Source organism: Dama dama, chromosome 11, assembly GCF_033118175.1.
Source record: "Dama dama isolate Ldn47 chromosome 11, ASM3311817v1, whole genome shotgun sequence".
NCBI classification, from domain to species: Eukaryota; Metazoa; Chordata; class Mammalia; order Artiodactyla; family Cervidae; genus Dama; species Dama dama.
The window spans coordinates 86,835,102-87,078,894 of NC_083691.1; the positions used below are offsets into that span (position 1 = coordinate 86,835,102).

A 243,793-nucleotide genomic window follows, 5' to 3' on the forward strand; every position below is an offset into this window, starting at 1 on the left:
TAAATAAGCAGGGTGACAATATACATCATTGGTGTACTCCTTTCCCAATTTGGAACCAGTTTATTGTTCCTTGTCTGGTTCTAACTGTTGCTTTTTGACCTGCATACAGATTTCTCAAGAGGCAAGTCAGGTGGTCTGGTATTCCCATCTCTTGAAGAGTTTTCCACAGTTTGTTGTGATCCACACAGTCAAAGGCTTTGGCATAGTCAATAAAGCAGATGTTTTTCTGGAACTCTCTTTTTTTTCCATGATCCAACAGATGTTGGCAATTTGATCTCTGGTTCCTCTGCCTTTTCTAAATCCAGCTTGAACATATGGAAGTTCACAGTTCATGTACAGCTGAAGCCTGGCTTAGAGAATTTTGAGCATTACTTTGCTAGCGTGTGAGATTAGTACAATTATAGGTAGTTTGAACATTCTTTGGCATTGCCTTTCTTTGGGATTGGAATGAAACTGACCTTTTCCAGTCCTGTGGCCACTGCTCAGTTTTCCAAATTTGCTGGCATATTGAGTGGAGCACTTTCACAGCATTATCTTTTAGGATTTGAAATAGCTCAGCTGGAACTCCATCACCTCCACTAGCTTTGTTCATAGTGAAGCTTCCTAAGGCCCACTTGACTTCACATTCCCGGATGTCTGGCTCTAGGTAAGTCATCACACCATCATGATTGTCTGGGTCGTGAAGATCTTTTTTGTATAGTTCTTCTGTGTATTACTGCCACCTCTTCTTAAAATCTTCTGCTTCTGTTAGGTCCATACCATTTCTGTCCTTTACTGAGCCCATCTTTGCATGAAATGTTCCCTTGGTATCTCTAATTTTCTTGAAGAGAAAGACATCCCACAATATACTTTAATTCATGCTTTCTTGATATGAAAACAATATATGGAAAAATAATTCAATAACTTGCCCTGGGAAAGTTGCCCTGGTAAAAATACCAGAATCTGAGAGCTGCAAAGCTTATATCTCTATTTGTCAGAGCTAATCAAAAACTGCAAAAATATCCACACTCTTTCTGTGCTATTTCTTAACATAGATGAGAATCCAAAATGTGACATATATCTTAAACCAAAGAACAAATAATCCCCTTTGGTTTTATTTGCATCTGTCTAATTTGACTTATGCAGAATTGTGCCCCCTCCCACAACATTTTAATAAGTATTTACACATTACCATTCCCCAAAGACTTAGCTGATAAAATTCTTCCTTGGAACTAAGTATATACTTCACGATAATCCTACTCTCCCTGTCTCCACTCTGAGATAGAAACTGCAAATCGCGATGCTTAAATGAGTTCAGAGCTCCTCCTTGTGGATTCTATCTGTGAATGCTCCTCCTTCCAAAATACTGATCAATTTGTGTGCATGCGTGGTAAGTCGCTTCGGTCATGCCCAACTCTTTGCAACCCAATGGACCATAGCCCGCCAGGCTCCTTTGCCCATGGGATTCTCCAGGCAAGAATACTGGAGTGGGTTGCCATGCTCTCCTCCAGGGGATTTTTCTGACCGAGGGATGGAACCCACAAGTTATATCTCCTGCATTGACAGGTGGATTCTTTACCACTGGCGTCACCTGGGAAGCCTCTCTGAACCCCACAGTATCCCTTCAGTTAGGATATGTGATAAGGTTATTAGTTGAACATACATCAAGACAATGAACCGACAACTACATATAATCCATTTAGTGGTATAATTTATAATACTTTAAACAAACATTTCAATTTTACACATATATGTTCCTATGTTGGACACTCTCTTTACAAAGGTACCCCTTAGATTATTTTTCCTAGGGCTTCCTAGGTGGCTTTAGTGGTAAAGAACCTGCCTACCAATGCAGGAGACGACATGTGGGTCCAATCCCTGGGTCAGGAAAATCCCCTGGAGGAGGGCATGGCAACTCACTCCAGTAGTCTTGCCTGGAGAAGCCCATGGACAGAGGAACCTGGAGGGGTCCATGGGGTCACATAGAGTTGGACACGACTGAAGTGACTGAGCACACCAGACAATGGATATGCCACGTAGCCTTTCCCAAGGAGTGATACATTGTTATGCTATCCTTTCAATTCTTAGAGGATTTACTAGCTTGATTTTAAATGTTATACTATGTACCAGTCAAGTCTCACGAATTGCATGCAAAGCTGCCTCTATGTGTGCGTGACCAGTACAGTAGCACAGAGACCCACACTCAGAAGGGTCCCCTGGTTGCAGTTAAGGCAGTGCAATCTTTGCCTTAAAATTCTTAATAATTTCATCTTTGAATTTGTGTTTTGTAAGTGAAATCCAATAAGACAATGGAGCATGTGCCAGGAGGCGCTGGAGACTTGGCTCATGTGTAATCCTGACTCCCACTGCCTCCCTGGGATGTGTTCTCAGCTGCCCAACTCCTGACTTCAGTGGTGTTCTGCACCCCACCCCACCCCACCCCACACACAACAGTGGGCTGGGGCATGGGTGTGGCAGGTTTTAGGGTGATGTGTAAAAGAAAGTCAATACCCCTGTCTCAGGGAGGAACATGGGGTTGGCCATCCCCTTTTTGGACTGGCAGCACCACAGGAAGCTTAGCAGGAGACAAGGAGGGTAAGCTTCCCACTTACCCCTTATCCAGTGGCCCAGCACACCCTAGTGTGGCAGCTGCAATCCACTGCTGGTGAAGGTAGCAGTCCCATGGGAATGGGAGACTGATTTTCCATGGAGGTCTAGTACTGACAAGATGGGGAGCCTGGCAGTCAGTAGTGGGGCCCCAGGTACCTGTGAGGATCTACACTCAACCAGCAAGTATCTCCATGCTCAAGGGAATATGACATTAAGTAGCAAGGAAAAGACACTATTAACAGGTCAAGAGAGACTGCAGAAGGGCAAAGTTTTATAGTTTAATACTTACAATGGCACCTTTTTCTTACCCTTTTTTTGGCCTCGCCTCACAACTTGCAGGATCCATAGTTCCCCAGCAAGGACCAAATACACTGAGGAGTCCTAACCACTGGTGGTGAAATTTGCTTGTGTCCCCACAAACTTCATATGTTGAAGTCCTAACCTCCAATACGATGGTACTTGGAGATGCGGCCTTTGGGGCACTTAGGTTTAAATTAGGCCCCACCCTCATGATGAGTTGAATATCCTCCTAAGAATAGGGAGACTGAGAGAAAGGTCATGTGAGTACAGAAGGTGGCAATTTTCGATAAGTCAGGGAGCAGGCTAGTACCTGGACAAGTACCGGGAATCAAATTTACTTATACCTTGATCCTGGACTTGCCAAACTCCAGAACTATGAGAAATAAGTGTCTATTGTTTAAGCCACCTAGTGTATAATATTTTGTTACTGTAGTCTAAGTTAAGATACCAGCCCTGAAAATACACTTTAACCAAGTGTTTCCAAAATTTTTCCAAAATCCCATATCTTTTCACTGTTGGCTTATTTGTCTAGCTGGATGTAGAGAAGCTATTAAAGATTCGGAGTGTATAAGAAGAATAATTCTATTATTATAGCCCACCCAGTGGATGTGCTCTGTAACTCAACTCCACAAGATAACTTTGGCTTCAGACAATATTTCATGGGGTAGAGCCAGCTGCACCAAAAGAGGACACCAAACACTTATAGGTGACTTAATCCTTTCTTGAAATGGTAGCAATTATGAATCCTCGTTTGTATGTAACAGAAGTGTTAGCACTGAGGGGAGATACCCTCACTGCTTGAGGTTTATCAGCCTGCATTTCCTTCTAAATAACTGAGAACGATTTTATAAAATACATGGATTGAAGTCTGGAATAGAAGTCATATTTCTAGAGCACTGTGGAAAGAAGATAGCAGAGAAAACGTAAGCAATAGCTTACAGATGAAAGGCTTCTAAGGGGTACAGAAGAAACAGTTAAGTGTATCTTCGGATATGAAGGAAATAATACGACAACACACTGACTGCAACTAACACATTGACAATGAACAGGAAAACAGAGAACCACTGAAAGATTTAAGGGATAAAAATAATCATAGCTGTCACATAATCTCAGTGACAATCAAGATGGCTAGCATTGCGTTTGAAAAGAGATCAATGAGGTGAAAATGATGCAGGGTATGACTCTACGCTAATGTGCTGAGACTGAATTCTAGAATCCACAAAGCAAAATTCGTTTCATTGGTCTATAGCCACATTTTGTATGTCATGGGAGATCAGAAGTGACCAGGGACTGGAGAATTAACATGGCAATACAGATTAAGAGGTGGAAAACCCCTATCTGATCAAGATATAAAGACTGAATATCCAGAATGGCATTTTAAAAAGAAAGGTAACACTGAGTCTGAAGCGCTTTGTCTGAGGACAGTGGTACCACGGAGGCACTGAGGAAACGAGCTTCTAAGATAAATGAAGGAAAATCGTGATGGAGCAGAAACAGTTCTTACTGACGAGTGAGCCATTAGCTGAGCAGCACAGAGGTCAGGGACCTAGCAGCCGACTTGCTGATTTTCCACATACAGATGAACCACAGTCCACAGGAGGGCTACAGAAGAATCCGAATGAAACTTTTGGCCAATCCAGTGCATTAACGTAACAGGCATGAGGGCTTCCCTGGTGGTCCAATGAATAAGAATCCACAATCCACCTTACAACGCAGGGGATGCCGGTTCGATCCCTGGTCCCACAAGATCGCACATGCCACAGGGCAACCAAGTCTGTGTGCTACAGCAACTGAGTCCACATGCCACAATTACTGCAGCTGGCGCTCCACGACGAGAGAAGCCACCAAAAGGAGAAGCCTGCACACCACAGCTGGAGAGAAGCCCCCATTCTCCATGACTAGAGAAAGCCTGTGAGCAGCAATAAGGCCCAGGGCAGCCAAAAATCAAACAAATAAATAATAATTTCAAGAAAATAAATAAAAAACAGGCACGAGCTTGCGTCCATGTATCTATGCATTCATGCCTGGATTCCTCCAGTGAAAAATCCTTCCTGATGAAGGGCACTGACCCCACACCCAGAAGGTCCAACTTTCCCACTGGTGAATGTGCAGAATGAGCAGCGCTAGCGCCATCAGCATTCCTTAAACACTGGGAGAGACTATCACTCACATCTAACAAATAAATAAAATTTAAAAGTCTTGTAAGATTAAGAGAAGTGCTATAGTATTTTCTACCAAGCAGACAATCTCTCACTTCTTCCCTCAATTCTGAGTTCTTATATGTTTCTTTAAATATATTGTTTAATCTAAACTGACTATGCTAAAGCCTTTGACTGTGTGGATCATAACAAACTGTGGAAAACTCTTAAAGAGATGGAAACATCAGACCATCTTACCTTTCTCCTGAGAAACCTGTATACGGGTCAAGAAGCAACAGTTAGAACCCTGTATAGAATAACCAATTGGTTCAGGATTGAGATAGGAGTATGACAAGGCTGTTCATTGTCACTCTGTTTATTTAACTTCGATGCAGAGCACATCATGCGAAATGCCAGGCTAGATGAGTTACAAGCTGGAATCAAGACTGCAGGGAGAAATATCAATAACCTCAGATATGCAGATGATGATACCACTCTAATGATAAAAGCAAAAAGGAACTAAAGAGCCTCTTGATGAGGGTAAAGGGAGAGAGAGAAAAAGCTGGCTTAAAACTCAGTATTTAAAAAATTAAGATCATGGCATCTGGTCCCATCACTTCATGGCAAATAGATGGGGAAAAGGTAGAAAGCGGGGACAGATTTGCTCTTCCTGGTCTCTATAATCACTGTGGATGGTGACTGCAGCCATGAAATTAGAAGCATTCTAATGATTCTTGGCAGGGAAGCTATGACAAACCTAGACAGTGTATTAAAAAGCAAAACACAGATTTGCTGACAAAAGTCCATGTAGTCAAGGATATGGTCTTTCCAGTAGTCATGTATGGTTGTGAGAGCTGGACCATAAAGAAGACAGAGTGCTGAAGAACTGATGCTTTCAAACTGCAGTTCTGGAGAAGACTCTGGAGAGTCTCCTGGACAGTAAGAAGATCAAATCACTCAGTCTTAAAGGAAACCAACCCTGAATACTCATTGGAAGGATTGATGCTGAAGCTGAAGCTCCAATACTTTGGCCACCTGATGCGAACAGCCAACTCATTGGAAAAGACCCTGATGCTGGGAAAGATTGAAGGCAGAAGGAGAAGAGAGTGGCAGAGGATGAGATGGCTGGATGGCATCACCAATGCAATGGACATGAACTTGGACAACTCCAGGAGATGGTGGGGGACAGGGAAGCCTGGCGTGCTGTAGTCCATGAGGTCATGAAGAGTCAGACATGACTTGGCAACTGAACAACAAACAACAATCTACATTGACATTTTTAGCAAAACATGGGGAGAACCAGGAGAACACAGTAGACATACCAGTCACATAAACCTTTGCCAAGGTTTATAGTTAAATGAGAATGAAATGTGAGCAATGTGTGAGGAAAGCCATACTTAAGGTATTAATCATAGCTGGTAGTTACTATATACATGGGGTCACATAGAATCGGACACAACTGAAGTGACTTAGCAGCAGCAGCAGCAGCAGTTACTATATAATATATATATAAGAAGTGTGTCTACAGATAAAACATTTACTGAAGAGTCTACCAAAATCAAATAATTTGAAATTACTATTGTTATTGATGATCGCTTGCTTTTCTTCTCAATTTTATAGTTTTAGAATATTTTATTATATTTTATCACAAAAACTTCCAATTCTATTCCTAGTAGAAATTTTCTACCTGTTTTTTAAATGTTTCTTAATTTATTGAGGTTACCAGGATATGTGTGTTAACTGAAAAGTTAATAATTGGTCTAGTCCCTCGAACTCTGAATTGCTTGAGCGGAAGTGAGTACAAAGAAACCAGGTTCCTGCCTGTTTAGTTCAATTCTCAATTCCGTTTGCGACAAAGTTGAGAATCTACTGCTCTTCATTTTAAAAGTTTCATTTTCTGACAAATTTTGAAATCCTGAGTATTCTCTCACTTGAAACAGTCACCTTCTAAGTTCCTATAGATAAATGGAAAGGTAATCACTGATTCTAGTTCTATTCAAGGTCATCCACCCTCCAGGTTATTCAGTTCTCTTAAACTGTACAATCCAAAGGATGCTATGTTTTTAAGGAAGAGAAACAATGTGCAGCTTTTCCAGAATGTCCTATCTCAAGGCACAATTTAGAGTAGAATTTCTGAACATTTTTGTATTATAGACCCCTTTGGTAGCCTGGTGTAAAACTTATGAACCCTTTGTCAGATAATATTTCTAAATGCATGAGGTAAACCATATAGGATTATAAAGAAAATAATTATACTAAAATATGGTAATAAAAATATTTCTAAACTATTATAATTTATTAACATCTTAAGATACATCAGTCTAATGATCACCATAACTTTAGTGATGAACAAGAAAAATATTTCAAGATGCTTCAACTGTAATGTGATATGAAGATAACTGTTATTTCTTTTGATGTATAATGCATAGGTTCTGACAATACTTCCATAATTTGTTATTTACATTTGTAATTAGAGAAAATGCTGACTTTTAGTTAACTATAATGTTTCCACTCGAAGTTCCTAGACCTCTATTTTCTATCCATGAACACTCAAGGGTCCATGGACCAGATTAAGAACCTCCAAATTAGAAGAATTTAACAGCATAAAGAAAAAAAAAAAAGGAATATTATCTTACTTGCTGTATTTTAAGTCACTCAAAGTACATATGGGCTTCCTGCTGGCTTGGTGGTAAAGAATCTGCCTGCCAATGCAGGAAACTTGGGTTTGATCCCTGGGTTGAGAAGATCCCCTGGAGAAGGAAATGGCAACCCACTCCAGTTTTCTTGCCTGGGAGATCCCATGGACAGAGGAGCCTGTAGGTGTACAGTCCATGAGGTCGCAGAGTCGAACATGACTTAGTGACTGTACAACAACAACAAAAGTACATCTCCCATATTTAAATAATTCTAATGACTTTATTCAGGTATGATCTGAATGACTTTATTCAGGTGTGACCCAAATCAAATCCCTTACGATTATACAGTGGAAGTGACAAACAGATCCAAGGGATTAGATTTGACAAACACAGGGCCTCAAAAACTGTGGATGGAGGTTCGTGACATTGTACAGTGTCAAGACAGTGTAGTGTCAAGGCAGTGATCAAGACAATCCCCAAGGGGAAAAAAAATGCAAAAAGACAAAATGGCTGTCTGAGGAGGCTTTACAAATAGCTGTGAAAAGAAGAGAAGCAGAAGGCAAAGGAGAAAAGGAAAGATATATCCATTTGAATGCAGATTTCCAACGAATAGCCAGGAGAGATAAGAAAGTCTTCCTCAGCGATCAATGCAAAAAAATAGAGGAAAACAATAGACTGGGAAACACTTGAAATCTCTTCAAGAAAATTAGAGATACCAAGGGGAAATTTTCACGCAAAGGATATTATTTATCACAATAAAGGATACAAACGGTATTAACCTAACAGAAGCAGAAGATATTAAGAAGAGGTCGCAACAATACACAGAACTACACAAAAAAAGATCTTTATGACCAGACAATCACGATGGTGTGATCACTTACCTAGAGTCAGACATCCGGGAATGTGAAGTCAAGTGGGCCTTAGGAAGCATCACTATGAACAAAGATAGTAGAGGTGATGGAATTCCAGTTGAGCTATTTCAAACCCTAAAAGATGAAGCTGTGAAAGGGCCAGCAATATGCCAGCAAATTTGGAAAACACAGCAGTAGCCACAGGACTGGGAAAGGTCAGTTTTCATTCCAATGCCAAACAGAGGCAATGCCAAAGAATGTTCAAGTTCAGTTCAGTCGCTCAGTCGTGTCCAACTCTTTGCAACCCCATGAATCGCAGAACACCAGGCCTCCCAATCCATCACCAACTCCCAGAGTCTACCCAAACCCATGCCCATCAAGTTGGTGATGGCATCCAGCCATCTCATCCTTGTCATCCCCTTCTCCTACTGCCCCCAATTCCTCCCAGAATCAGGGTCTTTTTCAATGAGTCAACTCTTCACGTTAGGTGGCCAAAGTGTTTCAGCTTCAGCATCAGTCCTTGAACACCCAGGACTGATCTCCTTTAGGATGGACTGGTTGGATATCCTTGCAGTCCAAGGGACTCTCAAGAGTCTTCTCCAACACCACAGTTCAAAACCATCACTTCTTCAGCACTCAGCTTTCTTCACAGTCCAACTCTCACATCCATACATGACCACTGGAAAAACCATAGCCTTGACCAGACGGACCTTTGTTGGCAAAGTAATGTCTCTGCTTTTTAATATGCTATCTAGGTTGGTCATAGCCTTCCTTCCAAGGAGTAAGCATCTTTTAATTTCATGACTGCAGTCACCATCTGCAGTGATTTTGGAGCCCCCAAAAATAAAGTCTGACACTGTTTCCACTGTCTCCTCATCTATTTCCCATGAGGTGATGGGACCAGATGCCATGATCTTAGTTTTTTGAATGTTGTGCTTTAAGCCAACTTTTTCACTTTCATCAAGAAACTTTTTAGGTCCTCTTCACTTTCTGCTATAAGGGTGGTGTCATCTGCATATCTGAGGTTATTGATGTTTCTCCTGGCCATCTTGATTCCAGCTTGTGCTTCCTCCAGCCCAGAGTTTCTCATGATGTAGTCTGAATATAAGTTAAATAAGCAGGGTGACAATATACAGCCTTGATGTACTCCTTTTCCTATTTGGAACCAGTCTGTTGTTCCATGTCCAGTTCTAACTGTTGCTTCCTGACCTGTATACAGGTTTCTCAAGAGGCAGGTCAGGTGGTCTGGTATTCCCATCTCTTTCAGATTTTTCCACAGTTTATTGTGATCCACACAGTCAAAGGCTTTGGTGTAGTCAATGAAGTAGAAATAGATGTTTTTTTGGAACTCTCTTGCTTTTTTGATGATCCAGCGGATATTGGCAATTTGATCTCTGATTCCTCTGCCTTTTCTAAAACCAGCTTGAACATCTAGAAGTTCATGGTTCATGTATTGTTGAAGCCTGGCTTGGAGAATTTTGAGCATTACTTTACTAGCGTGTGAGATGACTGCAATTGTGCGGTTGTTTGAGCACTCTTTGGCATTGCCTTTCTTTGGGATTGGAATGAAAACTAACCTTTTCCAGTCCTGTGGCCACTGCCAAGTTTTCCAAATTTGCTGGCATATTGACTGCAACACTTTCACAGCATCATCTTTCAGGATTTGAAATAGCTCAACGGGAATTCCATCACCTCCACTAGCTTTGTTCATAGTGATGCTTTCTAAGGCCCACTTGACTTCACATTCCAGGATGTCTGGCTCTAGGTGAGTGATCACACCATCGTGATTATCTGGGTCATGAAGATTTTTTTTGTACAGTTCTTCTGTGTATTCTTGCCACCTCTTCTTAATATCTTCTGCTTCTGTTAGGTCCGTACCATTTCTGTCCTTTATTGAACCCATCTTTGTGTGAAATGTTCCCTTGGTATCTCTAATTTTCTTGAAGAGATCTCTAGGCTTTCCCATTCTGTTGTTTTCCTCTATTTCTTTGCATTGATCACCGAGAAAGGCTTTCTTATCTCTCCTGGCTATTCTTTGGAACTCTGCATTCAAATGGGAATATCTTTCCTTTTCTCCTTTGCTTTTTGCTTCTCTTCTTTTCACAGCTATTTGTAAGGCCTCCTCAGACAACCATTTTGCCTTTTTGCATTTCTTTTCCATGGGAATGGTCTTGATCCATGTCTCCTGGACAATGTCACGAACCTCCGTCCATAGCTCATCAGGCTCTCTGTCTATCAGATCTGATCCCTGAAATCTATTTCTCACTTCCACTGTATAGTCATAAGGGATCTTACTTAGGTCATACCTGAATGGTCTAGTGGTTTTCCCTACTTTCTTCAGTTTAAGTCTGAATTTGGCAATTAGGAGTTCATGATCTGAGCCACAGTCAGCTCCTGGTCTTGTTTTTGCTGACTGTATAGAGTTTCTCCATCTTTGGCTGCAAAGAATATAATATATCTGATTTCGGTGTTGACCATCTGGTGATGTCCATGTGTAGAGTCTTCTCTTGTGTTGTTGGAAGAGGGTGTTTGCTATGACCAGTGTGTTTTCTTGGCAAAACTCTATTAGCCTTTGCCCTGCTTCATTCTGTACCCCTTGTCCAAGGTAAGGAGCAGCGGCTGTTCTTTGCTGGAGCAGCCGTAAAGAGATACCCCACGTCCAAGTTAAGAGAAACCCAATTAAGACGGTAGGTGTTGCGAGAGGGCATCAGAGGGCAGACACACTGAAACCATAATCAGAGAAAACTAGCCAATCTGATCACAGGACCACAGTCATGTCTAACTCAATGAAACTAAGTCATGCCGTGTGGGGCCACCCAAGACGGTTGTGTCATGGCGGAGAGGACTGACAGAATGTGGTCCACTGAAGAAGGGAATGGCAAACCACTTCAGTATTTTGCCTTGAGAACCCCATGAACAGTATGAGAAGGCAAAATGATAGGATACTGAAAGAAGAACTCCCCAGGCCGGGAGGTGCCCAATATGCTACTAGAGATCAGTGGAGAAATAACTCCAGAAAGAATGAAGGGATGGAGCCAAAGCAAAACCAATACCCAGTTGTGGATGGGACTGGTGATAGAAGCAAGGTCTGATGCTGTAAAGAGCAATATTGCATAGGAACCTGGAATGTTAGGTCCATAAATCAAGGCAAATTGGAAGTGGTCAAACAGGAGATGGTAAGAGTGAATGTCGACATTCTAGGAATCAGCGAACTAAAATGGACTGGAATGGGTGAATTTAACTCAGATGACCATTATATCTACTACTGTGGGCAGGAATCCCTTAGAAGAAATGGAGTAGCCATCATGGTCAACAAAACAGTCCAAAATGCAGTACTTGGATGCAGTCTCAAAAACGTCAGAATGATCTTTTTCAAGGCAAACCATTCAATATCACGGTAATCCAAGCCTATGCCCCAACCAGTAATGCTGAAGAAACTGAAGTTGAATGGTTCTATGAAGACCTACAAGACCGTTTAGAACCAACACCCAAAAAAGATGTCCTTTTCATTATAGGGGACTGGAATGCAAAAGAATGTTCAAACTACCACACAATTGCATTCATCTCACACATTAGCAAATTAATGCTCAAAATTCTCCGAGCCAGGCTTCAACAGTACATGAACCGTGAAATTCCAGATGTTCAAGATGGATTTAGAAAAGGCAGAGGAACCAGAGATCAAATTGCCAACATCTGTTGGATCATCAAAAAAGCAAGAGAGTTCCAGAAACACATCTACTTCTGCTTTATTGACTATGCCAAAGCCTTTGACTGTGTGGATCACAACAAACTGTGGAAAATTCTGAAAGAGATGGGAATACCAGACCACCTGACCAGCCTCTTGAGAAACCTGTATGCAGGTCAAGAAGCAACAGTTAGAACTGAACATGGAACAACCGACTGGTTCCAAATTGGAAAAAGAGTATGTCAAGTCTGTATGTTGTCACCCTGCTCATTTAACTTATATGCAGAGTACATCATGAGAAACGCTGGGCTGGATGAAGCACAAGCTGGAATCAAGATTGCCAGGAGAAATATCAATAACCTCAGATATGCAGATGACACCATCCTTATGGCAGAAAGCAAAGAAGAAGTAAATACTCTTGATGAAAGTGAAAGAGGAGAGTGAAAAAGTTGGCTTAAAGCGCAACATTCAAAAAACTAAGATCATGGCATCTGTTCCCATCACTTCATGGCAAATAGATGAGGAAACAGTGGCAACAGTGAGAGACTTTATTTTTCTGGGCTCCAAAATCACTTAAGATGGTGACTGAAGCCATGAAATTAAAAGATGCTTACTCCTTGGGAGAAAAGCTATGACAAACCTAGACAGCATATTAAAAAGCAGAGACATTACTTTGCCAACATAGGTCCATCTAGTCAAAACGATGGTTTTTCCAGTAGTCATGCATGGATGTGAGAGTTGGGCTATAAAGAAAGCACCAAAGAACTGATGCTTTTGAACTGTGGTGTTGGAGAAGACTCTTGAGAGCCCCATGGACAGCAAGGAGATCAAACCAGTCCATCCTAAAGGAAATCAGTGCTGAATATTCATTGGAAGGACTGATGCTGAAGTTGAAACTACAATACTTTGGCCAGCTGATGTAAAGAACTGACTCATTATAAAAGACCCTAATGCTGGGAAAGATTGAGGACAGGAGGAAAAGGGGATGACAGAGGATGAGATGGTTGGATGGCATCACTAACTCAATGGACATGAGTTTGAGTAAACTCTGGGAGTTGGTGATGGACAGGGATGCTTGGCATGCTGCAGTCCACAGGGTGGCAAAGAGTCAGATGACTGAGCGACTGAACTGAATGACTTTATTGCCAATATATTTAATTGCTGACTTTAATACAAATATAGAATTATCTTTTCCATTCAAACCTTTGAATTCTCCACATGTAAGTCATACTTTTGTAATTTGGAGAGTCATTGTACTATATTGATACTATAAACTCTACATGAAACAGGTTCATCTTGGATTACTTCCAAGGATACTTAGGTATCAAAATGGCTTGCTTTCAAATGGCCCAACTCCAAGGTAGATTCCAGAGCAGGAACTCCAGGAACTGTTACAAGCAGGCTTCCAGGTAGCTACTCCATTGCACAGTGTTAAGGTTTTTAACTGCATATTGTGTAACGTTTAGACATTCCCCAATTAGTGGTGGATTTCCTGGCAAAACTTTGTAAACACCTAAGAGTCAATAAATTGCCATCTACAAATCAAGAAATTTTAAATACATACCAAATGCAATTTCCTTCTCATAAGAATCAAAGTATTCTTCTGAAAGGAGTTCAGTTTTCAAACACAAAATACAGGATGTTGCGGTTCACAAATTTCCATGCATACAAACTGCCAAAAGACTACTAAACTGATTACCTTACTCATTTATTTGCAAGGATTTACCATAATTCTTAATCGTGACAATTTACTTCCTTACTCTAGACCAAGATACACTATTAATCAAGTTGGTACAGTTTGAGTTGAAAAACAAAATATTTCAGTGAGCAGTTGTTTAATGAAGGAAATTTCAGTGTAAGGTTCCAAGTATGATCACTTAGGTAACAGTACCATCTAGTGGATTCTCTTCCACAACACAAGAAACTAACAAATTCTGTGCTTTGATTCAGGGAAAGTTTCTTTTTCAAAAGGTATTGTTGTATGTCTATTTAGTAGACTTCTTACATCCTCAACAAAAGAATCTAAGCAGACAATAATAATAAAAGTTCTATTTATTAGACCTGGGACAGCTAGTCAGTATTGGTCACTTCTGCTGTTGTTCACTCTCTCGGTCAAGTCTGACTCTTTGAGATCCCGTGGACTGCAGCACACCGGGCTTCCCTGTCCTTCACTGTCTCCTGGAGTTTTCCCCAAGTTCATTGGTGATGCTACCCAACCATCTCATCCTCTGCTACCCTCTTCTCCTTTTGCCTTCAGTCTTTCCCAGCATCAGGGTCTTTTCCAGTGAGTCGGATGTTCACATCAAATGGCCAAAGTATTGGACCTTCAGCTTCAGCATCAATTCTTCCAATGAGTACTCAGGGTTGATTTCCTTTAGCAATGACTAGCTTGACCTCCTTGCTGTCCAAGGGACTCACAAGAATCTTCTCCAGCACCACAGTTCAAAAGCATCAGTTCTTCAGCACTCAGCCTTCTTTTTGGTCCAACTCTCATACCTGTACATAACTACTGGAAAGACCACAGCTTTGACTATATGGGCCTTTGTTGGCAAAGTGATGTCTTTGCTTTATAATATGCTGCCCAGGTTTGTTATAGCTTTCCTTCCAAGAAGCAAGTGTCTTCTAATTTCATGACTGCAGTCACCATCCACAGTGATTTTAAAGCCCAAGAAGAGAAAATCTGTTACTGCTTCCACTTTCCCCCTTCTGTTTGCCATGAAGTGATGGGACCAAATGCCATGATCTTAGTTTTCTCAATGTTGGTTTTAAGGCAGCTTTTTCACTCTCCTCTTTCATCTTCATCAAGAGGCTCTTTAATTCCTCTTTGCTTTCTGCCATTAGAGTGGTATCATCTGCATATCTGAGGTTGTTGATATTTCTCCCAGCAATCTTGATTCTCCTTGCAACACATCACGCCCTGCATTTTATTTACTCTAGGTTATAATTATTTGATATGACATAGGTTATAATTAACTTTAAACATTTTAGCAAATAACTCACATCTCTTTCTTCGAAAATATTCACCACAGATTGCAGAATAAAAATGACTCTGGTATAGGTACTACACTGAATCCATTCTAATTTGTCATTCATTTTAAAGCAAATCACTTGCAAGTACATGAATAGAAAATTAATTTCTTGTGAGACACTTCACAGCTAATTGTGATATCTCTGTCTGTCAACACTGCAGTGAAGAACCATTCATATCGTTGCAAGAAAGAGTGAGGCCAGAGAGGACGGTCATGTTTCAGATCTCAGGAAAGTCCTTGGGATAGCCACTAAATATGGGTTCTTGGCTTCTCACAGGAAAGAATTCAAGAGTGAGCCACAGTAAAGTGAAAGGAAGTTTATCCAGGGAGATTCACCCTCCATAGATAATGTGGGCCATCTTACAAGGCAGAGGTACAGAGATATCAGTTTTTATACAGGTAGGTAATTTTATAGGTTAATGTTAATGAGTGGGAGGATTACTTCAACTATTTTGGGAAAGGGGTAGGGATTTCCAGGAATTGGACCACCACTTTTTGGCCTCTCATGGAACAGCCTCAGAACAGTCTTGGCGCCTAGGGGTGTGTCATTTAGCTTGCTGATATAATACAATGATGTAATGCTGAGGCTCAAAGTCCAGCGGAAGTCAACTGTCTTCTCTTTTGGAGTATGTTGGTTCTGATCAGTTTATGCTGTGTCCTCACTGGCTGGCTTTCTTTCAGAGGTTGTACCCTGCCCCCTTCCTGTCTCAGTGTAGCATACAGTAGACACTGTATTTGATGAAAGTTATAATTTCACTTAATGTGAATCTTCAAGAATATGAGAGAGGGTGAGAGGGATGGAAGGAGTAAACAAATGACTGTAATCTAGTCAAATGGCTCAACATCTCCAGGGACTAGGAACCTGCTAATTTCTGAAGCAGGGCCCATTATAATATTAGAATGTTTTTTTAGTATTTTATTTATAATACTGTTAGTTTCAGGTGTACAACAAAGTGATTTGGATATTTTTTTATTATAGATTATTACAAGATATTAGATACAATTTCCTGTGAGTTTGTGTTGCTCAGTCATATCTGACTCTTTGGACCCCATGGGACATAGCTCACCAGGCTCCTCTGTCCATGGAATTCTCCAGGCCAGACTACCAGAGTTGGTTGCCATTCCCTTCTCCAGGGAATCTTCCCAACCCAGGGATCAAACCCAGGTCTCCCACACTGCAGGCAATTCTTTATTGTTTGAGTCACCAGGAACTTATAATTTCCAGTGCTATACATAAATCCCTGTTGCTTATCTACTTTATGTACCGCAGTGTATCTGTTAATCCCATACTCCCAATTTGTCCCTCTCTCCCTTTCTCTCTCTACTTTGGTAACCATAAACTTGTTTTCTACATCTGTGAGTCTATTTCTAAGAAACTTATGTCTTAAGTTGAACCAAATTTAATTTTTCCTTGAAGCGTCTTCCCACCCTATGGTGCATATTCTACTCTCTGCATCTATACAGGACTGCTTCGTTCCTGCTTACATATCACAATCCTAAAAATATTTGAAGAGTTACCACATATTTTCTCTTTAAACTAAAAACTGCCAGTTCTTTCAACTATATCTCCCACAATATAACTTTTCAGTCTTCACACTCTCTGGCTACCCTCCTCTCGCACTTCTTTTCTTTCTTTGATGCCTCTTCTATACCTAGCATTCCCACTGAGCATGTTGGACTCTGTAGCCTTGACTATGTCAACCTAAATAAAGAGGCAAACTGAGGCAAAATCTAATTACCAGAACTTCAGTTTGTTCCAGAATAGCAGAGGAAATGCAAATCAGAAAACGTATGCTGTAGCAAGCTACAGGCAATCCCATTGAGGGTTTGGGATAGGTTGTATTTATGAGCATAGAGTGCAAAGAGGGAAAAGTCCAGAGGCTAAAGAGTAAATTCATTGATTTGCGGATGGAAACAGATTCTTAGCAGATGTTGACTGGTCAAAAGGTAAGTCTTGGGTCATTGGGAAATCAGGTATTTATAGGAAATCAGTCTCTCAGTTCTTAAAATTCCATCCTTCTGCAGGTACATGCATGAAATTATCCATTATATATCCTTCAATTCCATTTTAGGTTGGAATCCTTTTGCAACTACTCAATGAAAGTGGCCTTGTTTTGCTATAGGCCAAACAATTCAAGTCACTCTGTCTAACATTATTTTCTGCTCTTTGGTCCTCTATATTGCTGCTATCACACTAAAGTAGTGATTTTCAATTTGTGTTCCTGGAAACCCTAGGGTTAGCAGAAGTATCTCAGGGCAGTTCAGGCAGAGCCAACAGCCAAGAGTGAAAACTTCCCACATCCTCACCTTAGCTAGAGCAACTACACTTTACATTCAGCTTCTGCATGAAAGTTCATTTGAAAAGATGGTTTGGGGGGGATGATTTTTAAAGTTTGAATAACATCACCCTAGAACAGAAGAAGAATTACACAAGGATGTCCACAAAATAGAAGAAATTTTTGGGGGCCAAAGATCTATTCAGGCAAGAACACCTTGCCCCATGAGCTGAGCTTCTAAGCAATGTATCAACCTGACATCAATATAACAATTGCATTCAGAGGGTGTTTCCTCTGCTGTTTTGTTTTCCCCCAGTTTAATCGGTATATGGAAATGGCACTTCCTCAGATTCAGAATATGCAATGCTATATTTTCATTCCTGAAGGTCAAAAGCCAGTTTCATCTGGTCAAGAATACCTATAACTAGTGTGTGTGAGTGGGGGGGGGGGGGGGGGGGGGGGAGGGGTGTGTGTGTGTATGTGTGTGTGTGTGTGTTTCTGTATACTCAGTCGTGTCTGAGTCTTTGCCACCCCATGGACTGTAACCCACCAGGCTCCTCTGTCCATGGAATTTTCCTGGCAAGAATACTGGAGTGGATTGCCATTTCCTACTCCAGAGGATCTTCCCTACCCAAGGATGGAACTCACGTCTCTTGCCTCTCCTGCACTAGCAGGCGTATTTTTTATGACTAGTGACACCTGGAAGCCATCATCATTCTTCTACCTCCCTTAATTGCTTTTCTCCTATACTCATATCTTATTGAAACAACATGGTCCTCAGTTATCTAAGTTGTAAAGTGGGAGGAATCCTTTACAGCTGTTACTGTTCCCCACCAGCCCTCACATCAGTCAATGAAACAATCCAGAAAAAAAAGAAAAAAAGAAAAACTCTTGATTTACTCCTTAAATGGCATTTATTTTCTTGAACAGTATGGGCAGAATGTCATTTCATATCCTTTATGTTGGAATTCTATTGGCTGAGATAGCATTATAGAACCCCGGTTTTAAGAATTATTAACAAAGTATGCATTATATAACTATGCAATTGAATATGTAAACCAATAAAAATACATATGTTTTATATCATTTTAGAATCACAGAACAATCAGATGCTTTTCTTAAGACAGCAAATGATTCCCTCCATTTCTCCTGCATCTGATATAAAGATAACCATTCTTTATAATCAGTACCACTGGCAGAAATCTAATAAGGAAGCAGGGGAGAAGTATATTTAGTGTTTGTTTATTAAAGTATAATAAGAACAAGAGCTATACATAGACCAGCTGCATATAGTGGACTATGGATCACCAGCCAAACAAAATTAAACATTATTACAAACCTCCCATCTCCGGGGGTATAGCTCAGGGGTAGAGCATTTGACTGCAAACCTCCCATCTCTCAAGAATCATGCATAACTCACAGCAAAACTTTGTCAATTCCTTTTCTTCTTCTTGCAAATTCTTTCATCTTCTCATTCTAATAAATTGTCTCTCCACCCAACTACCTTGGTATGGCAGGCACACATAAACCTTCATTCTCTCACTCTCATCCAGCTCCGCTGAGCCTCTCTTCCTAAGATTTTTTTTCCCTTTTCCTCTATCTTTCTGGTCTTATCCTGCTCTACCAGTTTTCCCAACTATAGGTAATTTTAAAAGCCTGGATTCAGGCTGACAAAGATAGAAATCTCCTAGAGACTAAAGGGAGGGGAGAATCTGTGTGAGGGAAGACAAAATTACCTCTAGCTAGTAAGAGTTGGAGAAGACAAAGAACACTCAATAAATCTTGTTCCCACACATTCACTTATAGTCTGCAGCTGAACTGTAACATCCATACCATCTGCCCAATGACTTCTAAGTCTGGAAAGAGGCAAAGGAACTAAAGTTCAGAGATGTATGTCTCCTCCATAAAAATACACTGCCTGTATCATATCTCTTCCACAACATGTGTAGAGCTGTAGATGCTCTAAAGAAGTTCCTCCAACATTTCCACCAACTGCCAAGATGAACAGAAATTTCCAGACCTGGAACATGAGGAGCTTAGTAGACCTACTCCCCAACAAAACAAACATAAATGGTGAAAAGCATAAAAACACAACCATTTTAAAATCTGAAATTGCTCTAGAGAAATACAGCAAATGAAGAAACATTTATTCAAAAATCTACTATATCTTGATAAGAACAGTGAGAATCTGTGGCACTTGAGCCATGACCTGCTCCCTCCTTCATCCCCAAAGTGCATGAGACAAGTTCCATCCTGGATAGGTGTGCCGGGCACACACGGGTCCATGTGCCCCTGGTTTCTTCATGGTCAGAGGCCATGGTACCTCGTTAAGAGGAGGATGTTGCCAGCACTCTTGGCTCCCTGCAGTAGAGGCTCACTTCTAGGTGACTACACCTGAGAGCTGAAGGCTCCCTTCCTCCAACAAACAAGGTGAAGGGTCCACTCCAAGCACAGCAGACCAGGAATACTGAGCTTCTAAGACTCCTCACCCACTCATAGGGCTGCAGTTCAATGCCAGTATAAGCAAACCAAAAAGACCAAGCTATTGACTCACCTAGGGATGTGAATGATGTGGACAATTACCCTTACTCCTATCTTTGGAGCAGTGACTTGGTGATTTTGCCCAGAGGTAGGGACCACAGAGAGATTAAAAGCTGAATGTCAGTGTCTAAAAGTCTTTTCTCAAGGGCTCGTAATTTCTTCAGAGAAGAATCCTTCATGTCCTTTCTGGAGTATATCTCCCTGGTTCTAGTATTTTGGGGTCATGGAGGGAGAAGGAGGGATCGGGGTCCCATGTTTCAGAATGCAGATGTCACATGCTCTCCACGCTATCTCAAAGACTGTCTCCAGAGACTAAACTATTCTGTGTGTGTAGGAGGTATTTGGAGCAATCTTGACAGTTTGCTCACTATATGTATTCTCAACAATGCTGACCGTCTTCAGCTTTCTCCCTCATCCCCCCCCCCCGCCCCCCGCCCCGCTTACAGAGCCTAAATTCTCTAAATTCTGAGACTTCAAACCTTCTGTGTATAGGAATTCTCCATATTCAACAGTGGTGATCCTTCCAGAAGGCAGCTAGACTACTAAGTTAAGTCACTTGTCACACATTTATTCACTTTCCTAATGGTTTTCTGTTCCATATTCTGGTAGACAGAATAGACTGGCTACCCAAAAGACATCAGCATCCTGCTTCTCTACTGCTGTGCTGTGTAACGTGCTTAATTGCTCTTTGTGACCCATGGACTATAGCTCACCAGGCTCCTCTGTCCATGGGGATTCTCCAGGCAGGAATAGTAGAGTGGGTTGCCACGCCCTACTCCAGGGGATCTTCCCAACCCAGGGATAGAATCCAGGTCTCCCACATTACAGGCAGATTCTTTACCATCTGAGCCACCAGGGAAGTGAAAGAATACTGTAGTGGGTAGCCTATCCCTTCTTAAGGGGAATTTCCTGACCCAAGATTCAAACTGGGGTCTCCTGCATAGCAGGCGGATTCTTTACCATCTGAGCCACCAGGGAAGCCCACTTCTCTACTGCATCCTCTACCAAAGAGGCTGGACAGCTAAAATACTTACTTTCTCATATCACGTTAAGCTCAGGCTGGCTGAGAGGATCCTGTTCTCACCCACGGCAAGAAACAAAAGACACTAAAAGGGGCTGCAGCAGAGTTTTCTAAGAGAAGCGAATGTAGTCCTCATCCCACTCTCCTTTCTTCCTGGGGCTGCAGGACACATCCAAAACTGCAAACAGATGCCTCATGCTAATGTATAATAGGACTTAAGAAATTATGGTGAAAACAAACCAAAAAAAAATTTAATTACTTAGAAGCCACTGGAGTCAGTAAAGTTCCCAGTCATGAAACTACCAAAAATCTTCATTCACAGAAGTTTTAAGGTTTCCTAGAGCAGCTCAATGAAACATGCAAGCATTTGCTTGGGGGATTTTTACTGCATTGCCCCTTGCCTCTTTGTCTTCATACTCCTCCCTCCTGGCTCTGTTTTAGTGAATAATTTCCATTAAAGGCAGAAATACATATTCACAATCTCTCAGTATGTCTTTTCTTTCTCTCCAAATTTTCCTTTAGAAACGGGAAAGGTATACCACTCTGACCCCTGAGACTGGCTCCTTGGGGGCAATCCCTCTTCCTGCTCCTACATCTACTTTTGCAAAAAGACTCACTGTTTCAAAAATAGATCAATCCCTCTACCTAGCACACTGAGAAATGGATGTTTATTAAGTATTTCTTGGAGGAGGCTGACAGGTTTGTTTTACACTGAACACCTATGGGTAAAAAAAAAAAAAAAAATTCACTAAAATAAAAATCACCTTTAGTGATCTCTGTTTCAATCCCATCAGTCACCAACAATATGATATCCCCTCTACCCTTCCACACCATCCTCCAGTCTACCTGCCCGCCCAGCCTTCCTATTTTATCCAGAGTAATTTATTTCCTGCCTGCTTCTCATCTTCAAATGCATCAGCTAACCTCCTAAAACAAAAATCCATTTTTAGGATACATCCTTCTTAGAAAAGAGTCTGTGAAAGGGCTGTAAATAATAATTTTATCTTGCCATACCTAGGCCATAGATTTTGTTATTGTTGTTGAATTTATTTTACTCATCCTCCCTCTGTGGTATGGTGACATTTATCCTCTCTCTTGCACTTCCTCAACTCTTCAAACCTTGTTTTCTTCACCATACTTTTACTTCTTTTTCTTTTATTATTTCTACCTCTTTCACACTTTTATAACTTGCTTCTCCCCTTCTCTTGGCAGAGGTGAGTGGGGAGCTGGTAAGGGAAAATGGGGTGATGGTGCAGGAAGGGTTGCTGGATGAGGGGCACTTGGGTGATGGGCAAGGGCACTATCTTGGGCAGGCTCCCGAGGTGCAGAATCCAAGACTGGATTTGTAGTATACAAGATGTGTTGAAGGAATGTGCTCAGAAAAAGCATGCAAGTCTGGGAGTAAAGCTGGAAAGGAAACAGCAAGCAAGTATGTGGTCTCAGGCAAAGACTGACTTTCCCTTGATCCATGGGGAGAGAGTTCTAGAGCAGAAATCACCCAAGAACATTTTGTGTGAGGATCAATCATTGGCTGTGTGATCTGGGAGTGAGTGGGCTATGCAGGGCTATACTCTGCCCGGGCAATGCTTTGGAGAAAGGGGGCCACCAGTTCTAAGAAGCCAATCTTCACAGATGGGTAGGCACAGTAAAGGGGGTCTAGATGTAGTAGACTGCACAGTCTACTACAGGAATTAGCATCTATTTATCAAGGAAGAACTGACTTTCAGTGATTATGTACCAGATATTGTGCTCAAAAATATTTTTGCAAAAAAATTCTTGTAGTGTCTCATTTAACCTTCACAATGGATGGAGAGATAGATAACCTTTTCCTCCTTTTGCAGATGAAGAAAGTAAAACTAAGAAACATCAAACAATATATGAAGTTACAGAGAGCAAGAGAGAATCTGGATTAGAATCTAAGTTGATCTAGTATAATGACCAAGCTGTGAACCATTGTTTGGTCCTTATCACTACTGTATGAATATTATATGCCCAACTTACAATCAAGTTTGATTCAGGTACATTCATGTTCCTGTACTTAGGTACCTGGCACATGGTAAGCACTGATGACTGACACAGAAACAGGTGTTAAAACAGCACGATATACAAAAAGTCTCAACACCATTAGCCATCAGGGACATGCAAATCAAAACCATTCGAGGTAGCCCTTCACACCCAATAATAGCTAAAAACATAAAAAATAAAATAAAAAACAGATAATAAGGGTTAGTGAGAGAGTTCCAGTTCAAGATGGTGGAGTAGAAGGACATGCACTCATCTCCTCCTGTGACAGCACCAAAAATCACAACTAGCTGTTGAACAATCATCCACAAGAGGATGTCAGAACCCACCTAAAAAGGCTACCCCATGTCTAAATACAAAGAAGAAGGCACAGTGAAATGGTAGGAGGGGTGCAATCATGATAAAATCAAAACCCATACCCACCGGGTGGGAGACCCACACACTGGAGAACAGTAATACCAAAGAAGTTCTCACACTGTCGTGAAGGTTCTGAAACCCACGTCAGGTTTCCCAGCCTGGGGATTTGATAAAAGGACTGGGAATCCCCAGGGAATCTGGCCTTGCGGTCCAGTAGGATTTGATTATAGGACTTCCAGAGAACTGGGGGAAACAAAGACTCATCTTGGAGGGTATAAACAAATTTTTTCATGCACCAAGACCCAGAGGAGAGGAGCAGCGAGCCAAACAGAGACTGACAAAAACTACCTACTAGCGAGGTATAATGTTCATACTAGTGAGGGTCTCCTGCTCACCCCAAGGCCAGGGGCACTGGCAACAGCAGGCCAAGAAGGTCCCTCTTGGCGTAAACCCTCTTGGAATTCGCCATTAACCCTACCATAGAGCCTGTAGACCCCAGGGCTGGGTTGCCTCAAGCCAAATTACCAGGAAGGGAGTGTAAACCTGCCCATTAGCAGATTATTGGATTAAAGCTTTACTGAGGAAGGCCTGGCCCACCAGAGTAAGACCCAACTTTATCCATCACCAAATCCTCCCATCAAGAAGCTTACACAAGCCACTTAGCCTCATCCATCAGAGGACAGACAGAAGAAGCAAGAAGCAGCACAATACCACAAAGTATTTTTGTGTTTTTTTGGCTAGAACAAAAACCACATTACAGAGTTAGTTATGATAAATGAAACAAGGTAAATTAGAAGTGATCAAACAGGAGATGGCAAGAGTGAACATCAACATTTTAGGAATCAGTGAACTAAAATGGACTCAAATGGGTGAATTTAATTCAGATGACCATTATATCTACTACTGTGGGCAAGAATCTCTTAAAAGAATTGGAGTAGCCCTCATAGTCTCAAAAACGACAGAATGATCTCTGTCCATTTTCAAGGCAAACCATTCAACATCACAGTAATCTAAGTCTATGCCCCAACCACTAATGCCGAAGAAGCTGAAGTTGAATGGTTCTATGATGACCTACAAGACCTTATAGAACTAACACTAAAAAAAAAATGTCCTTTTCATCATAGGGGACTGGAATGCAAAAGTAGGAAGTGAAGAGATATCTGAAGTAACAGGCAAGTTTGACCTTGGAGTACAAAATAAAGTACGGCAAAAGCTACCAAAGTTCTGCCAAGAGAATGGACATTTCATAGCAAACACTCTCTTCCAACAACACAAAAGACAATGTCTACACATGGACATCAGCAGACAGTCAACACTGAAATCAGATTGATTATATTCTTTGCAGCCAAAGAGGGAAAAGCTCTACATAGTCAGCAAAAATAAGACCAGAAGCTGACTGTGCCTCAGATCTTGAACTCCTTATTGCAAAATTCAGACTTGAAGTGAAGAAAGTAAAAAAAAAAATAAATAAATTGAAGAAAATTGGGAAAATCACTAGACCATTTAGGTATGACCTAAATCAAATCCCTTATGATTATACAATGGAAGTGACAAATAGATTCAAGGGATTAGATCTGACAGAGCGCCTGAAGAACTATGGATGGAGATTTAGGACACTGTACAAGAGGCAGTGAGCAAGACCATCCCCAAGAAAAAGAAATGCAAAAAGGCAAAATGGTTTTCTAAGGAGGCTTTACAAATAGCTGAGCAAAGAAGAGAAGCTAAAGGCAAAGGAGAAAAGGAAAGATATACCCATCTGAATGCAAAGTTCCAAAGAATAGCAAAGAGAGATAAGAAAGCCTTCCTCAGTGATCAATGCAAAGAAATAGAGGAAAACAATAGACTGGGAAAGACTAGAGATCTCTTCAAGGAAATTAGAGACACCAAGGGAAAATTTGATGCAAAGAAGGGCACAATAAAGGACAGAAACAGTACTGACCTAACAGAAGCAGAAGATATTAAGAAGAGGTGGCAAGAATACACAGAACTATCCAAAAATATCTTAATGACCCAGATAACCACAATGGTGTGATCACTCACATAGAACCAGACATCCTGGAACGCAAAGTCAAGTGGGCCTTAGAAAGCATCACTATGAACAAAACTAGTGGAGGTGATGGAATTCCAGTTGAGCTATTTCAAATCCTAAAAGATGATGCTGTGAAAGTGCTGCACTCAATATGCCAGCAAATCTGGAAATCTCAGCAGTGGCCACAGGACTGGAAAAGGTAAGTTTTCATTCCAATCACAAAGAAAGGCAATGCTAAAGTGTGTTCAAACTACTACACAATTGCACTCATCTCACATGCTAGCAAAATAATGCTTAAAATTCTCCATGAAAGGCTTCAGCAGTACATGAACTGTGAACTTGCAGTTGTTCAAGATGGATTTAGAAAAGACAGAGGAACCAAAGATCAAATTGCCAACATTTGTTGGATCATAGAAAAAGCAAAGAGTTCCAGAAAAACATCTACATTATTGACTATGCCAAAGCCTTTGACTGTGTGGATCACAAAAAACTGTGGAAAATTCTGAAAGAGATGGGAATACCAGACCACCCGACCTGCCTCCTGAGAAATCTGTATGCAGGTCAGGAAGTCACAGTTAGAACTGGACATGGAACAACATACTGGTTCCAAACTGGGAAAGGAGTATGTTAAGGCTGTATATTGTCACCCTGCTTATTTAACTTATATGCAGAGTACATCATGCGAAATACCAGGCTGGATGAAGCACAAGCTAGAATAAAGACTGCTGGAAGAAATATCAATAACCTCAGATATGTAGATGACACCACCCTTATGGCAGAAAGCAAACAAGAAGTAAAGAGCCTCTTGATGAAGGTTAAAGAGGAGAGTGAAAACACTGACTTAAAACTCAACATTCAAAAAACAAATATCATGGCATCCAGTCCCATCACTTCACAGCAAATAGATGGAGAAACAATGGAAACAGTGACAGATTTTATTTTCTTGGGCTCCAAAATCACTGCAGATACTGACTGCAGTCATGAAATTAAGACGCTTACTGCTTGGAAGAAAAGCTATGACCAACTTAGACAGCATATTAAAAAGCAGAGACATGGGGCTCCAACTAGGCATCTGGGAATGGATGTTCCTCTGCATGGCCTGTGACTCAGTTTGGATGGCAGAAGCTCCTCCCAGGAGGGCTTCACACCTGTCATAGCCACTGGGGTCTGGGAGGGGGCATCAACTCCAAGGTAGTGAGATGCAAAATTTTCCCCAGACGTCCTTACCCCTTTATATAATTTCTGCTACTCAGTGTCAAATTGGTCAACAGAAACACATGGTCATCCCATTTTCTTTGGACTCTGCTCACATTGACAGGCTTAGAAAGTTTTCAAGAAAACATTTCCTTCCCAAGGAGGCAGCCAGGTGTGAGCTCAGCTGGCAATGACTACTTTGAATATGGCTTCCTAAGATGCTGCTGCTGCTGCTAAGTCACTTCAGTCATGTCCGACTCTGTGCGACCCCATGGACGGCAGCCCACTAGGCTCCCCTGTCCCTGGGATTTTCCAGGCAAGAACACTGGAGTGGGTTGCCATTTCTTTCTCCAATGCACGAAAGTGAAAAGTGAAAGTGAAGTCACTCAGTCGTGTCCGACTCTTAGCAACCCCATGCACTGCAGCCTACCAGGCTCCTCCATCCTAAGATGGCAATTGGGCAAATAATTTTCCAGAATGGGAAGTAAGATGTAAGGGATGCGGAAGTTGCCTCTGTCCAAAATTACTTTACCTGAAATTGCCGATTGAAGGTGAAGTAGTTTCCAAAAAAAATGAAGCAAAGAGTCAGAGGGAGAAAAATCTGGGGAACAGTCAAGCCGACAGAGATCAAGCCCTGAGCCTTTGGAGTGGGAACACTGACTCCAAGACCCTAGACTACCAGAGAACTAACCCTAGGGAGTATCAAATAGTAAGAACTCACACAAAGGAAACCACTTGAATACAAGCATCACACAACAACCAGTAGCATCCTGTGCAGGATGCCTCATCTAAACAACAAACAAAACGAAAATATAAAACCAATCATCAGCAGACAGGATTACCACCTCACTCAGTCTTGCCCATCAGAGGAAAAACAAACAAACAAACAAAAACTCAGCTCAAATCTCACCCCACAGGAAGCTCACAGAAACCACTGGACCAACCTTGGCCTGGCAGCCACTCAGTCGTGTCCGACTCTTTGAGACTCCATGGACCGTAGCCCACCAGGCTCCTCTGTCCATGGGATTCTCCAGGCAAGAATACTGGAGTGGGTTGCCATTTCCTTCTCCAGGGAATCTTCCCGACCCAGGGATCAAACCCATGTCTCCCGCATTGCAGGCGGGTGCTTTAACCTCTGAGCCACCAGGGAAGCCCAGACCAAGTTTAGGAGGGAAGAAACCAAAAGGAAGAAAGAATTCAGCCTTCTTCAAGGAAAGAATTCAACTTTCCTTGAAACCTGGGAAAAGGAGACCTCAAACACAATAACTTTAAAAAAAAAAAGAAAGAAAAGGTAGAGAAACACTGCAGAAATGAAGGAACAAACTAGAAACACAGAAGTCCAAATAAATGAAGAGGAAATAGGCAAACTACCTGAAAAAGAATTCAGAATAATGATAGTAAAGATGATCAAAAATGTTGAGAACAAAATGGAGAAAATGCAAGAATCAATTAACAAAGACCTAGAAGAATTAAAGAATAAACATACAGAGACAAACAACACAATTACTGAAATTAAAAATACTCTAGAAGGAATCAATAGCAGAATATCTGAAGCAGAACACATCAGTAAGCTGGAAGATAAAATGGTAGAAATAACTTCTGAGGAGCAGAATAAAGTAAAAAGAATGAAAAGAACTGAGGATAGTCTCAGAGACCTCTGGAACCATATCAAATGCACCAACATTTGAATTATAGGGGTCCCAGAAGAAGAAGAGAAAAAGAAAGGGTATGAGAAAATTTTTGAAGAGATTGTAGTTGAAAATTTCCCCAACATGGAAAAGGAAACAGCCAATCAACTTCAAGAGGCACAAAGAATCCCATACAGGATAAACCCAAGGAGAAACACACCAAGACACATACTAATCAAACTAAAAAAGACTAACCACAAAGAAAGAATATTAAAAGCAGCAAGGGAGAAGCAACAGGTAACATACAAGGGAAACCCCATATGCTTAACAGCTATCTTTCAGCAGAAACTCTGCAGGCCAGAAGGGAATGGCAGGATATATTTAAAATACTGAAAGGGGAAAATCTACAATGAAGATTACTATACCCAGCAAAGATCTCATTCAGAATCAATGGAGAAATAAAAAGCTTCTCAGACAAGAAAAAGGTAAGAAAATTCAGTACCACAAAACCAGCTTTACAACAAATGTTAAAGGGACTTATATAGTCAAGAAATACAATAGGAGAAAAAAAGATCTACAAATTCAACACCAAACAATTAAGAAAATGGCAATAGGAACACATATATCAATAATTACTTTAAATGGAAATGGATTAAATGCTCCAACCAAAAGACACAGACTGGCTGAATGGATACAAAAACAAGACCCATATATATGCTGTCCACAAGAAACCCACTTCAGACCTCAAGACACATCTAGTCTGAAAGTGAGAGGATGGAAAAATATATTCCATGCAAATAGGAAGCAAAAGAAAGCTAGAATAGCAATCCTCATATCAGACAAAATAGACCTTAAAATAAAGAAGAGTAGAAGAGGTAAGGAAGGACACTACATAATGATCAAGGGATCAATCCAAGAGGAAGAAATAACAATTGTAAATTTCTATGCACCCAACATAGGAGCACCTCAATACATAAGACAAATCCTAACAGACATAAAAGGAGAAATTGACAATAACACAATAATAGTAGGGGACTTTAAGACCCCACTCACACCAATGAACAGATCATCAAAACAGAAAATTAATAAGGAAATACAAGTCTTAAATGATACATCAGATGAGATGGATCTCATTGATATCTTTAGGACATTCCATCCAAATGAAAAGGAATACAACTTCTTCTCAAGTGCACATTGGAACATTCTCCAGGACACACATCTTGGGTCACAAATTAAACCTCAGTAAATTTAAGAAAACTGAAATCATATCAAGCATCTTCTCTGACCACAATGCTATGAGACTAGATATCCATTACAAGGAAAAAAGTGTAAGAAACACAAACACATGGAGATTAAACAACATGTTTCTAAATAACCAACAGTTTACTGAAAAAATCAAAAGGGAAATAAAAAAAATTTCTAGAAACAAATGACAATGAGAACATGACAACTCAAAACCTATGGGATGCAGCAAAACCAGTTCTAAGAGGAACGTTTATAGCAATACAATCCTACCTCAAGAAACAAGAAAAACACTGAATAGACAACCTAACTTTACACCTAAAATAACTGGAAAAAGAACAAAAAAAATGCCAAAATTAGTAGAAGGAAAGAAATCATAAAGAAAAAAATGAAATAAATGAAAAAGAAATGAAAGAAACAATAGTAAAGATTAATAAAACTAAAAGCTGGTTCTTTGAGAAGATAAACAAAACTGATAAACATTTAGCCGGACTCATCAAGAAAAAAAGAGAGAAGATTCAAATCAACAAAATTAAAAATGAAAAAGGAGAGGTTACAACAGATAAAGGAGAAATACAAAAGGTTATAAGACACTATTTGAACAACTATATGGCAATAAAATAGACGACCTGGAAGAAATGGACAGATTCTCAGAAAAGTTCAATCTTCCAAGACTGAACCAGGAAGAAATAGAAATTATGAACAACCCAATTACAAGCATTGAAATTGAAGCTGTGATCAAAAATCTCCCAGAAAACAAAAGCCAAGGACCAGATGGCTTCACAGGAGAATTCTATCAAACATTTAGAGAAGAGCTAATGCCTATCCTTCTAAAACTCTTTCAAAAAACTGCAGTGGAAGGAACACTTTTAAACTCATTCTACAAGGCCACCATCACCCTGATACCAAAACCAGACAAAGACAACACAAAAAAGGAAAACTACAGGCCAAGATCACTGATGAACATAGATGCAAAAATCCTCAATAAAATTTTAGCAAACAGAATTCAGCAACACATCAAAAAGCTCATATACCATGATCAAGTTGTGTTTATTCCAGAGATGCAAGGATTCTTCAATATATGCAAATCAATCAATGTGATATACCATATTAACAATTGAAAGATAAAAACTATATGATCATCTCAATAGCTGCAGAAAAAGCCTTTGACAAAATTCATCACCCATTTATGATTAAAACTCTTCAAAAAATGGACACAGAAGGAACCTACCTCAACATAGTAAAGGCCATATATGATAAGCCTAAAGCAAACATTATTCTCAATGGTGAAAAACTGAAAACATTCCCCCTAAGATCAGGAACAAGACAAGGGTGTCCACTTTTGCCACTATTACTCAAAATAGTTCTAAAAGTTCTAGCTACAGCAATCAGAGAAGAAAAAGAAATCAAAGGAATCCAGATCAGAAAAGAAGTAAATCTGTCACCACTGGCAGATGACATGATACTGTACATAGAAAACCCTAAAGACAGTATCAGAAAATTACTAGAGCTAATCAGTGAATTTAGCAGTTAGAAGATAAAAATCAATACACAAATCACTTGCATTTCTATATACTAATGAAATGTTGTTACTAAACCACAAAAGACACCAGGATTCTTGACCTCCGGAGGAGAATTCAATCCAGGGCCAGAGACGAGGCTTGATCACTTGGAGCTTTTGTGTAATAAAGTTTTATTAAAGTATAAAAGAGATAGAGAAAGCTTATGACATAGACATCAGAAGGGGGCAGAAAGAGTACTCCCCTGCAAGTCTTTAGTTGGATGTTAAATAACTACTAGCAGTCTGCTAATTAAAGAAATGTCTCAAAACTCAGAGAATAGCACCAGGCTCCTCACCCACAAGATGCATTTTGAGATAATCTTGGCACCAAGTGAGTCACCCCGGGCAGTAAAACGATTGACATGAATCTTGAAAAAGGCAGGTTTCCATACAAATATAGTTTCATTAACATAGATTAGGAGAACAATGTATGAGTATAACATACTGGTTTGTTAAGTTGGTTCTGAGCCTTTAGGGGGAACCGACTTGAAGACAGAGTCTGGGGTAAATGCATAGTACATTAACATAGCTTAAGACAAACATTTCCATAAGAAAAACACATTGGTTAGCTCACGGTTTGAGAAAAGTTAAGTTCAGGTGGAACCAGCTGTCATGGCAACACAGAATTTTAAGAGAAATCTCTTTTTAAATTTGTATAGAGAAGAGGAAAAAATGTATCACTAGTTTGTTTCCTCCTGCTGCTTAAGAGAGAGAGAAAAATTGTCTGACACTTGCAGCCTATTTCCTCTGTTTGGAGACCCCTGGCCTTCCGACCTGTTACCCTCTCACTAACAATGAAAAATCAAAAAGAGAAATTAAGGACTCAATCCCATTCACCACTGCAACAAAAAGAATTCAATATCTAGGAATAAACTTACCTAAGGAGACAAAAGAACTGTACACAGAAACTTATAAGACACTAATGAAAGAAATCAAAGATGACATAAACAGATGGAGAGATGTTCCATGTTCCTGGGTAGGAAGAATCAATATTGTGAAAATAACTATACTACCAAACACAATCTACAGATTTAATGTGATCCCTATCAAATTACCAATGGCATTTTTCACAGAACTTGATCAAAAAATTTCAAAATTCATATGGAAACACAAAAGACCACAAATAGCCAAAGCAGTCTGTAGAAAGAAGAATGGAGCTGGAGGAATCAACCCTCCTGACTTCAGATTATACTACAAAGCTACAGACATCAAGACAGTATGCTACTGGCACAAAAACAGAAATATAGACCAATAGAACAAGAGAGAAAGCCCAGAAATAAACCCATATGCCTATGGGTACCTTATTTTTGACAAAGGAGGCAAGAATATACAATGGGGCAAAGCCAGCCTCTTCAGTAAATAGAGCTGGGAAAACTGGACAGCTACATGTAAAAGAATGAAATTAGAACATTTCCTAACACCATACACAAAGATAAACTCAAAATGGATTAAAGACCTAAATGGAAGACCAGAAACTATAAAACTCTTAGAGGAAAACATAGGCAGAACACTCAATGACATAAATCAAAGCAAGATCCTCTATGACTCACCTCCTAGAGTAATGGAAATAAAAACAAAAGTAAACAAGGGGGACCTGATTAAACTTAAAAGTTTTTACACAACAAAGGAAACTATAAGCAAGGTGAAAAGACAACCCTCAGAATGGGAGAAAATAATAGCAAATGAAACAACTGACAAAGGATTAATTTCCAAAATATACAAGCAGCTCATACAACTCAATGTCAGAAAAAAAAAAAAAAAAAAAAACAGCCCAATCAAAAAGTGGGGAAAGGACCTAAACAGACATTTCTCCAAAGAAGAGATACAGATAGCTAGCAAACACTTGAAAACATGCTCAACATTGCTCATTATTAGAAAATCCAAATCAAAACTACAATGAGATATCACCTCACACCAGTCAGAATGGCCATCATCAAAAAGTCTACAAACAATAAACGCTGGAGAGGGTGTGGAGAAAAGGGAATGCTCTTGCACTGTTGGTGGGAATGTAAATTGATACAGCCACTATGGAAGATGGTATGGAGATTCCTTAAAAAACTAGGAATAAGACTGCCATATGACCCAGTAATCCCACTCCTAAGCATATACCCTGAGGAAACCAAAAGGAAAGAGACACATGTATCCCATCATTCACTGCAGCACTAATTACCGTAGCTAGAACATAGAAGCAACCTAGATGTCCACTGACAGATTCATGGATAAAGAAGTAGTGGTACATATACACAATGGAATACTACTCAGCCATAAAAAGGAACGCATTTGAGTCAGTCCTAATGAGGTGGATGAACCTAGAACCTATTACACAAAGTGAAGTAAGTCAGAAAGGGAAAGATAAATATCTATTCTAATGCATACATATGGAATCTAAAAAAATGGCACTGAAGAATTTATTTACAGGGCAACAATGGAGAAACCAACATAGAGAATAGACTTATGGACTTGGGGAGGGGGAGGAGAGGGTGAGTTGTATGGAAAGAGTAACATGGAAACTTACATAACCACATATAAAATAGATAGCCAATGGAAATCTGCTGTATGGCTTAGGAAACTCTAACAGAGCCTCTGTATCAACCTAGAGGAGTGGGATGGGGAGAGAGATGGAAAGGAGTTTCCATAGAGGGGATATACGCATACTATGACTGATTTGTGTCAAGGTTTGACAGAAAACAGCCAAAATTCTATAAAGCAATTATCCTCAATAAAAAATAAATTAATTAAAAAAAAAAAAAGCAGAGACATTACTTTGCAGACAAAGGTTGGTTTTTTTACAAAGCTATGGTTTTCCCAGTAGTCATGTATGGATGTAAGAGTTGGACCATAAAGAAAGCTGAATGCCAAAGAGCTGATGCTTTTGAACTACAGTGTTGGAGAAGACTCTTGAGAGTCCCTTGGACTGCAGGAGAGGAAATCAGTCCTGAATGTTCTTTGGAAGGACTGATGCTAAAGCTGAAACTCCAACACTTTGGCAAGCTGATGAGAAGAACTGAGTCATTGGAAAAGACCCTGATCCTGGGAAAGAGCGAAGGCAAGAGGAGAGGGGACAACAGAGGATAAGATGGTTGGATGGCATCACCAACTCAACTGGCATGAGTTTGAGTAAACTCCAGGAATTGGTGATGGACAGGGAAGACTGGCATGCTGCAGTCCCAGGGGTCACAAAGAGTTGGATATGATTGAGTGACTGAACCAAACTGAAACATGATAAAAAAGCAGAATGTTATGTCCCAAATGAAGGGACATGATTAAACCCCAGAAAACAACTAAATAAAACAGAGATAGGCAACCTTCCAGAAAAAGAATTCAGAGTAACGATAGAGAAGATGATTCAGGATCTCAGAAAAAGAAAAGAGGCAAAAATTGAGAAGACCCAAGAAATATTTATCAAAGACCTAGCAGAGCTAAAGAACAAACAAACAGAGATGAATAATACATTAGAAGGAACCAACAGCAGAGTAACTGGGGCCGAAGAGACAAGACCTGGAGAACTCCTGTGCCATATGCTCTCTTAGTCGCTCAGTCATGTCCGACTCTGTGACCCCATGGACTGTAGCCCACCAAGCTCCTCTGCCATGGGGATTCTCCAGGCAAGAATACTGGAGTGGGTTGCCATGCCCTCCTCCAGGATATCTTCACAACCCAGGGATTGAACCCAGACCTCCCGCATTACAGGCAGATTCTTTACAGTCTGAGCCACTGAGAAAGCCCAACCTGGAGGACAGAATGGTGGAAATCATTGCTACAGAACAGAATGTAGAAAAAAAAAGAGAAAAGAAATGAAGACAGGCTAAGAGACCTCTGGGACAAGATGAAACGCACCAACATTTGCATTACAGGGGTCCCAGAAGAAGAGAGCAAGAAAGGACCTGAGAAAATATTTGAAGAGATAATAGCTGAAAACTTCCCTAACATGGGACAGGAAATAGTCAACCAAGTCCAGGAAGCACAGAGAGCCTAGGATGGATAAACCCAAGGAGGAATACACTGAAACACATAATAATCATACTGATAAAAATTAAAGACAGAGATAAGATATTGAAAACAACAAGGGAAAAATGACAAATAACATATAAGGGAATGTTACCCATCAGGCTATTAGTTGATTTCTCAACAGAAACTCTACAGGCCAGAAGACAGTGGCAGGATATATTTAAAGTGATGAAACTGAAGAACCTACAACCAAGAATACTCTACCCACCATGACTGTCATTCATATTTGATGGAGAAATCAAAAGCTTTCCAGATAAGCAAAAGTTAAGAGAATTCAGCACCACTAAACCAATTTTACAACAAATGCTAAAGGAACTTCTCTAGGAAGGAAACAGAAGAGAAGGAAAAGACCTACAGAAAATAAACCCAGAACAATTAAGAAAATGTTAATAAGATCATACATATTGATAATTATCTTAAATGTAAATGGATTAAATGCACAAACCAAAAGATATAGATTGACTGGGTGGATGAAAACGTGCCTGTGTGCCCTTCTACTTACTATATCACTCTGCTTGACCCCCCCCAAAAATTGTATGTAAATATTTTATATTTTCAGTTAATCATGTTCCCATTATGGCTTGCAATTGTAATTATCTTTTATTTTTTGTCTGGCTATTGATTGCAAAAACTGATAAACATCTTTTATTATTGTGATTATATAACTATCATTCACTTAACACTATTGTATCATGATTGATCAACAGAAAAATAGCAGAACTCCAAAATTAGGATTTAACTCCAAAACTAGGATTACAGAAACACCTGTAATCACTTTTAAAATTCAGATGCATATCAGAATTATCTTGAATTTTTTTGAAAAATATAAATGCTTAGGTATTGCTTTTTTTCTCCAAAGCTCCAGGTATGTTTCTAATGAGCAGTCATGTTTAAAAACAACTGGACTATATGATGATCTTTTACTTTTACCTAGTTTGTTTCACTTCAATTTCATATTCAGTGCTCCCATTTCATTTAGTTTATGTTTTCCAATTTCTCCATCTCTTTTTTTTTTTTTGATGTTCTTTCTCAAGCCTTTATCAAGTGCAGAAGAAAAGCTTTTGTATACATATAAATATATATTATATATATTTTTTATAAAAATTATGAATTTTTTGTGTAAAACATTATGACATTTTGATTCCACTTGTTTGAAACTTAGTATGAATAGAATACTAGATTTCTAACTAAGACATGCAACAAGCAACAAGGGTTTCCTGTATAGCATAAGGTACTATAGTCAATACCTTATAATAACCTATGATAGAAAATAATTTAGAAAACAATATGTGTGTTATTTGTATAACTGAATCACCTTGCAGTGCACCTGAAACATTGAAAGTCAACTATACGTCAATAACATATATATATATTTGTTTTTTTAAAGTGTTGGTGAGGATGTAGAGAAAATTAGAATTCTCACACGTAGCTAGAAGGATTGTAAAATGGCACAGCCACTTTGGAAAACAGATTGGCAGTTCCTCAAAATATTAAACACAAAATTATATATGACCCAGCAATTTTATTCCTAGTCATACATCCAAGAGAAATGAAAACATATGTCCACACAAAAATTTGTTCACAAATGTGCTTAACAGCATTATCGTAATAGCCAAGGGAGTTCCCTGGTGGCCTAGTGGTTAGAATCCTAGATTTTCACTGCCATGGCCCAGGTTCAGTACCTGGTCAGGGAACTGAAATCCTGCAAGCTGTGAAGGACAAAAGGGGGAAGAAAATAGCCAAAAAGTGGAAACAACTCAAATATCCATCCTTATAAATGACTTAAAAATGTGGTAAATGAAGAACTAGTACATGCTACATCATGGATGACAGAAAAATGCACAAAGTTCTAAGAGAAGTATAGATGAGGGGTATGGTGGGTATAAGTAAGGATGATTTCAGCTACAAATGAGAGAAGATCCAATTTAAGCTGGATTCAAAAACAAAGAGATTTATTCTTATACATCAAGAAGTCAGGAAGAAGGACAGTTCCAGGGTAGTTAAGTCAGAAATTCAGTGGCATCTTTAGGATTCCAATTACTTCCATCCCTCTGTTCCTCCATTCTCTTATTGGCCTTTGCCCTCAGGCTTGTCCCTTTATGATCACAAAGTGGCTGCCACAGCTCCACATGTTATTTCCTCACCAGCAACATTCACATACTAAAAGAGAGAATATCCCTTTTGGATTCCTTCTGAAGAGTTAGATACACTTTCCCAGAAGTTTCCATCAGACCTTCCCTAACATGCTGGTAATCAGAATTACATCACTTGGTAATTCCCCAAACAATCACTGGTAAGAACAGATTTACTACTATTTGCTTAAAGCAGTCAAGATTCAACTCCTAGGTCCAGGAAGAGGTCTAGCCACCCGTGATGCTAAAAAAATCAGTGTTGTTTGGTGGGAAGAAGATAAGATATGTGGAAGCAACCAACATCTGCCATAGTGGGGAAAAAAGGAAGTGATCCAGAAAATGCAATCCCTGAGCTAAATTTTAACATGCTAGCAGAGATATGGTAGACTACTCCAGGAAGGAGTAGCTTGAAGAGCAGGCAGGGAGACAGGGCATTCTAGGAGAAGGTGGCAGAATGAACAAAAGCAAAAAGACTAGGAAGAGAGTGAAAAACTATGAGCTATTCATTGAAGTATAAAATAATGAAAGATGGGGTCACGAGTCAGCAAGGAAACTAGGTTTGTCTGTCTATGAGCAAAAGTTTATGAACCTAGAAGAAACAGGTCATACTTGCCTTGAATATCTCCATTCAGTAAATGACTAAAGCTTCCTGATGAAATCAAAATAAAGAATGAAAAAAGGAAAAACTTACAAATGTAAATAGTATCTTTAAACCAATATTCCTATTTTTCCAAACCATATCTCCCTCCCTCCCTGCCTTCCTCCTTCCCTCTTTCCCTTTCTTTCTTTCTCTCTCTCCCATGTCAAACACTACCCCTTCTTTCTTCTAAGAAGCTGGGGCCAGACCTTTCAGTAGCCTGTGTTCACAGGACTGCCCACTTCATGGTGTGGTTTAGGATGAAGTAGAGGCTCCTGCCATAAGATATTGCATTGTATGTAAGCCTCTTTTCCTCTAAAACATTTTTCCTGTAAAGTTTCCTAGCATGGTTCTATATTCTACTTTGACTGAGTGTTTTTGACTTGGAAAGTAGAGGTGGCTTTGAAAAATTCAGAAGGGAGAAATGAGGCTAACTGTCAGTAAAACTGAAGTCCATTCTTAATGGATGCCTTTGGCTTCATGGTGTTCCTATGAAAGGTAACGTGCCTGAAAATTAAATAAAATCCAACTCCCTTCCCCTCTACGCTTTTGTAATGTAATAATGTGAGCCGTGACTGGGATCCCACTCCTGAATCTGGGAAGGCATCTCTAACCACTGTATCATATTCAGTCTAGGTGTGGCCTCATTATCTTCTAGGCTCAAGGCTCCATAAAGCCAAAAACTTTTTCAGACTTGGTATGAAAAGTAAAATCAATTTTCTGTCCTATATTAGTCACAGTTGTGCTTAGTCACTCAGTCATGTCCAATTCTTTTTGACCCCATGGACTGTAGCCCACCAGGATCCTCTGTCCATTGGGATTCTCCAGGCAAGAATACTGGAGTGAGTGACCATGCCCTCCTCCAGGGGATCTTCCCAACCCAAGGATCTAACCCAGTTAGACAGTTCCATATGCAGGAATAGAAGGGATAAGGAGAGTGAAAATTAGTTATGTTGTTATATAGGCCTCCCAAGTAAAGGAACATTATTTACAGTTGCAGACCAAAAGTGCAGACCAAAAGTGAAAGAGATTAGGACCAAGATGGCTCTTTTCTGGTTGCTATTATCAGGAATCACTGTTTTGACAATGGTGAAGATGGCTAATCCTTGTGTTCAAGCCAAAAAAGTTGTTTATACCAATAGCAGTGATATACTGAAACTAATTAACACTGGTACCCCAGGTCATTCCAGGTAACAATGCAACTGCATCAGACAAATGGGAAAGATAGATACAAAAAAATTATTTGCAAATTCCCCACAAGAGAAGTAAAAACCTATAATCACTAAAAATTTCTCATTTAATAAGGAGAGAAAGCAGATAAAAACATGTTTATAGCCCATATCTGCCAAAGAGAATTAACAACTATGCACTTTAAAACTCTCCTTTCAGTGGGGAATTAGATGCAATAAAAGCCCAGCACATCTTGTCTCAACCATGAGATAAAATGATCATCTGCTTATCTATCATTCATTTCATACAGAGGGCTCACACCAATAAAGCTCTGATTTTATATACCTATGAAGGAAGATAGAACCCATAAAACATACTGTACACTTTTATAGCTTAAAGATCTGTCTCTCAGAAAGGTGAACAAAATATTTACAAACAAGACTATCTTATTAACTTTTTATACTGATTTTTTTCACAATATAGCAATTCCCTGGGTTTCTATAGGTCAGAGTCCAGCAATGCTTTAAGGGATCTGAGTTAGATCACTGTAATCCGAATTTCCTTAGGAGGAAAATGTTCTTCTCACTGTTGTCTAACACTTGCTGAGTGGAGGCAGCCCTGAGCTTACAGTACAAAAAACCTGTCAGCCCCTACCCCTACCCACTGAAGCAGGAGGAAAGAATGGGACCTGAGATCACAACATAGAATAGGAAACGTTTGGCAGATTCTTTTGCCGAATTTTTTAATTCTTTCAATTTGACAGAAATTTCTGTAATAACGTTATAATCCAGGCACTGGAGAAATAATGAGGTCTCTCAATGAGCTTACTGTCTGGGAGGGAAAAAGATGATCCTAATACAATCTGTTACAAGTAAAACAGAAGTGGGCACAAGTTGTGGTAAAGGATGTGGGCAAGGTCAACCAGGCTGGAAATAGATGGGGCTGAGGAGATTCCATGGAAGGGATCTCAGAAGATGCTTCAGCATCATTAAAGTGATGTATTATGTTGTATTATGTCATTAAATAATATTTCATATCTGTTAATGAGGTTGTAAAATTTTTTAAATAATTAACAATGATTATGTTTTCTCATAAAAGTGTATGAGAGTATTATCTATAAGAAACCACACACACCTTGACCCTACTGTCATCATAGACAGGTCTCTAATTCCTTCTCCTATCCCTTCACAAGATTCCTACCCTGGATGGGGATGGAGATCAGAAAATATTATTAGAATGATGGGGGTGGGGGAGGATGCAGAGGAATAAAAGTGCCAGATTTAAAGGAGGAAAGAAGTGACGATAGCCTCCCCTTCCTGACTTCAAATTTCCCATCTACAGCAGCCTAAGTTGGAGAAAGAAACAAGACTTAACTTTAAATCAAGATTAAACCTTTAACTATGACATGGGACTAGAAAGCATCGTTGGTTATCTGAAAATGATGAGAAAAGTTATGGGAATAACCTTAATTTTCATTCAAGGGCAAAGAAAACACTAGCCCCACAGAATAATAAAAGGAGAGTAGTAAACAAAAATAAAATTGCTTCATGATTCAACTCCAAAGGAGTGTTTGTTCAATAGAAGATATATAGCTGAAGTACAAGAGAGGGAGGGAAGTAAGAAGGAAAAGAAAACTAGAAGGCGAGAAGAGTGGCTTAAACCACAGAAAGGAAAACTTTCCAAAAACAGAATAAAAAGGAAAATCAAACAGGAGGTGAAAAAAGATAAGAAAACTAGAGAATCAATCTAAGCATTCTAACATCCAACTAACAAAATTTCAAAATTAAAATCAAATGACAGCCATATGATTCAGTAATTCTACTTCTAGGTACATATTCCAAAAGGATTAAAAGCAGGGACTCAAAGAGAGATAATACATTCAAGTTCATAGCAGCATTATTCCCAACAGCCAAAAGACAGAAGTAATCCAAGTTGCTTTCCACAAAGGACTAGATAAACAAAATATGGTTTATACATACAAAGGAATACTACTGAACCTTAAAAAGGAAATTCTGACACAGCTTACAACACGGAAGAACCTTGATGATATTATGCTAAGTAAAATAAGACAAAAACAAAAATATAAATATTGTATGATTCTACTTATACATATTAAATGTTAGTTTTATATGTCAACTTAACTAGGCCACTGTACCCAGATATTTAGTCAAAGAGTCTGGATGTTGCTGTGAAGGCATTTTTTGACGGGATTACATGCATCATATTGTGAGTAGGCCTCAACTAATTCAATGAAGACCTTAAGAGGACAAGGACTGACTTCCTCCAAGAAAGAAGAAATTCTGCCTTCAGAATCAAACTGCAACATCAATTCTTCACTGAACCTCCCACCAGCTGACCATACCAACCCCTACAATCATGTGAGCCAATTACTTAAAATAATCTCTCTCAATCTCACTCTCTCTTACACACACACACCTACCAGTATGTTTCTCTGGAAAACACTAACACAATGAGGTGCCTAGAACAGTCAAATTCATAGAGACAGAAAATATAATTGTAGGTGCCAGGGGCTGAAGGGAGAGATGGATGAGGAGACACTGCTTAAAGAGTACAGTGCTTCCATTTGCAAGATGAAAACAGTTCTGTGGATATAAGGTGGTGATGACTGCACAACAATGTGATTGTACTTAATGGTATCAAACACTACATTGAAAAATAGTAAACAATTTAATATTTATTTATTTGGCTGCACCAGGTCTTAGTTGTAGCATACCAGATCATAGATCTTCATTATATCATATAGGATCTTTTAGTTGCAGTATGCAAAGCCTTAGTTGCAACATGTGGGATCTAGTTTCATAACCAGGGGTGGAACCCTGGGCCCTCTGCACTCGGAGCACAGAATCTTAGCCACTGGACAACCAGGGAAGTCCCAAGATGATAAATTTTATGTTACGTATATTTTACTAAGATCATGGCATCCAGTTCCATCAGTTCAGTTCAGTTCACTTCAGTCTCTCAGTCGTGTCCGACTCTTTGCAACCCCATGAACCACAGCATGCCAGGCCTCCCTGTTCATAACCAACTGCCAGAATCTACCCAAACCCACGTCCGTTGAGTCAGTGATGCCATCCAACCATCTCATCCTCTGTTGTCCCCTTCTCCTTCTGCCTTCAATCTTTCCCAGCATCAGTGTCTTTTCAAATGAGTCAGCTCTTCGCATCAGCTGGCCAAAGTACTGGAGTTTCAGTTTCAACATCAGTCCTTCCAATGAACACCCAGGACTGATCTCCTTTAGGATGGACTGGTTGGATCTCCTTGTAGTCCAAGGGACTCGCAAGAGTCTTCTCCAACACCACAGTTCAAAAGCATCAATTCTTTGGCGCTCAGCTTTCTTTATAGTCCAACTCTCACATCCATACATGACTACTGGAAAAACCATAGCCTTGACTAGATGGATCTTTGTGGACAAAGTAATGTCTCTGCTTTTTAATATGCTATCTAGGTTGGTCATAACTTTCCTTCCAAGGAATAAGAACTTTCCAGTTCCATCATCTCATGGCAAATAGGTAGGAAAACAATGGGAAAAGTGACAGACTTTATTTTCTTGGGCTCCAAAATCACTGTGAACAATGACTACAGCCATGAAATTAAGACATTTGTTCCTTGGAAGAAAAGTTGTGACAAACCTAGACAGCATATTAAAAAGCAGGGCATTACTTTGCCAACAAAGGTCTGTCTAATCAAAGCTATGGTTTTTCACATGCAAGTTATGCACTGATATGAGAGCTGGACCATAAAAAAGGCTTAGCACCAAAGAATTGATGCTTTTGAACTATGGTATTGGAGAAGACTCTTAAGAGTCCCCTTGGACTATAAAGAGATCAAACCAGTCAATCCTAAAGAAAATCAACCCTGAATATTCAATGGAAGGACTGATGCTGAAATTGAAGCTTCAATACTTTGGCTACCTGATGCAAAAAGCCAACTCATGAGAAAAGACCCTGATGCTGGGAAAGATTGAAGGCAGGAGGAGAAGGGGACAACAGAGGATGAGATGGTTGGATGGATGGCATCACCAACTCAGTGGACATGAGTTTGAGCAAACTCCAAGAGACAGTGAAGGACAGGGAAGCCTGGTGTGCTGCAGTCCATGGGGTCACAAAGAGTCGGACACAACTGAGCAACTGAACAACAAAACCACAATTTAAGAAAAAAACCCAGATGAGAGGATGATCACTCGTGAAGAACATTAATCCAAAGACTGGCAAAGGCTGCCAAGAGTCAGACTAGAGAATGAGAAAAGAGCCACAATAGAGTTATGTCACTATGAAATTCCTGAACATCAAGGTTAAAAAAATAATGAAAGCTTTCAGGACAAAATTATTATATAAAATGTCAGTTATAAAGGCTTGGAATGTAGAATGATTAAACTTCTCAAAAACAATGATGGAATCTGGAAGCAATATTTTTCAATTCTGAGGAAAACTGCCTTCAACCTAGATTTTTATACTTAGCTGAAATATTAATCAAGTACAAGAGTACATTTAAGATATTTGTTAGCCAGGTTGAAGAATGTCCTTTACCAAAGTAAGTAAAATGAGAAAACAAACTTAGTATCCAATGAAACAGGAATCTAAAAGGGTGACAGAGAATATTATTAGAGGATGGTTCTACAACAGGCCTAGAGATAGGGACAGGAAATGTGTCGGTGCAAGGAAGGTCTCCAGAGAAAAAGAGGATCTGATGAATCATCTGATGAGCTTGTCCATATACAAAATTGTATTAAGAGAAGTTACACATATCTGTTGAAAAGATCTCTCTCTTACTCCTCCTTCTGAAACCAAGCAAGACCCTGCAGAGCCCACGAGGTACAAGAACCCTGCCATGACCTCATTTCTTTTTTGTAGAAAAAACCTTTAGTCTCCTAGGCCTTCGCTGAGGTCCAACAAGCAGATTCAAGCAGTTACTAATTAGAGAGGTGAGAGAATGCAATATCAAAGAAAAAACAATCAGGAAACAATAGTTCAGAGTCCTAATTCCTCCTCAGGGGATATATGTGACAATGAGTTGTACTGCAGGCATTAAGATCCCACTCCGGTGGAAGATGTTGACAACATGTTGAGCACAAGCACAGAGACCCCAGGCTGGTTGGAACCAACAGGCTGATAATTAAGATACTTAGATACTTAAACCACCACCCTGTCACCTCACCATTAACCAATCAGAAGAAAGTCATGCACCCTGAAGCCCTCACCCCAAATTTTACCTTTAAAAACCCTTCCTTGAAAGCCATCAGGGAGTTCATGACTTTTTCATCGTACGCTGACTATTCCCCTTGATGGGTCCTGCAATAAACACTTAACAAACTGGTGTCTGTAAACTGGCTTTGCTGACAGGCAGTCAAATGGACACAGTTTCAGTTCAGTAACACCTCCATCTGGAGAAGGCAATGGCACCCCACTCCAGTACTCTTGCCTGGAAAATCCCATGGACGGAGGAGCCTGGTGGGCTGCAGTCTGTGGGGTCTCTAAGAGTCGGACACGACTGAGCGACTTCACTTTCACTTCTCACTTTCATGCATTGGAGAAGGAAATGGCAACCCACTCCAGTGTTCTTGCCTGGAGAATCCCAGGGACGGGGGAGCCTGGTGGGCTGCCGTCTATGGGGTCACACAGAGTCGGACACGACTGAAGTGACTTGGCAGCAGCAGCAACAGCAACACCTCCATCATTCTCTCTCTTCCTCTCTTTTCCTATGTAAGTTTGTGGGTGTATATCATACAAATGTACATAAATATATATCTGTAAGTACTTTTACATATTTTCATGTACATTAAAAATAAAGCAAATGAGAAAGTAACAATTATTAGCTTTAGGATAAACAAAAAAAGAAAAAAATACAGAAAACAAAATAAACACAAAAAGGGAAAGTGAACCATGAAATTAGGCTGAGGGAGAACACTGCTTCAAAGAGTTAAATCCTCATCTCTCATAATAGGAAATGAATAGACAATGCTCAGAAATAATATATTAAGACACTGCAGTATTATTTTAAACTATGAAGGAAGATACCAAAAGAAATAGGCAAAAGAGTTAAAAGTGCTTACCTCTGGGAAACTGGACTGGAGATTAGGAAGAATTAATCCAACAGGCTGATTTTTTTTTTTCCCCTTAAAGTCTTTTGCTTTATTTAAATGTTAAATTTCAGTTAGAAATGCAAAATAAAATTTTTAAATTATATAAGGACCGTACATCTATTCGAACGGCCAAAATCCATAATTTTCTTTCTCTATCAAGAAGGGCAGAAGTTAATCACCAGATAAAACTATAGACAGCACCAGAGAAATCTGTATAACAAACCTTGCTAAAACTAGTCTGTGTCTTCCATTAATTTCCCCATATAGTTTCCTTCCCACAATTTGCCACCCTAGAAGCACAAAGCCATTTTCCTTTGTCTTGTCACTTCTCTAAAAATTTACTGGTCTTTTGTTAAGATGCTATATAAGCCCAAATTCTAACCACCCCTTAGAGTTTCTCATTTCTGAGGGCTCCCATGTGCATGCACAATGCATATGCTAATAAACGTATTTTCTCTCCCTAATTTATCTTCTGTCAGTTTAATTTACAGCCCTCAGCTAGAGAACCCAGGAGGGCAGAGGGGGAAAAGTTAAGTTTTTCCTCTCCTATAGCTACAAACTGTATGATTCAACCAAATAACATTCTGGAAATGACAAAACTGTGGAGACTATAAAAAAGACCAGTGGTTGCCAGAGGTTAGTGGAGAGAAAAAGATGAACAGAAGGACCACAGAGGATTCTGTATGATACTATAATGGTGTATTTGTGTCATTATAGATTTGTCCAAACCCATAGAATGTACAACATCAAGAGTGAAGCCTAATATAAACAATGGACTTTGGGTAATAATGATGTGTTAAGATAGGCTCATCTATTGTAACAAATGTACCACTCTGGTGGGGGATGTTGATAATGAAAGAGGTTATGCATGTGTGGGGGTAGCAGGTATATGGGAAATCTCTGTACCTTCTGTTCAATTTTGCTATGAACTTAAAACTGCTCTAAAAAAATAGTGATTTTTTAAAAATGTGTATTGTAAAAAGCATGGCATGAAAAAATTATAGAGGATCTACTTTAATAGTGTCTTTACATAGGAGAGCATAACCAGGTAAAGCCAGTGGGGAGTCAGAACAGAGACTAGGGAGTTTGATCCAGCCTTGAGTCAGCACTTCACCATATGGGTACATCTTGGATACATCAATTCCCTCTCATGGGAACATATTCTTCCACTGAGGCACTAAGAAGTCATACTAGACCCACATGTGTTTGATTAATCATGAGTCCCACAAAAGGATACAATGGAAAAAAATAATTTCTGATCAAATAACTCTGGGAAGCACAATATAACTAAACTGTCTCTTGGAAACACTATATAACTAAACTGTCTCTTGGAAACACTGATACACATTAACATTTTAAAGGGGGTGTGAAATCTTATAATAAAGAAAACTTTCTATTTTTTTAACCTTCTTTATAAATCTCCTCACCATGTTTCCCCTTTGAACCTCTTGACAGGTCTCTAAACTATTGTTCTGTGAGAAATGTAAGGAAACACCACCTCTTCTCGTCGATTCAAGCTGCTATGGCAAAATACCATAAATTGGGTAGCTATAGACAACAGATAATTATTTCTCACAGTGTGGAGGCTAGAGACCTGAAATTAGGGTGCTGGCTTGGTCAGGTTCTGGTGAGATTCCTCTTCCAAATTGCAGACTTCTGTTCTCTTATTATGGTCCTCTCATGGAAGAAAGAGGGCAAGAGAGCTCTCTGGAATCCCTTTCATGAGGGCACTAATCCCATTCATAAGAGGTCTACCCTCAAGACCTAGTTACCTCCCAAAGGCTCTATGTAATAATACCATCATAGTGGGGGTTAAAATTTCAACATATGAATTTGAGGGGGACACATCCAGTCTATTAACACTACCCTAAGATAATTTCCAAGATGAATATTCTTAGATTCCTTCGTTACATAAGATTCCACAGCAAAAATGGCTCTTGGATAGATTTAAGAAAAGGATACTTAAATTATTTCTTGCCCTGACTTATTTCTCCAGTGCTGTGAAATAACTTTAAAAGAAGTCATTTAATATAAGATTATGAATGTCATTTCAGAAATAAAATTCCCATAAAATGAATGATCATTTCAAAGCACAGTTTGGATCTACAGAATCATATTATATAAAACTTTTTATGTGGCATAAGTTACATAACAGATGAAAGTCTTCTTCTCTGAAAAATGAATAAAACACACATACAGAGCCACTGCCAAAGTGTCAGTATTTTAACAAAGAATGGAACCAATTCAGTGATTCCTAGGCAGAAGACAAATCTTCCTCTTTTGATAAAAACAAATCTGAATAAAGAAAATATAATGTATTATTCCATAGCTGTAAACTAATTGGCTTATGAATTTCTGAACAGAGTTGAAGAGAACTTTTATCTGTCAATGCCACAATGTAGAAAACACTGCTATCTAGAAGCAGAGAGAGAGAGAGAACCTGATTAAAATGCAGTCAATAAGAAGTGTCCGTCATAGATCATAGAGTGCTGAGAGGAGCTCTTGCTTTAATGCCCTGCAAACTGTGGGAGCAGATGCTGTTATTGGCTCAGGAGAGCCATCAAGGAAACATAAATATGAAATAGCAGTTATGCAAGAATGTTTAGGGGCCTTGTGGAAGCAAAGGGAGAAGGGGCTTCAAAGCATATCTACCAGGATAAGGCTCGAGAGAGAAGTCTGAATTTATAACAGTCATCAGCTATAGAAGATGCTGGAGACCTTGACATCATTAGCAACAACTCTGAGTAGATCTTTCCCCTGTGGGAAGTATTTATTGGTCAGTTTATAGTCATTATTCCCAATTCTTCCAATTAGGGTTACATGAAAAATCCAACCTGCCAGAATTAAGATTCCATAGAGCTCTGTCTCCCCCAAATCATCACCAGAACCAAGCTGGAAAAATATATCCCTGTCCAGGTCAATTTAAAAATAAATTGCCATCTGCCACTGGCAGGAAAACTTCTTTGGCCACAGAACAAAGAGACTATTCCAAAGCCATTGCTGAGTACCTGCTACAGCAAAGAATAAAAACCAAGTGTTCACACAGGCTCTGAGGCTTACAGTTATTAGTACAAAATATGTATATTTTCCACTTTGTTAGCATTTAGTCAACTCATCTTTTGTTTTCTCTGGATGCACAAGCACACAATTAACTTGAAAATGATATTTTCTCTAAATTAGTTCTCAGTAGGAACTAGAGTAAACCAATCAGGTAAGACATCAAGTTGATAAAAATTATCAAGCAGAAAAAAATATCATTAGATGTTGGTGATGACAAACTAAGAACCAAAGAGTAGAAAAATAAAAGCAAGAAATCACGTTTTTATCATGTGAGGCAACTGCATTTTACACTTTCAGTGCACCACGTGGGCCACCAGCCCCCTCTTCACTCCTATACTGTGAGGGACCATGGAATTGGCCAGTAAGAGAACTCAGCCAAGGTCCACTGACAGAAGAATTTACTCCTGCTAATATGGCTGAGGTTTCATAGTAAAGGAAATCCTAAAATCACAAAGCTCCTTTGTCCAAGATCCATTTTAATTGTCTGCCTTATCAGCAAACAAACAAACAAACAAACAAGTGTTGTCTGTCTTATTAGCAAACAAAAGATGTGGCCAACAAACCACCAACCACTGTAGCTGCCCCCAACTGTGCACCCTGAGGGAGAAATACTGGCCCTCAAGAGTTCAGGTGCATTTCAAAGGAATAATTTCAAGCAGGTCAGACTTGTGCATCTTCCCAAAGAAAAGCACTAAATTCACTGAGTCTTTTTTCTTTAATTTACAGTGCTCCTTTTTTTTTTTTTTTTTTTTTTTACTCTTTGGCTAGCCTCTCTCAATGTTAAAATCTTTCTAATTTTATTTTTATTGAAGGATAATTGCTTTACGGAACTTCGTTGTTTTCTGTCAAACCTCAACATGAATCAGCCATAGGTATACATATAACCCCTCCCTTTTGAACCTCCCTCCCATCTCTCTCCTCATCCCACCCTCTAGGAATTAACAGTACTCTTTTGATGTTCTGACTACCTGGTTTTTGTTGCAGAAACGACTGTACATCCTGGCTCCCCACCTTACCTCTTCAGTGTAGTCCCTTAGAGTTATTCAAGAGGCTGCCTCCTTAAGGGCTTAAGCCCTCAGCAAGTCTGCTGAATAAAACATAATTCTCAACTTTTAGGCTGTAAATTTTTTTTTTAATCAACATGATGAACATGTATTTAGGATTAAAATTAATTATGGTTGACTTTCTAGAGAGATTAGGGGGGTTGGGAGTATTTTTCTAATTGAACTTCCTTAAAGTGAATTATATTTTTCTTGGAAGGAACAGGAAATTATCCTCTATATATTGTTTAAGTTACAGTTTTTAAGTTTCAGGGTTTATAATGTCCAAATTATCTGATCCTTTTTGAAAGAGATCAGGACATGCCACACCAAAATATGCCACTGTGGCATAAAAATCGTTTCAAACTGAAGGCATGTGAGTTCCTGAAACCCTTCCTGTGCTAAAAGCAGAGACTTCCAAAAGAACTCAATTGTCAAAAGTCCCTTCCCTAGGGGCAACCCTAATCTTGAGACTACAACTTAAGAAGTGGGTTCTACACCCAAGATGTATGACAAAACTGTCATACCTCCCATCTATTGTTCTAAGAGCCCCTTTATCCTTCCAAAAAGTCTTTTCTATTCAGTAAATTTCCTTCCTCCTGCCTGCCTTCTAATAAGTCAGTTGTTTTCCCAAAGCTTTTTTCCCCTTTCCCAATTAACAGGATGTATAAACCCTAAATGCTGACTACTCCTTTGAGTCATTCATTCTGAGCACTCCCGTGAATATGCATGCTTTTTTCCTCTCTTACTAATTGTTGTTTGTCAGTTTAATTTGCAGGCCTTCAGAACTAAACAGGAGAGGGCAGAGGACAGAGGTCCAATTCGTTTTGGGGTGAATTTAGGGAAAATTCTACTCAACATGAACACACAGATTCAAAAGTTCATACCTCCTTTTGCATGCCCTCAAATCCCCTATTATTGGCAGCACATGGCCAAGGTGTTTGGTGTCTCAAATGAGGAAAAAATTAAATTATGAAAGCTGCTTCTGGATCCAAGGTTGAAGCATAACTTATCTAGGAGCAGACTCTTGTTAAGCAGGCTGTCATTTGAATGGTAGCTCTTTCTGTGATGCAAGTAAAAGGGAGGCAAGTAGCCAAGTCCTGGAGGAAACCTGTGAGGCTTGATAAAGGCCCTTCCACCTAAGACCCACCTGTATGTAGCACTCAGGAGAAGTTGGCCACTTTATTTAAGGATCCTAAGACCCCTGAGAGGAAAGATGCTTAAGTCTCACATGACCTAAGCAGATCAGAGTGGCTTAGAAGGTAGTTCACTGGTGGGAAAAGATATTGAAACCATGTAACTCAGACTGGGACTTGAACCCATAGTCTTTTAACTGAGATCACACACTTAGTTTAAGGACTTAATAAAGCTCGGTTTCTTGATATCTCATTGCAGAAAGAATTCAGTGAGAGACAAAGTGATAGGTAAGAAATGGATTTAGAGAGAAACACACTCCACAAATAGACTATAGTCTATCTCAGAAGGTGAGCGTGGCCTTGAAATATGTTGTAGTTAGTTTTTATGGGTTGAGTAATTTCATAGACGAATGAGTGGGGGGATTATTCCAACTATGTCAGAGAAGGGGCAGGGATTTCCAGGAATTAGGCCACCATCCACTTTTTGATCTTTGCTCATCAGCTTTGGAACTGTCATGGCACTTGTGAGTCTATCATTTAGCTTGCACATACTGAGGCTCAAGGTCGAGTGGAAGTCTACTTATCTGCCATCCTGGACCTGTTTGGTTCTAATCAGTTTATGCCGTGTCCTCAGCTATGTCATTCTTTTAAAACTTGTGCCCTGCCCCCTTCTATCCTGTTTCAATATCAAGAGCCCCAAAGTGGAATCACTATAGGGGACAGAAGTATTGGCTGGTAGTCCAGATTTGACTAAAAGCCAAAATCTAGTGTGGACAAAGAATGTTGCTTGCCATTTTACTAAACAATGAATGTTGCTTACCACCAAGCCATCAGCCACTGCAGCCACTCTGATGGTACACCCTTAGGGAAATTTCAGATGGAGGAAAACAGGATACCGACCTTAGAAAGTTAAGATGCGTATCATAGGAATAATTTCAACTACCCCAGACTCTCATATCTTCCCATACATAGAAAAGCACAAAAACATTAACTTGAGATGCCTGGCTTTTGTGGTTTGCGGTAATCTTTTTATGTTTGATTACATGGGCTTTTGTTTCGTTTTCAGCAAAAATTTCTATATATCTTGATTCTTCCCTTACCTCTTTGGAATAGTTCCTCAGAGTTATCTGGCAGACTGTATCCTGGGTTATAGTCCTTAGTAAGGTCCCCCCAAAAAACATAACCCTCAAATTTTAAGTTGTGTGTTTTTGTTTTTGTTTTCAGCCACCATAGGGAACTGATCCTAGCACAGAGGAGGGATGACTGTGCAGCCCATCCATATCCACTGAGCCACAGTGTTAGTCTGTGGAGAAAACAGCTGATCACGTCAACATAAGCCTGCAGCCTAAGCTAGGTTCCAAGCCTCAGCCTTTACAAGGATCTTGGCCAAAAAAAGGTATCAGTGAAGAAATAGACAAGAGTCCATCAGGCTATCCAAGATACTTGCTAAGTTTTGCTGCTAGCAAAACTCAGTGACAGCATCTGAACAGGCAGATAATGGACTGTCAGGACTTCCCACCATGCTCTTTGCCTGATGTTAAGGAAAGACTGAAACTTTGGTCTAAGGGTCCTTGGACAATTGGGAAGGGCAGAAAAAAAACCACAGTGGGAGATACTTGATTTCTTGACAAATAAGGCATGTGAGGATGAAGAGTATGAAGTGATGTTTTTCCTGAAGCACATGAAACAGGTCAGATTCATTTAAGAAAGATCATGAATTAATAAATTATACATATCTAATAACATAAATTAAATAAAACTGTTCATTTCTTAACTTTATTTTTATTTGGCTGTGCCAAGTCATAGTTGTGGCACGCCAGATCTTCAGTCTGTAGTTGTAACATGCAAACTCTCAGTTGCAGCATGTGGAATCTAGTTCCCTGACCAGCATATTGAACCAAGGCCCCTGCAATGGAAGCACAGAGTCTTAGCCACTAGGGCACCCAGGTCTCTTGCATTGCAGGTGGATTCTTTACTATCTGAGCCACCAGGGAAGCCCACTAGGGCATCAAGGAATTTTCAAACTATATTTTTAAATAATGAAAACTAGTAGTCATACCCACTCTCCATCACATGAGGGAGAAGAAAGGGACACCAATTTGAGAAAAACATCTAATTATTTGTCCTTTTTGGAAATATAAAGATGTCAATTTCAACATTCTAACAGGGGCAAAAAAAAAAATTAAAACAATGAATAAGAATACAGATAGTATTTCATGTTTCTCTTTGAAGGTTATTTTCACAGGACATGACACTGCTTTCTAAAGTCTTTGGAATCTTACAAGTTCCCTTTGTTTCAATTTTGCTTCCAAGGGCAGATTTATATTAGTAGGAAACAAGTTAGCAACAATTATTAATATTCACAGAAATCTCTTTACTGCACAGAAAAGTGAGACTATGAATCTAATGAATGTTTCTAGTGCTTTATCAAATTTGATTATTTGACCGCTTTCAATGACACAGAAAGCTCTCTCTCTCCCCCAGAAGCTGCAGGAAAGAAAGAACCTTTCATTCTCCTCTTTTTGGGCCTTCTTCATTAAACAGAAAGACTTGCACTCACTGGAACTATAAGCAATAAGCAGGCTGCAGATATTAATTTTACTGGTGGAAATAGAGTAAGAAACAAATAGTCTTAGATATAGATGAAAATGGATGGAATAAGTACAAATAGTGGATTAAAGAGAATAAAGCATTAATCTTTCATTTTACTAGGCTAGGCATTTTAAGATTACTTCTCTCTCCTAACTTCAGGCACCCCGGCCATGCTACACCAAAGAGGAGCCCTCTGCACATCCTTTACACCACTGTCCCTATGGCCAAATGGCTCAGTCTTAGTTCTTCAGTTTTCCAATTGCAAATTCACAAAGGAGAAAAATGCTTGGCCCAGCTCATCTTTTAACATGAGGCTATAGATCGTGGGGACATTATTCTTAAGTCATGTATTCTCCCCTCACACAGTCAACTACCACTGTGACTGTAGGAAGACACAAAAGGATGTTCAGTTCAGTTGCTCAGTCGTGTCCAACTCTGCGACCCCATGAATGGCAGCACACCAGGCCTCCCTGTCCATCACCAACTCCCGGAGTTTACTCAAACTCATGTCCATCGAGTCGGTAATGCCATCCAGCCATCTCATCCTCTGTCGTCCCCTTCTCCTCCTGCCCCCAATCCCTCCCAGCATCAGGGTCTTTTCCAATGAGTCAACTCTTCGCATGAAGTGGCCAAAGTATTGGAGTTTCAGTGTCAGTCCTTCCAATGAACACTCAGGACTGATATCCTTTAGGATGGACTGGTTGGATCTCCTTGCAGTCCAAGCAACTCTCAAGAGTCTTCTCCAACACCACAGTTCAAAAGCATCAATTCTTCGGAGCTCAGCTCTCTTCACAGTCCAACTCTCACATCCATACATGACCACTGGAAAAACCATAGCCTTGACTAGACGGACCTTTGTTGACAAAGTAATGTCTGTGCTTTTTAATATGCTGTCCAGGTTGGTGATAATTTTCCTTCCAAGGAGTAAGCATCTTTAAATTTCATAGGTGCAATCACCATCTGCAGTGATTTTGGAGCCCAAAAAAATAAAGTCTGACACTGTTCCTCCATCTATTTCCCGAAGACACAAAGTCCCATTGTTGGATTAGCAACAGCAGAGAAAAGTTCAATAAAAAAGAAGGTAGAAGGACTTCCCACATGGTCCAGTGGTTAAGACTCCATGCCTCCAATGCAGGGGTCATAGGTTCCATCCCTGGTTGGGGAACTAAGATCCTACATGCTGTTTGGTGTGGGGGGAAAAAAAAATTCCAAAAACCAGGGAGGAAGTGAAAGGGGCAGGCAAAGATCAATAACTCTGGGTTAATGATAAAATATTTTAAAGCTTGGATTAAAATATCTTAGAACTGCACTTACATATATGTTTCTTGGGTTTCTTTATCACTTTTCAATGCTAAACAAATTTTGAAGTATCTTTTTTGGTAAGAGTGAAATAAAAAAATGAAGTTTCATAAAATTCAAATGCAGAAGGAAAAGTCAAAGCAATTCAAACAAATTTTGAGAACTACATTCACTTTAGAATATGACAGTCTAAGATCTGATAGATAATATGATGATGAAACACATTTTGCTTTCAGTCTCAAGTGCCAAATGTCACCCAGTAATCTGTGAATAACTAGTAGTCTTTTCTAGAAGAGAGATAGGGAGGGAGGGGAGCACCAGAATAGCTCAGGCTCTGAATCAGTACGTCACATACTGGATGACAAGTAAACGTTTATCAAATGTATTAATGAACCAAAGCTTTGGTTTTCTATTGCTTTAGCAAAGTGAAAGCAATTAGGTAGTTTTAATTAAGATGCTAATGCAAAGTATTTTTCTAAAGATGGGTTATAATGCAAACAAAAGAGGTGGTTTTAACTAGGCAAAGACAGGCCAAAGTGGAGAGGTACATGTTGAGCAAAGATAGGAGGTGTGGCCTTACTTGGATTTTTCTCAGTGTGAATGAATTTACCAAAGAATATTACTTCCAAGTATTTAGAAAGCATAGGCCTCAGTTCCTTAGTAGTTTCTGGGAACCCAGAGTCCACTCTCAGGACACCTCTGCATAACCAGCAAAGACAACCAGGCCATCTGGGGAGCTATCTGCTCTCAAGGAGAGGATCTAGGGGTCTAAGCAGGTACTGTATCTCCATACTCCCATCTTTTTCTGTTCCTTTTGCTGTAGCTACTCTTTCTTCCCCTCTCTTTCTCCCAACTCTGTCTTCTACCACCTTTTAGCTAATGGAGAGCAAGGCAGTGAGGTGTACTTTTGGAGTCATTTGGCCACGGTTCTTACTCTGACCTTCAATGCCTGTTGAGAGGCTACTCACCCTCCCTATGTATTGATGTACTCATTGGTAAAATAGGATAATAACTGTACCAATCTCAAGGCATGAGTGAGATGATACTTGTGAAGCTCTAAAAACAGTACCTGGAACATCGTGAGTCTTCAATACATTCAATAATGGTATTCCGACATTTGGAATAAAGGCCTAACATTGGTTACATGGAAAAGGTGTTTGAGCATCACATGCTCATCTTTTTCTTGGCCTCTCAAACTGGATCCAACTTAAAAAGGCTTCAGAGGTCAAAAGCCCAAACTCAATTTTACCATCTCAGACAGTTCACTTAGTGGACACTGAAAGACTGGAAGGCAAACTTGAACTCAGTGCCTCTGAGAACAGGAGACTATATGGATATTCCACCCATAAAACAAGCTGCCATCTTGAAAGCCAAGCATGTATATTCAACTACCTCCTTCTCCACTGCTACTACTTTTTTTGACTTCTCTTCACATAGCATTCTTATAGATAAAATGTGATCCGATAAGACACCCTATCAGTGAACACTTTTACTGGAAAGTTTCTCTGCTAAGAAAGTTGGCCAGGTGAATGCTCTGTTATTCAAGAGAAACTCTTACTATAAGTACTTAGTGATGGCACCCTGTATAAATTTAGAACAGTATCTCTTTAAGCTTCAGTTTCTTATTAAAAAAAAAAAAAAGACTATTTTTCTTATTCAATGGCACTATTCAACAGTTTATATTAGAAAAGAGCTACAAGCTTTGTTTTACATTTCTTCAAAATAATAATAAAAACATTTACTGATTGCTTACTATATGCCAGGCTATGTGTTCTAAACACATTGCATAGAATGTGTCACTCAAGTCTCAAAACAGCACCATGAGGTAGATTCTATTACAATAACCATTGTACAGATGAGAAGGCTGAGGCCCAAATCTATCATGCAACTTTCCTAAAATCATACATTTAATAAAGGATAGAGCCAGGGAGTCTATTACTAGAACCTAGAATTTTAACTACTCTATCATAGACATAAAGAGGACAGTTAAGACTATCCTGCTTTTAAGAACTTCACATATAAGAAGGAAGAAAAGCCATATGTTGCATTGTGCTATTAATTGTGGCTTAAGAGAGAAATATATTTAATAAAAGGCATAAAGTTGAACCTTGTGATATTTAATAACTTTATGCATTAAAGAAATATTTATTTAATGTTTACATTGTTCCAGACCCTGTTTTAAATATCCACAATGGTAGACAAGTGCTTGATATCATTAACCAAGGAGGAATGAAAATTAAATAACAATTAGATAAACCAAGGCCAGTTAGCAGAATGACTAAAGTGGAAAAGACAAACAATAACAACGGTTGACAATAACAAGGAACTGAAGGAACCAGAATTCTCACTTATTCCTGATAAGAATGTAAAAAGCTGCAACTTAGTTAATAACATTAAAACAACTATTCTATGATCCTGTAATGCTACTCTTAAGTATGTATCCTGAAGAAGTAAACTCATAGCAATAGATCTACCCACAAAGATTTGTGTAACATTTATAGCACAGCAAGCACAAAATATGACTTTGTGTGGATCAGAACAAACTGTGGGAAATTCTTAAAGAGATGGGAATACCAGACCACCTGACCTGCCTCCTGAGAAATCTGTATGCAGGTCAAGAAGCAACAGTTAGAACTGGACATGGAACAACAGACTGGTTCCAGATTGGGAAAGGAGTACATCAAGGCTGTATATTGTCACCCTGCTTATTTAATTTATATGCAGAGTATATCATGCAAAATGCTGGGCTGGATGAAGCACAAGCTGGAATCAAGATTGAAAGGAGAAATATCAATAACCTCAGATATGCAGATGACACCACCCTTATGGCAGAAAGTGAAGAAGAATTAAAAAGCCTCTTGATGAAAGTGAAAGAGGAGAGTGAAAAGGTTGGCTTAAACTCAACATTCAGAAAACTATGATGGCATCTGGTCCCATCACTTCATGTCAAATAGATGGGGAAACAGTAGAAACAGTGATAGACTTTATCTCTGGGGGCTCCAAAATCACCGCAGATGGTGACTGCAGCCTTGTAACTAAAAGATGCTTGCTCCTTGGAAGAAAAGCTATGACCAACCTAGACAGCATATTAAAAAGCAGAGACATTACTTTGCCAACAAAGGTTCATCTAGTCAAGGCTATGATTTTTCAGTAGTCAGGTATGGATGTGAGAGTTGGACTATAAAGAAAGCTGAGTGCTGAAGAATTGATGCTTTTGAACTGTGATGTTAGAGAAGATTCTTGAGAGTCCCTTGGACTTCAAGGAGATCCAACCAGTCAATCCTAAAGGAAATCAGTGCTGAATATTCATTGGGAGGACTGATGCTGAAGCTGAAACTCCAATACTTTGGACACCTGATGTGAAAAACTGACTCACTCGAAAAGACCTTGATGCTGGGAAAGATTGAAGGCAGGAAGAGAAAGGGATGACAGAGGATGAGATGGTTGGATGGCATCACAGACTCAATGGACATGAGTTTGAGTAAGCTCTAGGAGTTGGTGATGGACAGGGAAGCCTGGTATGTTGCAGTCCATGGGGTCGAAAAGAGTCAAACACAACAGAGCGACTGAACTGAAACACAAATTAAGTTATGATGTACAGATTAATGAATCTTCACAAACACCTAAGACCATGTTTTTTCCCTTCTCAGTCTCTAATCCCTCAAAGTTTACTACTACCTTGATATCAAAGGTGACAAATTAGTTTTGCCTGGTTTTGATCTTTCTATAAATAGACACACACTACTGTACTCTGTCTTGCTTCTGTTTTTCAATGTTTGGGATTCATCAATACTGTGAGTGAAAAAAAAAATATTGTGAGTAATTATGGTTTGCACATTCATGCTTCTGTATAGTATTCCAACATATGTGTGTGCTTAGTCTCTCAGTCGTGTCTGACTCTTTGAGATCCCATGGACTGTAGCTCACATGGCTCCTCTGTCCATGGGGATTCTCCAGGCAGGAATACTGGAGTGGGTTGCCATGCCCTCCTCCAGGAGATCTTCTCGACCCAGGGATCGAACCCAGGTCTCCCACATTGCAGGAGGATTTTTTACTGTCTGAGCCACCAGGGAAGCATTCCAATGTATAGCATTTTAGAAAAACTTCACTCAGAATAAAGGGAACACCCAGATTTGTAATATACAGAGCACTGGCTGACAACAAAATGAAGGGAACCAAAATGCTGTCATGCCCGTTGCCCTTCAGGGTGGTAGCACATGGAGTCATATTTCAAATCTACCTCCAATTTGCCAAATAGACCTGCCTTCTACTCATTTCCCTGGCCTCTGAGTGTAGAACAGTGATGAATATAATCAGCAGCTGAAAGAATCACGAGCCTCTCTGAACTGCAGAATAGGAGTCACTATGGCGGGAAAGGTACAGAAGAAACCCCTGAAAGTGCCTCCATGACCTTTATTTCCACCCTCTGGAGATTCTTCCTATTCATCATCTTTAGCCACACCTGATATAGGACTGGATCGAAGTCCCTCCATGAGCACTAAGCAGCTTTCCTGGGCAGCTTCTTGCCCATGAAAGGTTCAGGACCCCAAATCGTAAAGTCTAAATCAATCACAGCCTCTTTGACCAGGTATGCGGTTCCTTTGCCAAATTAACTCCTTTAAACAGGTCTCCCATTTTGTAATTCCTGTCAGTGTATAGCTCTGATTTTTCTTTTTCAGGCAGAGTTCTCAGAATAGCTACATTTCTTTGCTTTCTAGCCCTCAAGACTCTCCTGTGAATTAACTGCATCCACCTTGGTTATAAGGTTTCAGGGGAAACACCTTACATTTAATCTCTTTTCCTTGAATCACTGCAGGGATTTACTGGGCAAGAGAATTTAGGTGGATGCTTACTCTAAAATATCTTAGTTCATTCCATTGTTTTAATATGGAGAGTTTAACACTTGACACAAGACCGAATTTTAATCAGTTTTGAATGCACAGAAGCCTTTTCAGTACTGGTTTTTTCTAGTGAAGACTAAGAAGCAACTGTTTCTTCCAAGAGTAAGTCCCTGAATTTGAGGAAAAATTTACCACCCCAATATGTCTCTTTGAGTTGTGGATTATTTCCAGCTGAAAACAATTAAGGCCCAAACCACTCAGGAAGAAAGAGACCTCCCCTCTGAAGGCCTACGAGAATGTAGACAGCAGGCCTATTCCTGCAGCCAAGCTGTCACCAGAGATCTCTGCATTTTGTCACATACTGTTACGCTTTCCAAAAAATCTATTATTATATTAACGGAGTGTCTTACAATAAATTCTACCTCACAATCAAAGAAGTATTTCTACCTATGGAAAACACCCTGAATGAAAAACACAAAGATTGTCAGGCAGGCTCCTGATCCCCACATGGGGCCTGCCGGTAACTCTCCTTCAAACTTCCCCATCCACGGCAGACTGAGGGGACCCGAAATCCCTGAAAGACCTGGAGGACGGCCTGGCGGGCAAGGGCAGGCCCCGTGCAGGGGCCAGGAGGGCCCAGGACCTGAGGCAGGTGATCCCACGCGAGGTGCACGTCAGGGGCTGCGGGACTCAGCGTTGAGGCTATCCCGGGATGGTCCCCGGGCCCAGGCCTCGTAGGAATAGAGTAGGCCACGAGAAGGGGCTTATGCAGGACACACCGCGATGTCGAGGTCCACCCAGCTTCAAAACAGAGTTACCTGTTTCTCTGCAGCCTGAAGCCACGTCTCACCGGAACGCCCAAAAGTCTGCCATGCCCCCGCAAGGCCTGATAGTCCTCTGAGGAGAAACATTCGGGGAACTTGACTCCCACAGACGCTCTGTGTGTCCTCCAACAGGTCGGGCTCCTACGACCTTCTCTACTCCGTGTCATGAGTACCCTGCAGTTGATGCGCAGCTCAGCAAACGCTGCTGGCTGAGCTGAGGTAGCCTGGGTTCTCACAGACCTAGAGGTTCCGGATGCCCTCGGCAGGTGCGCGTTGACGGAACTGCGCAGGCGCGGGCCACGCCCACACAGCTTCCAGGCTCTCTGGGTTCAGTACCGGTTCGGAAACGCCGAGGGACAGCCTTGGCCACAGTCCGGGACTTCCGGGGGGACAAGCTGCCTTGGTGCGGTCCATCCTGCTCAAAAGGTAAACAAACAAATAACAACAAAAATCCATATGCAGCAAGTTGAGGATCAGAGGAAATGGGTTCAGGTATCAATTCCTCATTACGCATGGTCTGGAACAGGTCAGTTCACACAAACTAAAAACCCTCTTTCCTAAATAAATATACTGCCCAGGGCACATTAGCCTAGGGAACAATCTCAGGTTCTGAATCTCCCTTTGAAAAACTCCTCAATCTAAAAACACTCCTCATTAGTGGAGTCGGGGGAGCAACCTGTTCCTCTCTCGGCCTGACTCCTAACCTCATTTCTGTTGGAGAGGTTGTTCCCATACTACTGATACTATCACCCATAGTTTTCCCACGTCCAAGTTCACAGTAATAAAGTCAGCAAATAAAAGAACAAATATCTTTCCTCTTCCCCAACCCTATCATGTCTTCAGATCATTTTAAAAAAGCTTCCTTGTGGTCTAAATGTCTGTCATACCCCTATAATCATTTTTTTATAATTCCTTAGAGTTCTCCTTTATCCCTTTCCTACTCTAAGACTTAGGCCCACTTTTCCTTTGAGCCAAATCAGAAGTCCACTTAAGTGTTATTGCCCTGTAACACGCTCAGAACCTTTCTTCCCAGACAAACTCTGGTCAGTGTCTCAGATTAAGTGTGTACAGCACCATGCTCTCTGCTTAGGCTGAGATCTTTATCCAGTCTGGCTGAATGCCTAGATGTTGGTTTTTCACTGCTAAAGGATGTTGAAGGCAAGACTTCAGCTTCAGGTATTTGCTCACTGGGTCCCAAACATCTTCCCACTAGGCTCACCAGACATGTCTGAATCCTTAATGAGTAGCCATTTCTTAGGCTCTTGTGTTTGGACTATCTTGTTTGTTCTTTAGTCCTCAAGTCATGTCCAACTCTTTGTGACCCCATGAACTGTAGCATGCCAGGCTCCTCTGTCCTCCACTGTCTCTGGGAATTTGCTCAAATTCATGTCCATTGAGTCAATGATGCCATCCAACCATCTCATCCTCTATTGTCCTCTTCTCCTTTTGTTTTCAGTCTTTCCCAGTATCAGGGTCTTTTTCCAGTGAGTCAGCTTTGTGCATCAGGTGGCCAAAATATTGGAGCTTCAGCTTCAGCATCAGTCTTTCCAATGAATATTCAGGACTGATTTCCTTTAGGACTGACTGGTTTGATCTTCTTGCAGTCTAAGGGACTCTCAAGAGTCTTCTCCAGCACATTCTTTGGTGCTTGGCCTAACCCTCACATCCATACATGACTACTGGAAAAACCACAGCTTCAACTATGTAGACATTTGTCAGCAAAGTAATGTCTCTGCTTTTTAATATTTAATGTTGATATTTCTGCTATCTGATAATTATTGATATTTCTCCCAGCAATCTTAATTCCAGCTTCTGATTCATCCAGTCTGACATTTCGTAAAATGTACCCTACAGAGAAGTTAAAAAAGCAGGGCGACAAGACAATATACAGTTTTGATGTATTCCTTTCCCAATTCTAAATGTTCATGTCCCATTCTAACTGTTGGTTTTTGACCCTCATACAGGTTTCTCAGGAGGCAGGTAAGGTGGCCTGGTACTCCCAATCCTGTAAGAATTTTCCAGTTTCTTGTGATCCACACAGTCAAAAACTTTAGGGAAATCAATGAAGCAGATGTTTTTCTGGAATTTCCTTGCTTTCTTCATAAGCCAACAAATGTTGGCAATTTAATCTCTGGTTCCTGCCTCTTCAAAACCAGCTTGTACGTATGGAAGTTCTCGGTTCACATACTGCTGAAGTCTAGGTTGAAGAGTGTTAAGCATAACCTTGCTAGCATATGATAAGATGACAGTCAATCCCTGGGGTGGGAGGATCCCCTGGAGGAGGGCATGGCAATCCACTCCAGTATTCTTGCCTGGAGAATCCCCATGGACAGAGGTGCCAGGAGGGCTACAGTTCATGAGGTCGCAAAGAGTTGGACATGACTGAGCGACTACGCAAGCACAGCACCGTACAGTAATTTGAACATTCTTTGGTATTGCCCTTCTTTGGGACTGGAATGAAAACTGACCTTTTCCAGTCTTGTGGCCACTGTTGAGTTTTCCAAATTTACTGGCAATATTGAGTGCAAACATTTAACAGCATCATCTTTTAGGGTTTGAAATAGCCAACTGGAATTCCATCACTCTACCAACTTTGTTGGTAGCAGTGCTTCCTAAGGCTCATGTGACTTGACACTCCAGGATGTCTGGTTCTAGGTGACTGACCACATCATTGTGATTATCCAGGTCATTAAGATCTTTTTTTTATTGTTCTTTTGTGTAATCTTGTCACCTCTTCTTAATCTCTTCTGCTTCTATTAGGTATTTACTGCTTCTGTCCTTTATCATGCCCATCCTTGCATGAAATAGTCCCTTGATAACTCCAATTTTCTTGACGAGATATCTAGTCTTTCCCATTCTATTGTTTTCCTCTATTTCTTTGCATTGTTCACTTAAGAAGGCCTTTTTTTTTCTTTTATCTCTCCTTGCTATTTTCTGGAACTCTGCATTCAGTTGAATATATCTTTCCCTTTATCCCTTACCTTTTGTTTCTCTTCTTTCTTTAGCACTTTGTAAAACTTCCTCAGACAACCACTTTGCCTTCTTGCATTTTTGTCTTTGGAATGGTTTTGGCCACTGCCCCCATATGGTGTTATGAACTTCCATCCATAGTTCTTCAGGCTGTCTGTCTACCAGATCTAATCCATTGAATCTGTTTATCACCTCCACTGTATAGTCATAAGGGGTTTGACGTAGGTCATACTTGAATGGCCTAGAGGTTTTCACTACTCTCTTCAATTTAAGCCTGAATTTTGCAACAAGGCTTCATGATCTGAGACAGAGTCAGCTCTGGGTGTTCTTTTGCTGACAGAAAAGTATAGAGCTTTTCCACCTTCAGCTGCAAAGAACATAATCAATCTGATTTCAGTATTGACCATCTGGTGATGGTCCATGTGTAGAGTCCTCTCTTGTGTTATTGGAAAAGGGTGTTTGCTATGACCAGTATGTTCTCTTGACGAAACTCCATTAGCCTTTGTCCTACTTCATTTTTCACTCCAAGGCCAAACTTGCCTATTATTCCAGGTATCTCTTGACTTCCTACTTCATGGATCAACCTTGTTGTGGCAGAGGTGACTGTGTAACTCAATGAAGCTATGAGCCATGTCGTACAGAGCCACTCAATACAGACAGGTCATGGTGAAGAGTTCTGACAAATCATGGTCCACTGGAGGAGGAAATGACAACCCGGTCCTGTATTCTTGCCTCGAGAACCCCATGAGCTGTATGAAAAGGCAAAAAGATATGACACTGGAAGATGAGCCCCCCAAGTCAGTAGGTATCCAATATGCTACTGGGGAAGAATGGAGGGCAATTACTAATAGCTCCAGAAAGAATGAAATGGCTAGGCTAAAGTGGAAATGACACTCAGTTGTGGATGTGTCTGGTGGTGAAAGTCCAGTGCTATAAACAACAATGTTCCATAGGAACCTGGAATGGTAGGTCCATGAATCAAGGTAAATTGAACATGGTCAAACAGAAGAAGGCAAGAGTGAACATAGGCATAAGAATCAGTGAATTAAAGTGTACAGGACTAGGTGAATTTAATTCAGATGACCATTATATCTACTACTGTATGAAAGAATACCTTAGAAGAAATGGAGTAGACCTCGTAGTCAACAAGAGAGTCCAACATGCAGTACTTGGTGCAACCTCAAAAATGACAGAAAGATCTCGGTTCATTTCTAAGACAAGTCATTCAACATCACAGTAACCCAATCTATGTCCCAACCACTAAATCTGAAGAAGCTGAAACTGACTGAAGTTCTCTGAAGACTTACGAGACCTTTCAGAACTAATACCCAAAAAATTTTCATCATAGGGGATTGTAAAGCACTGGGAGGTTCTTGTACTTAGGCATAAAATGAGGGGTGATCAAGCCATAAAGTGAAATGCTGAACCTGGAAAAGACAGATTTCCTCATCCATTTTTTTTCAGGCTGCTTATCAGTGACCTGAAAGATCAATTTAGTGGCTCCCAACCAGCATTTGCAAGTAAATGAAATAAGCTTAAAAAACAAAAATGGAAAGAAAAGAAAAAACAAACAGGGCTAGCAAAAGCTATGATTTGTTTCACTAAACTGTTTCAGCTGTATATGTGCAGCTTTCTTACTGAGAGATATCAGTCTTTTTAAACAATGTGAAAGTTGTTCTAGATCTATACTTCTCAAATTGTGGTCTCTATGCCAGCAGTGTCAGCCATTACCTGGAGATTCATTAGAAATGCAAATTTTTGCACCTTATCCAAGACCTACTTTATTAGAACCTTTAGTGGTGAGGCATAACAATCTATGTCTTAAAAGACCTCCAGGTAGTTCTGATAGACAAAAAATTGAAAACCACTTGGATCTAGATAATGTAGCCTTTCTTAATCAAAGGAGAGATATGAGCCTTAGAGAAAATGTGACTCTTTTCTCCCGGTATGGTTATATAGACAGCTGGCATTGTAGACACATAGGAGAGAAGCAAATTATCACATACAAAGGATGCCTTAAGGCTTTAGTGCTTAATTCTCTCTTGCAGGTGGTTGAGAAGGACTGGTCTAATATCCCAAATTTCTCTTGAGTCAAATTTATGTGACTTTATACCTAAATTCCAGAAAAGGGAATGGCACCCCACTCCAGTACTTTTGCCTGGAAAATCCCACAGGTGGTAGGCTGCAGTCCATGGGGTCGCTAAGAGTCAGACACGACTGAGTGACTTCACTTTCACTTTTCACTTTCATGCACTGGAGAAGGAAATGGCAACCCACTCCAGTGTTCTTGCCTGGAGAATCCCAGGGACAGGGGAGCCTAGTGGGCTTCCATCTATGGGGTCGCACAGAGTCAGACACAACTGAAGTGACTTAGCAGCATACCTAAATTCTCCAAAACATAAAGTAATCCAACATAAAGATTTGAATATAACTGTTTCTGTTCAAAATAGAGTTTCTTCTTATCTCTATTGTTTTCTAAACAATGATCCTATTATGATAATGAAGAAAGTAAGTATGTAACTGTTATCCAGAACTGGAAAACAAGATTTGCTGCTGACACACAATGCCATATTGACAAGTTCTCCCTCGGACAGTGATTTATAGCCTTAATCCTCCTTTCACCCTGTTTTGTTCACAGCACACTCCCAATCAGTATCATTTCTCATCACAATGTTGCTATTCTCATGGGGACTCTTTTGCAGGGAGGGGAGAGCTTGAAAAGTCTCCTTGAGGATTTTAGCCTCCCCATACAATAATGGATCACAACACTAGGATGAAAGACAAAGTTGCTAATAACAATCTAAGTCAGTAGAGAACATATTGTCCTACCAGAATAGCCTAGTTTTAAATAGGCATTGACTGAGTTCCAGGATGATCCAAGAGCTCAGAGCATAATTCATTGTTGTATACTTATTTATTCCCTGCAAAGAATCACTTTATTCTTTCAGAAGAAAGCAAAATCCAGTCTCAAGAAAGGGAAAATTTCCCTGTCAATCAACTAATCAACATTTTTCATGCCTATTGTGTATGCATCAGTGTACTAAGAACTATGTAGGATGTGCACAGTTTTATAGCAACTGCATAGAAAAGATCAGAACATATTAAATAAGCAACATAAAAATATAACATTAATATTGTGAAGGATGAAGTATGAAACCTATTGATATGGCTTTTAAGAAAAATGAATTCTTAGACCCAATCCTAGAAATGTTGATACAAAACTCATCAGAGGCAGGGCCCAGGATGAGACCCAGAGCCCATTTAAATCTTCCTGATGTTTATGATAGTCAAGCTAGGTACCTTGCACCTTCCAAATCCAGAACAGGAAAATTAATCTCAACTACTACAATCAGGGAACACCTCTGTGGCACAGTGAAGCTGAGTTCAGTTTTGAAGACAGGGTAGAATGTAAGAGAGAGACCAGAGAACCTCTTGGCACCTGCCTGAAGCAGGAATGTTAGCTGGGACAGAGTGGGGGAAGCTTTGAAAAGGAGAGAATGAGAGCCTAAGGCAGTCAGAGAAGGCTTTGCCCAAACTGAGCCTAAAAGATTGGCAGGAAGAATCTGTCAAACAGAGGGAAAGGGTATTACAGGCAGAGGAATTAACTTATACAAAGTATAGAGATGTAGAAAGGCAAGGAGTGTTAAGTGAATAACAGAAGTTTCATATGACTAGCAAAAGAAAGAAAGTGAAGTCGCTCAGCCATGTCTGACTCTTTGTGACCCCATGCACTGTAGCCTAGCTGGATCCTCCATCCATCCACAGGATTTTTCAGGCAAGAGGACTGGAGTGGGTTGCCAATTCCTTCTCCAGGGGATCTTCCCAGCCCAGGAATCGAACCTGGGTCTCCCGCATTGTAGGCAGACGCTTTTACCATCTGAGCTACCCTGACCTAAGACTTTTGCCATCCCAAAATATGCTAGCTTGGCAAGCAGACAAAGGATGGCACCTACCATTGTATCAGCAAACAAAGGATGTTGTGGTCATCAATCACTGCAGCTGCGCCACCCCCCTCCCTCCGTGGTATGCCCTGAGGAGATTCAGGATGAAAAAGAACAGGATATTGGCCCTAGATAGTTAAGGAGTGCATCAGAGGAATAATTTCATCAGGTCTAGACTCTTACATCTTCCCACACATAGAAAAACACTAAATTCATTAACTGGAGATGTTTGCTTTTTCTTTAATTAACAGTGATATTTTGATGTTCTGACTACGTACCTGCTTTTTGTTGCAAAAACTCCTCTATGTGTCCTGGCTCCTCCCTTTCCTCTTCAGAGCAGTCCCTCAGAGCTGAGGGGTTGTCTCCAGAGCAGAAGTCCTCAGCAAGTTTGCTGAATAAAACATAATTCTCAACTTTTAGGTTGTGCAATTTTTTTTCAGTTGACAGGCATATAGATTATTTGGAGCTGAAGTCAATTGAGAATCAACAGATGCAGAAAGAAATCTTCTCAGAGTTTGCATTAAATGACTATAAGCAGAAACTTTTAAGAAACTAGGAGTGTCATAAATCTCCACTCTGAGAGAGTTTTATGGCCATGAAGAAGAAAGTTGGCACTGAAATGAATCTACACACAAAAAAACACCTTATTAAAATAATGCTGATCTTTCATTAGTTTCCCCATACATTTACCTTCCCACAATTTACCATCCCTAGAAACTCAACAAATAGTTGCAAAGAGTCAGACACAACTTAGCAATTAAACAACAACAAGAAACTCAACTTCCCTTCCCTTTGTTTAGTTACTTCTTCACAATGTATCAGTTCAGTTCAGTTGCTCAGTCCTGTCTAACTCTGTGATCCCATGGACTGCAGCACGCCAGGCTTCCCTGTCCATCACCAACTCCCAGAGCTTACTCACATTCATGTCCATCAGGTCAGTGATGCCATCCAACCATCTCATACTTTGTCTCCCCCTTCTCCTCTTGCCTTCAATCTTTCCAAACATCAGGGTTTTTTCAAATGAGTCAGTCTTCGCATCAGGTGGCCAAAGTATTGGAGCTTCAGCTTCAGCATCAGTCCTTCCAATGAATATTCAGGACTGATTTCCTTTAGGATTGACTGGTTGGATCTCCTTGTAGTCCAAGGAACTCTCGTCTGACAAAACATGGTCCACTGGAAAAGGGAATGGCAAACCACTTCAGTATTCTTGTCTTGAGAACCTCATGAACAGTATGAAAAGGCAGAAAATAGGAAACTGAAAGATGAACTCCCCAGGTCGGTAGGTGCCCAATATGCTACTGGAGAACAGTGGAGAAATAACTCCAGAAAGAATGAAGAGACAGAGCCAAAGCAAAAACAAACCCAGCTGTGGATGTGACTGGTGATGGAAGTAAAGTCCAATGCTGTAAAGAACAATATTGCATAGGAACCTGGAATGTTAGTTCCATGAATCAAGGTAAATTGCAAGTAGTTGATCAGGAGATGGCAAGAGTGAACATCGACATTTTAAGAATCAGTGAACTAAAATGGACTGGAGTGGGTGAATTTAACTCAAATGACCATTATATCTACTACTGTGGGCAAGAATCCATTAGAAGAAATGGAGTAGCCCTCTTAGTCAACAAAAGACCCACCTCCCAGAATATTGGAAATAAAAGCAAAAATAAACAAGTGGGACCTAATTAAACTTAAAAGCTTTTGCACTACAAAGGAAACTATAAGCAAGGTGAAAAGACAGCCCTCAGATTGGGAGAAAATAATAGCAAATGAAGAAACAGACAAAGGATTAATCTCAAAAATATACAAGCAACTCCTGCAGCTCAATTCCAGAAAAATAAATGACCCAATCAAAACATGGGCCAAAGAACTAAACAGACATTTCTCCAAAGAAGACATACAGATGGCTAACAAACACATGAAAAGATACTCAGCATCACTTGTTATCAGAGAAATGCAAATCAAAACCACAATGAGGTACCATTACACGCCAGTCAGGATGGCTGCTATCCAAAAGTCTACAAGCAATAAATGCTGGAGAGGGTGTGGAGAAAAGGGAACCCTCTTACACTGTTGGTGGGAATACAAACTGGTACAGCCACTATGGAGAACAGTGTAGAGATTCCTTAAAATACTGGAAATAGAACTGCCATATGACCCAGCAATCCCACTTCTGGGCATACACACTGAGGAAACCAGATCCAAAAGAGACACGTGCACCCCAATGTTCATCGCAGCACTGTTTATAATAGCCAGGACATGGAAGCAACCTAGATGTCCATCAGCAGACGAATGGATAAGGAAGCTGTGGTACATATACACCATGGAATATTACTCAGCCATTAAAAAGAATTCATTTGAATCAGTTTCTAATGAGATGGATGAAACTGGAGCCCATTATACAGAGTGAAGTAAGCCAGAAAGATAAAGACCAATACAGTATACTCATGCATATATATGGAATTTAGAAAGATGGTAATGATAACCCTATATGCAAAACTGAAAAAGAGACACAGATGTACAGAACAGACTTTGGGACTCTGTGGGAGAAGGCGAGGGTGGGATGTTTCAAGAGAACAGCATCGAAACATGTATATTATCAAGGGTGAAATCGATCACCAGTCCAGGTTGGATGCACGAGACAAGTGCTCGGGGCTGGTGCACTGGGAAGACCCAGAGGGATCAGGTGGAGAGGGAGGTGGGAGGGGGGATCAGGATGGGGAGTACAAGTAAATCCATGGTTGATTCATGTCCATGTATGGCAAAAACCACTACAATATTGTAAAGTAATTAGCCTCCAACTAATAAAAATAAATGGAAAAAAGAGAGAGAGAGTTCAAAATGCAGTACCTGGATGCAATCTCAAAAATGAAAGAATGAACTCTGTTCATTTCCAAGGCAAACCATTCAATATCACAGTAATCACAATGTATCACTCTTCATTAAAGTAGTGTATAAACTCTGTGGGGCTTCCCTGGTGGCTCAGTGGTAAAGAATCTGTCTGCCAATGCAGGAGACTTGGGTTTGACCCCTAGTCCAGGAAGATCCCACATGCCATGATGCAACTAAGTCCATGAACCACAGATACTTAGCCAAAGCACTAGAGCCCTCAAACTGCAACTCCTGAGCCCATGTGCCACAATTACTGAAGCCTGTGTGCCCTAGAGCCTGAGCTTTGCAACAAGAAAAGCCACCACAATGTAAAGCCCTTGCATCACAACTAGAGAGTAACCGCTGCTTGCTGAAACCAGAGAAAAGCCTGCAAAGCAATGAAGACCCAACACAGCCAAAAATAAATAAATAAATAAAAATTAAAATAAACTTTGTCTTAGATATTAAGAAAAAAAAATGTGATATATACCTGGAAGAAATGGACAGATTCTCAGGAAAGTTCAATCTTCCAAGACTGAAACAGGATGAAATAGAAATTATGAACAACCCAATTACAAGCATTGAAATTGAAGCTGTGATCAAAAATCTCCCAGAAGACAAAAGCCAAGGACCAGATGGCTTCACAGGAGAATTCTGTCAAACATTTAGAGAAGAGCTAATGCCTATCCTTCTAAAACTCTTTCAAAAATTGCAGAGGAAGGAACACTTCCAAACTCATTCTACAAGGCCACCATCACCCTGATACCAAAACCAGATAAACACTACACAAAAAAAGAAAACTACAGGCCAATAATACTGATGAACATAGATGCAAAAATCCTCAATAAAATTTTAGCAAATAGAATTCAGCAACACATCATAAGGCTCATACACCATGATCAAGCTGGGTTTATTCCAGGGATGCAAGGATTCTTCAATATACACAAATCAATCAATGTGATACACCATATTAACAAATTAAGATAAAAACTATATGATCATCTCAATAGATGCAGAAAAGGCCTTTGACAAAATTCATCACCCATTTATGATTAAAATTCTTTAAAAAATGGACATAGAAGGAACCTACCTCAACATAGTAAAGGCCATATATGATAAGCCTAAAGCAAACATTATTCTCAATGGTGAAAAACTGAAAACATTCCCCCTAAGATCAGGAATCAGATAAGGGTGTCCACTTTCACCACTATTATTCAACACAGTTCTGGAGGTCCTAACTACATCAATCAGAGAAGAAAAAGAAATCAAAGGAATCCAGACTGGAAAAGAAGTAAAGCTCTCACTGTTGGCAGATGACATGATACTGTACATAGAAAACCCTAAAGATAGTATCAGAAAATTACTAAAGCTAATCAGTGAATTTAGCAGAATTGCAGTATACAAAATCAATACACATAAATCACTTACATTTCTATATACTAACAATGAAAAAGCAGAAAGAGAAATTAAGGAATCAATCCCATTCACCATTGCAACAAAAAGAATTCAATATCTAGGAATAAACTTACCTAAGGAGACAAAAGAACACTGTACAGAGAAAATTATAAGACACTAATGAAAGAAATCAAAGACAGCATAAACAGATGGAGAGATATTCCATGTTCCTGAGTAGGAAGGATCAATATTGTGAACAACGACTATACCACCAAATGCAATCTACAGATTCAATGCGATCCCTATCAAATTACCAACGGCATTTTTCACAGAACTAGAACAATAAATTTCACAATTCATATGGAAACACAAAAGACCCTGAATTGCCAAAGCAGTCCTGAGAAAGAAGAATGGAGCTGGAGGAATCAACCCTCCTGACTTCAGATTATACTACAAAGCTACAGACATCAAGACAGTATGCTACTGGCACAAAAACAGAAATATAGACCAATGGAACAAGAGAGAAAGCCCAGAAATAAACCCATATGCCTATGGGTACCTTATTTTTTACAAAGGAGGCAAGAATATACAATGGGGCAAAGCCAGCCTCTTCAGTAAATAGAGCTGGGAAAACTGGACAGCTACATGTAAAAGAATGAAATTAGAACATTTCCTAACACCATACACATAGATAAACTCAAAATGGATTAAATGCCTAGATGGAAGATCAGAAACTATAAAACTCTTAGAGGAAAACATAGGCAGAACACTCTGTGAGATAAATCACAGCAAGATCCTCTATGACCCACCTCCTAGAGTAATGGAAATAAAAACAAAAGTAAACAAGGGGAACCTGATTAAACTTAAAAGTTTTTGCAAAACAAAGGAAACTATAAGCAAGGTAAAAATACAACCCTCAGAATGGGAGAAAATAATAGCAAATGAAACAACTGACAAAGGATTAATTTCCAAAATATACAAGCAGCTCATACAACTCAATACCAGAAAAAAAAAAGAAAAAAAAAACAGCCCAATCAAAAAGTGGGGAAAGGACCTAAACAAACATTTCTCCAAAGAAGACATACAGATGGCTAACAAATGCATGAAATGATGCTCAACATCACTCATTATTAGAGAAATGCAAATCAAAACCACAATGAGATATCACCTCACACAGATCAGAATGGCCATCATCAAAAAGTCTACAAACAATAAATGCTGGAGAGGGTGTGGAGAAAAGGGAACGCTCTTGCACTGTTGGCAGGAATGTAAATTAATACAGCCACTATGGAAGATGGTATGGAGATTCCTTAAAAAACTAGGAATAAGACCACCATATGACCCAGTAATCATATCCTAGGCATATACCCTGAGGAAACCAAAACTGAAAAAGACACATGTATCCCATTGTTCATTGCAGCACTATTTACAGTAGCTAGAACATGGAAGCAACCTAGATGTCCACTGACAGATGCATGGATAAAGAAGTAGTGGTACATATACACAATGGAATATTACTCAGCCATAAAAAGGAATGCATTTGAGTCAGTTCTAATGAGGTGGATGAACCAAGAACCTATTACACAGAGTGAAGTAAGTCAGAAAGAGAAAGATAAATATCATATTTTAATACATATATACAGAATTTAGAAAAATGGTACTGAATATTTACAGGGCAACAATGGAGAAACAGATAGAGAATAGACTTATGGACATGGGAAGAGGAGAGGAGAGGGTGAGATGTGCGGAAAGAGTAACATGGAAACTTATATTACTATATGTAAAATAGATAGCCAATGGGAATTTGCCATATGGCTCAGGAAAACTCAAACAGGGGCTCTGTATCAACCTAGAGGGGTGGAATGGGGAGGGAAATGGGAGGGAGGTTCAAAAGGGAAGGGATATATATACACCTATGGCTGATTCATGTTGAGGTGACAGAAAACAACAAATTCTGTAAAGCAATTATCCTTCAGGGGTTCAGGATGGGGGATATGTGTACACCCATGGCTGATTTGTATCGATGTAAGGTGAAAGCCACTACAATATTGTAAAGTAATTAGCCCTCCAATTAAAATAATTAATTTAAAAATAAGTAAATAACTTTTTTACTGTGGTATATAAACTCTGAAGTCCAACCATCTTTTTGGCGTTTTCACTTTATTTCTGTGAAGCACCATGAGCATTAACAATAATATCAATAAAAATTTGGATGCCTTTTCTCCTGTTAATCTGTCTTGTGAGTTTAATTTGTAGGCCCCATTCATAAGCCTAAGAGGGTAGAGGAAAAAATTTTCTTCCCCTACACTAGAATGGGCAGAGGAAGGAGGAGAGGCCTATCCGAGAGGGAGGGTAGGAAAAGTGGTCAACATGATTAAGAAGTAAAAGAATAAAACTGAACTTCTCAAACCCTCAGGGGAGAAAGTAAATTGCTGGATACACATGCATATGATATACTGTGTGAGTGATAGGACCCACAGGGAACACGTAGATTCATGTCACATACAGAAGGGGCAGCCTCTTCAACCCAAGCCAGTTGCTGCTTTGTTGGGCATGCAGGGCCTGGTGCCACCAAGTCATCTGATTTATGTTTTCAAGAAAACCCAGAAATCCAAATTTTTAGATAGTATCCCCAAACTTTAAATAATGACTCAAAGTTCTTCAACTTATTTTTCAGGCCAAAATGCCCTACAGCTATGGGGCTGATATGGACGTTAGTTTATCATTACTGAGCTAGAATCTAATAAACTCTTACTACATCCAAATTAGACCAGTGTCTGTCTGATTCACCATGTGCCTAATTCATGGGTTGGCAGAACATGGCAGCTAGGCTAAAGATTTGTTGGGAAAGAAAAAAAAAATCATGTTTGGAGATTTTATTCTAGAAAGACCTGTTTATCTCGCTCTCTCTCTCTCTCTCTCTCTATATATATATATATATATATATATTTATATATTTATCCATATAGCTATATCAATATGATTTATATCTATATGTATATCTTCCTCAGTTTAATTATAAGCAAGATATTATCCTTGAACTTTGTAATATTCTTCAAAAATTGACAGGGTTTAGAAAATATACTAACATAGCCAGGGGCATGATTTTGAAAAAGAGTGTTCTTAATTAATGAGCAGGCCTACTTCACTTTACTGCACTTCACCATTTTTCAACTTGAAGGTTTGCGGCAATCCTGCCTCAAGGAAGTCTGTGCTGTGCTGTCTCTTCAGTTGTGTCTGACTCTGCGACCCTGTGGAATGTAGCCCACCAGGCTCCTCTGTCCATGGGATCCTCCAGGCAAGAATACTGGAGTGAGTGAGTTGCTGTGCCCTCCTCCAGGGGATCTTCCCAACCCAGGAATCGAACCCACATCTCCGGGGTCTCCTGCATTGCAGGCAGGTTCTTTACCCACTGAGCCACCTGGAAGTCCCTTGAGCAAGTCTACCAGCCCCATTTTTCCAAGAGCATTTGCTCACTTTGTGTCTCGGTGTCACACTTTGGTCATTCCTGCAGATAACAATGTTTTCATGATTATTTGTTAAGGTGATCTGTGATCAGTGATCTTTGATGTTACTACTGTAATTGTTTTGAGGCTCTACAAACTATGCTCATATACTATGGCTAACAGTAAATGCTGTGTGTGTTCTGACTGTCCCCACTCACCAGCTGTTCCCTGTCTCTCTCCCTCCTCAGGCCTCCCTATTCTCTGAAACACAACACTAATTAAATTAGGCCAGTTAATAATCCTTCTGTTGATAATCCTTCCTTTATTATGTGGGCCTCTAAGTGTTATAATGTGGTCTCTAAATGTTTAAATGAAAGAAGGAGTCACGTATCTCCCACTTTAATCAAAAGCTCGAAATGATTAAGCTTAGTGAGGAAGGCACATCTAAAGCCAAGAGAGTTCAAATTTTAGGCCATTTGTGTCAAACAGCCAAGATGTGAATGCCAAGGGAAAGTTCTTGAAGGAAATTAAAATGCTACTTTAGTGCCACACTAATGATAACAAAGTGAGACAGCCTTATTGTTGATATGGAGAAAGTTTTAGTGATCTGGGTAGGTCAAATCAGCCACATTTCCTTCAATTAAAACCTGATCCAGAGCAAGGCCCCCCTAACTTTCTTCAATTCTATGAGGAAGGTAATAAGAAAAAATTGAAGTAAGCTGAGGTTTGTTCATAAGTTTAAAGGAAAAAAAGTCATCTCCATGACATTAAAGTGCAAGGTGAAGTATGTAGAAGCTGCAGCAAGTTATCCAGGAGACAGGTAAGATAATTCATGAAGGTGGCTACCATAAGCCACAGATTTTCAGTGTAGAGGAAACAGCCTTCTACTGGAAGGAGATGCCATCTAAGACTTTTACAACTAGGGAAAAGTCAATGCCTGACTTTAAAAGTTGAGAGGACAGGCTGACTGTCTTGTTAGTGATTAAGGGAGCTGGTGACTTTAAGAAGCTAATACTTATTTATCAGTCTAAAAGTCCTAGGGCACTTTAGTATTTTGCTAAATCTACTTGGCCTGTGCTCTATCAAAGGAATAACAAAGCCTGGATGTCAGTACATTTGTTTACAACATGGTTTACTAAATATTTTAAGCTCGTTATCAAGGTCTACAGCTCAGAAAAAAAAAAAAAAGAAGATTCCTTTCAAAATATTACTGCTCACTAAAAATGAATTTGGTCACCCAAGAAATCTGAAGATGTACAATAAGATGAATGTTGTTTTCATATCTGGAAACATGACTCCCATGCTGCAGCCCATAGATTAAGGAGTAATTTCAACTTTCAAGTCTTACTGTTGAAGAAATACCTTTTGTAAGGCTGTGGTTGACTTAGCAATTCCTCTGCAAGATCTGGGCAAAGTACAGTGAAAACCTTCTGAAAAGGATTCACCCTTCTAGATGCCATGAAGAACATTTGTGATTCATGGCAAGAGGTCAAAATATCAACATGCATAGGAGTTTGGAAGAAGTTGATTTCAACCCTCATGGATGACTTCAAGGTGTTCAAGACTTCAGCAGCAGAAATAATTTCAGGTGTGGGGGGAAAAGCAAGAGAACTAGAATTAGAAGTGAAGCCCAAAGATGTGACTGAATTGTTGCAATCCCATGATTAAACTTTAACAGATGAGGAGTTACTCTTTATGGATAAGCAAAGTGTTTTCCTAAATGGAATCTACTCCTGGAAAAAACTGTGAAGATTGCTGAAATGACAACAAAGGATTTAGAATATTACATCAACTTAGTTGATAAAGCAATGACAGGGCTTGAAAGAATTGGCTTTGGTTTTGAAACAAGTTTACTGTGGGTAAAATGCTATCAAACAATTTTGCATGCTACAGAGAAATCATGTAAAAGATTCAATTGATGTGGCAAACTTTTTTGTTGTCTTATTTAAAGAAATTGCCACAGGTACCCCAAACTTTAGCAACCACCACCCTGATTAGTCAGCAGCCATCAATATCAAAGCAGGACTCGCCACCAGCAAAAAGGTTATGACTCACTGAATGCTCAATAATGGTTAGCAGATTTTAGCAGTAAAGTATTTTTTAAATTAAGGTATGTACATTTAAAGGCATAATGTGCACACTTAATAGACTATGGTATGGTATAAATGTAACTTTTATATGCAGTGGGAAACCAAAAAATTCATGAGACTCCCTTTATTGTAACATCCACTTTATTGCTGTTGTTGGGAACCAAACCTGCAATCTCTCCAAGGCATACTTAAAAGAGTATTTGAGACCCTACAAGATTAATTCTACATGCTAATATTTAGGGGAGGGGAGTACTGTTTTCAGTATGCATGCTGAAAAGGACTTTATTAAATAGCATATACAAACTTTAATTTCATGAGCAACATAAGCAAATCTAGGGGTTTTCTTATTTTCTCCTGTTGGAGAGTTATTCTAAGGGCAAATTCATCAAAAGTGGAAAATGCTGTAATTTTTCAACTTCTTTTAACTGAGGGGAAAAAAAATTAATTGTAGGTGCCTGTTTAACCAGCTTTGAGAAATCACTCTATGACAAATCTTATATTCTAATTAGTAGCAATTTATTTGTCATTATAAAAACTACCCTTGTATGGATTTTAAAAGTAACCCTTACAATCTCAGCCGCAAAAAAAAATTTAACTACTACATAATTCAAAACTTCACCTATAATCGTCTTTAAGGTTGTGACATAAAAGGATGTTCCTCTGAAAACTAAATTCAATTTTCATTTCCATTTTCCCTGTTACACTTTTTTTCCAACAAGTATAGAATATATTTACTCTTTACAAGGATATTTGGAAAGTTTGGACTTCAAACTATTATTCATCATTTCTAGTTGAACACCTTCTAAACAGAAAACTTATCTCTTAATGATAATCTAATTGACTTTAGAAAACTCTAAAGAGAACTCTTACTTAAATTGAACTGAGGCAAAAATCATGGTTCCCTCCTCCCAGATCAGTTTTTTCATGTAATTTAGCTCAAATGACGTCATTAGATATCCAGGCTACAATACAAATATAAAATTTTCAAAATTAAAATGCAAAAGAATCCTATTAGATCCTGTAGAAATGACAGCAATATTTACTCTTAAAAGTATTGCAGTAAAGTCCCTTATAGATTTAAGTAATATTAAAAAAAAAAAAAAACAAACTTTATGTTGGCTACCCTTCATTTACTCTAACAGTTTGCATTAGATAGAGAAGAATAATATATTTAGAGGAGCCATCACTTGTTCACTCACTAATAGTATTTGTTACAACTTACACTTAAAAGTGAGTCAAGGGCTTCCCTGGTGGCTCAGTGGTAAAGAATCTGCCTGCAGATGCAGGAGACACAGACTCAATCCCTGATCCAGGAAGACTCCATTAACTGCAGAGCAACTAAACCCCTATACCACAACTATTGAGCCTGTGCTGGGAGCTCCAACTACTGAATCCCGTAGAGCCCAGAAACTACAGCTACTGAAGCCCGCATACCCTAGAGCCTGTGCTCTGCAAGAGAAGCCACCGCAATGAGAAGCCCACATACCTCTACTAGAGTAGACCCTGATCATTGAAACTACAGAAAAAAGCCCACATGGCAATGAAGGCTGATACAGCCAAACAAATAAATAAAATAAAAATTATAAAAAGAAAAGCGAGTAGAGAATGAAATCTTTTCCCCACTAAACTGATTTAGCACTGAGAATTACTTTTGTTTAGCACCTTCAACAACCCAATGAGAATAATTATTCCATTTTTATTGTAATTACATATAAAATACACAAACATAAATAATCTGTTTATTCAACCAGCTAGATATTCCTCTTTTCATATCCTGCTTGTAAATCCTTATTGGACTACTCAGGTAAGGTCTATGGTAACTCCATTTCAAAGGCCAGTTCCTTATTGGCAGTACCATTTTTGACAGACCATTAGGTTCACCTAGCCCTTAGTATCCTCATCTGTAAAATGGGAGTAATACTCATATAGACTTACTGTGCTTGCATTAATACCACATCAAGAACATACTGGGTACATAATAAATGTTAATTCCTTCCCTCTACTCCAGATGGTGCAAAATAATTTTAAAAATTACTATTAAGGGTGGGAAGCATTTATCCATCAGACACGAAAACGTTTAAGAATTGCAAAATTAAATCTACTAGGACCAATGTGAAAACTCTTTAATTAAATGCCTACATAGTGTGCCATATGCCAATTTATAGTTAAATATAATTTTCCAAATATATCATCACTTTGAATACAATTTTTCTCATTTTTTTCAATAATTTCTAAGCACAAACCCAGCCAGTACATGCCAAGAAACAACCAATTGTGAACCGTGTCACATTCTGCCAAGTCAATAATAGTACAACAAAAAATGTATTTACTTTCAAAACTGCGTGGATTTAAAGATATTTTAGTCTACTTGAGATTGATATGGAATGAAGACATCCTCTGACCTCCCTCCCCGCTTTAAAATAAGATGCTTAGTGTCTGGGAAGAGCTTAATAAGTCAAGAACGCAAAGGGAGGGAATGAAACAACTTTCTTAAGCCGTGTCAAGGGAAAGTCGACTCCTCCGTAACGCTGAAATACAACTACTGCAGCCACAAGGAAATCCAGTTTTCTATCATTCTCTTGGCACTTGGCCCGTCTACCCCTAAGCTAAGGAACTATCTCGGAGCGCACGGATGACCCACAGCTAAAGCTACAAAATGCCAGCTGGCTGCAGACATCCACTCTGGTAACTCTTCGAGATGCAAAGACTCATTCTCAGCCAGCACTCAGCCAAGTTATGGGACCCCTCCACCCCAGACGATCCTCCCCCACCTGCCTCGCCCCACGACTCGCACATGCGTACACCAATTAGAGAAAGTTAGCGCGCTCCCCGCCTCGCCTAAGTCCCCACGCCCAGCTGCCACGCAGCCAGACTTCCTGCCCTTCTTGGGGCCGCCGGCTTCACTATTCAGCAATACGCATGTGCAAAAGGTGTCACCTGGCCATCCTTTAGCCGGCCGGGGCCGGGCGACAGGCGGAACCAAGTTTCTTGCGCACGCTCCAGACATGCGCAGTGCAGGGGCTGAGGCGCCAGCTGTTGACTTGGAGGTTCCGGAGAGGCAGCGCATGCGCGAGTGTACGCGTTGCCGGCGAAGAGGGGAGCCTGACGACTCGGAAATTTGAATACCACAGTAGCATGGAGTGTGACCTCATGGAGACTGACATCTTGGAGTCGTTGGAAGATCTGGGGTAAGACTGCCAGGGCACCGGTCTCCCAAACCCCCACACTACAGACCCCTCGGGAACTCCTTCTCCGCCTCAGTCAGAGACACCTGCCTCTCCGCGCCGCAACCCGTGGCTCCTGGCTGTCGCCTCCCTGTAGCTCCGGGACCCCAATTCTGCGTCCACTACCTGCCCTGTCGGGTTGGGGTCCTCCGGCTGCGACGCCCCTAGGCTTGCCCTGTGCGCCCTGCAGCCGACCTTCCCGCAGCGTTTGTCAGTCATGCGTGTCATTGTCTGGGTCTGGCTCTCGCCACCACCCTCCCTGAGCTCCTTTCCTTGCTCCCTGTCCTCGCCCTACCCCCTCACTCTGGAGGTTGCCAAAGTTGATTTTCTGTTTTCCTACTTGTCCTCCAAACTTCCAGCTCCTGTCTTGAGCCCCTGCTCCTACACCACCCCAGTTCTCTCAAAAAAAAAAAAAAAATCTCCTTTGCCCAGTCATGTCTGCATGCACCCAGGCTTCCCTCAGCCACAAGTCTGTGCGCTGCATCCGTTCCTCCTGCCAGCTCACTTGTGCACCTAACCTGTCGCCACCTTCGTGGGAATCATGGGGAGTTTCCCTTGATTCTGACACTCCTTCATTGAGCCCCATTAGCCCTTTCCCTTAGGGCCATCTTCACCCACCAAGTCTCTGTGTATTTGTTGTGCATTTTGTCTCTCCCCATGACAGTTACCGGACCATAATTCATTAATATCTAGAAGCTGGAAATAGGGCTTCTTATCTCACTGGGTCACCCAGTTCAGGGTGCTCAGTTAAAACTTGAGAACTTAGAATTTCTTGGGCTAAATGTGGTTCCAGAAACAAACTGTATGATTAAATATTTGCTTATAGATATGGTATTCCCAAAAAAAGAAAGAAAAGAAAAACAGATTTAGGTAACTGTATAAAGTATCAAGTCCGTTACCAAAACCTTCCCCTAGGTTTTACCTTGCTGTGGAAAACCTTTCTTATTTGGGAACGGATACCATGAGGTTTCCCAACATCTGCCTATTTAAGTAACTTGTCCTGGCACGGATTTTTAGGAAAGGAAATGGTAATGCTTATCATCTTTTTTTGTCAATGTGAATTGTCATTGTACTTTTCTTTGGAACTTGCTCTGAATTTTCATGAATATTCCAGGCTTTAGGTGGCTTATTTCTTTGATGAGGGCCTATTTAAAAGTCACCCTCAGTGAAATGGTGTCTTTTTGGTGGGTCTCTCAAACTTTAAACTGCTAGATTTCAGACATGAAACCATTCAGCAAACATTTTTGAGGAACATTTGTTCTGTTGACAGTGTTGGTGTGAGCTTTTAAGGGTAGAGAGTGAGGTAGAATTGAAGTTTACACTGTGAAAACATGCTGTGAAGAGAACTGAGGAGAACCAGGAAAAGGAGAGGAAGTGGGGAAGGAAAACTGGAAAAGGAAACAAGTCCTAAGCTTCCTGGAAGAACACTTAAGATTAGTGATGAAGGAGAAGTAGAGAGAGGATGGAGGTAAACCTTTTTTAAATATAGTCACTCTGCATGGATAGAGGTCCCTTAACAATTAAGTGATTGATGCCGCTTCTTCTCATTATTGTTCTTTTATTCTCTGTTAACTATGTTTTTCTTCTCTTGGGTACTATAAAAGTCATTGTCACTGTAATAACTCTAGTTAAATAAATCATGGAGATGGGTTGTAGTGTAAACCGTGGGATACTCTGAAAACTTGACTATAAATTTTAACGTATAACTGCCTAGTTTGGTGGCATTCAGCCATTAAAATTTAGCCTTAATTAAATTACATGTACTTTTCAAGGATTTGCTGTGAAAGACTGAGGGCAGGAGAGGTAGGTGATGGAGGATGAGATGGTTGGATGACTATCACCGACTCCATGGACATGAGTTTGAGCAAACACTGGGAGATAGTGAAGGACAGGGAAGCTTGGTGTGCTGTAGTCCATGGGTCACAAAAAGTCGGACAAGACTGAGCAAGTGAAAAACAGCAACAATTAGAAATAAATGACAATCATTTATTTTTAGCCTGGTACACAGTAGGAATTCAGTAATTACTTGCAGGAAAAACTTAATAAGTTTAAATGTGTAACAGGAGGAGAAGTTTCTAGGCCTGGTTTTTTTTTTTTATTTCACTGTCTAATAATTGATTTTAAATGTAGATGTCAGACTATACTTTATATAACCTCATTTTTGTGTGTGAGGTTTCTTCTGTCCCATTAAATATGTAAGCATATAGTTACATTTTAAAAAGAACTGAATGGCATTTCTGTACCTCTAAATATCGAACTACCTTGAGCATATTTAATAAGTATTTATCAATATTACATTTAAAAGATAAAATAACCTTCTGAAGAATATTTTTAAATGACTTTGAGAATGACAAAATACTTAATTCTAGCTATTTTCTAGATTGAGGTTCATTGTTACTGTTGTCTTTTATGAGTATCTAAACATTTAATAATTTTTTAAAATTACATTTGAATCCCTTACAAAGGATTGGGATTCATTTGCACCAGTTCACCCAAACATCAATTTGCCAGCAATTATTAAATTAATCTTGACGTTTCTCTGGTACTAGTATGTCTTACTAATTTTAACTATCATTAAATATAGAAGAAAGAAATAATAATTGGCAAGTTTTTGCTTTTAAAGAAAATTATTAAAACCTCTAATTTCTGGAATATCTTCTAGAAAAGACATCTAAGTTTTATTTCTCAAACAGTAAACTATGGCATGCATGTGTGCATGTTCAGTCACTTCAGTCGTGTCAGACTCTTTGTGGCCCTATGGACTTTAGGCCCCTCTGTCCGTGGGATTCTCAAGGCAAGAATGTTGGAGTAGATTGCCCTGCTCTTCTCCAGGGGATCTTCCCGACCCAGGGATCAAATCCATGTCTTCTGCATTGCAGTTGGATTCTTTACCACTGAGCACCAGGGAAGCCCAAACTATAGTATAATTTATCACTTATAATCTGGTTTTAATGCTGATTTAATTAAAGTGAGAAAGCAAACCTTTGTACAGTGAGCTCTCCGAAAATGTACAGAGGTTGACATAATTTACTAGTACCTGAGTCTATTCAGTATTCACATATTTTGAAGGGATTAACTTGCTTTTTTAATGGTTTATTTATATATGCAAGTTTAGAGATTGGTCATTGTAGCTTTATTAAATCATTGCTTGATTAAACAAATAAAATGTGAATATATTGTATTTGTAACATATTAGATGTGATTTTTTTATGTTCTTCTGAAGTGTAATTTCTTACTCACCAGTTACAAGGGTCCATTGTTAGAAGATGGCGCTCTGTCTCAGGCCGTCACTGCTGGAGCCAGTTCCCCTGAGTTTACCAAACTCTGTGCTTGGTTGGTGTCTGAATTAAGAGTGCTCTGTAAACTAGAGGAAAATGTGCAAGCAACTAACAGTAAGTAAACATTCAGTTTTAGGTGCAAATATAAAAATGAAGTTTGTATTTTGAGTGAACACTATCAGTACTACAACTGAAATTTCAAATTCTTTATAAATGTAAAAAAAAATTCATAAGGAAACAATGCTTTTTTTCCCCTCCATTGTTTTTATAGATAAGGTAATTCTGAAGTTGAAAAACCAGAATGTAGGTTTACAGCTGTTTGTGGAAATGGAAAAGACCCTTTTACTGAGATCAAAAAACTGGAGACAGAGTATATATGAACTTTTCATTCTTTGTAAAAATTGTAAGATCTTGAGTTGGTGGCCAAAACTAGAAATTGGGGTGTTTTTCTCTGAGGATTACCAAATTCCAGAAGTATATATAACATGTAAATGCATTATAATTCTGTTATACATGGGGAGAAAAAACACTTTATTAAGGAACTTTCTGTATCATAGGAATGTATCACTAGGTTCATCACAACCAGATCCATCATCATGAGATTTATGGTGTGGAGAGCTGTTTGGTATTTACCTGCCAATTTTGTTACTGCTTTAGCACTAGTTTTGATGCTGTGAAAGAATCAAAATTGGAACCTGACACTCCACACCCTGGTTCCCTCCTATCATAGGTAAACCCATAATAGGAAACAAAGAAAAATGCTCACTTGCTAACCTACCCTTGTGGAAAACTATACACATAATCCCCCGCTATGGAATCCAATTTTGAAGAGCTTACTCTTATGTATTTAGTATATTTAATGTGTATAGTTAGTTGCATCCAGCTCTAATTATTAAGGAGAGTATAGTGTAAAAGTAGTAGCAACAGCTTACACTTACTGAGCACTGGCCATATTCTAAGCACTTTACAAGTGTTAACTCATTTAAACCCCAGGGCAACCCTACCAGGCTGCTTTTATTCCTCCTTTTATACATCAAACAAGGTAGCACAAAGGTTAAGTCCCTTGCCTGAGGTCACACAACCAATAAGTGATACAGGCAGGCTTCAGTCCCCAGCAGTCAGGTTTGGGAGCCAGTGTTCTTTACATTGCCTGTTTCCCTGACATTTCAGAGACTGCGGGTGCCTTTGAAAACAGTTAATACTAGACGGTAACTGTTTATAACCAGGAGCCCTGTTGTTCAGATGAAAACATATAGAAGTCAATACAAAACAGGTAAAAGTATGGTGTTCTAGTTGAAGTTGAGAGGGAGTGCTCTGAGCACAGCTGTCTCTTCTCCAGCTGCCTCTAACAGAGTTCTTTGAAACTCTAAAGTTCAGAGAACACAGCTTGCAAAACACTGATAATGCATTCTTCCCATTTTATAGGTGAGAAAAGGGAGTCAAATCAAGAGACTCTGTCAGTGTATTAGTTAAATTTTACCCCTTTGCGATACTGGATAGAGTACTATCAAAACAGTAAGGAAGAAGAGCATTGCTTTTTCTTGGTTCAGCCAGTAAACACTGTATCTGACATGTTATGAGAAGACAGAAATACAAATCATGTTCACCATCTTCAAATGGGAATTTTAGACACAACTGAAACAAATAGAGATTAGAACAGTAGTTAAATGGTTCACTTTGTGGTTCACAGGGAAGGAAACTCGGTGAGTGTAGCAGGCTTTGGGGAAGGTTTCATCAAAGAGCAAGACCATTGGACTTTGATGGATATGTGGGATTTAATAGCGGAGGAGAGGGTAAAGGGCATATCAATCACGGAGTCACTGAAGTTAGGACATGTAGGTAGAAATGAGACTGCCCATTTCCAGGATGGTGAGGAGACCAGCCTGAGGGACTAGAGGGAAAATTTCTGGAGGTTGTAGGTAACTACTATATACAAGTAATAGGAACTACTCCTGCCAGTATACCGGAAAGGGCAAGCAAAGAGGCTGTGAAGAATCTTCAAAGGCAAACAGAAAAAATTAGATTGGATGAGGTGGAACTTAGGAATCCATTAAAGGTAATAACCTAATGAAAACTGTTTAAGAAAGCAAATAGGCTGTAGTGTGAGAAAGGATGGATTAGAAGAGAAAGGTACTTGTGTTAGGAAAATACTATTAAAATTTTCAATTTATAGATAATTACTATGCCAATGGGGGAAACAGTAATTTTTGTTAAATAAGATTATTTTAATTCTTAAAAGGCCCAAGTGAAGCTGAAGAATTCCAGCTTGAGGTGAGTGGGCTACTAGGGGAGATGAACTGTCCATATCTTTCACTGACATCTGGCGATGTGACCAAGCGCCTTCTCATTCAGAAGAACTGCCTCCTTTTGCTCAGTAAGTTCATGGCTACTAGAATGTAGCTATTATTTTCTGTTTATGTTTTCCATGACTAATAAAACAGGTTTAAAGAAAACCTTGTTTAAAATTTCTAACTAAGAAGCTAATGGTGGATTCATGCACTGGTAGCAGTGTCGTTTTGTAATTGCTACTCGTCTATGGTTTAAATTCGGTGTGGTGCTCAGCCTGCTGTGCTTCACCTGACATGACTAAAAGTACTGCTAGAGGTTATCCAAGTGAGTTATCATCCAGACATCAGTGTTCTAGACCAGAAGCACACTACAATCAGCTAGGAAAATACTGTGGGGGTAATGAAGTTTTTTTGATTTTTTTTTTTTAATTTGTGGACAGTAACCATTCTAGGCACAGTAAATGGAAAATGTAATTATTTAAAGTATTTTGTGTTGTTATTTCTTTGTGGCTGGGTAATTATTTGTGGATTTCAAATTTGTAAAGATGTCAAATTACAATGTAAGCATTTCTAGAATACTATTTGGATTGTTCCTGTACTTACTCATCATTTGGGAAGTAAATTTTTATGAAAAGTTATTTCCTTCTATGTTTTTTTTTTAATATACTAACTACTATTTTTCTTTTTACCCTGAGAAACAGTAAGTAGACTCACAAATTTTATTGCCTTATGTAAACTCTCCGATAACTCTCCAATAACTCTCACCAGTCGTCTTAAACTTAGAATTTTTGTAGCATTCTGAGACACATTTAGATTAAGCTTTGGTTAAGTGAATATTATAGTTCTTATTATGACAAACACTGTTCAGAGCATCTTTCAAATGTTTGTCTTTACAACTTAACTATGGCTTCTGAAAAATGATGCAACTCCAATTTTGAATGTTTAGTTTTTAAAAAAGCATGTGTTCATAGCCATTATATTTAGGAACTAAGGTATTCTAAAATCACTTTAACTTCACCTTTGCCAAATGATTGTTACTGGGTGGGTGTAGGGGTGGGGGATGGGTGCATATTGTTAGATACTGCTTAAGATACTGATATTGCTGGCATGTGGTTCTTATACATGCGTTCATTATCCTTTAAATTGTGTAATCCAGTAACTGGCTCAGCCACAGTATACTCACTGAATCTTCCTTTGTAGCACTGCTTATCCTTACCAATACCTGATATTTGGCACTTAGAATATGTTATCTTACATAGGAAGACAACAGCTGTGTGGAAAGCTCAGTAAGGACCCTGAATTAGCTAATTCTTCCAGAGAGCTCAAAAAGAGTTTGGTGTTTCTGTTCCTGGTGCTTATAAAAAACCACTTAGAATATAAATATTTTATAAAAATGCCTTTAACTCTTTCCTGTTTCTTAAGCAGGCTGTTCTGAACATTATTATTTTGGACTCAGGGTCATCATTATATTTTAATGTGCTGTTACCTCAAAAGCTTTTCAAGAATATATAACTGTTTGCTCCTCAACTAAATGACTAAATCGACTAAAGCTTACTCTGCTTTTGGAATTCTTCATACATACATACACACTGCTCCCTTCCTTCTCTTTATCTTTGCTTCTGCTCTTTCCTCTTTCTGAATATTCCCCGGTTTGTATCCTCTCTCATGCTAGTACGCATTTATGTACATGTACTCATCCTCTTTTCACTCTGTATAAATATTTTTCATCTTTCCAAGTATCAGTTGTCACATCTCAGTGCTATAATTTTACTTGCTTCTTGCAGCACCCTACCTCATTGAATTGAATCTTTTAATTCCTGAGGGGGGAAAATAACCAACCTCGTTAGAATTATTAGTAACACAGAATAGTGTATTCTCTAATAGTCTGTACTGGCTGAAAAACTCTCATGTGTCAGGTTAAGAACTGTTGTGGCTCTTAATTGGCCTTTGTGGTTGTCAGTATATTAATATTTCCCTTAGGTATAATAAGTCTAATATCTTTGTATGCATATATTCTTTGTTTCTAATTAGATTGTCAGTAGAGATAATCTTTTTTTGTTGTGTTTTATATCTTCAGTGCCTTTTCTGATATTTTGAACACACCAGTTACAATTAATGCTTTTTGATGGTAATTGTGTTGGTAAACTAATTTTGTGAATGCCTGAGCTATGTTTTCCCAAATTTAGAGACCAACTTATTAAATCATATATATGATTTTCTAGAGCAAGGGTTGGCAAACTTTTTCTTAAAGGGCCAGATAGTAAATATTTTCTGCTTTGTGGGCCATAAGGTCTCTGGCAACTACTTAACTCCACTGTTGTAGCATTTTAGTGGCCATAGATGACATGTAAATGAATTTTAGAGTGTGGCCATGTTCCAAGAAAACTTTATTTGCAAAAACAGTTGGTTATTTTCATGGCAGTGGGGTTTTACTATTTTGATCTTTTAATTCATGCAGTTTGCTATATAGAACATGTTAAGATTTTATCAAACCCATTTAGAATGACCTTACCAGAATCTTAGCTGTTTATTCTAGAATACGATTTGGCAGCTTTTCAGAAATGGTCTGCTAAAATTATGACCTCTGTACTTCTCACATTACACCTTAGGTACAGGAAATGAGATATTCAGGCTGATCATTCTTTTATACTTACTGTAGGGCTTAAGAGCCCAGAAAATGTCTTTTTCCAGCTCTCTTCCTAATATTGTCAGAAGGTTCTCACTTTGTCACATAACCTGAAATCCTAAGATCCAAATGATTATTAAACATCTAAAAATATAAATGTCCCTTGGAAGGTAAAAGGAATAAGATTGAATATTTTTACCTTCAACTGAATTATCTGAAGCAGATTGCAGCTCTCATTATACCTGGCTGAAGTCAATGAACAAGGGAATTACACTGATATGAAAGGACTCTGCCCAGAAATGATTAGAAAGTTTTGGGGGTTTTTTTCCCCCCTCCAGGGGAGGGGGTGAGAATGAGGAATGTAGGAGGAAAGGGAATATTAAGAAGAATATAGATGAAAGAGGGTATTGTGTGACCTGCCAGAAGGTGACATTAGGCTACTGGAGACCATGCATGAAAAAGGAATGTTTGTAAATTTAGTACCTTCCCCCTTCTCTTGTAAGTGAAGCTTTGACCACTTAAAGAGACTCTTTCACTCCAGTCTTAAACAGACTCCTTGAGTGTTGGAAGGTAAGAGGGCAGGATAGTTACATCACTGGTGTGTATCAGTTGTGAGAAGTATAGATACAGATATATATATATACACACACACACACATATATATATATATATGTAACCTTTTTAACTGTTGCTGAAAACTAGCCACCTGCCACCTTTTGCCAATTTGTTAACAGATGCCAACCCATGTTCTGGAAGTTCCTTGATAGTGAAATTCAAGAATCAGATTTTAAGATGTGATCTACCTTGATCTTTTGGTTTCAAAAAAGAATTGCTTGCTTTTAAATCAGGCTTTAAACATATATTGGTTAAATACTGAATTACAGAACCAGATTATGTGTTACATAATTTGCAGGTAAAAAATGGTTTTCCTTTCTTGTTTTTATCCATTCTTGCAGCTTTATTACGTATCATTAGATCTATAGAGTTGTGACTCCAGACTTATGACTATTAATTGTAGCTGTATCTCATTTTGAAATCTTATTTTGTTTACTTCAGCATACCTCATCTCAGAACTAGAAGCTGCCAGAATGCTCTGTGTGAATACTCTTCCAAAAAAAGCTCAAGAAGGAGGCGGTAGTGAGGTCTTTCAAGAGTTGAAAGGCATATGTATTGCTCTAGGAATGTCCAAACCTCCAGCCAATATAACTATGTTCCAATTCTTCAGCGGGATTGAAAAAAAAGTAAGACCTTTAGTACCAGATTGTAGTGTATTAAAGGCATAGTCCTACAGTTGTTTGAAATGAAGCAAGTTAATTTCTCTTAATGGGAACCTAATGTACATATTTTTAAGTGATTGTTACTAAATGAGTTTTGCGTTTTAAATCCTAGATACCTTCAAGAAAAATTGGTATTTTACTATTTTTTTTTAACATACTAGCATGTTTCTTTTTCAAAAAGGAAACTTTGCACCTTGATTTATAAACTGAAATAAACTAGAAATAATGTAAAGAGAATTAGGACTTAAGTCCATTTAAAAGTTATTTTATCATTGAACTTTGATGCAATTAATAATTTTGAGGTCTTTATCATTAAATGTTACCACCATTCTCCCCATTGACTGGACAGAAAAGGATGTAAATGTTTTGGGATTTTAATCCAGTCACTTCAAGTCTTACATGTTTCATTCGACAAACTAGTCATGTTAACTGCTAATATAATCTAGTACATGAAAATAAGTTAGAATTGTTTTTATACTACATATTATCAACAGTTAAGAGTCTTTATATAATTGATTAGGAACAAGCAATTTTAATTAAAAAATTAATGAACAGAAGAGAATGATACTTATTATAGCAGAGTTATTCTCTATATGCATATCTGCTGGACTCTAAGAATTGCTACATTTGCCTTGTGGGGTAGATGGATGCCATGATGCACAAATTTGGCTGAACTCTGCCGGGGAGCAGCAGTGTATCCATAGTCCATATTTTTCTGTGTGTTCATTCATTCATTCAGCAAATACGTATTGAGTGCCCACTGTTGTCAGGCACTGTTCTAGGTGCAGTGAAGGACTGACTCATGCTTCCATAGACACCTGAGGAGTGGGTCAAGTGAGTGTCTTTATCATGTGGGTCTTGTACATTTCAAAACATCCTCCACCTTTGCCTCTGTCAGGAATCTTCTTTTGATGGCAGGATATGATGGGAGTTGGGAAGATGAGGAGGATGTGTTTTACTTTTAGATTTGTTTATTCATTCATTTATGTTTTTGTGTCAGTTAAAGGAAACATTAGCAAAAGTTCCACCTAATCATGTGGGAAAGCCTTTATTGAAGAAGCCAATGGGACCGGCCCACTGGGTGAGTAGTGAGCATCCTGAGTAAACTTTGTAAGGAGCCATCTACCTATCTCAGGATATTTATGTTTGTGCTTTGAAGTTATATTCTCTAATATGGTGGACATCCTTAGAATCATTTTTGTAAGTCTTAAGATTTATCCAAAGTAATTTTATTTATGTAACATTAGGAGTACTTCTTTCATAATTTGTAAAAAATTTCACACAGCTGATTAAATTGAAGTTCAGTATGATGCATGTTTCTAATTGCCAAATGGGTTGCCTTCAAGCCAAAAGCTTCACTGGGCTGAGCTCCACACAGTGAGTTACAGGAAAACTAAATGAGGATTTTGTACTTACATATTCTTTATTCTATTTTGAGATGACATTATTATGCCTGTCATTTCATTAGTTTATTATAACTTATTATTCTGTTTATTATATAACCTAAATCATTTTGTGCTGAGTGCTGGGCATTCAGTTGTGAATGAAACAGTTTCTCCCCTTTTGGAATAGGGGATCAAGCAGATTTAAATTCTAACTGGCCTTTTTAATTTTGTTTCAGGAAAAGATAGAAGCAATTAACCAAGCTGTGGCCAATGAATATGAAGTTCGGAGAAAGCTGCTAATAAAACGTTTGGATGTCACTGTCCAGTCTTTTGGCTGGTCTGACAGAGCTAAGGTACACATTAAATCACTGAAAAGAGGAGAGATTTCTGGACGTGATCTTTAAACATACTTAACACAGCTTAGATGTAGTGCAGACTATAAGAGAAATACATAGGAGATACACATAGGGGTTTTTCTTTAGTGAATTACTGAGTAGCCATTCAACAATAATGAAAACACTTATTTTTCAATTTTTTAATAAATTTCAGCAAAGCTATATGTTGTAAACCCTACTGGAAGTATCTATTTGTAAGAGAAAAGTAGAGTACCTAAAAATTACTAAAAATAATAAAATTTTAAATTACTTGCTTAGTTTAAGCTAACAGTTTAACTTGCTAATTAAATAAATAAATTAAATTAAAAATACTGATTTTGGAGAACCAAATATTGTGACCCATTTATAGAGAATTGGAGAATCCAGTACGACTTTGTTTTATTTTAGCTTAAATAAGAAAATCCAGGTAAAGATCTTGGTCATTCCAACAGGTATTTATTAAATATCTACTATTTTATCAGTAAGTGGTAATTAATTGGCACCGTTGGTTAATTTGACCTTCTTAGAACCCTGAAATAGAACTAATTCTTGAATTTATGTGGAGATTGATCCAAAATGTTAAAAGTTCATTTAATGGTGCATTCATTTTTAAAAGTAGATTTTTTCTGAACTTTAATTGACTGAGAAATGTTTTTATTTAGTTCTCCCATTATCTTCCTAATACAATAAATGTTAGTTTCACCTAAAATCTTTAAACCATAGTATAGTCCTATTTAGCTGCTAAATTGATGGGGTAGATATTTACTGAATTACAATATATTAGTGTTGGAAAGGGGTCTTAGAGATCAGTCTTAACTCCCCTCATTTTGCAACTAAAAACAAATGGAGACCCAAGTGAATGGAAGGTTTTGCCTGAGATCTCACAGTGAGTCAGTAGTAACACAGGGAATAAATTGTTCTCTTTGGGGCCTCTTGTTGAGGAAATACCAGTCCTTAGTTAAAATATCTTTGATGATAGCAGTCATTTCACTCTTGGCATAATACTGTACTTCAAAAATGAAAACCTGCAACTTTGGACTAGAAAAGCATGTAATGATTGATGGATGTGCATTGACCCCAGGTATTAACACTGGAATTCTGGTCTGAACACTGCCGTTAACGGACTCTACTCCTGGGGTTCTGATGCAGTATGTCTGAGCTTCTGTTTACTCTTTGAACTTTTGTTTCATGTAATGAAATTTATGTATTTGTATGTCACTTTGAAATTACATTATAAAATCAGTTTTATTTGAAGCTATTATGAAACTCTTTTCTCAAACTTGTTTGTTTCTATTCACCTAAAGATTGAGCACTTACTGTAGGTACAATAGTGACTACAAGGAAATGAAACATAAGACATTCAGGAAGCGTTTCTCAGACAAGCTAATCTCTTTAGCCTTTTAATTATTAAAGAAAATTTTTAAAAATAAAAAGCTATTTGTCATCCCACTGTCTTAACCACGATAGCTGTTTTCATTTTTAACATTATCTTCTTTACATATATAATCATAGTAAGCATCTCTTTTTATACTTTTCCACATAATATAATTTAAACTTTTACCATCAATATTTGAGTACCTGTACATAACTAACAGACTGAGCAATTACGTTTTGTTCTTGTGCTATTTTCCTGTGTATTGTAGCTGTAGCTGTTGCTTCCAAATTTAATAGGTAAGAATTTGTTGTTGCTTCCCCACATTTAGGTTACTTTAATTTGCATTTATTGATCCTATCTGGAAAACATGTTTTATATTTATTGGAACTTTATTTTCTCTTGTGTAAACTTTCTATTTATATCCTTTGTTCATTCATCTTTTGTGATCTTATGTTGCAAATACATTAAATGTACTTCTACTAAATGGTTATAAAGTAGACTCTCTTTTTCTTATTTATAATAGAAATGCCTTCATTTTATCTATTTAAATATAAGATATAGATAAAATGAAGGCATTTGAGACCAATAGCATGGGAAACCTTTTTTGTTCCACAGTCTTAAAGGGAAGCCCCTTTATCTCCATACCCCCTTCTATCCCCTTTATCATTCCTTGTTGTATCAGCAGGTCTGACAGCTATACTCTAAGATAGTTCTTCACTAGATAGGAGCAGTGGTGAGTATGTAACTTTTTCTCTCATTTGGAGCCTAGTAAATCCTATCATCAAACATTTTGAAAATCTTTTAACTTGTTTAGCATCAATGTTTCTGTGTCATCTTGAAAACTGACATTTGTCTTTGAACACTTTCTTTCAGAGTCAAACAGAAAAATTGGCGAAGGTTTACCAGCCAAAACGCTCAGTCTTATCTCCTAAAAGTACTATTTCTGTTGCCCACCTTTTGGCTGCAAGACAAGACTTGTCAAAGATCTTAAGGACGAGCAGTGGCTCTATAAGAGAAAAGACTGCCTGTGCCATCAATAAGGTGATAAGACTACCTTTAACTTTCTTTCAAACATATTTATTTATGTTTTTAAAATAAAGTAATTTAAAATTTAAAATATCTTTCTTATCCCATAGGTGTTGATGGGCAGAGTTCCTGACAGAGGAGGTAGGCCCAATGAAATTGAACCTCCACCCCCAGAGATGCCACCATGGCAGAAAAGGCAAGATGGCCCCCAGCAACCAGCAGGAGGACGAGGAGGCGGGAGAGGTGGTTATGAACATTCCTCATATGGAGGACGAGGAGGTCATGAACAACAAGGAGGAGGGAGAGGTGGACGTGGTGGCGGCTACGACCATGGTGGCCGAGGGGGAGGAAGAGGAAATAAGCATCAAGGAGGCTGGACAGATGGAGGCAGTGGAGGAGGGGGTGGCTACCAAGATGGCGGTTATCGAGATGCGGGTTTCCAGGCCGGTGGCTATCATGGTGGCCACAGTGGTGGCTATCAGGGCGGTGGCTATGGTGGCTTCCAAACATCTACATACACAGGAAGTGGATACCAGGGTGGTGGATATCAGCAGGACAATAGATACCAAGATGGTGGGCATCACGGTGATCGAGGCAGTGGTCGTGGAGGGAGAGGGGGTCGTGGAGGCCGCGGTGGACGCGCTGGCCAAGGAGGAGGCTGGGGAGGAAGAGGGAGCCAGAATTATCATCAAGGGGGGCAATTTGAACAGCACTTCCAGCATGGAGGTTACCAGTATAATCATTCTGGATTTGGACAGGGAAGACATTATACTAGTTGAGGCTACATAGAACCTTACATTTTGCTAGAGCTCAAGTAATAGAAACTTAGTTTCAGAATCCTGAATCCAGCATTGATTTTGAATTAATGTGAGACCACCGGTGACAGGCAGATTCCTGCTTGGCATAAGCATTTGTAGGTCTTCATACAATACTGTTCTTTTTTTTTTTTTTTAATGGACTTACATAATGCTGTTTATTTGAGAAACACATACAATATCTCTCCTTTGTATGAAGAATTTCTTAAAAGGTAATTAAAACTGCCTTTAACTGACCAGTTTAGACTAATTCCACAGTCAGAACATGCGTATTTTTCTGAAGAAATTACTTGAATAAGTAGTTTTCATGTTTTCAATATGCAGTTTTGAAAAATGAGAATTCTTCTAGATTTTTTTAGATTTACAACTAGGAAACCTTCCTCATATTAACAATCCATTTATATGTGTTTTCCTTAAAGTATTCTGATGCCTATTTTCCAAGCACAGTTCTGCCCTGATTGGCTTTTTATTCAGAGAGGTTATGCAACATTTGCTTCATGATAGAACTTTAAGGTCAGTTCCTATTAAATGAGCTCTTCTGCAGATAGCACATTCAGTAGCCTTATCCTTTTGACAGAATAGTACCATATGCTCAACTCTGAAAACCTTGAACACGGCCAAAATCCATAAAGATTATAAAAGCAGACTAAGTTGTGACCTATAGTACATGTAGTCATTTAGTTAAGTTTAGCAATTCAAACTGACCTGCATCCATTCAAAACAAGTTCCTCTTTCAACTTTATTTTTACTTGAAATCTGCTAGAAGAAACAGCAAACTGAAATTTGTTTTATGCACGAGTTAAAACCACTGGCTCAGCAGATACAAGTTAGTTTGCTTTGGGCAGGAGACTTTTTGTAATGAAAGAAATGCACTACCAAGTAAGAGGACAGACTTTTGCTTAGAGCAGGAGGCCCTTTATTATTGCTGCAGAAAACAAAAGCCTGGCTGAGTTGATGTTTGACACTCACCGTTGCTGAAATCTACATGACGCTTCTTGCTGGGTTTTTGTACACGTAAATACTGTCAAGCTGTGAAAGAAAATGGCTGGAGGTGTGCTTTGTGTGAAAGGTGAGCAATAAAGTATCTGTATGTTCTCTCTTTGGTTTGAGTTTTATTTTAGCCACTTTTTTTAAACTGATGAGTTTAAGTAAGCTCCAGGAGTTAGTGATGGACAGGGAAGCATGGTGTGCTGCAGTCCATGGGGTCGCAGAGTCGGACAGGACTGAGCAACTGAACTGAACTGATTCTGGACGCTTGCTTCAATCTTATGAACTAAGGCGTTTGTTCCCCAAAGATTCTCAAGTGTTTCATTGAAACATAGTTTGTGGTAAAAGATAAAACCTTACCCTAAGTAAGCTGAAAAAGAGCTGTTTCTGAATTTACCTTTTACTATCGTTTTATAGCTGGATAACTGCACTACTCATCCCTGACCACTAGGTGTAGCTGTTGCTACGTGGTGTTTCAGGCAAAGATCCTTTAATGGCCCTGATCTTTTAGGGGGTTTTTTTGTTTGTTTCTCCATTCTTCTTAGAATGAGAGATATTTTGAATGAAGTGAAATTCAAAATATAAATATATGTTTATAAGAAAAAATAGTATTTCCTTTTCCTAGTAAATTGGGGTTTTTAAAGTAAAGAATCAACTCATAACTTACCATTCAAAATATTCTATTTGCTGTTGAGATAATTACATTCTTTTGATTGCTAAAACCATTTTAAAAAGCCTTGATCATTTTGTTAATTTTACCTGTTTATTAGATTTTTCAACTGGAATTTACCATTCTAAAGTGTTCAGATTTGAAGATAATTTAACATACTTTTATTTATCATTAAAGATTTTAAGTTCTATCTTGAAAGTTTTAAGTGTTTGTCTCTGCTTAATGCTGTTAAATATGTTTAGTATGTATAGGAGTTTCCTATTAGAAATAAAATTGTCAAGGTTTTATATCTTAAAATGGTATCTTAGAATGTATTAACATACACCTTAGTGTTTGCTTTAATCTGTTTTCTAGTATCAGACTCCACAATGTACTTAATGACCATGTTTCATTCTTTCGACAAATAGAATTTTATTTTTATGGTTACTAGCTTACATTTCATATGTCATTTTTATGTGATTACTTTTCATATGTGAGCATATAAGAAAACAAATGATATATTTCTTGACAATGCACTCTACTTTCTGCTTCATATCAGAACTTTATTTTCATATTATAAACCCATAAAAGAATTGTCTTTTAGTTTCTTTTCTTTGACATATATTTTAGTGCTCTAGAAAGAGAATATTTCAAACCACTAGTTAGTTTTGTTATATTAAAGTTCTTAGGTTTATTTAGAGTGTTGATTTTACACACGTTCTTAACCTTTACTTGTAGAAAATAATGACTAACTGGTGTAGGGAATATAGGAATTTCTTGGAGAAACAGTTTTTAGGAGGGAATTTCTGACATGTGAAATCTTAAAATATATATATATATATATATATATATATATTTTTTGGCCACACTGCATAGCATACGGGACCTTAGTTCCCCAGCCAGGGCTGTAACCCACCCCTGCAGTGAGAGCACTGAGCCTTAACTGCTGGACCTCCGACTGCCAGGGAAGTCTCAAAATAGTTTCTTAATAGACTGAGACAGACAGGACACTTTTGTTGGTGTTTTGTTTCCATCTCTACCACGAGCTAGAACAGGATGTCAACATTTTCTGTGAAAATTGCCAGAGAGATGCCACTACCATTTCCATTTCTTGCTCTAGGCCCAAACAGAGCTAGTGTCTGTTGGCTACCCCCAAAACACCACAATGGCATATTGATTATTTTAAAGTTAAGAAACTGCCAACGAAAGAGGGACACTCTGACCCTCGTCTGTCTCACAGAAAGCAAGAAATAAGTCTCTTGTGTGAGACATATACTCCATGCACCTAAAGATAGAAGGACCCTAACTGCGGAAGATAGGGAATTCAGGTTGAGAAGCCCATATCAACAACCTTGTTACTTCTTTAATTTACTACCCCAAGCCCAAACTGTTTAGAGTTTCCACTAATTAAGTGCCCAAAACCTGAATTTCTTTGTCCTGTTAATTCCTCACCAAAAAAAAATTTTTTTTCTTTTATCTAAAACATAAAAGCTGCCTTCTTTGGCTGGGTTCCATTTCTCTGAGACCTCAGCTTGCAGAAATTAAAATTTGTTTCCTTTTCTCCTACTAATCTGTCTTAGGTCAGTTTTATTATTAGTCCGCAAGAACTCAAGGAGGGTAGAGGTGGAAATTTCTTCTTTCTCAACACATGCAACTGGAATAGAGTTAAATAAATTCATGCTGAGGGAAAGCATTTAAATTTGTTTCAATGTACAGCTGACCTTTGAACAATGCGGGAGTTAGGGTTGCTGACCCTCTCCACTGTGCCTTCAGCTGCAGATTGTACAGTACTGTATTGAAAAAAATCCACATTTAAGTGGACCTGTGCTATTCAAACCTGCATACTTAGATGTTTTTCCACTGCCCAGGTCATTTACATTCTTACACTGAGATTTTTTTTGTGGTGCCCATCCTACCATTTTGGACATTTGATTTGCTGTGTTACACTATTTTGAAAATAGATTTTTAATGTGTGTATACTATTTAACCATCTACCCCTTTAGGTAACCTGGATGGTATTTGATTCAAATTTTTTTTTTTAAATAGGACTATTCAGTTTACCTAAATTAAGAAATACATTCTTCACAGGGTATCTAATATTATATAAAGTTCTTTTCCCCCTACGTTTCTTGTTTCTCTCATTTTCCACTAACATTATGGTAGTCACTAGAAATGCTGTGTGGTGCTCAGTGCTACACATCCACATTTGTATAGGTTAATGTGTTCCAAGGGTTCAGATCAGTGTTTAAGCAGGTATGTATGTCAGTGTTGAAGCTCTCCTTCACCTTGGGTGTTTTGAATCGCCTGCAAAATTGTGTTGCTAAAGACTTTGCATGAACTTAACAGTTGGTGTGAGAACTTCCATAGTAAATCATTCACTCCCCACTAAATGGAAATGAAGAAGCCTAGGGTGGAGATGGAGAAGAAAAGAAATTTCACATATTTCTTAGGAATTTGAGGAAAAAGCTTAGGGGGAAAAGTCTACGAAAATGACCAGTACCTATTCAGTTACTATACTTTGCTCAATAAGAGAGGCCTGCACTTCAGTAAACACTTGAGTGCTGCCCTATTCAGGCACCATGTTGGGTATTTGAAGCACAAAGGTCAGAAAGTCCCTGCCTTGGAAAATGTCCAGAGGCAGAGCCAGAAATAGATGATCGTATCATAAGACAATAAAAACTGAACATTGTACCAGGGTGCTAGGCTAGCACAGTGTTCAGAATTGTTCCTATGAGGTGGAAATTGCCTGGAGACGTTGGAAGAGTTGCAGGGGTCAGGTTATGGAGGGCTCTGTATACTTTGCTAAGTAAATTGAACCTAATGTATGTGCTTTAGTATGCTGAGGCTTGTAGCCTGGTCAGTTTTGGATTCTATATAATCAGCACTGGCTAAGAAGTAGAGAATCGATTTAAGGAGGGAGGCAAAGATTGGAATCAGGAGCTTAGAGCTTAAATTAATCAAGCATAATAGAGCAAAAGGACAAATTCAGGAAATATTTAGGAGGTAAAATAGGATTTTTTTATTTAGAGTAAGAATAAGAAATTCAGTGTGACTAGTTTTTGTGTGTGTGTGCTCTATTTTTTTTTCACGATTTGTTCACTTTTAGTTGAAGGATTAGTAGAGACCAGTTGTGTGGTATAGAACACCAGTCATAAGTCGACTACACTAACATGAAACTACAGAGAAATTTGTTTCATTCTAACTAAACTTCAATTATCAGAAATTTATTTAAAAATTTCGAATGAAATGAGTATGAAGTAAACCCTAACCTAAAGGGATGAGAAAGGGCTATTCGATAATCTTATTTACAATGATGATGATCTATAACAGTTTAATATCTTGTATGTGTGTGCTGTATGCTAAGTCACTTCAGTTGTGTCTGACTCTTTGCAACCCTGTGGACTGCAGCCTGCCAGGCGCCTCTGTCCATAGGATTCTCCAGGCAAGAACACTGGAGTGGGTTGCCATGCCCTTCTCCAGGGGATCTTCCTGACCCAGGGATTGAACCTGCGTCTCTTATGTCTCCTGCGTTGGTAGGCAGGTTCTTGACCACTAGCACCATTTGAGAAGCACTTAATATCTTGTAGGGCTGCTATCAGTTAACTTCTTATCCAGTTACTGAGGTGCTTGCTATGCAAAAACAAAAGTGATTGAGAATATGTTTCCCCAGAGGCACTTTCTCAGTAACAAACTAGAGCTATGAATGTGTATCTGTATGAAAATTCAAAAGCAATGACTGGTTGCAAGAAATACTTATCTAACGATTCATTTAGAGCACCTAGAGGCAGGTAATCTGGATTCAGAACCTGGTACACCAGCTCTGTGACCTTGAACAAGTTATTTAATTTAGCTAAACCATACCAGGGTTCCCTAGTGGCTTAGCAGTAAAGAATCTGCCTGCCAATGCAGGAGATGCAGGTTCAGTTCCTGGGTCGGGAAGATCCCCTGAAGGAAATACAAGGAGGAAAGAAAGGAAGGAAGGAAATGGTAATCAACTCCAGTATTCTTGCCTGGGATGTCCCATGGACAGAGGATTCTGGTACCGTCCATGGGGTCTCAAAGAGTAGGACATGACTTTACAACTGAACAACATCACCAACAAACCATAAATAATCTTCCAGTCTGGAAAATCTGGATAGCAGTTCCCACCTGCATAGGACAAGTATGTGGTTTAAGTGTGATAATCTGTGTTAAGTGCCTACCACAGTGTTTGGTACATAATAGGCATTCAGTGTTTAGCAATTATCACTACAGGGGTAATTAATACTCTGGAACACCTTAAACAGAACCTAAGAGATTATATCTCTTTTCCCTTCCTGTTTCATTTTGAAACAAATATTGCAAAGAAGTACATAGCATTCTCTCTTTTCTCCAATTTCAAAACAGCCTAAAATATCCCAATTGCCTGCACCTACAGAGTCTATGATGGACAGTCGCTATGCATCCTTTTGCTTTTTAGGTTTTTGTTCTTTTTTTTTTTTTTGTCTGACATGAGAATTATTTTCCAATGTATTTAGTGTGTGTTTAGAACAGCCTTGTAACAGCATCGTCAAGGAAAATCAAGGGAGTGAGTTGAAGATTAGGAGACTCTTTGCTCATTGGCTCATGTTACAGAATTCTTTTTATATCTCTTTTGAGTGTTCCCTCTAGGTGAGCATCTTTTTTTTTTTCCCCATCAAAAATCAATCTAAAATAAGAAGGTAAGTTGATGTCTGTGATTTAGCATAATGTTTTTCCAAAATGGAATAAACAAGAAAACACAGTCATTGCAAGAGATATGCTGCTTGAACAGATTGCTTTAGGCAAAAGAATAAATTTAAAATCCTCATTTTTCACAAATATTCTTTCCTAAAATAAGCTGAGAAAATAAGTTTTCCCACTTTGCAAAAATAAAAAATTCCAAAATACATCCCACATCTTCCTCTTAGGAATTGACCCATCTAGAGACACTGAGTTCAGAGCAACCAAAAGAGTACTGGTTAATCATATGGATTCTTTTAAATATATAAATAGACTATTTTACATAATCTATTGAGACACATTGGATTAAAACTCATGGGAAAAATGTTAAGTGACTTTCAGGGGTCTTTATGCCCTAAAAGAACCGATTTTATCAAGTCATGTCATGAGATATGTATTCTGATCACTATCAATACTCATTTCATTTTATAGAAAACAATAAACATTTAAACTTATGATAAAAGGTATATAAACTTAAAAATGTGCAGGTGACCAGAAAGGCTTAAATTGATAAACTAATTTCTGATTGATAAATGTCTTCATGTGTGTTTGAGGAATAATTCATTACTAATGCATTGTCCTGAACCAAAGAAATCTCTCCCTGTATATTATATACCAGACCAGCCCCTACTTGAAAATATAGGCTCTGTCTTTGGAGTGTACAGAACACCACCTTTAAAGTCATTTTAGCCATGGGAAAAATAAGGGTAATAGTGTGATATACTGGAAAGAGGACCATATTAGGAGCTGAAAAAAGTTGGTTCTTGTCTCAGTTCTGCTAATAACTATAATTTTTCTGTTTCATTAAGTGATTATTAAAAGCATAACTATGCATTCTTCTCTAGTCATTAGAGAGTAATTTGTTGCAAAGGGGCACTTGTCACTGTTCACCTTGCCTCAATTTGTTCCTGTGTGACACAGACCCTAAGGACCGTTAGTCCATGCTCCCATGCTCAGGCACTAAGTCTTGCCTGACTTCTTGTGACCCCCATGGACTGTAGCCTGCCAGGCTTCTGGGTCCATGGGATTTTCCAGCAAGAATACTGGAGTGGGTTGCCATTTCCTTCAGGGGATCTTCCTGACCCTGGGATGGAAACTGCATCTCCTGCATTGCAGGCAGATTCTTTACCACTGAGCCACCAGAGACGCCCAAGGAGGGTCTATGCCATTCTTTTATTATGATTATTTAATTTTTGAATAGGTAATAACATGGATCAAAATTTGATATGTAGGAAAAAGTTATTCAAAGAAATCTCACTTTTGCCGCTCAGCCACATGGTTCTACTGTCACAGACATCTTATTTGTTAGGGTGTGTGCATTCATGTGTTCTCTTTCAGAGATATTTTAAACATAAAGAGATTAAATATATTCATTCTTTCCCCTCATTTGTAGACAAATGATGGCTGCAATACATATCATTTTTCACTTTGATTTTTATTGAATGTTTATTTTGGAGACCATTATCACTTCATAGTTTTTTTTTTAACATCTAAATGGTATTACGTTATGTGGATATAGCCATTTATTTAACCGAAGCTTTATAATGGATACTGGATTATTTCCAGTTGTTTCCTATCTCAAACAATGCTGTTATGAAAAACATGCTCACTTTGTATTTGTCTTATGTGCAAGTGTATCTTGAGAGCTCATAAGTAACAGCCTGGATTCTGAAGACATATTTGAAGCCTGGCTGCAGCATTTAGTAGCTGTGAGTCCCTGAGCCTGTGACTTAACTTCTGTGTGCCTCATGTTTCTTATCTTTAAGAGCTCAGGTTATTGAAAAGATTCGAAGAATCCCTTTATATAAACTACTTGGAAGAGTGAGTGCCTGACAGACAGTAAATGCTGTATTAGTTGCTGCTGCTACTGTTATTGGTATTATTATCACCATTATTTTTAGGGTAAGGTCCCAGACATGGAACTACTAAGTCAAAAAGAAAATACAGTTCTAATTTTGATGGGTATTGCCAAAATAGTCTTCAATCGAGATTCTACAAATTATTACCAGCAATGATGTGTGAGTAGAATTTTTCTCCACATTCATGCCCAGAAAGTATTTAAAAATTTTTAATCTGACGAGTGAAAACTGTTACTGCATAGTAGTTTAAAAACTTTTTAAAAGGTTATGTTTCTTTTTTTGTGAGGAGGGTAATACGGTTTTATGAGTCCTTTGGATTTCTTTTGGTGTGACTGACCTGTTCAGTTCCTTTGCCCATTTTCTTTGAAACCAGGATGTTGAATTTGTTTTATGAATTTGTAGCTCGTATATTAAATAAACTGTGTGTTAGTGGTATGACTTGCAAATATTCTAAAACATTTTTTAAATTTATCTTTTGACAACTTTTGCTGGGAAGAGCCACTCAGACTTATTTATTTTTTACATAGCTGATTTTTATGTCTTCTCTTTTATGACTTCTGGAAACTCATGTTTGAAAAGGCATTCACTATCCAAGATAACAATTTAAAATAATCATTCCATAGTTTACATTCCATAGTTTACAATCATTCCATAGTTACATAGTAGTTTGATTTTTTTTTCCATTTAAATCTTTTATTCATTTGGAAATTATCATGATAGAAGTTTTCAGCTATTGATCCAAATTTAAGGTTGCTACCCAGTTGTCTCAAATTATTTTACTAAGTAATATCTTTTTTTGAAATGATATGAGATGGCCACTTTATTGTATACTTAATTACTGTATTAGTTCTCCTGTTTCGAACTTCTTAGTCCTTTTCTGTGGATTCATACCCTTTTAATAAACTGTTGTATGCTTTAATATCTGACAGGGCTAATTAGTACTCACTCATTGCTTTTTTTCCTATACTTCCTAGCTATTTATGTATGTTTTTTCTCCTATAAACTTTAAAATCAATTTGCTAACACTCACACACACAAATTCTCTCAGAGTTCACGGTAAATTCAAAGGTTCACCTAAAGAAAACTGAAATCTTCACGATGTTTCCTTCCTCTCCAGGAAGTTGGTACCTTTCCATTATTTCAATCTTGTTTTGTGTCTATCAAGAGCATTTTAAAGCTTAGTTTGCTTGTTTCTTATTAAGTTTATTCCTTGATATCTTAACTATTTTGTCACTTGTATATGAGGTCTTTTATTTTCTGATTACTGTCTGTATTAATGACATTTCTATTCATTTAATACCCAATTACCTTATTGGTTTTTCTTTTTGCTTGTAGTAAGTTTTCAGTTGATTCACTTGTAGTTTCTCAGTGTAGTCACTTCACTGTATTTGTTTTTGCCTACTTTAAAATGTTTATACTCCTGTTTCCCTTTTTGTCTTCTGTATTACTTAACACCTCTCAAAGGCATTGTTAGATAATAAACGGTGATAGGCCTTCTTATCATCGGCCAGTCTTTACTCACAATGCTTACAATGTTTTCTAAGTATCTTCCTGGTTTGGGAGTTGAGATAAATACATTTTAATCACATTTAAAAGTTTTCATCTATTTTTTTAAATTGTTTTTTATTTTCAAGAGTTTTAAATATAAATAGGTGTTGAATATTGTCAAATATTTAGCATTTATTAAGACATATAATTTTCTCTTTAGATTTTAACCTAATCACATATTCATAGATAAATGAATACTGAACCATTCTTAAATTCCTAGTATTAACCTGTATATTTCATCAAATATTTAGCATTTATTAAGGCGATCATATAATTTTCTCTTTAGATTTTAATCTAATCACATATTCATAGATAAATGAATACTGACCATTCTTAAATTCCTAGTACTAACCTGTATATTTTGCACTGTACTTAAAATATTTCACATTTGCCTTGATATTCATAAATGGTCTTTATTATATTCTAGAACTATGTAAATTATACAGAATTAATCTATACTTTAAAGGTTTGATAACATTTTTTAGTAGAACTATCTGAGTCTGATGATAACTTTGGACAGCAACTCTTCAATGACCCCACTATTTTTTTCTTAAGTCAGGTTTTGCAGATTGTATTTTCCTAGAAATTATCCATTTTAACTAGGTTTTCTTTTTTTCCCTTGTTTTAGGTCTAAATTTGAATAGTCATTTATTTTTATTCTTTCTTATATATTAATATATTCATATATTTAAGACTGACTTTTCCTCTTATGGGTGGTGCTTATGTGGAACTTGTAGGAAGTATGTATAGTGTTTTCATGATCATTTCTTGTAAATTCTTCAATTTCTTCTTAAAGATTTGGAAGAGGTTTTGTTTTGTTTTAATTTCTGGATTTTAGGGAATTTATTTTTCTAGTTTTGCCATAAAGTTCTAATTTTATAGTATTATGATAAAATTTTATCTCTATTATTTCCAGATTTTGGAAATTTACTGATGTTTTCCTTGTGACCTAACATATGGTCCATTTTTGTAATTGTTTCATTGAAGAAGATAGAACTAAAGACAGTCTGTTTTTAGAGGACAGGGTTAATATGTATGTGCATCAGTTTTTAACATCATGGTTTAGAGTACAGACTCTAGAGCCAGACTAACAGTATCCAAATCCCAGATTTTTTACTGAAATCTTAGGCAAGTTACTTAATTTCTCTATGTCTCAGTTTCCTCTTTTGTAAAGTGGCTATAATGATAATATCTACTTCTTAGGGTAGGGTTATACAAGGATTAAATAGATGAACGTATGCAAAGCATTTAGGATAGTGTCTAGAATCAAATAAGCACCATATATGTATTAGCTGTTTTAGTTATTTAGATTTACTTTGTTAATTTTTAGAATTTTTCTGGAGCAGCACTCTCCAAATGAAATATAACACAATTCACACATGCAATTTAAAATTTTGTGGTAGCTATGTTAAGAAATTTTTTTGAATGGTAAAATTATCCTTAATAATATTTTATTTAACACATTACATCAAAATATTATATTGTAACATATAATCAATATACAGAACTTCTTAGTGAAATTTTACCTTCTTTGTTGTGCACTGCCTTAGAACTCTGACAGATTGTGTACTAGTAGCACATCTCACTTTGGACTTTGCATATTTCAAGTGCTCAACAACCACATGTGGTCAGTGGCTACTGTACTAGATGGCACAGGTCCAGCAATGTATGTTTTGTGTACTTGGTCCTTTATATATCATGTGCTAAGTAAGGTGAAAATGACTCTCTTATGCCATTAATACATTTCTGTGTATTTCTCCTTGAATCACCTTTAGTTCCTATTCTATAAATGCTCATGCTCTGTAATTTGGTGCAAAAATACTTAATCATTCAATTTTCACTGTGAATTGTATCCTTTAGCATTAAAAATCAGCCTGCCTTTGTCTCTTTTTGTGCCTTTTGCTTTGAATTTTGTGTAATATTTATGACCAGCATTTAAAAAAAAATGTTCAGCCATCTGAATCACTTATAAGAAGTCTCTTGAGCACATCACAGAATTGGATTTTTCTTTGTTAAAAGTCTGAGAATCTTTTTAAAAATATAGTTGAGTGTAGCCCATTTATATTTACATGACAGATATATTTGAACTTAGGTCTGTCTTATTTTAGGTTCTGTTTTATATTTTTACAACTTTTAAAATGTCATAGAGGTTCTCCTGGCTTTGGGTTTTGTATTTATTCTAATATTTAGAAAGATTAGAGTGTTGTTCTGGTGTTTACCTTTATAACTATATAGAATTGTGTTCACCTTCTATGTCTTTAGAAAGAATTACTAAGAAAGCTCACCCCACACCTGGAAATAAAGAATGGCTGCATTGTCCTTTGGATGTCATTCTAGAGCAGTGTCTTAACAAGCCTGCTTAAGGGTTAGCTGACTTCCTAGAGCAGCGATTCTCAAGTGCAGTACTCAACTAACAGCCATCAGCAAGCATCACCAGGGAACTCAGAAATACAAGTTCCCAATTTCCACCCTAGACAAAGTAATTAGCCTCCAATTAAAATAAATAAGACTTCCCTGGTGGCTCAGACGGTAAAGCGTCTGCCTACCATGCAGGAGACCTGGGTTCAATCCCTGGGTCGGGAAGACCCTCTGGAGAAAGAAATGGCAACCCACTCCAGTACTCTTGCCTGGAAAATCCCATGGATGAAGGAGTCTAATAGGTTACAGTCCATGGGGTCGCAAAGAGTCGGACACAACAGAGCGACTTCACTTTCACTTTTTCACTTAAATTAATTTAAAAAAAAAAGGAAACTCTGTGGATGGAGTCTAGCAATCTGTGCTTGAGCAAGACCTCCACATGATTCTGATGCATGTGCAGTGGTTCTCTGACGAGCAGTTTTGTCCCAAAGAAGACATTTGGAACTGTCTGGAGGCAGTTTTGGGTTGTCACAACTTAAGTGGGGAAGACAGTGCTACAAGCATCTTATGACGCATACTACAATGCACAGGACAGCCTCCACCCCATCCCAACAAAATATTAACTGGACCCAAACATCCACCGCGCAGAGGCTGAGAAACTTTTCAAAGAGAGTATAACTTTGTTTGATAATACTATTTATTATGGATTAGGGTCCAGGTGTTAACTTGGAGAAGAAAATCATTTGCATCTTATCAAGTTATCTGATAGAACTACAAATTCTGTACAGTAGAGAAAATAACCCCAAAGTTATGGTCTAATCACCAAGTAGAATATTTTGTGTAACAAAACACCATAAAACTTAGTTGATTAAAACAATAAGCTTTTATTATTATCATGGTTTGTGGGATCAGGAATTCATTAAGTGGCTCTAGTTCTTAGCTTTTAACAGTGTTGTTTGTTTGATTTTGTAGTGGGAGGTCTCACATTTAACTATCCCTTTTTTTCCCTCTAGTAAGCCCTGGGTTTTTGTTTTGTCTCAACTGTTTTAGCTGTGGGTTTGTAATCCAAAATTTGTAGGAAGTTCTCTTTAGGAAGATGCCAGGATAATATCCAGGCCAGGTAAAATGTCTTATGATCCTAGCTTTTGCATGTAACTTCATTTAGCAAAGGTTAATTGGAAGGGATTGGCAATTGTATTTTCTTTTTTTCCATGACAAAGTTCACTATCTTAGAATTCAGTTCAGTTCAGTTGCGTCAGACTCTTTGTGACCCCATGGACTATACAGTCCCTGGAATTTTCATTTATATACTATATAATTACATATAACATTTTTATAGTTTATATAGTTTATAATATTTATTAATTATATAATATATGTTACAAATAATATTATATAATATATATTATATAAAGGAAATTTATAATATATAAATATATATTTATAGTCCCTTTATATAATAGACAGGTCACTTCTTACAAATGTTTCATCTGTGTGCTCCTTCTCTACTGCTGCTCAGAACCAGACCAGATCCAGGAAGCTCCTGCTGGTATCCGTTGCTTCTGTTTTAAAAGGAATCTGCCCCTACAGGCTGAGAGGGATACTTGTTACTGCCTGCTAGTTGTTCCTTTGTTTATATTTTAGCTGCTGAGTCCCTCTCTACTACAGCAACTTCTCTTCATGTTCTCCTACAAGCCTCTGATCAACCTCTGATGCTTTTGGTTATCTTTCCTCTACTGGGCCTAGGATTTCAGATCTCTTCTAGTTTCTCTGCAAATGGAGCTTGCTTTTTTGTTTTTATTCTAACTGTTGCTTTTCTAATGAATTCTGGTAAGAAAAGTAGTAAGGATTTCTTTGTTTCACAACTTTTTAAAATTACAAACCTTAAAAAAAGCTTTAAAAATAATACAGTGACTGTATCTGTTTATCATATCAGCATTTACTGATTGATAAACATATGCTTTGGTCTTCCTCTCCTAAGAAGCAAAGGTAGGTAAACTTAGACCTGCCCAGCAATTAATGTTCCACTACTTTATCCTATTTGAAATGACTCAGATAGTAAATGAATTCTCTTCATTTAATTTAGTTTAGTTTCAAGTTACAAAAATCTGGAGAGACTATTTTAGTTAGACATTCCCAAAACATAATATTCCTAAAGATTATTGAAAACTCTTACCTCATTTACCTCTATTTACTTAAAAGCTTTGTCATATCATTTATTTTTCTTACTGACAAATTTTGTAACAGGAATAATAAGGTCTTATTTGATTTCTAGTAAACATATGTACAATAAAAGTATTATACCTAACTCGTAACTGTAAAACCATGTCTGTATTAATCAAACCAGGAAGGTTAGGGTAACTTTAATGATTGCATGTGTGCTCAGCCGACTGTTTGCAACCCTGCGGACTGTAGCCCTCCAGCGTTCTCTGCCTTTGGGATTTTCCAGGCAAGAATATTGGAATGGGTTTTCATTTCATCCTTCAGGGGATCTTCCTGACCCAGGGATCAAATCCATGTCTTCTGAATTGGCAAGCAGATTCTTTACCACTGAGCCACCTGGGAAGCCCAAGGTAACTTTAGTACCAGATATACCAGATATGAATTCAATATTGAGTATTTATGAACCTAAAATGTATTCTGGCCAATGTCTTATATGTTTGAGTATTTATGTAAGTGCTTAATTTCCTTTAAACTAATTAAATAGAGCTCTTTTATAATTAATTTTGGCAGTGCCACACATCTGTTTTACACATACAAACACAGGGACCTCAAAGCTCCCATTCCAAAATTTCAGTCATGAATGAGGTACAGCAATGTAAAGTCCATCACTTACAAAAGAGATTGGATTCAAATTGGGTTTCTGGCAGATGTGCGAAATCAAGCTAACCTGTCTAGATGGCAGTACCCTTTTATAATAACATTTATGGAAAAGACTTCTATTCATAGATTCTGGTCATTTTAGGAGCCAAATGGAACCTTACTCTTCTTGGGAATGTCCCACTCTTGGACAAGAACAGACAGGTTTTTTTTCCTTTGCTTTTTTTCCTGATCCTTTCCTCCATTTGACATCAGTAAAAGTTTTAAATATCACAAAATTTCTTTGGCTGTAAATGGAGAAACAATACCAAACAAAATGAAATGAAAAACCCAAAGAAACACAAAATCCTAAATAAACCCTCAAGTTTGGTCTTGGGGTTTTACAAATACCAACAACACAGTAGACCATAAATGACATAATTAATGCAAGAAAGGTCACAGTACTTGGGGCACAGGACCCCAAGATAACCCTGCCTAAACCCCCTTGTGGAGATCCCAAAAGGTACTATGGCCACACATTGTTACAATAAAATATCATCGTCTTCCCACTCATGCATTTGTCTTATTCAAAATAAGCTTCAGAAGACTTGCTTTAGGGATAGTTGAAACTAGTTGATCGTTTAAAATTCCCCATTTTTTAAAAACAGGAAATTCAAGACAAGCAAAATACATAATATACACAAAAGTGCATCCAAAGTAAAAAATGAACCAGTTCATAAATCAGGCAAAAGTCCAACCACTCTTGCCTCTCTCCAGTAGGGTACCCTACTCAAATACAAAAAAATTAACTCTTCCAGAGAAGAAGCCTTAGAGAGGAAATAAAGGCCCGACTATTCACAACAGGATGACTTACCCTACTGTATGGATCCCATTGGCTCCCAAATGTTGATTCCTTGCTCTGACTACCATACACTGGGGCAGCCGGTGCTGCATTAGGGAAATTCAAAGGGAAGATCCTCAGGACGAGGGACCCCAGCACCTGCTAGGGCCTTACCTGAAAATTCCCCAACCAGGGCTGGCTAGCCATGAGCAACAAGGCTCTTGACTGACTACAACAAAATTTGTTACCAAGTCCAAGTTTGTACTGCTTGCTTCATGACAGGCCAATAAATCAAGAGGGAAGTTTTTGGAGCAAGGAGTGGCGACTTCATTCAGAAAGCCAGCAGTCTGAGAAAATGGTGAACTCATGTCCCAAAGAACCATCTTGCCTGAGTTAGAATTCAGGCTTCTTTTACACTAAAAGGAGGAAAAGTAAGGTCAAACTTTTCCTGGTTCCAGTCAGCCTCCTGAGGGGATGTTAATTTCTTACTGCCTGTAGTCATTCACAGGTGGGCCTGGTCAGGTCATTTCCTGTGAGCTAGCTAAACAAAGGTGTTTTTGCTTAATGCTCATTACCTGGGAGGCAAGTTTCCCAGAGATGCACCATTATATATAATTTAAGCTTATAGGCAACATCCCTTTAGTGATTAGCTTCTAATAGAATACAAAGGTTCTTCCCTATTACATAACGCTCTACCTAATATAACAGATGTTAACATCCTGCCACATTTGCTTTATCACTCTACAGAAAAAGCTTTCCTTTTCTTTTTACTGAACCATTTCAAAGTAAATTGCAGATATTGATACTTCATCCCTAACTACTTCAGTAGGTATCTCCTAAAAACAGACATTCTCCTACATAACCATAAAATCTCAGACTGGAGTGAATTAATAACATTCATTCCGTATGTCATTTAATATATAATTCATATTTAAATTCCCCAAATTTAAATATTTAAATTATCAATATATTGCCCTCTAAAAAATATCTGCTTTATTTATTTTTTGGCCCGGAATCCAATCAAGGTTTAACACACCTCATTTTGTTGCTGGGTTTTGGTTGAGCCATAACTGCTCCATCCCTCCTTTTACTTTTTTTTTTTTTAAAGCCATTCTATTTTTAAGGCATTAGGGTCCACTGCTTTATAGAATGCCCTGTGTGATGCTTTCCTTATGCTATTTTGTGTAAACTGCAAGTCACTTAGATTCTGAATAGATGTGAATTCCAACGTGGTTGCCATTAACCTCTTAAGAAGAGAATAAATATTTTTGTTCGAGGTCTGAGTACTCTCTAAACTTCAGCAAGCAAGTTTTGGATGAAGCATGGAGGAAGCAGTTTTCTGATGAACCTTAAATTCAAGTAGTTTCCTATCATTACCACCTTCAGTAGTTATAGAATACATTGCAGATGTCAAATAAATGGAGTACTTTTTATTTAAAAAGTTAAGTTTTATTTTCCTTTTGTATCCCTGTAGTAAAATAAATTCTTTCAAAAGGTCAACCTCTAAAGCACCTTTATACTTTGATCTTTTTCTCTCAGTTTATTTACATTTTACCCATTTAGTTTCTTAATCTCATCTACCTATTTTCAAACAGAGTGAGAATAACCAATGTTAGAAAACAGAACAGAGCTGACCCTATATACACACAGTGCCAGGAATAAAAAATAAAACCCTGTGAATATTTCCTTGTTTAATTCTTCTTTGACACAAAATTTAGTTAAATGTTGGATTTAGAGCCTCCAAAGAACAGAGTCATGTAAGTGTGTAGTCTGAAGACAAGTTTAGAAAAGAACCCTATTTGACTATAAGATAATATTCTTATAAGGTCTTTACAAAGTACTTTTACTTGTATTATTAGACTTGATCTTTAAAACTCTGTAAGGTAGAAGGCTTTCTCCGTGGCTTAGGGGTAAAAAATCCACCTGCAATGCAGGAAACAAGGGTTTGATCCCTGGGTCAGGAAGATCCCCTGGAGGAGGAAATGGCAACCCACTCTAGTATTCTTGCCTGGAAAATCCCATGGACAGAGGCGCCTAGAGGGCTACAGTCCGTGGGGTCGCAGAGTTGGACGTGACTGAGCAAATGAACACACACACAGAAGGTAGTTGAAGAAGGTGGTGAAATCTCTCCTTTTCAAATGTGAAAACAGGCTCAAATATATGTACATAACTTGCCCAGGATCTCATGACTACAACTGGCAGAGATGGGATTTAATCTGGCTGTGGATTGCATGCCAAAGGTGTGCTGTGGGAATCTCATTTGACTGAATTTACCTCTTCAGTCAAAACTCCAGATATTTATCTTCAGGATGCTTAAGCTTCCTGCCATCAGTAACAGTTCGGCACTTCCTTCTGTAGGAGTCCTGCCTTCATTGTCAAATAACAAACTTCTTTGATTTTTGGAGAGACTCTGTTACCATGGAAATCTGGGCACATTATTACTTCAGGAAACAGTCTCTCCACATAAAGTGTTCAAAATATCAATTAGGATCACTCTTTAGACAGATCTGGAAAAACATCAATCCAGTTTGCACATCTTCCAATGAAGACTCAGTTGCTGTGTCTAGTATTTCCTTTGTGTGTGTTTGCTCAAGTATGTCCCACTCTGTGACCCTCTGGACTGTAGCCTTCCAGGCTCCTCTGTCCATGGGATTTTTCAGCAAGAATACTGGAGTGAGTTGCCATTTCCTCCTTCAGGGAATCTTCCTGACCCAGGGATCAAATCTGTGTCTCCTATGTCTCCTGCATTGCAGGTAGATTCTTTACCTGCTAAGCCATCGGGGAAGCCCATTCGTATCTAATAATACTCATTGGTTTTGTTTTTGTTTTTGCCACATGGCGTGAGTGGTCTCAGTTCCCAACCAGGGATTGAACCTGGGCCATGGAAGCAGTGAAAGCACTGAATCCTAACCACTAGCCATGTATATATATAAACACACATATACAAAATAATTTATATACATATATACACACAAATATGCTTGTTTTATTATTTTTTTGGTTTGTTTTTACTCGTTTCATTTTAGTATCTTTCTAACAGGAAGGCTGACCATATAAAACTTTCTGTATATTTGAAATCTCAAAAATAATCCAAACTAAATGGCAAGTGAAATAACTGCTTTGAGACAAAAAATAAGTCTTAACATTCCTTAACAACAACATAAGACATAGAAGAAAGTTTTCTTATACTTAAATTACCATTTTCTGTTATTAATTTTGGTAACATGTATTTCGTTGCATTTATGAATAGGAATATAGAGTATATATACATAGAACCAATGCTGAGAATGGCTGTTTGCTTTCTGAGGTGCTTGCAAATGGTGGGTTCTTATATTTTCTAGCTTAATCACAACCCCTCACCTAGTAACTTTATTTAATTTGCATTATCTTTGCAAATTGATCTCTGGATCTGTTTGGCCTGATTAAGTCAGTTCTAGCGAACTTGAAACAGTATTTTAGAGAGTCACCTTGCCTTAACATGCACAGACTCTCATCTCCAAGGGGAGAGATGAAGGATTGCTCCTCTTTGTGCATCTAACACAGGACCTTCCCAGAGCAGGTACTCAACAAGTGTTTGCTGAACAGAACTGTCTTCATTTACCTAATAGAAAGTGAGAAGAAAGGCATTTCTTTATTGAAGCAACTGCCCCCAAAGAAACTCCGTCTTAACGTGGATTGCTCCCAGATGCAGACCAGTGTGCCTCTGTGGATCCAGCCTCTGACTGGTCCTTGGTAGCAGGTCATTCTCCTCACCCCTAGGCTCAAACCCATCTCTATTTTTCAATATCTTGAAAACCAAGTGCTTTCTGCTAATTCATCATGTAAGAAACAGACCCGTGTCTAGTAATGCTGAGTCAAAGGAAGATACTCAAAATACTGATACTTTAAAAGTTTAAATGAAATGTTAATCAGAGGCAGTTTGTGGTGATTTGCTTTCTATGTCTCTCCTTTTTTTTTTTAACCATGGATGGCAGTTTCTTAGGAAGAGCATGCCAAAAACTTGAATTGATTTTTTTCATTGCTATTGACACTTCTTAATAGCAGTCTTAGGAAAGATGGCTAAACATAGTCAGATGGGACAAGTATTTAGTGAATTTTTCCCCATGGCAATTATAAATATTAGGGGAGTTTTCATGGATGTATCATGGCTACCTAGTGATGCAGAATTAGTAAGACATATGATTATAAAAGTGTGGCTTGTTGCACATTGTATGGTAAGAACAATGTAAACAGCTTCTCCTTGCAACAAATCATTATTAGAAGAACCACTGCATTCCAAGCCTGGAAGAGCTTCCTTGTCTCTCAAGAAAATGTTAAGTCCTCGTCCCGTCCAAAAAGCACACAAAAACACCATTAAATCGACTTCTTGTTAAATGCCCACCTTAGAAGTTTATAAAAACACTGAAGTAACATTCTCACAGAAAAGTAAAGTCTGAGTTTAGAGAATGAATATCAAGTACATGGCCAAAAGCTTCCATTTCATCCGTATATAAATGGCTCTAGAGAAAGGAGCGAAAATCACCAACTACATAACATCTCTCTGTGGCACCTCACTTGGATCAGGGGAGGAGGAAATAAATAGTTCATAGGGTAAATCCTCTGGCCCATAGTTCAGTCATAGATCCCACAGTGTCACAAGCCAGTAAATGTCCAGATATCTTTTCAGATAACTTCCTGAGCGTTGGAGTGTTCTTCAGAGTTTCTTTTCTTACTTCTTCCAAATGCCAACACAATTGCCTTCAGTGTCCTCAGCTGAAGTCAGCCATCCTGCAATATGAATCAGAACCTGTTGTACCACGAGATCTCTCTTGGTAAAATAAAACTATCCCCAGAAAGCAATTTATCAGATAATTTTGAGGGAACCTCACAAATGACCAGTATTTTGTGCTCTCAAGATTTAGAGAGAATTAAAAGATCATGTAATCCACCCAGCACATGGTGTAAATGTTCTTAATTTAGATTGTAGTGGCAGTTGTGCAACTCTGTGAATATACGAAAACCCACTGAATTATATACTTTAGATGGGGAAATGTTATAGTACACAAATTATATCTCAATAAAGCTGTTTTAAAAGTTATTGTTATAAGAGGGAAACAATGGCTCAGCAGGAACTTACAATAAACTTCATATGACTGACGATCATGTGTGGCATCCTTACTGTCTTCAATGAGGAAGGAATTTTGGTTAAAGGTCATTGACATTTTTCTCATCATAGATAACTATGGAGACTGTGCTGAGATCTCCCGATGACAAGTGGAATGTGGAGGTCCAATCACAAGAATAAAGAGCATCGGCTTGATCCAGTAGGATCTCTGACTAACCTAATATTCTGTTTATGATTCAGGAGGGAGGCAATGGCTGCCTTCCATGACATTGCTTTAAAGGTTAGGAATATGACACCAATTTCCTCAAATCCTTTTCTTAATACACTCTAGACTGTTGACTAATAAATTTATCTAAGTTCATCTTGAATCAATTTATATTTTCAGCTTGTAACACATTCCATATGCTTCCCAATTTGCTTTGGATGATTTGAGCATCATTTTTGTGTGGAGGCAAAGGCTCTTATAGAATCCTGAAGCCCACACACCTCTGATATTCACCACCCTCTCCCCCATGATGCTGTCAAAAGGCTTTTCTTTTTTTTAAGTAGGAGCAAGAGTTTCCAACTCTCCTCTGTCTGCAAACTTTTTGCTTCCAATGCCTTCTCTGAGGAAGGGCCCTGATTCTAGTTGGAAAACTAGTAGCTAGTGGGCATAGTGTACTGATAGATTGGATACACACAAGGGTCCCTGGACATCACATCAGTACACAGACAGGAAAATCTTCGCTGAGTTTTAGACCCCATTCAGTTCAGGTGTTTTGTTTTTTTTTTTAATTTTTATTTATTTATTTATTTTTTTGATGCAGACCATTTTCAAAGCCTATGTTGAATTTGTTACAATATTGTTTCTGTCTTATGTTTGGTTTTTTGGCCATGAGGCATGTGGGATCTTACTTCCCTGACCAGGGATCAAACCCACATTGCCTGCATTGGAAGGTGAAATCCTAACCACTGGACCACCAGGAAGTCCCTTGGTTCAATTTTATACATGATGAAACTGAGGTCCAAGGAGAAGAGACCATTTGTCCAGAGTCACATAATTAGCCAACAGCAAGACTAAAAGTGATATGTCTTTAAAAAAACAAAAGTGATATATCTTGATTCCCAGCCATTCTGCTCTCAAAACTACCAGGGTGGCCTTGTAGATTTGCAATAATACTCATCTCAGTCCCTTTCTGCTTCCCTCTTCTGATTTTATTTGTGGTTTGACCAGCACTGACCTCACCATCCTGTTTGGTCTCATCCATGTCTGCTTCATCCTGGTCAGGTTCGAACGTGGTGCCTCGGTCAACAACATCCACACCAGCCTGCACCCTGGGCTTCTCATTTTCCCACTTGGCAAAGCCTTTGTCCTTTGCTGCTTTGTCGTGGAACTTGGACTTCATTTTGGGGAAGGTGTGGGACCCTGAGTCCCCCCAGCCAGCCTCTGACCACACAGGCTCAGTCTGGGTAGCCTGGCTGGTGGTGGCCCGCTGCAGCCGCACGGAGATCTTGCCAGAGGAGCCTGTGACCAGTGTGATGGCTCTGCTGTCCAGGTCTCGGTGTCCAGCAGTGACACCAGGGAACTCAAACACCTCATCCTGCACTGGAAGGGGAAAGCTTACTGTGATTATTGTGATTATTTGACATCCGACTGCTTCATAGCAAACGGTCAAAGTGGTTGCAGACAACAGGAGTCCAAAGGGCAAGGTCCTACAGGAGCAGATCAGAGGCGGAGTGAAATTGGCCTCAGGTTATTGAGACCTGAAAGCAGAAAGCAGCGTGTGCAGTTCAAGGGTTTTTAGCCACTGCTGCTCACCCTGAAGAAGACCTTTGTGTTTATAACGTCTCTGACCAGTTTTAGATCCAGAACTCAGCCAAGGTGCAGGACTGGAAGGTGAGCAGAGAGAAATCACAGTAGGAAAGAAAGTAGAAGACATTACCTGGGGGCAACGAGGGACTTCCAGGCAGTGACCCATGACTGCTGCCCAAGGAGGGTGCCCGGGCAAACCTCCTGCAGGCCAGAACCAGGAGGTCTTTGCACTGTTTATGACAGTTGGCTCCACAATCTGAAACAACCCAAAGCATCACAGGTGATTAGTGTGAACCTCGTGTGTTGGGTGCTGACCAGGTTTCCAGGGTGGTCTTTGGGCTGTCAGGACTCCCCTCCCCCACCCTCGTTTCTGTGTTTAATCTCAGATCCACAGGGTGTGTCTAGGGGCAGTAAAAGGGCCAACAGGACTCTCTTCCCTTCCTGGGGTTCCTACAGTTTCTCATATTTGTTCTGTTGCTTCTTCTTGACAGTTCATTAAAGTGCTGGGGCAGCCTAAGAGAAGGAGTTGCCTTTGTCCCCAAACTAGACGTAAATTACATGGGACTGGGGTTCTTCTCCAGACCGAGATCCGTTCCCCACAAATGCACACCCTGAGCCAGAACGAGGGTGAGAAGCCTCAGCATCTACCCTCTCCCAGGACCTACTGCTGCCTCTCATTACTAACAGCAAGGCATCCCTCCATTCAGGATGTGTCTGCATTTTCTATTCTTCTTCATGTCCCCAGACCTTTTCCAGAGCAAGTGATTTCATCTTTCACTTCCTCTCTTGGCACAGAAACAGAAGACAAGGTGAGCTTATGCTCAGTAAACATGTTTCATTGACTGTGGCTTGGAAATGGCAAGCAGCAGACCCTGTGATCGTCCCATGAGATGCTTTAGTTAAGAAAGTAGATATTAATTGCTACTTGGGGTAGAAAATTTTGGCCACTTTGGAAGATAACAGCATAATTACTTCCTATGATACAATGACAGTTCTACATTCCTCTTAGAATCACTAGACAGATACGATCATTTTAAAGGGTATATTTCTCTCTCACCATCAAAAAGGAGCTTTCTCATTATTTTCAAAACAAACCGTTTCCCTCTAAAGCAGTGATCCCCAAACTTTTTGGCACCAGTGACCAGTTTCTTCATGGAAGACAATGTTTCCACAGACCAGGGGTAGGGAAGATGGTTTGGGGATGATTCAAGCACATTACATTTACCGTGCACTTTATTTATAATCTAATGCTGCTGCTGATCTGACAGCAGGTACTGGTCTGCAGCCTGGAGACTGGCTGACTGCAGTCCTAAGTGGTCTAGTTTCAAATGGTTTTGTAATGACATCATGGAAAGATCAAATTGTAATGATGTTTGGTCTGTTTTAATTAGACTTTTCACTCTATGTATCTTTAAGAGAAAATACCATATGAGCAGAGATCTTAGGGTTTAATTGGTTTTCATCTTCATAAAATTGTATGTGTGTGTGTCTGTCTGTCGGTCTGTCTAGGGCATAAGGGGGAGAAATGAGTATCTTTGCTGCTTGAAAGGAACAATTCAAGTTAGACTAAGATAACTGATTCAGAAAATTAAAGGGAATTTTTTTTTTTCCTGAGCACTAAAGTGTGACTCCCAGAGAGGTTTAAGGAAGCTCCCTACTCTTTGTAAAATGAGAGCCAAATACTGAAAGATAGCTAGAGAAAAAAAGGCATCACAGGGAACATTATTAATCTGAAGGCATTCTGTGATTACAATATTCCTTTTGTGGTTTTATTATACTCTTCAAGAGCATTATCAGATTCTTAAAAGAACCAGTATGAACAGTTTGCATAATACATAATACATATTACATAATTATATGTAATAATCTTTTATCTACAAGTAGCAACAAAAGTATCTAAAATTTGCATTTATTAAATATATATTTATTCAATTGCTATAGATTTCAATTAAATGGGGGGAGTATATGAACAAATTGACTGAAAAGGGCAAAAGTGTCTCCTCTTCTCTCATCATCATCTGTAATCTAGTAGAGACAGGACTAGCTATGTGAGAGCCGAAAGAGATGCGTATGTATTACAGAAATGAGCATGGGTTCTCTTTTTTCCCTTGAAGGACAAAGTTCTTATATACAGTATTTCCATTGGGCTTGCTCTCCTCAGAAATCCCACCTTGAATGTGTGCTAATGATGATCAGGACACCTTAGAGATAGGGGTCAGATGTGTGTGGGATGATAAGTGTAGTTTGCTTGGGATAAAATTCCAGCCTGGGCTCTCCGAAATGAAATGTCAGGGAGTCCTTTCCTAGACACATTAACTCTTCAGTTGCCAGTAGCCCCACAGCCCCAGGTTCTCCAAGATGCCCAAAGCTTTTAAGTTTCCATCAGACAACTATGACTTCTGCCCCAAATGTCACATTTAAAATTTTAACAAAATAACATTTACATACCTTTGCATTTGTATCCTTGCTTGATTATGCCCCAGAGCTGTAACAAAAAGACAAAGGAATGTCAGGGAATCTGAAGAGAAATCTGGAAAGAAAACAAGGCCGCAGAGAAGGAAGTCCTGGGAAGCGCGATGACTGGCAGTGCACAAACAGGATGTGGCTGCTCCTGACACCCTTCCTGTCAGATAGAAGGACCCTCTCCCGGCCCACTCCAGCTGGAGCAATAACAGGAGTTTGGCTTCCGTTTTCTTTCTGGGAGCCAAACGGGAGCTGGGATGGGAAGCTGATACTGGTGAATTTATTGGACTCTGTTGTGATGCGCGCTCAGCAAAATTCACAGAAAGATTTTGTCCCTCTGCCTTGGGAAGCCCTCGATCCCTCTGGTTTCCTTTCCTTTTCTTTTCTTTTTTTTTTTTAAATTAGGGTACAGTTACTTTACAACTCTAGTTATGCTTGTTTGTGCTGCTCAGCAAAGTGAATCGGCTATATATATATACACATATATCTCTCCCTCTTGAGCCTTCCTCCTATGCCCACTCCTCATGCCATCCAACTAGGCCGCCGCCAAGCACCCACTGAGGTCCCCGCGCTGAACCGTAGGTTCCCACTAGCTGTGTCTCACGCGTGGCAGTGCACACACACCTAGTCCCAACCTTCCAATTCCCACTGCTCTGGCGCCCCCTACAGGAAATTAAGGGCTTCCTGGGTAACTCAGCTGGTGAAAAATCCACCTGCAATTCAGGAGACCCCAGTTCGTTTCCTGGGTGGGGAAGTTCCCCCGACAAAGGGGTAGGCTACCCACTTTAGTGTTCTTGGGATTCCCTTGTGGCTCAGACGGTAAAGAATCCACCTGCAATGGGGAGGCCTGGGTTCGATGCTTGGGGTGGGAAGATCCCCCAGGGCAGAGCATGACAACCCACTCTAGTATTGTTGCCTGGAGAATCCCCATAGACCGAGGAGCCTGGTGGGCTACAGTCCACAGGGTCACAAAGAGTGGGACACGACTGAGCAGCTAGGCACAGCACAGCACACAGCACGGGAAAGTAAGCAACCCAGCAAACCATCCTACTAAAGCATTTGAATTTTGCGTGGTTATTTTCTGAGAAGCATTTCTGCCTTGATGGAACACAAAAGAGGAAAAGATCTTGCATCTGTTCATGTCATTATTCTCTCCATGTGCCCGGGGTATGGTCTGTGCCCGGGCTGTGCCAACCCAGGTAGAAGTTGTGCCAACCCAGGTAGGATGGAGGAAGTGACAAGGGAGTGTCTGCCCAGGCACTTGAGGATTATTATCATGGTGACTGTCCTCACAAGCCCCTGCCTCGCTGTAACCTCCGTGAAGAAGGGCGCTGCCCACATTCTTTCTCAGGCCTCCTGCAGCCCTTGCATATGGGAACCAGGGACATCAGGAGCAGGGAGCATGGATGAATTAAATGGGCTTAGCCCTAAAGTTGGAGAAGCTCCATTCCTAACCTCTTTGTGGTTAGGCTGAGTGACTGATATCTACCTAATGAAATCATTTTGATAGAAACAGGGCTGGTAGGGGCTATTGACACAGACGGGGGTGTTGTACACAATGTGTTATAGGAGAACAATGCCCTGAGTGTGGGCATCATGGCCCTAGGAGAAGAGAAAGTAGTAAGGAAGGTTGCTCCTTACTCTCTTTCTGACAAGGAAATCCCACCAGTGGTGAGTGATTCCTTTGAGCCTGAAAAGTAATTTGTTCCTTCAGAAAACATTACAAATGTCTCTTGGGACAAGGTAATATTTTGCCTTGGAGACAGGAAGGATTATTAAGACAACTAACTGGAAGCAAGGCCTCAGGTGTCTCGGATGACTGGAAGAGGCATGGGGAGGTGTCACTGCAGAAAAGGAAGTGGGTAGGTAAGCCAATCACATCTGTCAGAACTGTAAGGATCTTTATGATAATCAAGTTTGCTTCCCTTTTATAAAAGGTGAGTGTCATGATGCAGGAAGTCAAATGCTTTGCAAGGTCCCACATCTGGGAAACTTTGTGGGTATGAGAAAATGTTTCCTCACAGAGCCCTTGGTCTTTGTAATAACAAAAATAACAGTGATAGCATTGAATGAACTCTTGCTATGTGAAGGGCAGTTTCACAAAGTGAGTAATGAGTAAGCTATGTGTAGCAATTCATTTACTGCTCACAATATCCCTGTGCTTTGTCGCTCGTCATGTCTGATTCTGCGAACCCATGGACTGTAGCCTGCCAGGCTCCTCTGTCCCTGGGGGTTCTCCAGGCAAGAATATTGGAGTGGGTTGCCATGCCCTCCTCCAGATCCTTATGAGATAGGTAATGATAATTATATCATTTTTACAGATAAGGAGACTGAGCTACAGAGAGGTAAAGTCACTTGACAAGATCTCATAGCTAGTCAGTAAGGAAAGAAGAAGGTGAAGAATGTGTCACTTGAGGAAAGACAGGAAGCCATGGATCCTGGGTGTTTAGCATGAGATCAGAGCAAAAGCCACTGATCTAGGACAAGAGAGGATAAGGTTTAAGAAGCATTTGATTATCTGGCTATAGCATGTTATTAGCACAGCTGCAGAAACTGCTAAATGCTAAAAAAGATAAAGTCAAGCATGAGACACATGAGGAGGGCAAGTAAGAGCATTGCTTGCTAATGCTTACTTAAGAACCAGGAGACAACACGAGGCAGAAAGAGGCTCTGGGTCAGCATACAAGCCAAGGACAGGAGAGGATACTTCCCAAAGCCCTTTGACTGTGAGATCTCAGGCTCTTGTAGGGGTGATTGTTTGTGGTGGAAGGAGTGCTGGACTGAGCATCAGGAGACCAGAATATGAGTCATGATTCTGCTGCTCATGATCCATGTGACCTTAGGGAAGTCACTTAACTTCTCCGGAGTTCAAAGTAAGGGAATTAGCAAAACGCTGTCAGCTTTGGAATTCTAATTCTAAAATCAATGTTTTTCAAGCAGTGTCTGTTTGCCTTCCTTACCCTCAAAATGGAATTTATTTCAAAAGTATGTGGTCCAGGCACTAAAAAATAGTTCCTTCTATTCCCCCATAAGTCCCTTCAATGCCCATGTAGAACATGATATTTTATAAATCCCTTTGAAAACCAATGAGGTTTTTTTTTAATATGCCTGTGTAAAAATCAACTCAAATTGTAGCAATGAAATTAAGTGTATTTTGGAAAGTAAAAAGGGCTATTAAAACTATAAATGAATTAATTTCAATTAAACTCCAAAAGTATCAAGGCACACTAAAAAACAAAGAGAGAAGGATTTACTTTGAGCTCTGTGGCATGCAACATCTGATATCATTTACTCATCACAACAACATGACAGGTAAGTCTTAACCCTTTCTTACAAATAGGAAAATAGAGACTCAGAGATGATCTGTAACTTGGTCAAGGACACAGAGTTAAGGGCAGAATTGAGATTCAGAGTTCTGGACTCCAAGTCCAGAGCGTTCTACCTGATCACAGCTACATCTAAAACCTAGTGCAGCAAATGCACTGTGAAGAGTTGAGGAGGGGAGTGTGGAAGCTCCAAGAATCCTACCTTGTTGTTCCCCTCCATGGAAGGGAGAGACATCCAGAAGCACTGGGGAGCAGAGATAAGACCTTGAGGTTTGATAAGGACCTACCAACTCTCACACCACGCCAGGGTCAAAGTCTCAACTTGACTTTTGGCTGAGCTGGGCCCTGGCCAAAGAAATTCCCTGGGCCTCCCTCTGCAGTAGAGAGTTGCACATGGCTCTATCCCACTCCCACTCAAGCATTTTTCAGGTCTAGACACAGGCAAAACTCCCCCTCAGAAGAGAGAAACATGAAAAAGGAGATGTATTTGTTTGATGATCAAGTGGTCAGGTGACACAATCCCAATGGCATAGCTGGTAAGAGAACCTCTCTTTCCCTGGGGTGGGCGAAGAAAGCTGTTAGGCTGGCCTTGCCCCTTGACCACAGCAGCTGCTATGATCACATCTTTGATGTAACCACTGCCTCTAAATTTATCCATTCTCAGAGGGATGCTTGAATAGAAACTCCTGCCCTTCAGCTCCTCAAAGCCAGTTATTCAAGAATGAAAGTGGTAGTCCAGTGGTACTCTGCCTTGCAATGCAGGGGATGGGGTTTCAATCCCTGATCAAGGAACTAAGATCCCACATGACTCAGGGCAACTAAGCCTTCTGACTGCAACTACTGAACCATGCAGTACAACTAGAGAGAAGCCCATGTGTGGCATGAAGTACTCGCCTGCTTCAACTAAGATCTGCCACAGAAAAAAAGTAAATAAATAAATATTAAACTGTCTTTTTAAAAGAATGAAAGGGGAAAATGTAATTTAGTGGGAGCTTATATGATATCAGCTATGAATTTTGTGTGGGTCCACAGCGGGACATGACTGCTGAATGAAGCTAACAAAACTGAGTTGGCACCTCAACAAATGCCTCTCCCCTGGCTGCTGGGCTACCCTCGTGTAGGTACCACATCCATCTTTTATTACTAGGATATCAATTAGAAGATGTTCAGAGCTCAAGGGTCTTTGTTTAATACAAAGGCCAAACCTGATCTTAACTGCCAAAGAATCATCAAACACGGGAAATGATGTGTACAACCCTCCTTTGTTGCAGTGGTGTAGGTACAACCAGAATACCTGCATTTGAGTCTCAGATCTGGTCATTATTGGCTGTGAAATCTGGGGAGAATTGGGTTATCCACTCTGGACCTCCCTCCCTTCATACACAAATGGGGAGAGTAAAATGCCCACCTTGTGGGCTAGTTATGCAGGTCAATTACACTAATGTCTCTAAATAGTTCATTCCTGTCAAATGCCAAGTAAATGTTATTTATTATTATAACCACCTTATCTTTGAAAAGATTTTTTTTCCTTTCTGAGCTATGAATTATTGAGCCATGTCATGATAGATTTCTAGTGATTGACACCATATAAAACAAGAACTGGGAAGAGCTGGCTATGAGAAATACCCCACTTAGTTGTACCCACTTAGTGATGATTGCCAGGGCTCACTGGGCAGAACCTTTCCCTGGCAGGTAAGAACAGTCAAACTGCTCTCTTGAGTTAATAGTCCTCACCAACCGTCCCTGTCTTCACCAGCCCTGCATTCCTAGAAAAAGTATGGTTCAACCTGTTGCTGCTGCTGCTAAGTCGCTTCAGTCATGTCCGACTCTGTACGAACCCATAGATAGCAACCCACCAGGCTCCACCGTCCCTGGGATTCTCCAGGCAAGAACATTGGAGTGGGCTGCCATTTCCTTCTCCAATGCATGAAAGTGAAAAGTGAAAGTGGAATCGCTTAGTCGTGTCCGACTCTTTGCGACCCTATGGTCTGCAGCCCACCAGGCTCCTCCCTCCATGGGATTTTCCAGGCAAGAGCACCAGAGTGGGCTGCCATTGCCTTCTCCAAGCTCAACCTGCAGCTCTTGCTTTTAATCAGATGTTTCATTTCAGGGAGCCATTGTGGTTTACATGATCTAAGACAGACCATGGACTCTGTTATTGGACCATTTTCCCACATTCTCAGAATACTGCACAAATCACCACATACAAGTGAAAACACTGAAAAACAGACTTACAAATCCTGCACAGTGTTCACAGAAGGTTGGCTTGAGATAGGTCATCTCCTGAAAATTATGGACAAATCCTGGTCCCATTTTACAGTGTAGTTGGGACTTAGCTCTCAGGAAGTAAGCCATCATCTCATCCTTACTGATCAGGCCATCCCTGTGAAGAGAACCAAGAAAAGAGGGCTCTTTAAACACACGCCGCTCAGTCGTTGCCACACTTAAATCACTCACCTCCCAAACCTCTGTGACCAAAGCAGGTGGGAATGTTCGCTATCCTGTTCACATATTCACATCTGAAAGGAGAGGACCTCAAAGGACGGCTTTCAGTGCAGAGTGTGTGTGGGGTGGGGGGCTGGGGGTGGGGGGGTGGTGACTTGTGCGCTGTAGCACAGAAAGTCAGAAGATTTACCAATAGTGGCTTCCGGAAGGACATCTCCTTTCTAGCCTTTGCCTCATAATAGGGTTTGCAAGAATCAAGTTGCTGGAGAAAGGCAGAAAACCATGATAACTGGACCCACCATTCTCAAATTTTTCCACCTGATGTTGTCCAGATCACTACCATTGGTAACCTTTTCATTCATGTCTTATTGGCACACAGACCATTCACTAGAGTGATTCTCCCAGATCTTCTTCACATAGAACCTCTGGTTCCACTTACCACTGCACACCCTGACTCCTTGTTTACCAAGAGACCCCATCAAATCCACTGACGTAGGTGAACTTCATGTTGCCGTCTCGCTACATCAGCTTGTGTTGAAGACCACATCCTTCTGTGCCAATTCAGAATTCCGTTATCTCTCATCTGTCCTTTCTTGGGGTCATTCTCCCACCTCCACCCACCCCACCCCCGTCTCCAGGACACTGCTCCTTCTAAGTTCTGCTCCATCTTGTCAGCCACTCCTTCTTCTGTTTACAAATACACTCAGGATGTCTCCTCCTTAAAAAGGTCTTTCCTTACTCCTGCCTCCAGTTCCAATACTTGTCTTTTCTCTCTTACTCCTGAAGTTTTTCGGAGGAGTATTCAGTAGACATTTTTTTCCATTTCCTTCAATTACTCTTTTCCTCCAAATAATCAGGTTTCTAATTCACCATTCTACTGAAGCTGTCACAGTAACATCCTCAGTGGCCTTTTCTCATTCCTTGAACTTGCTGACCTCCTGGCAGCATGTGACATGGGGACAGGATTCCCCCTTTTTGATATCCCTTCTCCATGCTCCCCAGTGATTCCATGTAGCCATGGCTCCCTTCCGCCTCTTCTGCTCCTCCTTCTCTAGCTCTTCTGAAGGATCCATGTCTTTCAGCTTCTGCACGTGGGGAGAGGAGTCCCTGAAGCCACTTTCCCAGGCCCCATGCTCACGTTCCTCTAAAGTTTCCTATCAGAGGGACTTCCCTGATGGTCCAGGGGTTAAGACTCTGTGCTGCCTCTGCAGGGGGTGTGGATTCGATCCCTGGTCTGAGAACTAGATCCCACATGCTGTGCAGTGGGACCAAGAGATTTTTTTTTTTAATTAAAATATAAACTTTCCCATCAGAATGTGCTCACACTCCTGGGACTCTAGCTCACACCACTGGACTGAAGACCTGACTATCTCTGTCTCCTGCCCTGATTGTTCTCTTGAATCTTGGTGCCGTATTTTCAACAACCTGCTAGAATCTTCTCCTGGATGGTCCACTTTCCTCTCAAAATCAACATATCTAAGCATGTCTGACAAGAAATCATGTAGGGATGCTTTAAACCTTCATTTTTAGGGAAGATTATTATATTTTTAGGAAAAAATATATGTATTTGCTGGGACAGACTCAGTTCCATCTAAAGAATGGCAGAGTAAGAAAATGAAGACTGGAAAGTGATTTTAAGTTCATATTCTACATACATGTTACTGACAGAAACAAACAGGGAAGAAGTGGGTAGTCAGCAGATAATTTAAAGTCAGCAGATAATTTAAACTTGATTTTATAAGAGAAGTTTATGTTTCTAATAATTTATTTTAAAAGTATAGAAGTATTTTTAAAGTATGTCTCTGATCTAGTTATACAGTGAAGATAGATTAAGGTTTTAAGATGTTTATGATAAGTTACCAAGGCTTTCCCTGTGCTGAATCACTTACAGGTTTAACTTTTTAAAAATTTCTCACACCAACACAAATATTAGAGGATTTTAATATGATATAATTTGGATATATAACCAAAATAAAATCCAGTATTTCATTACAGATAATTTTTAAACTAGGAGCTAATCTCACATAATTAAAAATGAAGTGATAAAATTATTAATGTCAGAGTTTCTTGCCAATTTTAAAAAAAATTTAACGATCCAGTTTTAGCCTCTAAAGTTACTTAATCTCTCAAAAATCATTTGAAGCTAAAGAGAAACATATTTTTCCTTTGTTTCTCAAGACAGCATTTGAGCTAGCAAAGACAAAAAGCCTGGACACTTTCTGGCTATCTGTACCTGTCACCTGCTCACCTGTAGCTGAACACCGTAAGTAATCTAAAAAAAAAAATCTTACTAACTTGATGATTTTTAAGATTACTCCCTGGTCCAGTGATGATGAAGACTCTACTGTACTAGACCTAACTATAATTAGCCTCTATTCTTTTTTTTCTGGAGGTTTTGGGGTTGATGATAGTTCATCTGCTAAGTAGTAGCAGTAATATGTGAAATGGAGAGCTGGGCTAATTTGTACGTGACCCTCTACTTAACACTAACAATGTGATCTGCCTTGTGATTCTATCCAACCAGTCATGTTCATGGACACCAAGAAAAAACAGCAAAAAGTTAGACATATCTCATTAAATCACTAGGATCAATGCTTTTAGGATATAAATTAGAGAGAGACTTTTTTGCTCTCCTTTGATAGTAATTTTCTGCTTCAGGACACCTGCATTATAATATAACAAAATTAAACTTACTGATCTTTGTCCAGCACACAAAAGGAATCCAAGAAGGGAAAATTGGCAGCTATACTTTCAAAGTCTTCTTGGGAGATATACCCATCATGGTCATGGTCGTAGTTCCTAAACACAGACTGCAAAGGAAAGACAAATATTTATTGAATGACTATTTATGAGGCAGCCTCTGAACTTGTTATTGGGAAAGCATAATTAAGCATACTATTTTTTCTATCAATGAGCTTGAAATCTAGTGGGAGATAACAAAATTGAGAGGCCTTTATGGTATAATGAGATAAGTGCGATGCTGAAGATAAAGGCAGAATGCTATAAGGGGAGGTGGAGATAAATTTTTAAATATTTCCTGAAGAAAGCAAGGTCTAAACCAAGACCTCTGGGTTGAGTAGGAGTGAGGCTGGTGAATTTACAAATACCAACACCATGACAATAGAAAGTGAAACTTTAAATGTTAAATTATCTCAAAAATCAAAGTATACATGTAATGCAATTCCAATAAAAATCCCAGTGGGAATTTGTTTTAAATGAACAAATTAATTCTAAAGTTCCAATAGAAGTAACATGTTGAAAATAGCCTAAAATTGTTAAAGATGAGTAGTAATGACCTCAGGCAAGGGAAACAAAAGCAAAAACAAACAACTGGGACTATATCAAACTAAAAAGCTTTTGCACAGGGAAGGAAACGTCAACAAAATGAAAAGGCCACCTACTGAATAGGAGAAGTTATTTGCAAATGATACATCTTAAAAGGGGATAATATTCAAAATATACAAAGAACTGACCAAAAAAAATTTTTTTTAAGGCAGAGGACCTGAATAGACATTTTTCTAAAGAAGATTCACAGATGGTCAACAGACATGAAAAAATGCTCGATATCACTCATCGCTCATCTCAGGGAAATGCAAATAAAAACCACAATGAGATACCACTTCACACCTGTCAGAATGGCTCTTATCAAAAAGACAACAAACAACAACTGCTGTTGAGGATGCAGAGAAAAGGGAACCCTCATGTGCTGTTTTTGGTGGGATTATAAAATGGTGCAGCCACTATGAAAACAGTAAGGAGGCTCCTCAAAAAATTAAAAATAGAACTATCATACAATCCATCAATTCCTTTTTGTGTATTTCTTCCAAAGAAAACAAAAATATCTGTTTTTAAAAAGACATATACACCCCTATGTTCATTCCAGCATTATTTACAATAACCAAGATATGGAAGCAACCTAAGTGTTGAGTGAATAAGGAAGATGTGATATATGAATAAACTGGAATAGATTCAGCCATAAAAAAAGGATGCAAACTTGCCATTATTTGACAACATGGAAAGACTTTAGAATATTATGCTAAGTGGAATAAGTCAGGCAGAGAAAGTCAAATATCATATGATTTCACTTATATGTAGGATTCAAAAAACAAATGAACAAACAAAATTAAAACAGAAACAGACTCATAGATACAGAGAACAAACAGGTGGTTGCCAGAGGTGAGGGGAGTGGGAGGATGAAAGAATAGGCAAGAGAAATTAAGAGGTGAAAACTTCCAGTTTTGACATGGGATGGAAAGCACAGCTTGGGGAATACAGTCAATAATATTTTAATATCGTTGTATTGTGACAGTTGGTAACCAGACTTATTATGGTGATCATTTTATAATGTGTAGAAATGTCAAATACCTAGAACACCTAGAAGGTCAATTATACTTCAAATAAAAAAACTGAGGAGCAATGAGAGACAGTGTACCTTATCAGAAATCAAAGCTACATTAGCCAAAACAACATGGTATTATAACTTAGTAGAGACAGTACAGTCTCGAAACAGATCTATATATATATATAAGAATTCAGAGTTCTTTTTTTTTTTTTTCAATTAGCAATAATCGCACCTCGGATAAACCTCATTGACTACGATACTGCCACTGCGCAAAGCTGAATTCAGAGTTCTTAAACAAGTTTGCTCAAAGATATACATGTATATATGTGCATGTGTGTGTGTATGTATGGAGGGAGTAGAATAAAGTCATACAAGATCATCTACAAGTTATCAGTGATTATCCCTAGGCAGAAGAAATACCAAGACCTGAAAGTAAAACTTTCTACTTTCTATGTTTTAGGTAACACATTAATATTCACAATGTTTCTGGCTTTTTTTTTTTTTGGCCTAACCGCATGGCTTGTAAGATCTTAATTCCCCAACCAGGGACTGAACCTGGGGCCAGTGAGAGTGCTGAGTCCTAACCACTGGACTTCCAATGGAATTCCCCTGGCTTTCTTTATAATCAGAGAAAAATAAAAAAGAATTTTCTATTGCCCTCTTAGGATTTAAAAAAAATTTGTGAGTTCTCCCTGCAAACACATGTATGCAAATACTTGACTTAGAGTCTAGCTGTAATGAATCTCTGTCTCTTTCCCTGTGGTTTCTATTATATTTTATCTGTATTGCCTTAGGTTGCAGGCTGATTCAGGAGTATTTTGGGAAGTAGGCAATGAATAAATGAACAAATTACTTCATTAAAATATGACTGTTTGGCATCATTGTAAGTTTATCCATAGATAACTGAACTTTTTTTGTAAGTTTCATTTTCAGTACTTATTCAAACCAAAACTGCTTAAAATTTAACTATTATGGAGTGCTTACAATGTATCTTTTAATACCCATATTTATACAGACAGTGTTAGATTTTTTGTGGAATAAAACTCATTATGGAAATTCAAGTAAAACCCAGTCATTTATTTGATTAAATTAGTGGTACTCAACCTATCAAAACCGGGTCAACCTTTCCCCATGAAATTGGAATTAGAGAAAAGAGATAAAGTACTGAGGGGCAAAATAGACTCTGCAGGTGGAGCAAAGAAGGCCTGTCTGCAGAGAATGGAGTGAGCATGCAGAGAAAAGCAGACATAAGAGTAGGAGAGAGAATACCTCTTTTATTTCTTGATTCTAGACTTTCCTGAGCCACAATTCCATGTCCCTGGATCCTCTGCCCACTTTCTCTGGCTCCAAGTGGGGTCTGTCACTACCACATCATCATGTGGTCCCCCCTGGACCTTATGGCTTTCTCATCATCTTCCCTCACCCCTTCCTCCCTTTCTGCCTCACATGCTCCATGAAACTTTTCTATCAGCACCTCACGGTTTTGTGGATGAGCCAAGATGTAGAACATTCTTTTTCTGTCAACATTCTTTCCCAGCAAAGAGTACATTCTATACCAAAGACTTGTTTCTATTGTACCTGAGGATATACTGATCCTAGAAGGTAGATGTGTAATCAATAATCACAGTTTCTAGCACCTGAGAAAGGCACTTTCCATCTTTCCCACATTGGTGCATCTACTCTTTGTTTCCATGGAAAACTCTGACATCATCTTGCCCTTCATTAGTGATGTTTCTTACCTAAATGGTATTATGTTGCTGTGTCATAGACCTCCATACATACAAAGCTGATGAAACAATTTCCTTGCAGGATTTTCCTCCTACCCTCAGGTAACCAATTTATCAAGCATTTTATTATGATCCACGTGGGTTGTTTCTTGTTGTTTTTTGACTGCATTGGGTCTTCATTGTGGCACATGGGCTTAGAAGTTGCAGCTCACAGGCTTAAACTGCCCTGTGGCCTGTGGGATATTAGTGCCCCCACCAGGGATTGAACCCGCATCCTCTGCATTGGAAGGTGGATTCTTAACCGCTGGACCACCAGGAAAGTCCCCCCATGTGGATTTTTAATGAGTAGATTCTAACCTTCAAACAGTCCTTTGGGTTGCAGGGGCAATGACAAATGTGCCAAATGCCTGGGGAAGACAGGAGTTCTAAGTAGCTGTGAGTATTTGGACAAGTGAGAACCCACAGAAAGAAAGGAGAAAGGGGGCCTTCCTGGGAGAGTCTTCCCCCAGAAACCATGGCCAGGCAGAGCTAAGTGTCTGTTGAATTTCTCCTACCTGCCAGAGGGCTGTTTTAATGGACTCCAGCTGATACCTAGGCTGGTACCAGAGAACATTCTGGAAAGAGAAAGGGGCCTCCTAGGGCTCACTTACCTCAACTAATTTCCTTATGTGCTTGTTGATGACTGTAGGATCTGGCTTCGGCATCACTCCTGAGGCCCACTCCAGGGGCACCACAGGCTTGGTGGGCGTTGTAGGGGAGGTAGGCTGCTGACAGAAAACACACACATTAAAAAAAAGTTTTTTGATTAATTTTTTAAATTGGAGTATGATTGCTTTAGAGTGTTGTGTTAGTTTCTGCTGTATAACAACGTCAGTCAGCTCCGTGTGTGCATATATCCCCTCCTTCTTGTGGCTGCCTCCTGCCTTCCACCTTCAGCCCACCCCTCTAGGTCATCACAGAGGATCAAGCTAAATTTCCTGTGCCAGACAGCAGCTTCCCACTAGCTAGCTATTTTACACATGGAAAACACACACGTTTTTCAACTTTATCTGGGACCTTGAGCAATCTGGACCAGGGACACTGAGAAAGACATATGAGTTTTGCATGTTCACATCAGTAGAAAATTATATTTGTGTCGCACTTAAATGTTTTTAAAACAAGCATCAACGAAAACATTGTTAATGGAATATTTTGTCGGTAGAATCTAATCTGTAACCAAATACATATTTGGATAGTGTGTTTTGTTTAGCAGGAGCCTAGATTGCATTATTTTAGGTGGAGAAAAAACATTGCTCATCCAAAAATCCTATCCAAGTTCCCTAAATAATACTAAAACACTGGTAAACATCTCTATAACATTCCATACAGTTTTGGGGGGTTTTTTTTGTATAATGGAAAGCCTATGAAACATCAGTTATCTAACTCTTTAATACTCAGGGCTAGTGATAAATTAGGTGTGTGCGGCAAGCAGGCCGCAGTGCACAGCCAAGTTTATGCCATCTTGCCAGCATCTCTCTCAATATGCTTAATCACTTCTTGATGGTTTGAATAATCACTAGCTCCCTTGAGCCCTCTTCAGTGCAACTTGTTTTCTCCAAAGGTGTTACCACCTTCTTGCAAGATATTTTCACTTAAGAATGTGAGAAGATGGTGGCAATAATGCATAATACGTTTATACGACACAAGCACAAAACAGCCCTATCAGGAGACCAGCCAAGAGTGCTGTGCACGTTGTGTCCTCTTCCTTGGACTCTCACGCAATGAAATATTTTTTCTGGCGCCTACGTACAAACATGCATTAGCAGATTTTTTTTTTTTTAATTGGACACTGAGTTTGGAACAAACATTTTTGCAAGGGGAGCTGAGGTGTAACTATATGGTTTTACGCCTCTACTAATGTTGTAAGGTGGATGTGGGCTACAAATAAAACAAAAAATATCTGCCATCTGAATATGGTCACCCTTTCACACAGTCTCTCTCTCTCTCACACACACACACACACACACACACTCCCATCTCAGCTCTTTCAGTCAAGTCTTTCATCTTATTGATATGACAAAGGACTAAACCCTTGGTTCCCTTGGTACTTGGTCAAGGAGGGGGGTACCCTCTCCCCAAAGCACTTTCATAAACTCAGAGGGATACCAGAAGATATTTCAAACTTCCAAGGGAAATATAGCTATACTCAACAGTTGTTGGACTCCACACAAACTACAAAATTCACACATTAAATCTCGCTATGTTTCTACCAATGATATCATATCTTTGTGAAGCAAAAAACCAATCTGGAACAAGCAATAAGGATAACAGTATCAATATGATTCCAAGATTTAAGAAATTGTACAATGCCTAACATTAGTATTTGTGGTTATTTAAGAATGAAATAAAAATAATATCTTTTTCAGTGTGTGTTTTTCAAGCAGGTACTAAGTCATTAGAATATCAATGTTTATACATATTTAGTTACTTGGACCTAACTATTCTATAAGTAGAAAAATAAGGCATTTCTTTTGACCTAGAGGTAGCATGAAAAAGCTAAGACATGAAGTAAAACAAAAACTAAGGAGGCACAGAGGATGCCATTGTGAACAGAAGAAGGTCAAGAAGCTCTGAGACTAAGTAGGTGAGGTTGGCCAGCTCTAGCTTTAAGCACGCTAAAGCTACAGGCTCTCAGTAATAATCTTGACTGGAAATTGTTAGCTACTTCCCAACACGCATCAAACACTAAATACAAAATAGGATGACATTCCACTTCGAGAAGAGACAGAAAGGGATTGGGAAATGTGTTTTCATAGAATTTTCATTTTAGGGGGCTTCCCTGGTGGAGTGGTAAAGAATATGCCTGCCAATGCAGGACACAGGGGTCTGATCCCTGGGTCAGGAAGATTCCCCTGGAGAAGGAAATGGCAACCCGCTCCAGTATACTTGCCTGGAGAATCCTAAGGACAGAAGAGCCTGGTGGGTTACAGCCCATGGGGTCATAAAAGAGTTGGACATGACTGAGCGACTAAACAACACAGGATTTTAGCACTTGGAAAGGTCTTCAAAAGCTTCTGCTTTGATAAGAGATAAAAACCCTTTTTTGGGACTTCCCTGGTAGTCCCGTGGCTAAGACTCCATGCTTCCAATGTAGGGGGCCCAGGTTCAATTCCTGGTCAGGGAACTATATCCTATGTTTTGCAAAGATCCCATTTGCCACAACTGGGACCTGGTGCAATCAAATAAAAAAATACTTTTTAAAGATTTATATATATATATATAATGGAAATATCTCCTAAAATTGGCAAAACTTGATACTGAAAATAAAGTAAATCTAAAGGGCACAAATCAGGCATGTATGCTAACATGGTCCTACCCTGTTTCTGAACAAGAGATGGTGGGGAAATGATGAGAAGCATCATAGGAAAAAGCACAGGTGATGAAGCCAGACAGTCCCAAGAGGAATCCAAATTCTCCTGCTTACTGGCTGTGTCGAAGATACCTATGCTCACTAGACTCTGTGAGTTATCTCATTGCTTAACAGAGTCAATGAGATAACATACATATTATGACCTGCCAGGCATTCAACAACCAACAGGCAGCAATTAAGACGCCTGGTTACAGATAAAGGAAGGTGTCAGGAGGTGGCAATGCTGTGTACGCACGTACAGGACAGCTTCATCACACCAGAGCTATGGAATGAAAGAGAAGCTTATGAATTCCCTTTTTCAGTAACATTACTTTTCTTTCTTGCTTGTATTTGTGCTCAGTTGTGTCCGACTCTTTGTGACCCCATGGACTGTAGCGTGCCAGTCTCCTCTGTCCATGGGATTTCCCAGGCAAGAACACTGGAGTGGGTTGTCATTTCTTATTCTAGGGGATCTTTCCGACCTGGGGATCAAACCTTCATCTCCTGCATTGGCAGGCAGATTCTTTACCACTGCACCACCTGGGAAGTCCACCTTTCTTTCTAGCTCTCTTTATCATGCTAATTTTGAAGAGTCTGGCCCTAATCCCTCCCTTTGTCTGTGCTGTATCTTTCCATAAGGCTGAGTTCTGCAGTGTCCCCAGAAGATGAGCCTCTTGGGACTGGCAAGGAGGGGAACATAGTGATGGAAACACCACTCATTATTTTAAGAACAGATGCTACTGGGTCAACTGACTCACACTCAAGTTTATGCTCTCCCACCTGCCCTTCGCTGTGAACAGCATTCACAGTCATTCTGCCTCTTTCAGTTCAATGGTTCAGAATTGTAGTGGGTATTATCAGATGGACAGACTTGGAGTCTAGAGTTGCTGGCAACACACCACAGAACTCAACTGGAATGAAGGTAATGAACGAGACATTTGTAAGAAAACTGATCTCAGGATATATATATATAAGAAACAGATAGAAATTTTTTCTTCATCATGCAAACTTCATCCTTATTGTAAGTTTCATATTCATCCTGATATTTTTCTTCCCAGTGTAAAACATATCTGAGCTACAGTCTACTTGCTAAAAGTAATGAGCAGTGTACACTCAGTAATACAATTTCTTCAATTCATTGTATAATGCTTCTTTACTGAGTCAACTATCAATTAAGTGAGGTGCTATCCTAATGAGATATTGAAATTCTGAGTTGGGTCAATCATTAGTAGAGAAATTTGTGATTTATGATTAGGGTATTTAAAATTTATTAAACCTAATTTTATGTTGAATAGGCTTTTAAAAAAGCCTGGAAGGGTCAGAATGATCTTTAACATTAAGACGAGTTATTATTACCACTTCTTTTCTTTTAGCCCTATATGTAGGTAGTTCTCAGAAGAAACATGGAAGATCAAGAATAAAACAGAGTAATTGGAAATGATGTTTTTCTTTATTAGCCTGTGAAGTGAAGAGATAATTATCTGTCAGGGCTAAGCTGTTCCACTGGTAAAATGAGAATATAGATTTTTTTATATTCCTCAATCTTTAGACCACATAGCACTATTGTAATGGGCAATTATTATAAATGACAAATAATGGTGTTTATCACTAATCCTTAGAGAGAAAGCAATACCTACCGATTTAGAATTTCTAGGCTCCAGAACCAGTGATAGTTTGTAAATATCATCTTCTGTGTGATAGAGGTCCAGAGAAAGCTACAACAAATTAGAAGGGATAAATCAGAATGCTGAATTATTTATTTACTTATTTACATTGCTGAAATTTCTTCAAACCAAATGCTTGGGGCCAACGTAGTGCACTGAACGTAGAACATTAAAAAGATAGCATGCTAAGGTGGAAATGAAATTTCAAAAAGAAAAAAGTTAAACCTAGTATGGTCATCAGCATTTAAGAACCATTGATTCAATTTCTCAATAATTATTGAGCAGTTCCTAAGAACCAAGCTCCTAAGAGCCAGAGATCAGGAATCCTTGATGTTATAGAATAGGACAAGTGCATAAAATAAGACTTGGACACGGAATCAGTGCTGTCTTAGAGGTTTGATTAGAGAACTGTAGAAATAAAGGAGCAATTAAAAGGTTTCTATTATTTCCGAGCATTGTGCTAGGTTCTGGTGATACAAAATGGTATAAAGTCATTTCTGCCCTCAAGGGCCTGACACTATTTGAATAAATAGGACCTGAACACAAAAAGATATATTCATATCAACAAAAGGCAACAAAAGCTAAATGCGAGGAAGCTGTCCCACGATAAGTGCTGTAGGAACTTTTCGTGGAGCAGCGTGTATAAGCATGGCGGAGAGGTTTTGGAGACCTGAGCTCAAATCCTAAGCCTGTCTCTAGTTAACTCTGTGATCTTGAGCCAGTTGTTTTCTCTCTGACCTTCAGTTTCCACTTCTGTAAAATGGGAGTGATCACAAAAATCCCTTATCTAACTGGATTTTTATCAGGATCAAACGAAATACTGCATGTAGACAACTTCACACAGGGCCTGGTAGACAGTGAAGTCTCAGGAAATGTAATCTGATGTTGTTGCTGTCATTGTTATTGTTACAGCTACTAAAACTACTCTTATTACTGTGTGGAGGGACCACGGAAGACTGAAAAGATCAGAATGGATTCACAGAGGAATTTGTAAACTGGGACCTTCCGAGAGAAAAAACAGGATAGGCAAGGATGACAACATATGCCAAGACTGAAGAGTACGGATAAAATCTATAAAACCTTAAAATGCATGGTCTCATTCACCTAAAACAGAATGCATAAGACTTAAATAAGCCTGGATAATTCCCATATATGCCCTTCACTGTTAAGATGAATCATACCATGGCATCATCAGGGAAGAGAACCATGTGCCCTATCCTTTCTCTGACCATTTAAGCATGAAAAATTTCCTTTAATATATTTCATCTAAAAATAAAAGCTTAGGGACTTCCCTGGGAGTCCAGTTGTTAAGAATAAGCATTCCAAAGTAGGGTACGCAGGTTCGATCTTTGGTTGGGGGACTAAGGCCACGCGCCACAGTTAAAGATTCCACCAGGCTGAGACGACGCACACCACCAAGAAACAGCCCGCAAGAGCCACAACTGAGACCCGACGCAGCCAAAAAAGTTAAATCGTTTTCTACCTAGGAAAAAATTCAAACTTTAAAAACTCAATTAAAAAAAGGTTTAGATAAATTAGATAAAGGCTTAATGTGTATGGGTATGGAATGAGAGGGAAGAGAAAGAAGAAGGAAGCAAGAGAAAACTCAGAGGCAAAGGATATCTTTGAAGAATTTATCTTTCTGTTTTATCTCATTTTAAAAAAAGAAGAAGCTGTCATTATAAAACGGCATTCTTGCAGCGTTCATTGAACAAATATTTATCGGCCACCTAATATATGGTGAGGACCATTCTAGTCACTATTCTACCTACTAAACATAACATGTAAGTTAAGAATTTCACTCATCTGATCATGTATTGCTTTACCTAGACTTTGTCATCTAAAGGTGTTTTCTGAGCATAATAAAATTGACAACTGACTTTACTACAAAATTACCCCAGTATCATTTCAGATCAGGAAAATCCTGCTCACAAAGAATGCACATTGTATTCACCTTCCCCTGAAGAGCGGTCACTTCTACCTCCAGGGGCCCTGACTTTTTGCTGGAAAGGAACTAGCCCCATGTCACAAACAAATGCTTTTAGGAGCCAGCCTACCGTATAACGGAGTAAAAGAAGATGTGTGAAAGGGAGATTGTGATAGAGACATTGGTACAACGGAGAATTTGGCAAAAGAGTTTTGCAATGTGATTAACTTGGGGATCTTTCCTCTTAGCCCAACAATAAGAAAAATTTGTGCTGGTAAGTGGAATCTGACCCTGGATCTCTGGGTTAGGGAAGCAAGGGGGCGGATGTGAGCTCTGATGAATGGGGGACAGCTACTACTCAGCTAAGGCAAACTGTCATCAGTCTGACAGTTGCCACATCTTCCAATTTATCAAAAGAAGTCACAGATCTGGACTGTTATATGAAATACTCCCATTTTAAGCACTAGCATCTAATAATAAAAAAATTTTTATGTGTCCTTGTGGGTCAAATAAAGCACATCTGCCATGAAAAGTCGCTGACCATTTTGTAAATTCCACAGTAGAAGACTCTGCTGATCTCCAAGCCTCACGAAAGCAAAGAGCATTCCTGTCTTTTCTGCCCCCATAATCCCTGTCCTAGTTCGCTACCTTGCATTGTGAATGCCACCTAGAAAACTGAGTGACTTCTTCCTTCCGAATTACTCGATATGAGGAGTTAACCCGGGCTTTAATGAGTATGCTCCTGTTCTCCTGACTCTTCCTCTAATGATGGCACTGGCATCTGCTGGAGAAGAGAAGATGGCAGTGCAAGAACATCCAACCAAAAACCTAAATATGCCACACACCAAGGAGGGGCGATGCTCTTTCAAAAGATACAGAACATCCTTGGGGATTTTCTTGTGTCAAATGAACAGATAGCTGACTCCATGATGCAACTGTTTTGGTTTTCTTCCAAGGTTTGCTTTCCATTCATTAGTGGCAGTATGAACCTAAGCAAGTCATTAACCTTTAAAAAAGATTTTTTTTTTTTTACTGGAATATAGTTGATTAACAATGTTGTGTTAGTTTTAGCCTTTAGAGTCTGTCTCAATCTGTAAAATGGGAATCAATAATAGTTCCCTCCCAGGATTTTTGGGAAGATTAAATGAGCTAGTATGTGTCCACTGCAGTTTGTTTCAGAGGGTCACACAGAAGGGAACTGCAGGGTTTGGCTTCCAATCAATATAGCAGCCACAGTGTTCAACCATGAATACACAGCTGCCATCTGGGTCAGTCCTGCCATCGCTCTGCTTTCCCAGTCACAATCTTACTTGCTTTCTTGGATCTCCTTGGGGCCTTATGGCCCTGCTCTACTTCCTACACAGCTTTTTAATAATAGAGGCAGCTTGTCAATGGGATTTTAAAAATGTTAATTTCTGTCTAACATTTTAAGTTTGGTTGTTTCTGAAAAATGTTCTGAGTCACTGTTTCAGGTTGTTGCTTTTACATCCAAGCCTATCAGCAGAGATGGCTGTGGATTTAGTCTGCATCTTAGGACTGACATTGCCTTGACTGGAGAATTGTAAAACAACACACACTTGATCATCAAATTATCTCCATTCACAATTTTTACAATTCTGTCTCTTCCTCTCCCTCCTCCTCCTCCTCTTCTTCTTCAATTGTAAAAATACAGGGGCTTTCCAGTTATTTGCATATACTCAGAATGGTAAACGTAACTGATAGATCTAAAAATACTATGAAAAAAAATCAGACTATTTCATGTACCGTAAAACAAGAAGCCTCAGTCTGAAAGCTCCTGGTTACATGAATTAGGATCACAATGGAAAGGGTCTTCTCCAGATCTTCCATCAAACAGGGAATAACCTAAATCACAGCAGTTTGGTGGTATGGTCACCTTTTCTTCATGTGCCCAGTGCTGTTTGGGGGGCTAAGGTTATGATCATAAAAATGGCAAACAGAGTCCCTGCTCACATAGATTTTGTTTTGTAATTAACTTGTTCTTTACATGCTTCCCTCAAAGCTCAGTTGGTAAAGAATCTGCCTGCAGTGCAGGAGACCCCGGTTCGATTCCTGGGTCAGGAAGATCCCCTGGAGGAGGGATAGGCTACCCACTCCAGTATTCTTGGGCTTCCCTTGTGGCTCAGCTGGTAAAGAATCCATCTGCAATGTGGGAGACCTGGGTTCGATCCCTGGGTTGGGAAGATCCCCTGGAGAAGGGAAAGGCTACCCACTCCAGTATTCTGGCCTGGAGAATTCCATGGACTGTACAGTCCACGGGGTCGCAAAGAGTTGGACACAACTGACACCCATGAAAAGAGAGATTATTTAAGTTTCAAAGATGCAAAATAAAATAAATATCAGCAATATTCCCACATAACTGAGTAAATGTCCATCAGAGCGTGAGAGAGAGAAACATCCAAACTGGGCATTCAGAAGTTGGTTATTTGCAAGCTTTTTTGTCCTTTATGACTCTCAGCTTCTTCATTTCTAAAACAGGAAGGAGCAGGGGTGATGTTACGCCCTCTGACCGACCCAGACTACATCACAGGGTGTGTGTGAGAATCTACTGAGGCAATGTATGTGAAAAGTGCTGTGAAAACTGGAATCGATTACTACAGAAAGTTCAAGCATTGCTATACATATTTTGGAGCTCGCAGTTGATATCAGCTTCCTCACCAGGGGCCATATTTAGAAGCAATCACTTCAGGCAGAAACTTGACCTAGGGTCTTGGAGCAGAAAGAATCACCCCTTCAATGCTGTGCCTAAAAATGACCTCACATGCATTTGGGCAGCTGCTATCAATCACATGGTTCTCATCCCAACAAGTAGGTGGTTCATGAAATGTTCACTGGGCTCCAGGGAACACCTCCTGGGAGCCTCCTCCACCCTGATTCTGAGGAGATTAATCTGCCTATGGCCAGGAAGAATGAACTCTCTCCTTGGTTGTGGGGAGAGTAAGGCTCTTGGCTTCAAGTAGGAGCTGACTTGATGATTGTGCGCATCTCTGGAAATCTGCTATCCTGATGCATGCTGGGCTGGAACCACGGGATAGGGTTCCTTAGTCCCAAGGCTCCACCATTCCTTACATCTAGAACCACAGAAGTTTAGAACTGGGTGAGACCTCACAAATGAGCACAAAACTCTTTAGGAAAAAAAATCCAAAGTCAGTGAGCAAGGAGACAAAGCTAAAAAACTGCAGAGGCAAGGTTAACAGCTATATCTCCCATCAGGGATTCTGGCCAGGATACTACAGTCTACCACCACTGCTCTGACTAAATGTGATGCCTGGTGGCTTCTAAATTTTCCTTCCGTTTCTGAGAGAGAGAGAGATAGCTAGAGATTGAGGGTTTTTTCTTTTTTCTTTCCTTCTCAGTAAAACCCAATTATTTCTTAGCTTTTACTTCTGGAGTTCAGATTTTCTATTGGCATCCCAAAATTTCATTCAAAATCCTTTAAGATTTCTCTGTCATGATGTTGCTTGCTGCCTTTACAATTAAAAATTATCTCCCCTACTCTATCATTATCTTTTTTCCAGATGAGAAACTGCCCAGATGTAGGCAGCTGCTAAGTGAAGTTATCCTCCACCTCAGGGAGACAGTCTGAATAAAGACACCTGAAACCTTGGCTACACCCTGAGACTGGTCTGCAGACATCACCTGTGTGTGTGGGTTTACACAGTCTGATTGGGGCTGCGACTCTGGTCACTTATTCATAGAAACAGATTTACATGGCAAATGACTAATAAATGCAGGTGCCTGGGTGATTGTGAGGTTCCCCCCGCCCCCAGTGAGAATGTCTCAGTGTTTATTATTTGTCACACAATCTGAACCCCAAGAGATTTGTGTTTCTGTGTGTTGGCCACTTCTGCTTTATACGAAGAAGGCAGCTGCCATTATTGCCTACACCTAGGGGGTCAACTCTTTGGTAGACAATTATGTGTTCTAGGAACAGTGGGTGAGAAGGTCTAGGAACCACACTCTTATTCCAATGCAGCAGCCCTAGAGGATTTTTTAGCCCTTCAAAGCTTCAGAGGGATTGTTGTTTTCATTTCCTATGGCCATTGGAAGGAAGTAGTTAATTCGGTATTGCAGCCAAGTTTCAAATGCTACAGTGTCATAAACCCAAACAAGGAAGTTACTCCTCCACTTGTTTCAGCTAGGCTGAGAGAATTTGCTTATGCCTCTTGTCCCCCTGACAAAGAAGCAGCCAATGGGAAATATTCTCTTCTCCACACCTGTGTATCTAAAAGTGCTAGGACCTAGAAACTGGCTAACTGTGTGTGCCACTAATGCCCAAAATGATGAGAAGTGGGTTAATTTCTTCCAACCTACATCATTCCTAAAGATAGCATTCAGTTCATCTGTTGAGCCCCTACATATGCCAGGTACTATGAAAGGTGTTGTGGACATGCGATGCATAAGGCAAGTAGACAGAAAAAAAAAAAAAACCCTAATGTCAAGTGGTACCTCCTATAGATAAGAAAGTACAAAGTGCAAGGGCAACACAGGTGACAGATGCATTACTGCTTTGGAGGGAAACAGAAGGCTCCCGGAGAGCATTTAAATAAAGAGAGAGGCATTTAAATTTAAGCTAGTCATGGGGTGGGGGGTGGAGGTTGGGATGGAGGGGTAAGGAAAGGATTTTCCAAGAAAATGCAATGGCTAGAAAGTAGAAGGCAGCAATTAATGGTGAAAAGCGTAAGTCCCATACTCCTCAAAGCAGGTGTGATGTGGGATCGGGTGATCAGCAACAGGGAGACTAAGAGTCAGAAAACAAGTCCTGAAGGGCCTCCAGGGCCAGACTGGGAAGTGCTTCTGGTGGTTAGGGGAGGTTGGTGGGAGTGGGGGCAGGGAGGTCTCAGAGGAGGTTCCTGCTTTACTCCAGGCTTCAGCTATAGCAGTGCAGTGAGGATCCGGAGAAGCCAGTGAGCTGAGGGCACAGGGAAGGGGGTGATGAATTAGGTGAGTGTGAGGCAGGATTGTGAGGCACCGAGGACAGAGCTGAAGGGCCTCTCTAAGAACTCCAGAGACCAGAGCTATGGGGGCAGAGACTGGGACCCTCAAAGCAAACTGAATTTTCTTTGCTTGGAGATCATATTTAACAGTATGAATTTACACAAATTACAGGTGTGGCTTCCCCACCCTTCCTCCTTTGAGATTTCTTCCCAACCACTGACCCCGCATCCAACCCCTCCCCTGCCCTCACTGTGAACTGCTGGTGGGGATCTTCCTGCATCCCCTGGGAGGTGAGGTTCAAGCTCCAGTCTATTGGAGCACAAACTCCAGCCCGTTGAACTCACCGTGAGCAAGTTGATCAAATCCAGGTTGGGTTCCAAGTGGTGAGAGGCATTCTGCAGGGAGACCAGTTCACTCAGGGTAACAGAGAGCTGGTGCATTTTCACAATGTTCACTTTGTTCTCCTCTGTCCAGTCTGGGAAAATGACATGGACTGCTATCAAGTCTTTCAAGTGGACGCCAAGGATTGGAATTTTGAAGCCGTCGCAGTCGGCAAAAGCCTTGCGGTAATTACAGTAATTGCCGTTGGAGGAGACCAGCTCCGTCATTTCATTCCAGTTCTGGGAACAGATGGAAAAGTAGATTTTCAAACGGCCTTCCCTTCTGCCCACCCCCAGGCCCAACAGTGTGTGGCTAGGAAATTCCTCTGCTACCAAGAGAAGTATTGATTGCACCAACATTGATGCAGGGAGATACTAAACAGGAAAAAGAAAGTTAGAAAACCTGACTATGAATTGGACAGCCTGTTCCATTCTGCTACAAAACAGAAATAGCCCACACCTCTGCCTACCTACTAGGGATGTTGAGATGTTAAATGGCATCATTATTTAAGTATTTAATAATTCATGGAAATATTACAATCCAAAAAATAAGCATATATTATATTAAGATATGCGGTATATTAAAATTTCCTAGTTCCAAGAAAGTTGCATTCAAGATATAACTTGAAGGGGACAGGATGGGGGCAGGAACAGTCATATTGATGTGTGAGATAGCTGTGGTTTTGGACTCTGCCACTAAGTAAGAAGGTGACCTTAAGCAAGTCACTTCACTTTTAGGGACATTAGCTTTCTTTTTCTGTAAGAAAGAGCAGTTTGAATAAATAATTTTTCAATATACACTGGTGGTTCCAAGCCTCTATGAGCCTCCATTGAAATCTCTTTTTTTTCTGTTTTTTTTCCATTGAGTTCTTATTCTTCACATTTAAAATATGTTTTGCTCTCTACTGGAAATTTAGTACTAATCTAAAGGAAAATGAAACACATAATGAGCCCCATTATACTTGAAATGAGTACAGTGTTTGAGGTCAGTCAGCAGTGCTTCTGTGGCTTAAATTCTCCTGTTCATATGAACAAGTTATTGTTGGTTGTCTAACGGCAACCAGACCTTCCTAATAGACCCTAACTTTGACTAGTATACTCTTTCCCATGTGTCTCAGATGGAGCAATTTCCATGCCCAAGTCCAAGCATACGTTCTGATCTACCATCATCATAATTTCATCCCTCTGGTTTATGATTGGCTCAGGAATACAGAGTTAAGCCAATCTACATGTTGTATTCCTCTGGATACTATTATTGGCCCAGGGGTGGGGCATGTGATTTCAGATGGGCCAATCTGCCTAAAAAAGAAGGTCTTTATTCCATGGGGGCAAAGCTAAAGAGGGGTTTTCCCTACTTCCAACTTTCATAAACAAAAGAGCAAAATTTTTCCATTGTTGCAGACAACCCAGTCAGGAGGGAAATCAGTCTGATGAATAACAAAAACAAAAACCTCACACTCAGAGGAATTCAGAGCAATTGAGCCAGAGTTCTGATCAGCCCATGAGTGGACTTGGCCTTGCCTCTGGACTTTCCAGGTATGTGACACAATCCATTTCCTTATTATTTAGGCAATTCCAAGATTTTTTTTTAACTTATAGCTGAAAGTGTCCTTACTGATATAGCAAAGTACGCTTTTACAGAGAAATCTTTTCATAAGGATGAAATGTTCTTTTTTGCTCAATAAGGAAAAATTTAATTGTGGTCTGGAAAAAGTTCAGTTTGGGAAACAATAGTTGTTTTAAATTATTTTTGTTCCTGGAAACTCAGCTATAAATCTGAAGGCTTTCTATACAAAAGATTTCTTTCTGTCTCCTCCCTCTTCTTTTGTATCTTCTACCATGGAAGATACAAGATACAATGTTGAATCCAGTGCTATGAAGAGACCAGGTGTTCAATGACTTCATTTGAGGAGGGGATAACAGGAATGATATCTGTCTTATTTGCCTTGTAACCTTCATGTATTTCACAATACCAATCACATCAGTTTAGTTCAGTTCAGTCGCTCAGTCGTGTCTGACACTTTGCCACCCCACCAATCACATAGCAAGCATCAAATACACATTTTTTTAATATTTACAACTACAATATGTTAATGGGGTTTAAAAGCATTTGTATTGAAACACTTGCTGCCACTTCTGTTTTTCCAGGAGGTATGGCTATAACCTCCTATTGTCTAAGAAGAAAACTTTCCCCTTCTGAGTGACATTTGTTAGGATCATCCTACCTCTAAACAATTTCCAAGCAAATTTTTTACTTGAGATTATGATCTGATTCACTGTACCTTTGTAACTTCTGAAGAAAGATGAGAATGGGTCTCTTTGAGCCGGGAAATGGAACTATGACTGAGGCCTCCCACCACTGCCATCAGGGTGTTAAAATTTTTGAGCTGAAGGAGCTTCTGCAATAAAAAAATGTTAACTTCAATACTTTGTAACAATTTTTGAATTATTCTCACCTTTTGGCAGTGCAGATGAAGTCATGTACAATTTTAATAACAAGGATGTAGGAAAAACAATATCAATTCAAAATGAAATACAAATGAAACTCACTAGAAAAATATACCAATCCTTTCACAGAACATAGCTACATTAAATACTTCCAAGTGTTGCCAATTAAAAGCAATCTTCTTGCATGAGAGAAGTATATTTGTTCATTAGACATTTATGGGTAGTTTAATTGCCTTCTACATTGTGAATTCCAAATTTCTTCAATGACTTTTCTCAACCAAGTGAATGAATATCTGGAACCCTTTAAGAATCCCAGTCTAATTAATAGACATACATACCTTGGCAACATTGATAAACTTTGTGATGACTTCTGCTCTTTGCTGAGGAGTTGGTTTGCTAAGAACCATCAACTGGACCCACTTAGAGATTCCATTAAATAAAGCAATAGATCTCTCCAAGGTTGGGTTATTCTCCAGGCAGCCATGGATGACATAGCTTTGGTAATCAGTGAACTAGTAAAGGAAAATTCAGAGACTCTGAGTTATAATGGAGTCTTTGAAAAATCATAAATTAGAATGTTGCATGGAAGAGGTGAGACAATGTTTCACGATAACATCACTATTTCTTTCATCTCACACTTACAATGGCATCTTACACATATGAATATACTATGAATAATGACTATATCTGTACCTTTAACATGCTATTTCACTGCATTTCACTCTCCCATACACAGACCCACAATTATTACACACCATAGTGTTGGTGGGGAGAGCAAGGGATAAGACTCAAAGTCACATTCCAGTGAGTCCAAAATTTGCTGGATCTTAAGATCCACATGGGGCATTTGCTAAAACACTGGTTTCAGGAAACTTGTTAGACCAAAAGGATCACTGTTCCAGAGGAATAATCTAAGAATCTCCATTTTTCACCACTACTGGTGATTCCAGTGGTTGGGCAAGTTTGAGATACAATGGCATGCATTAAAGAAGAGGAAATGAACATAAAAATCATAATTTCAAGTCAGAATAAGCTTGCAAAATTGTTCTCAAGAAAAGAAGAGAAAAAATAGTAATTGAAGTAAGGCCACTCTTTTACAAAACAGACACATTTTCTTGAAGTCAGCATGGGAGTCATCAGATATTAATACACAAGAGCCTCCTATCATATAAACAGAGCACGAGGTTTCCTCTCATGGCCTGCCTGTGGGGACTCAAAAGGTCCTCTCCAAGCAGGATTACTTAGTGAAAAGAATCAGTCTTTCAGAAATCCATACTTCTGACCTCATGTTCTTTGCAAGCAATAATGTAATTCATTCTTTGGCATCTTGGAAAAGGAGTGACATGCCCAAAGCTTGGTGAGACAAAGACAAAAGCTACTTGTGAACAATTGTGCAAATATTATAACAAATGGAAAGTGAGTGAGTGAGTAGGTGGCTAGGAAGAGACCACAGCCGAAAGGAAGAAAGGGGTCGTAGAGAAGGAACTCTATCAAGACAAAGTAAGAAAGAAAAATTTAATCCAGGATCTCCATCCCTGAGAAAGAAACAGCCTAATGTTAAGATTCTTCAGAAAGCTTACAGTTCCTAATTTCAACCTATACCCATAATTAGGCATTTATACAAATCCCAACCTAAATAAATATTTCTTCCCCCCAAATGAAGGGCCCAGCCAAATGCGTTCACTTGGGAGACATCAGTGGAGCAAAATAAACCTTGAATGGTTAAATCTCCACCGAGTATTTAGAAACTCATGCTTTAATCCTATGAAAGGAGACATTGAAAATAGCGACAGAAATATAGCTCCTGTGCCATAAAAGAAAGACAGGATAATATTTATCTTTGGTTAAAAGGGATTGTTCCTGTGAATTAAGGGCACTTTTCCAGAGGAGCACAGTGACAGAGGCTGCCAACACTTCAGAGTATGAAAATGCAGCTCTTGGGAAAGTTGGCATGGAGGTTGTTATCCTTGGAAGAATAAATGTCCAGTTTCTTACTGAGATCCTTCTAAAAGATTTATGCTCCAGAAAAGTGAGGTGCTCGGCCAATTCAATGGGCTCCAGATGGTCGAACAGCAGACAGGCTTTTCCCTTCTTGGATACTTTTTTTCTCTGTGTGACTCTTCTCATCCAGTCATAGGAAGGACTATGAAAGAAAAGCAAGTCTGGTCAATGTGCTGAAAGCCCATTTCACTCAATGGAAGTTATTAACCTACTGACTCTGTAACTCTTGGCCTGCTTCCAGGGGCTTGTGTGAAATACACGCCCTATCCTTCGTGTTTGAAGAGAAACCCACTGACCCATTGCCAATAGAACATAAACTTCGAGTTGTTTCTCCAGACAGGGTTGGTTTGCATGGATCCATCCAGAATCTCTTACTTGGTCTTTCTTGTGAGCAGTAAGGTCTGAATCATGAGGGATTTTGTCCACATATAGTTAGGATAGAAACCACCAAAATCCATATGGTCAGCAACATATGGATTATCTGAAAAGCTTGTTATAAAAACAGAGGCCTGGACCTCACTACCAGACATTCTGATTTACTAGGAATGAATAATCTGAATAATCTATTTTTTAACATCAACATTTATCAAATGCTTGATGACCCAGGCACCACTATAATTACAGGTATTAACTCATTAAATCTTCACAACTCTATCAGGTAATACTATTATTACTCCCATTTTATAGATGAGAAAATATAGGCACAAAGAAGTTAAAAATTTATCCAAGCTCACATAGCTAGTAAGTAAAGGAGCTGGGCTGAATAATCTGTTTTTAACAACACCCCTAATAATTCCAGAACCATTCACCATGGATCACTCTTGAAGAAGCATTTTAGGAAAGGAGACTAGAGTGTGAATGCCTAGGACACACAAAAGTATATATATTTTCAATATGGATAATAATACTTACAACCCTAAAATATCTTTGTCTGTAAAGTTAGCTAGTAATATAAAATGCTAGCCTAATTAGCACCAAGTTCCTAGTTACTGAACTAATCAGTTCATGGCACAGCTATGGTCCACATTTGCACAGCCTCTGGCTGACATGAGAAGCACCATGGTACAGAGCATCTCGAATTTGAATGAGCATATGAATCACTTGGGAACCTTATTAAAATGCAGTTTCCAATTCTGCAGCTTTAGGGTGGGGCATGAGATTCTATGTTTCTATTGAGCTCCTGCCCCCAGGTAATACCAGAGATGCTGATCCACAGAACACAGTGGCAAGGGCATAGGAGACTAGATTCAGTAACCAAGTACTGAGCATCTCTTAAGTGTCAAATACTTTCACATATTATCTCATGTACTTCTTGGATGTTCATTATAACCCCATGAGAAAGGTACAATTTCTACTACACAAACACAGAAATTGAAGCTTGGAGAGATAAACTATGTCCAACAGGACTGTGCTCTTTGCAACAAAGCTTTCCTCAAGGAAGCACACCTTGATTCTGAACAGGTATGGATGGAGGTCAAGTGGGATCATCACTACTCCCTCCCCCAAAGAGCAGACTCATCATATTTGAAAGAAGCTTGCACCATTCTTACATGCTGGATATGTCAATGAGGCTGGTGTGTTTCTCATATCCCAGTTGACTAGCTACTTCCCGGAATTCCTCAGTCATACGGATCAAACCGAGGTCCAAATTAAACTCTGCAGGAAATTTCACAATCCAGTACCTGAAAGACATCAAGTATTTTTGACAACCAGAAGATTTCAAGCTAGATCTCTATGGAAACTATGGTGTCATTTTATAGATTACATTTAACAATGCTTTAAGACCATACCTCAAATTAGCAATCTCTTATCCCCCATCTACCATGTTGAGTCTTACTCTTCCCTGCTTCAACCAAGGACCCAAGTCCACCACACCTACTTTGAGAGTCTCTTTCTCTCTAGAACCACAGCTGAGAAGAAACCCCTCTCCCAACTCATGGCAAGTAGGTGGGAATGTGTACAGTGAGGGAGCAGAAAAAAATGAATACACTCCTTCTCAGAGCTGCTTTCATCCCTTAATCACATTGACCTCTGCTTGATAGTCCAAAAGAAAAATAAATTCTATGCCCCCAGCAACAGAGGAGAGCCAATTTTAATAAAATCAATAAAGGGAGGACTTGAGTCCATTTTATTGTCAGATTAGGTCTGTAGTTTGGGGAAAAGAAAACTGTCAATAATTCCAGAACCAGAAACAAGACAATTAAATTTGTAAGTACCTCATGAAGTAGCAGATCTTTAACCGAAATTCATCACAGCTTTCTCCACTGGCATTTCGATAGGTACGGTAGTTAAGGAAAAAAATCCTTACACATTGTTTCCTTTGCACAGATCTGTGGCTGTTTAATAAATTTAGATGAATTCCTAAGAAGAGGACTATACTATTAGGGTGACATGGATGTTCAAGTGGGGAGAAAAGTGGGCTCTGATGACATCAGCGCTAAATAACGAGCACCATGTATTATTGCTCTGAGATGTATTTTTTTGGTGTGGAAGAGAAGCCACATATAAAATGAATTTTACCTTCCTGAGAACTTACCAAATGGTGACTGTCAACTGTAATGACAAATAGACTACTAATTATAGATAATTTAAAATAAATAGTACATAGAAACACCATTTTAGCCAAGAAGATTTTGTACGTAGGATTAATGGTATATATAAGTACTCTAATTTCTTTAGTATTTGAAAATGTCATTTTGAGGTATATTAATATACACATCTTACAGTTATTTAGTCTCAAGTCTATTTATTCATACCTTTTAGCTAATATTTATTGAGTTCATGCTATATGCCAGGTACCATGGATATGCAGTGAGCAGGGAATCCAAAGGGAGGAAAATCTAGAGAAATGTGAATTCACAGGTGGTTTCACCTTTCATACAATCTGTACTTTCAGATAGTAAGCTATACTGTGTCTAAATATCCCTTTCTATTTGTGTTTCATATGGCAGTGGACATACTAATGATGAGAATACTGTCTGTGGGCACACTCTTTGGACAGTGTTTAGACCCTAAGGAGGGAATGGGGCCAGACTACATCCTTCTCTATGTACCAGCTTTCAAAATCAGGACCCATGGAACCCTTGGACCACAAGGTACTAAGGTATTGCTCATTTCCAGGGACCTCTGTTCAGGGTGAATGTACCCTATTCGTCTCTAACACCCAATCCCTGCCTGAGGTTGGGTGGATGATTGATGATGGGGTGAGGAAGTAGAAAGTGGAGGACTTGAAGGAAGCAGATGGAAGCTCTGCTAGCCCTGACAACACTCCATGGCCCCACTGCCTCTCAGGCTCTCCCTGCCCTGAGAGGCTCCTCACTCATCTGCAGGACCCCTGGGCTTGAGCAGGCAGAGACTATAGGAACCTACGTTAGCAATTATATAATAAACGTTAGATCTCAGGGACTAAAACCTCCTTTTCAGTATGTGACTATTTTGTAGCCATTTTCAGTCATTTGTTTTTTAACCACCTTTTAGAATTGTACCATGCACAAAAGTGGTAGATTGCTAAAAGTCCTTACTATAGAATGGGGTTTATAACTATGGTTTTTTCCTTTGCCTTTATATCAGAAGAAAATCTAAAATTAATGTCAATCAAACAGATTATAATAAACCTGCTAGAATGTTCCTTGTGTCTCACCAGCAAGGGATGATGTGAAAATTTAGGTCATGTTTATGCCTGAGCCAGATCATATTATTCTGGCTGGCATTTCCATATGTCTAAAATGTATCCTCTAGGTCTACCATTCTGCCTTCCTAAAAGGAATAAAGTAACTCTTGAATGAGTGTTAAATATTCTTTCATTATGCTAACAGCAGAAATGTTTAAGACAAGTTAGAAACATTCAGGCTACAGCTTCTGTTTCATTTCATATCAAGTGGTTATTTTCAAGTAGAGCCAAAACATTCAGATGGATAATCAACTATTTGGTCAATCATCCAAATGTTTTGTCTAGACATCTATATATATTCACAAAACAGCTGGATAACTGACTGAAGACTGTTTATTCATCTTAATTTACTGGCTTTGGTTAGACACTTCATCTAAGTACAGAACTTGATTTATGATTGTAAAAATTACACAGTAGTTAGAAAGATATATGCAGAGAAGTTTTTCTGCCAATTCAGTGGAAGACAAATACCATCGGTGCATGAGTAGAACTATTCTTGGCAAATAACTATTATTCAGCTCTCCATTGTCATCTGTTAAAAAATAAAAGAAGATTAAGAGGTGAGGAGACAACAGCACATACTACTTTTCTCTTTTTCTAATATCAGTAGAGAAACATTAGTGTCAAAAAGTTCTTGTAGACCCAATTATCAGTTTCCTCCTACTTCTGGTATTTCCTTGCAAATTAAGTGGGTAGGTCTCATCCTTCCTCTGGTGTACAGTTGCCAAGTTTCACATATAAAAATATAGGAGATTTAGTTAAATTTGAATTAAGGCAAACCACAAAGAATTTTTTAGTATAAGTATGTCCCATGCCCTATTTATGACATACTTATACTAAAAATGTGTCTCATCTGCAATTCAGATTTAACTGATCATCCTGTATTTTATCTGGCAACCCTACTCTGTCTGGTTTAACTCTTGCTAAAACAATCAATTCAACAAACAACTTCTTTGTGATTCTATTTGTACAAGGAATAATTCAAAATGCTAGGGTAGTTAGACAACATGAAAAGCATATAGCTGTAAAGTCTACAACTTTGGAGGAGATATAAGACTTATAGACAAATATGGAATGTAGGAGATTGCGCTATTCACACGTGTCTAAGCCAAAGGACCAAGAAAGGATCATAGCAGCATATACCATGTCCATGAAAAAATCACAAAGGGCTATGGGTGAGTGGAGGAAGCAGTCAGCATTCCTGACAGGGCACTATAGGAATGATACTATGAAGATTTGAGATGACACCTTGAATAAGGTCTGAAGCAGAATTTCAATGAAGGAGTATGATAAAGGCATAAAGGTAGAAAGATGCAGGGAATGTTCCAGAAACATTAAGTGAACAGTATGTCTGGGTATTAGCTGTGGACAGTAAATGGAAGGAAATGCATGGGGCAATGATACTGGGGAGACAGACTGGGGTTAATAAATAGGGCCTCAAATAACAAGGTGCGTGAGTCCATGCTAAGTCACTTCTGTCGTGTCCAACTTTGTGCGACCCCATGGACTGTAGCCTGCCAGGCTCCTCTGTCCATGGGATTCTCCAAGCAAGAATACTGGAGTGGGTTGCCATGCCCTCCTCCAGGGGATCTTCCCAACCCAGGGATTGAACCGGCAACTCTTACGTCTCCGCACTGGCAGGTAGGTTCTTTACAATTAGCGCCACCTAGAAGTCCCAAATACCAACGTATGGAGATTGAATTCTGTTCCATGGCAACACTTGCAACTGAACTGGGAAAGGTAAGAGTAGCAAGATGTTCAAAAGGGAGAAAGGCTCATACCAAACATCTCAATGCAAGTGCTCAGCAGCTCATCTAATGTTGCTGCTTTCCCAAGTCCACTGGACCCCATGTTTATGCAGCCGCCGTCAAAAAACTAGGGGCATTTTCAACGTCTTGCAGATCATCTCCATAATTATGCAAGTGGGTGATGCTTGTGCTTAGTGGTGGTCTCTGTCCTAAAGTCTCAGGGCTCTAAAGAACAAGAAGAAAAAATATCAGACTAGAGTTCTGCCAGACTAGTTAAAATATCTTTAACTAGGGTTAAAGCATGGCTTTCCTACCTGAAAAGATAATGACTGCTATTTACTCTGTATTTCTGTAAGAAAATTATCAAAGTGATAAGAGAATGTGTGAATCACCATGATGGCAAAATGCCTGCTAAACTATTCCTTAGCATGTACGATGCTCCGAGACCATGCGAATGTGTGTGTGTCCCTTGTCCATGAAATTCTCCAGGCAAGAATACTGGAGTGGGTTGCCATTTCCTTCTGCAGACCATGGGAATGTTCTCTATCAAATAACATCTTGTTTTTCAGTTGAAAGAATTCACAACATTTTGCAATTTCTTTATTTACTTAACTGATAAAGACATTCAGGAGCATATTACCATAAACATTCAGTTCAGTTCAGTTGCTCAGTCATGTCCGACTTTTTGAGACCCCATGAACTGCGGCACACCAGGCCTCCCTGTCCATCACCAACTGCCAGAGTCTACCCAAACCCATATCCATTGAGTCGGTGATGCCATCCAACCATCTCATCCTCTGTCATCCCCTTCTTCTCCTGCCTTTGATCTTTTCCAGCATCAGGGTCTTTTCAAATGAGTCAGCTCTTTGAATCAGCTGGCCAAAGTACTGGAGTTTCAGCTTCAACATCAGTCCTTCCAATGAACACTCAGGACTGATCTCCTTTAGGATGGACTGGTTGGATCTCCTTGCAGTCCAAGGGACTCTCAAGAGTCTTCTCCAACACCACAGTTCAAAAGCATTAATTCAGGATCAGGTAGAGAGAGAGGTGGGAGGGGGGATCGGGATGGGGAATACATGTAAATCCATGGCTGATTCATGTCAATGTATGATAAAAACCACTACAATATTGTAAAGTAATTAGCCTCCAACAAATAAAAATAAATGGAAAAAAAAAAGCATAGATTCTTCGGCACTCAGCTTTCTTTATAGTCCAACTCTCACATCCATACATAACTACTGGAAAAACCATAGGTTTGACTAGACGGACCTTTGTTGACAAAGTAATGTCTCTGCTTTTTAATATGCTATCTAGCTTAGTCATAACTTTTCTTCCAAGGAGTAAGCGTCTTTTATTTTCATGGCTGCAATCACCGTCTGCAGTGATTTTGGAGCCCCAAAAAGTAAAGCCAGCCACTGTTTCCCCATCTATTTGCCATGAAGTGATGGGACAGGATGCCATGATCTTAGTTTTCTGAATGTTGAGAGCTTTAAGCCAACTTTTTCACTCTCCTGTTTCACTTTCACCCAGAGGCTCTTTAGTTCCTCTTCACTTTCTGCCATTAAGGGTGGTGTCATCTGCATATCTGAGGTTATTGATATTTCTCCCAGCAGTCTTGATTCCAGCTTGTGCTTCCTCCAGCCCAGCGTTTCTCGTGATGTACTCTGCATATTAGTTAAATAAGCATGGTGATAATATACAGTCTTGACATACTCCTTTTCCTATTTGGAACCAGTCTGTTGTTCCATGTCCAGTTCTAACTGTTCCTTCCTGACCTGCATACAGGTTTCTCAAGAGGCAGGTCAGGTGGTCTGGTATTCCCATCTCCTTTTTGATCCACACAGTCAAAGGCTTTGGCATAGTCAATAAAGCAGAAATAGATGCTTTTCTGGAACTCTCTTGCTTTTTCAATGATCCAGTGGATGTTGGCAATTTGATCTCTGGTTCCTCTGTCTTTTCTAAAACCAACTTGAACATTTGGAAGTTCATGGTTCACGTATTGCTGATTACTTGAATTAATTTTATTACAAGTATATGAAAGTGAAGGTGGCTCAGTCATGTCTGATGCTTTGTGACCCCATGGACTATAAAGTCCATGGAATTCTCTAGGCCAGAATACTGGAGTGGGTAGCTTTTACCTTCTCCAGGGAATCTTTCCAACCCAGGGATCGAAACCAGGTCTCCTGCATTGCAGGTGGATTCTTTACCAGCTGAGCCACAGGGGAAGCCCAAGAATACTGGAGTGGGAGCCTATCCCTTCTCCAGGGGATCTTCCCAACCCGGGAATCAAACTGGGGTCTCCTGCATTGCAGGTGGATTCTTTACCAACTGAACTATCAGGGAAGCCCCTACAAGTATATATAGAGAGATAAACTTCAAATTGCAAATATATTAATGAGGATTATCCTCAGTGATCATGTAAATGTTGAAAGACTGGTTAAAAATATTATTTGCATAACTTTTCTAATAGTATTATTAATAGTATTAAAAATATTAACAATAATCTATTGAACATCCACATTATGTACCAGGTACTATATCAGATGTTTTGCATATATTATCCAACTTGACCTTCACAGCAATACTGTAACGTAGTAATTATTTTTCCAGTATAGACACAAGGTCATGGGATTCACAGAAGTTTGGCAGTTGCTCTAAAGCCATACAATTATTAAGGCCTTGAATCAGAACTCTGTTATAAAATAGTTTTTGGTTTCCCTTTTTCCCTTTTATTGCTCTCCCAAGTGCAGACATCATGAGCTGTCACAATTTTGCCCCCTAATCTAGTGTGAAAAATAGCACTCCACACCATCTCAAAAAGAGGATATAAACCAGGTTATTCGTCACAGAGGTAGAAGGAAACCGTGGGCCTGAGAGCTGTCCATTTTATAGCAACGGCATGGGGAAAGTGGGATTAGAAACAACCTCTCAGAGATGCTTATACCAAAAGTGTTCCTGTAGGAAACACACCACCATTTTATTTTACAGAGCAAGTCCTTGATGCCAGCTCCATACAAGGCTTAGAGAAATGGACACGTTATCATGATGTAAGACAGTTATCCACTTTGGACAGTTTAGTAGGTAAATGTGGCCATTTGAACTTCATCTCTCGAACTGTTTAAAGTCAATGTCTATTTTACTCTCAAAGTCTATTTATTCCTTGGTAGTCATGGAGCATCTGACAATTGCTAGGCACTAGGCAAGGCATTGAGGCTGCAACATGAGATCATCACCACATCCCTGCCTTCAGTGGGCCCATAGTCAACTTCAGAAGGTAAACACATGAATGAAAAGAAAAGAAAAAAAAAAAAAGCCTATGGTCCACATGTGTGGCTGCATTAGTTCAATGATGCCACTAAAGACTGACATCTAAATGAGTCTATTCACCAGCTAAATAAATCCAGTGGAAACACAGTCTTGTACTAAAGGTACCACTCTTAGAGCATCAAAAGAAGAATTATTTCACGTGTCATAAAAATAACAGAAACACTGGATCAATGCTGAGCCACTTGGATAGTCAAAGGGTTTGTGAAATGGGAATATTAAAGTAGTGCAGAACCAACTCTTACATCTCTTAACAAAGTACTTATCAGTAAGACCCTTCCCAAACACCCTAATTTAACACAACACTCTCTCTCCATGCCCACCTCCCAAATGGCATGCCCTATCTCTCTTCCTGGATTTCTTTTTCTTCATAACATGTATCCCCATTTGAGATGCTATCCATTTTACTTGTTCATCTGCATTTAAATCTTTCTAGCACTACATACGTAAGCTCAGTGAGTACAGGAATTTTTGTGTTAGTTCTCTGGTGTTTTCCCCAATTCCTAAGATTTTGCCTCTCAAAAAAAGAATTTGCTGAATTAATGAAAGAGTGAATGGGTGGATAAAAAAAGAGTAAAATAAAAATGATAAAAAGCTAGTCTTTAAACATGTATATATTTGGAAGAGTGGATACCATAAAATTTTAAGACGTTGTTTTCTAGTTTGTTTTAGTACTAAAAGCTACTAAACTGTAGCTAGTTTAGTAGCAGCTTTTAGTAAACATTACTGGAACAGAAGTTTTCTAGATTTTCTGCAGCTTTCTAGATATGATAGGATCTGCCTATACTCCATTGATAATAAGAACTGGGTACCTCTTCCAGGACATTTTGGGGCAAAAGTTTGATTACCTTCTTGTATCAGTTCAGTTCAGTCGCTCAGTCATGTCCGACTCTTTGCAACCCCATGAACTGCAGCACGCCAGGCCTTCCTGTCCATCACCAACTGCCGGAGTCTACCCAAACCTATGTCCATTGAGTCAGTGATGCCATCCATTATCTCATCTTCTGTGGTCCCCTTCTCCTCCTGCCCTCAATAAACAGGCTTTTTTTTTTTAATCTTGTTAATGCTTGCTAATGAAGAGTAAATGTATTACTTAGACCAAACAATCTAGATTAATTAAACTAATTCTGAGATCAAAACCAAAATTATTCAGCTAATCTGTCTGGGGAAGTTATTGACTTTTCCCAAAGGGTTAGAAGTAATCTGGCACCAAAGACCTGTCACCATATTTGGAGTTATATTTGTGATCTGCAAAGAATCAGTCCATGAGAGCCAGATGGACGAGGCTCCCCAGTTACAATCTGTTTCTGCAGTCAGTAGATGTATCTGTGTCCCTGTTTAGAATTCTATCACCTACATATGTACCTGAGATCTTATTTCATTTCTGTGGATATTATTGTGTCTACAACTGTTTTTTCAAAAGTACAGTTTCTTTATTGCAAAGGCAATATACATTCATCATTTAAAATAGGACAGTAATTAAAAAGGAAAGAAAAATCATTATCCACAATTCCATCATCCAAAGAATTCTTGTTAATACCATGGCATATTTCTTTTAGTTTTTCTCTCATAATTATTTTGGCAAGTTTCTTACATAATCTACAATAGTTTAAAGAAATACTTACCTATTGGTCTTACACAGATAGATATCCAGACATGAAAGAATATTAAGGGCAGTTTTCATCACTGGCAAATGTATTGAGGATGCAGTCTGTTGAATTGGTTTACCCAACACAAATAATAAGTACTTTGGAGAACCTGATAAAAGAACAGAAATAAATCCCCAGAGTTAAATAATAGGAGCCCCAAATAATCCATTGTGTTAAAGTATTTTCGAAATCCTTCAGTTATAAGTGGTTTGGAGATTTTTGTCTAAAAATCACCCACAAAATTAATTAAAAAGACAATGCAGTTGAAGTAGTTATTTGGTGCCATGATATTTTTAAGATCAAATTGTTTTTTAAAAATAAAACAAAATAAATTCCAGCCAATTAAAAGCTATAAGTATGGAGGACTCCCCTGGTGGTCCAATGGTTAAGAATCCACTTTCCAATGCAGGGACATGGGTTCAACCCCTGGTCAAGGAACTAAGATTTCTCATGCCATGAGGCAACTAAGCCCTTGAAGGAACTGGAAAGAAGCCCTCACAGCAATGAAGATCCAGCATGCTGCAACTAAGACCCCATGCAGCCCAAAAAACCTACAAGTGTGATAAAACCAAAATTTATACACAATGTAAAATATTATTTTAGTCCAAATATACATCTATGGGTAGATCACTCATTAAGAATTTCCAAACATTGACTATTGAATGTTAGTAAGTCTCTAAAACAGTTTGTTGTGGTGATTGTGAAACTATTCTAAATCACTCCTGAGAGTCTCAGTGAGAATGTCAATGTTATTTTAGTCCATGTTGTTTAGTCTTCTGATGGCTTTGGACTTGCTTTTGTGTTGATAGGTACTCTCTGGCTTCAGTGAAAATTATTGCTCCCCAGCATAAACATTTTTCACAAGTTTGAAAAGGACACAATAAGTCAAAATTTCCCCAGAGCTTGAATTCTTTCTAAGAGAGAAAGTCTCACTTCAAAAGAACAATACACTTCTGTCGGGTGAGATTTCCAAAGGCCATGATGTCTTCACGCAGCAAAAGACTTTCATTAATGTGACTTGTGAAGACCCAAAAAATCCTTGTGAGGTGGCGTAGGGCAATAAGAATGATGCTCTCAATGTTAGAGATTGTGCAAAGGAGCCAACTCCATGCAACTATACATGGACAGATCTTAAGAGTCCCAGACTCTTGATTCAGAGCATTTAGTTTTCCAAAATTGTGTTTCAATATTAGATAGACAAATGGGGAGAGTTTTACTACTTTGAGTAAAATGTTGTTACCATTCTGAGTGAAATGCCATTGACGCTAATTACTAGACTGTTTGAGTTAGAAGGTAACATAAAAAGCACGCACCGTCAATCTTGCAAAAAACTGGGTGCTTGGGAAGGTGTCTCCCTTTGTACACAGTTCCTCTTCCCTTCCCATATTTAAAAGCATTTAAGTTGAGGACTTAAGGTGAAGTATTATAGGAGATCAATGTTTAGAAGTACGGGAAGAGAGATGTTAATCTAAAGAAAGGAGAAGGAAATAGGAGGAAAAAAATACTGTGACACTAGGCATCCGGTAGTGGGGCAGGCGGCCTCGTCAGCAATGGAATCCCATTCCTGAAAGTGCTGAGGCCAAAGTAAGGTAATGACTGTCATAGACGTTGTCGACTAAACTCCCAGACAGTGTCTAGGAAACACGCCAGAATAACAGCAAAGGTTGGTTGCCTGTAGCTCTAGGATTGCAGAATTTATAAGGTAAAATATTACATCTAGTAAGTATTCAAGGAATAGTGTTGAGATTATATTGGCCATATTAGAACTCCCAAAGATAGTCTTTTTTTTTTTCATTTATTTTTATTAGTTGGAGGCGAATTACTTTACAATATTGTAGTGGGTTTTGTCATACATTGACATGAATCAGCCATGGATTTACATGTATTCCCTATCCTGATCCCCGCCCCCCTGCCCACCTCCCTCTCTACCCGATCCCTCTGGGTCTTCCCAGTGCACCAGGCCGGAGCACTTGTCTCAAGCATCCAACCTGGGCTTCTCTATAGCACTATCTCTGTTGCAAGAAAAGACAAATGAAATCTCTTGAAGATTCTTCCCTCCTAATGGCAGATATTGTCTAAACATATAAGTAACCATAAGTACGTTCCCACACTCATATGACCTTCATATGGAGACAAGGGGATTGCTCCAAAGCCTAAATCCTTTGCTAAAATGAGGGGTAGTTATTACAAACTTTTACACTTTAAATTTTAACAACTAAGTTGTCACAGCGTTTGTAATTCTGGCAACACTCAAGCTTAATCTTCCTTTCTCTACAGAGACATGAAAGTTTAAAAGTTCTGTGATTATATTCACTGAGACTCCACAGTAGAATCAAGATTATTGAGTTCAATAAGAGAAATGACAAAACTATGAAAGATAGTTAATTTATTTGACAAATGTTGAAAGTAAGTGTTAAGTGTGAAAGTGTTAGTCGCTCAGTTGTGTTCAGCTCTTTGCGACCCCATGGACTGTAAGCCCACCAGATTTTTCTGTCCATGGAATTCTCCAGGCAAGAATACCGGAGTGGAGAGGCGATTCTCCAGGGGCTCTTCCTGACCCAGGGTTTGAACCTGGGGCTCTTGCATTGCAGGCAGATTCTTTACCATCTGAGGCACCAAGTAAGTCATGACAAATAACGGGTTGGCTCAAAAGTTCATTTAGGTTTTTGTAACATCGTATAGAAAAACCCAAACGAATTTTGTGTCTAACCCTATACTTATTGAGTATCTACTAGACACCAGATACCAAGCAAGGTACACTTGAGTGGCTGGTAGAAAAAGTTAGAGACAAGCAAAGAGAAGGATAAATTGATGAACAAGACAAACATAATTCTTGCTCTTATACTCCAGCAAAGAATTAAATAAGAAATTAAAGTATCCTGTGAAGGGCTGAAGCACTAAGACAGTCTAGGAGTCAGAGGAGTTTTAGACAGGCCAAGTGTGGGTAGGATGATGGCAATTAAGAAAAGTTAAAAGATATTTAGAATGACTGATGTATTGAATGGGGCAAGAGATGAGCCTTATTATATTAAGCCTTATATATTAAGGAGTTTGGGCTTTATCTGAAAGGCAATGAGAATCCCTTGTTTTAACGGTGAGTAGGAGAATGGCATGATCAAGTTTGGATTTTTTAAAAGATTCTTTCAGCTGCAATATGGAGAAGAAATTAGTAAAAACCTACACTAATGACCAGTGCATAGTCAATTATAACTATCCACGCAAGAGATAATGGTTATCTAAACCAATGTGTGGCAGTGAAAATGGAGAGACGTGATTGGTCACAGAGCGTATTTTGACAATAGATCCAACAAGATTTGCTGATCTGTTGGCTATGGGGAATGAGTAGAAAGGAGGAATCAGGGATAATTTCCAGATTTCCATCTAGACATTTGGTTGGGTTATGGGCCATTTCCCTGAGACTGAGAAACGAAGGAATGGGGGAAGGAGTAGGAAGTTCATGGAGAGGGCAGCAAACAATGAATGCACTTTTGAACGTGTTGAATTAGAGATGTCTGAGACATATTAAGGGGAATGTTGAGTTAGCTTCTGGATATCTGTTACATGTTTAAGTGCTAGGCATCAGTAGAAAGGGAAATTTAAGGGGCAGGAGAAAAAGAACTTACATAACAAAGTCTCTGGGAAGACGAGAGTGATGGACTGTGCCCAGGTGGAGGGATTTACCTTGGATAAAACAGAAGGTTGCCTCTTTCAATGTAAAGGCATGGAAGAGGAAAAAACAGGTATAGATACAGGCATATTTGTCCTTTTGATAGCAGGAAGTCAAGGAACTTCCTGTCTAGTGACTTCTATTTACTCTAAAAGAAGGAGACAAGGTCATCCGCTGGAAGGTCTGATGGAAGCAGATCTGAGGTTTACGCAGAGGAGAAAATAAACAAAAGATACTGTGTAAGATCAGAAGAAAGAAACCAGAAGTACTGAGATTATTTTCATCAAGAATAAAAGGCTGATTTTCTCTTCTTCTGGAGTTTGTTTTAAGAGGAAGTTTAGTGTTCCTTGTTCCTTGGGTGACATTACTTACTCATGTCAATACAAGAAGATCAAATATTGATCTTCTTCTGTATGGAGCAGGCAATTCTGGGTTTCTACTGTTATCATCTAGTCACATAAGTTTCTGTAAGTATGAACCTCAGAGCTAAAGCATGGTTGGCATTCTCTGGATGGTTTCCTTTTGAGGGCATGGGTCCCTGCTCCCATCTCACCTAGCTTTGCTTACAACAGGGAAGAGGGAGACAGATACTATTGGAAAGGAAACTATAATAAAGAAATAGGTCATGACGTCACAGGACTGGGCAGCGGGGTTGGGCGGAAGGGGCTAACCCGACATCTGGAAGGGAAAAAACATTGGTGATTGATTCCAGAGAGGAAAGAAAGAGGCTCTTCTAAGCATCGACAGAGTGACAGGGGACTTCCCTGATGGCCCAGTGTTTAAGAATCCACCTTCCGGTGCAAGGGATGCGGGTTTGATCCCTGGTCAGGGAACTAAGATCCTACATATCACAGGGCAATTAAGCCCATGAGCCACAACTAAGACCCAATGAAACAAGCATATTTTGCAGGCCCTTGAGAAGTTGAGTCCTAATAGGGTCAAACCAAGTTTTATGGGCTAACCTGAGTGCAATTACTTGATTCTGTCTTCCTGCAAGTGCCATGACCACAGACACTCCATGTGTCAGATTCTCTGCTGAATGCTCCCTCGGTGTCTACCACATGGCCCAGCACTTGGAAGCCTCACATTAAAAGAAATCAACAGTTGCTGAATTGGGCAGCTGTTTAATCCACAAAGACTGAGAAGCAAATGATTTAATCCTGTTTTGTAAACATTCTAAAAAAAAAAAAGAAATAATTTACCTACCACACTTTGACTTGCTCCAGGAAATTTCATCTGGCAACTTCAACCTCAGCCACTCATTTCCATATTCTCTACCTTTCCAGTCAAGATTTCTGTGTCTCAGACCCACCACACACAATACCCAATGGTTTCATTATCTGTTACTTTTTAAAAGATCATATGTCACAAGACACATTACTGTTGCTAGCTATTCAGATTTAGCATTCTTTGGTTATTTCTGTGTTGGTCTTCTTTTAATTTTCTTTTTCATTTCTTTCAACATCAACTCTGAGTTCTTGGAACTTATCTTTCTACTTTATTTCCTTCAATCAGTTACTTTTCCTCAAGTGCTCTGTTAAAGTCTCAATGCCAGCAATGTCAGGGTTGATTCTATCACAAAGCAACTTAGAAAGTATGATAGTATGAACTTAGAAAACGAGCCTAGTGCTACTGGCAAAGTTAAAGCATTTTAAATGGGCCACAATGATGACCCATAGAAGAAAGTATCCCACATTTACAGACAGTGGATCAATATTTCCAAATTCTACTTAAGACTGACCAGAAGCAATAGTCATGGATAATATTGAATCTCTCAAATATAAAAGCAATTTTTTTCATTTTTGACTTAGACAGGTTTATTTAGTGTCACAATGAGATTTTTATTTGTTTTGCTTGTTTATTTTTTTTCCTACAAAGAGCTTTTACTAAATTAATGGAGCATTAGTTCTTTGGCCCATTTTTTGATTGGGTCATTTATTTTTCTGGAATTGAGCTGCAGGAGTTGCTTGTATATTTTTGAGATTAATCCTTTGTCTGTTTCTTCATTTGCTATTATTTTCTCCCAATCTGAGGGCTGTCTTTTCACCTTACTTATAGTTTCCTTTGTAGTGCAAAAGCTTTTAAGTTTCATTAGGTCCCATTTGTTTAGTTTTGCTTTTATTTCCAATATTCTGGGAGGCGGGTCATAGAGGATCTTGCTGTGATTTATGTCGGAGAGTGTTTTGCCTATGTTCTCCTCTAGGAGTTTTATAGTTTCTGGTCTTACATTTAGATCTTTAATCCATTTTGAGTTTATTTTTGTGTATGGTGTTAGAAAGTGTTCTAGTTTCATTCTTTTACAAGTGATTGACCAGTTTTCCCAGCACCACTTGTTAAAGAGGTTGTCTTTTTTCCATTGTATATCCTTGCCTCCTTTGTCAAAGATAAGGTGTCCATAGGTTCGTGGATTTATCTCTGGGCTTTCTATTCTGTTCCATTGATCTATATTTCTGTCTTTGTGCCAGTACCATACTGTCTTGATGGCTGTGGCTTTGTAGTAGAGTCTGAAGTCAGGCAGGTTGATGCCTCCAGTTCCATTCTTCTTTCTCAAGATTACTTTGGCTATTCGAGGTTTTTTGTATTTCCATACAAATTGTGAAATTCATTTCTCCAAAGAAGACATACAGATGGCTAACAAACACATGAAAAGATGCTCAACATCACTCATTATTAGAGAAATGCAAATCAAAACCACAATGAGATGCCATTACACGCCAGTCAGGATGGCTGCTATCCAAAAGTCTACAAGCAATAAATGCTGCAAAGGGTGTGGAGAAAAGGGAACCCTCTTACACTGTTGGTGGGAATGCAAACTAGTACAGCCGCTATGGAAAACAGTGTGGAGATTTCTTAAAAAACTGGAAATAGAACTGCCATATGACCCAGCAATCCCACTTCTGGGCATACACACTGAGGAAACCAGATCTGAAAGAGACACGTGCACCCCAATGTTCATCGCAGCACTGTTTATAATAGCCAGGACATGGAAGCAACCTAGATGCCCATCAGCAGACAAATGGATAAGGAAGCTGTGGTACATACACACCATGGAATATTACTCAGCCATTAAAAAGAATTCATTTGAACCAGTCCTAATGAGATGGATGAAGCTGGAGCCCCTTATACAGAGTGAAGTAAGCCAGAAAGATAAAGAACATTACAGCATACTAACACATATATATGGAATTTAGAAAGATGGTAACGATAACCCTATATGCAAAACAGAAAAAGAGACACAGAAATACAGAACAGACTTTTGGACTCTGTGGGAGAAGGCGAGGGTGAGATATTTCAAAAGAACAGCATGTATACTATCTATGGTGAAACAGATCACCAGCCCAGGTGGGATGCATGAGACAAGTGCTCCGGCCTGGTGCACTGGGAAGACCCAGATGAATCGGGTGGAGAGGGAGGTGGGAGCGGGGATTGGGATGGGGAATACGTGTAAATCCATGGCTGATTCATATCAATGTATGACAAAACCCACTGAAATGTTGTGAAGTGATTGGCCTCCAACTAATAAAAAAAAAAAAAAAAGTGAAAAAATAAAAATAAAACAAAAAATAAATGTAAAAAAAAAATAAAGTAAAATAAATTAATGGAGCATTAATAATCAAAGTTGTCCTGGATTTTAGAAAGCAAAATACTAATAACTTATACAAATACTAAGTTGGGGCATATAATGTGATAGACATAATGTTGGGGAAATTACCTATATTAGGTTTAAATCTTATAACACCCTGAAAGCTAGGTATTATTATAACCATTTCATAGAGGAGGAAATTGAGGCCTAGAGAGATGAAATTGTTTGTCCATATCATATTACTAGTTAAATTGAGAGCTAAGTCCATCTGACTCCAAAATTTATATTCTTTTCACTATCCAGACAAATGTTAGCTGTTGCTAATGCTTGCCTATTAGATCAATTTTTAGGCATTATCTAGAACAAATGTTTACTGTTCCCTTTGCTTAGCTTCTAAGCATTCTGTCACTGGCACCATTGTCTGAAAATGAATAACAATCATTATTACCGCAAGCTTGACAATTTAGGGACTCACTGGTACCAAACACTGAACAGAAGTTGATAACCATCTCAGAGCTCATCTCACAAGCCCTCATAGCATTTTTTTGTAACAATTAAGTATTGGTTAAAAGGTTAAACTGTATTTTATTTATTTTTTCTTGGTTAACAATATTTAATATTGACAACCAAACTAACATATTTGCAGCCATCTGACATGAGTTGAATGAGAAGTTAAAGTCTTGAAGAAGTTCTAGCAATAAATGCAGGGGAAGAGAACTCAAACCAGCACTCTGTGACCGCCTAGAGGGGTGGGATGGGGTGGTAAGTGGGAGGGGGTATATGTATACCTATGGTTAATTCATGTTGATGTCTGTCAGAAATCAGCACAATATTGTAAAGCAATTATCCTTCAATTAAAAAATAAAAATTTTAAAAATGCAGTGAACTCGAAAGTCCAAACCAAGGGGGTATTTTCCTTGCATTTGGCTGTAAATGAACATGGAAGAGTATTAACATATACACATATTAGGCATTTGCAGTCAGATAGTTTCTAGATGGACACATTCACCCACACAGAAGGGTTATGGCAATCCCAGTATTCAAATTGTAAATATCCCCCAAATAAGACCCAGAAATAGGAGATGCTTAGCTCAGAAGTTAACACTTTAAACTTTGGGAAAATGGGGTTTTTTCTTTAAGGATCAATACTTTCTTCTCCTGAAAATGCCAAAAATATATTCATACCAATCCTGTCTGTGGCATTAGTACTTTGGAAAGACCTGGTTCCAAATGCCTTGAAATAAAGTCATATTCCCTTACCCTTTGATTGCTTATTTACCTTAGAGTGAGTATATGATGATGATGATGGAGGAGAATGAGGAAGAGGAAGTCATCTTTTTGAGTACTACAATCCAGTCACTGTGCTGAGCACTTTACCCAATGGATTCTGGAAGGCCAGACCCCACCACAGAAATCCAGCAATAAATAAAATGCAGCTAAAAAAAAACAGTTGACTCTGGGAAAATGCCCTGATGCTGGGAAAGATTGAAGGCAAAAGGAGAAGGGGGCGACAGAGGATGAGATGGTTAGATGGCATCACTGACTCAGTGGGCATGAGTTTGAGCAAGCTCCAGGAGATAGTGAAGGACAGAGGAGCATGGCGGGCTGCAGTCCATGGGGTGGCAAAGAGTCGGGCATGACTTAGCGGCTGAACAACAGCCACAAAACTTTGTTATTTGTTACCAAAAGAAAATGCAAGGAGGCCTTATGGGATGAGCTCTGAGCTAGTTATTAACTTCTGTTTAGTACTTACTGCCAACACTAACATCCTCATACCTGTGAACCCACCATGAGCAGGAGGACATTCTCAGTAACGGGCATGGGTTAAGTAAAACTCTGGTGTCCTCCCACTGAGGCTCAACTGACAATCTCAGGGAACAGAATCTATACAAAAGAGGCTCCAAAGGAATGAAGACATTACACAGACCACCACTGAGAAGCAAGAGAATGTGAACAGAAGACACAGCCCAGAGGATAAAATCTCTCTCTTACCTATCACCACTTGGAGCTGGGAGTGGAAGCTGCCTGTCTCTGAAGGGACTGGGAGAGGATTTCAAAACCTGAGTTCTAAGTTGTTACAAAGGAATGCAGCAAGAAGATAACACAATGAAATATTGCCTTCAAATTGTCTCCATGCTTTCAGAGAAAGGCATTTGTTTGATTGAGCAAAAAGGCCAGTGATTACTACTTACCTATTAAATGTTCAGCACTGTGCTATGGGATGAAGGTATGTTCATAAAGACCCACATCCCTGTAAGGGAGACCCATTATAAACTGGTTATTACAAAACAGTGTTAAGTCCAGTATCAGAGACATATATGCCCAAGACATTATAGGAGCCTAGGAACTGGACCAAATTTAACCAAAGAGATTTAGGTAGTCTTCCTCAAAGAGGAGACACCTGAGAGTAATGAGTTTATGGGTCACAAACTAAAACAGAAAACACAGGCAAAATTCACTGGTGTCAGATAGCAAAGTGGCTAGAATTATGAGCATGATTTTAGAATTGGGCAGGAGATGGATATTACCAGTCTGCTATCAAAACTTAGCATTATGTGAAAAAAGAATAAGAACACACAGAAAACAGTATTTGGAATAAGAACTGTTAAAAGTAAAATGATTGGGGCTGGGCAGGTATGAGTTGAGTTTTGAAGATTTAAAAAACATATAAGTAATGCTGCTGCTGCTGCTGCTGCTAAGTCGCTTCAGTCGTGTCCGACTCTGTGCGACCCCGTAGATGGCAGCCCACCAGGCTCCCCCGTCCCTGGGATTCTCCAGGCAAGAACACTGGAGTGGGTTGCCATTTCCTTCTCCAATGCATGAAAGTGAAAAGTGAAAGGGAAGTCACTCAGTTGTGTCCAACCCTTAGCGACCCCATGGACAGCAGCCTATCAGGCTCCTCCATCCATGGGATTTTCCAGGCAAGAGTCCTGGAGTGGGTTGCCATTGCCTTCTCCGTATAAGTAATGAATATACCACAAAAAGATAGGGACTGTACAACGCTTGATCATTATCATTATTTATTTAATTTTATTACTTACACTGATAAGCTTTAAAATCTAGATTTCTTACTCCATTTTGATGCTAATTTTGTTTACTGGGATACAGACCTACTTGAAGATGTAGTATTAATTTCTCCTTTTCAAGTGCACTGTACAATGTTCTCATACAAGTGAAATTTTTTTCTAAAACTTTGGTGGTGGTGGTTTAGTTGCTAAGTTGTGTCCGACTCTTGCGACCCCTTGGACTGAAGCCTGCCAGGCTCCTCTGTCCATGGGATTCTACAGGCAAGAATACTGGAGTGGGTTGCCATTTAGTTTATATTTATTTTTTAATTAATTTTTATTGGAGTATAGTTGATTTACAATGTTGTGTTAGTTCCTACTGTACAGTAAAGTGAACCAGCTATACATATATAAGTGAAAATCTTTTGCACTTGCTCAGAACTCATATGCTTTATAGCATTCTTTTTTTTTAGTGTTATGAAAACTTTATTTCCATTTTTTTTTTAATTATCAGAGATTATAATTATACAACATTAAGAAGTATAGAACAAAATACAACTATTAGAAGACAATTGCTTCAGTGTTGGCCTCTGCCGCACATCAGTATGAATCAGGTATACATATATCCCCTCCTTCCTGAACCCCCTCCCACCTCCCTCCCATCCCATCCCTCTAGGTTGTCACAGAACACTGGGTTGAGCTCCTTGTTTTACACAGCAAATTCTCACTTGCTATCCATGTTATGTATGGTAATGTGTACGTGTCTATGCTATTCTCTTAATTTGTCCCACTCTCTCCAAGTCTCAGTTTGAAACTACTCCTGAATCAAGGATTTGGAGGTACACTTTTTATTGGAACAAATTAAAAGTAAATTATTGTAACCTCCCCAAAATGCTTTTTTAAAAATTATTTCTGTATTCTTAATCAAACATACACAGCTTGAAGCCTATAATTAGAAGGCACCACTTAATGATTCTTTTTTTTTTTTATTTTAAATTTTTTTATTAGTTGGAGGCTAATTACTTCACATTAATGATTCTTTTATTTCAGATTTTTCTCCTACAGCAAATGTTTCTTTCTTTCTGTCAAAGAAAAACAAATCTCAAGAGGTGGTGATATCTCTTTCTCCCATCTAAGACATTAGCTAATTTCACCTTACTCCTGAGAAGAGACTGCGGTACATACCAACAAGAGAAAACATGAGTGAACAGTAAATTTCAGTCCTATCTTTGGTCCCGCTTAATTTCTCCAAGGTTCACTTTTATCATCCCTAACATGAGAGAAATAACATGACTCTGCCTTCCCCATCAGACCAAAAACAGCCTTCATTTGAAGAGATTTTAAGGGCATTAAACACAACAGGAAAAAAAGGAAGTCCTAAAACTATGAAATGTTCTAAGCCATATTTGAAAAGTTGTTTTTCAGAATTTAGAATATATTTCCACATTAGAACAATACTATAAATGGATTACTCGTAGATTTATACATGGAGGACAAGGAGATTGGTGAGGATCTGTCAAAAACACTGAAAGAACTTTTGGAATTCTCAAGTAAGTTTAGAGGTCGACAACACTGGTTCCCTATCCGAATTGAACCCAGGTCTCTTGCATTGCAGGCAGATTTTTTACCGACTGAGCTACAAGGGAAGCTCCATATGCCAAATCAAACTTCAGAAATTGTGTAGCTTCTGGAAACATGAAAGTGATAGATATATTTAGTTAGAGAGACAAAGGAGGGGAAAGAAAGAGAGAGGGAGAGGAAGATAGCTTTTTACAAAGTCACTGTTAAAGAGTTAGAAGAGGCAAAGAAACGGGAGTAAGGATTTGGTTGGCACAGTTATAAAACAAGGGAGGAACTGATGAATTGGAACTAAATCGTTAGCAGTTTAAGTAAACATGAAATGTTTTCCCGGCCTCAAAGAACACAAGCTGTCCATTGGCCATCTCTCCTCTTTCCCCATCCTCCACGGCCAAGTAGAATTTGCTAGCTTGATTTCACCCCCTCTTCAGCCAGTCAAAATCAATTCTCCCTCCACTCCCAACCTCTCCACCTCTCCGAAAACACTCTGGTAGAGAAGTCAGTGCGTTCTGTCACAAGTTATGTCAAGGCTCAGCTGCCCTGTGTTACCTCTTGACCACACTCACCCTAAAATTCTCCCCTCGAATGATTTTCCTGCCATCTTCTCTCCCCTGATTTGCCTCCTATGCCTCTGGTCACACTTCCCAGTCTGATGTGCAGGATCTTCTACTGCTGGGGGTTTGCAGTCTCCATGACTTTCCATTTTGCCTCAAACTCTTCATGTAAACTCATCCACAATCACAAGATTCAATCACCACCTCTGCATCAGTGACTCCAGCTATGTGATATACTGTATAGCAGCAGTCCCCAACCTTTTTCACATGAGGGACCAGTTTCAAGGAAGACAATTATTCCACAGATGTGGTGGTGGGAGGGGTGGTTTGGGGATTATTCAAGCACATTACATTTATTGTGCACTTTATTTCTATTATTATTACATCAACTCCACCTCAGGCCATCAGGCATTAGATCCCAGAGGCTGGGGAGGACAGATTGGACTCTGGAGAGAGGCACGCTTGGGATAACATCTAGGCTCTGCTCCTTCTTAATGAGTGACTCTGGGAGAGTTCTACTTAACTTCAGGGTAAGTTTGCATTTCTTACCATCATATATTGCTAGTGGAAATGTAAAATGAAGAAGCCACTTTGGAAAACAGTTTTGCAGCTCCACAAAAACTTAGAGTTACCATATGGTCAAGAAAATTCACTCCTGGGTTAGACCCAAGAGAATTGAAAACGTATGTCTACAAAAAGTTTGTACACAAATATTCATAGAAGTAACATTCACAATAGCGCCAAAGTAAAAACAACCCAAATGTCCATGAACTGATGAATGGAAAAACAAAACGAGGTGTATCTATACAATGGAACATTTCTTAGCCATAGAAAGAAATGAAGTACTGATACATGTTATAAGGGTAAACCTTCTAAATATAATACTAAGTAAAAGAAGCCAGACAAAAAGGCCATATACTGTATATATATATGGCCATATATTGTAAACTATAAAGGCCATTGTAAATATTTAAAGGCCACATATTGTGAATTCCACTTACATGAAGTGTCCAGAATAGGCGAATCTAGCAGGTAGAGACAGAAAGTAAACTATTAGTAGCAGTTGACAGGGGCTGAGGGAAGGGAGGAGGAGGGAGCAACTGAGAAGACTCAGGGTTTCCGTTTGGGGGTGATGAAAATGTTCTGGAATATACTAAATTCCTTGTGAATATACTACAAACGCACTTTAAAAAGGTAGATTCTAGAAAATAGATTCAGCTAGTGGGAAGCTACTGTCTAGCATAGGTAGCTCAGCTCGGTGCTCTGTGATGACCTAGAGAGGTGGGATGGGGGGCTGAGAGGGAGTCTCAAGAGGGAGGGGATATATGTATACACATAGCTGATTTAGTTCCTTATACACCAGAAACTAACACAACATTGTAAAACAATTTTACTTCAATTACAAAAAAAAGGTAGATTCTAATGGTATGTGAATTATTCCAATTAATTTTTAATTACTTCAAAAGATGTCCTCGTCACTTTCCTAAACTGCTATATTTCCTGTATTTCCTTCCTTGATTTATAGCTCAACCTTTCTTCCAGTATTCCATGCCAGAAACTTGGGATTCACCCTAGATCGCCTAGTGCCTTCTTTCATCATCCCTCCATATCCAAGTCTGATCATGAACCTCCAGACACTTTCTCATACACCTCCACTTGTTTTCCTGTCCACTGCTGCTCCTGGGTTCAAGCTGTCGTTACCTTTCCCCTGGTCCACGGAATGCTTACTCATCAGGCTTCTAGATCAACTCTTATCTCCTGTTTCTCTCTTCTTTCTGCTGGTGCCAAATCAATCTTTCTGAATTATCAGACTGAGGACATAACTCCCCTATTCAAAATTCTCCCACTATTCCCTATCTGCTCGATAACAAGTCTTTGCCTGGCATGCGAAGCCTTTCGTGAGTGGCCCTCATTGTCCACCTAATCCCTCACTCTTCTTTCCTCACCTCCATTTTACCTGTTGTTGTAAAATGAACTTCTTTTTCCTAAGCCCACATGATAGGGACTGAATGTTTGAATCCCCCAGCAAATTCATATATTGAAACCCGAATCCTCAACGTGATGGTATTTGGAGATGGGGTTGTTGGGAGGTAATTAACTCATGAGTGTGGTTTGTTATTTAAGCCTCGCAGTCTATGATATGGTTTAGCAGCAGCTTGAACTACAACATCATGCTTTGCACATACTGTTTTTTCTTAGAATGGCTCTCCTCCCCCAAGTATGTCTGCATGCAATCACAAACTCACTTTTCAAAGGCCTATTTGAATTCTCCTCTTCCCTCCCAACTCTTCCAGGCAGACTATGGCACCCAACATACTGACTTCCTTCAGGCTTTGTATGATTTATGTTACTCAGTAGTTCTGTCTCCCCACTAATTTCGTAAGAAGTAGACCCTGTCTTCTCGTCTTTCTAGCCCCCAACACAGAAGTATGTCGATAACTTATATGTGGTTACCTTTTTCTGCTATCATAGCCTTCCAACATGGTCTCTAAACTTCAAATTTGTTTCTTCTACAGTTTTCTTCTCTAATCTTACTTTTGTCTCAAGCTTTTTCTTTGGACTGTTGAATGAATTTACTTCTTTTATATTAGCATGCCCATAATGAAATTTCAAGACATGCTTCCAAATTTGTAGTAGTACAGATTTATGTTAGAGAGAATAAAAATACACCAAATACTTCTTCCAGTCACTTTCTCATCTGCATCATAAATACTTACTTCTGTGCCAGGCAGTGTGATTGACACCATGGCAGGGGTACAAGTATATATCAGGTACGGAGACCATAGGGTCTAAAGAGGGGAGACACATGGACAGAAATTATGATACAGGGCATTATGAAAGAGTCATGAGAGAAGTAAACACAAGTTCTGACTCACAGAATTAAACTGTGCCTTAAAGCATAAGTGAGGTTTCACTGATCAGAGAAAAGAACACTGTTTGCAGAGAACGGGACATTGAAAAAAGCAGACAGGTGTGGAAAGAGCAGGAATGCCAACAGAATGGTGAGGTCTTAAAACTGGAGTTAAAGTACCTATGTGTTTACTTACTCACTCAACAAACATGGAGAGAGGGAGAGAGAATACCATGTTCTCAGGATCAGAACTAAAAGCCTCTGATGGTCCATGTGAAATAATCTAATGTAGCCTTTTTCTGTGTGTCTGTGTAGGCTTCACATGCATCCATGCATGCTCAGTCATGTCTGACTCTTTGTGACATCATGGACTGTAGCCCGCCAGGCTCCTCTGTCCAGGGGGATTCTCCAGACGAAAATATTGGAGTGGATTGCCATACCCTCCTCCAGGGGATCTTTCCAACCCAGGGATCAAACCCATGACTCCTACATCTCCTGAATTGGTTGGTGGGTTTTTCACCACTATTACCACCTGGGAATCCCCACAAAGACATATACATGCCCCCAGAGAGTCCAGGAGAGTTTAGTAGACACACTTAGAAATGCAATATCTTGTGTGTACCAAAGAGTCATGAATGGGACCCAGGTCTTCACATTGCATTCATTCTTCTGCAGAATGAAAATAAATGTTAGATTACTAATGTCCTCAAAAACAATTCTTGAGAGTAGCTATTACACAAAAACATTTCCACCAAAAGTTTTGCTGATGGATCTACTTGTCACAAGAAGGGTGTTGAAGAGCTGAAATAGTAAGTGAAACCAAGCGGGGTGCTAAAATTAGAATGAGAACCTCATCGGCTTCTGTGGTAATTTGTGGGGATTTCACAAGTCCGCATGTTCACATAGTTTTATGCACTTGTTAATCTTTATCTCACCACAATATCTCATGCTCAGTGACTTTTTTCAACACTTGCTTCTTATTACTAGTCCAGGAAACTGGACATGTATTTATTTATTTATCTTAGACACTCTTTAACTATTAATCACATAAAACCTGAAGGTATTCACCAAGAACTTAGGCAAAAAGATACTTCCTCCCTACTAAATGCAACATAAATTATCTATGGAATTTTTAAAACAGAAAAATAACAGAAGAAAATGGTTAAATCTCTCATTAACTTACCACTTCATAATAATGTAGTTAACACTTGGTTTGGGAAATAAAGGCAAAAACCCATCATAAAAACATCAATGACTGGGGGACAATACTGGAATGTCTGAAGCAGTATCTCACTGAAAAATCAAAGAATGCTCACAACCCAAAATGTAATATTTTCATGCATCTAAAACAATGTGGAGGAAGCCCAGATTTTATAAAAATTGTCTTTGTTTTTAGTTATTACAGTTTCTTTTCAAATACCTAATTTTGATTTTGGATAAGAACAAGATTTTTTTAATTCAATAATGTGTTCTCTAGAGTGCCAAACATCTGATTTATAAAGACTAAACTATTCCTTTTGTCATCTAGTTGTATCTAAATCTCCATATTTTGTGGAAGAATCTGAGTCTTTCCAATAAGTTTTTTAGGTTTTTTTTTGTTTGTTTTACTGAGAATCATACTAGCATCAAAGTGACTGAACGAGTGTCATGCGTGACATCAGCAATATCTCATATAGATGTGCCTGCAGGTCCTAACAGAAAATCATCCTTTCTATAATAACTTCGGTTCTGATGCCATGACAATTAAATACGAAAGTATAGTGGCCATATACACATTATAGATACTGTTCTCAAACGTCCCTTTTTTTTTACGTTTACTTATTTGGCTGCCAGATCTTAGTTCAGCACATGGGATCTTCCATCTTCATTGTGGCATGTGGGATTTAGTTCCCTGACCAGGGATCGAACCCAGGCCCCCTGCATTGGGAATGCAGAGTCTTAGCCACTGGGCCAGCAGAGAAGCCCCTCAAATGCCCTTCTCTTCTGCATTTTTCTCATTATCTGTAAAAATCTACTTGAAGACTTGTAAATAATAAACCACAAGTGTTAGTCTTTTTTCCTCCCAAGTGAAGATGGTGTGCGTTAACAAGTTCTTACTCACTCAGCATCAGCAGGTTGTAAAATAGTGACCTCCTACAGAGATCACTCTTGAAGATGTATTTTTGTTAGACTTCCTCACACAGGATTGGCTCTCACAAAGTTGCAAATATTTTGAATTAGCTGCAAAAAGGTACAAGTCCAGACTTTCACTTTAAAAAATCCAGTTTTCTCGATTCTTATGGAAAAATCAGATCTGCTGGTTTTAGGACTGCATTCCCACCAGGCAACATGTAGCTGGAGCTGAAGAGTAATCACTTCTGAGTTCCCTAAAGTCCCCACTACCCTCTACCATCTCCCCAAACAGAGGCCAAGTGTCATAGCCATTTATCATCCCACTATATTAAGACATTTAAGAGGAAGTGAAATGCCACTTGTCCCAGACAGAGATAATTCTTTTTATCCTTCATCCACTTCACTCATTCTGGTCCCTTCCTGGCCCTGCACACATTTGCCTTTGCAAGTTCCTATCTCAGGCTCACCAGGCTGCTCACTGACATCACAGATGCCAAGAAGGACTCTTTAGAATGTTCCTATTCATGGACTGGACAAGGAAGAATCACAAGACAGCTCCTATGCCTTCTGGCCTATTTTCATTCAAAAAGTACGTTCAGATTGCAAGACAATCCTTGTCCAAACAAGAAAAGTTTAGGGATTTCCACAGCATTTGTCAAGGCTGGTCAGGCTGATAAAATCTTTATTTTCACTTATAGTGTGCTTAAAATATCTAGATTACCTCCAACTTTTGCAGTTTCTTCAGATTTCTGTATTTTTATTTCTTTCTTTTGTTTTCGGCCATGCCATGAGGCATGCGGGATCTTTGTTCCCTGACCAGGGACCAAACTTGTGCCCCCTGCATTGGAAATGCAGAGTCTTAACCACTGGAATGCCAGGGAAGTCCAGTCAGATTTCTGTGCTTTTTTTTTACAGAAAAGTTCTCATAATCAACAAAATATTGATCAACAAACTATTGATTCCCAAAGAGCATGGGAACTTGGTGCCAATGTCTCTCAACACTTTACTTTGTAGATTCTGGAACGATTACAGGAAAATAGAATGTATACAGGGCTATCTATACAAAAATTATGTATCTACTCATGCTTAGAGGCAAATGCATTTTCAGATTCCATACACTACAGTAAGTATCTGGTTTCACTCTCTCCCACTTCCTCTCTCTGTTGCTTTGGATTTGTTGACTACAACCAGTCACAGCTTATTCCTCCCTGTCAGATCTGAGTCACTCACAGGTACTCGTCACTGTAAGGCTTTTCAGGATAATTTCCTGTGCATAATTTCCAAGATCATTTCCAGTCCTTAGATAATGAATCACTTGGATAACTAGCGACGGTACAAGCTGAGCTTGTACCTTTCTTTCTTTGCTGTTGTTTATGATTCTAAACAGAGAAACCAGTAACCAGGCGAGGGTTATTTACTAGTCGGTACAGCTGCAAGGATTGACCTCTAAACACCTGATTTCCTCATCTTGCTCATTCAAGTCTTCTGAGAGAGGTTTTTTTGTCTATTCAGAGAAACTCTCTAGTTCTAATAGAGAAATAGACTGTGGTGCAGGAAAGACATAGGCATGTTTTTTCCACTTTTCTAGGGAACCTCTTATTTATCAGTTTAATGACCTCACTTTATAAAGGAGAAGCCCAGGGTCAAAAAGATACCATAATTCGCCCAAGTTTAAACAGTGAGATAATGAGACAAAGGAAAAGACACCATCATAGTAGAGCTTCCATAGCATCCAGACTCATAGTGAGTCCGGTTCCTGGAACATAAAAAGTGCATGTGTCAGAGGCTGTTTTAAACTAATGCATCTGCTTAAGAAAGTGTGAATTTTCTGATAAGAAGCAGCTCTTTGCCCTGTCGATATGAAGAAATGAATCAGCATGGATGTTGCTGTGAGTTGTGGAATTTCTGCTCACCATTCTGATTTCACGGTAATTTGACACTCGAACTTTGCAAAAAACTATTCCAACCTAATCATCTCCCTTTGTGGAAATAGTTTTTGTATTCGGGGGTCTAAAATGACGTGGGGGTTTTGGTACGAAGCTAAAATCCCCAGTTGGTGGTCACTGGACATCAGAAGTAGTTCTGGGTACCTTTGAGATCAGGTGTAAAGATGGGTAGTAAAAGTGAAATTGAGAAGATGGAGTCTTGGAACTCAAAATTCCTCCTGGTACAAACAGCTGGCTCTCTGGCTCTGATGCCTTGATCCTGAACACTGTCCAGTCATTTCCTCTTATCACATGGAACCCCACGTATTTTCTTGGTTACCTTTGGTCACTCAAACTTTGGCTTCTCTCTTCTTTTAATTGTTAGCTATTTATTTTAGTTGTGCTGGGTCCTCACTGCTGTATGCAGGTATTCTCTAGTTGCAGAGAGTGGGGGTTACTCTTCACTGCCGTGCGGGGGCTTCTCATTTCAGTGGCGTCAGCAGTAGCAGCTTGTAACTCTGGAGCGCAGGCTCAGGAGTTGCGGCGCTCCGGCTTAGTTGCTTGGCAGCATGTGGGATCTTCCCAGACCAGGTATTGAACCCATGTCCCCTGCATTAGCAGGTGGGTTCTGAACCATGGGACTACCACAGAAGTCCCTGGCTTTTCAAGTTCTTCCAGAAAAGAGCTCTAGCTGCTCTACTCCTCCAGTCTAAACTCACTCCTTCAACACCACTACAGGCTTTGAGACTCCAGGTTTGGGACCAAATAGTCTACAAATTGCAGCTCTCATTGTCCTTGTCCTCAAATTCCACTCACAGCAGACAGCAGTAGATTTTTCAAGAGGGATGATGACAACGCAAGTGGATTTTTAAGAAGCAAATGCTTCCTACATTCCCATCAGTTTATTCCTGGCTCAGGAGATCCCAAACTTAACTCTGGGGGAAAAGATTTCTCTACTTTACAAAATGGGATTGTTGTATTCAGGAGGATACCTGCCTCATGAAATGTTTGAAAGAAATTCAAGGAGGCCGCTGGGCTAAGATGGACAGCACGCCCAGTGAAATGAAGGAGAACCTACAGCAATGGCCCACATGCAGCATGAGCTCGTCATTCTTCTGCATGGCCTTCGGACTTTGTTCTGTAGGGTGGACGCATGAAGCCCAGGGCAGAAAGAGAGCCAGGCATGGTGCTGCCAGCTGATCTTGTTCCTGTGCATCCAGGCTTCTGCCACACACCCCAAAGGGTGGCTCTTGCACACACAGAAAGTGAGCTCACTCGGGAGTCCCCCTCTCCCAGCCCACTCCTTCATGGATCACTGACTGTAGACATTTTGCGGGGAAAACCAGCTTCTACCATAGAGACTTGGCTTAGTTTGCTTGTACTGCTATGACAGATATCACAGACTAGGTGGCTTGAACAGAAAGGTCTCATAGTTCTAGGAATTCCCTGGTAATTCAGTGGTTAAGACTCCATGCTTCCACTGCCAGGGGCACCGGTTCAACCTCTGGCTGGGGAACTAAGATCCTACAAGCTGTGTGGTATGACCAAAGGGAAAAAAAAGGAAATTTCTCACAGTTCTAGAAGCTAGGAAATCCAAGATCAAGATGCTGCCAGTCCAATTCCTGGTGAGACTCCCTTCCTGACTTGCAGCCTTCTGCTGTGTCCTCACATGGTAGACAGAGGACCTTTTTCTTAAAAGGGCAGAGCCCTATTGGATTAGGCCCCCATGCTTATTACCTCATTCAACCTTAATTACCTTCTTCTAGGCTCTATCACCAAATATACTTGCAATGAGAGTTAGAGCTTTAACATATGAATTTGGGTTGGACACACATTCAGTCCATTCTTGGCTCTCAACCAAGAATCAGAGATATATAAAGACTTCTGGCATCCTATGTAGAATTTTGTGTTTGTGTCCATAAGCTTTTAAAGGGGCTTTTGATCAATAAAAGTTTAAGAACCACTGCTCAGACACACAGAGACTGGTTGCCCAGAGGATTTCAGAAGACACAGGAAAATCAATATTCTCTGAGGATCCACCATCTGATGCCATTTTTTTTTTATATTTTAAAACAGATTAAGTTGTCCAGTGCAAAAGGAGAGGAAACACAAAATCATTCCTTGATTCTCACCACCAGCTTTTTAGAGTCACAAAACTTTGAGGTATGTTAATAGAAATTTTCACATTCTCCTAAGAGTCCATGAGCAACCTTAGACTTAGGATCCAATTTAAAAACACAGTTTTCTTCTTGCAGAGGCATCTATGGCCCCATCAAGGTTTAGAAATACCATCACTACTCCCCTCTGTGAAGTTGTTTCCTTCACCACTTCATTCACTTCTGTTACCCTTCAGTACCCTGGTCAGATGCCATCAGCCAGGGGCGTGGGGGTGGGCTCTGTGCTGGGGGTCCACCTGCTTCACAGGACACGCCCCACGGGGCAGCAGAGGAGAGGGCGCTAAGGCTGCATACACTACGGTATAATTCTAGCCACTTCACGAAAACACTGTCAAATGGTGTCCTTTCAAATGGGGCATACAACAATTTAGACCGATGACATTTTGTTGGCTCACAAACCACAAGAGTTCAGACATTAGTGGAGTGCAGTCCTCAGGCTAAAGAAATTGATAGTACATGTAACCTCTGCACCATCTTAAATGGGGCTGTGTACATGTTTAATGTCTTTCTTCAAAGGAGATTAAAGGGCAATAACCTAACTTTGCCTTATAAAATAACTCTGTAAAAATAGAGTTAATAGTGCTATTTCTGTATAATAACTAAATGAGAATACAAATCAATTAAGTAAATGTTAATCTACCCATTAATCAACACACATTTATTAAATATCTTCAGTTTTTTTTCTCCCCTCCTCCCCCCACTGATGTTTAAATGTTGTCTTTTAATCTAATTAAAAGTATGGTTCTAACTGCAGAAGGACCTGATTCTTGTCTTGTCAGGAAAAAAGAATGTTTGTTTAGGTTCAATATCCAAATTCTGAGTTCTTTATTGCCTTAACAAATATCAACTGAGTACACACCTCTGCCTTCCAGACATTATGCCAGGGCCTGGGCATCCAGTGGTGAATGAAACGGACCAGATCTTTGATGAGTGGAGTATACCGTTTACCGAGGGAAACCAACAACACACAAGTAGAAAGACAAGTTGACACATCACTAGTTGTCAGCTTGTGTTGTGACCCACTCAGCTTGGCTTTTTCTGAACCTTATTCTGAAGGGCTAGTCATTTTGTATCTCATTTTTGCCCTTGTGTTGATACAGCGGCATTTCATTAAGAGTATTAGACTGGCATTATTTTGGCCTTTGTTTTATTCCTATGTTAATCATTTTCAGTTTCATTTTATTTTTGCTGCTTATCATAAACTGTTTTAATTCTTTTTGGAGGATATCAGAGAATAAACATCTATGAGCAAAGACTTTTTTTTCAATACATGAATAAAGAATTCTGTTTTGTGAGAACAGTTTGCTTCCTTTCCCATTGTCCCAATGCTGATTCCCCTTGACTAATCTCAGACTGACTCTACATAGAATGCACTGCTTATATTACAGTTTTTTAACTTATAAATCATCTACTCTGTTGCCTTGTTACTCTGCAGAGTTGTTTCAGGCAGAGAGTGATGCTCAATGTGAAACTATTAGAAGGGATTTTTTTTTTCCTCCTACCAGCTCTGTCGGTTACTGGAAAATAGCTTATGCTTCTGGGGGTCTTTTTTTTTTTTTCCATTCAAATCCAATTAACATTTACTAAGAGGCAGGTGTTCTTGCCAACTTGATACTTGACAGTTCCTCAAAGGCTGTTTTGTGGGAGGGTGTGTCTGCTCCATATGGCAGCAACTTTTGAGGATCAAGAGGTTCTCAAAGAGTTTTCATTTTTATAAATAACCCAAGAACAATCAGCCATGAATTTTGTTAATCCTTCTTGAATCACAGCCTTTCCTTCTGGCAAAACAAGTGTATAAGTTTAACATCTCTTGTGTAAAATACAATTCTGCATAAACGAACACTGAACTCCCGTTAGTGATATGTATGATAACGTGTTGAGGAGTGGAGTGAACTGCTGTCTACAATTATACTGAAAAGGAAAGATGGACCAATGGATGAATAGAGGAATGAATACTTGAGTAGATATGTGAAAAAGCAAACTTAGGAATTATTAATGGTAAAACTGAATTGGCAGGGGAAGATCCCCTGGAGAAGGGAATGGTAACCCACTCAAGTATTCTTGCCTTGAGAATTCCATGGACAGAGGAGCCTGGCGGGCTACAGTCCATGGGGTTGCAAAGAGTTGGACACGACTGAGCGACTAACACACTCACACAGATGTTCACTATACCAGTCTTTCAACTTTTTTTGTCTGAACATTGTCATTATAAAGTGTGAAAATTTCTCTCCATTATTTTATACTTTATTTTGTGTTTTTTACAGTCAACTAAGTTTTTAACTGAAGTAAAAAAGAGATAATATTATATTGATATATCATATGATATTAATGTATAATATTATGTTACAAATGTACAATGTAGTAATTCATAATTTTAAAGGTTATACTCCATTGATAGTTTTTAAAAATATTGGCTACATTCCCCATGTTGTACAATATATCCCTATAGCTTATTTTATACATGATTGTTTGTACCTCTTAATCCTGTGTCCCTGTATTGTCCCTCCCCTTTTCCCTCTCCCCATTGGTAACAACCAGGTTGTTTTCTATATCTCTGTGTCTGCTCCTTTTTTTTATATTCACTAGTTTGTTGTAATTTTTAGACTCCACACATAAGTGATATCAAGCAGTATTTGTCTTTATCTGTCTGGCTTATTGCACTTAGCATAAGGCCCTCCAAGTCCATCTGTGTTGCTGCAAAATTTTTTCCTCCTTAAGGCTGAGTAATATTCCATTTATATATATGTATGTGTATATATATATATATGTACATACACACACACACACACACACACACCACATTTTCTCTACCCTTCATCTGTTGATGGAAACTTAGGTTGCTTCCATATCTTCTTGGTGATTGTAAATAAAGCTGCTATGAACATTGAGGTGCATTTATCTTTTTGATTTAGTGTTTTCGCTTTTCTTTGGATATATACCCAGGAGTAGAATTACTGGATCATATGTCGTTCTATTTTTAATTTGTTCAGAAATTTCCATACTGCTTTACACAGTGTCTGTACCAATTTACATTTCCACTAACAGTCTTTTGTGTTTCCATACAAATTTTTATATTATTTGTTCTAGTTCTATAAAAACTGCCATTGGTATTTTGATAGGGATTGAACTGAATCTGTATATTGCCATAGGTAATATGGTCATTTCAATAATATTCATGACTCTAATTCAGGAACACTGTACATCTTTCCATCTGTTTGTGTCATCTTCAATTTCCTTCATCGGTGTCTTAGAGTTTTCCAAACACAGGTCTTTTACCTCCTTAGGTAGGTTTTTTTCCTAGGTATTTTATTATTTTGATGTGATGGTAAATGGAATTGTTTCTTTAATTTCACTTTCTGATAGCTTGTGCTTATGGTATAGAAATGCAACAGATTTCTGTATATTAATTTTGTATTCTGCAACTTAACCAAATTCATTGATGAGCTCTGGTAGCTTTCTGGTGCCATCTTTAAATTTTATACATATGATATCATGTCATCTGCAAACAGTGACAGTTTTACTTCTTCCTATCCAATTTGGATTCCTTTTATTTCTTTTTCTTGTCTGAATGCTATATATGTCTAAGATTTCCAACACTATGTTGAATAAAAGTGGTTAGAGTGGACATCCTTGTCTTGTTCCTGACCTTAGAGGAAACGCTTTTAGCTTTTCAATGTTGAGTATAATGTTAACTGTGGGTGTGTTACATATGTTTGTTTAGATGGCCTTCCTTGAGGTGTGTTTCTTCTATGCCCACTTTCCAGAGAGTTTCTATCACAAATGAATGTTGACTTTTGCCAAAAGCGTTTTCTGCATCTATTGAGATGATCATATGCTTTTCATTCTTCAGTTTGTTAATGTGGTATATCATATTGATTGATTCGCAGATATTGAAAACCTGTGCATCCCTGTGATAATCCCACTTGTTTGTTGAATATTTTGCTAAAGATTTTTGCACCTGTGATCATCTGTTACATTTGCCTCTAATTTTCTCTTTTTGTGATAGTTTTGTCTGGTTTTTGTATTACAGTGATGCTGGCCTCATAGAATGGGTTTGAAATATCATTTCCTCAGCAATTTTTTGGAAAGGTTTGAGAGGGATAGATGTTAACTCCTCTCTAAATGTTTGGTAGAATTCACCTGTGAACTTGTCTGGTCCTAAACTCTTGTTTTTTGGGTACTTCCATTATTTTAAGTTGACATCTTTCAAACTTTTAGTGTTTGGGGATTTGGTGAATAAGTCACATACATTAGCCTTTATGATTTTATAACTATTAATCATAGATACACTGAAGAAGTGTCAGTTATCAGTCTATCTAAGTGAATCCTTTCTCCCCTGGAGCATTTTAGATGCTATTCTCTTGTTTTCTAATTTTTGCTAATGACTGTCTTAAGGTGAAGCAATCAAAATTACTCCAAATATTCTAAGTCTCAAAGCTTTGTTCTAGAGTAATAGGAAAACATTTTTGTACTTGTTTCCAATAGTCTCTGGTGAATGAAGAATCAGTCTAAACTGCTTTTCATGGAATGCCTAAACTGTATCAGTTATTGGCATATTCATATGCTGATCATTGTTATTTAGTCAGTAAGTCATGTCCTTTGCTTTGTGGCCTCATGAACTGTAGCATGCCAGGTTTCTCTCTCCTCCACTATCTCCCGGAGTTTACTCAAACTCATGTCCATTGAGTTGGTGATGCAATCAAATCATCTCATCCTCTGCCACCCCCTTCTTTTGCTTTCAATCTATCCCAGCATCAGGGGATTTTCCAATGACTTGGCTCTTTGCATCAGTTGGCTAAAGTATTGGAGCTTCAGTGACAGTCCTTCCAGTGAATATTCAGGGTTGATTTCCTTTAGGAAATATATCCAGCACTACAGTTTGAAGTTATCAATTCTTTGGCACTCAGCCTTTTCTATGGACCAACTCTCACATCTCTCATATGCCAATTGTGTGTGTGCGTGTGCTCCGTCATATCTGACTCTTTGCGACCCCATGGACTGTAGCCTGCCATGGGATTTTCTCAGCAAGAGTACTGGAGTGGATTGCCATTTCCTCCTCCAGGGGATCTTCCTGACCTAGGGATCAATCCATTGTCTCCGGAGTCTCTTGCACTAAGTTCAAAATCTCCAGGTTCACACAAGTTTAACACAAGTTCACATTTTCTCGGGTCCTGGCAGTCAGGTGGTTAAGATATCATTCCTGGTCTGGGTACCAGGATGCTGTGTGGCCAAAAAAAATTTTTTCTTTCTCAATTCCCTCCCCTCCTTCACCCCCATATCCAATTGCTCTCAGGAACTATCAACTTTACTTTTTAAACATTCTGAAAATTCTTCCATCCTCACCATTAGTTTAATTCACACTTATCTCTGGAGTCTTCTATTGGTCTTTGGTCTTTTTCTTCTCTTTAACCTGTCTTCCTCATTGCCTCTCCAGTTTTCTCTCTAAAATGCAAACATATTTGTATCGCTCCTTTATTGACAAGCTTCAATCTTATCAATTAGTTTAGATGTATTAATGATACTGTGGATTTTTCAAAAGAGAACTTATCTATTATAAATATAAACTAAAATATTTACAGGTAAAATGATGAGATGTCTGGTATTTGCTTCAAAACTGAGAAGGAGTGAACATGAGTAGGGATATATATCAAACAAGATTGGCCATTGAAAATCGTTAAAGTCAAATAATGAACACATGGAGGTTCACCATATAATTTTACCTACTTTTGTGTATGTTGGAAATTTTCTATAACAAAAATACCTTTTAACTTTAAATTCTCCTCAAAACTATCTAAATGCTTCAGAAGGGCAAACACTACCCTTGACCATCTGGAACTACCTTATCTTTGAGCCTTGAATCCAGTTCCTCCTCCAACACTTACCCTATGATTCAGCTCTACCAAGTTACATGTTATTCCTGGAAATATTGGAAATTAACTGGAAATTGGAAATATAACTGAAAAACTGGAAATATAACTCCTAAAAGGAGTCTTTCAAAAAGGTTTTTTTTTCGTTTTTGAACAGACTACTTATCCTTTTATATCCTCTTCAAAAGTCATCAACCCTAAGGAAACTCCCATGACTTAATCGGATATAGTCATCTCCTTTTCCCAGATTTCTATTGAACTCTGTGAAAACCTCTTTTCTGTGTTGTAAGATGTTTGGTGTAATAATTCTTTAAAAATATCAGTCTGCTTTACTAGGTAGTAATATAATGTAAGGTAAATTATTTATGTTTGTGCAATATGCAGTGCAAAGCTTATGTGTAAAAATACTTCCCAAATGAATCATAGGAAAACATATTTTGATTTTTCTTTTACTTTTGTTACCCAAATGTGGATTCTGACTTTCACATAAGAGGTCCCATAAACTAGAATATACTTAGTCATGTTTTGATAACTTCTAGTTGAGTAAAATTTCCAAATGTGAGGATGACAACTCTACACAATCTTTCAAATGTTTTAGCCTCTCTTCCACAAGCTTGATGTGCAAGAATATTCCAAATAGTTGCAGGATTTTATGCATGACACATTTCTTGGTCATCCTTGTAGCTAAAAAGATAGCAACTCAATTCTTACACAATAACTCCGTCAGTGGCTTACGTCTATCAAAGTTCTTTCAGCCTCCAAAGAGAATTTGAAGGTAGTATTTCTTCTAAAGCTTAGAGAATTACAATAGAGCAAGATATTATGTGTTCCACAGGCTCTGCTTCAAGTTCTGCTTGGCCCTTCTCTCTGTAATCATGGCCCCAAGAAACAATTTATAGAGTGAATATAAATGCCCCACTTGGTGCCAATATTATGTCATTTCTTGTAAAAGCCAAATACCATGTAAAGCAGACTCTCACTGCTGGTTAATTAGCTAGGTCCTATGGTCATGATCTATTTTATACCTGTCATCGTCTGAGATTATACAATGATTATTTGAGTGTTACCAGAGGCTTAGCTCTGCAGGGGCACCCTGCCCAAGGTACACAGCACCACAGCTGAGGAAACACCTCAACAATGGAAACAGGATGAGACTGCAGAACGCAGTATTGAATCCAGATTGCTAGGATGTTTCTTTGTCCTGCAGCATGCTTCTAATGGAAATAGTGATGCATTGGGCACGACCAAAACTGCAGAATCTGGACCCTCCAGAACAGATGCCTTTTCCACAGTGAGCGTCAGTTTTTAACATAAACATAGTGATACAGACAGTATGATAGATTAGAAAAAGGCATGCACTTTGCTTCTACGAAGACCGGGACCTCCAGCTTTACTACTCACCGCCTTGTGACCTTGCACAAGGTCCTCAACCTCCCTGAAATTTAGTTTTCTCTTCTGTAAGTGTCAGCAGTACTATCTACCTCTGGGTGTTGTGAAAATAAACATCAGGTTCTTTCTTCTTGCAGCAGCAGACTCAGTTTAAATGCCTACTACAGAGGAAAATAGGAAGAAACAGATTCATCTTAGAATCAGAGTGACGTGACTAGAAAGAGACTACAGAGAAATCTCGAGCAGCACCATTCACATTGAGCCCCATCCTTGACATAAGAAAATAATGATCTCTAAAATATTCTGTCGGCTCACAGGATTTTGAATCACAGTGGTTCAATGCATAAATCAAATTCTTTCTACTTCTAAAAAGCAGAACTGTAAGTGAGGCAGAATCCAAAGTTTAGTCAAATTGAACTCATGGTATGAGTTTTCCAGAGCCAAAAAAGGAAATTATACTCAGTTCTTCTATTTTAAAGCTGCTTTAAACTGTTGTGTAGTCTGTGAGCTTCAGAAATCTACAGTAACTCGAGATTTGAGAACATTCATTCTTCCAAGTCACAGGCAAGTTTTTAGAGTGTAGCTGGAAAATAACATTCATTTTCCCTAGCTCCTTGATCCTAGGTCTAAAGAGTTCTAAAAAACCAGGACAGTTTTACGGTACACCAGTTCCTAAAAAGGAATCCTTTAAATGGAATCTGCTGAAAGTGAAGTTAAGTAAAAGAATCCACAGAATCTTGGTGCAGCCTATTTTGAATTGCTGGATGAAAGTAAAAATATTACTTTCTCAAAGCAAATCAGAGGTATAACTAAACAGTCCCTTTTTCTTTTTTCTTTTAAAAAATATGGAGTCTGATCCTATGGCTGATTGGTGGACCCTTTGCCTGAGTTCTTCTCCTTCCTTTTAGCCTGCTCATCAACAGCTAAAGTCTCTACCACAAATACCTCAAGAGGGGGGAAGAGAACCAATTAAAATCACTTAGACACATTCAAATGCAGTTATTTGTCTGTGACTTTGGCAGTAATTAAGCATCAGTAAAGTGGTGATTAAAATGAAATTTTGTAATGTAACTGTGAACTTAATTTTTTCCATGTTATCTTCTCCCTTACTAGTGCTCGATCAAAGATTGTACGTGCAAAATTATACAAAATTCTGTAAAGCGATTATTCTTCAATTAAAAAACATAAAGATTATACATGGAACACATTCAAAGACGAAACTCTGAGTATACTTATGATACTAAAGAAAACCAAAGGACTAATGATCTAAGCAAGGGTCTTGGAACATTTTGTGAGGTAAGGATAGGTTCACCCAAACCAACACTAAGCGCAGCAAAGATAGGGCAGCAGTTGGCACATAGAGAAGTCTTCAGAAAATAAAATGACCAATTTGATCACGTAGAAACATAAAATACGTTGGGAATAACTGCAGCTACATACATCATTTATATATTGAGTTGAATATTTTAAGTTCACCACTTACAATAGGAGCATTAAGGTTTATTTATATATATATATATATATATATATGGTTTATTAATATCAATATATTACTTCAGAGTCCACAGACTGTAACCCAAGAATGTAAGCCTTTAAATCAACTTTTTCATCTTTTTCTTTTCTTTAAAACAAAATTTCCCCTTTGCTCCTCTTAAAAGGTGCAGAAAATTCTGAGTATTACACCATAGTTACCAAGGAAAAATAGCCTTGAATCAGTTATGAATTAAATGTTTTTCAGGATGTTTTAATTTGAGGAAGGCTATTTTTCACACCCATAATTTTGAAAAGCTACTATGGAAAGAAATGACATAATAGCTGTTATTGTCAAAAAGCTGTTCACTTGTTTTCCCCATTCTCTGCCTCTAAGCTCAAGTCATCAAAATGCAGAGCTATGCTGTAAAGTCATCACACACCATACACTGTCATTTTTAGGACCTTGCAAACATACCGATTATACAATGAACTGGATTGCTATCACAGAAAATTAACTAATAGTAAGGATTCTCAGTGAGTCTAACATGCTAAGACTCTCTCAGTTATGGGCAGAAGGAAATGATCACAGGGATACTGTGCCTGGTGGTCAGAGTACATCTTTTCTCACGAGAATAAAGGTATTATATAACCAGGTAGAACTTCCAAGAAAGCTGATGTTTTGATGGGTAAGGGGAGTGCCTAGCGGACATCAGACTATGCTTTTTAATCTCAAAAAATAACAGGAGCCCTCCTAAAAGCTGAATATTACATCATGCCATAGTTGGTACAACTCCACCTTAACCACATTGGGTCTGCAGGGTAGGAAAATGACCACCAAGTTCCTTTAAAAAATATGACCAAAACAAACACTATTGTGTCTGTAACTAAGCTGACCCTGTTGCCGAAGCCAAATATCCAAAGGCTTTGGAAACATCATCATTGACATGTGTTAAATGGCACATCGGGAAGCAGTCATCCATTTACCTTCCACCCATGAGAACACAACACAAACTATAGTCCTATGATCATAAAGAACAATGGATATTATTCAGTCAGAAGACTGGGGATTTAGTTGAGCGTGGTAACTTACTGGTACTGTGACCATGGACAAGTCACTCACTTTCTCTCATTCTTGGTTTCCTCACTGTAATCAGTGGTGATGGTGCCCGCCCCCCTTCATAGGATTGTGGCAAAGTGCAAGAAAAGTGTCTAATTCTGGAAGATTTCCATAAAAATGCAGGAGTTTGCCTTCTCAATACAGCAGAGCCACTCAAAGAAGATGCAAACACAGGGAATCCACATAACACCAGACTCCAGAGGTACATACACTACTGTGATCGTTTAAAGCAGCAAAAATCCCAGACTTTAAAATCCGTAAAACAATGTAAATGTGATACACGAACAGCTAAACAACTCCAGGGAGGGCAAATGAGCAACCAATACAAACAGAAATGGCACCCAAGGGAGTTTAGTCTTTGGGAAGAGTTTCCTTGGAACACAAGCTGGCAAAAAGAGAGAGACACAAAGAGAAAGAAATGAAACAAGCACTGCCTCACCAAATTGGTTTCCTTATAAAAGATCCCAGGAAATTAATCACTTTATTTTGCTTCAGAGCAGGTCTCTGAAGTGTGACTTGCAGATTCTGCTGCAGCTCTAAGTTCATCTCAGGAGTCCCCATGTGGCCCCCACCAGACCACACCGATTATTAAGAACTAGAGGTGATTTCCAGTGGCTCTGGGTTAGCAGACTGTATTGCTGACTGCTCTTGAATTGGCCCTAGGTTTAGAAAGATCAGGTAGGTGAGAAGTAGGTGAAAAATTTCCTCTTCTTGTTACAAATAGCTTGGTCTTCAAAAGATATAATCTTGTTAGAACCACCTTGAAAAAACATTGATGACTTTCTCAAAGACACACCTGAGTGGTCTGCTTACTTTACTTTCCTCCTGCTTAACCAAAAGGCCCTTCTGCTCCTCACTCAGTGCTCTTTCTCATCACCAGCCCTCACTTTGACATTGAACCACATGGAAGGGTACGGAGAGTTAAATTTTCAGAAGCGTTTGAGAAGTAGGTTTTTCTCAGGGCTCCGTCTCTGGGTGATGACCCAGGAAAGCCACAGGTTCATGGGCCACAAGTGAGAAGGTCAGTCTTCAGAACTGGGGCAGGTGGGGGGAGGAGTGTGCACTCGGGCACATGGTGGTGCCCGGGAGCACTCCAGTCAGCAGAGACAAGCACCTCTGTCCTCTCCCCCACCCTCCAAACGGAGCAAAGAGGGGGAAGAACTGCATTGCTTCGAGTCCTGAACTCTCTGAACAACCCGCCTTCCAGGTTGAGCCGCACGATGAGCAGGACCGACACTAGTGTTATCACCACTATGCTGGCTGTCTGGGGTGGGGCGCGGGCGCAGGGGCTGTCCTCCAAAGGAAAGGAGTGACAGGAAAAACTGAGGACAAGGCCAGCAAGGGCAGTGGGAGCGGTGCATTCCTGGGTAACAATAAAGCCCTCGATGGCCGACCTGACCAACGCGCGGCCCATCAGGGAACCGCTCTCACGGAGAAAAACTCGCTGCCCGTCGGTGCTGCTACACTGCCTGCGCTTGGATCGTCACAAAGGGAAGCCTCACCCTTCCTGCCATGGAGAGTTCACAAAGGCCATAGCGCACATTGTGTGTCTAATCGTGTCGTGCTGAAATAGCCTCATTTGCATTTCATGAGCTTTTAAGCTTCAGTGTGTGAGATTAGCAGATGAGCTGCCCTTTTTTTTTGTTGTTTGTTTAACGTGTGCAGGTTCTGGAGTCAGATCTTGGTATCACTTCTGCCTGCATCATGTATCTCCAAGTGACTACAGCCTCTGAACTTCAGTTTCTCTATCTATAAAGCTGGAATAATTGCATAAAGCACATAGACTTACTGTGAGGATTCTATGAACATAAACACACTTGCTCACCACAATATTTGGCACAGCAAGTGCACAATAAATTTATGTTATAATTTTTGTGCTGTGTGTGCTAAGTGGCTCAGTTGGGTTTGACTCTTTGCAACCCCATGTACCATAGCCCACCAGGCTCCTCTGTGCATGGGATTCTCCAGGCAAGAATACTGGACTGGGTTGGCATGCCCTCCTCCAGGAGATCTTCCCAACCCAGGAATCTAACCCACATCTCTCACATCTCCTGCATTGATAGGCGGGGTCTTTGCCACTAGTGCCACCAGAGAAGCCCTATAATTATTAGAGCTAATATGAGATGGTAGTGATAGCAGAAGCCTTGAGATCTTTTCAAGCTCTCCCCTGACTAGTTCTGGGACCTAGATAAATGAGCTACAATTTCCTCATCTTTGAAATGAAGGGATTAAATTGCACATTCTGTCATTCCTAGCCTAGAATTAAAAGCTTTGGTTCTGAGAGAGCAGAACTGACATATATTCACTACCATGTATAAAACAGTGAGCTAGTGGGAAGCTGCTGCCTAGCATAAAGAATTCAGCTTGGTGCTCTGTGATGACCTAGAGAGGTGGGGTGGGGAGGTGGGAGGGGAAATATGTATACATGTAACTGATTCACATTGTTGTAGCAGAAACTATCACACCACTGTAAAGGAATTATACTCCAATTAAAAACTAACTAGATAAATACACACAAAGACACACAAAACTTTGGTTCTGTGGACATACTATCTTCATGCAAAATAATTATTTCTATTATTCTGATATTACTATTTTGAAAGTCAAGACATCATTGATTTTTAAAATAATCTGTGGACTTTCAAAAATTCAGTACTCATAATTCCAAGAACAATCAGCCTGCCATTTAGACACCCCCCACTGTTAAGGTGGGCGGCTCTATAACTCTGACTTCACCTGGGTGTTGTTTTCTCCTGTCAGTCTTCAGAAAAAGGGAACTACTCCAGAAACAAACTCCCTACAGAAAGGCTCCTTGGACAGCCAGTGCCCCACAGTCAGACGGAACCCGCTGGGCCATGTGGTCACATGCTGACCCAAGGACCTCACATAACTGGCAGACAGAGGAACAAAGGAGTTGGAAACATTGTTTCCTTACTGGACACTCTAGGTTTTGTGAATCCTTCTACATTTTGAAAGAAATAAAGGGGGAAATAAATCTCCCAGTGCCAGACTAGCCAGGCATCTGAATCTGCTTCCACCCCAGGTCTTTGGCTGATGTGGTAACTCAAGGCCAAACGCACGGAGGGAAACTTGGGCAGAATCAGCATGTCATTTTCAATCCATTCTCCATGTGCAAGGAGGGCGGGGTGGTGGAGGGAGAACTTGCACCTCCAAGACATTCTGCCAGTCATTTGGGGAAAAAGCACACGTCAGAGTGCCCTGGGCTTCTCACCAGCAAGCCTGACTATCTGGTCAGAATTCAAATCAAAACAGCACCCACCCCACCCTCCTTAATGTCTGGGCAATCCAGAAAAAGGAACTTGTTTGGTTACCTGCCCCCAAGGGTCTGATTCAGAGACCTGTCACTTCCAGAGGTTTTTTTGCCTTCTCCCTTTCCCCTTTCCCTTTCTTACACATTCTGTCCGGGGGTCAACAATGCAGGGACCAGTCCCCGACATGGAAGCTTGGTTTCAGGACTGTGCCTGTGTTGCTGCCCTCCCGAAACCAAGCTCCATTACTGCCAAACGAACCAAAGAAAGAACACGTTCTCTCAGTGTTGGATGCCAGGCCCCCTGGAGTTGATAATTAGCTTCAGAAAACACTTCTATAATCTGGGTCGTAAACAAGGAAGAACGGCTGTTTACATCAAAAACACAGGAATTTTCCCTTATCTGAAACAAGGAAGACCAGGGACGCCTAAACATTTTAGCTGTAAAGTGATAGAAGTGAGTTTAGAAAAGCTGTAAAGTAATGAAGATGAAAAGAGTTATAAAATCTATCCTTCCATGAATTAGAAAGCAAGTCTGAAATCTAAATATGATTTCTAATCTAAGTCTTATTTTGCTAGCTTCCTGTATTGCAGATTTTTATACACAGTTACATGAGACAGTCTCCAAACTGACTAAGAATGGTCCAGCCGCACATACAATTGATTCACAAGCTATTTCTCAGACAATATTTTCAATGGTAAGACTCAAGCGTCAGTGGTAAAAACTGATGAAAATCAAATCTAGTCATCAACTCACTTCTATAGTCTCTACCACAGAAACTGAATCTTGGCTTTGAAACTAAATGTCATGTACCATTAAAATTCCAAATACCAGGAAATAAACTATTTCCTAGATAGGAATCAAGCTATATGCCTCACTAATCCTTAAAGTTAGAAAACAACGCTGCTGAAAAGAATAGTTTCTTTAAAAAAAAAATACTAGTAAAAACACAAATGGCTAATGGCTATTAGCAACAGGTAGAAATAAAATATCTCCTTTAGTGCCAGAGGGAAGCCAAAATTAAAAATTGTTGGTGACTTGCAAAACATGTGTGCACCTGCACACACACACGCGCACGCACACACACACACACACGCGTGCACACACACACACACACACAGAAGAAAGTTCTCCAGTTACTTACTAGGATGGTTGGTCGCGTATTCTTCACATCAGCGCCCTGTCTGCTCAGCTGCCAAGTGCCAGAGCACTCGGCGAGCAGCTGTTTCCTTCAAGCTGCGGCTGTGTCTTAACCAGTCACATGCACCTCCTGATAAATACCGCTACGTGCCAGGAGGTCAGAAACTGAAGATCATTATTCTCCTAATTCGCAAACCGTCTCATAACCCGTGCACTGGCTCAGCCAGTGCATTAGCATGCAGAGCAGTACATTCCATCATTTGTTTTCTTTTGTGACAAAACCCGAACAGCTGATAACTCACCCTGGAGAGCAGGTCACTGCAAGTGGAAAGTTGATGTGTTTGTGTTGGGCAGGGGGTGGTGGGGGGGTAGGCTGACAGTCTGTCTGCTCTCTCCCCTCCCCCAGGTTTTCAATGGGACACTGGACCAGCAAGAGGAAGGGACCCCAGCGGTACAGCTGGCGGCAGCTGCTGTTCTTCCCAGGTGTCCCTAGTCTACATCCATCTGCTGCTCCATCTTGGTTTCATTTTCTCAGCATCCCAGGGCTCCAGTTTGTTGGAAAAGTCACAAACTGAGTGGACTCTTCTGAGGAGGGCAGACTAGCAGTCTAAGAAAGCTTAGGCTTAATTTCAAAGGACAGGGCTGCTATGCCCCGTGATGCTGAGGGGCAGATGTGTGGAGGCTTAATGAGGAATAGCAAATGCAGCTTTATCTAAAGAGTGAATGGAAATGATTTCAGGCACTTGAGACCAAACTTCCGCATAGTTATCTATTGGATTGTATCAACATTTGGTGGCACTGTTGAGATTATCAGCGAGGGAATGAGAATGGAAACAGAAATAATCATAGAAATTCACAAAGCACTTTGCAGATGTGCCGCTGCCCTCTTTGGTATGCCAGGAAATGGGACCAGCCTGCTGTCCCATTTGCTCACAAAAGTGGCAAACCATCCTGAGTGCTTTGTTGAATTCATATTTCTCACCTGGGCTGATTTTCCCACCACCACACCCCCCTTCTTCTTTGCCCATCTCTGCAAAGAAAGTCTTTAAGCTATCTGACTTTGGACAGTGTCTGACCTTGGGCATCTGACCCAAGGTTTTCTAAGAGTGACACTTACCCAAATCTGTGACCGATTTGGGTAGAGGGGAGAGGGGAGATATGACGGAGATTCAGCCCTTTTAGCAAACTGAACATCCAAAAAAGATTTTTAAAAGGTTAAAATGCCCCAGGGGATTTCTGAACCATAATGAGCCTGTTAAACTATCAACCTTGATTTTTAATAAATAAGATCTTACTCAATAGAGGAGCCTGTGTAGGCCATTTTTCAAATCTGGATTTTGTCTCATAATTATTTACAATGTTAATCAAACCAGAAATTTCCCTCTGTACAGAAGATAAAATGTTTTTCCAGAAAATCAGAAAACGATGAAAAAAACCACCAGTCTTGCGCTTCTTTCAGAGGCTTCATTTGTTAACAACATGTGAGAGCCCAGAGTACAAATGAAATTTTTTTAAAGCTTCACAATGTATCTTTTCTTAAGGATTCAAAGTTAGTAACGGAAATAAGACATCCAAATACAATGTGCTAAAATACATGTTAGCTTCATAAGCAATTTTTCCTCATGTGTTCATACGACCATCATCAACCAAAAACAGAAAAGGAGGCCTATTGAAGATGTGAAATATTCTTTGATTTATTTTTACTTTATAATTATAGAAACTTTTGTGACCTGATGGCATCCATCAGTTACTTTACTTGTAATTGACTTGTTAATTTTTCTGATGATCTATTGCATATCACATGGTCAATGAAAGAGAGAAACCCTTCAATAACCAATAGAAAAAACAGCCTCAGGAAAGGTAAACACAAACAACATTGTAAAGCAGCTATACTCCAGAAAAATAAAAGAAGGAAATACTTTTCTCCTTCTGTTGGCAGAGAGGAACAAAAGGCATGGACCCTGAGTCACAGCCTGAAGCAAACTGTCGATGCACACCATGACAAGGAACTCACCTCCCCAGTGGGGTCCAGGAGTGTGATGGAAGGTTCTACAATGACACCTTTCAGCCTCGCAAAGAATGGGGAGATCCCACCTCCATGCCCATACTGTCTACAGGTACCAATCATTTACTTCAACTCAAAGAGAGGTGCCCTCCTGCTATCAGAGGCCATCTACCTACTGGATTTGGGTCTCACTGGGTAACTCCCACCTGTTTAGGATGTTTTCACCAACAACTTTACCTTCTCACCCCCTCATTATCTAAACATGCTCATGGTTTTCTGTATCCTAAAAACAATCCTTTTTGATCCTTTGCTTCTTTAACTCCTACCCTAACCCGTTCATTCCCTTCAAGCCTAAACTTCTGGAGAAATACTTGTATGGTCTTGCATCCAATTGTAAGTCTCAACCTGCTTACAGTCTGGCTTCTTCCATCAATTTCACTGAAATGATTTTTTTTTTTTTTAATTTTAGGGAAAGCAGGCTAGATTTATTCAAAAACTATAAAAGCTTATAATATAAATCAAACAAAATTAGTTATTAAAAGTGACTAATATGTATCAAAATTCTGACCAAATAAGACAATCCAAAGCACAGAAAGATTATATAGCTCAAGGAGAAAAAAGCTATAAACAGGAATGTCGATATAGAAACTACATAAATATACAAATCTACAGTTTTAATGTAACAACAACAAATCGTTAAGTACATGTGTCAGCTATCTTTCTCCAACATTAAAACAGCATATGTTTCACTTTTAGCAAAAACATACATAACACATAAAACCTTCCCCCAAGTCACCAAAGACCAAAGTTATTGGCTTCACTTGTATTTTACTCAACTTCTCAGCTGTACTTGACCCAACTCACCAAACACTCCTTAAAATTTTCTCCTGTGACTTCTATAAAATTTTACTTCTACCTCCTTCAGCCTCCTATGTGGACTTTTCTTCTACTTGCCCCTTAAATGTGAAAATCCCCTCTTTTCTTCCTGTTTTCTTACATCTTGCATGTGTCTTCACTGATTACTGGTTTCCTAATTAGTTGCATTGCCTTCAAAACCCTGTCTCTGCCTTCAATCTATTTATTTTTTTTTACACTAAAAGCTTCTCAGGGGCCATGGCGCTGGCTTTGGTACCTTTATGTTACCAGAACCTGTGACTGGGCTTGAATCTTTCCCTTGCATTTTCCACTGCTGCTGCCTTTCTTACTCTGTGTTATAGTTAGGTCTTCATGCGTCTATGTTGCATCCAAACTTCAACTACCTTCGAGAAAACATATAACTTACTCATTTTATATCCTGCAATGCCTAGTACAATGTCTGATATATAGGAGATATGTGGCTGTAACCATGCTGAATAAATAAATGAATGGCTGAAGAGAAGGGTCATCTGCCTATTCCTTTAAGAAAAGATAATTTTTCCAGTTTGCAAAACTGGATTTTATATTAGTTTATCAAACCATCCTAAACAATTCCCTCCCAAAAGAAATTATTTTCTCCACATTCTTTGACAACACTGTAGTAAAACTATAAAACAATTACAAAAGCCAGAAAAGAGCCAAGCTCTTGGAAAGATTTATAATTTGTCTTTAAAAAAAAATCATTGATTGGAAAAGAAGAAAAAACAATTACAGCATGCTTAGAAATTTCAGTAATGAGAACACCAGATATCAAACAGTATGCACAAAGCAAGAGAGTTAATCAGAGACAAATTGACTTAAGAAGTTAAAAAACAATATATCAATAATCATGGGAAAATGCAAAAGCTATTAAGAAATTGTTCCAAGAAAACTTTTTGGTCTAAATTACTCATACAATCAAGTTCTCTTATGGCTTGAAACCATAGATAATTCCCAGGCTTTACAAAATGTTCAAGTGGACAAAAATAACAGAAAGCTAACAAAATACCCTTGATTTAAAAACAAACAAACAAACTGATAGAACATAATAAAGGAAGCCACAGACTAAATTCCTGTATAAACATAGTTAACCCTTGAGATTGAAAAAAAAAAATCTCAATATTAAGGAACCCACTAGCATAGTAACATAAATAAGTCAACAGAAAAAAACTTTTGATTTAGCACAATAGATAACCTTAACAAGTCTTTTGATAAAACTAAATATCAATTTTTTAAATTAACAGAATAGGAGAATTTTTCTTAGCACAGTAAGGATTGTATATCCCAAACCAAACACAGGCATCATACCTCAAGGTGTAATACTAGAAGTATAAACATTAAAATCAGAAACAAACAAGAAAAGAATGCTCATTATCACCACCATCATTTATTTTAGCATACTATTCTGGACCAGATAAGAGAAAGAATTATGAAAGAGATGGAGACAAAATTATCTAACCTGCACATGTTATAATCATTTACTCAAAAGAATCAGCTTTTGAAAAAGTTTTTAAATAACTGGAAATGTCAGTGAGGTGAACAGTTAAAAACCAAATTCACACAAAAAAGAATTTTCCATATAACAGTCAAAAACTGTTGGGAAACATAATGGAGGAAAAAAGCTTAATAGTAGCAACAAAGTTTCTAGAAATGACAAAAAAAGTGAATAATTTATATTTAAAAACTTTTTAAACTATATTGAGAAAATAGTTCAATAAATAAAGTTATATAATTTTCTTGGAACAGAAGATTCAACATTGTCAAGATGTCAATTTTTCCCTATTTAATTTGTAAATATAATTAATTTTTGGTTAAAATCTCAAAGAGATTTTTCAAACAGCTTAAAAAAGAAATTCTGAAGTTTATTTGAAAGAATGAAATACAGAATGGTAAAGAAAGTTTTAGAAAATAACAAAGGGGTGTGTCCTAGATATTAAAATAGGCTAAAAAGAAAAAAATCAAGAATTTAACAGTTTGATACTGATGCCAAAGGGGGCAGAGCAATGGAACAGAGCAGAAAGCCCAGAACTATAAATATAAGGACTATAATAAAAGGTTTATTTGTTAAATATGGTGTTTAAACCCAGTGGGGAAAAATTATTCTGGTTGAATTAACTGGTTGAACAGTTAATTATTAGGAAAAATAAAGATGTAATTATTACCTCACATCATACACAAAGTAAATGCCTAGTGGACCAAAGAGTGAAACATGAGAATAAAACCACACACTTGGAGAAAATGATGTAATTGTTTTTATAATCTTAAAAATCATTTAAATCATGGTTGAATATGTTTATCAAGAAAATTATTCTATGATCAGAAAAGCAGAAATCATAAAAAAATTGTACTATTTAAATGAGTAAAATGTAAAATTTGCAAATGTCAGAAATAACCCCACCATAACCAAAATTAAATCAGAAATGACAAAATGAGATTAAAAAGTGAAACCTGTACATTAAAGGGCTAAGAGCCTTAACATATGAATAGCATTTATAGTTAACAAAAAGGCAAAGGATATTACAAATGGTCCACAAGGGAAGAAATATAAATGACCAATACATATCTGAAAAATACTGTTTCCTAAAAATGAATATAAGCTAAACAATAATAGGATACCATTTATTTTCTAAAAACTTGACAAAGATGGATTATTGATACTTTCCAATGTTGGCAGGAGGTTTGGAAAATGGCACCTTCATACTCTACTGGCAAGAATATAAATTGCTACAACGTTTGAGGAAGATAATTTTGTGATATGTAGCAAAAGTTTTTAAAAATATGTATACTTTATAATTCTTCAGTTTGTGTTTAGAGATATATCCCCAAAATATAATATAGATACTCATATATAAGGGTTTTGCACAACATTGTTCCTACTAGTGAAAAATTTGAAACAATCTATATGCCAAAAGTAGTGGAATAAATTACAACACATTCATAAGATGTAGCACTATGGAGTCATTATGAAATAATGTTGAAATATGTTAATGTGGAAAACTATTTGGTATAGATTAAGTGAAAAACACAAATTACAAAACAATTTATTCAGTGTGATTTCATTTTTCTAAGAAAATATGTGAGCATGTAGAAAACTGAAACTTTTGACACCAAATTTTTAAAAGCAGTTATCTTTGGGAGTTGAGGTCACATCCAGTGTTTCCCCCTTCTTTATGCTTATCAGCTCTTTTCTAGTGTTTCCATGATAAATATGTAGCAGTTGTTCATTTTCAAATGAGATCTTTCTTATATAAGAAAAAGTATACTAGGCTTATAAACATACTGAAGTATTTTAATCATCTACATGAAGAAGAGAAAGCCTTTGATGAGAAACATGATTAAGAAGAAAGGACCCAGAGCAGGAAAGCCTCACCATCCATTAACAAAGCCAGCCACTTCCTCCCAACTAAGTCTTGATTCTCCAAACTGGTGGTCCTGGGTGCAATAACTGCCAGCAAGTCACTGGAAGTGGTGGGACTACCAGGTTCAAAGGATGAAGGAAGAGGGGAGAAACATGGCCTGGCTTGAGCACCTTGCGTTCAGTTTCTCAGAGACATCCTGATGGGCCTTTGTGCCTAGCAGAGGCATTCCCACAAGCAGAAATTCCCAAATGGTACCCATCCCATGTACACATGATCAGAGAGCAGGAACCGCCAGCACCACGCCCCTGACTCCCCTCGGCCCGGCCAGCGCTCCCTCCTGAAGCTGCCCAGCCATCCATCTGCTTGTGCCAGACTCCACACCAGCGGCTCCAGGCTGGTGCCCTGCCACCTGCTGGCCAACTTGGGGTACCAGTGCGAGCTGCATCCTCGCCCCACCTTGTTTTCAGGGAACCTCAAATGCAATGTTGCTCTTCTATTTCTTGAGTTCAGTAAATTCCACCTGGTCACTGCTTTCTCAGATACACATACTTTGGGGGCCCTTTCTCTCCTTTTTTTTCTTCCACCATTTGTCTAAGAATCATAGGGGATCTTCATCTTCTTATTCTTTCCTTTTTTTCCCCATGTGTGAGCCAAATACATAATCACAATCAGTTGTAAGAACCATGCAAGCTACACACCAGTTACAGAAAGAACAAAATTGTCAAGAGTCAGAGTAGAGTTTTTAACCTCCAAAGCCCTTGAACTAAGTAAACGATTGTCAATAAATGAGAAAATAAAATGTCTTGTGTTCAGTGTACATTGCATTTAGGGATTCATCAAAAATGAATTCATCAAAAATGAAAATCTCTACCTTCAAGGTTTATAACACCTCCAGGAGAAGAGTGGAACATGTAGAAAGCCATATGTAAGGAATAACAACAATTATTTATCATAACAATCAGCATTTATTAATATTATAATGTACTATATTAATACATTGTTAATAGTTTATAACAAATTATCATCTGCTTAAAATGTTCCTTTAATTCTCACAGCAATGCTCTATGGAGATGCTATTATCCCCAGAGGACCTTTAACAAGATTATCTAGCCTGCCCACAGCTAGGAAGCAGCAAAGAAAGAGACATTTTGAATGTGACTGTCTGACTCCAAACCCTGCACATTTACCCCACAAAATGTTTTGGCAATCAGAGAACTTTTCAGAGACCTGCTTGTCCTTTTCTAGCTTACCCTGCTTTTCCTCAAGTGTAATAGCCAAGTAAACTGCATGGCACTTTAAGACCTAATCGTTGGCATCACAACAGTAGTCTGCTACTCTTTTCCATTGCAAACATGTTCTATTTCAGCCAGTGATAGTGGTTCAGTGGTCATGAGGTGGTCTGATAGACTGAATGGCATTTATAACATTGCTTCGGACTTCCCAGTGGCTAAAATTCCGTGCTGCCAGCACAGGGGGCCCAGGTTCAACCCCGGGTCAGGGCACTAGATCCCACATGTTGCAGTGAAGTCCCAGAGTGCCACAACTAAGACCTAGCACATCCAAATAAGTAAAAGAAATATTTTAAAAAACCATCGCTTCTGTGCATAATACTTCTATGGGTTAAAAATATCTTGAGTTCCCAATAACTGATTCACAAGTGAGCCTTTGGAACCCAGCCATCCATAAACTGGAGACAGGCTGTAGAAAAATGAAGGGGAGAATGAATAAGGACAGTCTCTAGCAGAGGAGGCCTCAGCAGAAGGTGCCCTCAAACCCCATCCTCTGCACCTGCCTTTTATGCACCATCCCAGGAGGAACTCCCAAATTTCTGTACAAATCAATCCAGATTAAAAATAGCCTTCCACTTTCAGTATCTCTTTTTCCGGCCAATCTCTTCTCTTTTTTCCCCTCTTTTTTATAAAATTTCATTTACTTTTTAAAAACACATTACATATTACTAGAGTTGCATTTACTCAATCTAATTCATTTAAATTTATCTTAATGGCAACATTTTCCTCTCTGTCTAAGCTTCTCAGACCTCTCAGTGTAGCTTCTTAGAGCATGCTGGCTAAGCTATATTCAGTTTAAAAAAAAAAAAAACAGGAAGGAAAATTAAGTATTCATGGCACAAAACACCTTACTTAGCATAAATGCTTATATAATAACTTCCCCCACTAACAGTCTTCTTTTAAAACCCTGACTTGACAGCAAATTTCATCAATCTTTGAAGATCTCATCACTATATACCACAGATTAATGATAAAATTAACTTTAAATCTTCTAAAATGCCACTGCAGTTTCCAGAATTCTTTTAGTTCTTGAAAAAAGTTGCTTAGAGTAAAAAATAAGTAAATAAATAAATATAAATAAACAAAATCCCCAAGGCTGTCTCTATGCATTTTCCTGAGAATCATTTGGTGTGCAGAAAATAATAGAAGGGCAGTTTTTTTTCAGATTTATGGTTTCCTTCTTATTTGTGTCAGCATCATTATTTTATCAAAGTATAAAACACAAAGCCGATTCAGGGATAAATGAGGCAAAGAAAATATTCAAATTTATTTTTTTTTCTTGTGATGTGATAGCCAAATGCACGAAGTGGAGCACAATTTGATCTTCCTAGGAATCACAGGAAAAGCATAGTTAGAAACTCCAAATCCTCTTATTCTTGCATGCAAACTATAGGGCCCCTTGGACCCGCTTCTCCCTATTCTCTCGTTGTTTAGCTCTTGCTGGACTTCTCTAAGTCTGCTAAGCTGTCCTGGGTTCACACCACAGCCCACTGGCCTGGGCTGGAAGATGGACACTTTCTGAATGAGTGAATGAATTCTTTTTTTTTTAAATTTATTTTTTTATTTTTTATTAGTTGGAGGCTAATTACTTCACACAACATTTCAGTGGGTTTTGTCATACATTGATATGAATCAGCCATAGATTTACACGTATTCCCCATCCCGGTCCCCCCTCCCACCTCCCTCTCCACCCGGTTCCTCTGGGTCTTCCCAGTGCACCAGGCCCGAGCACTAGTCTCAGGCATCCCACCTGGGCTGGTGATCTGTTTCACCATAGATAGTATACATGCTGTTCTTTCGAAACATCCCACCCTCACCTTCTCCCACAGAGTTCAAAAGTCTGTTCTGTACTTCTGTGTCTCTTTTTCTGTTTTGCATATAGGGTTATCGTTACCATCTTTCTAAATTCCATATATATGTGTTAGTATGCTGTAATGTTCTTTATCTTTCTGGCTTACTTCACTCTGTATGATGGGCTCCAGTTTCATCCATCTCATTAGAACTGATTGAAATGAATTCTTTTTAACAGCTGAGTTCACCATGGTGATACTATACATTAGCCATACTATTTCGATACCAAATCCATTTGCTCAAAATTATACAAAATTCTAACCAGTGTCAATGTTCTACTTAAATCACTTCTGCTCTTTACCATATTACCCAAACCCAGCTGGCTGACTACAAGTCCTATTTTCCAGTCTTTAATGCCAAACTATTTGCTCAAGCTTTAATCCAACCATCACCACCTGTAGGTTCTAAATCTGTGAGGCCTGAGCTTCTAACCTCATTTCCATTTATCATACACTTGATCAAATATCGCCATGGTTTACTTGCACTCTCTTTGCTGAAACTTTCAACTGCATCTCAGGCTCACTTATACCCTTTGTGTGTAGAACACCTTTGGATAAGATATTCCTTTCTCTGACTTCCTGGAAAAACAAAAAGGCAACCACAAGAGTGGGAACCTGCTACGGAATGAGGCTCTAACATTCTTGCTATAGGATTTTCTTATTTGCAGATCACAGGGGGTCAACTAAGAAAGCACAGAAAAAAGTGGTAGAAATGGTTCCAGTTTTCCTTCATATTTTAATTAAATAAGGAGTGTTTGTTCTCGGGGCTTTTCTTGGTGATTGCCATTCTTATTAGTAAAAGGCAATAGATCCATTTATACTGTGGTAAACTCTCAAACTGAGAGGCAAGTACAGGGGAAGGGTCAGAGCTGAGAGGCGGGTGCTGTTTCCTAAATACAACCATAGGAAGTAAGAAAGTCAGCCAAAGTGTCTTGGCTTGTGGAAATAAACACATGGTAGTGAGCAATCATTGCAGGAGAGCATAGGTTAAAATAGCTGAAAGTAGCATCCTAAGTGGTGAGGCTTCAATAGGTATTTGAATGCTTATAAACCCTTTTTAAAAATATACATTCTAATGGTCAGGAAAACTACCTTATCACTTGGAAGAATGCTCTTGTTTCCTTTTACATTGTAAGAAAAACAGATGCCTGTGTGAATTTGTTAATTTATAACATATTTAAACTTAAAAAGCAATAATGCTCATCATAGATAAATACAAAGATATATGTAAGGTAAATACTACAAAAAAATAAATTAAATATGTTATTGTAGAACTCCTCTCTTTCACTAAGATGACACACACCTAGGAGAAATGCATCTCATGCATACATACACACATAGGGCTCTATTTTTCCATTAAAAAATAATCTGTAATTTGATTTTCCCCCATCACAGTGTATCATGGTTACATACACTGGTTTCACTATCAGTAATATAGATTTATTTTCTTAACAGTTTTGTACCCCTTCATATTGTAGTTATATAGTTTATTTACCTTATTGCTGAACACTAAAGATGCTCCTAGTGTTTTGTCTCTATAAACAGTGCTACACTAAACATTCTAGCACATACATCTTAGTTTCTGGTGCTTTTATTTCCAAAGTATAGATCTCCAAAACTGGAATTATTGGGATTTCAAAGTTATTCATTTTACTCTGAACTCGCATTTATTTTCCCAAGACTAAACGGAAAGCAATACAAGGGTCAAGGCCTTTAAAAGACTGATAAATGTAAACTTAGCGGATCAAGATCATTCATTTGCAGAATCCTACCCTACCAGGCATATTAACTAAATCATTTGTATTGAATATTTTGCTTGATTTTCATGTAGAATAATAACATTTTTAAAAAACCAAAGCATATTAAGCCAAATCACTAAAATTGGCCAAAGTTAAGAGTTAGAATCTATTTCTCTCGCTTCCCTGGATAGCTTAGCTGGTAAAGAATCCGCCTGCAATGCAGTTCAGTTCAGTTCAGTCATTCAGCCTTGTTCGACTCTTTGAGAACCCGTGGACTGCAGCACGCCATGCTTCCCTGTCCATCACCAACTCTCGGAGCTCGCTCAAACTCATGTCCATTGTGTAGGTGATGCCATCCTACCATCTCATCCTCTGTCATCCCCTTCTCCTCCTGCCTTCAATCTTTCCCAGCATCAGGGTCTTTTCCAATGAGTCAGTTCTTTGCATCAGGTGGTCAAAGTATTGGAGTGCAATGCAGAAGACCCCAGTTTGATCCCTGGGTTGGGAAGATCCCCTAGAGAAGGGAATGGCTACCCACTCCAGTGTTCTTGCCTGGAGAATTCCATGGAGAGAGGAGGCTGGCAGGTTACAGTCCAAGGGGTCACAGAGTCAGACACGACTGAATGACTTTCACTTCACTTCAACCCTTATTATCTGCATACACCAAAAATTCCATGAACTCTAAAGCCCATTTCAGTTGCAGAATCTCTTGCTGATTGATTTTTTAAAATTTATGAGCAAAAATGAACTGATACGTTAGGAAGAACAAAAATGCTAATGTTGGACTAGAAATTAGTGCTGGGTGGAAAAGGGCCAGGAGCACCCTCACTTATTTCTATCTTATTTTCTGGACTGTGGCCTTAGTAACTGAAGGCCAGCTCTTCCACATGCCATCTCAGTTAGGGAGGGATGGGGCCCACAATGCAAATGTAACAGTAGGAGCACCCCAGGTCTACAGCTACACTCTTTCTGGCATTAGATGTTTATCACAAACCACCTCTTCTAAATTATATAGTTTCACCATGTCATTTGGTTTGGGATTTGGGAGTGAAAGTTTGGACTATGTTAGTTTGTATTTTAATAGCATATATATTTCACATGACCATTAACTAATATGGCTATACCAGCCAACACAATTTCAGATACCAGCATTTGAGCATAGAGTTCCTTGCCCAAAGGAAAGAAAAAAAAAAAAAGTTCTATTCAACATGAATTAAAGGAAAATTGTTCACATTACCAAAGCATTCTTTGTTTTAGAAAGCCACTCATTGCAGGATTACAAGAAATGTGTGTGCCCTGGTTCATTAAAAATGGCATTCGACCAACCAAAATTCAACTCATATTATTCAAGAACACATTTATTAAGTAAAATAAACATGAGTCCAATTTTGGATCCAACTTACTGGCCTAGATGGTCTGTATACTTTCCTTCAGAACAAAAATGTAGGCAAGCAATTCCTAACTGCCTGTGAAGGACAGGTTATTTCACAACCCCCCCAGGAGTGTTTAAAAGTAACCTACTAAAAATAGCCCCTCACCTCTGACATTAGTGTCCTCAGCAGAGGAGCCAAGTGAAACTCGAAGTTGCCTGAAATATGTCCCCTGCAATCTAATTCCATAGGACTACTATTAGCTGAAAATCCCCAGTTTTCCTCCTGACTATTCCAACATTAATAACTTTTTTCTTTTTTAGCCATTTTCCAAACTAGGAGGAGAGGCAGTACAGTGAATGGTGAGGATTTTGGCATGTTGGAGAACTGTATAATCAGGATTCTCATTCCCTAATCAGTCACTCACTAGATGAATAAGTCACTTAACCCTTCAAGTACAAGCGCCCCCTGATTTATGATGGCTTGACTTGCAAATTTTTGACTTTATGGTGTTGTGAAAGCTATATACATTCAGTAGAAATCATACTTTGAATTCTGAGTTTTGACCTTACGGCAGAAAGTGAAGAGGAACTAAACAGCCTCTGGATGGAGGTGGAAAAGGAGAGTGAAAAAGCTGGCTTAAAACTCAACATTCAAAACACTAAGATCATGGCATCTGGTTCCATCACTTCTTGGCAAACAGATGGGGAAAAAGTAGAAACAGTGTCAGATTTCATTTTCTTGAGCTCCAAAATTACTGCGGATGGTGACTGCAGCCATGAAATTAAAAGACACTTGCTCCTTGGAAGAAAAGCTATGACCAACCTAGACAGCATATTAAAAAGCAGAGACATTACTTTGCTGACAAAGGTCCACATAGTCAAAGCTATGGTTTTTCCAGTAGTCATGTATGGATGTGAGAGTTGCACCATAAAGAATGCTGAGTGCTGAAGAACTGATGCTTTTGAACTGTGGTACTGGAAAAGACTCTTGAGAGTCCCTTGGACAGCAAGGAGATCAAACCACTCAATCCTAAGGGAAAGCAACCTTGAATATTCATTGGAAGGACTGATGCTGAAGCTGAAACTCCAATACTTTGGCCACGTGATGCAAAGAGCCGACTCATTGGAAAAGGTTCTGATGCTGGGAAAGACTGAGGGCAGGAGAAGGGGGTAACAAAGGATGAGATAGTTGGATGGCATCATCGACTCGATGGACGTGAGTTTGAGCCAACTCTGGGAGATAATGAAGGGCAGGGAAGCATGGTGTGCTGCAGTTCATGGGGTCTCAAAGAGTTGGATACAACTTAGAGACTGAACAGGCTAGCAGTATGCACTCTGATACTCTCTAGTGATGCTGAGCTGCTGGGGCGAGCTGCAACTCCCAGTCAGTTGAGAGATCACAAGAGGAAATAACCCATACACTTAACACCATTATGAACTTCTACAACCATTAATTTTTCACTTTCTGTACACTATTCAATCAACTACATGAAACACTCAACACCTGGGTATAAAATAGGCTTTGTGTTAAATGATTTTGTCTAGCTATAGGTTAATGCAAGTGGTCTCAGCACGTTTAAGTTAGGCTAGGCTAAACTATGATGTTCAGTAGGTGCAGTGTATTAAATCCATTTTCCACTTGTGATATTCTCAGTTTATATTGGGCTCACTGGGACATAACCCCATTGTAGGCAGAGGAAGACCTGTGTAAGATTACTCAATTGTAAAAGGGAAATGATAATACCGAACTCAAAGGGTGGCTATGTGGGTTGGAAATAATGCATTGCACTTCAGAGTTTTATCCTATAAAAATATTCAATAAATGCACAAGGATAGACATACTGTGTTAGTCACTCAGTCATGTTGGACTCTTTGCGACCCCATGAACTACAAGAGCCTGCCAGGCTTCTCTGTCCATAGAATTCTCCAGGCAAGAATACTGGAGTGGATTGCCATTCCCTCCTCCAGAGAAACTTCCCAACCCAGGGATCAAACCCTGGTCTCCCGCCTTGCAGGCAGATTCTTTACCGTTTGAGCTACAGGGAAGTCTCCTGCTCTCGCTAGACAAAAGACAAGTTCAACACAACACTTGTAATAACAACAATAAAAGGGAAACAACCAAAAATAAGGGGCTGTTGTTGTTTAGTCGCTCAGTCCTGTCTGACTCTTTGTGACCCCATGGACCGCAACACGCCAGGCCTCCCTGTCCATCACCAACTCCCGGAGTTTACTCAAATTCATATCCATTGAGTCGGTGATGCCATCTAACCATCTCATCCTCTGTCGTCCCCTTCTCCTCCTGCCCTCAATCTTTCCCAGCATCAGGGTCTTTTCCAATGTCAGTTCTTCGCATGAGGTGGCTGAAGTATTGGAGTTTCAGCTTTAGCATCAGTCCTTCCACTGAACATTCAGGACTGAGTTTATACACAGAGATAAGAGGATCAGACAATGCTCCCCGCTCAGCTTCTTTTAACTATTTTTCTGAAGTCTTAAAAGTCACTGAATGAAGGTTCTTTATACTAAAAATAACAAAGGGAACTGAAAAAACTAGATCAGGAGGAAAGAGCGTGAGTGAACTGGAAGGGAGACAAGAACTGGCAAAGAGAAATACACCTCCCTGCTCTTACCTCATCAAAATGGTAAATGAAATGCATGTGAGGTTGTCTGGTACCCAGCTGGTCTGCAGCAAAAGTGCCACCATTCCTACTTAAAGCAAGGTGCTCAGTGCAGGGTGGGGCTCACATCTGGGACCTCCACTCCTTTTCTCCTTAGGAGGTCTGAAGGGAAAGAAGTGGCCTTCGTTGTGTGGTGGAGCTGGAACTCTGCAGAGGAGTGTGAACTAAACTTAACCAGGCCAGAAGGGATAGCTCATCCATCCTTTCATGGAATCTGTGAAACTGGGTTTTAATCAATCTTATCTGGAAAACAGATGGAAAATTCTCCCCAGAAGTTAATTCTTTAGTCTTATTCCAAAAGGAGGCCATGTGGCTCCTTCAAGCTGTGTGCGTTTGGCTGTACTCTCCCAGACTCTGTTGATTTTACACGTGTTGGGGTTGATGTGCAGGGGAATTGTGGGTCAGACGATAGGAGACTGTGGACAGTCTTGCAGTTTATTGCCTGTACATAGCACCTTGAAATGTCCTTCCCTGCTCAGTCATCTAGGAGTTTGTGATGTTGGACTGATCGCTGCGGTGCTAAAAAATAAATTGCTCAAGAATCAAAAGACAGGATTTCTCACACCAGCTCTGCCTTCGCCTAGTTATAGTGAGTGAGTCCACCACATTTACCATGATGAGTCCTCCTTGATTATCAAGAAAGTGGGAATAGCAATATCTGTCTCACAGATTTTTCTGGAAAGCAAAGAAAATAAATACAGGAAAGCAAAGGAAATAAATATAGGGAAAAAGTACTTTGAAAACCCATAATGTATGGTAGAAATGTAAAGTGTACTCATTTCTCACTTAAGAATTTTAAGCTGTGGTCCTTTGCTTATATGACATCACCTCCTACAGAGGAGGCTAAGAAGTTTTAGTTGTCATCTAGGACACTGTCTCTCTAATATGCCCATTCTCTATCACCCTCTTCAACAATAAGCCCATCTGGCCCTCTGATCTTCCGAACTTCCTTGATCTTTTGAGCAAGGTTCACTGGTCCAGAGATGGGCACGTGATCCTAACTGGGCCAGTCATAGCACCTCTCTCACTTTGGCCAAATTGGAGTGTGTCAGGGGTAAGCACCTGATTCAGGCAGATGATTCCCTAACCTAATGGGTCCCTTCCCCATATTTTTCAGACATGGAGCCAGTACATTCTTTTTCTTTGACCAAGTCTTAAGATATAAAACCCAGAACCTATTAGCAATCATATTTTCTGCTTTGCCAACTGTGTTCTGGGAGTCAGTGAGAGAAGAGGGCTGGGTTTCAACTTTTAAATAATTCTCTGGTTTTAACTAGCATGTGTCTACCTGCAGCTGGACCTCATCCAAAGACCAGGGTCCCACAATCTAAACACCTATGCTTTATCCTGTTGAGAGACTAAACCTCCAGTATCATGGTACTGTGTAAAGCAGGGGAGAGGACCTGGGAATCTAACTGCTTTCTAGGAAGATTTTCAACCAGGCTCCCTCCCTTTGGTCTCACCTTCACCGACAGTTTTAATAGTACTTGGTGCCACTAATTCTCAAATCTTTGAAGAATTCTCCAGCACAAATTCCTTGGAAAAGGAAATGGCAACCCACTCCAGTATTGTTGCCTGGGAAATCCCATGGCAGAGGAGCCTGGTGGGTTACAGCTCCCGGGGCTGTAAGAGTTGGACATAACTTCTCAACTAAAACCACCACCACCACCAGGGCAAATTGGGTTGATTTTCTGGTTTCCACTATTGAATTAGTCACCATCTGCTTTCTAGCTTCCAAAATATTGTCATAATGTATTTGTGACTTTAAAAAACCCAAATCCTTTGATCTTGCCTTAACAGGCTCTCAGAAGGAAGCAGAAGTAAGTAAAAGTGTATGTTAAACCCACCTTTACCTGAAAGCTCAAGGTTTTTTTCAACACACTTGTCACTCTTCATAATATTCTTAACCCTCTTTGACGTCTCTCTGAGTCTGGGGCCCCTACACTGCTATGCTTTCCCCAGGCTCTCTACTTTGGCCACATCTTCCCAGTTGTGTGCCCCATATTTCAAAACTACTCCTCTTTCCATATAAATGTCCCTTTCCTTAGCTACAGGATTATGTCAGAGAAAGAAAAGCATAGATAATCCAACTTTATACCAAGGTATCAGGGATGAGCTTGTCTTCACTGGAATAGTTATGGTTTTGAAAAAATAACTCGTGTATGTTCACCATAAAATTTTTTTAAAGTAAAGCTCCCCCCCAAAATAAGATCCATTCTAACCATTCTTAAAACTTTTATTTCAGTGTGTATTTGCAGTCACCTGCCGATGGTCCCCAGTGATCCTCACATGCCCTCTGCAGTCCTTGCTGACCCTGACTCAGGGCTGGCCCTGCATAACTGCTGGATACAAGAGCCATGGTGGTGTGCCGTTGTGACCCCAAGGCAAGGTCATAAAAAGCATTTCAGTTTTCACCTTAGTCAAGGATTTCTCACTCAGAAGTCAGATGCCATGTCACGAAGATATTCAAGCAGTCCACAGAGAAATCCCACAGGAAAGGACCTGGGGGTCCCAGCCAACAGTAAATACCAACTTTTCAGCCATGGGCATGACCTGCCTCAAAAGTAGGTCTTCAAGTTCCCATCAAGTCTTTGGATGACTGGAGCCCCACCGGATGCCTGATTGCAACCCACCCTTTAGGGACTTGGTTAAGGAGTGACTTCTTACATAGAGACAGGCAACTAATAAATACCTTTCCTGTGTTTTAGAAAATTTACAACAGGAAAAGTAATGCTCAAAACTCTTCAAGCCAAGCTTCAACAGTACGTGAACCGTGAACTTCCAGATGTTCAAGCTGGATTTAGAAAATGCAGAGGAACCAGAGATCAAATTGCCAACATCTGCTAGAGCATGGAAAAGGCAAGAGAGTTCCAGAAAAACATCTACTTCTGCTTTATTGACTACGCCAAAGCCTTTGACTGTGTGGATCACAATAAACTGTGGAAAATTCTGAAAGAGATGGGAATACCAGACCACCTGACCTGACTCCTGAGAAATCTGTATGCAGGTCAGGAAGCAACAGTTAGAACTGGACATAGAACAACAGACTGGTTCCAAATCAGGAAAGGAGTACATCAAGGCTGTATATTGTCACCCTGCTTATTTAACTTATATGCCGAGTATATCATGAAAAATGCTGGGCTGGATGAAGCACAAGCTGAAATCAAGATTGCTGGGAGAAATATCAATAACCTCAGATATACAGATGAAACCACACTTATGGCAGAAAGCAAAGAACTAAAGACCCTCTTAGTGAAAGTGAAAGAGGAGAGTGAAAAAGCTGGCTTAAAACTCAACATTCAGAAAACTAAGATCATGGCATCTGGTCCCATCACTTCATGGCAAACAGATGGGGAAACAATGGAAATAGTGAGACTTTATTTTGGGGGGGGGCGCTTCAAAATCACTGCAGATAGTGACTGCAGCCATGAAATTAAAAGATGCTTGCTCCTTGGAAGAAAAGCTATGACCAACCTAGACAGCATATTAAAAAGCAGAGACATTATTTGCCAACAAAAGTCCATCTAGTCAAAGCTATGGTTTTTTCAGTAGTCATAGATGGATGTGAGAGTTGGACCACAAAGAAAGCTGAATGCCAAAGAATTGATGCTTTTGAACTGTGGTGCTGGAGAAGACTCTTGAGAGTCCCTTGGACTGCAAGGACATCCAACCAGTCCATCCTAAAGGAGATCAGTCCTGAATATTCATTGGAAGGACTGATGCTGAAGCTGAAATTCCAATACTCTGGCCATCTGATGTGAAGACCTGACTCATTTGAAAAGACCTTGAAGCTGGGAAAGATTGAAGGCAGGAGGAGAAGGGGACAACAGAGGATGAGATGGTTGGATGGCATCACTGACTCAATGGACATGAGATTGAGTAAGTTCTGGGAGTTGATGATGGACAGGGAAGCCTGGTGTGCTGCAGTCCATGGGGTCGTAAAGAGTCAGACACAACTAAGCAATTGAACTGAACTGATAGTTTTTTAGTCCTCCTCTTTAAGGCAGATATATTTCCAACATCATTCAATATTCTTAGATTCCAATGTCATCAAACATTCCTCTACAACAAGACTTTTCCCATGGCTGCACAATGTTTCATCTTACCAACAATAGTCTAATACATCTTTTTTTTCTTTCTGAGACTGAAACCACACAAGCTTTATTAAATGACCAGAGAATGGAGAAGCAGGAACCTAGTTCACAAATCAACTTCTTCTATAATATATTGTGTCTTAAAAGCAGATATTTGGAAAACAATGTCTCAGCCCTAAAGAATGAATCCCTAGAGATGGTAAAATATATATATATTTGGTTGGTGGCAGAAAAATACATATGTATAAGTGGAAATTCTATTACTATATACTTTGTTAATATTTTTATTCTTTCTGTCACCAAACATAAAATTCATATATTGGTGTGTAATCCCTTATAGCAGGTACTCCACAAAAGGTAAAAATGATTGACAGAATTTAGGATCTCAAATCATACCTGGACAGCACTTGACATGTGTCTCAACACCTACCTTAGCACCAAGTACAGAGCAATTGTGTTGTATCTGGTGTATATATAAGTGAGGAAATACACCTGCTGTCTACCACATGTAAATTTGTGTCTTAATGAATCTCATTACAAATGATAATGTCATGTTAACTCACAACAAATGATACAAGTATCACTTAAGCACTCACTTATTATACATAGTATCAGGTTCCCAGAGGGTATTATTAAAAAATAGCTTTATTGAGACATAATTCACATACCATACAACTCTTTGATTTCAATATATTGAATTGTTATTATTTTTAAATAGTGGTAAGATATATGGAACAAAAAATTGCTACTCTGACCCTAACCACTTTTATGTTTACAGTTCAGTAGGATTTGTCACACAATATTGTGCAACCACCACCATTATTTCCACAAATATTTTACCACCCTGATTAGAAACTCTACGACCATTAAGGAATAATTCTCCACTCATTCCTGTCTCCAGCCTCCAACAACCTCTTTCTGTCTCTAAGATTTGCCTACTCAAGATATTTAACCTAAGTGAAATTATATTTCTCCTTTTGTGTCTGGATTATTTCACTTAGCATAATTTTCTTCAACATACATCCACATTGCAGTATATACCAGAACTTGATTCCTTCCTATGGCTGAAGAATAGTCCATCAAATGTTTATACCATTATATGTTTATCCATTCATCTATTGGTGGACTCTTGGGTTCCACTCGTTGGCTATTGTGAATAATGCTTCTGTGAACACTGACCTACTCCAGAGGGAGTTTTTGAAAAGCGAAAAAAACATGGCTTATACCTCAAGGAATTCATAAATAGGTTGAAGAGAGAAGAAATTCCTGGAAAGTTAATTATAGAGTCAAATAACAGCTGAATAAGTGAAAGAAATACCACCAAACATCATGTGATTAAATATATTAGACAACAGACAGTGTGTTACAGTATTTGAAAGTGGGCGAGGTCACAGAAGGCTGGCGATGGGTTTATCAAGGAGAGCGGTTCTGTGCGGCATCTGGAAACAGACAGAGGCTTCGGATTGAGAGAAAGGAGAGGGGCGGCAAAACCCTAACTGCAAAGTCTACAGAGAGGGAAGATACATGGCAATTTCATGGAAAATTAGGAGACACACTGATCAGGGCCTGAGAGAGAGCGGTCAAAAAAAATCAAGAGCCCCCACACCTCAACGCCAGGTGTGTAACAGCTTTGGGGCATCCCAGCGCAAGCCCCTCTCTGCTGAAAACTGCCCCCATCCGCAGGATTAGCCTAGTGACCTCCACCCCCAAGGCCATAAATGACCAGACAACGTATTGACACCTGAGGCAAGTATAGGCCAGTCGGATAATCAGATTTTTTACAAGAGAGTCTGGAATTTAGAAGTACCAGTGTTTGAACATTCAAAGGACATTCCCACAGATGGACATCCTCTTTCTCCCTACGCATGGTGAGACAGGGAAAGCTGGAAAGAGACAGAGAGAGGGGGAGAGGGAGACAGAGAGAGAGGCAGAGAGAAGCAGAACCTCCCAGGAGGACTGGAGGTTGGGAACCATCAAGCTCTCCTGTCGGGTCCCAGGCCCCTGGCCAGCTGGTTTCTGGGTGGAGGCCCCCCGGCAGCCTCAGCTTCATTTCTTGTGCTTCTGTGGGGTGCACTTTTTTCTTATAACCGATACAGCTTATTTTGAATGTATTTCTATTCATTGTAACTTGGCTAAGATCCCAGACAGTGTGTTGTCCTCTGCCAAGTGCTCACCTAAGCTGCTCCATGGTATTGCTGCCTTGGCATCCATTTTGTTTGGCTAAAGAGGCCTGCAGGGTGCCTTAAATTCACACTAGCCCCTCACGCAAGGGTGTGCCCTAGAAAACAGCCAAAAGAGCCACTGGGAAATATAACTTCCTGGTAAGTGTGAAAGTCGCTCAGTTGTGTCCAACTCTTTGTGACCCCATGGACTATGCCATCCTTGGAATTCTCCAGGCCAGAATACTGGAGTGGGTAGCCTTTCCCTTCTCCAGGGGATCTTCCCAACCCAAGGATCAAACCCAGGTCTCCTGCATTGCAGGTGGATTCTTTACCAGCTGAACCACAAGGGAAGCCCAAGAATACTGGAGTGGATAGCCTATCCCTTCTCCAGCAGATCTTCCCGACCCAGGAATTGAACCAGGGTCTCCTGCATTGCAGGAAGATTCTTTACCAACTGAACTATCAAGGAAGCCCATATGACTTCCCCAATTAGCCCCGTGATCAACAGTCTCCCCAAACTCCAAGAGCCTTCCCCCGTATCACTTAGTTAAGACCCACCGTGGAACTTACCAAAATCCTGCCTTTGGAATTTGGATTGAGCTTAGCTCAGGAACCTCAAAGCATTCCACCCACACACTCCACCCTAATAAAAGCTTGTGCCCCAGGTCCTGGGCCTGCCCCCTTTCTTGATCTCTCCCTTCAGGCCTGCCATGTACATCTTCAGGATAAACCTATTTCAGTTTCTCTTATGGTCTTGTGTTTTGCTTACCATCCTACACCTGGGGTTCTACTTAACAAATGTCAATTCAATAAAGTCACAACAACCCCCAAGACAGATTATAGTCGGTCAGTTACACTGTATCTGTGGGTTCAAAAAAACTTTTTCAGAAGGTTCCAAAAAGCAAAACTTGAATTTGCCACAAACCAATAACTACTTCCACAGCACTTCCACTGTATTAGGTATTACAAGATCTAGAGGTGTTGATTTAAAGTATAGGATGTTTACATCAAAAGCAAACTCTATGCCATTTTACATAAAGGACTTGAGGTACCTCAGAGGTGTCTTGCAATAAATCCCCTGTAGATAGGAGACTCTGAGGAAAGGAAATCAGCTCAAGTGAGTCCTCCTCCCCACTTTTTTAGAGACTTTTTTTTTTATGTGGACCATTTTAAAAGTCTTTATTGAATTAGTTACAATATTGCTCTGTTGTTTATGTTTCGGTTTCTTGGCCCCTAGGCATGTGAGATCTTAGCTCCCCGACCAGGGATCAAGCCTGCACCCCGTGTCGGAAGGTGAAGTCTTAACCGCTGGACTGCCAGGGAAGCCCGCTGGAGTGAGTCTTTAAATAAGGGGGAAAGGAGCAAACACAGAAGCAGTGGTGGGGAAGGGAGGAACGGGGTAATCTCAGCCCACCTGTACTTCCCTGAATTCTCTTGCTGGTTTGTGAGCTCAATCAGTAGCCCCGCTCATCCCAGACTTCTTGACTTCGCCTAAAGGCCAGTTAATCCCTGACCTTGCACCTGCTTCTCATTTGCTAGTGATGAGCAGAAGCAAGAGCAGTACTAACAGAATCCAACAGTTTATGGCGCTCACCGAGATACAAAACCCTGACTTGGAAAGCACGCTCTACAAGCAAAAAAAGGTCAGTTGCACAGGCCTCCACCCCTCCTTTTCCCCTTCTGGAAGCTGCAGAGGAAAATTCACAGAATGATCCAAATCCTGGTTCCCCTGTGCCCTGCCTTCCCCCCGCCCCCACCCCGCAAGGAGAACCGAGCCAGTTGGGCGAACTCTCTTTCTCATGTGTCCCCATGTTCTCTTTCACCACAACCCTTCTCTCACCTTCATCTCTTCTACCTCTCTGCCAAATGTGACTTAGGAAAATCACGCCCTATATGGGAACCAAAAAAGCTCCTAATTGTGGCTACACCCCGAAGAGAGGTACTTGGTCCTAAGGACGGAAAAAAAAAAAAAAAAAAAAGGCAAATCCAAAGTTAAGAAGTTAAAATTAGACACAGAAATGAAAAGGTCTTCTCCACCTAGGACTAACGCAGATAACAAGGCTGTCTCCGTAGGAAAGAATTCCATCTATTTCCTCATTCTTCTCTAGTGAAGCTGCTGTCCTACTGACAATGACAAAATAAACACAATTTATCTTTTATGCTTGTCCTGGTATCTGATAGGGCACCTGGCACTTCCTAGATTCTCCATCAGTGCTTTTGCTTTGGGTAGATGGAGACTGTAAATTGATTCAATATACTATTTTTCTGTTTGCATGCTAAGTTGCTTTAGTCATGCCTGACTCTTTGCAACCCTACTGACTGTAGCCCAGCAGGTTCCTCTGTCCATGGGATTCTCCAGGCAAGAACACTGGAGTGGGCTGCCATGTCGTTCTCCAGGAGATCTTCCTGACCGAGGGATCAAACCTACATCTCTTATGTCTGCTGCATTGACAGGCGGGTTCTTTACCACTAGTGCCACCTGGAAAGCCCTGTTTGGGTTAATTATTAATATATTACTAATGTATTAATATAATTATCAACATAGTGTTGTATGGTATAATGTATTAATGTAGAAACAAAATGTTAATGATTATATTTCATTGTAAATGCATTGGAATAATGCATCCTTATAATAAATCATAATTAAAGCACAATAATTCAATGTAGTACATTCTAAATACATTGTAATGATTTCACTGTAAGCATATGATATTTTAGGTGCACATACCAATCACTTCATAACTTTGTTTCTTTGGGGAAAATGGAAAGTCAATTCAGGGAACCAAGAACATTCTTAAAAAACACACTTTTGAAACACTTCTGATTTATATATTATGCAATGGATGGTTACTATTTCTATTTTAAATGTCTTTAACTTTTATTGTGATTTTAGAATTTTCTGATTGTTTTAAATCTAGCTCCATAACCAAACCTTCATGGAATAAGCAATGAACCTAAAATATGATTGTTTCAGTTGACTGTGACTCCTTGCCAGGACTTCAGAAGCCCTTGTTTCCAGGTCTCTGCTGTTGGCGTTGGCGGGGGCTTAAGAAACTACAATGTCTTTTAGTTTTATCCACTTCCATCAGTTCTATTTTTGCATCTCCATACTTAGCACACAGAGCTATCTTTATCACTCCAGCTGACTGGCATGAGAGTCCCCAGGGCATAGTAGCTATACAAGATTATTTAAGCATACTTCCTCCCCTTCAAATAAGACAATGCAGAATGCAGAAAAGACATCAGAAATGGTCACAATAGTAGAAATTTGTGTATGTGTGCCTATGAGAACTGCTAAAGATTTCTTTCTTTGTACTGTTGTACACATTATTAAGAGAATATCTATAATGCTTTCCAGAAGTTTATTTTAAGCTGTGTAATGTCATCTGTTCACATGCCTAAATTCACTTGGAAACATCATGATAAAATAAAGTTTCTTATAATCACATAATCCAGATTTCAAAGTCTGAGAGTTTTTTTTTAAAACCTCTTACCCTTATTCTCAATTGAGGAATCCATAGTTAGGCAGCATTCCAGCTGATGCAACAAATAGTTGGATTGTTCTAAGAGGACAAAACTCAGAAACTTTCAATCCTTTGCTTGCTTTTCAGTTATTCAGTTTTAGCTGATACATGTAAGATTGGCCTAATGAGTGCATCAGAATGGAAAAGACCATGAGTCCTGAACAGACAGCGGAATCTCACAGTCCAAAATTCACACGCCATTTATGAAGCCGTGGTAGCTCTGCTGTTGAGATCCACACTGCCCACTACATACGGTAGCCACAAAGGCACCGGAAGCCACTGAGCACATGAAATAAGGCCCATCTGAATAGAGAGGTGTAGCAAGCACAAAATACACCCTGGATTTCAAAGACTTGGTACCAAAGAAGATGAAGGTAAGATTCTCGTTACCAATCTTTTATATTGATTGCAAGTCAAAATGATACTGTTTTGGATATAATGGGTTCAACAAATGAGATTCTTAAAATTAATTTTTACCTGACTCTATTTAAATTCTTAATGTGGCCACTAGAATATATAAACTGACACATGTGGCCCACACATGTGGCTCACTTTATATTTCTAGTGGACAGTATTTGGTTTAGAGGTGTCCTCATTAAGTCACATGACCAATAATTGGTCTTTCAGACTGGAAGTCAGAGCTGCTGCAGAATTTTACTCCAAATCAGACTAATCATAGTAGAATATGACCAGGAGTAAAGGTTAAAGCAGATCCTTCATGTTTAATTTTTTCATCCAAACATTTAATAATACCTAACAGGACAGTTAAGTCATGTCTAGCCACGCAAGCCACTGGTTGAGATAAATGTCACTGCAGTGTATGTAATACCTGTCTTACTTAAGCTCTTTCCCAGTTGATAATACATCCATTTTCATCTCAGTCACTGTGAATCGTACTCATTTCACAGCATGGAAACAAGACAGTGAATCATGAATTCATCTGTTTTGACTTTTTGTTGTTTCCCTAACCATTGCTGCTAAAACAAAGACAAGTGATCTTTTCACAGAAAATAGAAACATGAATTTGATTTTTTTAAATTTACTGGAAAATAAAGCTTTTAAGATCCTGTATATGGGCAACAGGGGGCTAGTTGTTGTCATAGGAGTACTACAACTGAACACATGGTGCATATTAAGAAGTTCACACTGATCCTGATATTAACATAGATAAAAAATTCAGTCCCAAGTCCCTGAAGTGGGATTACAAATTACTGAATTTAAAACACACTGGGGGTCATTGCTGCCAGCAAAGAGTTGTGTAACTGCTACTAAAAACAATAGTGATTTCAGAAGTAGGTTGAAAACAAAACAATAATATCTTTGAAATGTTCTGAAATTGTTGCACGAACAGAACTAAGACAGGCTCCATTGCATTTCCCAGTCTGATTTGCTGACCGTCTTGTCTGCCCATAATTGTTTTCTGCCATTCATTTCCTCCAATTGTCAATTATTGCTAAAACAATTATGAAAAAAAAAACAAGTGTCTGTCTTTGTTTCCTGTTGCCAATGAATACAGTGAAGTCATAGACCAGACTAGTGCATCATAATCTTTTCCACTGCAATGAATTATGGTGTCACAAACAGGATGCAGCTCCTTACTGGGCAGAGAAGCCTAAATGGGGCTGAATTAGCACAAACCTGGTCATCAGTCATGAAAGCAAGAAATTAGAGCATCGGGACTTAGTTCTCCACTGTTTCAAAACACATTGGTTTTCATACCTGATTATAAAAGTAGTACATGCTTATCCCAGAGAGAAAGCAGAAAATAAAAATCACCATTACCCCCACTGGCCAGAGATTCTTATTGCTGACATTTTAATATATGAATTTTTAGTTCTTCTTTTTCATATATACATTTATAATTTGTAAGAAAATGGGATCATGCCACGAATGTAACATTTTTGTCTTTTCTTTTTCATATATACATTTACTACAAACAGTTACCATTGCCATTAAATATTTTAATGTAATTTAATGGCTATTTGTAATTCCATATTGTGGACTATTACTTGGCAAATCCCTAACCTTGTATATTTTCCAAAATTTTTCTGTTTCAAATAGACAAACTTTCTTTTACATACATTTTTGTCTCAATATATGAATATTTCCTTAGGATACATTCCTAAAAGACTATATTTTAATAGAAAATATATGGTGTATTTTTAAATAAACATTTAGAATAAAAGGTCTAGGAAATTTTCTTAACAATCAAGGCACAACTGTGTATTAAAAATTTCATAACCAAACTTCATGGTGGCTCAGATGGTGCCTGCAATGCAGGAGACCCTGGTTGGATCCCTGCGTTGGGAAGATCCTCTGAAAAAGGGATGGTTACCCACTGCAGTATTCTGGCCTGGGGAATGCCATGGACAGAGGAGCCTCGCAGGCTACAGTCAATGGGGTCTCAAAGAGTCAGACACCGCTGAGAGACTTTAAGCTTTTACCTTCCTAACAGGATAAATAAGTGAAATACCTTTAATGATTACCAAGTTTAATAAATCCAGAGCAGGATACCCTTCAAGCCAGCCAGCTGGAGGGGTGTAAGTAACTCTATGAAATCCATTTCCAGAATCTCTTAGCACCACTAGCCTCCAAACCTTTTAGGAGCCCACAGATGTTTCTGCTGACTCTGACTCGGTTTCCTAAGGAGCCAAGGTTCCCAGACCTCAGCTAAGCGTTGTTAGCTGGTTCTGCCACTAGAGGGCAGCCAGAGACAGGGAGAGGAGTTTAACACCCTTGGGCCTGTTTTCTCGTCATGGTCATTTTTATTTCACCAAATAACCGAGGAAAAATCTAAAAACAAGGCACTGAAGGGAAAAACAATTTGGGTAATACATATACAAATAAATAAATGGGAAATTTTCTGTGTGTAAACTGTTCCCTTTTCCTCAGAGAGATTAACCGAAAGGTGGAGAATTCTGAGGGCTACCACAGTGAGGTAAGAGGACCAGGCGTCTGGTTAATCCGCGTTGATGTGTGGCAGGGGCCACCACAGTGCTGTGAAGTGACTGTCCTCCAATTAAAATAAGTCAATAAATTCTTCAAAAAGAAGAAGATCTGGGTTACAGCATGAACAGTTGTGCCTTTAGGTCTTTGTAGATGGAGGAAGCGAACCCACAGAAGATACTCAACATTCTCCATGGGAATGAGCGGGAACACGGCTTTGAGCATATGGACAGCTGGGTTCCATTTTCTGTCTCTAACCAGGCAATCGTGGACAAGTCACTTAACTTCGCTGAGCCTCAGTTTTCTCATTTGTTCAGTCTGGCTAGCAATGGAATCTGCTCATAAGTAGTTGTGAGCATTAAATAGAGAATGCATATTAAAAAAAAAAAAAAAAAAAAGCTTGGCATAAAGGAAATCCCCATCAGTGTTGGCGTTGTCATTATTTCCAGCCTTTACCTTTCTCCTAAGCTATTTCCCATTTCCAGTGTCCACTTAACTATTTCTACCTGATTATCCCATCATTGCCTCAAATTTAATCCTCCCTCACCAATTCCCTGACCTGCTGCTATCTCTGACTGTTTCTCTGAATAGACTCTAAATTAAACATAATATCCTTTCTAACACTTCCTCTCCTCCCTGATCCATACCCAATTAGTTTCCAAGACACGTGGATTTGTTCTCTAACATGTCTTCATCTGACTGGTTTCTTTCTCTCTTTTGTCACCAGCGTCCAGACCTCGGTAAGCTGTTCTCTTTGCCCCAGCAGGTCCTGCCTTGAATGACCAGATCTTATTGATGTCATTTCCCATTTCAAAACCCTCAGTGTCTCCTCAGTGTCTTCAAATTAGATTCTAAATTCCTTAGTCTAGCATTATGGTCCCACCACAGTCTGACCTCAATCTCCTCCAGTCACTTTTCACTTTTTCCATATGTGCATTGCTTCTGTTTCTATCAAGCTGGTGGACACAGAGTTCCCTGGTAGGGTGACCAGATTTAGGAAATAAAAAACACAGGACTCCCAGTTAAATGTGAATCAGATCCACAACAAATATATTTTGTATATCTCATGCAACAGACTTCATGCACATACTCTTACTAGGAAAGGTATATGTTGTTTATCTGAAATTCACATTTCAGTGGGAATCCTATATTTCATTTGGCAACCCAAGTACTTTCCTATCTCTTCCCACGCACACAGTTCCATTCTTATCTTGGAGGCTTATATCTCTGGCCATACCCATCAGATCTGCCCTTCAAGGCTCAGTTCAACCTCTCCCCTCCAGGAAGCCTGCCAGGATGAGAACTTCCTTACCTGTAATCATTATCCACATCATTCATTTGGTCCCACATATAGGATGCTTTGTGTTCTGTATAATTCCAGCTCCCCAAGTTAATGTTGAGTTTATCAAAGGTAGAGATTATAAGTAGGAGAACTTAATAAATATGCTTTGGTGGTGCTATTGCTAATCTGTAATATAGGATATGAAGGGATAAGAGTATAGGAGAAAAAGAGCCTCCAGAGGTCACTAATCTGGATTTAAGGTGCTCATAGACCCATGAAAATCAATTTGCAGCTCCCCCTGCTCCCACAGCATCAGGCCAGGTGGGTATGGCTGCCTGGCGGTGGGACGCTTCTCCCTGCATCCTCCTTCAATACATCCTACAAGTTGTGAATTACAATGTGAAATCTACATTTCTTAAAACTTCACTCTATCTCTTCAGCAATCTGATCTCATTTATATTTCAATGAGTGTCAAGTGGTGGCTATACTATGTAACCTGTAAACACATAGTGGTTGTAGGCAGGAGTTATGCTGGAAGCCAAGAAATAAATGGCTGTTTAATTAATAGAGAAGCTAAAAAAGTTGGCTTTTGTTTGGTTGTTTCAAAATTAGCTAACTCTAGTAATGTACTATGGGCTTCCCTGGTGGCTCAGCAGTAAAGAATCTGCCTGCAATGCAGGAGATGCAAGTTCAATCCCCAGGTAGGGAAGCTCCCCTGGAGAAGGAAATGGCAACCCACTCCAGTATTCTTGTCCGGGAAATCCCAGGAACAGAGTTTTTAGGCTACAGTCCATGTGGTCGCAGTGGGACACGACTTAGTGAGTAAACAAAAACAACAATAATGTACTATAACCTCAGGAACTTGAGAATACATCAAGAAAACTGTGAAACTATTAAGCAATTCCCAAGAAATCTATTTTAATTAACTGGCACTTCATGGATACACTTATAAGCATCTGTGGGCATCCAGAAACTAATGACCCAAAACAAAACTTTTAAAATTGGGAAAGATACATATTCTTAGAATAAAATACATAGCTCATAGTTTTGTTTATTATTTAAGCCTTCAATAGTGTTTATAACAATTTTATTCTCATAAGGTAAACATACGAATATGCCAAATGAGAATGTTGTTTTGAAATTGCAAGGGGAAAAAGTTCAATATACACAGAGAAATCAGAATCACTGTAAGCGGTGTTTCTATCACTAGACCCACATGGGATGGCAATTAATTAGGTTACCTTAGGTTTTATTTTGTGGAAATAATAAAATGGATTCAGCACTGAATTCAGGACTTTGCAGAATTAGAGTGTCCTGGAAACAAGGGCTAAGACTTTGTTCTGTTTCTTCAGGCTCATCATATTTGTCCAGATTAATTTTATTTCCCTCTATTTCTTGCTACCTAGCTTTAAGAAATATTGCTCTTTCTACTCAAGGATATTATACTTTGCTATTACCATGGAATGAATTATAATTTTCTAATCAGAAGAAAATAATCCTTAAATTCTTCCAGGAAGGAGAACAGGCAATAAAATCCACATCGAGACAGAACTCAGCCTTGGCCTCCTGCATTAGTCTCAATCTGGCTGGCTCAGCTTTTCTGGCTTCCAGTTTTGCTATCTTCTTAGGACAGATTCTAAACATACCAATCTCAAACGGGGATAAACCAAAATAACAGCAACACATTTCCTTCTGCTTTTCCTTTTCAATAAACCACCAGAACCTTATTCCTTTGTTTGACATCATAGAAACATTAATCAAGTTTTTCCAGGACACAAATGTGAATATAATCAGTGGGGGATGCAAATACGGTGGATCATCTAAACAAACGTACTTGTGTGATGGCAAAAAAATGTTAAAAGAGTTGGAATGTCCCTAGGAGCTTTCCAAGTTTTTGTGGGCGGCATCAGCTGCTCTTGGATATAATCCATTCCCTTTTGACCTTTCCACTTCCAAACCCAGGAACAATTTTTCAGGTCAGTCAGAAAATATATGTTGAATGAATATTTTGAAATAATAATTTAAATGTAAGTAATTATTGTGAACAGTTTCTATCACTGGAGCTGTTAAGTGCTGGGTTTTGTGTTTTTTTTTTTTTTTTTTAATGCTTCTAGAGGGTTTTCCTTAGTCTGAAAATGCATGTTTAGGAAAACCCTTGCATTAAAAAATTCAATCTTCACTGAATGTTATACAAAATTTAAATTTTAGTTAAAATAACTTTTCTAAAATGACCACTTTTGCTTGAGGGCCTCTCTATTCAGTGTATTCTAAACCAGTATTGATTCAAAAATTGGTATGTGGAATATTAATCAGTACTTTGAAAAGTATAGAAAAACAGACAAATATCAAGAAATGATTTTTCAAAAATGATCTTCAATGAAATTATTTATATTATTTAATCCTCTGGTGACAAAGAAACCAAAGAAAACTTAGTGGAGACAGAACTATTTTAAAGAAACAACTACTTAAAAATATTATTGTTAAAAACTGAAGATGTCACAACTAAGGCTGAAGGAAATTTCCCCATTTCTTCCGCGATAAAAGCAAAGCTCATGAGCTCTTCAAGAGACTCTGCCTTCAAATTATACACACCATCTAGGGCTAATCTCCATAGCACATGAGATGCATGTAGACACAACAGCAGACTCTCTTGAAAAGAACACTTACCTTAACTCGCAGGCGCGGAATCATTTCAAGCTCATCCTCTCCTTTCTGCTTCACCAACCCCTCACGGTTCCTCTTCCACGTGTCTAAACACCTAGAGATTCCTGTTCTCTCTTCTGAAATGCTGCCTTCATCACCATTGCCCAAATCCAATTCAAATGTGGGGAGAGAAAAAAATTCTAATTTGCAAGCTGTTTACGCCCCACGACCACAGCGAAGCCGCTAAGCTTTGAGCTCAATGAATTAAAGGTTGTTTGGCTAAATGGCAGGCACACTTCCTCCTATTCTTTCTGAACTTAGTTTTCCTGCCTCCAGCGGTGCTTTTTCCTTTCCTGGGCTATAAATAGGCTGGTGGTAAGAGTCCAGAGGAAAGAAAAGGCAGGAAATACATTTGATTTCAAAAAGCAGTCTTAGGGGTGTGTGTGTGTCTTCCAAGTGAGCACCAATAAACAATTTAAGGAAAATTCAGCTTTGGTGTGTTGCACCATAGCAAACATTTTCTTTGATTTCCTATAACCTCCGTTTAGCTGTCAGCTGTCATTTTCCATAAGCAGAGCTTGGATTTGGAGATGTATTATTTTCTAAACAGACCATAAAAAAATCTGCATGTAAGCCTTAATTTTTCGAAAGATTGTCTGAAAAAAAAAAAAAAATCAAATTTCCTGGGGGAAAGGAGGAAAAGAGCAGACAAGGAGGGTTACCATAGTTGTTTCTTTTTGTTCAGAAGGAGGTGAAGCAGCACTTTTTGAAGCAAGATTCAACCAAAGGTGAACAAGAAAAGCAGATAGTTCTGCTTGGATGAGAGTATGAAGTCGAATTTAAAAACCAGTCAGCCTTTGCACAAAATTAATAGATTGCCTACAGTCTTGCTACTCAAAGTTGTTTAACTTCTGCCATAGTTTAATGCAACACAAAGTAAAATAAAGATTAGATGTCATTTTTTTTTTACATGTCAGATTGGCAGATCAAAATTTTGGATATTGTTCGATACCATGGAAGTGTGGAGAAATAAGCATCCATATAATAATAGATGGAAGTATAAACTGGCATAAACTATTTGATAGAGGGCAGTTCCCAGCTTCTTTCAAAATGTTAAGTGCACATATTCTAACAAGATATTAAACATGCTTGATTCTTCAAAGTGGGTGTGGAGATCTGGAAAGAAGGAACAGTTTAATTTCTGATATACATATTTTGTACTTTTTTTTTTAACTTTTATACTGTGTATTTCAGGCTTTAAAAACTTATTAAGGGATAGAGTTTTTAAAACTGCTATCATTTAAATAATAAGTAGTAATATAGGATTCATAGGATTCTATTATCTATCATCTGTCAATGATTATACACTTAACACCTCAACAAGCTTCTCTTTACATTGGTTTCCACTGGGTAACACTTTGAGAAGCAGTGGCACTTTGTGATCAAAGTCTCCGTGGCTGGGCCCAGCAATCTGTGTTTTAACTCCAGATAATTCTCATGCTCACTAAAGGATAAGAAGCATCAGTCTACAGAATTATTTTGTTTATTAATATCGCACCCTCTAAAAAGAATTTGAGATTACAGCTCGGTGACTAGAGCTAATAATGTGCTGTTCTTAGTCACTCAGTCGTGTCTGACTCTTTGTGACCTCATGGACTGCAGCCCGCCAGGCTCCTCTGTTCATGGAGATCCTCAGGCAAGAATACTGGAGTGGGTTGCCATGCCCTCCGCCAGGGGATCTTCCCAACCCAAGGATAGAATCCAGGTCTTCTGCATTGAAGGCAGATTCTTTACCTTCTGAGCCACCAGGGAAGCCCAAGAATACTGGAGTGGGTAGCCTATTCCTTCTCCAGGGGAACTTCCCATCCCAGGAATCGAACTGGGGTCTCCTGCATTGCAGGCAGATTCTTTAGCATCTGAGCTACCAGGGAAGCCTAGAGTTAATACCATATTGCATATGTGAAAGTTGCTAAGAGAGTAAATCTTTAAAGTCCTCATCACAAGAAGGAAAATTTTCTGTAATTATGAATGTTGGCAGATTGTTAACTAATCGATTGTGGTGATTATTTCCCAATATACACAAATATCAAACTAGTATGTAGTATACCTGAAACTAATATAATGTTAAATATCAATTATACATCAATTAAAATAAGACATGAATACAAATAAAAAGATTTGAGGCAAATGATTTTGTTTTATGGAAAAATAAGGATAACTTTAAACACAATACCAGTGACTCCGATTAAGAAGACCACAAGAGTTTTTACACATAAAGGTTAAAAAGTCAAATCGATTTCCCAATTAATTTTGAGGAGCTACCTGAAGCAGGGCAAAAGCAGTGGAAAGAGCAAACTGGTGATATTTAAGGGAGAGAGAAAATCTCTGTCTCATTGTGTTAAAATGGACGAATTCAAAGCAGACTTTACTAATATGGATGTGTGAAAATATGGATGTTAACAAAACAAAGAAAATATGAAAAAAGTAAATGTAAAGCTTCTAAATGCAAACAAAATATTCCACTCCTGTTTTTGTTTAGTGATTTGATTGTGGTTTTCTAATGCAAAGCCCTATCCATGAGAAACAGTAGATTGAACAATGAGCTCAGCCAGAACTGATGAGGGAAAAGCAAGAGTATCTGCATCCCAGGCACAGATGGAGAGGAAAAGCTTTCTTTTAAAAGAGAGAGAGAGAGAGAGAGAGAGAAAGGAGTGAATGACCTCGTTGAGGCAGCAGAAAGGAAGAAGGAAGTCCATGGTGGTCAGGATATAACAGCTGCAGTGTATTGAAGCGGCTGAAAGGTGCATGGGTTGACATTGGCAGGAAAATGACTGGCAAGGGGGGAATAAGTTTCTGGGAGCAAACCATTCTCCATGTGAGAATGAACTCTTCTAAGGAGCTCCAAGTACATTCACCAGGCTTTCATTGTTCACTGGAAACCTCCCTTCTCTTTTTGTGGGGAAATATTTTACTTCTCAAGAAGAACAGCTTCACAGAACTCCCCAAATAGCCTGTCTATGGGAATGAAGCATTAAAACATTTATGGAAACAGAAAAGCTCTGTACTCTTAATCTAAAATTAGCAGTAGACTCTCTTAAAAGGCATCAGGGGAGAAAGTCAAAGACCTCCTGAGGAAAAGTAATGTGCCAATTTCTTCTAGTTTTGCAAGTGGAGGAAAATAAATTTTTTTATTGCAGTCATCTACAAAGAATTTCAATGTATACCATGTAAAGGAAACCCAAACAAAAGTCCTCCAGGAAGATGTGAAAAAAGCTTACATATTATTTCTCAAATGACCCAATGCGCTGCATGGATCTGAGTCTCGATGCCTTGTAGGTATTTTCTAAAGTATTCTATCTTTGTTCACAAATTGCGGAAGTTCTAGGTGCTATCAAATTGTGGGGAACTGCATTCCTTTGACTGGAATTGTTGTATTAAACTAATAAAAAATATATCAAAGCTGCTGGAATGAATAGTCCAAAGAACATAAGTAAAGGATGGGTTTATACATTTTAGCAGGAACATTGAAAAGATGGTGGAAAGTCAGGAAGAAGTTCTATATTATAAAAATAAAATATAAAAGTTAACAACTCTTTGAAGGAATTATAAGATTTAGTGGGAGAAAGGTGAACCTTTTCCATTAACCTCTATAAATTGTGTTCGTCAGTTATTTATTTTTACTTAATCTAACAATGTTAAATTTACCTTGCAAAATTACAATAATCCTGGCACAAATGAAGCCATTCACAACATTTCCAAGCAGAAGCTCAGCTTTGGTTAAAAATTCAGTGGGGAAATCTAAACCAGACTTCCCTCACTGAATTTGACTTTGGACTTGATTGGTCTTCTGTCAGTTTGCCACGTACCTAAGATGAAACAGCACTAGTTTCCACAGAAAGATGATTTTAAAATAAAGGATCTTGAACCTTTCCAGTAATAAATGCTTAGAGTTTACAGTTTTGTCAAGGCTAAGATCTGATATCATAATAGCTAAAGGAAATTCTCATTGGTGTTGTGGTAAAAGTTTTTTCTGTTAATTTAAAAATATGGACATTTTCATTTTATTGTTTCTGTCAGTTGTGTGTTCTTTGGGGCGGAGGGTGGGCGGGAACCTTTGGAGTCAACCATGAGGTGGTTTGTGGAGCTAATCCCTGATGGAATCAGGATGAACAAAACCATCACTGGGAGGAAAATATGCAGAAAAGAATACAGATAATTGTAGGCACAGTGCATGGCACATTTCTGAAGGCAGAAGGAGGTTATCATGGGATCCAAGAGATTTGGTGCCCAAATATCACATTTTTGTACAACATTTGGAAAGAAGAAGGGAAGGAAGTAGGAGATAGAACATGGCAGTGAAATTGATTTACCCCTCCAAGGTAAAATTTATTGCTTTGGCAGACACTCTGGTCTAAGGAAGGTCAAGTGGTAGGTTGGTGGCTGATTTAATAGTTTATAGAGGTTCCCTGCTTACACAATAGATTAGTCTGAATTCATAAAAGAGTCAATGTACTCCATAATCCCCTGAACCATATGATTATGCAATTAATGAAAAAACTACATTTATATTGATGTTGTCAAGGTAAACACAGTCACAAGTTTTAGAATCCTAACATAAGGTGCAGGGGCAAATTCACCCCAATTAGATGAAGCAAGTTAAAATAACTGAGTCTTCTGGTTGTATACAGTATGACCCAAAGACTCTCCCTCGCTGGCTTTGAAGAAGCAAGCTGCCATGTTGTGAGTGCCTCTAGAGAGCACCAGATGGAGGTAGTCTCCCTTTAACAACCAGCTACAAACAGGGGCCTTCGGGCCAAGAGCATTCGAAGGACTGGGGGCTGCAAACAACCAGAGCAGCCGGAAACAACCCCTGCCCCCAGAATCAAGCCTCAGATGAGACCAAAGCTTCTGCTGATAACTTGATTGGATCCTTGTAAGACTGAATCAGTGGACCGGGCTAAACCATATCTGACCAGGCAAGCTATAGGAGGTCTATTATCAAGATGGTTTACGCTCATGTGTGAGGTCATCACACACACATAACCATGTATATCATGTCGTCTTTGCTGCATTCTATTAGTTCTGCCTATACTCAGGGGAAGGGGATAAAAGGGTGTGAATCCCAAAAGGCAGAAGATCATGGGGGCTGTCCTAGTCGGTCTGCCACAAATGATACCCAACCAAGAAAAAAGAAGTTAAGTAGACATAATACCAGGTGGATTTCCAAAAGATACTGTGCTCACTAGCACAGTATCACTCACAGGCAGAATGGACAAAACAATGTCTTTTTCTTTTTTTTTTGCTTCACTGGGTCTTAGCTGTGGCCCATGGGATTTTTCAGTGCACAGGCTGTTCATCGTGGACCACAGGCTGCTCCATGGTGGGCTCGGTAGTTGCACTTCACGGGCATCATTGCCGCAGGCAATGTGGGGTCTTAGTTTTTCAGCCAGGGATCAAACCTGCTTCCCCTGCATTGGAAGGTAGATTCATAACCACTAGACCAGCAGGGAAGTCCCGACAAAATAATTTCTTAATTTTTCCTCCTTCAAAGCAGTGGGAAATACATTGCCTCAAGAGAGAAGCAAGTCATCTCTCCACCATTATACGCTATTCAACAATTCAGTAACCTAATTAATTTCCTGCTCCGTCTCTGCTGTTTGCTGTGCTAGTCACTCAGCTGTATCTGACTTTTCGCAACACCACGGATTGTATCCTCTGTCCATGGAATTCTCCAGGCAAGAATACTGGAGTGGGTTGCCATTCCTTTCTCTGAGGGAGCGTCCCAACCCAAGGATCAAAGCTGGGTCTCCTGCATTGCAGGCATATTCTTTACCATCTGAGCCACCATAGAAACCGTGTTCATCTCTGAGGTTCTTTCAGTTCCAAGCTTCCGTGACTTTGGACCTGCGCTTTCAAGCCTCGCAAGACATTTTGGAATGCCACAAGTCCTGGTTGTATCCATACAAAGTGTTTGGTGACCATTGTGTTACTACTGTTGACTTATGGGGGAGAAAGAGCATACATAATAGATTAGTCCATTAGAAAAGTTAAAAGATGGATGTTGTGGTGTTACTATCTGATCTAATTTTTGATTTTCCATTTGGATGTTTATATTTCTAAAGCATGATGTCATTCTAAAAACACATGAAGATAAAACTATCAGGCAATTCTCTTTGGACAGGCAAATTTGGGGCTAAAAGTATGTTCTCTCTGGGGAACAAATTACACTTCACATTACATCCAAGTAATACTGAGTGTATCAAAATATTACATTGGCAATATAAATTCACAGACTTTAGGGGTTAGATAGATCCTTTACAGACATTTATCTAACCACCCATCTAATGGGCAAAAATCCTCCAGAACATGAAGAAGAAATTGTCTTATTAATTTCTAGGTGAAAAGACTGCCATTGTACATACTTGTGATATCATAAATTTAAATGGCTATTAAAAATAAAATTATGAATTTAATCTGAATGAGGCAACTCCAAATTGCTTTGCTTACTAGATAAATGAAACTTTTCCTTCAGCAAAACATTAAATTATAAAATATATGGAATTAAAAAGTATCTTCACAGTTATTCTTGTGTGGACAGGCTACACAATGAAATGAACATTATAAATGTTCTCTAATACTTCATTGAGAACACATTGAAAGTTGTAAGTCAGGTTGAAACTAGGAATGCTTCATTTCCATCTAGAGGCTGAAGAGGGATAAAAAGTTCAAAAAAGGAAATGACTTTTTAGAGCTCTATGAAATCAGAGGCTCTGAGAGTCTGGATTTCAAAACACTAAACACTAAAACCACATTTTTGGAGCTAGCATCACATTATAGCTCCTTATTATTATATATGGCTTGCTCAAATACATATTAATGCATAATTAATTCTGAAATAAGCCACATGCTCCAGATTGTATTTTATTTGGACAAGTCCAGCAAAAAAAATTTTTTTTTACTGTATTTTTTCAACCACATGTAAGTCCCTACTGAGTACAAAGCTCTGAGCTTGAGCCCACAGAAGAAAAAGTAAAATTAAACATTTAGTCTTTGCCTTAAAAGCAGCATACCTTTTTTTTTTTCATTTATTTTTATTAGTTGGAGGCTAATTACTTTACAATATTGTAGTGGTTTTTGCCATACATTGACATGAATCAACCATGGATTTACATGTATTCCCCATCCCGATCCCCCCTCCCACCTCCCTCTCTACCGATACCTCTGGGTCTTCCGGGTCTTCCCAGTGCACCAGGTCCGAGCACTTGTCTCATGCATCCGACCTGGGCTGGTGATCTGTTTCACCCTAGATAATATACACGTTTCGATGCTGTTCTCTTGAAACATCCCACCCTCGCCTTCTCCCACAGAGTCCAAAAGTCTGTTCTGTATTTCTGTGTCTCTTTTTCTGTTTTGCATATAGGGTCATCGTTACCATCTTTCTAAATTCCATATATATGTGTTAGTATACTGTAATGGTCTTTATCTTTCTGGCTTACTTCACTCTGTATAAGGGGCTCCAGTTTCATCCATCTCATTAGAACTGGTTCAAATGAATTCTTTTTAATGGCTGAGTAATATTCCATGGTGTATATGTACCACAGCTTCCTTATCCATTCATCTGCTGATGGGCATCTAGGTTGCTTCCATGTCCTGGCTATTATAAACAGTGCTGTGATGAACATTGGGGTGCACATGTCTCTTTCCAATCTGGTTTCCTTGGTGTGTATGCCCAGAAGTGGGATTGCTGGGTCATATGGCAGTTCTATTTCCAGTTTTTTAAGAAATCTCCACACTGTTTTCCATAGTGGCTGTACCAGTTTGCATTCCCACCAACAGTGTAAGAGGGTTCCCTTTTCTCCACACCCTCTCCAGCATTTATTGCTTGTAGACTTTTGAATAGCAGCCATCCTGACTGGCGTGTAATGGTACCTCATTGTGGTTTTGATTTGCATTTCTCTGATAATGAGTGATGTTGAGCATCTTTTCATGTGTTTTTATGAATACAAGTTTTAGAACTACATCTCTAACAAAAGACACCTAAAAAACGCAACGGTATTGCCAAACAATTTCTCACTTCATCTATCACTTCTAGTTGGAGACACTTTGGAGCAGAGTAATATTATCTCCTTTTAGCATGATCCAACCCAGTTGTTTTCTTGACTTTGTTTTAGAATGAATCTCTTCTGCATTATCTAATACGAGGTTCATATACTCATCAAAACCAATGATACAGCCTTCTATCCGCATATTCACTTGCTCATAAAGCCACACTTGAATCTGCAATCTATTTTGCAAGTATCTGAAGATGAGATTGATGGGCTGCACCATCACCTTCTGCACCTTCTGGCCCTGGCCACGGTATGCCATGCTGGACACTCACAAGCACCACACTACTCCACACTCTCTCTCCAGCAGCATACCTTCTAAAGCAGAATTTCTCAATCTGTGATACAGTGACAGCCTATTTCAACATGACATAGAGTTTATTTAACATGCAGATTTCTGGGCCTCAGACTCAGAGGATTTCAAATTCTGTAGGTCTAGAGTAAGCCATGGAATACACGTATATAATAAGTCTGTAAGTTTCAGAACCCATGATCCAGGGATCAAAACGTATATCTTTAACTAAAACGAGAGAGTGACCCAAAGGGTCAGGTTATGTAATTACTGTGTGAATTCTGATTACGGTTGTAGCCAACATCAAGGTTGCATATTGGAATACATGCTACAGCAATAAAATTCCCTTAAAACCAGTTCTAATCCGTGCCTGAAGGTGAAAGTGTTAGTCACTCAGTCGTGTCTGACTCTTTGCCACCCTATGGACTGCAGCCTACCAGGCTCCTCGGTACATTGAATTCTCCAGGCAACATATTGGAGTGGGTTGCCGTTTCCTCCTCTGGGGGATCTTCCAAATCCAGGGATAGATCCCTGGTCTCCTGCATTGCAGGCAGATTCTTTACCATCTGAGCCACCAGGGAAGCCCAGTGTGTGCCTAATGGTAGCAAATTGAATTTGTATTTCTCAGAAAAAGTAAGGATGGAGAGACCGTTTGTTTTTTTCTGGGTGCTAAAAAAAATCTTTTTTCTGCATTTTTTATTGCAGTAAAAAACACCTAATATAAAATTTACAGACTTCATGATTTTTAACTGTAAAGTTCAGAAGTGTTAAATATATTCACATTGTTGTGAAACAGATCTCCAGAAATTTTTTATCTTGTAAAACTGAAACCCTACACCCTTAAAACAACAACCCCCCCTTTCTGCTTTCCTTCAAGCCCCGGTAACCACCATGCTACTTTCTAAAATGAAGTCGCCATTTGTAAAACATGATCCCATGACGGCGTCAGGTTTGAGGAAAAGATAGCAAGTAGAGTTGAATCCAAACCCCAAAGTCAGTAATGAGATTTTTTAAATGAGATCATGAAGCAGAAGGAAGGAGCAAAGCAAAGACAGATGGATGTAGAAGCGGAGGCATTTTCCAGAACTGAGTTGATACAGTTTGGCCTTCTGCCTATGGGTGTTTGGTGCCAGAGACATGTGCTATCCGAAGCCAGATACGAACTGGAAGTCACGGTCAGACACCAGATAATCCTCCTGCCTCTTTGGTGAACAAATGGCTATGACAAAAGTAGCTGAGAAGAAGGTCAGAGGATGAAGACCAGGGATTATAAACGATATTGGCCACTTCCAATATTTGCTGCAGACTTGAGAGATGAGCAGATCTGAGATAAAACTCACCGGGATAGTTTACTAGGATTGGAGTGTTTGAGGCAGGCCTTGGGGCTCTGTGGGTCACTGCTTTTTAGACACAGGTGTCAGGAGAATTAAATGTCAAAGGCACTAGTCTAAATACAGAGCCATTAGCAGTTATAAAGGGCCATGGTTAATGGGTTGAACAGACCATGATTATCCAACAGGGTGGGGCTTCCCAGGTGGTGCTAGTGGTAAAAATCACACACACACACAGATGTAAGAAATGCTGGTTTGATCCCTGGGGTGGGAAGATTCCCTGGAGAAGGAAACAGCAACCCACTCCAGTATTCTTGCCTGGGAAGTTCCATGGATAGAGGAGCCTGGTGGGCTGCAGTCCTTGGGATCACAAAGAGCTGGACATGGCTGAAGCGACTTAGCATGCTCGAATCCAAAAGGGTTGGGAGGTGCCCTGAGGGAAGTCAAGAACTTATGTGCAGGTGTCCTCCAAGGCGTTAAACTAATCAATCTGGAGGACTAGACACCTCTTCTACTATATATGCTGGGGTGGCTCTGAAGCTCATCTGAGCCCTGCTCTGGGAAAGGAAGCATGGAAAAAGCAGAAAGATCCTACGCTTTGAAGCCAGACACACCTGGCCTCAAATTCTACTTCTGCTTACCATCTGGAGGACCTTTAAACCAAATATCAGTTTCCCTATCTATACTCAAATTCTAACAATAACTTCCTACTGGGCAAGGACATGAGTCAAATGCTATATAACATGAAGATGCTCTCCTGGTGCAGAGGCGCATTTTTCTCCTCTCAGTGATGAAAGCCTCCCGCTAAAAATTGGGTGTGGTAAGGATCTTAAGGCTGAGAAGGAAAAAGAAAGTCTGGGAAGTATACGGAAACCTGATAGATCTGTGACTTTGGCTAAAGGTTTCTGGGCTCCCTGAGCTATGGCCTGGACTTCATAGCAGAGTGGTGGTCCAAGTCATGGAAACAAAGGGTGTCTTAAGAGGGCCATTAAGCTCCCAGGACATTCATTAGCCTCCACACCTAAAGTCACTCCAAATGAGCATACCATCTAAGTAAAAATAGAATTCTTGGTATACAAAAGCACTTAAATGACAGACTCCCTAGCTCCCCCTCCCAACTCAATTGCTACTTGCAAATCATATATGAGAAATTTGATGCTATCAGGTGTCTCTGATTTTACTATAGCTTAAACCTGGAGGTTCTGATCTGTGTGGGTGCTGGCTGGCCAGTCTCATTTCCCCAGCAGCAGATGTGCGCTGCTCACACTGGCACCCATATGTAATGTGACATCCTTGCACAATACATGAACAGCTCTGTGCCCACCTGAATATTCACTGGAAGGATTGATGCTAAAGCTCCAATACTTTGGCCACCTGATGCAAAGAGCCGACTCATTGGAAAAGACCCTATGCTGGGAAAGATTGAGGGCAAGAGAAGGGGGTGACAGAGGATGAGATGGTTGGGTGGCATCACTGACTCGTGGACAAGAATTTGCGCAAACTCAGGGAGATAGTGAAGGACAGGGAAGCCTGGCGTGCTGCAGTCTCTGGGGTCGCAGAGTCAGACAGGACTTAGTGACTGGTCAACAATGTGTCCACCAGAAGGTGGCAGCAGAGAGCAGTGACCACAACCAGCTACTGTGGCTCACAGTTGGCTGTTGGAGCTTTGTAGGCTGAATATGGAAACTAACTCTTCTGGTAGCAATCCCTATTTGTCTACACTTGGGGTTGATGAATTCTAAAGGCAGCATGCAAAACAATTCCTAATGTATGTTGACTATGGTCATAGAGTCAGACACACCTGAAAAAGAGGGCAGTTTCTGCCTGTGTCTCTTTCTGGCCCACCATGTCTTCTGCCAGGACCAGAACTGCCTTGAGACCAAAGCTCTGAGAGCACATACTCAATGTGTCTTCGGAATTACTATCTGCACTTTGCAGAGTTCTAATCCTGGTGGCTATCTTGGCTCCAGACTGGTCCATTTCATGGAGTCTCAACATCTCCACATGGGTATTCCTGGGTATCTCAAACTCATCATGTTAAGATTGGATTCCATTTCTTTTCCATTCGTTTTTTTTTTTTTTTTCCAATAGGAAGTAGGTGAGAAGCACTAGCTTCCTTCAAAGCAGCCCCTGAAACCAGAAATCTGGTGTCATCCTAAAATTTTCCCTTTTCCTCGGTCTTACTGGCTTCAAACTGCTTAGAGAATCTATGTGGAATATCAGTGAATTAAAGAAGCTTTGTTGCCTAATTGGGGAAAAAAAATCAGTAAAAGGCAAATCTGGGAAAGACTTTTATAATATTCAAATGTCTCTCTTCGAAGGGAATTGTGAGCAAACGGAGGGTGGAGCTGGTGATTAGGAACATGGAGAGAGAATTCTGAAGAACTCTAGCTTCCAACTGCAGAAGGAGTTTGAGAAAAAAATTCGAAGAGTTGTTTGACTCTGGTTGCCTGATTTTGAAATGCAGAAGTCCCCTGACAGGAAGCCCTGTGTAGAGAATACAGACTACACCATCCTGCCATTGTCAGTCCCAGGGGTTGAGCAACTGGAGCAGAAGGAAGTTGCTTTTTCTGGTATTGTTTTATTTTTGTCTTAAAGAAATATCCTTCTTAATATGCATATGAAAATCTTGAATAAAGATGTAGAAAATATGCAAACTTACAAGAGATGGCAACCATACTGGATGACAGAATCAGAATCTCAAAAGATCTTGATAGGCTAAAGTTAAAGGACAAATGACAGAAAGTGAAATGAGTAGGCACAAAGGTAAAATTCTACACTGATGTTAAAAAACCCAGTTGCACATGTTCAGAATGGGGAGACATGGCTTAACAGGAGCCCATAGTTTTCAAACTTGCTGTTGATGTTACGTTAGTCAGGGTATGCTAATGACTATAATTTTAATTCCCAGGACTCAGTGGTTCTAAGATTTCCTAGGGAGGAAAAAGTGCCAAAGGGATGATAGTCCTGGTTCAGTCAATTGATTGCTTCTAGCAGGTTTCCAGACATTCCAATAATATCTGCCCAGTAAGGGGAGTTTCAGCTAAAATCTCCTTTTAACTAAGTTAACACTCATATTGGAAAAATGGCTTTAAAAGATTTCTTCAAAAAAGAAACAGGTAATAGAAACATAACAGCAAAATGAACTTAAAGAAAATGGCAGAGTAAACCTTTCTACTTTGAGTACAAATCAGCTGCATTATGCTATTAAAAAAAAAAAAAAACAGTAACATTGTAATTAGAATAGTCCTATGGCTCAGGGGTAAAGAATCAGTGCAGGAGACACAGGTTCGATCCCTGGGTCAGGAAGTTCTCCTGGAGGAGGGTATAGCAACCCACTCCAGTATTCTTGCCTGGAAAATCCCACGGACAGAGGAGCCTGCTGGGCTACAGTTCAAAGGGTAGCAAAGAGTTGGACATGACTGAGTGACTGAGCACATATAAGAAGGAATCCCTCCAAGTCTAAAGTTTCCAAGAAAACCATTTGAAATATGGATTTACACCCACTTATATTAATGGACTTCTCCATTAATGGTAGTTGGTTAGCATATTATGTCCTGAGATATTAACTAGTAATACTATGAATTCCAGTGATTAGCCAGACATTTAGAAGCTAAGCATTCAGAACAGGAAGACAAACTTCAGCAGTTTTTCAGAGACACTTAAAGTTATATGGAACAAACCTAGTTCTTGACAAATCTCATGAAACCTACTAATAATTGCTTAGAAGCCTTTCTTGAGGTCTTTCAATTTACAATTAAGGAACAAAAGTCACAAACCATCGGGGTCTCTAGTTCTTCTTGCCACAGTAAAAACTGAAATAATTACAAAACAAAAGACCAACAAACTCAAAAGCATTTCTTTGTCAGCACATTTTTAGGGAAATCACATAGAAACATTGCTGAACATATGAAGAAACAAATATTAGAACAGATTGGCCATGCATTTGGGTGATAGTACCAATGTTTGTAACATGCCTCCATTTATGGTGCTTGTTAGATTCTATTTCAATAGTTACATCCCCAAAGAACTTTTTTTTTTTGGTGAGGCACTTAAAATATAGTACTGAGAAATCCTATCACTATCCTAGTGATAAATGATTTCATAAATTAAAAAAAAGATTTTATGGGACGCCAGTTGAAGTGTAGCCACTGAATTCAGAAGAATGAAAGGTATTCCTGCAGAGGAATAAAATAAGGATTTTAGGAAATCTTGACAAGGATGTTCATCTCTGTGGTGTTCATCCCTTGGGGAGCCAAGGTAGTGAAGAAATTGAGGCTAAAAGTGCCCATAATACTACTTGATGCCACTGATGTGATTAGTTTGATTGAAAACATTTAAACAGTAGAACTTTACAAGATCGTAAGGAGATGGAGAGTCTCTTAAAATTGAAAATCCATTTTCTTCTCCTGCCTGATAACACTTCCTTCTCTTCCCTTCTACAGGCATGTTTCCCAAGAACATTGCCCAGTTCAACTCCCGTGTGATGAGTCTGCTTCCTGAGAAGCTTAACCTGCAGTAGTGGCAGGGGTGGTCCAAGAAAATAGATGCTCATGAGGGATTCTGAAGTTGCCAGCCATCTTGAAGTGAGGACCATGATCATCAGAAGGAGGAGGGCTGCTCTACATAACGCGACAGAGAAGAAGGTGATGGTACCATTGATCCACAAGGGGTGGATCTTGACATTCCTTTGCTCATCTTGATGATAAATGGATAAGTACAGCAGTCATACATCAGAAAGGTGTGGAGATCAGGAGCACAGAGGCCTCAGAAATGAAGATTGGAGTCATGCCAACAGGGAAACCATCTACTCAGCAAAGGCAGTGGCTGAGAATGAGGCAATCTAGAATGGGTTGTATATGATGAATATTAGCTGTGGTCCCAAGTGCTTGGGCTCCAACTGTCTATAGCCAGGGCTATAATTTATCCCTAACTGTCTATTTCCCCCAGGGAAAGAGATCCAACAGAATCTTGGAAGAACTCTTCTCAGAATTTATATGAAGTGGATCTGAGTAGTGCAAATGGTGAACCATAGTGAAAGATCTGATCTGCCACTCTGTCCACTAGAAGACTGAGGTACATTCCTCCAGCTACTGACAGCACCACTTGCTGAGAGTCATCAGAAATTATCATAAGCTGGAGAGTTCTGCCTTGCACAAATTTCCCATGCTTCTTTCCTCAGGGCAGCTCAAATCCGATAACTGATCAATGTATAATATAAAGACCCAAATCCCTCACCTTATCTCAGGACAACATTAAAGGGCATCACAGCTTCAGGGTCCCTAAAGGGTTGGCCTAGCCTTTGCTGAGATTACATCACAGTGCAAGTTCTTCCCCTGTCCAATTCTGTTTCCTTCTCTTCCTTTCCATGATGTTGATCCTGAGAGTGAAATTCACTCAGTCATGTCTGTCTCTTTGCGATAGTCCATGGAATTCTCCAGGCCAGAATATTGGTGTGGGTAGGCATTCCTTTCTCCAGGGGATCTTCCCAACCCAGGGATTGAACTCAGGTCTCCCATGTTGCAGGCAGGTTCTTTACAAGCTGAGCCACAAGGGAAGCCCAATCCTGAGAGTGCTCCCTATAAAAATTTCTCCACACTAATATCCAACCCAGAGTTTGCTTCCTAAGAAACCCACCCTACTACAAAAACATCATTGGGACAGCTTATAGAATTTGAATATGGACTCTTGATTAGATAATGGGATTGTACCAGTGTTAAATGTCCTGATTTTTTAAAATTGTTTTTTAATTGTTGTTCTTCAATATCTAAATCATGTCCAACTCTTTGTGACCCCACGGACTGCAGCAAGCTAGGCTTCCTGGTCCTTCACTATCTCCCGCAGTTTGCTCAAATTCATGTCCATTGAGTCAGTGATGCCATCCAACCATCTCATCCTCTGTCACCCCCTTCTCCTCTTGTCCTCAATCTTTCCCAGCATCAGGGTCCTTTCCACTAAGTTGGCTCTTCGCATCAGGTGTCCAAAGTATTAGAGCTTCAGCATCAGTCCTTCCAATGAATATTCAGGGTTGATTTCCTTTAGGATTGACTGGTTTGATCTCCTTGCTGTCCAAGGGACTCTCAAGAGTTTGATCATAATATATTGTGCCTATATAAGAGAATGTTTTTGTTCTTAGGAAATACACTAAGAACATGTATACACATGGCTGATTCATGTCAATGTATGGCAAAAACCACTAAAATATTGTAAAGTAATTAGCCTCCAATTAAAACAAATAAATTTTTAAAAAAGGAAATACACTGACAAAAATAGGAATAAAGGCACATGATACATGCAAGTTAATCTCAAATGATTTTTAAAAATTGTGCATGGAGAGGTGGAGGATCAGAGAAAAAGAAGAAAATAGGACAAAATGGAAATATTTGGTAAACCTGGGTAAAAACTATGGAGTTTAATTATAGACTTCTTGCAATTTTTCTGGAAGTTTGAAGTTATATCAAAATTTAAAAATACCAAAGTAAAATGACTAGACCTAATACCATTCCAAGAGATTCAGAATCCCTTGGGTACTATTATATTTCCAGTACTCATCCCCAGTCTGTAGGTATTCAACAAATATTTGGGTAAATGAATGAGTTAATAGGTAACCTTGTAAGTTAAGATAATGAATTCAATTTGGGATATGGAGACTTTTGAGTGCCCATGAGTCCGATTTTGAAAGTCCACTCTAGGGACTGTATAACCTTTTGTTCAATTCTGAAGATAACCAGTAAAAATATAACTCCTGTGTTCTTTTTTGAGGTCATTTTCCTCATTTAGAAGTTTGAAGTCCCTATGAAACCTCGTATAAACAATATCTCATCACTTTTGAGATAATTTGATATTTTAAATGACATAGAGACTGGATATTGACTTTAAATGATGGAGAAATTGCCTGACTTTTGTTGGCATCCAGATTTCTTTATCCTGTTTTGACCATAATACACATAATTGTCTTTCCTTTTTCTATTTTTAAATTTTTGAACTTTAGCCTAGTAAGTCACAAGCATATCCCATTAAGGTGTTCTGGTAAAAGTTGACTCTAAAAGCAAGGCATTTTTAAGTGGACAAGAAGGACCAGCTAAAGAGTAGAAGGGAAAGAAAGAAAAAGGGTGGCGGTGGGCATCCGAGAATTGTTACTGCCATCCAGTGGTGATGCTCTCAGACAAAGATTGTTCAAAACCCATCGCTAATCCCTGTTTTCCATTGCAAAGACCCAAATACCATTCATTCAAGCTTAGCGACTAAACTGCAATGCTAACCTGCCATGAAATTTGTATTATGCTTTCCTGATTTTAAAGTAATAAGGTCAGTTTGTCTTCTTGTGGTCCTTAAGAATTCATAAGCTTCCATAGCAACCAGTTTACTCTGAGCGTGTGCTCCATGTGGAGAGAATCTGGCCCATTAGAGACCTTGCCTTGGTGACACCCCAACCCCCTGCCCTGTTCTCCCTAGCTCACTCCATTTACACACCATTACAGAGAGTGAACATCACGGATTCGCTTTTCAGCCCCTACTGGACATTTCCAAGTCATCTTTTTATCTGTGCTCCTTTAATTGTGACCTCCCACATTGACTCTTTTTTAAAATGTTTACTTATTTGGCTGTGTTGAGTCTTAGCTGCAGCACGTGGGATCTTCTGATGGGATGCACAGGCTCTCTAGCTGTGGCATGCAGACTTAGTGGTTGGCATGCTCAGGCTTTGTCGTTCTGGGCTTAATACTTGGCATGCTGAGGCTTAGTTGTTCTGTAGCGTGTGGGATCTTATTTCCCCGACCAGGGATCAAACCCACATCCCCTCCATTGCAAGGCAGATTCTTAACCACTGGACCACCAAGGAGGACCCTGACTGACTCTTTTGAGCCCATGGAAATAAAACAGGGAGTTGGCCAAAGCCCAACTCATTGATTTTAACCCAGCAGAGCCTTTGCCTACTGGAGGGAAAAAAAAAGAAAAATGCTATCACAAGATTTAGAATAAAAGAAAAAAAATTGGCCTAAGCCTATCATGTAAGTTTTATATAAAGCAAACATTCTGGCCTTGACAAACACCATCCAGTTTACACGAAGCTCA

General features: G+C 39.3%; 3 protein-coding genes and 1 pseudogene across 8 annotated transcripts; 1 reads left to right on the forward strand and 3 right to left on the reverse strand.

Moving 5' to 3' along the window:
- Positions 1–79,677: 79,677 nt before the first annotated feature.
- On the forward strand, positions 79,678–95,415 carry FAM98A (family with sequence similarity 98 member A). The gene is made up of 8 exons (XM_061155611.1): positions 79,678–79,836; positions 83,116–83,264; positions 85,390–85,524; positions 89,121–89,305; positions 90,342–90,422; positions 90,963–91,079; positions 93,349–93,516; positions 93,612–95,415. The coding sequence occupies exons 1-8, from the start codon at positions 79,784–79,786 to the stop codon at positions 94,278–94,280; spliced, it is 1,557 nt and encodes a 518-aa protein (XP_061011594.1). The 5' UTR covers positions 79,678–79,783; the 3' UTR covers positions 94,281–95,415.
- A 19,035-nt stretch (positions 95,416–114,450) lies between these two features.
- RASGRP3 (RAS guanyl releasing protein 3) lies at positions 114,451–226,226 on the reverse strand. 6 transcript variants are annotated; one of them, XM_061155612.1, is made up of 19 exons: positions 194,163–194,345; positions 185,247–185,345; positions 158,428–158,560; positions 153,512–153,703; positions 152,162–152,262; positions 150,277–150,339; positions 149,611–149,742; positions 148,055–148,202; positions 146,398–146,571; positions 145,894–146,010; positions 143,576–143,851; positions 136,322–136,399; positions 131,947–132,063; positions 127,922–128,037; positions 125,018–125,165; positions 119,442–119,478; positions 117,124–117,249; positions 116,422–116,786; positions 114,451–114,864 (listed from the first exon to the last, which is right to left on the reverse strand). In XM_061155612.1, exons 6-19 carry the CDS (start codon positions 150,279–150,281, stop codon positions 114,856–114,858), a joined length of 1,848 nt encoding a protein of 615 aa, XP_061011595.1. In that variant the 5' UTR covers positions 150,282–150,339; positions 152,162–152,262; positions 153,512–153,703; positions 158,428–158,560; positions 185,247–185,345; positions 194,163–194,345; the 3' UTR covers positions 114,451–114,855. The 6 variants fall into 6 exon arrangements, with proteins under 6 accessions (XP_061011595.1, XP_061011596.1, XP_061011598.1 ...); XM_061155613.1 differs by lacking the exons at positions 185,247–185,345; positions 194,163–194,345 and adding an exon at positions 226,017–226,226; XM_061155615.1 differs by lacking the exons at positions 185,247–185,345; positions 194,163–194,345 and adding an exon at positions 197,028–197,046.
- Positions 129,741–129,846, reverse strand: LOC133065759 (U4 spliceosomal RNA; annotated as a pseudogene).
- A 7,768-nt stretch (positions 226,227–233,994) lies between the features above and the next one.
- Positions 233,995–234,359, reverse strand: LOC133065599 (small nuclear ribonucleoprotein E-like). The gene has a single exon (XM_061156309.1). It carries the CDS (start codon positions 234,357–234,359, stop codon positions 234,081–234,083), a length of 279 nt encoding a protein of 92 aa, XP_061012292.1. The 3' UTR covers positions 233,995–234,080.
- Between the last annotated feature and the right edge of the window lie 9,434 nt (positions 234,360–243,793).

What these genes read in the sequence shown, in the direction of transcription:
- LOC133065599 (XM_061156309.1), bottom strand. Translation starts at nt 234,359, where the DNA reads ATGGCATACCGTGGCCAGGGCCAGAAGGTGCAGAAGGTGATGGTGCAG.
- RASGRP3 (XM_061155617.1), bottom strand. Translation starts at nt 153,581, where the DNA reads ATGGGGTCCAGTGGACTTGGGAAAGCAGCAACATTAGATGAGCTGCTG. An exon ending in CTCATTGACATATCCAGCAT is followed by an intron (nt 148,203 to 149,610) that starts GTAAGAATGGTG and finishes TTTCTTTCATAG; the next exon opens with TCCTTCCTATGACTGGATGA. An exon ending in GCAAGGATACAAATGCAAAG is followed by an intron (nt 117,250 to 119,441) that starts GTATGTAAATGT and finishes GGGTTGTTTCAG; the next exon opens with ATTGTGGAGCCAACTGTCAT.
- FAM98A (XM_061155611.1), top strand. Translation starts at nt 79,784, where the DNA reads ATGGAGTGTGACCTCATGGAGACTGACATCTTGGAGTCGTTGGAAGAT. An exon ending in GAGTCGTTGGAAGATCTGGG is followed by an intron (nt 79,837 to 83,115) that starts GTAAGACTGCCA and finishes CTTACTCACCAG; the next exon opens with TTACAAGGGTCCATTGTTAG. An exon ending in TCAGCGGGATTGAAAAAAAA is followed by an intron (nt 89,306 to 90,341) that starts GTAAGACCTTTA and finishes TTTTTGTGTCAG; the next exon opens with TTAAAGGAAACATTAGCAAA.